Genomic DNA, 232629 nt, shown 5'->3' on the forward strand with positions numbered 1-232629 from the left:
CTCCACCATCAGAGTGACAGCTCCTCCCTAAATTTCGGGGGGTGGTTCTGTGGCCCCCACCCCTCTCGGTCCAGCCCATCCCTGGCCCAGACTGGGATGACCCTTCCCCTCCTCGGCCGGGAGCCAAAACGGCTCCAGCTCCAAAGGAAAACTGAGGCACAGATGGGGGATGAGGCTGGGGGGGCCCGGGGGGGGGAGGCACGGCAGGTTTGGGGGGGCTCCAAGTGGGACAAAGGACAAGCAGCAGAGCCAAGGTCACGGCCTTGTTCTTCAACACCAGCACCTTTCACCCACATCCCAAAAATCTGCCGAGGGGGCTCCTACAGCAGTGCCAAAACCGGGCAGGAAGGGCAGGAATATTCCCCTGCCTGCCCGAGTTTCTCACTCTGCACCACTCCGGGTTTTAGTCTCTCTGTGCTTCACTTTCCCCTCCTCGCACCACTTTTCTGCTCAGCTTTTTGCTTTTTCCCCCTGGAAAAATCAGGAGGGACCACCCCCCCACACCCAGGGCTGCTCCCAGGAAAAAAAAAAAAAAACAAAAAAATAGAAATTGGGGAAAATAAGGTTAATCTCCACTCCCAGGGGGTTTCTGCCATCCTCCCACTCCCAAGAGACACAAGAGACAGAGGACCATTTCATTCGTTTATTACAAACTTTGCCCCCCAGGGGCCACAAAAAGGTACAAAATTTGCATTTTCGTGCTTCTCCCCACCTCCCCCGAAATACTACGTACAAAACCCAAGAGTACAAAAGGCGCTGGTCGCGACACCGAGTTCGTGTCGCGACAGGATGGATTCACGATGTCACAGTGTCCCCCTCCCCCGGTGGGAGTGCAGGGCAGCCAGAGCAGCACCCAGAGTTACAGAATCAGGATGGAATTAGTTAAAACCGGAATTTTCCTGCCTGTCACCACATGTCATGACAGGGCAAGTGACAGCCACGACAGCCAAGGTTTTCCAGCTCTTTTCCAGCCGGATCTGCCTTGTCTCCCCACCCCACCAGTCCTTGAGGGTTCTCTGCTGGCTCAGAGTGCCAGGGTTTTCCACAAGATTTGGGTGGCTGGAATGGCCCTGGAGCAGCGGTTCCTCGAGAACGCAGCAGTTCCTCGGGAATGTGGCAGTTCCTCGGGAGCACTTCCCCCTCCAGGTGTGTGTGGGGCCAGACGTGCTGCAGGCGTGTGGCACATGGAGCCGAGTCCAGAAAGGCGGGAGTGACCCGCAGGGCAAGCTGAGCTGCTCACTGCACGTTGTTGTTGTTGTTGGTGACACAGGGATCCACCTGGGCGACGGAGCAGGAAGCGGGTGAGGGATCCAGGCAGGTGATCCCAGATCCACCTGGCCCATCCCGTGCTGGCGCCGGGCTCACCTCCGTGTAGGTGGGGGGCGGCATGAACTTGAACTCGGGCGCATACATGAAGATGGGGCTGTCAAATCCATCGGGATCGTCCAGGAGTGGCGTGGTGGGACTTTCCAGCCGGTGATCCTCGGGAACGATGTCCAAGTAGCACGGGGGTGCTGTGGGATGCGGGGAGGGATTCGTGAGCTCACCTGCGTGCAGCCCTCGAGCCTCTGAGGGGCTCCCCACACCCTGCGATTCCCACCCGTGTGGATCCCACTCCACTCACCCTCTGGAGCATCTGGGAGATTCAGGTCCACCCAGCTCATCTCAGAGCTCGTCTGACTGGCCATGCTGGAGCTGCGGCTCCCGATGCCAGAGCGACTTCCAATGACCAGCGGCAGCTCCAGGATGATTTTCTTAGAGCCTGGTACGCTGACGTAGATCTGCAGGAGAGCCGGGATGAAGAGGATGAGAGGATGAAGATCCCCCCAGCATCAGGAGGAAGATGAGGGGGAGGAGGATGAGGGGACGCCCCACTCACCTGCAGGAAATACTCCACACGCAGGATGTTGCAGCCCAGGATAGAGGGTTTGAGCTTCCTCACACGGATGGTTTTGCCCCGCCAGGATTCGGAGGTCCCAGAGATGATGTGATTGCCACGAACGCAGGAGAGTTTCTGGGAGAAGACCTTGGTCTGGCCATTGGCCAGGTACGTGTGCTTGGCCACGATGGCCGCCTTGGGCACCACGATGCGTGAGCAGGTGTTCTCAAAGTCTGCATTGATACAGATCTCATCGCCTGCCAAGGGAAAAGACCCAGGTGTTAGGGATGTTCAGACACTTCCTTGCTGGTTGCTCCCCGTTTCCAGTTTCCTGTTCCCAGCAATCCTCACCTTCACAGAAACCCTTCCTGTCGATCTGGGCGCTGACAGACACGCGTCCGTCGGGGATGAACATGCACGACACTTTCTTCTCCTTCTTGGCTGCAACTGGAGACTGCAGAGAGAGTGAACGGTCACATGCTGGCTCCATCCTGTCCTTCCCACCCTCCACCCACCCTTCCTTCCTTCCTTCCTTTTATTCCTTCCCTTTTTGCAACCAACTCTTAAACTCCCCTAGAGCACAGAACACGCCCTACGCAGTGTCAGTTTCTGGAATTATCCAGAACTCCTTAATCCCACCCTTAATCCCACTCAGCCCAAATCTGATTAAAGATGCCACTGGGTTGGGCTGACCCTCTCCAAGGGCTTTTCCCTCTAGCCTTTGGAGCACTGGGGACTCACCAGCAATTCCGGGGTGTTCACATCCACAGGATCCATCACCTCAAAGCGTTTTTTGACCTGCTGTGTGGGGCAGGCAGGACGCTCCAGAGACGCCTTCACCCAGTAATCCACGGAGCCATACTTCCCTTTGAACGTGGTGCCCAGCGGCCTACAGACATGCAGAGGGTCACTCCAGAGCAGAAACACGGATTTTCCAATTTAATTCCATTCCCAGTGGCAGGTGCTGCCTGATACTCACCCCTGGGGCAGCTCAAAGCCGAATTTGTACTCATACTTGTTCCCAGGTCTCAGGATGACAGAGCCATCCTCATCTGGAGGAGAGAAAGGGAAGGAAACATCAGACGGAGCTCCAGGGTGATCCTCAGTTCCAAGGGTGTTAGGTAACACACTCCGGGAACCTCGTGTTCTCTCCATGCTGCTCCCTTCACCTCACCAACACCCCAAGGCCCCGGGGCAGAGCACAGCATTTTACTGGCTCCACCCCAGCTCCAGCTGCCCCTTATCTCCCGGCTCCAGCCCCAAGGGTGTGATCCCGTTCCCCTCCCTGACTGTGCCACCAATGTTACCAACCCCTGTGGAGTCAAAACACACCACAGGAGTTGCCCAGGCTCTGATTTTGTCCTTTAACTCCCAGACTTCGACTTGACTTGGCCGAACCTTCCAATGTTCCTAAGTTTACCTAGATTTGCTCATTTTTTTTAAGATTCCAGACACAGCACCAACTCTGTCCTGGTGATCAAGGGGGTCCACTGGGACCAATCCCATGTGGCCAATCCCAGGGGTGGCCCCGTCTCTTTGTTCCCTCCCAAAGCCTCTGCTCCCACCCAGCCCCAGCACAGCCCCCACAAGGCCAAGCCCTGGGCCAGAGTTGGGTTGGGGGTTATGGTGTTTAAAGCAACCCTTGCCCCTCTCCTCCAGCCCCGTTCCCTCACCCGTGGGCTGCTCCTCAAGCGCCAGCACGTCCTCGAAGCGCAGGTACTCCATCTCCTGCCGGCACTGGGCCGGGCCCTTGGCCCAGGTCACCCTGGCCACACCGCATGCCAACACCTTGACACAGCTGACACGGGTCACCTCGGCCACCTCCACCAGCACACGCCCAGCCACCTTGTCCCCGCTGCAGTAGACCTTGTCAGGCTCGCTGAAGGCCACCAAGAAGCTCTTCACCTTCTTGAACATCACCATGGCTGGGGCAGCAAGGACTGGCACAGAGCAACGGTTGCGGGGTTTTATTCCCGTGGAGCGACAAAAGCCGCCCGAGCCTGGCAAGTCCAGGTCAAAAAAAGAGCGATGGAACGCTTTGTTTCGAGGCGCTGGGCAGTCGCCACACGCAACTGACCCCGAGCTCCTCAGCGCTCTGGGCAAACCGCGGCCGCCGCTGCCTTTTATAGCTTCGGGAACCCCGCCCACCCCCGCCCGCGCCTGTTGCTGCCGGGGCCGCCACGCCGAGGGCGCGTGGCCAGGCGTGCTGCTCGCGTGATCAGCGCGCCCATTGGCCGCCGCTGCCTTGTTTACAGCAGCCCCGACCAATCAGAGCGGCGGCTGCGGAGCGTGGACAGCGTGTGAAGGAAAGCCGCGCGTGTTCAATGGGGCGGGACGGGACGGGGGCGGAGTGACAGCGCGGAGAGCCAATGGGGAGCGAGGACGGGCGGCGGCTGCGGCCAATGGCGAGCGCGGAACACGATGTCATGTTCTCAGGCTCGGGGGCCGTGGGGGTGTCGCTCCGTGTTTGGTACAGGCTGTGTTGTACTGGGAGAACTGGGAGCGGCCCTGGGGGGGTGGGGGGGCTTCACCCCCTTCCTCAAACTCCTCCCCACCCAGAGCAGCCTCCGCTGTCCCCCCCCGGGGTACCCTCAACACCCCCCCCAAGTGAACTTTCCCCTATTAAGTGGCGTAAACAAGGGTGGATTTGGGGTACGGGATGTAGCGTTGCTGTTCGAACTCCTTTTGGTGAGGATTTTCCCCTCTCTGCTGATTCCACAGCCCCGGAATCCCTTCACCTGGTTGTGGGGGGTTCCCTCAGCCCCCTTGGTGGTATTCTCACCCCCCACACATTGCCCCCTTTACTCGGGGTAAATAAGGGTGACTTTGGGGATTCAGCGTCCAAGCCTGATTTTGGGGGGTCCCTCCCTCCTTGTGGTGTGTTTGTGGGAGTGTTTCCACCACCTCTCTTGCTTCCCACTCTGTTTTGGAGATACTTCCCACTCCTTCCCCAAAATGTCCCTCCGAAACATCGATCCGAGGTGCAGCAAACACCCACATCCATTCCATAAACTGTGGCCCTGTTTTCCAGCTGGGATCTGGGGAATAGGAGGACAGCATTTTGCTTCCTGCCCACCCCAGGAGACTTTGGCTTCCAGGAAACCCTTTGATTTCACTCCCTGGATCAGCATTACTCCAGGACAGGAACTAGCTCTTTCTCCTTTTTTTTTTTTTTTTTTTTTTCCCAGCCCTTAGTGCTTTCCCAGCTCAGGAAAATGCTGGGAGCAGAGGAAACAGGAGAACAATGTTCATGGAGCAACCCAGCACTGGAGCAATGGAAATGGGGGGGGCTCCCCACCCTAACGAGGAACAGGGAGCTGTTTTTGTTGGCAGTTGTCCTTCAGGGGTTGTTTGTCCGAGTGTTCCTGGCACTTTTCCTGCCCTTGCATTGCCTCCTTCCCCCAGAGTTAATTCACACCTGATCGTATAAACCGATAAAGCACCGGATAAACCGTGGGGTATAAACTGTTCTCCTGCCAAACCGCAGGACAGTATTCCTCCTTGAGAGGGAATTATTCCGTGGTTTGGTGCAGAATGGAGGAATTGCACCTTTTTTTCCTCTGGTCCCCGCTAGGAAAGAGGGGATGGGTTAATGGAGAATTAAGGATTTGCTCTAATTTGACAAAGGTGGGGAGCTTTTTCCAGCCTTCCCTGCCGTGGGATATTTGACCCCTTTAGATCTGTGCTGGTGTTCCTGTCAGAGCCATGATTTTGCTCTCCCTCTCCAGTTCCCATCGGTGCACACCTTTCCAAGGAAACCGTCCCCAGCCCAGGGCTGCTTAGACACATTCCAGCAAAGTCAAAGGGCCTTGGAACTTGTCAAGGATATGATCCAAGGCATGTTCCACATACCAAATCCTCCCTAAATTCCTCCAGCCTTGCCAATCAGTGCTGCCCTTTCCCCCCCTGCCCTCCATCCAGTGGCAATCCCTCCTCCCCACTCTCTGCTGCTGGAATTCCCTCCAGGAATTGCTGCAGGAAGTGTTCTCACACCAGCAGCACCCCTGGATGGATCTGGGGCGTCGGGAACACCGTGGGACTTTCACTTGTAAAAAAATAAACTTTCCCGATGTCAAATCTCCTTCAAAACCAAGAAAAACCAGGAACTCTGGGCAGGGACAACCTACTGCTGCCACTAAACTGTTATTCAAGGCATTCATCCCCCTCCAAGCTGCTTTCCCATGGGATCGTGGGGCTCAGAGGATCCCCCGTGCTCCAATTCCACTGGATGGGGAGAGTGGCAGGATCCATTGCTTTTCCCGGAGCTCCTAGCCAGGGGAAAAAGAGATGGCCAGGACGGTGTGACTAACCCTTAGCCTCCGAATAACCCACTTCCAAAGCCACAGAGTGAGAAAATGGGCCCTGAGGTGAGTCACTGAGCTCCGGGTGGGTCCCGGGGAAGGAACTGGGCATGGCACCGACTTGTTTTCACCAGCCCAGCTCCCTGGTGCTGATAAGATCCGTGTTTTTTCTGCTTCGGGTTATCGGAATTGGTTGCCAGGAGAAGCCACGGTGCTGCTGTGACAGCCTGGCCTTTGTCCTTGCTATCAAACAAACAATTTCCAGATCGCTGGGACGCCGGAGGGTGCCGGCAGCCCCGCAGTTTCTCCGGGCTCTTTGCTCCATGTTTTCTCACCTTATATGGTCTCTCCCAGCATCTCACAGGCTGGGAGGGGGGGGGACAGAGAACCAGGGAGGGACCCACAATGGCTGGAGAATAGGGACAGATTGTCCCGGGTGTGCAGTGGAGAAGCTGGGGTGGAAAAGGCATTTCCTCTGGTTGTTTATGTAACAGGGAATATTGGGAATGGAGCCCAGCTGGAAAACAACGGACTGGGGTGGCTTCTGAAAAGCAGCTGCTTGTCCCACGCTGGGGATTTTCAGGAGTGGAGGCTCCAGAGTAAGTTCCTAAATCCTAGCAGTGGTTTGGGGGTAGAAGGGAAGGTCTCTGTCTCTCTCTCTCTCTCTCTCTCTCTCTCAGTGCCTGGCTGGAGGCAGAGAATGCTCACCTATTCAGGATTGCCAGGTACAGAGTTTTGTCACTCCTCAGAGATCTTCTAGGAACAGCTTGGAAAGCTCCAGGACGGATTCCAACAGGGAATCCCAAAATTTCCCCTTTTTTTGCTGTTTTGTCCCCAGTAGAGGCTTTTGACCCCAATGTTTGAGATTCTCCAGGGAGAGGGATCGAGATCCCTTTTTTCCCTTCCCTGAAAGGAGACAAGTCTTCTCAGGGCTTGCACAGGAGGATTTTTCCCCCTGAATTTCCACTTTTCCAGCTCCCACTGGAGACTGGGATGTGGAAGCTCCCCCTGCCTTCAGCCAGGAAATCCCAGGTGGGATTTCTTCCCCTGTTTTCTGCCTGGAGGGTGTTTTTGGAGCAGGGAGGGGGAGATAGGGCTCCGGAAGAGTTCAGCCATCCATAAACAAGAAGGAATTCAGATCTTGGGTCTGTAAAGTCCCGAGTTTGTCATCTGCTCTGGCAGGAAGAGTCAGTGACATCAGCTCCACTCCAGCTGGGAGAGGGACTTCCCCCAGCTGCTGGCAGAGACCCTGGAGCCCCTCAGACAGCACAAGAATACAAATTTTTTCCTCCTTTTCGGCAGCCAAAACTGCTCCAAGGCAGCGAGCAAGACCTGGGAGTGTCAAACTTGGGGAAGAAAAGTGTGACTTGGAGCCATCTGGTCTCTGGAGGGTGTCCCTGCCATGAGGAAGATGATCTTTAAGGTCTTTTTCAGCCGAAACCAACCTGGAATTCTCTAATTCCTGGTTGATTGCGGTAAGGGATGGACATCCTGGCACTCTGGAACTCTGACTGTGCCAGAGCCCTTCCTGTGTGCTGGCTTCTGTGGACATCTAGAGGCTTTCCCAGGAACGGCAGAGGATTCTCCATCCATCCATCCATCCATCCATCCATCCATCCATCCATCCATCCATCCATCCACCCACCCACCCCTCCATCCATGTCTCCTCTTCCCCAGGCCTCTCACTTGCAGCTTTGGAGCACTCTTGGCTGCTGAGAAGGAGGAAATTTTCCTTATTCCTTTGCTGTTGTGAGCTTTCCTGGCTGTGCACACCTCCAGGGACAGTGTCTCAGGTGTGTTCTGAGCATCTCCACCTCAGAAGGGCCCTGTCACTCGGGGCCTCGTGTCCTGGAGGAGGGACTTTGGCCAAGGTGACCTGGCCCACCTGGAGCTGCAGCTCCAGCTCTGCTCAGGGCAGGTATGGGAGTGTCACAGCAGGTCACAGCACCACCATCACCCTCTGTCACAGGGCCACCACCTCCTCTTGGACACCCTGCAGAGGCTCAAACTTGAGCCCAGAGCCAGGGGTTCAGCACTGGGAAAACGTGCCAAGCGTGGGATGGTCCTGGCCCACTCCCAAATTATTCCACACTGGAATAATTCCCACACGAGGTCTCCCAGAGCTGCACTGAGGGGGAGAACAACCACGATGAATAAAGGAGCACAACACGGGCGCCAACCCAAGTTGTTGATGTCAACAAGCGTGCTCCCATTGACGTCAGTGGACTTTGGATCGACCCTTTCCCTCCCTGGCTGATGTCACCTGCTAAAAATCACCTCAGCCACTGCATCCAGCTCTGACAGGAGCCCACTTCGGGTGGTTCAGCATCCAGGTGCCCAGCCTGGGTGGTTGGAGCTGAGGAAGTTCAGGGTAGTCTCCAGAGGGGCAGGAGAAGAGGAGGAGGGCTCAAGGAAGGGTTTAGGTTGGAAATTTGGGAAATTGTGTTCATGGGAAGGGAGGTCAGGTATTGGAACAGAGCAACACCATCCTGGGTGTGTTCAAAAACAAGTGGATGTGGTACCTGGGGTCATGGGACAGTGCTGTGGGAGAGTTAATGATTAATGATCTGAGGTTTCTCCAGTCTTAATGATTCCATAATTCATCAGCAACAGCTTCTCCATGTTGTAATGTCCATGTTGGACCACCCCTGGGTCGGGTGGAGCTGCCAAGCCTCAAACCTGAAACCAGAGCTCTGCAAATCAGGTGCATGAATTCAGAATTCCTGGACATTTTCAGCCTGGGAGCTGCACTCTGAATTTCAGAGGTGGCTCCTAAGAAAGGCTTGGCAAGGAAAGCACCAGGCCCAGTCCAGGTGGTGCAGGCTGTTCAGGAGGAGAAAAAAAGTCTAATTCCATTGGGAACCCTCCTTTCCCCGTGGAATTCTTGTGGAATGGCTCTACTGCCCAACAACTAACGGGTAATTAGGTTCTGCATCATCAAATCCATCCCATTTCTACCAGGAGCTCCAGCACTACCAACGCTGCTCCTGAGGATTTCATTCCTACAGAGGATTTTATCACTATGGAGAACATTTTCCCCATGGAGGATTTTCTCTCCATAGAGGATTTAATCCCCCTACAGAGGATTTTATTCCTCCCCACATGATTTTCTTCTCAAAGGGACCTGTGGAGCACATTGGGAAGCAGCCTGCTTACCTTTCCTCATTTCTGCTTCATTTCATCCACCCAAAGCTCTGGAGTCAAAGGAGCAAGGAGAAAATATTATTATTATTATTATTATTATTATTATTATTATTATTATTATTATTATTATTATTATTATTATTATCATCGTCTGCCACTGCCACCCAAAGACATGAAGAGACAGATGACAGGAAATGGGGAGTCAAAAATAGACCCCTTGAATGTCAAACCCATCAGGGATCACTAGGAGCAGGGTAAAAGACATGGAGCAGGTCTGTGCTGAGCACCCATCCGAGGGGGAATTTGCCACGAGATCCATGAAATTATTTCCTTTGCCACAAAAGAATAAAGAGAGAGAAAAGGCCACGGATGTATTAAAACATGAATTATAGAACCTCCGTGCCTGGAGGGGCTGCAATTCCCTTTTCCCTCATCTCCACAAGCCTTTCCTTCAATTCTGTGGGAACAAGGATGGCCAAGTTTTTAATACTTTCTTAAATAAATAAAAAGTCTTCCCTATGGAAAAGATTTCTCCTGTAGAACTCCATCTGCTTTATTGAAATCCTCTGAAACGTGTGAAATTTGCCCTCCCCTCTGCAGTTCTGCACCTTCCACGGGGCAATACCCTGCCCATCTCTGTGCCCAGCTGGCTCTTTGCCATCAGGAATTCTGTTTCCCAAGTGAAAGCTCCACTTTGGGTTGGGTTTGTGCAGTGACAGAGAACCTGACCCCAAGGGAGAGAATTCCCAAGGGCTGTTTTGTCCTCCCTGAAAGCTGACACCGGTCCCAAGTCGAGAGCCGGCTAAATTGAGTCCACAGCAGGTGCCAAGAAAACAAGGAAAAACAGCAACAGTGGCCTGGGATATAGGAGGTCTCAAGCTCCACAGCTCCCACTGCTGGAGATCCATTTGTTATTTATCCTGGAAGAGGAGCACATGGACAAAACCGGCTGATTTCTTCTCAAAAGTCTCCCTCTCGGTCACAACGCTCCCCAAAACAATTTATGACCTTGCTCTGCTTTGGGAGCAGCTGAGTGAAGGGTCCCAAATCCATTTAGAAAATCATTTTTTTACTGCTAAAAATTGGGCTTTGGGCTTTGAGTCCATTATTTCTGGATCTGTAGGGTTCCCGAGTGGAATTCTGCTGGATCAACACCGGGAGAAAGGTGGGAAATGAGTTCTGGAAAGGCTCTGAGGGACAGAGGGGGTTTCTAACCCATGGGGTTTATTTTTCTTTGATGCACTGCACTTGTCACATCCTTAGGGGAAAAGGAACGTGTCAGAATGGAATAGAAGAAAATGGATCTGCCTTCAGGAGAGGAGCTTGGAGCAGCTGCACCATCCGTGTGAGACCAGTGAGTGCAAACCAGGGGCTCATCTCTTCCCTCTCCTGGGTCTCTGATTCCTTGTGGCTGTGGAGACACCTACTTCAAGGTGACTAACCTGTCCTGGCTGCAGCTTGGAGCCACCAGCTCTCACGGGTTCCCCCTACGGAGCAGGCAAGGGTTAAAAGTGCAACAAAACAACCCAAAGTCCACAGGAGAGGAGGAAGAGGAGGAGGAGAGAGGATGGAGAGCTGAGTGGGCAACCCCCTCCAGCTTGGAAGATGTGAAGCTTCTCAGCATCGGGCAGGAAGAGCCGGGCATCCTCCAGCGCCCCGTGAGCTGCCATGGTGAAGTTGATGTCCCCCGAGGTCACCACGTCGAAGACACACGACTGGAAGTAAACATCCTCCACGGGCAGCATCTCCCGGCACAGCGCTCGGGCCGTGTCCGCAGGGACGCGGCCACGCCCGCGGGGGCTGCGGGACATTCGCTGGCTGTGGGGGCAACCTCCCACGCACAACTGCAGGTCCTGCTCTTCCGAAAAAGCCCGGGCCACCTCCTCGGCAGCGCGGATGGAGAAGGAGAGCTGGCGGCCGGCTTGGCGCACGGCGATGGTGGTGCCGATGTAGCTGGCACGGATCTCTACGTGGCGGCCCGGGCTGAGCTCCCGGATCACCAGGCTGCTCCCACCTGGACGAACGCCCCCGTTCACGGAACCGTCCTGGAAGGCTGCTGGGACGTTGTCCAGCTCGGCCTGGTAAACTTTCTGGTCAATGCATTCTTTCATGTTCTTGAATATGATGGTTAGCTGTGGGGAGCAGGGCAGGAGGGGGATGAGCAGAGTGGCCGTGGCCCCATCCCAGGATGCAGGTCTCACCTCACCTATCCATCCTCAAACCACAGTCCTTTTGGGATAACAACAATCTTCCCTTTTTTTTTTTTTTTTAACACCATTTAATCAATGGAAAACTCAGGTGGAGCCAAACCCAGCAAGATTCTTTCAGGTACACCCCATGGACCACACGGTCACCCAACAGCAACAGGAATGTTCGGGGGTCCCCTCAAAAACCTTCACCATTGTTGCCCCTCCTTCCTCACCCCCCCCTGGGTTAGAAGCAGGATTTTCCAAGGATTTTGGGAAGTATAGGAGCTGCCCTGACTCTGGATTTGCCACCCAGCCTGTGTGCTAACGTTACCTTGCTGGTGACTGTTGCGTTGGACCCCTTGGCCACCGGTGAGCTGGTGGCTTGCACAAACAGGTAGTCGTTGTCCAGGAGCGGCCAGGAGCCCTCCACCCGGCACGTGTGGAAATCATCGTGGAAGGTGCGGATGTGGGGGTCCCCAAAAGCAGCACAGTGCTGGAAACCGGGAGGGCGGCCGTGCTTGTAGAGGAAACTCCGCTCGTAATCGCAGATGTCGAGCGACTCGAAGCCGTGGGGGTTCGGGGCGGGGGGCCGCGGCCGTGGCGGTGCCGTGGGCCCTTCCTTGGAGCAGTTGTTCTGGATCATGAGGTCCTCAATGCCGTGCACAGCGGAGTGGAAGGCCAGGTCGCCGCGGCAGGTGCGGGCGGTGCGCCGGGTGCACAGGGAATAGGAGCGCAGCGCCGTGCAGAACGCGCTGCCACGGTCCGGGCCGCGCAGGTGAAGCGTCGCTGCCACATACTCCGAGTTACAGCGCAGGATCTTGCACTGGGAAGATACTGGGAGAGACGGGACGGCTCCCATGGGCAGCCTCTCCTTCCTCCCCCTCCCCGCCACCTCCCACCATCCAGCCCGCTCTGGATTCTCATGGACATTCCTCCTGGTGGTTTTTACGGGGAACAACTCTGCCCGTGCAGATCCTTACCATGCCGGCAGAGGAAAAGGAGCAGGAAAGCTCGGAGGAAGAGGCCGGAGTTTTCCAGCTGCCCTGGGCTCCTCCTGCGGGCAGGTCTCCCCATTCCCATCCATGCAGGGTCTCTCACCCGCCAGCAGCTCCCAGCTTCATTCGGCGGCTGCCCTGGAACCAGAGGTGGGATTGGAGAGAAAGCAGCAGACGGGACTAAGAGGGGCCCTGCAGCTGGCAGCAAGTCCAACCCCGCACTTCCAAAGCCCCCACTTGTCCCCAGGTGGCACATCCACACGGCTTTGAACGCTTCCAGGGATGTGAGTCCACCACTGCCCTGGGCAGCCTGTGCCAGGGCTTGACCACCCTTGTCATGAGGAAATTTTCGCTGATATCCAACCTAAACCTCCCCTGGTGCTGCTCGAGCTGTTTCCTCACAGTGGTGGTGTTGGGCATTTCATTCCTCCCTCACTTTGGGGACAGCACGTGTGGGATGAGAGCCTGAAGCATCCCTGGGTGCCAGCGATATCCTTGGACCCTCATTCCTGCTTTCCCACCGCCCCACTCACCTGTGTCAGCCTCCTCAGGAAACGGTCTGGCTCCTAGAGCTGGGAGCTCCTTCCCTGCGGGACACATGGGTGTCCTTGTCACAAGCTCTGGCCCAAGTGACAGCCACAGAGACCCGTGGGATCACCCAGGAGAATTCCAACCTCCCTGGGCCCCTCCATGGCCTCGCAGCCAGATAAAAATCTGAGGTTCCAGAAGCCCGTGCAGGGCTCAGGGAGTGGAAGCCCCTGTGGCTCCTCGTTCCTGGCCACCTTTGCTCCGTCCTTTCCCCTGCGAAGCAGAGGCGGGGGTTGAAATCGATCCTCCTAAATTTAGCCGGGCTCTGATCCAGCCGGAAACAGCAGCCGGAGTGTGGAGAAGGTGGGGCACAGGAGCTGCAGGAGGAGGTGGGAGCCCCCCAAACCCTGAGGACTGTGGGGTCATGCACGCATGGGAGTTTCCCTGGAGCATTACGGGTTTTCCTCCTTGGAAATGGGCTGCCTGCACGCCCTGAGAGTGAGAGCCTGTGGAAAAGCACCATGATTTTCCCTATGGGATGTGTCCAATAGGGAATGGGATGTTTCCCGTTTCCTGGGAATACTTTCCAGCATTTTCTCTCACAGCCTCCCCTCCCGGGGCACAGCCAAGTCCTGAACACAAACATGGCACGGGTCAAAGTTGGCCAATGTTCCCAGGGATCGATGACCAGTGTCCCCAGGGATTGGTGGCCAATGTCCCCAGGGATCAATGACTGCCAGACCACGCTGGCTGCACTCCTGAAATCCCACCTTCACCAACCCCTGCTCCCTGCAAGGAGGAGGAATGGTCAGGAATGTACACACCAGGATTTTTCAGGTCCATTCCAGAGGCCATGGAGGAGGGCAGGGATGGGAAGTTGGTCCCTCAGCGTTCCAGCACCCACAAATTCCTTTGGGAACACACTTAGGAAAGCTTTCTGCCTCCTAAACCAAGTTCCTGCTGTTTTCCACACCCGGCTCTGCCCTGCAGGGAGCAAATTCTAGAGCCCATCTGAGCCCAGGAGAGCTACAGCACCAAGACTGGGGTGGGAAAAGAAGTATTTGGGGAAAGCAGCATTTGCCAGAGAGCTGGAAGAGTGGATCCCTCTTCTTTCCACGACGGGCCATGTGCACAATCAATCCCAAAGGATGCATTCTTCCTTCCAAGCCATGCTTGGCATAAATCCCATCCCTCCATCCATCCCCACACGTCTGCCAAGGCTCCCAGCACTCCACTTACCCCGGCAAACGCCACGGACGGGATGGGCACCAAATCCCCCTGGACCCTCCAGAGGAAAATCCTGGTCCCCGGCCCGGGTCTGGCTCCGGGTGTGAATGAGGAGGGAATCCCGGCTGTTGCCACTCGGGCTTGGAGCAGAGGGAGCAAAAAACAGCTGAAGATTCTGACAGCCGGATCTGTCACTGGGAGCAGGAGCTGAGTGGGCTCCGACAGCACTTTAAAAATAGCCGGTAGGATTTTTGATTCCAAAAGGCGAATTCCAGTGGGGAGGGGAAGGGAGAAGGCAGGGAGAGCCAAGACTTCCCAACCGAACACACAAGCAGTAGGTGAGGTGGACGTGGAGTCCCTCCGAGCTGCCCATCCTGAGGTTTCTCCAGGCTCTGGGAGAAACAAGCAGGTTGGGAATGCAGAGTGCTGCTGGAAATCCAAAGAGGCTCCCATTCCATCTGCACCTGGCAGTGTGCATCCCTGCAGGTGAGCACTCCCCTCCTGGCTCTTCGAGCAGAGAGATGGGAAAACCCATGGACACGAGAGACACTTCTCCTCTGGGATTCTCCACTCCAGAGCTTTACCTCGCCCTCCCTTGGAGAGCTTGAGAAATCCTTGAGAGGGACAAATATTGAGAGAACTGCGTATCTTATTCCTATGCCTGAAAGACATGGAGAGGGGTGGGGAAGGAACCACCTGGCTGAAAGGTACAACCAAAACCCCACACGATCCCACCGCTGCGAGCCGCTCCCACGATACTGGCATGTGGATAAATCCCATCCCCAAGCACCTGCTCTAGGGCCGGGCAGCTGGGGGCTAAAAAAATCCAGGAGCAGGTGGAGCCGGGCACTCCTGAGCTCTGTGGGGAGACCCCGAGAGGTCTGCAATGATAGCACGCCGGGTGGTGGATGCCATGGCACACTCGGCCACCGGCAGCGCCCGTGCCGCTGTGGGGACAGCACGGCCGGAGCCCCGCCGCCATATTGGGATAAACGGGGCGGTGAAGGGGGCGTGGCCTGCGCCGGCTGCGGTTCCGCGCGGTGATTGGGCGGCGTGGGTCACGTGAGGCGTGTCCTCGGGTGTCACGTGACGGCGGCGGGGCGATCCCGGGCGGCGGGAGCGGAGCGGGCGGTGAGGGAGGCCCCGGCGGCACCGGGGACTGCGGGAGGAGCGCGGGGTACCCGACCTTGGTTCCGCGGGGGATCGGGGAGGCTCTGGGTGCACCCCCGGCTTGGGGAGGGCTGAGATGGGTCAGGCCTTTCTCTGCTGCTCTGAGATTCCTCCGCAGCTTCGAGCCCGAAAGAGCCCCGGGGCACCCCCTGCTCCCCTCTCCGCCACTCCCGGGGCAGGAGCTGGTCCCGCAGTGCTCCCCTAGACTGACCGTCCCCAGTAACAGCGCAGAGCCCCCCCTAACTCAGCCCTCCTGCCGTCCCCACTTTCCACGTACGATCCTCCGGACGCTCCATTTCAATCCCTGTGTCCCCCCCCAGCCCTCTCCTCTTCTCCCTTTCAGCCCCCCCAAACATCGCCAAACTCTTCCGAAACCTGGGGGGGGGGGGGACGAGAAGGCCTCTATCCTTGCATCCCCCCCCTAAATATCCCCCCCTGTCTCTCTTGCAGCCTTTCTCCGATGCGGGGTCCCCTTTTGGCGGCCGCCGGGGGGTCCATGGGGGGGCCCCTGGCCCGCACCATCCGTGCCAAGCTGACGGCGGCCCTGCAGCCCACGCACCTGGAGGTGCGGGACGACTCCCCCCGCCACGGGGGTCCCCCCGGCGCCGAGACGCATTTCGGGGTGCTGGTGGTGAGCGGGCGCTTCTCGGGGCTGCCTCCGCTCCAGCGGCACCGCCTGGTGCATGAGGCGCTGCGGGCAGAGCTGGCCGGGCCCCTGCACGCCCTGCAAGTCATCGCCCGCACCCCCGAGCAGTGGGAGAGCGACCCCCACGTTCCCCCCGCTCCCCCTTGCCTGGGGGGCTCCAAGCGGGAGCAACGCCGCGGGGACGGGGGAGAAGAGACCGGGCAGCAGTGAGAGCCCGGAGACCCCCCCCAGGAACAGCACGGGACCCCCAGCCCGGTGTGAGCGTAGCAGACGGAGCCTGGAGTTGGGAGGGGGCGAAAGTAATGGGGGTGACACCCCCACATCGCGCTCTGCCCCTACCCCCAGCCCACACCACCCCCAGACCCCCCCATCAACCCAGCCTGGACCCACACAACCACCCCCCGCTCCCACCCTGCGGGGCATTTTTGGGGTGCCCCTCCCATTTAATGTCTGAATCGATTTAAATAAACGTGTTCTGAGGGGCAGCTGAGTCTGGAGAAGCCTTTGGAGGGGGTGGGGGGGATTTGGGTAATTTTGTGCTTTTTTTTTGGGATGGTTTTTTCCATTTTAATTAATTTACAAACACCTGAAACTACAGCACGGCACGACAGAGCTACAGGGGGGCCGGGGGGGGCCCCAAGGACCAGCTACACCAAGGAGGGGACAAAGCACACGGGGGCTGCTTGGAATGGGAGGGGGCTGCCCTGGGGATGGAGGGGGGGATTGGGGCTCCCGTTTGGCTCTGGCCGAGCCTGCCCTGCCCTGTGGGGCTGATTGGGCAGGGGGGAGCAGAGCATGGGAGACCCCCCTCCCCAAACCCCAGGTTTGGAGGGGACACGGCACTGGGACCCCCCTGAACCCCGATTTCTTTAGAGGAGGGCACAGCACTAGGGACCCCTTGTACCCCAATTTGTTTGGGGGTAGGGGCTGTTTGTGCTTTACAAACCGCTGGTGGTTTTTGGGCTGGGGGGAGGTAAAAGGGGGTGCAGGGGAGTGTTGTGGTGGAGGGGTTAAAAGGGGATGTGGGGGGACACGGGGATGCAGGGAGGGGAAAGGGGCTGGGAGGAGGAAAAGAGGATGCAGGGAGCCCCCCGCACCCCTGCTCACCCACACCAGCCTCCCTCTAATAGGGAAAATCCTTTAAAAATCAGTTAAAAATCACTAACTGGCAGTTTTGGGGGTTCGCTGCTGCTGTACCCCAAATGAGACCAAAGGCTGGGGCTGTGGCTGGGGGGGGGGAGCTGTGCTTTGCACCCTGAAAGTTGGGCACCCAAAAGTGGGGGCATCCTGGGGGAAAGGGGGGGGGCATGTGCTTTAAGGGGGGGACACCCTAAAATTGTCAGGGAGCCCCAAGGGGATTCTGCACCCCAATATCCTGTGTCCCCCCCGAGGCATTGCTGAGGCACCCCAAGGCCACCCCCAGATGCCCCCTCCAAATCCGTGGGGGTTTAGGGGACCCTGCTGAATGCCCTCCACAGGGATGGGGAAACTGAGGCACAGGGGGACCCTCTCCCCCCTCCACATCCAGAGACTTCATCCTCCTCCTCCTCCCGGGTTCGGCAGGGATTTGGGGGGATGCAGAGGGTTATGGGGGTTCGGAGGGCCTGTGTCATCCTCCTCCGATGCCAGGGCCCCCCCTAAATCCTGTTCCACAGCCTCCCAGGAATGAGCAGCAACTCACATAGGGGGTGACACCAAGAAAAGAAACTGGGGGGCTGAGGGGGTATTGGAGGTTGAGGCGGGACAAGGAGTCGGGGGGGGGAGTTTTGAGGGCCAGGGGGGCAGTTTGAGGTGTCGAGGAGGTTTTGGGGGTACAGGGGGATCTGGGATGGGCTGGGGGGGGGGGTTCAGGTCCAAGTGCAAATGAAAAAGATCCCAAAATGCTCCAAGAAGACGTTTCACAGTGTCTAACGCGACTAATCCCAGGGGCATGAAGGGGGGAAATGCTGGATTTGGGGGGGCTACCCCGGGGAGGGGATCCCTCTCCCCCAGCCCCCCATCACTGCAGGACCTGCCCCCGTGTCTCGGGCAGTTTGAGGGCCAGGGAGCTGCCGAGGGCCAGCGCGGCTGAGGCAAACAGGATGGGCACAGCCTTGGTGATGCCCACAAAGGACGTGAAGATGCTGATGCCCAGCACGGCCGCCAGCTTGCACAGCGCGTTCAGGAACCCAAACGCCGTCGTCCTGGGGAGGATGAGGAGGGCTGGGGTTGGTGGGGGCACCTCCGGGGGTAGGGGTGAGTACCCGACCTCGGGGGGCACCTGCAGGGGTGCGGGCACGTGCCTGAAACGGTCACCCTGCACTCCAAAATGGGAACTCAGAACCCTTAAATGTGCATCCAGCACCCCGAAATGAGTAACTGGCAGCCAAGGGCTGGCAGGTAGCACCTAGAAACAGGTACTGAGCAGCTGGTAACCCACACCTGGCACCCAGCACCCCAAGACCTGTACCCAGCACTTGGTACCTCAGCATCCAAAACTTCCCAACTGATAATCCACATGCATCACCCAGAGCCCAAACTCTCCCATCTGGCACCCAAAATATTGCCCCCAGCACTCAAAGCCTCCCAACTTTACACCCAAAAACCTCCACACCTGGCACCCAGCCCCTAAATCCTCCCACCCAGCATCCAAAACCTCACTCCTTGCACCCAAAACCTCCCTTCCAGGCCCCCACCTCTTATCGGAGGGGTACAGCTCCACGGTGAGCACGTCGAGGGCGTTCCAGGAGGCAATGCTGACCCCCCCAAAGAGGCAGAGCAGAGCAATCATGGCAGACTCGCTGTTCCCAAAGGACAGGAAGAAGCAGCTGATGCAGGACATGACACTGGAGCCGGCTGGGGGACATGTGGACACGTCAGAGCACAGGGGAACTGAGACAGGAGGTGGGACTGAGGGGAGCTGAGAGTATTAAAGGGACAGGGAGATGGGGGTGACCCACCAGAAGGGACAGGGAGGTCCCCAAGAGATCAACAGAAATGGAGGTGACCAGCAGCTGGGAGGAGGATCAGGAAGGTTCCCAAAGGGGCGATGGAGGTGGGGTGACCCACCGGGGTAGTCCCCAAAAGGTGATGGTGATGAAGTGACCCAGCAGGTGGGTTAAGAAGATGGAAAGCCTGGTTTGGGCCAGAAGGAACCTCCAGGATCCCCCCCCAGCCCCACCCTGCTGAAGGCACACCAGGCCCAGTGCCCACCCAGCATGCGCAGGCGGCCGATCTTGTCCATGAGCAAGGCCGAGACAATATTTCCAGGGAGCACAGCCAGGGTGCCCAGGAAGCTGACAAAGTAGATCATGTAGGCGTTGTTGTCGTCGCTGAAGTCCAGCTGGCAGCCCTCCTTGTTGTGCAGGAACGTGCTGTTCACCACCCGGCTGTTGATGAACTTGTACTCGAAGAGATCTAGGGGAAGAGTGGGCCACGGGGGTCACCCCATCTCCTTGCACACCTGCCCGGTCCCTCCCACCCACTGGGACAATCACACCTCCACCACCACCCCCTTGGGGACCACACTGGTCCCCAACTCCATCAGGCCACCTTCAGGGACTTTCCTGACCTTCCTCCAACCTGGTGGCTCACCTCCACCTCCATCAAAACCCTGGGGGCCACCCTGGTGGGTCACCCCCTCCATGCACCCGGGGATTCCATCCCCTCACCTGTGTTGTAGAAGACGGTGGAGATGAAGGTGCAGTTCTTGAAGAAGGTGTTGCTGGAAGTGATGTCCTCGAAGTAACAATCCTCAAAGAGCGAGTCCTCGAACGTCACTGACTTCATCTTCAGCCCAATGAACCTGCACGGGGGGGGGACAGGAGGGAGGCCCCAGATGCCCCCCACCCCTGTGCTGAGCTCAGCAACCCCAGGCTCAGCCTCTGCTCACTCACTTGTCGTTGTAATACTCCCCAGCACGGTGCACTTGGTTCTCGAGGGTGAAGTTGAAGGTGAAGTGCCGAACCTTCTCACGCGTGAAGAGCTTCGTGCGTGATGCGTACTCGATGCTCTGTAGGTGCTTAATCATGTCCGGGAACCACACGGTGAGCCCATAGTAGCTGCGGAGACAGGGGTGAGCAGACACCACACACCTGGGGTTCCCAGTGCTGGCCCAGGGCTCCCAGGGCCAGCTCTGAGTTGCCAGTGCCAGCCTGTGCTATTGCAGTGATATTTGTTCTGTCTCATCCCATTCGGTGCTGTCCCATCCTATCCCATCCCATCCCATCCCATCCCATCCCACCCCATCCAGTGCTGTCCATTCCATTCCATTCCATTCCATTCCATTCCATTCCATTCCATTCCATTCCATTCCATTCCATCCCATTCCATCCCATCCCATCCCATCCCATCCAGTGCTGTCCATCCCATCCCATCCCATCCCATCCCATCCCATCCCATCCCACCCCATCCAGTGCTGTCCATTCCATTCCATTCCATTCCATTCCATTCCATTCCATTCCATTCCATTCCATCCCATTCCATCCCATCCCATCCCATCCAGTGCTGTCCATCCCATCCCATCCCATCCCATCCCATCCCATCCCATCCCATCCCATCCCATCCCACCCCACCCCACCCCACCCCATCCCACCCAGTCCCACCCCTCAGCACCTGAAGGACATGGTGAACCACACGGCCATCATCATTAGTGTCACCCGCCGGTACTCAGGCACGAAGCACTGCTGGAAGTTGCTCCAGACCTGCAGAGGGACATGGGAGGTGACAGGGGGCACACGGGGCACAGGGACCTCTGCGTGGCTCCGGCCTCACCTGCTGGGACAGGTTGAGGCATCGGACCAGCCAGCGCCGGTACCACGTCCCGGTGTCCGACTGGATCTCGATGAGCTCGTCCTCCCTCTTGATGGTCTTAATGTGGGTGACCTGTGGGTGGGACAGTTTGGGGACCTTGTGCCTCAGCATCCCCACCTGCTGCAGCAGCACTTCATCCCCCGAGTGGTGCTTTTCCCGGAGATGGGAATTGCACCTCTGCTCCTGGAGGACACCCCGCCCTCGCTCGGGATGCTGGGGGCCCCAAGGGCTCAGCCTTGGGGGTCCTTACCGAGAAGACCCTCTCAGGGTGGCCCTTGGCCCTCATGTTCGTGTCGTGGACCTGCTTCAGCACCATCCAGGCCTCGTCGTGCTTCCCATTCTATGAGGGCAGGGACAGGTCACCCTGGGACACCCCAGACTGGACCCTGACAACCCCATCAGCAGTCCCTGCCTGGGTCCTGCCACCCACCTGGGGATCCCTCCACCACCTTCATCACCTCCTCAGTGTCTCCCCATCCCTCTGGGGTCCCTGGCTGGTTCCCATCATCCACTTGGGGGTTCCTGCCCAGTTCCATGCCTCTCCAAAACCCACCTGGGGCTTCCTGTCCAGGCCTCACCACCCCATGGGGGTCTCTGTCTTGGGGGGGTCTCTGTCTGGGGCTGCCCCATCTCCACCCCTGGGGAATATCTTCCAGAGGAACCCTAACACCACCCTCCACTCCAGATCCCTGATTCACTTCAAATTCCCCCCCAGGACCCCCCTACCTCAAGGTAGAAACGTGGGCTCTCAGGCATCGTGGTGAGCGCCCCAATGGCAAAGACCGAGGGGAAGGCGCAGACAAGGACAAAGACCCTCCAGCTGTGGAATTGGTATGCAGAGCCCATCTGGAAGCTCCAGCCTGGACAGGGACAGGACACGGTGGTGGGGCCGAGCCCCCGGAGCACCCCCTGTGTGCCACCGGCCCAGGGCTCCTACCGTAGTGGGGGATGATGGCCCAGGCCATAGCGGAAGCGTAGATGCCCCCGATCATCCAGAACATGCAGAGCCAGCTCAGGTGCTCCCCGCGCTTCTCCTGTGCCAGGAACTCCGAGAAGTAGGAGAAGACGATGGGGATGGAGCCGCCAATGCTGGAGATGGAGGGGAGGGAGTGGCATCACCCCCCCGCCCCGCGCCCCACCGCACGGGGGGAGATCAGCCCCTGCTCTGGGGGTCCCTCCGCAGCTGCGCCCCCCCTTACCCCACGCCTGAGAGCAGGCGGCAGAAGAGGAAGGTGCCGTAGCCCTGGACGAAGGAGGAAAAGAAGGCGAAGACGCTGTTGACGGAGAGGGAGATGAGGAGGCACTGCCTTCGGCCCAGCCGGTCGGCCAGCCCGCCCCACACGAACGCGCCCACCATCATGCCCAGGTACACGATGAGTCCTGGGGAGGGGGACACACAGCGAGGTCAGGCCCAGGGAACCCAAGAACCTGCAGCCCGAGTCACCTGGAGGAGGGAGAGCATCCTCGGCACTGGGGAGGGGGGCGTAGGCAGGGACCCTCTGCTCAAGGCTCTGGGTCCCCTTGAAGGGAGGGGACAGAATCCCATGTGAAGGGGTGGTCGGGGTTGTCCCCCTGCTCTGCTCAGGGACTGTGGGACATGGGGGGAAGATGTGCCCCCAGGACCCCCACGCCCAGCCCCTCCCCCTGTCCCAAGATTGCCAGATCTCAGGAATGGGGGGCATTTGTACCCCCTGGGATTTGTGGGTGTCAGGTTCTGGCAGGCATCACAGAGAAGGGGGAAGCAATCAAACAAAGCCCCCCACGGCCCCCTAAACCCAGTCTCAGGATCCACTGATCAGCCCAAGATCCTGAGCTCACTCCCTGCAGCTGCCCCTGGCCATTGCTCATGTCGGGGACCAGTGTGGGATTGGGAGGAGGATGGTGGGAGCCCTATGCCCAGGGGGTCCTGCATCCCTTCTTGCCCCACATCCTTTCCTGGACCCCATACCTCATGGCCTCGTGGCCTCTCAATTCTTCTTTGTTCTCCCATAGCCCCTATGACCCCCCTACATCTCCCTGAGCCCCCATGACCTCTTCATCCCCAGCTCCCCGTGTCCCTGCCCTCCTGTGCTTCTCTGCTCCCTCAACATGTCCTTGTGTCCCCCTACATTCCACACGTCTGTCTGTATCCCCATATCCCCCCACGGGACTCCCCCACATCTCCCAGTGCCCCTCCATGTGGCCCTGACCCTCCTGTTCCCCCTATCCCGTGACTCTCCCCTGTCCACGACTCCCACATCCCCCTACCTGCTCCCCGTGCCCCTCTCCTCACCCAGCATGCCCTTGTTGGAGTCGGAGAGGCACATGTCCTTCTCGGCGCTGGGTAGGACAAAGCCCACCACAAAGATCTCGACGCCGTCAGCCATGAGGGCCAGGCCCAGGACAAAGTAGAGGGTCCACTGGAAGCGGCCGTGGCCACATTCCTGCAGGATGAGCTCGTACTGCTGCGCCAGCTCCTCCCGGTCCTTCCTCCGCTGCCCCTCGCTGTCGTCGAAAGCTCCGGCGGCCGCCGCGGTCCCCAGGCGCTCCCCCCCCTTTAGTGACTCCTGCCGGGGGATCCCTTGGTATTCGCCCTCGTAGATCTCATCCTCCTCGTCGTGGCCTTCAGTGGCGTCGCTGGACACCCCCTCCTCTTCGTTGGCCCCCTCGCCCCCCCTGTAGTAGCCGTCCTGGGGTGCGTAGTCTTCGTCGTCCTCCTCCTCCTCGAAGCGGGAGTAGGAGCGCCGGGTGTACTCATCCTGCACTCGGTCCATGCCCCGGCTCACCTTCTTAGCCGCGTGTTTCTTCACCTCCTTGGCGATGTCCTTGGCGCCGCGGATGAACGCGGTCCGGTCCCGGAACGACTCGTCCATGGTGCCGGCGGGATGGGACGGGGCGCTGGGGGTGCAGGGGGGGTCTCTCTGCTCGGGGGCTGCGCCCTCAGGCCCGAAGTGCGGGGAGAGGGGAGGTGGCGCTACCCATCCGTGGAACGGGGTGCGGGAGGACCCTGGATGCCCGCCTGGACCTGGAAGCCCAGACACAACCAGCGCTGAGGCTGGGTGGTAGTGGCCCCCCATTCCACTTTGCACTTTTTCTCCATCTCAGATAAAAACAGGAGGATTTGGGGAGCCCCCCGCGAAGTGGCAGCCGGGTCACCATGGGGCACAGTAGGTGCTGGAGTGGGGACAGGCTGAGAGACACTGGCTTCATGCCAGCCCCCTTCCCCTCACCTGGGGGACTCCAGCTCCCACAGTTCACGGGGACCCTCCAGCCCACCTGGATCCATCCCTTCTGCATTCATCCCAAAGGACAGGGGGAGCTGGGGGGACATCAGGGGCATCCCCACTCCATCCCCCAAAAAAACAAGGCCATCAGCAGGTCTGGACTGGAGCCCCCCATTTCTTTGGGCACCACAAGGAGGATAAGGGGATCAGCCCCTGAGGGCATGGAGGTCCCCAGACCCTCCCAGCAGCGCCATGCCCCGGGTGGGTGGCTCAGGGTCCAGGAGGGGTCCCTTGAGTGACAGTGACCCACGTGTGCTCGGCCACGCTCACTGCGGGAGCTCCCAGGCAGGATTTACTGCGGGAGATGCCAGCACCAGCAGATGCTGACCCGGCCAATGAGGGCTGGGGGTACCACAGATCCCCTGGGGGAGGAGAGGGACATCCAGATATCTGGGGGTGGCATCTCCTTGTCCCCTCACATCTCAGCATCCCACCCCCTCTTTCCCCAGCCCAGCATCCCCACACCCACTGCACAGAGCCCAGCTCGGCTCGTGACAGGGATGGACCCACAGCCCCCCAGCCTGATGCTGCTGCTCCACCCCGCAGGGGCCGTCGTGACCCCCCCAGTGCTATTTTTATCACTGGCGAGGTGGGAAGGAGCTGCGGGCAGAGGGACGCAGCCGGCGACGTGTCCCCCCCTGCCCAAGCGAGGGGACAGGGCACGCAGGGACGCTAAATTTAGTCCTTTGGAAATCCTGGAGGGAGGGGGGCTGCGGCACAGCATGGGCCCCCACTCCTGAGCAGAGCAAGGCAGGTGGTTTTACGGGATAAAATGGCAAATTTCCCCCATGTCCTCCCCTCCCTGGGGGTCCCATGGGCCTGTGAGGCTCCTGGAAGGGGCCAACCCGTGACCAAGGTCATTTTGCTCTAGCCAGGCTTGTGGCTCCCTTTGGAACCTCCCGATGTGGGGCCGGCATTCCATACACCGGGAGGTGTCGGGGGTCGGGAGAAGGAATGGGGGAGCAGGAGAGGCTGGGTGCAGGGTGAGGAAGAGGATGGGCTGGGGAGCAAGGTCACCGCTGGCTCCGTGACAGAGCATCCATACAAACCAGGGAGCCTTGAGCGGCCGAGACGACGCCAGGAGCCAGTGCTGGATAGATCAGGGGTTTGATGCCACAAGAGAGCCAGAAATCCCACAGACCACAGTCCCCTGAAATGCAGGAGTCAGGGAGGTCCCCAAAAAATGCCCGTCTAGGGGCTGAACATGCCGCTGGCCCTGCAGCCCCGTCGTGGCGTTGGACAGCTCAGGACAAGGTTATGGCATCTGGATCCATCTCCCCCTGCCACGCATCCAAGCGGAGCCAAGGATTGATGCAACCGTGCCCTCCAAAACCCCCGGGGTTCCCACGCTGGGGGTCTGCATTACCCCCCCCACACACACCCCCCCCCCGCAGCCCCCAGCTTCCCTGCGGAACGCCAGGAACATGGCGACAAGGGGGAAGAGTTGGAAATCGCTCGTGTCCAAGGTCACTCCTCAACACCCACCCTGCTACCCCTTCCCCAAAACCCCCCTCAGTCCCCCCTCCCATCCCTGCGGCGAATTCCCGATCCCCTCCGGCTGCTCTGCGGTCACAGGACGTCGCGGGAGATGACAGGAGCCCCCAGAAACGCACAGCCAAAGGCAGAGCCGGGCTCCAGAGCAGGATTTCCCGGACAAAATGGCCACAGCAAGTGGGAAAGGGAAGCCGAACCCCGAATCCATCAACGGTTTCGAGGACGCCGATTAAAGCTGCGGGGAGGGGGGGGGGGGGATGTAGGGTATAAACCCGTTTTGTTCCCCCTTACCTGGCTCAGCCTTCGCCCCGCTCCAGCTCCGGCGATGCTCCGGCGATGAAGGATGCTTGGGAAAGGATACGGGAGGGGAAAAGAGGGTGCTCTGGCAGCGACACGGCGCGACAGCAGCTCCCGAGGAGCAGCGCTACCGCCGCAGCCTCCGCCGCACACACAGAGCGCTGGCAGAGTCCATCGGCGCAGCCCCGGCAAGGGAGGGATCAACCGCGGCACGCTCCGAACCGGGGGGGGCTCGGCGGGGAAGGGGGGGGCTCGCCCCACCGAGGGGAGGTGGGCGATGGATCTCCCGGGATGAGGGAGCGGAGCTGCCGCGGGATCAGGGTCCCCGTGATGGAGCTGCCGGGGATGGAGCCGCTCCGGGGACTGCGGATGGAGGGGAGCGGCTGGGATGGTGGGATGGGGGCATCAGCCCGTGGCCCACCCCCCACCTCTCCCCGGATCCTTCGGTGAAGCTCAGCCCGCCCCCCGCCCCCGTCACGGCTGAGTCACGGCCTCCGCGGGGCTGGATTGGGATTTTTTTGGGATCAAATTGTCCCCGCCTGGGCTGGCCAGACTCGGCCCCTAGGCTACAGCACGACACAAAAGCCCCCGATTAATTATTTTAGAGGGGGGTGGGGGTGTTAGGGCTGGAGATGCACATCGCAGAATGGGATGTCCAAACCGACCCCTATTTCCCATGGATCGTTTCCCGAGGGTGGGAAACTGGGACCCGCAATTTTCCAGCCCCATATCCCCAGGGCTGTGGAGTGCTGGGTGCTCCTGGCACCGGCTGAGTTCAGGGTGGGGGGCCCGCACAGTGAGCAGGGCTGGGGTGCTCCCAGAAGCAAAATCTTCCCTGAGCCCCCTTCACCGGCATTCCAATGTTCCAGAGCCCCTTCGTGCTGCATCCCAACATTCTCAGAGCCCCAACCTTCCCCGAACTCCCCTCCTCCTGCAACCCCTGCAACGAGCTGAGCCAGTCCCAGCTTCCAGGGTGTCAACCCCAAAGTCTCACAATATGTCAGGATCCATCAGGATTAGCACTTCACCCCTCGGACTGGAAAACAAGGGATGGGGACCACTCTGCACTGGTGGTGCCAGCACAGCGAAGGATTTAGAAAACCAGGAGCTGAGAAGTAATTATGACATTCATTGTTAGGAAAAAAAAAAAACCTCAAAGGGGGAATGGAAGTGCAGGACAAGGCTGGCAGTCGAGGAGCATCCCTGAGAAATGGGCAGCACCAGGATCCAGGCTGGCCCTCGGTGAGCCCCAACCCCGGGAGGAGCGAGGACTTCGAGTGCCACATCCTCGGGCACCCGGTGACTCATGTGCCACTGTCAGTGCCACTGACAGCGCTCCAGATCTCCTGCCTCCCTCGGCCCGCTTGGCCCCGGGGTGTTTTTGTGGATCATCAGAGGAAACAGGCTTGGCAGCAGGACAGAGGATGGCTCCTCCTGTCCCGAGGGCCTCATCTTGATATGCCAGGGCCTAAAACGCGGCGAGTGGAATAGGATAAAAATAGGGAGATGACGGGATGAAGTGGGGAGGAATGGGATAAAATGGGAGGAAAAAGGAGAAAGTCAGGGCTGACAACAGACTACAATCAGGGGGATGTAACTGTGAGTGACAGGATAACACCAGGGATGATGGGATAAAACTGGGGATGACAGTGGATAACTCCAGGAGAGAAGTGGATGATGGTTGTGTCCATGCAGGGAGATTGGCTGCCTCGGGTGAATCCTGGTGGCTTCCACGACTGAGGAGCAGAGAAATGCCACCCTGAGGCTCCCTGGATCCAGGCAGGAATCACCGGATTCTCTGAATACTGGAGATCTCCTCAGCCCCTTGCCTCTCAGCACCACAGGGAACCCCCATTCCCACACCATACATCCCAACCCTTACACCTAAATCCACTCACTCTACCAGCCCACGGGATTCTCCCCACATTTCTGGATGTGAAGGATCAGGAGTGGCTTCCAACCTTGTCCCTCCCTTCCTAGCCCATCCAGACCCTAGGACTTCCCACCTGGATGTAAGGCAAAGCACAAACTCTGCACGGAAGATGAGAGTCATGAAGGAAGCAAGCAGCACATTCCCACTTCCATGTCCCCTCACAAACTCCCAGCTCTTGGAGGCTCTGGCACTGCCCAGGGGCAGGAGAAGGTGTTTGTGGACCCCAAACCCTTTAAAGATTTCCCAGAAGAATGTTTGACTTCGGCTAAACCTTGGCACGAAAATATTCCACAGTCAGACCTCAGCTCCCTGGATTTGGGCAGCGATGGCTCAGGAATGGGAAATCCAGACATTCCTATGGAGCAGCTGAACAGAGCACACAGCTCTTCCAGGCTCACCAGCGATCAGACCATGGGTCAGCTCTGCCCCAAATCCCTCCAGCCTGGTTCTTCCCAATGGCCCAAGCAGGGAAAAGATCTCAGTGGGTGACAAACAGGCAGAGCCTCATACCCAATCCAGGAACCCTTTTGGTTCCCAAATTCTTTATTATCACTGCTTTCCATACAAAACCAACAAATCCAGTAAAAAGGAGCTTGGAAAAGCTTCCAGGGGAAGAGAAACGGGAGGAGGTAGGAAGAGCAACGAAAATGAACACTAAAAAGAAACAGGGGGAAGAAATGGGGAGGGAAGGGAGGAGGAGGAGGGGAGGAGGCCCCCAGCCCTTTGCAGGAATGGGAATGTCGATACGAGTGGAAGGCTGAGGACGGGGAGCAGAGAATCCCCCACCTCTCAGGGCAGGGGTCCCCGCAGGGGCCCTCGGGGGGGGACTCCAGGGGGTCTCTGCGCTGGCCGAGGGGGCAGTGGGACCCTCTGGTAGCCGTAAGGGGGGGGCCGGGGGGGCCCGTTGTAGCCGTGGGGTGGCATCAGCGGGGGGGGCCCGCGGAGCCCGTGGTGCGGCAGCGGCCCAGGGTGACCTGTGGGGGACAGGGGGTCAGTGACAGGGGGGAGGAAAGGACAGAGCCCCCCCTAAAACCCCCTGGAGGAACGCAGTCCCCACCGCCCCTCCCAGACCTCCCTGCAAGCGCCCACCACACCCAGGGGTGCCACACCCAGCAGGTGCCCCCAGCTTGGCCAACGCTCCCTCTGTGTGTGCGAGTGTCAGAAATTTATCCCAAGACCCCCGTGGGCACGGCGGCCTCCAGAACGATCCCAAAGCCGTGGGAATCGCGACGGGGCGAGTTGCAGGGTTTGCATGCCACAACGAGGAAACCTCGTGAAGACCCCGGAGCGGGCAGGGGGGTGCCAGGTCCCCCCGGTGTTGCTTCACACGCGGCTGTGCATCCCCTCCTCCTCCTCCTCCCCCTGGAGCAGAGACCCCCCAGAACAGACGCCACTCACCCATTGGAGATCCGAAGTGTGGCCCCCGAGGGGGGAGCCCCATGGGGGGAGGGCCGGGGTGCGGCATTCCCGGCGGGGGCCGGGGGGGCGGCTGCCCTCCGGAGCCTGGTGGTCCCGGGTGGTGCTGCCCCATCCCAGGTGGCCCATGGTGCACCTGCATCGGTGGCATTCCTAGGGGGGATGATGGGAGTTAGGGGTGCTGGGAAGCAGCTCCAGGCACTCCCAGGAACTGAAATCCCAGCTGGGTCTGGAAAGCATGGGTGCAGAGGGGCTTCTGCTGCCAAAAAGAGGCTTAAAGAGAAGGGAACACTGAGCTTTTGGGCAAGAGGAAAGGGCTTGGATGCCAGTGTGTGGGAAAAGAGATGGGACAGCAAGCGTGTGCACCCCTGGGACACTGAGTAATCCCCATCCATTGAGAATTTTGAACAAACTCCCAGAGTAATTCAAAGCTGGAGCTGCCCTGCTCCGACTGGAGCAGCCAGAGTCCCTCCAAACTTCCTTTTTCCCAATTATCCCGTTTTGTCCCATTAAAAAAAGCCAAAACAAATGATTCTCTCCCCTCGAGCCTGATTTTCCCTGGCCAGGTGTAATTGGCTCCGCTCAGGCCCTGCAGCATCTGTTCTTGGCATGGCCAGAGGAGGATCACACAAAGCTCCCTAATTAGGGTGGCTTTGGAGCCCCAGGATCAAACAAATCCCAGAGAATCATTAAACTGCACATTTCACAAAATCTGTGCTTTTGAACCCGGAGCTGAGATGCAGACGCAGCTCCTTCCCAGGACCAAAACGAGGGGAATCGGGGAAAAAACTGGTTTTGTTAAATTATTAACGCCAAAATTAGCTCCTGCCTTTTTTCTCTGCATCACCACCTCCCCATGTGTCTTCCTTCCCATGTCCCTGCATCCCAACTCAACACATTCCCAGCCTAACCTCTCCCTGCTCAGGTGCCTCGCAGGCAGCAGTGACTTCCTAAATCCCCCAAATCCTCCGGCAATCGCAACCCCCACTCAGTGACGAGGAGAAGAATCCCCCGCAGCAGAAGCTGAGCCCGGCTCCCAGCCCCCTACCTGGGTGGTGCATCCCTCCTGGCGGGAAGGGGTGTGGGTGCGGGGGGTGTCCCCCGGCCGGGGCGGCTCCCGAGGGTGGCCCGGGGGCTCCGGCACCCGGTGGCATCGGCGGCGGGGGCATGGCCGGGGGCATCCCGGGGGGCAACGCTCCAGGCGGTGGCACCGGCGGCGGGAACGAACCGGGGGGAGGCAGGCCTGGGAACACAGCAAGGGATGTGAAACGAGCCGACCGAAAAACTCGGGAAAGGAGGCGGGAATTGCGAGGGGCAACGCGGAAACAGGGCAGAGCCGCACGATGCTGGGCCAGCACCTTTGAGCCCTGCCCCACAGCGGGTCTGTCACCCACCTGGAGGGGTGACCCCAGGCCCCAGCGCGGTGACCACGGGCGTGGGCACGGATGGGGGCGGGGGGGCATCGGCGAAGAGCTGGTGGGGCCGATCGGCCTGGGAGAGGGGGTTCTGAGCCGCCAGCAGCCGCTCGGCCGCTGAGCCGTGCCGCTCGCCCTTGGAGTCCTTCTTGAAGGCGTAGGACACAGTGATGGGGCGGTTGCACAGGTACTGCCCGTTCATGGCCTCGATGGCGGCATCCGACGCATCGAAGCTGGCGAAGTTGATGAAGGCGTAGCCCTTGGAATTGCCCGTGTCGGGGTCCCGCATGATCTTGGGGGTCTGCAGGATGACCCCAAAGGCGCTGAAAGTGTCGTAGAGCAGCTTCTCATCGATCTCGGGGTCCAGGTTGCCAATGAAGATGTTGGCGCCCACGTCCAGGTTCTTGTTGTGGGCTGAGGCCTTGTTCACCCGGATGGGTTTTCCGTAGAGCTTGATCATGTTCATGATCTTGATGGCATAGTCTGCGTCCTCCTCGCTCAGGAACTCCACGAAGCCGTACCCTAGGGGACCCCAAAGGGGCTCAGGGGGACGCCAACTGGGGCTCAGGGCAGGTGCGAGAGACCTCAAAGGGATTTCACGGGGGACTAAAAATAGGACTTCAGGACAGAAAGAGACCACCCAGACCCACCCCCTTCTTTTAAAACTCCAGCTCATTAGAAACCCCATTTAATTATTGAATGAAAGCCCCTTGGTTTCATTTAAACGCCATCTAATACTTGATTCAGTTCCCACTTAATTTAAACTCTGCGTCTTCAACACCTCCTGAGCGATAGAGGATGATGCCCCTCTTCTGAATCACAATCCCACCCCCAGCTCTGCCCCTCGGTGGGATTTGGGGGTCCCTCACCCTGGTGCTGGCCCGTGACCCGGTCCTTGGGCATGTGCGTGTTGACCACGGGCCCGGCCTGCAGGAAGAGCTCCCAGAGCAGGGGCTCGCTGACCTTCTCGTCCAGGCCCCCCACGTACACCGTGGCATCTGCGAGGAATCGGCGTCAGTCAATCCAGTCAAAGCCTCCCGAACCCGAAGCCCCCCACCCCGTCAGCCTTTAATCTAGGAGGCGATCCCCCAGCCCCCCCTTTTTTCCTTCGGGAAACCAGAGGCCACCATGGCCCATGGAGCTCCCCCGGCGCTTCGCCCACCCCGTGTTCCCAGGGAGCTCAAAATCCCCTCCAGTGCCTTCTCGCGTCTCCAGGACGCACCAAGGATTCCCCATTCCCCCCAGAATCCTCCTCAGCACCCCGCGACGCCCCTAGAGTACCCAGGGTCTCCGCAGAACCCCCGCGGTGTCCCTCTCAGTGCCCTCAGCGTTCCCCCCATCTCCCTGGTGCCCCCGGACACCCCAGCCGCTCCCACCCTGGTTCCTCTCCGAAATCGGCCCCGCCGCCATCTTAGCCCGCTCCGCGCGCGCGGCGCCGCACGCACGCTGGCACGCACGACGCGCGTGACGTCAACGCGCAAGTCTCGTGTCCATGGGACGGGCCGGAAGTGGCGTTTAGAGGGGAAGGCGCGGCCGCCATCTTGGGTGTGGGCGGAAGGGGCCGTTGCCCTTCTGTGGCGACATGGCCCTCGCGGCCAGCAGTGCCCTCAGTGCCCCACGATCCCCGTGCCGCACGTCCGAGGTCTGGGCTCCCGCAGCATCCTCATTCCAGTCCCATCCCATCTCCTCCAATCCCCATCCCTCAGCTCCTCGAGCCTCGTGGAGGCAGCACAGATTTAATGGAAAGCCGTGACCCGGCAGTGTCCGTCCAACATCGGGGACACCTCGGGACTCGCCGCTCTGCCCTTCCCGCGACCCCCAAGCACCCAGAGGTTGCGGGGAGCGGCTGCAGGGAGCGGCTGCAGGCACCAGGCAGTGCCAGAGGCCCCAAGTCCCGAGTGATCCTGGTGGCGTCCCAGAGCTGGGCCGGGCTCAGGTGCCCTCCGGGGTCTCAGTGGGGTCTCCGCGTGTTCCAGGCATGGAGCCGGTCCTGGAGCAGCTCCAGCTCCTCAGCCAGCCCAGCCAGGGACGGGGCCAAGCGCCCACGCTGCCAAGAGACCACATCCAGCACGGCATGGGGACACGAGGATGGGGCAGAGACGCAGGACAAGGACAGGACAGGAACACAGGGATGAGAACATGGATAGGGTGGAGTGTTCATCATGGGACCAGGACACAAGGATGGTAACACAGGGCAGAATGTCCAGCACAGGACAGGGACACAGACAGGGTAGGATAGATGGACATGGGTCCATCCATCCATCCCTCCATCCCTCCATCTGTCCATCCATCCCTCCATCCCTCCATCCATCCCCCCTGCTGGACACAAAGACAGGGTTAGCTGGATGGACACGAGTTGGGTCCAGTCCAAACATCAAGACAGGCTGGGACCCCCCAAAGTGGGACCCCCCAAAGCGGGACCCCCCCAAAGCAGGACCCCCCAGGCCCCAGTTTCCCCAGTACCTGTTCCTGGGGCAGCCCCCTGAGGTAGCAGCGGTGCCAGAGCCGGATGCATGGCCCAGCAGTGCAGGGCAGGAGCAGCCCCGGGGGGGGCTGGCAGGTCCCCAAGAGCCCCCCTTGTGTCCCCTGGCTCTCTGATGGGGACACCCGGTGTGGGGGGCGCAGGGGGGGGCGGCTCCACCAGGGCAGGGCGTGGGGGCACAATGAGCCCTTGGCCAGTGCCAGCACCAGCCTGGACCCCCTCCACACGCAGGGGTCTCCAGGCTGGGAAAGGGGCAAAATAGGGATTAGGAAAAATGGAGGGAAATGCAGCTGGGCTGAGGGGTGAGTGGGAGTAGGGGGAAACAAGAAGGAGAGAAGTCTGTTGTGAAAACAGGGGAGGAAAAGTGTGGTGAAAAGAACAGGCATTAGGAATAAAAGAGGCTGAAAGAGGAAATGGGGGGATACTATAGGAATTAAGGGGGAAAAAGGGAGGGAGAAGGCAGCCAGAAGGACAAAAAGGAGGCAAAGGAAGGGTGCAGCCCCCCAGCTCAGCCACACTCACCGTGCCTGGGGCCAGGGACTCAGCAGGGGCCGGGGATCCCGCAGGGTTCCTGAACTGTTCCTGCTGCTGCCAGGTGTAACGCCGCCCCCAGGCCCACACCGGGGGGAAGGTGCAGGTGCGGGGGCGTCCCCTGTGCCCCCCAGGGTCCTGCCAGCCCCCCATGGGCCGGTAGGCCTGGCTGGGGAGCCGGGGCTGTGGGGGAAGAGTTGGGAAGTCGGTGCCCCATTTGGGATGGGGAAACTGAGGCACAGAGGGGAAAAGAAGGGGTAAAATGGGAAATCTGGGGGTGCTCATCCCCAGTTTGGAATGGGGGTGGAGAAGCTGAGACAGGATGAGGAGAAGGGGTGAAATGGGTGGGTTTGGGGATGCAGCAATGTGCCCCTGCCCCTCACCGTGCTGCTGTGGCCTCGCTGGCGCTGGCAGCTGAAGCGGAAAGTGCTGAAGTAGGGGCTGAAACTGCTGTCATGGAGCGCCAGGAGAAAAGCCTCAGTGAAGCCAAAATCTGCCGGGAATTGCCACAGGAGCTGCCACGTGCAGTCCAGGAACAGCAGGAACACAGGGGCCTAGGGAGGATATGGGATGGGGTGGTCTCACCTCCTCCCAGGCAGGGGTCCCAACTCCTGTCACCCTGGCGGGACAGGAATGGGGGGGGTCTCACCTCCTCTCGAGGGGTGTCCCGGCAGAGCAGCCCCAGCCGGCGTGGGAAGGGGTGTCCAGCTGCCACCCACTCCCTCTGCACCAGGCTCTGGAAGCCAGGCAGGGAGCGGGCGTGGGGGTCCCCCAGGAGCTGCACCAGAGAGGCCAGGAGGCAGTTCAGGTCCCGGTCTGAGGGCTCTGAAGGGGCAAGGCAGTGAGAGGGGGGCGGCCCCTTTCCAGTTCCCTTCATCCTTTTCCAGCCCCTATCCCGGTGCCCCCACCTTGCAGGACCACGGAGCAGCGTTTCCTTGCCAGCAGCGACACCACCTCCACAGCTTTTCTCAGGCAGGTGCTGGGGGGCAAAAGCAGGGGTTCAGGGCACCCCAAAATGCCACAGTCACCCATTCGGGTGGCTCATGCACCCACCGCAATGCCCCATCACCTTACAGTGCCCCCAGGTGGGTTGGGGGGGCCATTCTACCGTAGGATTTAGGGTGAATTTCCCCCCTACACCCCAAAATATCTCCCTACACCCCAAAGAGCCCCCTCGTTCCCTGCTCACCGGACGTGGTCCAGCCACCGTGTCCCCTCCAGGGCCGAGAGCCACTTCTCCTCTGCCACTGCACCTGGATCCCACGGGATGGGGTTTCAGCGGAGGGGAAGGCCCAGGCCCCTGGGGGGCTCGGGGGTCGCCGAGGTCTGCTCAGTGCCACTCACCAGGCAGGCAGAGCGCCCGCAGCCTCAGGTGGGCGAGCTGGATGTCGGCGAGCGTGGGCAGCTCGGCCACGTCAGCCAACACGCAGGGCCCGCGGTCCCCCAGCAGCAGCGCCTCCAGACACCTGGGGGGCACAGGAAGCCCCGGTGGGGCCAGGCCAGGGGCACCTCCTCAGCCCCCCTGGGCCCCCCTGGACCCACCTCACGTCCTCACTGCCTGGCTCTGAGGCCGGGTGAAAGCTGGAGGCTCTCAGCAGGTCCCCCCCACCCGGGTGGTGCCAGCACAGGCGCTGCAAGAGAAATGGGACGATGCCACCACATCGCCCTCCCAGTGCCCCCCACCCTGCCAGGACCTGCCCAGACACTCACAGGCACCCGGCGCTCCTGGAAGTGGGCAAAGGTTCGCTTGAGGTCATGGTCCAGAAGCCCGCTGGGCACCCACAGATACCGGGGGAGGCTGTGGGAAGGTGGGACACAGGGTGGGCTCCCCCAAATCACAGGTGCCATTGGCAGTGGCTCAGACAGTGTCGGGGACCGACGGGGCCGTACCTGGGGGCCATGTCGAAGCGCTCATTGACGGCGCTCACCCTCCAGCCCGCAGCACCGAGACGCTGCAGTTCCTTCTCCCAGTCCTGCAGGCTCTCGAAGAGCAGCGTGGTGGACGAGCCTTCCTCCTCCTCCTCCTCCTCTTCCTCCTCCGCTTCTGAGGGGGCTTCGCCAGGGCAGGACCAGCCATTGTGTCCCTCGGCAGCGTCCCGCAGCCACGCAGCCGCCTCCCGTGCCTGTGCGATGGCATTGGCCACCTGCGAGGGCAGCCGGGGGGGCGGTGTGAGGCCCCCAGGCTTCCCCGGAACCGAGGGGTACCCCAGAGTGAGGGCACAACACTTCTGCACCTCCCCGGCTTACCCGGAACGCCTGCGGAGCCAACCCGTTCTCGGGGAAGGAGAAGCGGAGCAGGCGGAAATCCCGACAGAAGACAGCGAGTTCCTCGGGGATGAACTTGAGGGTGGAGGCGGCCGTCAGCACCTTGGGCTTGGAGAAGCTGCTGGCTGGGGTCAGGGGGATGAGGCTGTCAGGGCCAGCTGAGACCTGCCCAGCTCGTTAGATGGGGATGAGACCCGAGACCTGCCCAGCTCATCGCTCATGTCCCCGGATGTCCCCATTACCTGCCACCAGCTTGTGGATGCAGGGCAGGGCCACCTCATCCTCAGAGCGGAGGAGGCCACGGGAGCCAGGAGCCTGTGGGAGAGTGAGGAGGGCTGGAAACTACCCCAGAGTGTCCCCCCCAGTCCCAGGAAGGTGGTGGGGATGGATCTGGACCTGGCTGTCCCATGTCCCTTGTGCCTTGTGACCCCCACTATGTCCTGCAGTGAAGAGTTCCCAGGGTGAACACAGTCAACGAGCCAGGAGGGACTAGGATGGGGCTGGGATGGGAGTCAGGGATGCGGTGGGGTGGGGCTGAGCCGAGGGTCGGGGTGCGGTGGGATGGGTTCGGAATGGGCTCGGGGTGCGGTGGGATGGGTTCGGAATGGGCTCGGGGTACGGTGGGATGGGTTCGGAATGGGCTCGGGGTGCGGTGGGATGGGTTCGGAATGGGCTCGGGGTGCGGTGGGATGGGTTCGGAATGGGATCGGGGTGCGGTGGGATGGGTTCGGAATGGGCTCGGGGTGCGGTGGGATGGGTTCGGAATGGGATCGGGGTACGGTGGGATGGGTTCGGAATGGGCTCGGGGTGCGGTGGGATGGGGTCGCGCCGGGTCAGGGGTTCCCCCCGCCCCTCCCCGCGGTCCCGTTCCGGGTGTTCCGTTCGCACCTGGCCGGGCAGGAAGGCGAGGCGGCGGTCGGTGCAGAGCAGCGTCCCCGGGACGGAGCCGCCGCCGTTCCCGCAGCGCTGCCGGGCGCCCGCCGCTTCCTCGAGCACCCGCTCCCCTGTAGGGACCGACACTGGGTCCGGGGCTCCGAGCGCCCCGAGCCTCCCCAGGACCCTCGGCCCCCGGCCCCAGCCCTACCTGGGAGCCCGGAGAAAGTCGGGCGGCGGCCGCTCGGGACCCCGCTCATGGCGCAGGGACTTTGGCCGGGCGGGCCCCGAGCGCCGGGGCCGGAGCGGCCCGGGAGAGAGCCCCGAGCGCCCGGCCCGGCTCCGGCATCCCGCCCTCCACTCCGGCATCCCGCCCTCCCCTGGCATCCCTGCCCCGGCATCCCGCCCCTCGGGGCCCGGGATTCCACTCATCCCGACCCCCGGGATCCCGGCGTTCCGGCCCCCGCCATCCCGCCGCCCGGTACCGGCGCTGGGAAAGAGGGGGGAGCCCGGGGAGGGAGCTCGGCGGGCGGAGGGGAAAAGAGGGGGGGCAGCCTCAAGCACCCCAGAAGTTCAGCGCTGGGGCGGGGGGCACAGACCCGGCAGGGACAGACGGTTCGGGGGTCCTGCCCGGTGCAGGGAACCCCCAAACCCCGTCACGGGAGGGGGACCCGGGGCCCCTCCCGGGCATGGGGCAGGAGAAGCTGCTCGGTGACTCAGCGCACAAACACGGAGCCTTCCCCTCCCAGCCCAAGAGCGGCTCCCGAGCCAGGCCGGGCTCGCTCCCGCCGGCCCCCGAGCCGCACCAGCAGGTGGATGGTGGCCCTGGGGCTCCCTGTGCCACCTCTCACCACGGCACCTGCAGGCACCCCAAAACACAAAACCCGAGGTGGCTGTGACTAGGGCTAGGGCTAGGGCTAGGGCTAGGGCTAGGGCTAGGGCTAGGGCTAGGGCTAGGGCTAGGGCTAGGGCTAGGGCTAGGGCTAGGGCTAGGGCTAGGGCTAGGGCTAGGGCTAGGGCTAGGGCTAGGGCTAGGGCTAGGGCTAGGGCTAGGGTTTGGCTTTGGCTTTGGCTTTGGCTTTGACTTTGGGTTCAGTGCTAGGGCTAGGGCTTGGGCTTGGGTTAGGGTTAGGGTTTAGGGCTAGGGTTAGGGTTAGGGTTAGGGCTTGGGCTTGGGCTAGGGCTTAGGGCTAGGATTTGGGTTTAGGGCTAGGGCTAGGGTTTGGGGCTAGGGTTAGGGTTAGGGCTAGGGCTAGGGTTAGGGTTAGGGTTAGGGTTAGGGCTTGGGCTAGGGCTAGGGCTTGGGGCTAGGATTTGGGAATTGGCTTTGGGTTTGGGTTTAGGGCTAGGGGTAGGGCTAGGGTTTGGGGCTAGGGCTAGGGTTAGGGTTAGGGTTAGGGCTAGGGTTAGGGTTAGGGTTAGGGTTAGGGTTAGGGCTTGGGCTAGGGCTAGGGCTTGGGGCTAGGATTTGGGAATTGGCTTTGGGTTTGGGTTTAGGGCTAGGGGTAGGGCTAGGGTTTGGGGCTAGGGCTAGGGTTATGGTTAGGGTTAGGGCTAGGGTTAGGGTTAGGGTTAGGGCTAGGGTTAGGGTTAGGGCTAGGGTTAGGGTTAGGGTTAGGGCTAGGGTTAGGGTTAGGGTTATGGTTAGGGTTAGGGTTAGGGTTAGGGCTAGGGTTAGGGTTAGGGCTAGGGCTAGGGTTTGGCCTTGGTCTAGTTCTAGGGCTAGGGCTAGGATTTGGGTTTGTGTTTAGGGCTAGGGCTAGGGCTAGTGCTAGGCTTAGGGTTTAGCGTTAGGGTTTGGCTTAGGTTTAGGGTTTAAGCTTAGGGTTAGGGTTAGGCAATGACACAGCCCAGGCAGATGGAAATCTCGATGGAACTCCAGTTCCAACTCTTGATTTTTGGTGTATTTCTCCCCAGAGTTTTGGGGCAGTCCTAGCTTTGGAGGCTGCAGCTCGTGGACCTCAATTTTCCTCCTGCAGGAGAATCTCCTGGCAGAGGTTCCCAGGGGCTGGGATTGTCTTTTGGCTCTGGCACCTGGCAGATGAGAGGAATTTCCTGGAGGCTTTGAGCCCAGAGCTGCTCCAAGCCAGGACGGGGTCAGTCTGGGCCATGGCAGGAGGAAAAAAATCCTGGAAGAAAATCACCCAGCACAGACACGGTGCTGGGCACTGAGTGTGCACTCACAGTGCTGGGAGGAAGGAAAAAAAAAAACAGGAGCTTGGAGAGGAAATCCCAATGACAGAAATCCTATGGGAAACTGCTCTCACCTTCCATGATCCATCTCCAAGCACTCCCAAACTTCTTTTTTCTCTTTCATTTAAAGCTTCAGCATCCATACGGCCCATGCTGGATTTTATCCCTAATTTTGTCCTGAGACCCTGATACCCTCTCGGGTGGCCTTGGGATGCAGCTGGGGAAAAGGCTCCAAGATCAGCAAGGATGAACAGAAGCAGGGAGGGAAAGGTGCTTAAGGGTGTTCTTTCTTTAAATGAAAGCCATGAATTAGTATCAAAATGGAATCACACAATAAATAACATAAATAATAACCCCAAAAATAAATAATAAATGATAAACAGTAACTCCAAGAACCCAATAAATGGATGGAGAAGGGGATGAGGAGCAGCAATTCCCCAGGAGGGAATTGGGGATGCCCAGAGCCCTCGGGGTGAGGGGATGAAGGAGCCTCAGGTGAATCAGCTGAAGTTTTTTATTGTCAATGAGTCTGTGGTGCCACAACGAGGCCACAGGTATAGCCCAAGTGCAACTCTCCAGCCCTGTTCACTGGGATTCCAAATATCACCAATTAAGCTAGAATTAATTAAGGAAAAAAAAAAAAAGAAGTTTTTTTTTGGTGAATAAAGCACTGAAGAATTAATTCAGGTCACTCGGTGTCGCGTTAGTGAGACCCAAAGCTGCCCCGGCTCCCCCCACCAAGGGGCTGGGGAATGGCAAAAGTGAATCTCATTTAATCAAATCAAATCTCATTAATGGGTTTTACACAGGCTGAAAAGACAAAGTTTTCCTCCACCAGGATCTGATGGCAGCGATTTGAATTCCAACCACACCAGTTAAGTGCACTTAGTTTGACCTTGGGGTCACACCACAGCCTCCCTGTCCCCATCCCCATCCTCCCTCCCCTTGAAAAATCCCTCCTGGGGGCAGGTTTGGTGCATCTCCTCCAGTTCTGGAGTTTTCCCTCCAGGACTGGTGCTTTTCCTACTTTTCCTACGGGTTTTCTGCCTTCTCTGTCTCCTCCCAACTCACCAAACCAGCGAGCAGGTCTGGGAGCTTCCCATCCCCACCCAAGTCCAGCATCCACTGGGATGGAGCTAAAAGGAGAGAAAATTCCCCCAAAACCCGAGGAATGAGTGACGAAGCATCACCTCCTGCCTTCCCTCCCGTGCCCTGGGGCATTCCTGCTCTCGATGGTGCACATTTCCAGCACAGCCAGAGGATATTCCCAATGCCAGAATAAAGCTGCTGCTCTGATTTGGGGAAAAATAAACATCAGAAACTGGAATTTAAACCAGTGAAGCGTTTGGGTTAGGTTTTAACCGTTTCAGCTTAAAATTTGGGGTGAACCAAATGGGGGCAGAGGCTGTGCCACTTAAGCAGCACTGCATGTCCCTGCCTCGGGGTTAAAGTCCATTGGAATTCCTGCAGTTTGAGGAAGAAGTGTGGAATTTGTTCTGAGGTAAGAGGAGCCAGTTGGAGCAGGTTTCACACCCTCCCCTTCCCACAGCTTCAGCCACGCTCAGGGATTTTATAAAAAACAGGGAAAGCAACTTACACTGGAGTCAAATCATCCCTGGGTGGGGTGTCCGAAATTTGGATTTGAAAACCTGCGGGCAAGAGGCATTGCTAGCTGAACTCCAAGTGCTGGGATCCCACTAGGAAAGGCCTTATTTGGGGGCATTTAGGTGTAGGAAAGGCCTTAATTCAGGGGGTTTTAGGTCGAAGTTAACATTTTTAGGGCCAAGTGTAAGGCCCCGAGCTCAGTACAGTTCCAGCTCCTCTGCCCAGGTCCTCATCCTTTCCCCTGAAAACGGCCGTGGGCAGGAAGGGGTTGCATAGTTTCATGCCTTCTGGAAAAATCAACCCAAAAATAAAAACAAGGGAATGTTTGAAAGCTCTGGCTGAAGCATATAACTCCTGTTTTATTTCCGTGTGATAGGAAATGCTGCACCTCACTCCGTGCAGGATCAGGCCCGGTTTGGGAGCTGCAGTTACCAAGAACCCCAAGGAATTCTGTGCAAACATCGCAGTGCTAAAGTGAATCCCACTCTGGGAGCCAGGGGGCCGGGATGGGGTCAGAAAACAGCGTGGGACATTAGTCACAGGAGGATTTTTTTTTTACCTTATTGTTCTGCTTTTTAGCCCTGTTATCAAAAATATGGATTAATTCCGCAGCCTAAAGGTCAGTTGGTGGCTCAGCACAATGGAGCCGAGTTAATCAGGATCAGAGGTAGTACAGAGTAGCTGTGCTCAAGTAGGAGTTACATGGGGCTGTGACCCCCCTGGCTCCACCCCGGGACTGGGGGTGCTCTGGGACCCCTTTCCAGTGGGTATTCCTGGGGGATTTGCCCCACGCCACTGGGAATTCCTGGCAGGAAACGCTGAGCCAGGATCTCGCCTTGGCTCTCCTGTGGCCTGGGGGTTCTGCACCAGGAAGAGAAACCTCCAAACCCTTGAGCCTGGGAGTCCCCCTGGCTCCCCCCACCTCAGAAAGAGTTTAAAAACAACATTTTAAAACCAGAGTTGAGCTCGCCGGTAGGAGAGGGGGCGACAGAGGCCTGAGCCTGTCCTGGTGCTTGGAGTCATCCAGGACTGGGTGGGGGGCACCCAACCCACCTCACCAATGTCCAACTCCAACACGGTGTCGCTCAGTACTAGCAAGAAGAACTACAGAATAAAACCAGTGTTAAAAAACTCCATTAAAAGGTTTTGTGACGCTCAAAATGGGGCATTTCTGCTCCGTCCCAGGTGGTCAGGAAGCGGGAAGGACCTGGTGGGAGCTGCTCCCCCTGCCCGCTCCCAAAGCTTTGGTCTGGTTTATTGAGTTTTTGAGGAATTCTCCCCCCTCACCCTGTGCTCCGACCCAAGCAGCCCCCATTGTTCCCAGGCAGTCCTGGGAATCCTCCTCCTCCTCCTCCTCCTCCCTCACAGGGGCTCTGGGAAAGCAGGGGCTGGTTTCCCCATCTCCCTCCTTGCACCCTGCCAATCCCACCAGCCCCACGTCACTCCCAGTCCGTCCAGCCAAAACGCCTGCTCCCACACCCTGCAGAGTGGGAGAGGAGCGTGGGTGGGTGCAAAAGCAAAGTGGATCTCTGTTATTGCGTTCCCCACGTTCCAAGGGTCCGGATCCTCACAGGGGGAAGCATCAGAACCTGTGCACCAGTGCCTCCCGCTCCCTGCGCTGCATCTCATCCCTGTAACAGCAGGAACAGAAATTCCCAGTCTCTGGGTGTCCATAATAGGTGCAGTTGGGCTGTTTGCACTTGGTCTGCTGGATATTGTAGAGGGCTTGGCTTCTCATTTTATCCACTGTTCCCGCCTTGTCCTGCTCGAGGAATTCCCGGCAGCTGTTGCTGTGCAGGGGGAGGCAGCCGGAGCCCTTGCACTCCGAAGGGAAGGGAGGCTGGATGTCCATGTCTGTGGGGGAGAAGCAGCCCAGCTGGGCAGGGCCGGGGCCGAGCCGGCCCTGGTGGTGCCGGGGCAGGGTGGCGTAGGAGGGGAGGCTCCCACAGGGTCCCCCCGCCAGCTGCCGCCGGCCCTCGGCGCACCCGGGTGGGTGCAGCCCCTCAGCACTGCCCATGGAGGGCCTGGGGAAGGTGAAAACGCCCGAATAGCCGGCAGGAAAAGCGGCTATTTTAGCACCCACGGCTGGCTCCAGGGGCTGGGGGGGGTAGGCGGGAGGTGGCTGGGAGAACACGGGGCTTGGCGTTGCCTCCTCGCTCCGCTGGGCACCCACCTCCCCTTCCGGCCTCTTGGCCAGGGCAGCGCTGCCCAGCGCCTTCTTCTCCGCCTCCTTCTGCCTCTGCTCTGCATGGAAACGCTCCTCGGCATCCAGGAGGTACCTCTGGATCATCTCCTCCTGGAACTGGTGCCGGGTGCTGGTCTTGAGGTGGCTGGCGAAGATGAACTTGCGCTCGCCCTGCATGGCGGCGCGCAGGATGCTCAGGCTCAGCCGCACGTCGCTGCTGTACTTGTAGGGATCCGACGGCTTCTCCAGGGCTGCTTTGCCTGGGCACGTTCTCTCCGCAGGAGCTAAGTCTCCTCCCGGGGAACATTCCTCTTTGCTGTCTTTCCGTGTTGCTTTCAGGGATCCTTTCTTCTTCTTCTCCAGGGTGTCTCCCTGCCCGTTGCTCATGCCGCCCTTCACGGCTTTGCTGTGCATCAGGCCCCCCATGTTCTTTTTTAGTTTGCTGCCCAGAGTCTTCCCAAAGCTTCCCAGCTTGTTGGCTACCGAGTCTGCCCGTTTTTTATCCTTTTCCTTCTCCTTTTCCCGCTCTTTCTTTGGTTTCTCCCTGTCCTTGCCGGCCCTGGTGCCCCCGTTGCTGGCAGAGCTGCTGCACACCGACTCCTTGTCCGACTCGCCCGACTCGGCTGCCGAGCGAGCATCATCACCTGCGGAGGCCGTGGGGGATTCTGGCTGAGCCAGAGGCGCCTGAGGAGGAAGGAAAAGACAAATATCGAAGTCTAGAAGCTCCTCAGGTAAAGATTTTCAGGTGGAAGGTGAAGCAAAGGAGGCGGTGTTGTTTGGAACAGGGAAAGGATGGCATCTGGACACACTCAGGAAGGCGTGTCCCCAGTGCATCCTGCACATCCCTAAATATCTCCTAAATAACCCGAGATACTCCAGGATCCTATGATTCCATTCTGTGAGTCTATCATACCTCCACCTGCTCGAGGTTTCAGGTGCAAAGCCAGGGAAGAGGGGGTGAGACTTGTCCTAGCCTTGAGGTGGCCATAAACCAACAGCTCCAATTTGTTTGGAGCATGGGGCATCCCTGAGGGGCAGGGGGCTTCTGGGTCGAGTGAAGACTGAAACAGGCATGGAAAGCTCTAGGGAAAAGGTGCCCACAAGCAAAACTGAGTCACTTCCCTGCTCTCAGAGCAGGTCAGCCACAATTCCTGCGGGCACAGAGCCCCACATGAGACAAAGCCCCCAGGTAAGGCAAGGCCTTACACCACCTTCCCTGTAGAGAGGAGGGCTGAATAATTCATAGGTAAAGAAGATCCCCCTGGTCCCTTTACCTGCATGTCACAAGGCAATGTGATCCAGCGGACATTCATGTAGCTGTGCAGCAGGTGCAGTTTGGCTTCCAGCGACAGCGTCACGCTGCCATTGCAGGGGGGTAAAACCACAAGTTAGAGCCATTTTCCACCTGGAAATATCTCCCCCCGTATTTACATTATTCCCTGTGTTATGTATTTAAATGGCTGCTTTCCTACCGGGGGAACAAAAGGGATAATTATGCAGCTTTCCTTTCCATGAAAACCCAAAGGGAGAAATCAGATTCCTCAGTGTCAGAACCAAAATGCTTCTGCCTCAGCCACAGGAACTGCTGGGACCAAACCAGGGTGAGACCTGCCCCAAGTCTCACCCAAACCAGGCATGATCTGGTGGCCACCACCCCTCCCTGCTCCAGGGACCCGTGATGCAGGGATTTGGTGGCCAATGGAAAAAGGCACCTTTTTTGTGCTACTCCTCCTCCTGCTGCTGGTGCCTTGAGCTATGCCCAGCCCAGAGCTCCAGGATCTGGAGCATCATCTACCTACTGTGTGTGAATGATGTCACAGCCCCACCCAAATTGTATCAAAAATGAAGGAAAATGAAGGAAAAGCTGCTCCATCCCTATGAACAGCATCATTCCCTGGGCACAACTTTCATCCAGCACAAGAAATCCCAGGTGGGGTCTCTGCAGATCACCCAGACCCTTTGTGGAGCCAAACCCTGGATCACCTGCAGATCACCAACCTGGCCAGCTTGACATTGTCATTGTCGTCCTTCCCCCACTGCCACTCCTTCCCAGGATCCACGGCGAAGTGCACGGGGAGCAGCTTGTGCTCAGAGTCTGTCAGGGGGATCACAGCTGCCCCGGGACAGAAATGTCACATTTACAGCCCAAAAGGACAAATACTCCACACCTGGAGCCAACTCTGAGCACCCACCAGCAGCATCGTCCCCTCTGATGGGAATGGCCTGACAGCAAAATCCCAGTGAGTGCCAGTACTCGGGATGATGGAATTGTCACAGAATGCCTCATGGCCCTCACAGGAAAGGGTTTCTTCACAATATCCCACCTAACTCTACCCTGTGTCAGTGTCTTGCCACGCCAGGCCCTCGTCCCAAGTCGCTCTCCAGCTCTTGGAGCCCCTTTAGGCACTGGAAGGGCTCCAAGGTCAGGACAATGTTGGTTTTTTGGGCTGACAGTACATGTTGATGGGTCCTGGCCAGCTTTTCCCCCACCCAGCACTCCCAAGTCCTCCTCCTCAGTGCTTTCTTCACTGGAATCTCATCACCCACCTTGATCCTTTGTGTTTTCTTTCTGCTCCATGGAGACCAGGGCAGAAAAATGGGCTTGGTCATAAGCCAGAACCAATGGAGACCGGTGGCATTTGTTGGCTGGGACTTCCAGGGGCAGATAGATCCCTCCAAAGGGAATTGGGGCAAATGCTGGGATGAAACAAGAGTGGTTAGTTCTGATCACAGGTTCAAGAGTTCAGAGTTGTTTGTGCTGTAACTGCTCCAGAATGAGATCTTTGCCTCAGTCGAGGGCTTACCTGCAATTATCTGTCTTTTCAGGGGACATTAAACAAAACCACAACCCAAAATAGATGTTTATTTTACATCAGGAGGATTTAAAATGTAGAATGAACTGATATTTTCTATAAAAAACCCTCCACTCCCCCGCAAGACAAACTTTGCCCACAGAACGATGGAAACTGATTAACCTTCTCAAACAGGAAACTGAAGCTGATGGTGGAAAATCCACCACCCAGGGAACAGATTTTCCCATCTCTAGATGTGTGTATAGGGGCAAAAGAGGCAGAAAAAAAAATAAAACCTCGTGTGGATGCCCTTAAAGCAGCAGAAACTGGGTTGGGAGCCAAACCTGGCCCTGGGCTCCCTGTGGGTTTTACTTGTAGCAGATCGATTTTCCCCCCACTGCACCATTCCCAATTCCAGGTCCAGCCTCGAAGGCAAAGGAAAAGACGTGGCAGAAAGGAAAGGTGAACAGATCAGAGAGGTTTTGGGGAAGAGAGGCAGGTCTCACCTTCGCCTCCCGAGTCCCGCAGCATCGTGTCTGCCACCACCACGATGGGTCTCTTCAGCACATGGGCCAGGACAAAGACGTGGAACTCCTCCAGGCTCTCGTACACCGGCTCCTCTGAGCTCTCCACCCTTGGGGAAAAGGAGAAGTTGAGTGTCACGCCCTGGAGGGTCAAGCATTTGCTTGGTAACATCGGGAGGAGGTTTCACAGTCAGCCATGTGGAGGTGGATGGACGGGGATAAGGGTGATCTCAGCACTGATCTGAGGCTTTAGGGGTGGATCCCCAAAATGTCCTGCTCCAAGACAAGGGTTTGTGCCCAAGGAACACCCAAGCTGCTGCCTGGCATTGCAGGGAGTCCCTTATCTAAGGAGCTGGACATCTGTGGAAGGGAAGTGTCCTTGAAACAGAAGTGAGATGGCAAAAACTCCCAGCTCTGTGTTACTCTCTCCTTTCAGATCAAGCAACACAAGGAAACACAAGGAAAAGATTCATTCCCTGCTCAACCCACGTGCTACCCCACAGAACAACCTGTGCAGCACCAAAATCCTTTCCCAGGATGCTCCACGTGCCTTGTGGATCCTTCATCCTTCCCCTGAAACCCCAAGGAGACAGCCAGACAGGCCAAGACAGAGCCACTGCCCTGTCCTGGAGCACCGTGAGAGCTGTGCCCCGAGGGAAGGCACTCCCTGCTGTGCCTGGGGGTGTTCCCTGCTGTACCCTGGGCTGTTCCCTGGGCTGTTCCCTGCTGTTCCCTGCTGTACCCTGGGCTGTTCCCTGCTGTTCCCTGCTGTGTCCCCTGCTGTGCCCTGGGGTGTTCCCTGCTGTACCCTGGGGTGTTCCCTGCTGTGTTCCCTGCTGTACCCTGGGGTGTTCCCTGCTGTACCCTGGGGTGTTCCCTGCTGTGTCCCCTGCTGTGCCCTGGGGTGTTCCCTGCTGTTCCCTGGGCTGTTCCCTGCTGTGTTCCCTGCTGTACCCTGGGGTGTTCCCTGCTGTACCCTGGGGTGTTCCCTGCTGTGTTCCCTGCTGTGCCCTGGGCTGTTCCCTGCTGTTCCCTGGGGTGTTCCCTGCTGTACCCTGGGCTGTTCCCTGCTGTGTTCCCTGCTGTACCCTGGGCTGTTCCCTGCTGTACCCTGCTGTACCCTGGGACTGTTCCCTGCTGTACCCTGGGACTGTTCCCTGCTCCCGTACCCGCCGCAGCCGCCGCCGTTGGTGCCGTAGTGCACGCGGGGCTCGCTGGACGCCAACTTGATCAGCTCGTTCCACTCCTTCTGCCACTCCTCCTCCGTGTAAACCAGGCCGGACTGAAAAAAACAGCAAAGGGAACCCAAAATCCTCCAGGTAAAGCTCTTTGTTGCTCCAGCACGGGTTTATACCCACAGCAGAATTTTTCTCTACGGGTTTATGCAAGAACGATCAACACGCTCTGCACCATGTCCTCAAAAGTGCTTCCCAATATTCATCCAAACTTCCCCTCTCGATTTAAACCCATTCTCCTTGTCCTGTCACTTGTCCCAGCACCCTTTCATTTTGCTGCAGCTCTAACTGCAGGACACCCCTCACCACAGCCCAGTCCAATTGGCACGGCAGTGAGCTGCCCAAAACTCCAAACCCGACAGGAAGCACCTCCCAAACCCACAGGATGTTTTCCCAGGACTCTCCCCTTGGCAAAGAGGGCCCAAACCAAGATTCAGTGTGGCTCCCACCTCCTTGTTCTGCTGCGTCTGCTGCCAGCGCCATCTCCTCCTCAGCGCTTCCCGCTCCACTCCCTTGTCCATCAGGGTGTAGAGGGATTTTCGGAGCATGAGATCCCGGTCATGGAAGCCCCACATACCTGCAGGGAAAAGGAACAGCCTGGAGGGTCAGGAGAGGCTAGTGTCACTCCCTGACTCACTCAAGTCCCTGCACAGATGCACCAGAAAAGGGAAGGGGCTGCTCCATCATCCCACGTTTCTTTCAGGAATCCAGGGGAATTTGCCAGACAGAGGGGGAGAAGGATTTGAGAAGCACAGAAGCTGCTGGCAGCCCCTTCCCTGTGGACACACACATTTAGAGAGCTTGGAAATTGCAGCTTGGCAATTCCTTTCAGGCCTGGATTTCTCCTGTCTCTCAGCTCCATTCCCAGGCTGACAAGCTGACTGCAGCTTCAGTGGAGGGAGGCAGTCTCCCAGAGTGATAACTTGGTGAAAAACAGAAGGAAATTCATAATAAAGATTAACACCTGGTGTCTTTCCCATGGGACATCCAGACATGCTGTCCCAAGGATGTTTTTCCCAATTGTCCAATGAGCTCCTGTCCTGTCCTAGCTGCACTAACACACTTTAAATCCGGGCTGTCTGTACAATAAATTGGCTTTTTTTTCCCCAAAAGATCTCGGTGTGTGTTGCTGTCCTTTCTCTCTCTTTGCAGCACGGTGACCACACTTCCCTTCGAGCCATCCCACTCCCACAGAGCCCGAGCACTGCACACCAATGAGGAGCAGCAGCACCCTGGTTTCCCACCACACTGGGTGGGTCCTGCTCCCAAAGAGGGGACCCCTGAGCTCTTGCTCTTGTTTCCCCTAGGGGTTAAGCCAAGCCTTACCCAGGGAGGCAGCGTGGAGCAAACAATTCCCATCGCCAGTGGTGGCCAGGGGCAGCAGACGCTGGCAGCTCGGATCCACTGTCACCCACCAGTTGAGACGCCCTGGGGAGATTTGGGAGACTGTGAAGAGCTTGGGGGGCACTGCAGGGCTCAGCCCTTCTGAAACCACGGCCAAAAATGAGCTGGACGAGTGAGGGAGTGCCTGGAGAGCTGGGAAGGTACAGACCCGTTCCAGGACTAGGGACGGGAAAGAGTCAGGACAGTGACAAAGCAACAAAAAGAGGAGACTGGAGCTGCAGAACTCCCCGGGGATGCCACAAAAAGACCAGGCTAGATTTGGGGTGCACACAAATAGGAGCCAGGACTTCCACCTAGACCAGTTCTCCTCTATGTTTTCCCCCCACATCCCTTATTTCCCTCCCCACAGCTCATCGGGCTGAAAATGCTCCCAGGAACACCCAGCACAAACAATTTCTCCAGGGAAAAGGAGCCTTTTGCTTCTTGGAACCAAATCCCTCTGGTTTCAACCCTCTCATGGCTGGGTTTTTCCCTGCTCACTGTTTTTTAAGCAGAATACTCCAGGATTTCTGCTGATCCCAGCAGCTTTCCTGCTGCAAATGCAAACCAACAGCACTTTAGACCAGGAGTTTTGGGTCATTGTGATGATTCAAGTCAAGAGCAGCTAAAAATAAAAAGGTAGGAAAAAATGCCCAGTGACCCCAGTGTGGCTGGAGAGACAGCCCTTCCCAAGGGAGTGAAGCTGGGCTGGATCAGGACTCTGAACCCCCCATCCATGTCTCACCCTGCCCTCAACATCCCTCCTGAGCTGCCACATTTTCCAGGAGTTTTTGGATCCAGTGCAACAGGCAGGTTTTTGGCTGGATGAGGCTGTTTAGGCTTCCAAGTTGTATTTAAATTGCTCCTGCAGGAAACCAGCCCTTTCCCATCGTTTCCAAAGAGCCACTCCTTCCTCTGGAGCATGATCCCTGCCAGGGATCCCAGTACACAGACATGGGATTGCTGGAAATGCTTTGTACACCCTCAGGGAGAGCAGCTGGAGAGGAACTAAACGCAGAAATCAGGGCTTAAAACATCCCAAAACACCAGAAAACAAAAAAGCACGGAGTTCAGTGTGACACAGGCAGGTCGTTCCTGTCCCCAGCGGCAGGAAAGGGACCTGCCAGAGCTGGAAAAATTCTGCCCTGAGCCTGGGGACAATGGCTCTGCCCGGAGAGGCCGGCTGTTCCCTCAATATAGCTCCTGGCACGGCAGAGTTGGGAGCCTGGCCAAGTGGCCCAGGGCCAGGGGAGCAAACACGGAGCTGTCCCACACGTAATTCTGTTGGGGGCAGCACCGACAGCTCCTTCTTGTCCATTTTCCCTCATTCCTGCAGGATCTTTTCCATGGAGTTTGCGTGTCCGGTTGGTGCTTCGGAGGTTGTGCAACCTCTGCCCGAGTCAGATGTGAGGGGACACACCTTGGAGAGGTATTTCTGTGCCCAAGTGTTTGCACTGACTCTGGTTATGCAAGAAAAGTCGTCTCCAAAGGAACCACACGCCCAACCCTCCTGCCAGTGTTTTGCTCCCGTCGAGGTGGCAGAAAGGCCAAGAGGCTGCCCAGAAGTACTGAAAACAACACATTGCTCTGTGTGTGGCTGTTAAAAGCCAGTCCTAAGAGCTCTGCAGGGAAATCAACCGGATTTAGGAGCCTGAGGGATCTTCCCAGGACGGCCGTGGTGGCAAGAGATTTTCTGCACACAGGAAAAGTCCAGAGGTTCACTGTGCATCCAGCACCGTGACCCTACAGACACCTGTCTGTCCCCACAGCGTGTTTGGGGAAATCCTATTGTACCTCCCAGCAGGAGCCACCTGAACAGGTCATGGCAATGGCTCCGCCCAGCCTGAAGGGAGGATTGCCTCATCCAAACCACAAATGGCTTCCCTAAGGCTACTGGGAATGGGAATCTGCTCCTGCTGCGTGACACAGGGAGTGTCCCAATGACTGCTCCTGAGGCCAACACAAGGGATCCAACAGGGACACACACACAGCGTTGGCCACCCTGTGTGACAGCCAGACCTCTGAAAACATGGGGAAGAGGATCTGAACATTTATTGGGCTATAAAATATTTCCTTAATCCCCTAAGGCTGGTGCGTGCTAAATTAATAACGGGAGTCTCTGTAGATCCCAGTACCACGCTCAAAACCCTACTTGGAATCCAGCTTGGAATATTTCATAGCTGCACTACAGCCCTTTGTTACAGACAAAACACTCATTTATAACAACCCACAGACACTCGAGTCTCTGAAAGGCATTTTTCTAAAACTCGGAATTTCTAAATTCCTTCCTGTTAACGGCATCTCAGCACACCTGGAAGTGCCCCCCAGCCTCGCACCCCATTTGTGCTGGGACACAGGAACCCAACACCTGGCTCCACCGGGATGAGATCTGGGGTTTATCTGCACCAGAGCCAGCAGCTCTGCTGTCACCACACGGCATGGTCGTGTAATGGGATCACTGGGATCAAGTGCTCATTCCCAAAACATGAGAATATTTCTTACAGCAACTCCTGAGCAGGAGAGGCAGGAGTTGGGCCCTCAGAGTGTCTGTTATAACGTGTTTCCTGGTATGTGCAGCACCACAGAAACAGCGGGGAGTGTAAACCCTCCTGAGATCCACCACGTGTCCTGTCCTTGCCCACAGGAACCTTCCTGTTGCCAGGGATGAGGTTTTTCCCTGCCACCATGGATGTCCCCCTCATTTACAGATGCCCTAGCAGCTCTTCAGGAGCCTGATGGAAAGCAAAGCACGGGGTTCCTCCCCAGCAGGCACTGGAGCAGCAGCATCGACCTCCAGAGTCTGTAATCAATGCAGAATTTGCCAGCAGGACGTGTTACACAGGAATTCCCTCTTCCCTGTGTCTCCACCGGGGCAGGATGGAGCACTGGGATGCTCCAGAGGTGACACAATGCCAGTTTTGGGGTGTTTTCCCTCTCAGCTGTGCACAGTGATAACAGCCCTGAGTTATTTACACTCAGTTTCCACGGCTGAAGGGAAGCAGCTCCCACTCAGCCCTTGCACCAGGTCCTAAAAACGATGGAAATGATTCCCTGTTGGATATGATCTAGCATCCATGGATATCCCAGGGTGTTAGCAGCACTGATGCAGCACTCACCAGCCTGCTCCAGTGCTACCAGCATGGACTGCTCGATGAGATCCCTCTCGATGAAGCTGCGGAAATCCTCGGGGTACACGGTGAGGTCGGGCAGCTGGAAGGTGCAGATGGGCATCTCCAGCAGGTGCTCGCTGCTGCTGCCATTGCTGGAGACATGAGAACGGGCCAGGGACACGATGGTGGAGCTGGCATGGGAGATACCTCGGGACAGGCGCTTCTCTGGGGTGGGGCGGGGGGGGGAAAAGAAAGAAGAACAAACAACAAAATGGGACGGGAGCAGCAAATCCCAGAGCAGCCAGCACCGAACTGCTGTGACACCGGCACGGGACGATGTCCCTGGCTCGGGGACACCGACCTTGCACGACGTCGTCCTGGCGCTGCAGCGGGGGCCGCCCCGGCCGTGCCACCTCCCGTTCCGGGGGCCGGGCCCCGCGGCCCTCGTTGAAGGAGGGCGGGAGGTTCCCTGCGTGCACCTGCCGGAGCTGCTCGAAGTCGCTCAGAGCCGCGCTCAGGTCCCAGTTCTTACCTGGATGGGAAGGGAGCAGCGCTGTCACCCTCAGCACGGAAAACCGAGGCATTTCCCCCCCCCCCCCAAAAAAAAATCTGCGTGGGAAACTATTCCAGCTCCCTCGCCCTTTTTTTTTTCCACCCAGCTCCCCAAAGGGCACCTCCCTGATTATTCCCAGTTTTCCATACCTTCAAGGAGGTCTCTGGCCAGCCCCGGCTCGGCTCCCGTTGAGCGAACAAAATCGGACAGGACGATGTCCATAGCCAAGGCCAGGCGGGGTCAGCGGCGCCGCATCGGCTCCTGGGCATCAATCTGGGAACGAGAGCGAGGGCTTGGATTGCACATCCCCATCGGGAAGGAGCTCAGGGGGACGGGAACCTCCCCCTGAAACGAACCGGGCTCCGGGATCGCCGCTTCATTCCCCGGGAAATGGGAGAACAACACCCACTTTGCTGTAACGGGCAACGGGCATTTCCTCGGAAAATTAGCGAGCTGAACCCAATTCTCATCTCCGAGGTGGTGGAGCTTTTCTTTCCAAATTAGGAATAAATTACATAATAAAGGAATATTTGGGAGCAATGAGAAAGCAGAAAGTTTCTCCTGTACATTTACAGGGAGCAAATTCCTTCCCCCATCCCTCTCCAAGCACCCCAGCTGTGAGGCAGGGAAAAGGAAGTAAGGACAAAATGCTAGAATTAGGAGATGTGTCCTAAGGAAAATACATTTTTAAAAGCCCCTTTCAGACAAAAAAACCCAAAACCAAACAATTCCAACTGCTCTGGAAAACAAAATCAATGTCCAGACAGAGCTCCTTTCTACTCCTGAGTCCCTTGCCAGGCTCCTTCAGCTCCAGAGCTCCTTCCCAGAGGGGAACAAAACCACAGATCTATTCCATAAATCTGGATTTTGTCAGGTTCTGAGCCTGCGGAAGGCGTGTGCTCCTGCCATGCCTTCAAATCCTGATTTTCCGCATTCCTCGGGGCAGAGAGGGAAAGGAAGAGCAGCCTCATCCGTGGGAGTCCAGATCGGCAGAGTGCTCCATGGAATGTGGTGCTTTGCAGTTAAAGGCTGGGATTAAAAATTCTGCCATCAAGGAACAGAAAAGAACGGGGGAAAGAATTTATGTCACGCTGAAAATCTTGGAAGTGGAAAATCTGGGAGAGGGAGGTGCTGGTATATCAGGTATAAGAGCAGATTTCAGGACTGGCTGTTTTCCTGGCGCCTGGGAAATAAAGCTTCTTTTTCAGGATTATCCTCAAAGATGGGAAAAATCCCCCCAGCACCTTGAAATGTTTTTTTTTTTCCCAAGATTATCCTTAAAAGGTGGGTGAAATTCCCTAACAGCACAACTCCCCACAAGCAACCGTTACATCCAGACATGGAATTTCTTGGCTTTGCTGGAGAAACACCATTCCCACTGTCACAATTGTGTCGTTATTCAGTTCCTCCTCCCAGAAAAAAAAACAACTCTGGATTCCTTCACTGCCGGAGCAAGCCGGGAGCTGTGTCGGAAGAAGTGATGCCAAAGCCCAGCGAATTCTGGGAGCAGGATTTGGCAGCGATTCCTGCTCTTACTCCACCAATTTAGGGAACATCCCCGATTAGGAGCCGCAAGTTTGGATCCTCTAATCCCCCTGGCAAGAGCTGTAAGAACAAGGAGCAGCCCCAGGATGAAACTGGCTGTGACAATGAGTAAAACTTCCTTCAGGTGGGCGTGGAATTCCAGCAAAAATGAAAACTCAGCACACGCAGCAGCGGAGGTCTGGGGAGGGAACAAGCAGCACATCCCATCCCACCCCCTCGTCCACGGCATTCCAAACTCCCTCGTGCACAAAAATGCCAGGGAAAACACAGATGGAAACTCTGGGTCCAACGAGGCTGTGACGGATTGTTGGAGATTTACTGAGGGATCAGATGGAGAAATGTCCCCACCCCAGAGTTATCGATTGTTTCCTTTCCCCACGGAAGGGAAATGCTCTCTCCTCATCCCTCCTTGCAGAACAGGTCAGAAATATGAGCTCAGGTAGGAAATCCAAGCCTCAGGAGATCCACAACTGCAAATCCATCCCCAGCAACGGAGCAGGTGCTGAGTAACTCCTAAAACCCCCAGGAGAACAAGGGGATGCGGCACGGCTGGATGTGACCCAGAGTGAGTGTTCCTGCCACATTCCAAGCAGAAATATGTGGAAAACACGTCTTTAGGACTAAGCCCAGTTGTTCCTGTGATCCTGGCGATCCCAAGAGCTCTTTGCAGGACATACCAGCAGGTTTTCAGCAAATATTTAACAAATATCCCCCCACGCTTCCACAGGGGCTGAGCACAGCAACGCTCCTGACACAAGTTCAGCTGTGCTGGTCACACCTCGCTCGGAGCAGAATGAGCTGGAGCTTCATGCAAACACCATTCCATGGTCACAAGCCCCTGGGAACAGAGTGAAAGCCCCATCCCAACGTGCCAAAGGATCTGCCCAACACTGACACCAACCTTCAGCCTTCCAGGCAGCAGGGATCTGCCCAGCTGCGCCTTTGGGAATGGGGCAAAGATGGGTTTAGTCAATCCTGGCAGCCTGAAAATCCTTCTTTTAATATCAAATGTCCATCCAAAATAAGGGGAAGGTCATAAAACTCCCCGGAGTCTCCTCTGTCTTGCTGCCTATGGCCTCTCCCTGGGCAACTCCAATGGTCACATGCTGGGTTTAGGAAGGGACTGACCAGGAACAAGTGGAGCATCCTGGCCCTGCCCTGACATCATCACAGAAGTCAGGAAACCGAGGCAAGAATTCAAGAGGACACAAGGTCCAAGAGCTCAGTGTCTCTCAGCTTCACCCTGGGGGAAAATAAACCCTTGGGAACGCTGAACTGAAGCAGTTGACCTGAACCGACTGTAAAGCAGCAAAACTGGATCCATTCAAAGCTCCAGATTAGAATTGATGAGGCTTTAATTCCCGCATTTTCTTAGATTTCAACCATGCTAAACACGCTTCAGAAATAGGAAATAATTCTCTTTTTTAGGGCCAAATCCTGACCCGAGGTCGGCCACGACCGGTGGCTCCCGTGTGTTTATAAAGCTACTTCCAGAAATATTTTAGGAGCAGCAAACTCTGACGTCTTTCCCCTGGATCAGCCACGTGATGTTTTGCTGAGGGCAGGAAGCGAGCTGGGAGCCAGGACACCACTCACAGGGCTCAGCCCTTCTGCCACATCCTATCCCCACAGGGACATGGGGAACCCCAGGCCAGACCCTCAGGGAGCTGCAGGAGGAGGCAGGAGGTGCCCAAACCCATGGGAAATTCAATCCTGCCAGACCCACACGGATGTTTTTGCTCCCACCATTGGGAGCAGAGTGGCAAAGCAGCACATACCAAACTCCCAAACCCCAAATTCTCTAAAACCCTGGAATTTGGCAGCACTCAGGGCTAAGCAGGGGTGTCCCAAGGGAGAAGGCCACGCTGGGATATGGGAGCAGCTCCAACCTGAGCCCTACCAGAGTAACAATGAGAAAAATGAGTTTCTTCATGAGTTTTGAACGAGCACGTCCTGACACTCCCGAAGGAGGTTTCTGGCTCCCTCCTGCTCCCCACAACAGTGGGGGCTGCCTCTGTGCCATCCCACATCCCTGTCGTGGCCCAGCAGGTTACCTAACGCCGGGATTAACGTCCTGACCTGACACCTGACACGTGCTGGGGTCACCGGGCTCCTGGCATGGGACTCGGACCACGCAGCTCCTGCCTCTTCCAGCCCGGCTCATCATCACCATCATCGAAAAAAAAACCAGTTATTCCTGATGAAACTGATGGTGCAGGGCATCCCTGGAGCTCATCAGCCTCTCAGCCCCAAGGAGGGGTGCTGTGAGTGCAGAAGGAAGCCAGTCCGAGAGGGGAGAACAGGGATGTTTGGGGACAGATGGCACAGGCAGCTGTGGCAGTGCTGGATGTGGCTCTGTGGCTGCACCTCGTGCTCGGTAGGAGCAGCTCTGCAAGATTTACCATTGTGGGAACCACAGGCTCTGGAACCTCTGGCAGAGTTTTAGCACAATCCAAAAGGACAGCACATAATCCCTGCAAATGAGCTTTTCCAGCAGGGAAAAGGGGCTCCTAAAACCACGCTGGTGCTCAGGAGCTGGAGTGGGAGTGAAACGACAGTTATAGAAATGATCCCATTTTTATAAAGCTTCAGTGCTTCAATGAACAGCTTTATCCCGTTTTTTTTTTTTTTTTCCAGAGCTCCAGCTGCTTCCCAGTGCTCTAGACACAGCTGGGCTCCTCCCAAAAACAGGTCATCCTGAACCTTGGGCTGAAGAACCCACCAGATTGACACCTCCAAGACAGATAAAAGCCCAACAAGTCTCCAACAGCAGCTCCATCAAATCCAGGCTCTGTCCCACTATCATTATCCCTCTCGGTTATCAATTCCTCTTGCTCCCAAAATTATAGGATTCTCTAATGAAGCATTCACAACAAACTTAGCTCTCTCAGCGTCTGCACCAAAGAAATTCCCTTTGAGCCAAGTTCTCCTTAAACCAGGCCGTGCCTATTTCCAGCCTGACCCTGGTTCTCTGCAAGAGCTGGGCCTGGCACATGCTGTCCTTGCCTGTATCCCAGGGGGATGCTCCAAGTGTCCCCTCTGCAATCGAGGCCACGGCAGCTCCATCACCAATTCCGCACGTTTTCTCCCCAGAATGTTTCAACTCAGTGCTCTGCCCGCAAGGAAAATCCATTTTCAGCCGTTTGCAGGGATGAGTTTAGGGTATAACTCAGGAGTATGAGAGCTGAGGGCCAGAGCATCTCCCAGTGCTCCTCCACAGACAGCAGAGCCACATCCTGGCACTGAGGGGCACAGATTCACCACAAACACCAGCAGAAAATTAAATCAATTCCAACAGAAAACCGAACCAACCAATACTAAGGCACCAGGAAGAGCCTGAATTTTAAAGAGGGGCTGACAAGGGCCTCACACCTGAAGCATGCACAGGGATGCTTGGATCCAGCTGAGTGTCCTGACAGCTGCCCCTTCAGACACATCCAACACTCCATCCACAAGCGGCCACACCATCTCCACTCCAGCAGTTTCTTTAGCACAAAACCATCTTTAAGCATCTTAAACATGCCATTTCCCCAAAAAACGACTCAGCATGGACACGTGCCATGTCAGGGAAAAAAAGCCCAGTGATACAGAGTGAAGAATCCCGGCTGGAAGTTTGGACTTTCCAGCTCCAACGAGGCCTTTAGGAACCGGGAGATCTCTGCTGCCCCGGAGCCCCCACCGTGTACCCATTTCACAGACAGGAAAGCCGAGGGGCCCCGCAGCACTCCCGGTGCGCTGGGATCCAACTCAACTCCCGGGAGGCTCCGTCCCGCTACCGGGAGTGACTGCCAAGGCCTCGGAGCAGAGTTTCCCCCGGAGCTGGGGATCGTCCGGGGCTGGGGCCGGGAGCTGCTCTTCGCCCGCATCGACAACACGGAGAGCGGCGAGGCAGCCGGGAATCAGCCAGATGAGGAATTCCCTTTCCTCATGGATCGGGACTCGCAAACTCCAGGGCTGTTTCTGAGCTCGTGTTTCGCTGCCGACGAACTCGAGCCCGGCCCCCGCGGCTGCTTCACGGCTCTCCCCCGCTCGGGAAGGGACCCCGGGAGCGACCCCAGCCTGGAGCGGGCAGCCGTGCGGATAGCCCGGCGCTCCCAGGGGAAAACAAGCACCAAGAGGACAATTATTCGGTCCCGAGTCGCCGGGAGCAGGAAAATGTCATTCTCCTGCCCCAGGGGCAGCCGGGGTCGCCCCTTCCCCGGGAGCTCCGAACCGTCCGGCGGTGGCTCCGGAGGCCTCAGCCCGGGGGCTCGCACCGGGAACGGGCGGGGGGCGGCTCCAGACCGGCCGAGGCGCGGGGGAGCCCTCCCGGCCCCGGCCCGCAGGCCCCCGGGCTGAGAAGAGACCCGCAGCAGGGACCCGCACCCCGGGACCCACCCTCGTACCCCGGGACGACCTCCGGCACCGACCCCAGGACCCGCACCCCGAGACCGACACCGGGACCCGCCCCCGCCGCCCCTTGAAGCCGCGCCATGACCCAAGGCCCGGCCCCGCCAAAACTTTCCCGAGGCCGAGCAGGGACCCGCCGTTACCTACGAGAGACTCCATGGGCGGCCCGGCGCGGCCCGGCCCGGAGCGGCCCCCGGGCCCTCCTGCCGTCCTCGCCGCCGCTGAGGCCGTTCCCGGGGCGGGCGGGGGGGGGGGGGGGGTGGAACGGAACGCGCCACCCGGAACGCGCCGCCACCCCCGTTCCCGCCCGGAACGCTTTGTCGGGCGCACGCGGCCGTGCCGGGAGGGGCCAATGGCGGCGCAGGGCCAGGCCTGGCCCCGCCCCCTTGGGCGTGGGGAAGCAGAGCGCCCCCTGGCGGCATGACGGGGTGTGCGTGCCCGAGACCGCGCGAGGCTCGGGACCCCCGTGAGGGCCCCGGGACCCCCGTGAGGGACCTGGGACCCCCGTGAGGGCCCCGGGACCCCCGTGAGGGACCTGGGACTCCGGGATGGCTCCTGGGACCCCCGTGAGGGACCTGGGACCCCGGGATGGCTCTTGGGACCCCCGTGAGGGGCCCGGGACCCGCGTGAGGGACCTGGGACTCCGGGATGGCACCCGGGACCCGCGTGAGGGACCTGGGACCCCCGTGAGGGCCCCGGGACCCCCGTGAGGGACCTGGGACTCCGGGATGGCACCCGGGACCCGCGTGAGGGACCTGGGACCCCCGTGAGGGCCCCGGGACCCCCGTGAGGGACCTGGGACTCCGGGATGGCACTCGGGACCCCGGGATGGCTCCTGGGCCCCCCGTGAGGCTGAACCCCAGCACTGGGCTGGCCTGTGTGTGGTCAGTACCCCCTGCGCGGGCCTGAAACGCCGAGCCCCGAAGGTGAGGGGTCAGCACCCACTCCCTGAGCCTGATGCCCGCTGGGAATCGCTTTCCCTACCGTGGAAAGCTTCCTGTTCCTCGCCCATGGCACGGGAGCAATGCTGAGCGGGGCAGCAGCTGCAGGGCTGGGGGGATGGCCGGTGCCTTGGCTGAGTGCCCCACATTCCCCGTGCTGTGGGTGCCCATGGAAGCACACAGCGTGCCCCAGCGCTGTGCCAGAGCCGCGGGGCTGGTGGCCAGAGCAGGGGGCTGGTGGCCAGAGCAGGGGGCTGGTGATGCCACCAGCTGTGTCAGGATGTGTCGAGAAGTGCTGGCACAGCTCCCATGGAGCCATTGCTGGTGTGTTTGCCCCCTGGTCCATCTCCCCCTCAGCCTTCTTCTTCCCTTCCTGGAGAAAACCTCCAGGTTTTCTCTTAGGAAAAACACAGGTGGGCCAGGCCTTGGGCTGGAGCAGTGGCCAGTGGGGGCCGGTGGCAAACAGGCCATGTCATGCGCACAGCTCAGCTGATCCCGACGTTGAATCCATTCTTTGTGTCCTGCCAGGAACCTGCCCTTGTTTGTGTCCTGCACAAAGGGATTGTTTGTGTGTCCGGGCAGGGAAATGTCCAGCACAGAAAGGACGGGCCCAGGGTTTGTCCCTGCTGGCTGCACTGTTTGTTCACACAGTGGATCCTGCCCGATGTCTCTGGAGTGTCCCTGTGCTCCAGAATGATCCCTGCCCATTCCATCTCACCCTGTTCCCATCCTGCTCCTGCTGGAGCCACGGCTGGGGGTCAGCACGGTATTAAATAGACATAAAATCCTGTCTCGTTCCTGACAGCTCCAAGTGACTTTCCCCCAAAGCCCTCTGGAGCAGCCAATGAACATATCTGGCACAGGGATGCCACTTCCAAAGGGATGCAGTTGGACCTTGCAATGTTTATTTGGGATTTTTTTTCTCCCCCTCTCACTGTTAGCAGGGGAAGCACAATTGCCTTGTAAAACAATAACAAGGTGAGGCAAAGCCCCTTGTGATTCCTTATCTCCAAAGCTGGGAAGTCATCCAGGACTTATTTTACTGCCAAGAGCATTTTCCTGAGGAGATGCCTGGGACACAAGTGCTGTGTCAGAGTGGAAGAACAGGGAAGGTCAGGATGTTCCCAAGTCACCCAGGAGGTGCTGGGTGGTGTCTCAGGAAGCACAGGCTGCCGTGGCCATTTCTCCTTGGAAGCAGGAGCGGAGAATCCATTGCTTTTGAAATAATTGACACCAAATTCAATTCCTTAAAATAGCAGTGCCATAATCCCGGACAATCCTATTGCCTCAACTTAGGGACCAACATCCGTCCTCGTGCCAGGCCAGGGCAGTTATTGGTGAGGTTAAATCAGGGTTATTTACAGAAATTATACCTGAATAAATTCTTAAGGAAGGTTTAAATTAAAAATTACAGCAAATGCAGAAGTCTTTTCCAGCCTAAACAATTCCATGATTCCAACCACTCCCAGGACATGGAACTGCTCTCCTACCCCACCAGTCTGTGAGGAAGGAAAAGTGTAGAATTTCTGCAGAATAAAAGTTGTTTAAAAGTTGTTTTACCTGCAAACCAGGGATCAACACCCCACTAAGAAGCCTCAGAGATTTGGTTTGTGATTAATTTCATTAAATGACACAAGGGGTTTGTTTTCCCTAGGGACAAGGACAAAGACGTATTTAAAGAGGAGATGACGGCCCGGGTTTGGTTAGTTCACAAATAAAATTCAAAAGCATTTCCAAGGAAACTGGACAATAACTAAACCAGCGCTTTACAGACATTGTATCATTTAACAATAAGGCCAGGAAGCAATCAGATGCAATTAAACCCCGATTTTTTTATTCCATTTGCCATTATTCTGTGTATCCTTTGGCCAGGAGCACCCACACACTCCTGAAGGCATCAGTTTGGATATGAGAAACAAAATCAGGCAAGAAATTAAAAATGTAAGAAAGAAAATACTGGGGTTGTATTTTTCTAGGTAAATCTCTATTTAAACCATTCAGATCTTTGGGGTTTGTGTGAAGATCCGTACATGTGCAAAGCTCCCCAGCCTCCAGGAAACAAGACCCAAAGTGTTTGGAATTGAAAAGTAAAATCTCGGCAGGAAATTGAAGGATTAAAGACACAAAGGTGTCCGTCACTCTGAGAGGAAGTGGGGAGCCGCTTAATTGGAAGTGAAAGGCAGGACATCACCATTAATTAATTGTTATCCTCAGCTATAAATAGGGCTTTGGCAGCGGAGGAGTGCCTGGCCCCGGGTCAGCTCTGTCCCGCCGGGAATAGCTCCTAATCCCGGCGTCCTGCTCCCGGGATTAGCGGGGCCGGGCTGGTCCCGGAGCTCACCCCGAGTTTCCAGGAGCAGCTGTGCCCCGTGCTCAGTGAAACCGAGACACATCCTCTGTCCTTGGGGACCCCCGGCTGTGCCGAGCATTCCTGGGGGCTTGGGGTGCCCCAATCTGGGATGTTTGGGGTGGTTTGGAGTGGGTTTGGGTAGATTTGAGGGGCTTCGTGTGTGTTTGGGGTGGGCTTGGGTGGGTTCGGGTGGATTTGGTTTATTTTAGGGTGGATTTAGCGTGGGTTGGGGCGGGTTTGTGTTGTTTTAAGGTAGGTTTGGGGTGGGTTTAAGTGTGTCTGGGGTGATTCTGTTTGGGTTCAGTCTCAAGCTGCTCAGCCCGCCCCGAGCCATTTCCACCGCTCCGGTCCCCGGGAGGGGAAAGACGGGCCGGGGCTGCGGCCGCTCCCGCTGCCGGACTACAGCTCCCAGCAGGCATCGGGGTGGCGGAGGCCGCTCCCGCTTCCGGACTACAGTTCCCAGCAGGCACCGGGCTGGCGGAGGCCGCTCCCGCTGCCGGACTACAGCTCCCAGCAGGCACCGGGACCGGGCGGAGCGGGGCCGAGGCGGGTCAGAGCCGGCCCGGTAGAGGAGCATCCCCGTCAAGATGAACGCGGTGCTGGCGGTCCGGCAGTACGTGTCCAAGATGATCGAGGACAGCGGCCCCGGCATGAAGGTGCTGCTGATGGACCGGGAGACGGTGAGCGGCGGGGCCGGGAGCGCGGAGGGCGGCGGGGCCGGGAGCCGGGCCCAGGGGCCGCCGTGACGGGCGCTGCTGCCTTGCCGCCCTCAGACCGGCGCCGTGAGCGTGGTGTACACCCAGTCCGAGATCCTGCAGCGCGAGGTTTATCTCTTCGAGCGCCTCGACTCGCCCAACAGGGAGCCCATGAAGCACCTCAAGGCCATCTGCTTCCTGCGGCCCACCAAGGTACGGACCAGAGTGGAAGGAAACGGCCTCAAATCGTACTGGGGAGGTTTAGGTTGGATATTCAGGAAAACTCCTTCATGGAAAGGGTTGTTCAGCCCTGTTACAGGGCAGTGGTGGAGCCACCGTCCCCGGAATTGTTCAAATCCGTGTGGATGTGGCAGTGGGGGTCCGTGGTGGCCTTGGCAGTGCTGGGGGAATGGCCGGACACCAAGATCTCAGAGGCTTTTCCAACCCTAACGATTCCATGACTCCGTATTGCTTAACTCTGCTCTCCCTGGTGCTGTTTCCATCCAGGAGAATGTGGAGCTCCTGGTGCAGGAGCTGCGAAGGCCCAAGTACAGCGTCTACTTCATCTGTGAGTATGAAGAGTCCAGTGGTCCTGGAGGTCCATAAATCTGGAACAGGCTTTGCATCCCAGTGTGGATGGCACAGGCTTCACACACAGCACCTTCCTGTGCCGGGTGTGTCAGTCAGTCCCATGTGTCCTGCTCGTGCCACGGGATGTTCCATGAGTTTGGGAATGAGGCGGAATGACTCCAGCTGGTTTGGGGTTGAAGTCCAGTCCTCTAGCCCAGGAATTAGTCAGTAGGATCCCAGGAACTGGGTGAAGTGGCCTCTAGATGTCATTGTGGCTCTGCAGGATGCAGTGGGACCAGGCGCTGGGAGATGGGCAGGGAATGAGTTGGGAGCATCCCCGGGAGGTGGCTCAGGATTCCAACACCTGCAGGTGCGGGGTTAGAGGGTCTCTGTGGGATCTGCTCCAGAGGGGATCAGACTAGTTGTCTCACAGGATCTGCATGGAGCCCCACTGTCCCTTCCGTGTTTCCTCCCAGATTTCAGCAATGTCATCAGCAAGAGCGATGTGAAGGCCTTGGCTGAGGCCGATGAGCAGGAGGTCGTGGCTGAAGTCCAGGTGAAGTTTGGATGTTTTAAGTAGATCCAAACCCAAAGGCAAAGGGAAGGTCCAGGCTGTCAGACACGGGGAGCAGGAGGGCTGTTGTTCCCAACAGGTTCATGACAGGCCTGTGTGGGAGGAGGGATGGACAAAAATGTGGCATTGAGAAAGATAGAAAAGGTCCCATTCTTCTGTGCTCTCACAGCTGCTGCTGTTGGTGCTGCCAGGTTCGAATCCATGTGGATGTGGCACTTGGGGACATGGGTTAGTGGTGGCCTTGGCAGTGCTGGAGGGATGGTTGGACTCGATGGCCCTTAAAGGGCTTTTCCAAAGTCAGTAATTCCATGGTTCCATGTTTGTGGTGCTGATGAAGATCTGGGCACTGGAGCAATGCACAGTACCAACGGGAGGGGAGTTGCCAGAGGGGTTTGGGGTGGAGGAAGGAAGGATGCTCCAATCCAGTGTGTCTAGCTGGTGGTGGGGCTGGGTGGCCAGTGCTGGCACATGGCTCTCCTGGGATCAGGGTTAGAGACACAGCACTGTCCTGCTCCCCTCCCCAGGAGTTCTACGGTGACTACATTGCAGTGAACCCACACGTCTTCTCCCTCAACCTGCTGGGCTGCTGTCGGGTAGGAACACAGCGACCACGGGGGGCTGCTGGAGGGGCAGGGGAACGGGCCTTGGCAAGGACAGGAACACCAGGGAGTTGGGGTTGAGCCCTTGGGTTCCTGCTGCTCCAGTGCAGCTGTGCTTTCCTGTGAGACTTCAGGACTTAGAAACAGAGATGTGGGAAAGTTTGGGACCGGTGCATCCGTGTGAGATGCAGCCTTTCCTTCCAGGGCCGCAGCTGGGACCCGGCTCAGCTCACCAGGACGACCCAGGGGCTCACTGCTCTGCTCCTGTCCCTGAAGAAGTGCCCCATGATCCGGTACCAGCTCTCCTCAGAGCCAGCAAAACGCTTGGCCGAGTGTGTGAAGGTGAGAGGAACCCACAGCACATCCCTTTGGGATGAATTCAGCCTTGGTTAATTTTTTTACACGTGGATCCACTGGAGGAAAACACCTGTGTTCAGTAAATTCCTGTGAATTCCATCATTGGAATTGAGAGGCCCAGCACTGGGCAGGTCATGTCAGCTGGAGTACAGCGTTCCTGGGAGCAGTGTCCCTTCAGCTCCTCCCTGGCAGTGCAGACAAAGCAGCACAGTTGGGGTTTCACCCTCCCTTCCCTCTGTGCCTAAGTCCACACCGAGAGGGAGCCTTTTCCAGGTGTCCAAGTGGGATTTCTGCCGTTTCTCCACAGCAAGTGATCACGAAGGAATACGAGCTGTTTGATTTCCGGCGCACTGAGGTCCCGCCCCTGCTCCTCATCCTGGACCGGTCGGACGATGCCATCACCCCACTCCTGAACCAGGTGAGTCACAGGCTGTGAGTCACGTCCCAGGTGTGCCAGGCTGGGGCAGCAGCTGGAGTTCCACCCCTGGCAGGTCATGGGTTGGATGTAGGAGAGAAAAGTGTCGCTCCCCAGCCCCAATCCCTGCAAAATCCCTCTTTTATCCCCTGGCTAGGTTTTCCAGACCTGAGTGGGGGGTTGTTTGTGCTGGCTTCAGTGGCAGATGGACCCAGCACCCTGGAAAACAGGGCCACCAGCATTTCTGTGTGGCTTCTGGAGCCCCAGTGCTTTGCAGGGCCTTTCCCAAGGGCTGTTTGTGGGGCTGTGGGCAGCACACAGCTGTCGAGTGACCTTGCCCTGCCGAGTCTCCCTCTGTTATCGATGGCTGCTGGATTTGCTGGGAGCCGTTGGATTTATTTGTTCCATGCTGTGCTGCAGATCCTGGCAGGGTCTGTTGGTCTCTCTTCGTTTCTGTGGGATTCCCTTGGAACCTGGGGATCAGCAGCCCCAGAGTGGCTGTAACACCAGTTCTGCAGGAGCTGCAGGTGACATCTGTGTCACAGAGGAGTGTGGCTGTTTAGGACTGTGCTCAGCATCAGGCGTTTTCTGCTGTTTCAGGATTTCCTATCCCAAAGAGATTCCCAGGGATGTACATGCAGTGTTGGGCATGGCAGGGCTCTGATCAGCTGCCACTGTTCTCTCTGGGTTATTATTAGACTTCTCAGGATAAAAATAGAAACTCCTGATGTGCAGAAATACTCCTGCCAGTGGAGCATGTAGGGAATTCTGCGTGGAACTGGGGGATCTCTCCCTGCCTGGGCAGAAAGTTGGGGGGTTTGGTGGCCAACAGAGGTGTTGGAACAGGAACGTTAATCCCCATCCCTCTTTGGTCTCTTTTGAAGGTACCTGCAGGAATTCCTGATCTGGTGGGAGGTAAACATAAACAGGATAGTTTAATGTCCCTTCCAACCCAAACCATGCCACTGTAATTCTGGAAAGGCCCTGGAGGGGGCCGGTTTCCCTCTGCACTGTCTCCCCATCTGATTATTTATCAGTGATGTGTATTTTTATCGGAACGTCCTGGCTGGTTGAGGGACACACTCCCAGACTCTGCTGTGTGTCCTGGGGTAGCAGGAGCAGCTCTGGCTGGGTTCAGCTGAAGTCCATTGATTTCCCAGTGCTGTGTCTCACCAAGGTCATCCCTTTGCCTTCCTCTGTCCCCTGGCAGTGGACGTACCAGGCCATGGTCCACGAGCTGCTGGGGATCAACAACAACCGCATCGACCTGTCCCGAGTGCCAGGGATCAGCAAGGACCTGCGGGAGGTCGTCCTGTCAGCTGAGAACGATGAGTTCTACGCCAATGTAGGTGTCCTGGGGGGCTTCAGCAGCACCCAAATCTGAGGGTTTGCCCCGGGGAAGGAACTTCCCGATGACTTTGAGCCTCAGGGTGGGTGGGGATGTGCCATTCGTGACCGTCAGCGTACAGCAGCAGTGGCGTCTGATATGAGACAACCTGTCCTGTTTGTAATTTGATTTCAAGCCCTGCTGCAGGTTTTTGGGGAATGGAGCCACTTTCTCCCAGCTGCTCAAGGCTCTTCCTTGGTCAAGACTCATGTGAGTTTCCTTCTGCTTCCTGTCTTGTTCCACACAGAACATGTACCTGAACTTTGCTGAGATTGGCACCAACATCAAGAACCTGATGGAGGATTTCCAGAGGAGGAAGCCAAAGGAGCAGCAGAAGCTGGAGTCCATTGCGGATATGAAGGTAGGGACAAAGTCCATCCCAGCTGTGTCCCATCCTTTAATGTTAGGAATAAATAAAAAGTACATCCCTCCCAGAAATCTCCTGGTAATGAGAGAGATCCTGTGGGCTCATGGGATCAAGGTGTCTGAACCTCTGCACGCCTGCACAGGGCTTGGATTGCTGGGAATTTGTACAATTTATGGCTGGCTGCACCCACCTTCTATCTCCTGCTTTTCCCTGGAAGCACCCCCTGCCTCAGTTTCCCATCACAGGCCTTTGTGGAGAACTACCCTCAGTTCAAGAAGATGTCAGGCACTGTGTCCAAGCATGTGACAGTGGTGGGGGAGCTGTCCCGGCTCGTGGCAGAGCGGAACCTGCTGGAGGTGTCAGAGGTGGAGCAGGAGCTGGCTTGCCAGAATGACCATTCCAGCGCCCTCCAGGTACTCATCCTGCCTCTGCATCGGGGAGGGGGCTCATCCTGTCGCTCCCCTGGGAGTGGGGATTGGGTGCTGGGAGGCAGTGGGAGCTCTGTGTGCAGATACCCTGTGGGGAGGGACACTGGATGTGGAATTGTTCCTCAGTGCTCAGCTCAGATGGGAATGAGTCATCGTTAATAACTGGCTTGAGAAGCATCTTTGCAAATCCTGTCCTTACATCCCACAATCCAACATTCTTTCATTATATTCAGCCACTTGGCTTCTGGCAGGCACCAGGATAAAACAACCTCAGATGCCATGCAGGAGCTGATGTGTTTGTTGGGCAGGAGAAGAGCTGGAATCCATGGAATTGTCTTTACCTGTTTTTTAAAGCAAAACCACTGGAAAGTCTCTTAGATCCAAGATTCCTTTGGCAGAGAGGCCTGGAAAAGCTGGAGAGAGGCTCTGTGACAGCTGAACGTGGCCCCTTGTGCTGTGACCGGAGCAGGGTCTGGCAGAGTCAGTGGTGATGGATTCAGGCTGGTGTTCAACAGCAGCTTTGGGATGGGGCTGGCTCTGAGCAGGGTTGGAGCAGCCACTCGCTTCTGAGAAATGATTCCTTGATTTTCGGTAGCAGAGGGGGATTCCCAGCATGTAACAGACCCTTGCATGGCACTGGGGAAGCAGAGGGACTTGGAAATGAGGAAAAGCATCTCCAGCAGGTTTGAGATAAAGTTTCCCCACTTCTGTGATTCTGAACGCCAGGTGGTGGCCAAGGGGGTAACACTGGACTGTCCCCAGATGTGGAATGTGCTCCCATCCCCTGGGCTGCTGCTTCTCTATGGACAGCGAGTGTAGGGATGGGATTCCATAGCTGGTGTCTGGCAGGATTTACATGGCTGAGTATGGAACTGGGAATGCAGCCAGGAATGTGTTTGCTGGAAGCAGTCTCTGAGGTCCTCGTGCTGTATCACTGTCTCCAGCTCAGGTTGTTGCGCTTTAAAAGTCAAATATTCCCAGTCTGCTCCTTCCCTGTGCCATGAGCCATGATTTTTGATGGAATATACATAGCACAGAGCTGTGCCGTGGTGTTCCTGGGGTCACCTTGGTGTTCCTGGGGTCACCTTGGTCCTGCTCTACACCAGCAGTGTTTCTGCAGTTTTAGAGCAGAAATGCTGCCTCAGTTTCATTGCAGCCCTGTGCCTGAAGAGCTCTGTTGTATTTCCAGCAACTGAGGCCACTGGGAGATATATGCAGCAGCTTAAAAGTAAATGGAAAATCCTGTAAGTGGGATCTTTGTCCCTGCAGCCACCCCGCCTTAGGCTGTCCCTGCTGTGGCTCCCAGTGGCAGCGAGAGGGGCAAGGCCACAGGACAAGAAGCAGCAGCCAGAGCCCGGAATAAGGGTGGAATTGTTCTCCCTTGATGTCACTTCAGGGATTGTTGGATCTCTGGTGACCTTGGGCCCCGCAGTCTGGGACATTTGGGTTCTTCCTCCCCTGGGCTCTCATTAACCCTGACACAGTACATGAGCCCTGGGAGCTGAATGGAGGGTTGGAATCCCAGCTCCTGCCATGGACAATGGCTGTTCTGTTCTGTGCTTCCTGCTGGTCCTGGCACTGCCAGCACAGGAACCTCCCTGGGGCTCCAGCCCTCCCCTCACAGGTGGATTCCTGACCTTGAATGGTGGAATTCCTCTTGATCCTCCTCACAGCCAGGATTTTATGCTGTGTTTTTGTCACTAGTCAGCATCAGTCAAATAGATGCCAACAAGCACCAGGGCCAGGGTGGTGAATCCAACAGCAGAATCTGGAGTGATAACAGATCCCTGTTCTTCCCTGTAGCTCGGATCTCTCTTCCCATTCTTTAATTCCTTCCCTTCTTTGCTTCCGAAAGTGCAGTTTGTTCCTCCATGTTTCACATCCAATTGTTTGCTGAGACTTTGATGCCTCTGCCTCGCACCTTCCAAAAAGGAAATGGAGTTGGAGGGATTGCCTGAGGGGATTTTTGGAGTGGTGGAACCTGTAGGGTGGCTCTGCTCAAGCTGGAAAGACCCCGGCAGAGCTTGGAGGTGTCTGAAAGTGCCAGTGAAGGCAGCGTGACTCCAAGTCGCTCAGGCTGCGGGCACCGGAGCAGCCCGGGGTGGCCCCGCGTCCCTGAGGTGCCGTGTGTGTCCTGCAGAGCGTGCGGCGGCTGCTGCAGAGCCCGCGGGTGTCGGAGCTGGACGCAGCACGGTTGGTGATGCTCTACGCGCTGCGCTACGAGCGCCACGGCAGCAGCGGCCTCCCGGCACTGCTGGAGGAGCTGCGGGGCCGCGGCGGCACCGACAGGTACCGCAAGGTAACCGCGGGGTGGGGGGGGGACAGGACCGGGGCAGGTACCGGGAGGTGACCCCGGGGTGGGGCAGAACCGGGGCAGGCACCGGGAGGTGACCCCGGGGTGGGGCAGGTACCGTGAGGTGACCCCGGGGTGGGGCAGGACCGGGGCAGGTAGCGGGAGGTGACCCCGGGGTGGGGCAGGAGCAGGGGCAGCCCCACAGGATGGGGGGAATCGCTGCTCTTTGGGGTGAAATCTGCCTGCTCCGGGTCAGCCCAGGGTTGTGTTGTTGTACAGAGCTCTGAGCTCTGCTGGGACCTGTGGGTGTGACTTTAAAAGGTGTTTTAAATCAGTGACTCGGTTTTCATTTCTTAAATGAGTGATGTTGGGGGTTGGACTCCAGAAGTCCCTTCCACTGCCTGGTCTGTGATATTATGAAGGATTTAATAAAGAAGGCATGGCAGGAGCCTGCTGGGAGGGCAGTGTGGCACGTACATGGGCCTGGGATGTGCTTCCTCTCGTCTTTTCCTCCCCCACTTTCCCCAGCTTCTGCAGCACAGGCAGTGGCTGCAGCGAGGGGCTGGGGATGGAGAGGAGCTGGCAGGGAGGGAACAGGTGGCAGTGCCAGGAGCAGCTGGGGAGGAGGTGGAGGAGCGGGATGATGTCACCTCGTGTGGAGGAGCTGATGTCGCTGCTGCAGGCGATGGAGATGAAGCCTCTCCTCAAGCAGGAGGGTCGGGGCGGACTGGGGGGTGTGGGGATGCTGCTGCTCTGCCCCCTCACCTCCATGTGCAGTTGCATTGGGATCACCTCCGTGGCTCCTTGTCCCCATTCCAGACCTCCATGAGGTGTCTGCAGTGACTCCTCCCCAGAGCCTGGAAGGAGTTCCCAGGCTGACAGGGCTCCTGCCCTCTCCCTGCACAGCTGGTGTCCGCCGTGGTGGAGTATGGAGGGAAGAGGGCCCGAGGCAGTGACCTGTTCAGCCCCAAGGATGCCGTGGCCATCACCAAGCAGTTCCTCAAAGGCCTGAAGGTACCGAGCTGCCGTGGGGAAAAGGGGACAGACTCGACCAAAACTGCAGAGGAGGAGCAGGAATGCTGTGGGCTGCTGGCTCACTGAGGTTTCACAGAGAGGGCAGTGGCTTCAGGGCCTGATTCCACTGAGAACAATGGCAGTGAGCTGCTGGAGAGCTTCTCCAGTCCCCAATTCACGGGTACTGAATCCTGCTGTGCCTCTGCTGATCCTTCTTCCCTGCTGGGCCACTCCCTAAAGAGTTTCTCTCCGGCTGCAGGGCATTGAGAACGTGTACACCCAGCACCAGCCCCTGCTCCAGGAAACCCTGGACCAGCTCATCAAGGGAAAGCTCAAGGACAGCCAGTATCCCTACCTGGGCCCCAACACACTCCGGGACAGGTATGTGGGGCCTTTGGGGCAGAGCCTGCACTGGGACACATCCCTGGTGTCCCCAGCGCTGTCCCCACAGTGGGGTTGGACTGATGATGAACAGAACTGGGGCTTGGCACAGAAATCTCTTGGATGTGGAGATCTGATACTGATATTCCCAAGAATGTTCCCTGGAGCAGGCTCCCAGGACTGGGATATGTCTCATCCTGGTTTGCTGGCTTGGATGTGCCATTCCCATTGGGAGGCTCAGGTAAAGGATGAAGCCCTTGCTCATCAGAGCTGGCTCTGTGATGTCTGTGTCATCTGGTGTTTGGGGACTGCCAAAAATAGCCCAACTGCAGCTCTCCTGCCCGGGCCAGTACTGTTCCCAATGGGATCCTGCTGGAGAGGGTCATGCAGACCTAACCCAGACTCTGGGGAGACACAGGCTTTGGGTGGTTAGTGGTGATACAGATCACGTTGGGAAAGGACTGCACTCACCTTTACCATGAATTTTCCCTGCTTTCCCACATCCCCTTGAGCAGGCAGGAAGTGGTGTGGGGATCCACGGAAATCTAGTGGCCAGCATGCTCCGGGTCATGCTGTCCATGCACTGATCCAAGAAAGAAATCCCTGGTGTTGGTCCTTCCAAGGGATTGGGAGGGTGGTTACAGGAAAGGGAAGGAGCAGCTCACTTGAAAGCAGGATGGACACAGCACACCTGAGTTTGTGTTGGGATGGGGGAAGGCACTTCCTTCCTTTCCCCCTTTCCTCTTACTTGGCCTTTCTCTACCATGCCACATTTCCCTGCTGGCTGGGAAATGTCCCCTCAGGTGAACTGAGGCACAAATCCTGATCAGTCACAAGCACGAGCTGCCCCGAGCCTGGGAGCTCCAAGGCAGCGCCGTGTCCTTGCCTGACTCTGGAATTGATCCTGATTTCCCAGCCCCAGCAGATCATGCATTAAACATGGGCGTGTGGATCCACAGGGATTGGGGTGGTGCTGCTGGAGGCTGCTTGGGGCTGTGGGTGAAAGTTCAGGAGAGGAGAGGTTTTGGGGAATTCAATGGGTTGTTTTCAGCTCCAAGCCCAGCACATTACAGGGATGAGGGAGGGTCTGGAGGAGGCACCCGTGGGATCATCAATCCCTGCCTCCAAGGTGCAGGATTTATCCTTGACTTTGTCTGATCCCAACTCAGTATTTGTGGCTGCACCATCCCAGAAAATGTCCAAGGCCAGGTCGGACAGGGCTTGGACCCACCTTGTGTGGTGGAAGGTGTCCCTGCCACGAACGAGATGAGCTTTTAGGTCCCTTCAACCCAAACCATTGCATGATTTTGTGCCTTTATGCCAGGCCTCAGGACATCATCGTGTTCCTCATCGGGGGGGCCACCTACGAGGAGGCTCTGGCTGTGTTCAACCTGAACCGCTCCAACCCCGGCGTCCGCATCGTGCTGGGTGGGACCACCATCCACAACACCAGGAGGTAAAATCCACCCCTCTGCAGATCCTGCCTGTCAAACGGCTGGCACAGCAGCAATTTGGGATGCCTGTGGGATGCCCACATGGAAATGGGTGTCGGTGCTCTGGACCCAGCTCTGCTCATGGTTCAGGGACAGATCCCTGAGCTGGAGGTTTAACTTGCATTTCTCTGAGTTCAAGGGCAGGCAAGTAAAGTTTTCCATAGAGTTCTTCTAGTTCATAACACTGGGAAGCCAGAGCAGCACATGGGAATTCAGCACTGAATGAACCTGCAGCTTCTTTGTTGAAGGTGGGCAAAGAACCCTGTCAGTATGGAATTCCCAGTGGGAAATGTCTGGTTTATAAATACAAGTCACTTTTCCTGAACCCAAATTACTCACTTTGGGCACAGGTAAGAATTGAGGCCACAGTGGGAATTTCTTCCCATCGGCACAGCTTGCTGCTGGCCAGGCAGGAGAGCAGGAATTCTCTCCAGATTCCCAATGTTCAGTGTGGGATGGCGTGGAAAATCCTGAGCTGCTGCTGAAGCTCAGGATCTGCAGCTCCATCAGTGGCTCCACTTGGATTGGTGCTGCTAGGAGCCACCTGGGCTGGTTTGGGCTCTGCTGCTGTGCAGTCCCTGAATTATTTACAGAAAAACTGGGTTTCTGTATCCAAATTTGCATTTCAAAGAATGAAGGGGGTGGTGGGGGGGGGAGGAAAATAAAAGTCTGGTGCTTTGGAAGGGCTGGATGTGGCTGGGTCCTGCCTGAGGAGGACAGCAAAGAAACAGCCCTGTCCCAAAGGATCCATTTTCCCTTGGATAAGGTTTCCCTGAGGATGGAAGGACAACAAAGCTGTCTCCTGTCCACTATTATCCACGATTCCAGCACAGTGCCCTAGGATCAGGGATATCTCAGCACATCCGTGAGGTGTCTGATATGAGGAAAGCCAGGTTTTAATGTGTCCCAACCCCTCCCGTAATCCATGGCCTTGCTGATTCCCGTGGGATTAGGGCAGATATGTCACCAGAAACAAGGGGATTTGGGTGTTAATGCACCGAGCAGCCTTGTAAGCACCTAATCCTGGTTCCATTGTTCTTACTCCCTGCTGGAACTGGGACCAACATCTGTGGGCCCAGAGGGGTGGCCCAAAGGATGGAGAATTCGCTCTGCTCTTAGGGATTCCAGAGCAATTCCGCAGGGTTTGGAGGAGAAAGGGTTACAAAGGATCAATAATCGGATAAAAAGGGTTGCCAGGAACATCTGGTGCTGGGGCTGACTCATCCTGGGCAGGTTGAGCACGAACCTGCTGGGACTAATCCCAGGATGTGGGGCCTGACCCAGTTACCCAGTTACAGCTGCAGTGGCGACACTGGATCCTCCTGGGGACCCTCCTCACTGTGCAGGGTTCATTCCTCCTGGGAGTGCCATCTCCAGGCCTTGCCTGGGTGGGGCAAGGGGTGGAGGTACCTGCAGACACCTGTGCTGCGTCCTCACCTGCTCCTGCAGGATCTGCAGGGTCCTGGGAACAGCAGCCTCAGAAAGGGGGGTGGTTTGTGCTGTGGTGCAGCTCATCCCTGGAGGGCAGGTGGGAGTTTGGCTCTTGCCCCCAGTCACTCCAGACTGGGAATGTGCTCAGAGAGGATGTGCCAAGGGACCCTGAGGTGTCACTGGTCACAGGCATAACCTGCTCCGGACAGCACAGAACCAGGAAACGCTAAAAACACCAGTCATTCCCTGCCAGAGCTCAGTTCTGCCTGGTTCTAGTGCCTAAAAATAACCTGGAGGAGGGAGAGCTCAGGCTGGAACACAAAGCCAGGTGTTAGAGCATGTGCCAGTGGGCAGTGCCCTGGCTGTGCCCCCTCCTAGCTGTGTCCAGTGGGACTCAGAACTGGGTGTTGCTGCAGGGTTTTGTGGCAGATTTTAGGGTTCTACTATTTTTCAGACCTCTCGAGATTCAGAACCTGGGCAGGAAGACCTGCTCCAGCCCCAGTTTAGGGGAATCCCATTTCTTAGTATTTGTGGCATGTCTTGGTTTTTTGTATTTCTTTATCTTTTGGGTGGTTTTTTTTAAGCATTGCCTAAAGAATTGAGATCACCTGATCAGCAGATTGAGGGATGAGTCAGCCTGGGAATGGCCATGGTGTCTCATTGCCAGAGGATCCATCCTCAGCAGCATCCTTCCGGGCTGGGAGCATTCCTGCCTTTGGGAGCTGCTGCCAGCCGTGCGTTTGTGATGCCAGCAGGCCTGAGGCTTGTGCTGGGGACAGTCACAGCCCCTCTGGTCTTGGACACCTCTCGAAGAAGTGTCAGGGTGCCATGAGCAGGTCTCTGGCCCTTGTTCCACTGACCCGAACCTTTCCCGGCAGTTTCCTGGAGGAGGTCACAGCCGCAGGATTCCGCGGTCGAAGCGCTGACAGCTCCCAAGTGCCACCAAGGTCCAGCAGCCGACGGTGAATCCTGAAGGAATGAGCACTTCTTTGCACGTTCAGAGCTTTCCCAGAGCAGAGCAGGATCTTCCTGCCCCTGCAGCTGGAGCTTCCCCTCCACACCCAGAGTGGCAGCGAATGCTGGAGCTGGCACTAGCCCGAGGGCAAGGATATGTCCCCACTGCAGCTCCTCATTGTGCCCTCACAAACAGCTCCAGGACTGGGATTGTCACCTGAGGAGAGCCTGGGAAAGCCCTTGAATCCCTGCAGCTCCTGGCTCTTTACCAGGACACACGATGAGTCCCGTGAGGAACCCAGTGATGCTGCCCCATGCGGGGGGAGCAGCTGTGGGGTGCGTGGCTGTGGCACAGGAGCCCTTTGCTCTCTTGTCTGTATATGTTGAATCCTATTAAATCCCCCACTTTGGCCGAATCTGTCTGCTAGATGATTCCCACTTTCCCTTTCCCAATGCCACAAGGTGCAGTTACAGCCCGAGCCTCCATGAGAGCCTTTGCTCCCCTCCAGGGCCACACCAAGGAACCTGCAAGTGCATTTCCAGCTCTGCTCCCTGGCCTCTAATCAGCACTTGATTGGGAATTAACAAGCCAGATCAAATGAAATGAGCTCCTAAATCCCTGGGAATTATCTTGGCATCACAACTAAGTCCTGTTGATGTGGGATAGAGCAGAGCCCTGCGGGGAGGAGGGGACGTGGCCCAAGGGGTCCTGGGCAGCTCTTTGGGGAAGGGAGGGGAGATCACAACCTGTGCTGGGGGTGGTTCTCTGCCCACAGCCAGGGGCGGAACTGGGTGGGCACCTGTACAGTGAATTTTGGGTTCTTGGGACATGCAGAGCTGCAAGTGAATTCTCCCTTAGTCGTGAGTCAGGTCTCTGACAGCCTGAGACCCCAGCATAGGGGAGCTGAGTCCCAGCCATCAGAGGATATTGGGCAGCCCTCTGCCCCATCCACTCTTGCAGCAGCCAGAAGAGCATGTGTCCTCATTAAACTCCGTTTGCCTTCCAGGCAGCAGCTTCACACTTGATATCCAGAGGCAGAATGCTGTGTGTGAGGTGTTAAATACCTAAATAAACCAGGAGTTTTCTTCTCTGCAAGAAGAGGAGATTTTGGCAATAGCTGTTTATTATGGAACAGCACACCCAGACACACTCAGGGCCAGTGAACATCAGGGCCAAGTGTAGCAAAGGGGCCATGTGAACAGAGGGAGAGACACAAACGCCCCTTGGAGAGGCTTTTCGTTCTGCCCACAGGGATGGGGATGAGAAGCTGCACAGACCATGCCACCTGTCCCACTGCTGAGCAGCCTCCAGGGTCGGCCTCACTGCTGGAGGTGCAGCCGCCTGTTTCTGGTACAGAAATGGGAGACGAGTTCCCTCCTGTCTCCTTCCTTCCATGTAAATTGTTGATGTTTCCAGCTCTGAATCATTGGTCACATCCTTCACAGTGTGACTCACTGTCGCACTGTCAGAACAGCCTGAGGATTCCAACTGCAGCTGAATTCCTGCTGCCAGGGATGGGGAGGTGTGTGCAGGTGCGTTACCTGCTGTGGTTTCAGGGCACCTTCCCTGGCACCAGAGGACATTTGGGAAGAGCCTAGGCCCTGGATTCAAAGGGCACGACAGAGCTGTCCTACTGCCACCAACCCTGTGCCATCTGGTGCTGGCCATCAGCCGGTGCTCTGCAGGCCCTGGCCACCAAAAACAGGATGTGAGGAAGGACAAGTCCGGTTGGGAGGCAAAATGTCATTAAATAAACTGGCAGGTTCTGTGGGGTCCCAGGGATACACTGGGGGCTCTGGGCAACCATAGTGGCTCATCTGTCCTGACCAAGCTTTGGCCATGTGGGGTAAAAGGGGAAACTGAGGCACGGAGATGGCAAATCCTGGTCCTGGGCCCCTTGGAGTTCAATGTTGCACTGACACAACACAAAAAGGCAACCCCTGGATTTGGTGTAAAGAGTGACTTGTGTCTCTGCCCCAGGTATTCTCAGGTTTCCAGTGCATCCACAGCTCATGGCAAAAATGCCAATGCTCAGAAATGGGATAAAAACACTCGCAGAAGCTCTGGAAATACTCCATAATCCAAGTACATCCCTAAGGCTCCGTGTGCATTAATTCCAGAGTGCTGGGGTTAAACTACAACTTGAAATCACAGGAAAGGGTTGTTGTCCAGTGATGGGATGGACTGTAAAGCTGGGATGGGATGGATGCTGTCATTGGAAAGCTGATCCACTGATGGATGATGGATCAATGTATTTCTGGAAAGAACCATATTCTCCTTTCTCTGCTTTTCCCTCTACCTCACCCATTTCTGATCCGTAAGTCCCATCTGTCACCTCAGTCCCACACTCAGACTGTTCTGGACTTGTGGGACATGAAGGAGACAGATAAAATAAGCTAAAAAGGGACATTTTTTAGGAAGCCGAGTGTCTCCTCACTTTTGGAAGCCACACTCTGAATCCTCTCTGCTGGAGGCGACCCCTTCCCCAGGAAATCTCCCAGCTCCTCTCTCTAGAGGGATTTGTTCACGCTTCCGAACACCTTTAGGGGAGGCACCCCCTCCCAGTGCCACCCGGCTGTTTTTTCCCCCTCTCCTAGGAAGTTTCCCGGTGACCCGTGACACCGCCGGGAACGCGGCTGGGCCGCGGTGGGGGGACACGGGGCGAGGCATCGCCCGCCCCAGCGCCCGCTGCCCCACGGCCCCGCGTGTCCGGTGAGTCAGAGACAAAGGAGAAAAACCCTTCGTGGGCTGCGATTCGCCCCGTGCCGCGAACCCCGACGTCACGGGCGTGCGGCTATAGATGGAGCTCGGGAGCCCGGCGCAGCCCCCCGAGCTGCGGGATGGTGGCGGCGGGGGGGGACGCGGCGGCGGCGGCGGCGGCGCTGGCGATGGCTCAGAGCGCCGGGCTGGGCGCCGTGTAACGGGAGAGGCCCCTGAGCCACGCGGGGCGAAGGCAGCGCGGATCGCGGGCGCAGTCCCGGGTGTTCCCCCGCGGGAGCCCCTCTGCGACCCCTCCCCGCCCCCGCCCCACATCGCCTCCGAGAGCACCGAGGAACGATGAAAAAAAATAATTCTGCGAAAAGGGTGAGTAGAAAATGGGTTCTTCGCCCGGGGCAAGGCAGGGTGAGGGTGGCTCCTGCGTGTTTTGGGGAGGGGGGTTTGTGTCTCTCCGGGGCCGGTTGTTCGCTTCGGTTCTGCTCCCCCCGCAGAAAGCGCACGGACCCCCCAGGCGGGTCCAAGGAGACCCAAACCCAGCTCCCGGCCCTGCTCCTGCCCCTGCCCGCGCCCCTCCTGCCTCCCGCACCCGCCACAGACACTGGGGGATGTGGGCAGGCAGTTTTCATATTGAAACACAAGGAAACGATAAAATCCGGAGGCACCATCAATCCGTCGCTCTTTGCCGTGTTGTGTGCTGCACCCAGCGATCCGATCATCGCTGCCTACGGAGACACCTCCGATATAAACCAACCACAGATTTCACCTCTTGGATTAATTGCTCATAAAAAGCTCCAAAATGCAATTTTCATCGCAGTAGAAAAAAAACCCAGCTGGTTTAAATTCCGCCCATCCCCCTCCTGTTCCCCTTTCCATGGGTAAATGCCCTCTGGATGAGGCGATAGAGACACCGGCCTGTCTTATATAACCGCGGAGGGAACCCTGCCCGCTCCTCGCAGCGTCCTCCCGGTGCTGCCGCTGTCGCTTCGTGTCTGCAGCACAAAAATCCCCGAGGAGTGACCCCGGGGAAGGGAAGGACTCGGTCCCGGCGTCGGCGGAGAGAGGGGCCGGAGGGAGTGGGAGGCAAAAGTTGGGCAAAGAGAGAAGGGGGGGAGAAAAGGAGTGTAAAACCGAGAATAATCCCGTTTCCCCCCATTTTCTTCCCTCTCGCTTTGTGTTAGGGGCACCAGGATGGAAACCAGCAACCTGTGCAGCCGGAGAAGGTCGGCTGGGTGCGGAAATTTTGCGGGAAAGGCATTTTTAGGGAAATCTGGAAAAACCGTTATGTGGTTCTGAAGGGAGATCAGCTTTACATCTCGGAGAAGGAGGTAGGATCGGTTTCAGTTTCCTTTCCCATCCCCCCCTTCCTCCCTTTGCATATGAAAGGCGCAGCCCCGGCCCTTCCCAGCGCCCCTCCAGCGCCAGCCGGGCCCAGGAGGTTCCTCGGGGGCTTCTCCTCGCCCCGGGCTGGCGCCACCGGGACCCGGCCGGGTCGGGCTCAGGCTCGGGCTCGGTGTCGGCTCTGACAGCGATTCTCTCAGACAGCTCTGCTGGGAGACATTTTCCCAGCGTGGAGACACGAAAGGATTCACTTAGCGAGAGTTAAGCCCTCAAACCTCTTTCCGCTGCGGCGACAGCAATGCCGGCTCCCTTCTGTGCCTGTCCTCCGTCCTTGAGCCCAGCACTGCCTTGTTCCCACCTGCTCACTCTCTGTTTGGAAATAGCTCCACTCTCCCAACTGGAATCGAGCCATTTACAGGTCGATCTCTTGCATTTTTCCCCCCATGCCGAGAGGAAAACGGGGAAATTTCACCCCGGATCGACATCATATTATAACACGTGTCCCCTCCACTGTCCCTCATCTCCTTGCTGGGCTTTGGGGTTTAACGTGGTGTTGACATTGGAGGTAATCGGCTGTGACTGTCAGGCTGAGCCAGCACCTGGCTGTCCTTGCACGCCCCCCCCTGTGCTTTTTGTCTCCATAAATGCATCAGGGAGAACTCCCCAGGCCAGAGCCCTCCTCCTTCCTATCCCCGTGACATCCCAGAGCTGCACTGGGGTTGCTCCAACTCAGGGAATTTGAGATAAAATCCTGGTCTCTCTGGGTTTCCTCCCTCAGTGGTTGGATGCCTGGCTGCCTGGCCTGGTTCTGTCAGCACCTGGAGTGAGGAAGGGACAATTTGATTTAAGGTTGGTTGAGCTGTGGACATGGCACAGGCAGAGGTTCAGGGCTTGTTACAACAGAGAAATGGCCTAAAAAGTGGACTGAGTGCCCAGGTTGTGCTGAGCTGCTTGCTGGCATTCCAGAGCTTGCTCCCATCAACCTCCTGGCTGCTCCAGAGCCAGAGAGAAACACAGGAACAGGCAATAGATGTTCAGGTAGCTACAGATCAAATCCAGGTGTGCTGGGAGCCCAAGAGAGGGATGAGGCTGGAGGGGCCATACGGAGCTTGTTCTGAACAAGAAGCTCTTGTGTTTGTGTTTCATAGGGGGAAAAAAACTCACAGCTGGGCCTGAGGCGGCCCCTGGGCTCCACGTGTGTGTGAGGGACCATAAATAACACGCAGCAGCCGCTGCTGAGGCTTTATATGGAAGAATCTGTGGCTGGCAGAGCTGTGGTCACAGAGATGACATCTGGTGCTGGTGTGCACTGAGGTGACTCTGCCTGTGTCAGGGGGTCCTGGGGAGCTCATTGTAGGGAATCCCCGAGGGGTTCCTGGGGGGTATCCCAAGAATTCCTGCTCACAGGGTCTCAGAATGCGTGGAGCAGGGTTTGATGCCAGGGTTTGATCAGCACGTAGCAAAGCCAGGACCCCTCCTGGGCCCCAGGAAAGGCCCACGTGTGGCTCCGAGCTCTGCTCCCAGGGCTGTGCCTGTTGTGCTCTGCTGTGTCCTGCCAGCTCGTCTCATGCTCAACAGCTGTTCCAGAGGTGGTTCTGCAGGTGAAGCCACATTCCTGGCCCTTCACACCATCTTGGATCAGAAAGGGTTAAATCCCAAGGCTCCTGGAAGCTCCTCGGCTCTGCCATGTGCTCATTAAATGAATTCAAACCAGACATTGATTTACTTTTGCCTGAATTTCTCCATCTGGGGAGCAGAGCCATGAATCCCATCTCCCCAGAGCTCATGGGGAAGGGGAATTGTCTGTTCCACACCGGGATCCCAAGGGAAGTGCATTGGCATGGGACAGGTGTTGATGCTGCATGAAGAGATCACAGAGCAGAACAGCTCGGAGCTGAGCATGGGCTGAGGTCTGGAATGGGGAGATTTCCAAAATTCAGACTAACAAAATCCCATCAATACCCATGCTGATTCCTCCTGGGAATCTGTGTGCTTTTCCAGTTGTCTGTCTAGGACCTGGGCTTGCAGGTCACAGACCAGCCCTGATTATTCAGTTTTGTCAGGAGAATTTAGGAATGCCTGATAGGAGCCTGGGCTTCTCCCTGGCAGAGCCAAGTCTGTAAGAAGATGAAATGTAGTTTTTCAGCCCAGCTGATGGAAAATGTTAACAGGGTGTTTGAGTGCTGCCCTTTGAAAGCTGTGGGACTTGTCTGACACCTCCCAGAATGGGAGCTGGAGGCTCTGGCCGTGCTCGCTCCGCTTCTCCAGGGCTGCTGAACTCCGTGAACTCACACCAAAATCCTCGGTTATTCAGCGTTTGGTGATCGGCCAAAACCAGCTCAGTAGAGATGAGCTGCAGCGGGCTGAGCTCTGCTGAGCGCACCACCACCTTCTTAGTTCACTCTTGCATTCTTTCCCCTCGTTCTCCTCGCGACAGTCCCTCCCCCCGGCACATTTCTGGGAATTGTTCCCTGTTCCTGACCCAGCTTTGTCCCTGCCTGGCCGGGGAGCAGCGGCCGAGCTGACACAGCCGGGCTCGGCACTTCCTTGCAGGAAGCCGGGGGCTGCCAGACAGCCCGAGCTGTGCCGGGGGGATGAGGAAACGCTTCTCTTGAGCATTCCCTTGTTTGCTACCAAAGGCATCGGCTCAATTAGCACAAGAGCACTCGAGGAGTCCTCGGTTCCAGCTCGGCACAGCCGGCGAGGGGCTGGGGGTGTGTTTGCATGCTCGGCTCTCTGATACTCCGTGGGGCGTTTGCCCTCAGTGGGTGCCGCTGTGCAGTGGGATTTGGGGAAGAAATTCCTCCCTGTGAGGGTGGGGAGGCCAGAGAAGCTGTGGCTGCCCCATCCCTGGAAGTGTCCAAGGCCAGGTTGGAGGGGGCTTGGAGCAATTTGGGTTCGTGAAAGGTGTCCTTGCCATGAATTAGATGAGCTTTAAGGTCCAAAACCATGTCATAATTCAGTGATTCTGGGGGACCTGTGTCTCTGGAAGCCTTGGTGATGACTCTTTGGAGAAGGGACTGAAGCAGCCACATCCTGCCACCATCCCCTCATCAGCTAAGGGCAGCGACCTGGCCGTGACAGGGACTGGACAATCCTGCTCACACACATGTGCATCCCTGTCCCAGTGACAGCCTGGCTTCAGCCAGCTCTGCAGGAGGCTCCAGCCCTTGCTGAAGTAGAGCTGCTCAGCTGGAGGAAGTAAAACTATGATCGCAGCCTACAAGGGGAACTGTCTGTCTGCAAGCTGCCCATGTTTGGGTATTTGGCTGCACTGAGAGGCTGGAGGTTTCTGGTTACACCCTGAGCCCCACTGTGACCTCCCGAGTGTCCCGTGGGTGCCTTACACTGGATGTCTTGTGATTTTCTGTACCTTCCGCATTTTTCTATATCTCATCGCAGCAGGGAACTGCTCAAGCAAATCATCACCTAAAATCTCAGACTGGTGTGACTGAGCACCTGCCCTGCCCCTCTGTGCATGGTTTGGCCCCAAAACACAGCCCTGACCTGGACTCTCCTGGGTCCAGGAGGTTTGGAGTCACTACACGTCACAACTTGATGAGGAAATTCAAACTCTTATCAGTGAGACACCCAAGAGCAGTTAATTAACCCAGGTCAGAGTTAGTCCTGCTGCCAGTGCACTGCAAGGCGCCTTCCTATGGGAGCACACCTTTGGAAGCACTAACAGCTGTGACCCTCTGGAAAAGGGATTTAGGTGCCACGGCTGGTGTTCTGACCCATTACGTGCCCACAGCCCCCCATATTTCAGGGCACAGGGAGTGCTGGGCGCCCCAACCCGGGCGGGCAGCAGCTGCGGGGGAAGGAGTGCAAGGAGTGCAAGGAATGCAGCTCCTCTCCTCGGAGCCGAGCAGCGTCAGCAGTGTCAGCCTTGGCACAGGCAGTGACACCCCGGCCAGGGGCAGCTGCCAGGGGTGTGGGGCTGTGTTATCTCAAGGCTGCAGAGAAATGTTCCCTGCTTTAGGGATGTTTCTGATTCTTTTTCCATGCCTCCATTTCCCCTCCCTCACCTGCACACAGGTGGAACCACAGGGTAAGGTTGTTTTGCCTGCTTCGAATGGGTACAACTCAACAGCAAGGGCAGCACTTACTGGGATTGATTCACCTTAATCCTCTCAATCCCGAGCTCCCCACACAGGGCACAGAGGGCAGGACCCACCTGCCTGCTAAGCTCTGAGATCCCTCAGTTCTTAAGCCCTTGGCAGCTATGGGGAAGGAAAGACCTGCTGGAAACCTCCCAGCTGGGAATGGTTTTGCCAAAATGAACCATCAACCTCTTGCTCCATCCCTTCCTAGTGAGAACTGGTACCAGCTGGCCACACCCACAGTTTTCCCATGCCCCCTGGAATTTCTGTGCCACCACAGCCACCTACCCCAGGCTGCTGCTGACCCTCTTTCCCCAGGAATCCCACTGTGGATGCTGCCTATTCCCAGTTTTAAGCGTTTTATAACGGGTCACGCCCAGGAGCAGGATCCCCTCAGCGTGTCTGAGCGCAGGGTCAGAGCCCGTTTAAAGGACGAGCTGCACCTGCAGGGTGTTTGTCTGAACCAAAGACACCTGCTCTGTCCTGCAGCCTCCTGGGGACACTCCGGGAGGCAGGAGGCTGAGTCCCAGCTGTGTGAGCTCTGTGGAGGAAGGGGAGCACTGGGGAAGCTCCACTGACCCACATGAGCAAACATCTGGAGCAAAGGCTCTGGTCTGAGCTGCAGAGCCCAGCTGGGGGCTCGGAGGGAGATCGGCTTTTCCTGCTGTAAATGAGTTGGGCAGAATTCAGCTGAGATTCTTGGAAAGAGGTGGATTGCAGGATGGGAGTGGGAAGAGATCAAAGCCGATTAGCAGCGTGTAGGGAGGATGTGCAGCCAGACAGGCTCTGTTATCACACCCAGACACCGGGGATGTGTCACAAGCAGGAACCAGCTCCAGGCCATCAGGGGTGGCAGTGCCAGTGATTGTCCTGTGGATCTTGGGGACATCTCAGGAGCACAAGGATGAAGGATAGAGGGGCCTTGTCATCAGGCAGGGCCAGATGGTCAGTTTATCCATGCCCCTGGTTAGGAAGCTGGTTTAGTCACCCTCTTTGATTAAATTCTATGGAAGTATCATGGGGAGTTCCTTCAGTGCTTCCCAAAAGTGTGGAGGAAATGTATGAAATGGGGTGGAGTCCTTTCTGGAAATCCAAGAGCTCAGACCTCAGCACCATCTGCCTTCCCAGCACCCGAGTTACACACCCTCCACACCGAGGCAGCCCGGGATGACTGGCTGGAGTCGGATTAAGCAGATGGATGTGGATTTGAGCCTGTCTGTAATGGACATGCAGACCTGAGCTCTCTCCCAGCCCAGTTTCCTAATTCCTCGTGTTTACCACGGGAGAGCAGAACTTCCCTGCTGTCCGAGTAGGATTGAGGATGCTGTATTAGGAGAGTGATAATGAGGAAGGGTATGGACAGCTTTGCCATTTTCCCTTTGCTCCAAGTGTCCCTGAGGGATGGCACAGTCAGGGGTCAGCATCCAGGCCCCTGTGTGCCCCTAGATCCCTGCCTGGCCCCAGTGCAGCTGCAGCCTCAGTGACCCTGTGCAAGCTCCATCTTTAATCTCAGCCTCTGTGACACTGATCCATCCCCATGTACCTGTCACACTGTGGGGAACAGACCTGGAAAATGGGAGATCTTGTAAAGTGGTGACTCAAGGGCTCTTTAAAGGACACCGAGAGCTTTGTGACAGCCCAGCAGCCCCTGCCCCGGGTGATGGGTGCTGCCCACAGCTTCCTGTCAGGGCTGGGGCTCAGTGTTGTGTCCACACTCTGGGCCCAGCCATGCTTCCCCCAGAGCCAGCTGCCAGCCCAGGGTAAAAAATAGGAAGTGCTAATCCCTATTGCTCCACCTCTTGTCCCACTGTCTACAGAGAGTAACTGTCCCTTTGAACCAGAGACGAGAGTCCACCTTCTCCTGCACCTCCCACCTCCACCCTGGCCCCCTCCCAGCACACAGGGCCCTCTCCTTGTGGCTGCAGTAAATCCTGCACATTTTGAGAGTCCACAAGCAGGAATGCTGTGTCTGATCACACCTGCGTGACCGTTCAGCCTGGCACCAGTAACTCTGGGGGTAGAAGTGGCAGGAATTAACCTGGCAAAGTGTGATTTTCTTGCTGTCCTCCTAAATATGCCCTCTCATTCCAGAAGAGCCAAGTCGAAACCCTCATGTTGAAATCCTGCTGGCTGGAGAAGCAGAGTCTCTGTCTGACATCTGCAAAGCTCTAGTTTTCTTGCTGTTTTACAGGTAAAAGATGAAAAAACCATACAGGAGATGTTTGACCTGAGTGACTATGAGAAATGTGAAGAGCTCAGGAAGTCCAAAAGTAGAAGCAAAAAGAACCACAGCAAATTTACCCTCGCCCACTCCAGGCAGCCTGGAAACACGGTATGTGGGGCTTGCCCAGATGTATCTAGCCCAAGAGCCACTGGCTCCAGGGGTGGGCAGGGATGTGGATGGTCCTGGGGGATGCAGGGAAGGGAGGGATGTAGATGGTCCTGGGGTTTGCTTTGTTTGTGGGGCAAACAGGCCTGGAGGCTCAGCTCTGCTTTGCCTTTTCTGTAGAGGCCTCATCATCTTCACAGTGGCCAGGACCCGTCTCTGTGTGAGTTCTGGCACTGACCTGAATTCCCTTTTTTGTAGGCACCAAATCTGATCTTCCTGGCTGTGAGTCCAGAAGAGAAAGAGTCGTGGATTAATGCCCTCAACTCTGCTATCACGCGAGCTAAAAACCGGATCTTGGATGAGGTGAGCAGGATTGAGGCTGAGCCCTGGCTCTCCTGTCTCAGCCCAGGTGAAGTTTGAGGCTGCTGGGAACAGCCCTGTCTTGGGGACACATCCATACAAAACGTCTCCAGCAGAGTTCCTCCTGCTTCTCAAGGGGAGTGTGTAAGTCCCAGTTACACAAAGCAGCTTCTGCCAGGAAAAATAACACTTCAACCTCCTCCTGGGGACACAGGGTGTACTCATAACACCAGTTCAGAGGCTGGCAGAGGCAGGTCAGGGTGAGCATCCCCACACAGTTTCCTTCAGTGTGAAGGAGAACCTACCTGGAGCGAGCTGTGCCCTTGCTCCAGGGCTGGCTCTCACATTAATGTTTCATGGCAGCCCTTCCTCAGCTCAGACCTGTCTCAGATCTCCCATTCACACTCAGCTTCCCACAGTGCCATGGCACTGCCAGGAGGTGCTTCCCTCTCCTGGATGGCAGCACAGAGCCTGTAGTGAAGGAAAACCAAGGTCAGACTATGGGAGAAGCTTTAGAGGAGGAAGCAGCACAGCAAACACCAGGAGAGATGGTTTCCAGGAGAGTCCATCAGGGGAGTCTTTGCAAACAGGTCCAATTGTCAGGAATTACTTGAGCAGATGTAATCCCATCATGGCACAGAGGGGAGAGACCAGGCAAGCACTGGGTCGCTTCCAAGGCTGGACTCCACACCCCATTCCCTGCCAGTCTCCTCCTGCTTACAGCTCCAGGAGCTGGGGATGGCTCGTGTTCGGTGCTCACAGCCTGTGTCACCCTGCAGGTCACTGTGGAAGAGGACAGTTTCCTTGCCCACCCAACACGTGATAGAGCCAAGATCCAGCACTCCCGGCGCCCTCCTACACGGGGTCACCTCATGGCTGTGGTAGGTACAACCAATCCCAGACACCTGCTTGGGTGAAATTCCCCTGGAAATGTTCCATTCGTAAGTAGGTGCAAGGAGAGCCAGTGTTGGAGCTCCATCCTGAACTAAGAGTTACCATAAGGACAGCTCTGGGTCATCAGCTCCCATCCTCTCTGTTCTCGTGGACCACTGCACTGTGCAAACCTTCTGGCAAAGTCCAGCCCCGGGCTCTGTCACTGAGTGAGGAAGCATTCCTGCTCCTTCTCTGTCGTGTGTGTCCGCAGTGCAGAGACCCTTGGAAGCAGGGGCAGCCATTCTGGTGCCAACTCAGCTCTGCTTTCTGCTCCTGCAGGCATCTACCTCAACCTCCGACGGAATGCTGACCCTCGACCTGATCCAGGAGGAGGACGCCTCTCCGGAGGATCAGGGCACCTGCGAGGAGAGTTTCCGGGTGGATCTGGACAAGTCCGTGGCACACCTCACTGCCGGGCGGCGCCACTCGGACTCGGAGAACACCAAGGCACCGGAGAAAGGGCGGACAGGGAGCCTCCCGCGACAGGAGGTGACCTCGTGGGACAGAGCTGGGCAGCGCAATGACGCCTTTGACAAAGGGACCATGTACACACCGCAGGTCCCCAAAAAGCTCTCGCACTCAGAAAAGAATAAATGTGCCTCCATGGAAGAAATCCTGTCCCGACGGGACTCTTCCACGCACCGGGCAGTGCTGAGGAAGGGGCTGGAGGCTCAGTTTGCCTCGGCAGAGCCAGAGCAGCTGTCCCGGATACAGGAACTGGTTGCACTGAAACTGGAAAAAACTCAGGAACTGCTGACAGAGGTGAAGGGCTATGGGGAAGGCAAGAGAAAGACCAAGGACTCCAACACCAGCACCACCGTCACCACCACCTCTTCTTCCTCCTCATCATCTTCCAAGTCGGACTCTGAAAGGATCCTGCAGGAATCTGAAAGGCTGCTGGGGGAGGCTTCCTCCACCTGGAGCCAAGCCAAGAGGGTGCTGCAGGAGATCAAAGAGCTGAGGGACCTGTACAAACAGTTTGAGCTGCAGCAGTCAGACTCGAAGCCCAAACAGAGCTCACAGTCGCAGTTTAGGAAGAGCATGATGTGAAGGCAAGCCTTGGGATGGGAGGGAGGGAGGGACTGGGGAGGGCGGCCATCTGGTCTTTTTTTAATTATTATTATTATTATTTACAGTGTTCAAAAGAGTGAAAAGGTGCCTGTTCTCACCCAAATTTGCTTCTCAAAGCTTGGACCCCTCCTTTCCTCCATCACATCTCCTGATGAATCAACCCAGTGTTCCAATAAATCAGTTGCAGTTTATACCTCCTTCGTAAGAGCTCCCTTTGCACTGCAGGCCCCAGCTCCTGTCCTGCTCCAAGGACAGGAGCGAGCACTGGTTCCCAGGAACTGCCCACGTCTGCCTGGAGCATCCCATGGGGTGGAGCTGGATGAGCTCTGGCATTGCTGCTCTCATGTCTGGGCTGTGCCCCAAACTACATCTCTTTCACCTGCTTCCTTTCAGAAATAAATGACATTAAAAGGTTGGAAAAAGTGTCCATCCCCACCACTGCCTTGAAGTCCCCATTATCCAGGAACTCTGCTGAAGACGTGGGAAGTCCAGGCTGGTCTCCTAGCATTACACAGGCCATTGAGGCATTTGCTGGGTGCAGCTTGCAGAGCTCTGTCCTGGCACAGTCCCCTTGTGGCTGGCAGCCGTTATTTTGGGGTGCACACAGAGCCCTCTGGAAGGGCAGCAGTGACACATTCCATATCTACCCCAGTCCTGTCAGGCCATGAATGCTTGGCAGACCCCCTTGGCCCCGAGCAGTGGGAGGCAGCAACGATGTGTCTTCCCTTCTGTGCAACCAGAGGATCAAAGCCTTGGATTCGACAGCCCACACAGGCAGTTGGGGGAGTTTGGGCTTTTCCATTCTCATTTCTCTCTTTTTTTTTTTTTTTTTACCTTTTCTTTGAGCTGAAAAATCAGGGGGTGTGTGCGGGAGGCAGACACCACAAGCGAACAGCAGTTTTGGTAGGTTTGCCTTGCTCTCTCAGGTGTCATAGACAGACAGCAGCAGGCTCTGCTTGGGCTGCCCAAGATCTGAATCAGCCCCGCTGGAATGAAAGCTGAGCCCGGAGCAGAGCTCAGATCGTCAGCTCACGGGCTGGCTCAGCTTTCACACACATAAGCAGGACGTGGCTGTGTCTCACAAATTCACTTGTGGTAACATCCAACTGTTCCTTTTTTTTTTAAAGGAAACTGAATTCCCTTACCTACATGGTAAATAGTCCACGAAAATATTAAACCTACAGAGTTACTTCGTGGTTGGTGTTTTCTCTTTCCTTTCCTGGCTGCAATGACAAGATTTTTTTTAATTAAAGAAAAAATAAAACCAACTCCCAAACCTTTCTCAACGAGTTTGGCTTAACCAGAGTCCAGTGATACCTCCAGGGATAACTTTCAGTACCTTTCCACATTGATGAACTGCATTGCTTCACAAAAATTTTTTTGCAAGGAGCCACTGAACTTCCCTTGTGACCTGCAACCCAGGTAGTGCCAGCGAGGTGCTGCATTTGTGACTCCCACACCAGCAGCTCTCCTTGGATTTTGGAATGGTCATTCCCATGCTGGAAGAGCCAGCACACACTCCGGGAAGGGCTCAAAGGTCACCACAAGCAGCTGCTGGTGCAGCCACCCCTGGCACACCTGAGCATCCCTGCCCTGCTCTCTTCAGGGAGGCCCTGAAGCTCCTAAGGGCAGTTTTGGGGATCTTGCCTCTCTGCTCACCCCTCACAGTTTTTTTTTTTTCCCCGTTTCCCTGCTGCCTGCCTGGCCCCCTGCCCTCGGTGGCATTCCCGAAGCCGCTGGCAGGGTGCAGGGAGCCCTGCGGAGCTGCAAATCCAAGGGCAGCACAGAGGTGGCTTTGTGCCTCGCCCCCCGCTCGGTGGGGCCATCCATGCGGGAATAACGCTGCACAAAGGAGCCGTGCTCGCCCAGCAGTGCAGCAGCCCTCTGCCATCCCCAGAAAGGGCCGCTATTGTCCGGTGGGGCAATTATGTTGGGTCTGGAGACAAAACACTGGATCATTACAGGAATACAGAGTGCCCTGGCCGGGCAGTGCACGGCAGAGAAAGTTTGAAGCCCTGATAATGGCCAGGAACTTTGGGTTCTGCCCAACTGTGCCTTGAAAACACATACAGAACAGGGAAAAGGGGGCTGGGAAGGGGATTTCCCATTACACTACAGGGAGACGGGATTGGGACAGGATTCTTAAGATGTAGGCAAAGCGTCTCCTATAAAAATAGCTTCAATTTGCTCAACACATGCTGAGGAGTGGGCAAGCGTGTGCTGTGCTCGTCAGCTGGCACTCAGCTCCAGTGCCTGCACTCCCTGCCTGCTTCCCAGCACAGCCAATCCCCGGAATGCTCCAGCTCCCAGCCAAATAAGGACCGTGGGGCGAGGAACCCCGGCTGCATGCGGCACGCAGGAGCCCACCCACCCTCCCAGCCAAAGCGCCTTTTTTTGGTTATTTTTCTCCCTCTGCCTCAAAAGCTTTTAAGCAAACCCCCTCCTCCTTCCCTCCATCCTCTGCCTTTCTAAGGGAATAACAGAGAGACACCTTAGGATGGAATTCTTGGGAAGAAATTCCTCCCTGTGAGAGTGGTGAGGCCCCGGCACAGAGTACCCAGAGAAGCTGTGGCTGCCCCATCCCTGGAAATTTCCAAGGCCAGGTTGGATGGGGCTTGGAGCAGTCTGGGATAGTGGAAAGTGTCTCTCCCAATGGCAGGGGTGGAACTGGATGAGATGTAAGGTCCCTCCCAGGGCCCAAACCACGATTCCATAACCCTGTGAAACACTGGCACCCAACAGCCTGGGAAGAGAGGCTGAAAACCCAACAAACCCCCACAAGCCACGGGGGCTGTGCTCACATGGAGCTGACCCCAGCCCGGAGATTTCCTGCCCAGGGAGCACATTTTGGGGTGCAGCCCCGTGTGACACACAGCCACCCTAAGTTTCACCCCCTGCAGGTCTGGGGACACAGGGAGCAGCTGCAGAGTCTCTGCAGTGCTGAGAGGCCGCTGGAAAGCAGGAAGTACCGACTAAGAGGCTTTGGGTGGCTTTAAATAGAAATTACACTTGGAGGCAACTTTCACACTGCTGACGGGCAGCAAAACTCGGGTGTAAAGCAGAAACAGGTTCATGTTGTTCCAGTAGCACTGGGCAATTCTGCAGGCTGGAATTACACCTAGCAAAGCAGTTCACAGGAATAAAATTGTGGTGGATAAAGTCCAGTTTTTCCAGCAGCTTCCACCCTTGTAAAAAGCCCCTAACCTCCCGAGTGGAGCAGGAACATCAGTAACTTTTTTTTTTTTTATGGCAGAGGGTTTTCAAGCTGAGGAGGGGGGTGGATAAATACAATTTTTCAACACAGCCAATGGCTCCTGATGTGCAGAAGGATTTCTTGGAGTTACTGATGGAGAAAACTGCAGAAATCATTGTGCTTTTTTTTTTTTTTTCTCCAATAAAGAAACTACCTTAAAAAGAGAAAGTAGGATTTGTGTCCAGAGGTGGAAGGTGGGAAGCTACAGACCCTCCAATATCCCAACTGAACAATATGTTCAGCATACCCTTAAAATAAAATCCATGGGATCCCAAAGCACTCCAATATGTTCCCAGAGGTGGGGGCATTCTTTCTTGGATACCTGTGTCAGCAGCTGTAGGTGAACTCCAGCAATGCTGCTTGCTCACACAACCCTGTCCCTCATCAGCTTTTACCCCCATGGGACAATCAGTTTGGACTTCTGAAATAAAATGGCAATTGTGATGCTTCCTACCTTGGAGTGCTGGAAGATTAAATCTTCTTCCGAGTCCCTAGAGAGGAAGAGACATAAAATAGTTTGACCCACATTCACAAGAATAATTATTGACTTAACAAGTTCCAACTGGGTTTTCAAATTAAAGCTCAGCAAGAACAGACCCACTTCCCTAAAAAAAAGAGAGAAAAGGGAAAAATTCAGTGGTTTTGTATGCCAAATATACCTGTGTGCAAATGTATCCCTGGAATATGCACTTGTGGAAATTTGTGTGTGTTCCCTCTTTTTAGGAAGGAATTCTTTGGTGAGATACACTGTATGGTGCCTTGCATTTCTTTCCCCTAAATCAAATCTGAGCTGTCAGAGAGTTCCTCATCAGGCTGAGAGATCCCTGAGTGGCCAGAGGGGCTGGTTCAACACTGGGGATGTTTGACATGACACCTGGTAAAGTGACACCACGGAAAAGGTGATAGGTGCAGCTGTACTTGTACCTACTGGAAGTGTTTCTTGAGCCTGGCCCAGGAATATCAAATCTCTGATTTCAGACACTGCTGATTTGTTTGACTCTAAATTTCCTGAAGGACTGAAAACTACAGTGACTCTTCCACTTCCTTAATTTGCAATGTATTTAAAAATTTGTAGCTCTCTTTTGACACAAATCAAAGGGCAAGAGAGGATTTTAAAATCTTTTTAAAATTTGGGAATGTTTGGGAGAGGCCAGACCAGCCAGAGATCAAAGGGCAGAGCTCAGCCCACTCCTGATACCAGAGCTTGGGAGTTCAGCACTGAAATGGTGATTTCTAATTCCAAACCCCTGCCATGGGACCAACGGAACGGGGCCTGTGGTCACATAAAGAGCCCACACATGTAGGACAGGAGGACAGAGGGAACCATTCAGAGCTGGAGGAATCTGTGGCTCACAGGCTGATACTGGGCAGTAGGCAAAGGTCTGCCATCAACTGGAATGAGCCAGTGGAGATGTGGACATCATTATTTAAAGGACTCTCAACAAATGGGCTGAGTCATGAATGGCTTTATACTGAAAGAGAGGAGGTTTAGATGGGATTTTGGGAAGGAATTCTTCCCTGCAAGGGTGGGGAGGCCCAGAGAAGCTGTGGCTGCCCCATCCCTGAAGTGTCTGAGGCCAGTTTGGATGGGGCTTGGAGCAGCCTGGGCTAGTGGAAGGTGTCCCTGCCCATGGCAGAGGGTGGAACAGGATGAAGAAGAACTGAGAGCAAGGGATCAATCTGCGTGCACCCAGCCTGCCCCTGGCACTGCCCAGGGCTCTCCTTCATTCCATTAGTGCCAGCTGCTGGCAGGCCAGCACTGGCCCGGCTCCACTAGCCAGGTGCCACTGTGCTTTGTGCTGCACCATGAAACACTCCCTGGATTTCTCCAGAGCAGCCTCCCTCTCCGTGCAGCTCAGTGTTTCTCCTCCCAGCCCACTTGCTGCTATATATAATTTGAGAGCTGTCTACCTTTCTGCAGACCGAGCTGGGAGTCGTGCTTCCCAGAAATCGTGAGGTGGCATTCAGATCACTGACTGTTCCTGGAAAAGCCTTCTTGGAATGCCTGCTCCAGGCTGCTGGCTCGTTTGTCCTTTATAGGTCACAGGGTCACTGGGGTTAGGCCTGCTGGCAGGACACAAACAGGTAAAGTTCACTAAATGAGAGGTCTGACTCATATTGGCTCATAAAAATAACATTTGGCCTCTGTATGTCAAATAGATCCTTTGGAATATCGGTTTCTCTCTCCTTGCTGAAGTCAGGTATTTGCCTGCTGCCATCTGCTCCTTCCTGCCTTTCAGTGAAGAGTTCACCCACCCAGCTCATCAACGAGAGCAAAACCACACACAAATCTGGCTGAATTCTTGTTTCTTCATGGGCACAGCTCACCCTTCCTGTGATCTGAGTTTGTGCTGCTACAGCGTTCCTCAGGCAGCTCGTGACCTCAGTTTATTCCTCAGTTCTCAAAACGTCACTGCCTGTATTTTCAGATGTTTTCAAACCAACTTCCGTTTTTACAGTGCCATTGAAACGGTTTTCTGTCATTTTCTTACTGCTCAGCAGTTTGGGAATGTTTCATTACACAGAAAAGTTATCTCAGGGGCTCAGGCCCCAGGATTTGGGCCCTGAGTTATGGAATAACAGGATCAGAGTATGACAATGAACCCAGAGCCTGTGAGGCAGGAAGAATGGGGCCGGTTGTTCAAACGCTGCCTCTGCCAGTTCCTTGGGGCATGATTTGGGATGAATCACCCTGTTCTGTGTGTCCTTATCCCATGCCAAGGGTAAGTATGAGATCGCTATGCTCAAAATAGGAAGAAGCTGCTCCTCCCTCGTGATTCCCAGCAGGTGAGCTGCACCTTCTTATGTCAGGGACAGGATTCCTGCAGGAAGGAAAGTGATGCCACAGGGCACGAGGCACGTTTTCAATTAACTGATGGTGCAAGTGACAGTGAAGGAAGTATTCAGTATTCCCTGGCACAAAACATTCCCTAAGATTTCCCCCACTTCGTTTAAAGGGAAAATACAAACCAGCAGTGCCAATTTAGCTCCAGAGGAGAGAAGGGAGACTCCAAATGGGAACAGACCAAGTGCTCAGTACTGGGTAGAGAAGTGAGGGTGCCAGGGAGGAGGGAGCAGGGTAAGGAGGATTGTGAACATATTTACAGCCATCTGGCACCCTGAATTATCCAAACAATGAGGCTGCTGGAGCGCTCACTGAAACACAGAGAGAAAGGGAAGGAAGGAGTTCATTTGGGCAGAGGATCCTGAGGGCTTCATGCTTTCAATGTATGATTTCTTGAAATGTTTTATATCACTTATAAAATTATTTATGTTACTGGAGATGAAGGGAAATGAAACCAGAAGGAAATGGAAGGGTTACTCCTGGAGTTTTTCCTTCCAGGTTTCTAGAAATCAAGTAATAGGAAAGAAAAGATATCTTGGGAAATCTTGATTTCCTGGGAGGCAGCAAGAGGGATCAGAAATGAATCAGGAAAGTTTGTCATCACCAAACTTCCACGGTACCCAGTGCAAAGAACAGCATAAACCCACCAAGTTCAGTCAATTCCAACCACAGATTTCCTGCACTTTCTGTCTTTGAGTCCTTCCTGTGCTTAACAAAATTCTTTTCACTCTTCTACCTACCAGCTCTTGATAATCTCAGTGTACCACAACTTCTGCAGAGCCTCACTTCCCAGCATGCTCCATCATTATCGTTTGGTGCTCCATTTCTCGTTTTAAACACATTTGCTTTGTCTGACTAAGTTTTGGGGTGTTGCAACAGAGGGATGTTGGGTTTTCCTCCTGTTTCTTTCACAGCTCCTGCCAATAAGTTCACCTTCCCTTTTTTTGGTCATTTATGGAATGTGGGCAGAAATGCTGAGCTGATGTGTTTCCACTTCCTCCATTGTAACCTGTTTGATTCATTCTTTAAAAATAGAAGTAATTTTCATTTTTCATTCATTTGATTTAAATCTTTGTTTGTTCAACCTTTCTATCGAAACAGAGAAGGGCCACCCTCCCTCCACTGGTATCAGAGGGAGCCTTGCATTAAAGGTGCTGCACCTGAGGGGATGATCTGGCTCATCTTCACCCAGGCTGGATCACGTTAGAGATGAATAATTATGGAAAATGTGTGTGTTTGTGTGTATTACTGTGTGAAACTAGGTATGTTTCAACTCACCACCAGTTTTTCAAGCATTGGTGCTGCCTGCATTTGGGTGCTCTGTGCAGGGCCAGGATTTAGTCACAGCATCATGGAATGGTTTGAGTTAGAAGGAATCTTAAAGACCATGCAGTCCCATCGCCTGACATGGGCAGGGAAACCTTCCACTAGGCCAGGTTGCTCCAGGCCCCATCCAACCTGAAACACCTCAGGGATGTCGAGTCCACCACCTCTCTGGTCCCTTCCGACCCGGGATATTCTCCGATTCTCTGCCGCATTTTCGTCCTTGAATTACTGAAGCTAACGAGTCCGGAACTTTCCAAAAGGAGGTGCCATTTTAAGGAAGTCGCTTGGACTCTCACGGCTGGAAGGCAGCTCAGGGACAGCCGGGCTCTGCTCGCCCTCGCCAAAGCCCGCGCCCGTCGCTGGTCGCGCTGTGCCCTCTAGTGCTCGTTCTCCCGGTCCCGGGTTTCTGCAACCGGAGCTCACCGAAGGATTGGGAACGCTTTCCTACGGAATAGCATCGGGAGCTTTCCATGGAATTGCAATTATTGAATTATTTCCCTTCCCGGCTCCGCACGGGGCACAGGAGGAATCACACGGGAGTTCCCCGTGCAGAGCACTCACGGACCGACAGGAAAATTCATCCAAGAACAGCAAACCCGAATCCTGCCCACTCCCACCCTGGCCAGGCAGCCCAGCTTTGGTCCAGACCTGCTTGATTCCCAGTGGAAGCACATTTTTCACACCATTAGAAATCCAGGTGTGTTGGAGAGAGGAGAAAGTGTGATTTGGGAAGTTTACTAAAGCTTGCATTGAGATGCACATGAGAATTCCCAAATTTAACCAGTTTGTGGGCATTTGATTCTTCCTGTCTTCTCTGGGATTCCTCACTTTGTTCTAGGGAATACTTTTCGGTTTTCAGTGTTGATCTGGGACTTTTCTTTGTAGTGAGAATGCTTAACATTTGTGTAGAAATTCTGCAGCAATTGCAGCCTCCAGTGTCCAGAAGCTCAGAGCAGAGAGAGGTTAATATTCTTCCTCCTCCTGTTCCTCTTGTTGCTTGCAGAGGAATGATGTGGTCTGTGCAGGGATGTGAATGAGGAGGAACTCTGGATGACTGTGGGAAATAAAGGGCTCTCTCAGGAAAAACCCCATTAATTTGTGTAGTGTGTTAACATAAAATATTTCATCACCAAGCAGCCTTCCCCCCCGCTCCAGTGCTACATGGCTGAAATGGAAATACCCCTCAGTAGATCATCAGAGAAAACATTCTCATCTCCACAAGTCTGTGCTTCAAAGCACACCCCAAACACAGGATTTAACAGCAGAAGCTTATGGAGCCGCATGACTGCAGCAGGAGTTTGGGGTGGGTGTGCACGGGAGGTGTGAGCACAGCCAGTATTTGGCATTAAAAAGTCAGCGCTCAATTACATTCCTGAATACACGTATGACAAAACAGGGCAAGACTTCAATTCCCAAGGCTGATCCTACACCACAGTGTGGATCCTCCAGCGGTGACGTTGATGAAAGAACAGACTGAAGATGCTCTTGGTTTCCAGGAACACAAATTACCCAATTCATTCCAACTGGGTTTTGCTGTGACACGGGAGCTCACTCAAAACACATGGAGCGTAGAAGAAACACCACAGCACACTTTTAAGCAGAATAATTCTGACTCACCATGGTGATGAAGCTGAGACACAGATGTGATTCTGAAATGAGTTCACAAAGTCATTTGCTGTGGCTTTAGTTTCAATATGCCATTAGCCAGGAGCTCCCTCCCATTTCAGCCTCACATTCCTAATTAAACAGGATTCCTGCGTGTCCTCAACATTCCCAGGGACAAGGATGTGACCAAGCCCCTCACAAATGGCCAGAAGATTCCAGTGCTTCACCCAAGCAATGCTGAGGAGCTCTGGCTGGCTGCTCCTCAGTCATGGCTAGATTATTGCATTTGAATTAACTCTAGTCTAGAAGGAAATGCCCCTCAAACTCCCTGTGTGAACACGTTCCATTCACACAGGAGAGACCAGCTCCTTTTCCAACATGAACCCACATTCTGGGGTCATTTTTTTCCTAGAACAGAATCCTTTTCTCCATGACAGGAGTTCCCAGTTTTAATGTGTCCTGTGGTTTTCAGCTGGTTTTCTGTTGTGGCCAAACATTTATTTTTGGATTCTCCCTCCTTTGTGCCAATTAAATTAGAAGCAATAGGAAAGACTTTCCTTGGATATTTTTGGGGTTCATTTTTTATTTTTTTATTTTTTTAATGAGACACACTCCAAGCAGAAACCCAGTATACTACGAACTGTAATTTTAAAGTTTAAAACCAGAAGACTGTTCCCTGGGAGACCAAACTCTTAACTCCAGTGAGAAACCTCGCAACAGCAGTAGCAACAGGAATTTCCCTGCCCCAGGCTCTGCAGAGGGACATTTTCCATGTCCTGCTTCAAGCAGCTGCTGTCCCTGACTCCTTCTGTCCTATCCCATGCATTTTGGTACCCCGGGGGAGCTGCATTCCTGACTCTCCATTTGTGCCGGTCGATCGATGAACAAATGGAGAACACGAGTGTGCACATCTAATGTGACAGCCCTGGCACAACCAAGAGACTCAGAAACGGATAAAAATAATTCGAGCATCATTTTTATCTCGTAAGTTCAGGTCTCGTTCTTTGGTTCAGACCTTTGCAATGGTTATGACCAGTGAAACCGGTGTATTTTTAGCATACAGCAGCTCTGCTGCCAAAAATCAACATCTCTGCTGGAAAATGGGGCAGTTTTCATTCTGAGATTTCTCATTACGCCATCACGCAGCTCAAAGGATTTTACAGTTTTCTCCAAGGCCAAATTCTTGAATTCATGGGATTCCACGAGAACGTCAGCTTCCCCATTCTCACATAAAAATATATATGAGGAAAGTTGAAAGTGAGCTGCCTGCAGGATAGGCATTGAGAAACCCTTGGGGTTTACATCCTTGGCAGTACGAGGCTTTTAAAATTAAAATTGAGGGAGAATTACGGGGTGAAAAGGCTAAATGGTCATTATGGAATGTGCAGGAATGGCAACAGATAGTTCTAGTAGTTCTTGGTCACATTTCATACCAAAAAAACCTCTCCCTTTATTGAAAGTCTGACCTGTGGGACCCCCAGACCTTCACTCCCCTGACCCAGGCACCTGGGTCACAACAATAACCCCAAATCCCTTTCAGTACTGTGGCTGGGATGAAATAACCTGGAAACTGGCAATGGGATGTGGGGATGTAGTTCAGAAAGGGGGAGATTTTCTTTGGAACTGCACATGCCAGACTGCCCCGAGAAAAGCAGGAGCAATTTGGGGAACATTAGAACTACACGGCAGCAGGAGCCACCTGAAAATACACACTTTGGAGTTCTCTTGCTACTGGGCTTAACTAGGCAACCTGAAGAATTTTATGAGGAACTTCTTCCTATTTTCACCCGGTGCATTTGTACCAAAGCTTGGCTGAATTTACCCTTCCTCACACGACGTTGATAGCCACCTTCGGAATCACAGTTTGCATTTTCGGTTTTCTCCGCTTGGACTCTGAACCACGTTGTTTTCCATCACCGGAATGAAGTCCACACAACCTGAGGGGGAAAGGGGTTCGCTCGGGGTGGAAACGGGGCATTTCGGGGGGCGTGAGCAGAAGCTGTTTTAGGGCGCACACGGGACGCTTGGGAGCAGCCTCCTCCTCACGGCCGCCATGAGGGGCCTGAGGGGCCGTGGGCGGGGCGCCGCGCGCGCGGGCGGCGGGAAGGCGGAACTGCGGCAAATCTCAGCCAATCAGCGGCGGGGTCGGGGCTCGGCCCCTGCTGCCCGCAGCCGGGGAACCCCGTGGGTCGCGGTTCGCCGAGCTGGGGGGCGCGCGCGCCCCCTCAGGCGGGAGCCGGGGCTGAGGAAAAGGCGCCGAGACCCCTGAGGAAGGAAGAAGGAGGGGAAACAGCACCGCTGGCAGGGGGAGATAAGGGCCGGAGAGGGAGCAAGAAGGGGCACTACAAGATAAAAGCCCCGGCAGAAGAAGGAGGAGGAGGAGGAAGGAGCAGGACGGAAGAAGCCGCCCGCCGGCACGGCTTCCCCTCACTGCAACAAAATGGAGGGCGGCGGGGCTGTCCAGTGGGGCAGACCCCAGGCTGGAGCGCAGCCCTTGCTCCCTGCCCAGTTCCATCTCGAGAGCCCGGCAGCGACAGGTGCCTGGCGCTGTGGCAGCAGGTGAGCTGTGTAAGCCAGAGGCTGGGGCAGGGAGAGCCGGTTCCCCACACGTCATGACAAGCTGAGGAACCCATCAGCCACACAGCAGGTTTTTCCTGCCTTTGAAGATGGGCCCACAAACCACTTGAGCTTTCTCCTTTGCCATCAAATTACTGTGCTTTACCTCACCCACTTGCACTCCCAAAAGATGTATTTAAAGTCATCCTGAAACTCAGGTTCCAGTGGGAAAAGGGTGCAGAGGGTAGAGGCGCCAGTGTGGGGCTTCAGCTGGAACAGCAATTCTTCCCCACCCTTTAAAACTAAATAAATAAAATATCCCAGAAAGTCACCACCCATTTCTTGCCTAATTGCTCATCCAGCGACAGAAAAGCCTGTTTGCCAAGGGCTTTCTCAAGTGCATCCAAGGGATTTTTGCCAGGAATGCTGGACTAATTCCAAGATAAAACAATGCTCTCTCTAGCTCGGGAGGAGCAGCAGGGTTTTTTTAAACATTGTTCTTGTGTGAGGAATATTTCAGCACCAGACTTGGCTCAGGCTGCCGGGCACAAAGCAGGATCTTGTGAAAAGCAAATCTCAAGAGTCACCCAGACTCAGATGTCTGAGACATCTGCCTTAAACTCACCTGGAAACACTCAGGGAACCATTCAGGTTTTCCAGAACATCCTTCCTCGACTGTTCCATTTTTACCAAGGACTGAAGTACCACAAGTCCAAGTTCCATCCCCATTCTGCAGATTTCCACCCCATTTGAACACAACTGCAAAGAAAATTCCCTTACTCCGTGTTCCTTCCACAGGTGGACATACGCCGAGAAGTAATCCAATACAATAGTCTCAATTTATTTGAAATAATTTGGTTTGAAAACTTTTTAATTTAAAATTTACAGCACACATGGGGAGGAAACATGTTTTGTTACAACTAAAAGTTACCAGAAGAGTGCTGCAGGGCTGTTGTCTTTAATTTAACACTGTCATGGCTTTATTCAAAACACAGTTGCACAAAATCAGTTACTCCAAAGTTTCAGGAAAGAGTCGGAGAAGGAACCAAACCACACTATATACAGACTGCCATACAAAGAGCATTAAAATAGGACAAAACCTCTACAAAATATAAAACCCACCCTGACGTATTTGCATGAAAAGACCACCCACCAAGCAAAAAAGTTTCAAAAGTTATCTGGAGGCTCTGAATTCCTCATTAAAAAACGCTGTTGCTGCATGCCGAGCGGAGGACAGGGGGCCGGGGATGGTGACACTGGGACAGACAGATTTTTTTTTTTTTTTTTTGGGTTGGTGAGGGGCTCAGGTTCCACGTGGTGGCTGACGCACGGCACTGCGGGTGTTTGGGAAGTGGCAAGTCTGGCCTAAGGGAAGGGCTGTCACCCCTCAGAGCTCAGTCTGGCTGGTCTCAGGAGCTGGACTCGCTCATCCAAACAAGCCCACTGCCCACATTATTTTAATCCATCAAAATAGACTCTTTTTTTTTTTTTTTCCATTTAAAACTAATTTTATCTGCATCAGTAACAGTTAATTAAAACCCTGACATGTAGGTGCTCTTACGTACACACTTATAAATAACAAGTTTCAATCTAAAGACAATAAGCAACTTTTTTTTCTCCAAGCTGAGCACGGAGTGAGTGCCTTGCCCAGAGCCTTCAGGACATGACAACCGTGCACTGACCCACCCAGGACTCATCACAAACACAGGACTCGGTTGTGGCTGCAGAGGAAGTTTCACCACGGCTTTTCTAGTGTCTTTATAGAGATTTTCCTTAAAAACCACAAAGCCCAGGGAGTCAGTTGTTCCCGAGTGTACCACTGCCCGCCAGACTCCACTTCGAGGCTGGGAAGGTTCGGCCCTGCTACACAGCTACAGGAGAAACCCAGAGTTAAGGCTCTAGCTGGGGGGGAAAAAACCACACACACACGGAGTGGGGCTTTGCAGAACTTCAACCCTGCACGATCTCGACTCCACCAAAAAGCTGGAGGTCACACTGAATTAGTGTGTGAAATTCCTAAGGAACATCCACAGGGGATCAGGTGATGAGGGATTGACTCGCTCAGGCCCAGGAATCTCCCTCCTCCTCCCACTCACAGGCTCTCCCCAGTTTCTGGCAGCTATTGACACCCAGGACAGATACAAAAATAAGTCTCTGGAATAAAGCTGTGTGTGATATTTGGTTCAGGACCTATGTGAGACAATGTCAGTCAGTGTGATACCACGACTACACTGTGTGAAACCCAGATCATGCCTGAAGGAGGAATGCTGGAAGTCAAAATTTGTTTCCAACAGGAAAGATGATACATTGGGGCAGATTAGGAATTATAAAGGCTGCTAGAAAAAAAAAACTTCTCTGCATGTCGCCCGTGCTTGCTCCTGATGCGTCTCTGCAGCCACTCAATGTAAACCCCCAAATATTCCCAACTGTTATACACAAACTGAGCGTTTTGCCTACAGTCAGATTTAAACAATTTTAGAGGTGACGTGCAGAGAAGGGCCAAGTTGGGTTCATCCTTCCCTTCAACAGTTCTAGAAAAGCTGGGGGGTGGACAACAACACGCTTGGAGGAGTTACCCGTTCACTTCTGTATCAGAAATGCATATTTCATCTATTTTATACATTTTATAGCCATGAGTGGTGCAGAATTCCCAGAATGACAATGCAAGAGCAAAGTGAGTGAAGGTTTAACAAAGATTTCTAGCAAAAAGGTTTAAAACTACACATTAATTGCTTCGTTAATACCTGCAGTGACAATGGACTTGGGAGAAAATTTATGGACTGCAACCCTTTAAGGTTCACAGCTCTTTCAGTTTGCCAAAATACACCCTTGAAGGAATCTGGTGAATACTCCAAACACTGAACATTGGAGCAAGCAGGAAAACAAAAACATCTTCTGAAACCCACTGAGGCTTTACCCTGGAACACCCAAAATAGAGAGGAGCCTTCAACAATATCACAGGAGTCACCTTTTAAAAAACTGATACATGGGTGTCATCTAGTTAGGGGTTTCCAGTTGAATCCATGGAAAACTTGGCCTAGAGTTAACTGATTTAAAAGAGTGGGGAATTCACTGCAGAGCATTTTTCAGTTCAGCTTTTTAAGCGTAGAAACTTTAAAATCCTGAATGAAAGCTCCCAATATTAAACCCACGGGGCATGGGGTTGGATTCAGGGCTAACAATGACCAACACAGCAAGATTGTACGAAATTAAAGAGCTCCAAAGAAAAAAGTCTGGTGGGGGGAATTTGCCAATGGCTTCAGTGATTATAGGGCTGAAAATTGTTCTCTACAGAAGGTTCCCTATGGGGTATCAGAGCTTATCTGGAATGATAAAAGGGGCAGGAATAGTAAAACCACACTTCTGCTATAAAAAGTTAACATAGGATTTCTGTCAGGACATCTATGGTACATGGACATACAGAGCTGCATAATCACTATTGCGTCTTCCGTAACTGGAGAGTCTGGTCCTGCAATTAATCCTCCTCTTCCTCGCCTTCATCCTCGGGCTCTCGTTTCCTCTTCTCCCCTCGGACGCCCTCTGCTAAGGAGAGAGGGACACACGCAGCCCATTATGCCCTGCCCACACAGCACTGGTGCAGACTCGTTCCGAGGGAACACCCCTGCCTGAGCAGCACCAGGATCCTGCACTAACTCCCCGCGTTTTCCTGTAGCCAAGGGCCGGGCTGGGGTGGCGAGCTGTGCGCTCTGCTGGTGGGAGCCCGCAGTGCAATGCTGCCCCATCCAGTCCATGAACTCCCTCCCTGGCCAGTGGCCCATCCTGACTCCAGGGCTGCGTTTGTACAAAGTGAAGAATTCACACCGCTCCTTCTGAAATACTGTTTTTGCAAGCCGGGAAATCCAGCTCCCAACCCTGCTTCACTGAGCCCAGCATGTCGAAGAGATGGGAGCTCAGCTGGGAAGAAATTCTGGGATTTGTCTTTACAGAGAGGTGGAATTTTTAATGAAAAAACTTATTTAAAAAATACTCCAGTAAGCCACTTCTTGCAAACAGAACCTTGTCTCTGTAGCAGAATTGCTTATGGAGAAGCTACTTTCTGCTGGATAAAGGGAAAGCTCCAGCTGCTCCTGGCTGCCAGGCTTTGTCAGCAGAGATTGGTGCACTTGAGGGATATTTCCAATGTATGTAAATAACAAGATACACAGCAGAGCTCCTCTCCACATCACAGAACAATTTCCAGCTGAGCAGGAGATAGTGTCTTTCCTTTTAGAAAACTGTTGTTTCTTCCTCACTTTTACTTTACTTTTATTTTGGTTTTGGGTTAATGCTCATGTCCCAAACCCACAAAGAATTATAGAGAATTGATTATTTCAGTCACAACTTGAATACTTGAACACTTACCTTCTTCCTCCTCATCACCTCCTTCAACATAGTCATCATCATCCTCTTCATCCTGTACAAAAATTGGGAGACACTTTTACAATTGCTGTTTATTGAAATCTTGCTTCCACAATGATCTCAAGCAGAAATCCAGGAATTCCCCCAACTTTCCCCACCAGAGGCTCATTTCTTTGCTTTTCCCCACTGTTCACTACTTTAAGTCAGCTCAAGGTTATTAAAAAATGAACTGTGAGAGAGATGCCAGCAGCTCTAGATTGCCTTTGAACCCACAGTCAGTAAGGGCCTGGAGGAAAAGGTGCACAAGTTTCCTCTTCCCAAATTACTGGGAAAACGAGTAAGTTGTGGTGTTGGTTTTTTCTATCTTGTTCTAAAGCTGATAGATGAGAAATGTAAATGAATTAACAATCAGCTCCAGAAAATTCGACAAACTCACGTCTTGTTTTCATATCCCTCTGCTTGGTGGAATTTTGTACTCAGGGGAGTGTGACAAGTCAAAATGGGGAAACAGCCCTCTGGTAGTGGCCCTTGGAATACTGGAAATAAACCCACTCCACATTAACACAAGGGCCTTCAATCCCAACTGGGGGTGCTGCTGTGCAGCCTCAAACACAAACCCCACACCAGGCACCTTCTCCTGTCGAGATCCTGCAGAGCCAGAGGGGAGGACCTGACCAGGACCCAGCTGTCCTGTCATCTGTGTGACCAGTTCATAGCTACAAGAACTCTACTCATCACCTTCTGAAAGGTGCTTGTTTTCTGTACTCTGGGAACTGTACCAGAACTGTTTTCCATAACCACAGAACCCCACAGGAGCTTCTCTTTATTTCCTGCATTTGGCAGAATTTACGAACTTTACCTGAATTTCTTCTTTCATCAGGTATGAAAGACCAACTTCCTCCTCCTCTTCACCTTCCCCCAAATCTGAAGCTCCATCATCTTCATCATCTTCTTCTTCATATTCTCCTGGAGGCCCAGCTTCATTCTCATCATCATCATCATCTTCATCCCCTTCTGCAGTGAAGAACACGCATATAGATCAGAAATTCAGTTCCATTCACTCCTCTCTGACTATAGCAGGATGGGCTGGCTCTAAAAGTTTTTTTTCCTGAAGGATTTGGGGATTTTTCTTTTTTCCTAAATCATCCAGGCAACACATGGGAGATGACCATAATTTTAACCAAGTTACATTTTGTCATTTTTTTCCTCTAAGAAAGACTCCCAATGTTTTTTCCTCACAAGCTTCAGGCAAAACTCTTGATGTCTGAAGCAGCTATAAATGCAAACCCCTGCCAGCAGAAGGGGCTGAGAGCCATAACAGCCCCCTTAAGGACTGCAACCAAGTCGGGACCAAAAGGAACTAGGTGTGCTTTTGGAACTAGAATTTGTATCACACTGAAGCAGGGGGCTGAAGCCATTACCAAACCCTGTAAAATTGTAATTTTTAATTCAAAACAGTGTGCGTGTCCCCTTGCTCTGTATCAGTCAGTGGCACAAAGGGCTTTACTGCTGGCAACATCTTCAAGAATATTTGTGTCTTTGCAAAAGTATCTTTAGCCCAATTCCCTTAAGCCCAGGCAGCTTCTGCAGGACTGGACCCCTCTGACAGGAGTTTTTGATCTGCAACAGTGCATTAATTCCAACCATGCTCTGGACTCTGGTCTTCAGGAGCAAGACCAGAATTGCACTCGTGTGCTCAGGAAGACCCCACACTGCACGGAGATCTTTATTCCAGCATCCCATTCCTACCCCTGATTTGTTTCAGCAAGTTACCATCATCATCATCTTCTGAGTCTGGTGCCTCGTTGTCCTCCTGATCAAACCCATCCAGGTATGTGATCTGCTGGAGCAGCTCAAAGATGCTGTCCCTGTAGTCCTCAAGGTTTGTAATCTCACAGTTGAACAGGTCAAGGCTCTTCAAATTTTTTAGATTTTGCTGAAAATAAATGAAAAGGTTTTTTTTTCCCATGGTGCTTCCAGGTACAGCAGGGTCACAGCCCAAGTATAACAGAATTTACTTTGCCCTCATCCCTCATGTCCAGTCAGAATTATTTTTTCTCCCTCAAAGTTGTCCCCAGGTTGCTGGCAGTGGCCAAACCCCCAAGGAAGGCACTCATATGGAATAACTCCCACTCAGTTCCCAAACTCCCAGACTCTCTCACACCTTGGAGGCCGAGTTATGTCCACGGAGCCCAGTTTTGGACAGAAACCCCAATCATCCAGAAAAATAGGTGAATGGATCACCACTGGCAGCTCCCTCCTCTGCTTCACTGTCCCACTTCTGGCTGTATCACACCTGTGCCTGAGTCACTTCACAATTTAATGAAAACTCATCACACAAACACACCTTAACGAACAAGCACAGGGAAATCAGCACAACACACCTTGGCCACTTTTTCTTCAAAGACAAACCAAACCAAACCATCTCTGATTTGGGACATCCCACTCCTGACACATTTTCCAGAAGTGGGGTTACACATGCTGTCCTATAACCACGGCACCAAGTCTATCAAACCAGACCAACCACGAGACCAATGAACATTTGTACCAATCCACTGCAAAAATATTAAGAGTTCTGGATAAAAAATAGTACTTATTACATCTCCCCAGAGCCCCTCCCACTTCAAACTCACAAGAGCTTCCACAGTGCCAAGATCTTTGATTTTGTTGCCACTTAGATTTAGATATGTGAGATTAGGACATCTCTCTGCAAGGACTTCCAGGCCTCCAGAAATGACATTGTCGCTCAACTCCAGCTATTGTACAGGAAAAAAAAGGAATTAACAATTAGATTTTCAGCCTTAGATTCAGCTGCATCATTGTGAATTGTTCTCCCTTTAAGAATGTAATCACTCCTGAAGACTCACCCAAGGTAACAAGCTCTGGCTGTCAAAAAGTTCCTTTAAGTTGAGAATTATAAACTGCTCATTAAAGTCTCATGGGTTGGGGCACCTCAGTTTTAAATTACCAGGATTGGAGCTCACTGCCAGCAATGAGCAACCCAAGGGCCTCCTACAAAGGCACAGCTGGACCTTCCCAGTGCCCACAGCCAAGCAGCTCCTGCCCCAAGCCCAACTCGTCACAATTAACTGAGGACACCCAAAACGATTTCAGCTCTCAAAAGTACATTTCAGAGGCCCAAGAAGCACCTTCAGCATCACACGAGTGCTGAAAGGCAGCCAGGGGATACCCACCTTGCGGAGCTTACTCAATGTGGGCAGCTTGGCCAGCGACGTCAGCTCAACGTTGGCCATGCTGAGAAACTGGAGCTCCTTAAATGAGTCATTGAGCCCTTCGATTTCCCCGTTGCTGGACCGGCAGTTATCAAGCACCAACTCTGTCACCTGCAAACAGCCCAGCGAGGTGTGTGGGTGTCAGAGCGCTCACACCAACTCCCACTCTCACCTGAACCCCACCCCAGGGACCAGGCAGTGGCCACTGCTTTGGGGCTTTAAAATCAGACCAGGCTTCTGCCCTGGAGTCACCAACACCCACCTAATTTAAAAAATTATGCAGCAGTTTCCCGTCTCCTAAGCACACATTAAACTCTGCAAAAATTTCTATTTGACCCCAAAACTCCATCGACAGAGTACACTGATACAGCTGGTTGGGTTTCCCACAGAATCACTGTAGCCAAGACCCATCAGCTGCCCTACACTGCTCATTTCTCCTCAGGTCTCATCATTTTACTGTGCCTAAACAAACTCATAAAACTAGTTTCTCTCTGAACCTAAAACCTCCTGAATCCAGATTATTTTCCAAGAGAGTCCTGGAGGTTGATTGTGCCCAAATAAATAATTTCCTTGTGCCCAAGCTACTCAATAATCAATACAGGTCATACACTTGGAAAACAGCAACAAGAAGCAGGCAATTAATTTTAAATTATTTTACGTCGAGTGGAACATCCACTTGGTAAAGGAGATGCAGAAGGCGACTCTTCCCTTTCCCCACACACTAACAAAATTCTGGTAGTGTTGCAGACCCCAAGCAGCACGAAGCCAGCTTCCCACTATTACTTTATTTCTTCATTAAGAGACCACCATTATTCCATACAAACACCGAATTCTAAAGGTAGGTGCTGGGGAGAGAGGGAGGTTCCCATCTTCGTCCCCGGCAAGCTGCACGCTGGCAGCGCGAGGCCTCTCCGGCTACCTGCCGCCAGCAAACACCACCGGGTGGGGTTAAATCAACACTTTCGGGCAGTTTTTCCCCCCACAAAACCCACGTGCGCAGGGTCAGGGAAAGCGAACGTCTCAGGACTTTACTCTCGGGGCGGGTTTGCTCAGCGGGGAGCGATGGAAGCGATGCTCGGGAGCCCCGCGCGGGGCCGGGAAGGCGGCGGGGGCCCCGCCGCGCACGTGCGCTCCCGCCTTTCCCGGGGATCGGAGATGCTTTTTTTTTTTTTTTTTTTTTTTTTTTCCTTCCGCCTCTTTCCAAAGAAATGGAAAGTTGGAAGCGTGAGGAGACGCGGGAGGGGTATGGAGACCCCACGGCACGCCCGGCGGGGCGGCGGGCGCGCGAAACAACGTTAATTGTACTAATTAAAGGCGCCGGGATGAGCGACGGGCCGCGGCCGGGGCCGCCGCCGTGACCTGTTTACTGCGGCCGGGGGAAGCGGCGGATTAACGTCGGGGGAAGCCGAGGCTGTCGCGCCCCCCGGGAACTTCGGGGCACCCCGAGAAAGGAGGCGGAGGGGGAATGCGGGGGGGGCCGCGGGTCCCGGGGCCGCGCCGGAAGCGCCGCCCGCGCCCCGCCGGGCCCTGCGCCACGGCTGACCCAGATTCGGCAGCGGTGCCGCCGGGCCTGCGCGGCCCGAAGCGGCAGCGACGGCCCCACGGGGCGGGGGGAGCGCGCCCCACCGGTCCTGCCGCCCCTCACCTTCTCGGGGGCCCGGTTCCGCAACTCCAGGTTGATGCGCTTCTTCATCTCCATCGCCCCCCCCTCCCGCGGATCCGCACTGACGAGGGAGGGTGGCCGAGGGCGGCCGCGAGGGTCGCTGCGGCTGCGGCGGGCGCCGAGAGCGCGCCGGGAGTGGGTCGGGGGTCGCCGGGGCCGCCCCGGCCGCGCCGCTCCGCCGCAGCTCCGGCACCGTCAATGGCCGCCCTCACACTGCGCCTCCATGACACGGCGCATGGCGCCCCCCCCGCCACGCCACGCCCCGGGGCGGGGCTTCCCCGCGCCTCGCCCTCATTGGCGCGCGGGGCTCCGCGCCATTGGCCGAACGTGTTGCCCGTCCGGGCGCGCGGGGGGTCGAGGTTTGTGCTCGCGCGTGGGGACCGGCGGGTGCGCGCGCCCTGAGCAGGGGCGGGGCCGGGGGCGGGGCTGAGGGGGCGGAACCGGGGCGGGGTCCGCGATTCTGAGGGGGGACCGGGCCGGGGGACCCACGGCTCTGAGGGGGGACCGGGCCGGGGGAGCCGCGGTTCTGAGGGGGGACCGGGCCGGGGGAGCGGCGGTTCTGAGGGGAGGACCGGGATGGGGGCCGCGGTTCTGAGGGGGGACCGGGATGGGAGCCGCGGTTCTGAGGGGGGACCGGGCCGGGGGAGCGGCGGTTCTGAGGGGGGGACCGGGATGGGAGCCGCGGTTCTGAGGGGGGGACCGGGCCGGGGGAGCCGCGGTTCTGAGGGAGGACCGGGCCGGGGGACCCGCGGCTCTGAGGGGGGACCGGGCCGGGGGAGCCGCGGTTCTGAGGGGGGACCGGGCCGGGGGAGCCGCGGTTCTGAGGGGACCGGGTGCACAAGGGTCTCTCTCGCCATAGGGTACAGCAATTTTTGCGAATTTGTGTTATTTTTGGTTAATTTGCGCGACGGCAGCATTGCCAATGCATTGGGGAGGAGAGATGGGTTCGCACAGCTGGGGAATAGCCCGGCTCCTAAAATCTGATCTACTCGTTCGGGATATATGAAGCTCATATCCCCCTCAGGTTGCATATATGGGATTTATATCTCCCTTGGGGTGGATGGATGGGATTTATAGTCCCCTCTAATTAGATATATGTAATTTACATCTCCCCGGGTGGATAGACAGAATATATATCCCTATGGAAATTATTTTCCTATTTAAAATTAATAATTAATGAATGTTTCTCTATTGAAACTTTTCTCCTGGAAAATGATCCTTGAAAAGAGCCTGTGAGCTGCCAACATCCCTCATGCCCAGGCAGGACAATTCTGGGACAAGCAGTTCCAAATATTTACATGTTGACTCTTTTAACTTTGCAGACACAAATAACTGGAGACTTTTTGGCAACTTGGTGACAGAATTAAAAAAAAAACAAAAACCAGCAACCCAACATGGGAATCTCGGGTTTGTTCCGGCTTTGTGTAAACTCCATGGAGAAAATATTTCCTGTTTCACGATCAAATGGGGAGAGGTCAGCCAAGGAGTTTGTCTTGTCTTTTAGGAAAGGGTTAAAATGGGTTTGGAAAGGCTGGATATTGTGGGTTCAGGAATGGAAGAAAAATGGGAGAGATAAGGAAAAACAGGTGAAGGATTATTTACTTTTGTTCTGGATCCGTGGGATGTGGATGGAAGCAGTACATGTTCGCCACACTGGAGCTTGCAGGGCTGACCTAAGGTTCGTGCTGATGGACAATAGCCCATCAGCAGTGAGCACAAGGAGCTGGGAATTCACAAGAACTTGGGAATATAAAAAGCAGGAGAGCAGCCCCAGCCCCCATCCATAATTGCCGAAATCTGCACAAAGTCACCTTCACAGGTCACTAAACAGGGTGTTTTCAACCCTGGAGCCTGTTCCCTCACTGCTGGCTCTGGGTGGCTCTGCCCTGACTGTGTTTCTGTGTCCCTCGTTGGTGCTTTTGGGGCTGAAACCCAAAAACAGCCCCCGCGGGCTGTGGGAGTCGTGCTGGGAGCAGGTGCAGCAGCATTTGGCTCCAGGATGGTTTGATAAGGAGCTGCAGGAAAATGCCAGAGACCTGGAGAGCCTTCTGCTTGCTTCCTGCCTGCCGGGAGGTAACTGGGAAAGGTTCTCACAACTGCAGGGAAAATCCTCTTTGTGTTAAAGCTGCTTATCCCAGGGGTTTGCTCGGAGAGCTGTGTGCCTGCTCACAAGAGACAGTGGCCGTGGAGCCACCACCACCCTCCCAGTGGGGTGAAAAGGATAAATCTGAGAAAGGAACTTGTGGAAGAGCTGGGAGGATGGTGTCATTTTGGGACTAAAGAGGTTTGGGTGAATATTCCCAGCTTTGGGACGGGGAAGGCATGTCCAGTTGTCCCTTCGTGGTGTGTTTGTGTGAGGACGTTGCTGTCCCAAAATACTGCTGGAAGGTGAGGATTTGGTCAGGAAGGTTTGTAACTGGAGGATTTGCTCTGGAAGAGAGCAATTTGATTTATAGTTAGGCCAGGTTACAACAAACTGGTTTATTTTCTGTGCCTGCATCAGAGGGATGGTTTTTAGAAATAAACTCATAACCTTCATCCACATCTTTTATTTTCCTTTAATTGCTTTTTACTCCACTCCAGGGTTGGAAATCTCACCGCTGCGTGATCTTGAATAATTTTCTGGGGCGTTCTTGGCTTTTTTCAATCCAGCTTTATGACAGCGTAGAGCCAGGAGGTGGCACTGCCAGGCAGCACATCCGGTCTCGCTCCTCCGGCCGCTTCTGAACCCGTTTCAAGCCTTTTAGCTTCGGTAGGAAACAAAAGTCTTCTTTCCAAGGCTGGTGGTCTGGATAACCTGGGAATGGTGGGACAGGCTCCATGGGTGCAGAGGAGGTGGGTGGCAGGGGTCGTACCTGCTCCTGGCGCCTGGGAGGTGTCTGGAGGGAGCCAAGGGCTCTGGGAATTGTGACCACCATGAATCTCCTGTTGGCCTGACTCAACATCCCTTGGCTTGACTCATCCTCTTTTGTCCTGTTGGGTCACCTGGGTACACCAGTTTTCCATGCCTCCTTCCTGATAACTCTCCCAAGGAAAAGCAACATAGGCACCGAGTGTGGGATTGCACTTTTTCCCCCAAAAAATGGAATTTAACTCTGATTTCTTGACCAAAACCACTCATTTCTGCAACAGTTTTGCTGTCCGTGGAGGGGTTGGGGTGGTGGGAGGTTTTCTGGTCCAGCTTCTCATCACATCCAGATACTGTGGGTGTTTCTGTAAAATAAATGGTGTGAAGAGCAGTTCTGGAAGAAACAAAGTTGGAAGCTCCAGGCTGGGTTTAGAGGCTCGAGAAAATCTTTCTGATGGGACAAGCACTACACGAGTTGTTTACATTAGTTACTCCATTTCTGGTGGTGGTTACAGATTATTTACCATGAGAGACTGCGTGCTGGGGATTTTTATTGGCAGAGGTTTTTATTTACAGCGGAATCTGAGGAAACAGGAAAGGACTGAAGCGCTGCCAAGCTCTCCAGGGCAGCACCGTCCCTCCATCAAAACCTTCAGACACAAAGTCTCAGCGGTTCAGGAGCAGAGACAACGCCTCTGGAGAGCATGTCACTGTCAACATGACAATGTCCTGGTCACCATCTCAGCCACTGTGGCTGCAACGAGGGAAAAAGGTGAGCAGGTTCCAGAGTGTGGCAGAACGGGGTCGGTGTATTCCTGGGATGTTGGAGAGCTCCAGCTGGGGGAAAAGGTTGGCCAGGTGGGATGGAATTTTGGAGGAACCAGGGCAGGAGGGTGGAACCAGCTGGTCCGTGAGGTTCATCCCAACCCAAACCATTCCAGGGTTTTATGGAACAGGGTATTTGGGTGGATGAGCAGTGGGAGGTGCCTGGTTGCTCACACCCGTGAAGGTCCCACCAAATGCGAGCAGGAAAATGCCCTGGAAAGCCTTTCCCGGCCATCAGTGTCAATCAGAGCTGCTGGTGAGTTCCCTGGCATCGCAGCTGGATGCCTGGAAGGGTTTGTTATCTTTCCATTGTTTTGGAAATTTGCTGCTTCAGAAAGAATTGGGTTTCCCTGGGTTAAAGGACACATTTTGAGAGAGTGTTGAAATCTCAGAGTACCTTTGGAGGAGGAGTCTGACGGTCATAGCAGGAGACCCAGGAAGCTGAGGAGGATGATGAGGGTGAGGTGGCCTTGCAGGGGCGATCCAAATGATTCCTGGGAAGCCTGGTTAGTCAAAGAAAATAAATCAGAAAGTCACATTTTATTTTGCTAAAAGCCTGCAGCAGAGCTCCTGAGCTGACAAGCACCCACCTTACTGTCCTCAGCATCCCTGGAATCCCCTGCAGCATTTGTATCTGGTAATCTAGAAACCTCGGTGGTGGAATGCTCTGCTGAAAAAAACTTCTCCCAATCAATGTCTCCGAAAGTGCTTGTCTGGATGTGGAGAAAAAGAAATAACCTGGTATGTCACAGCAGAGGATTAACTCCTATGCAGAGAGATCTCTCCTTGGGATGGCTTTGATAGTATTTAATTGGGAAAACAAGGAATTTCCCACTGTTTCTGAGCAAGCTGGAAAAAGAAATCCCGACTCATACCATTGAATGATTGGCTGTTCATGGACACTCTACTCAAACTCACTTGTCTTATTCTGTGGTCTAAAAATCAGCAGTTTTAATTATTTTTTAACTTGTGGCAGAGATTTGGGTGAGGAAAACCTGTTTTTTAAGGGAATAGCAGGAGAAAAACAACTCACCTCATTTGAATCCAACTCGTACATGTACGTGGCAGGGGTTGCAGTGATGTTATCGTAGTAATAATCTTCTGTGGAATAATAGTAATTGCCTGGAATGGAAACAGCTCCAGGTGAGGTGGCACTATGGGGGTTGGGGACACCTGTCCAGGACATGTCCCCCATGCTTTTTCACACTGAGCAACCAGTGTAACTCAAATTAATTTGGACAACTCGGATAAATCCCTTCCCAGCCCCGGTTATCCCGACTCGCTCCTGTGGCTTGTGGAAAATGGTAAAAATGTTTTAAAAAAAAGGCGTTTCTCACTTAAATGAGCCATGTAGTCGTACAAATCCTGTGCGATCTCCTCCAAGTCATCTTCGAGCTCCGCCTTCCCTGCAAGCAAAGGAACAACGTGTGGATCCTCACGCAGAGCCGTGGGTGTGGGGTCATGTGAAGTTCCATCGATTTATTGGTGCTTTGGGCTAAACCCGTTTCCTGTGGGACTGATGGATTTTTAACTGACCCGTAATTAGATCCCAACTAAAGGTGTGGAAGGTCAGACCAGAGCTGGGGTTTTGCTTCGTTTTTGGGTGTGGATGTGGCAGAAGTGAGAGGTGCAGTGGTGGGGATGGAGCCTCTCCTCCCAGAGCCAGGCTGGATCTCCCCTGGGATGAGCATCCAGGATCCAGCTGCTCCAGAGCTGTGGAGCTGCCAAGGACTCAGAAGGGACCTTCATGTTTCCTTAGGGCTGAGCCACTATAAATAAATTCTGACCCATGTGACATTGTCACAGTTGGAGATAGTGGCTCATTCCCTATTCCAAACATAATGTTCTTGTATTTTGGGATGGATTTTTAAAAGCAAATTAATTGGAAACGTTAATGTTTTAGTACTCACAGGTTCATACACTAAGAATGGAAGATCTGGAATAAGATATTTTTAATAGTTTGATACTCATTTATAGTCATAAATAAGATAACTATAATATTGTAATTTTAAGTTACACCATTAATAGCTGGAATGATGCTGTCAGTCATGCCCAGGGCCAGCTGGAACTCCGGGTCCCTCTCCAAACCCTCCTACTTCTTCCTCTCACAACCCTGACTTTCTCAGCAGCCTGGGGGAGAGACCCAGGTCCTGGAATTCTCTGAAAACAGTGACTGAGGCTGAAGATTGCCGGGTGGGACTGGGGCTCTGCAGGAGGGACACAGCGCAGCCTCACGGTGTCAAAGTCCTCGACCTGTCCCGCATCCATCCTGAACTTTCGAGGAAATTTGAATTGAAATTGGGTCCTGCCCCGCACCCCCGCTCCTTCCCACGCTCATCCTTGGACAACGCTTCAGCAGCGCTGAGCTCTGGCTCTGGAGCACATTATCCTGTGCACGGAGCTTTCCCAGAAAGTCTCACTGAGAATAACAGGGCGACCGTATATCGAAAATAGGTTCCAGCTGGGAATCCCCTGGCCTGATATTTCATGTTTGGATCCATTCGTTCGGTGAAGATAAGGAGAAGGAAGAGAAAGAGGAAGAGGGAGGCTCTTGGCACGGCAGAGCTGCAGTTTCCAGTCCCCCTCAGCCGGTGTGCTGCGTATCCCACCTTCCCAGAGATGGGACAATGTCACGCTCATCTTAAGCAGCTGGTTGGGGTTGTCCTCCCTCAGTACCCTGATTTCACTCTTCCCCATCTCAAACTGCCCACTTAACTCTCAGGAAATCCTGCTGATTTTTTTTTTTTTTTTTCTCTGTGTCTCCTAATAGCTCCCAGCTGGTATTCGCAAATTATTTGAACACAATGCGGGAAACATTCACTATCCCACTGTTCTCCAAGCACAGGCTTTATGGAACTTTCAGTAATTTACATCGTGTACTCCCGGTAGTTTTTTTTCCCCTGCAGCCCCTTTTCTCCAAGGAAATCCCCCCAAGATCTTTCAGTCTCCAGACCACCCCAACTTCCCCGCGGCATCCCAGGAGTGTGGGAATAACCAAAGCAGCGAGCTAAAAATCAAATCTCCCTTAGAAAACCGTGGAAATCCCGGAGGATGTATTTACCCGGCAAGGAGTGAAGGACCAGGAGCACCGCGAAGCAGAAGTTCATCGTTCCCCGTTGGGTGTCGGCTCCGCTCCTGCTCCGCGGGACCTTCCCGAGCCGTCCCCGCGGAGGCAGGAAATGACTCGGGGGGCGTTGAGCCGAGCAGGCTCCTCTGCAGCGCGGGAGGGAACCCGGGTTTGTGGCCGGGACTGCAGAGGTGTCGGGCGGAGCGCGCACTGAGCGCTGCCCGCGCCGCCGCCCCGGCGGTGCAAGAGTTTCCCGTTGCAGGGGCGTTTCGGATGGCTGAATTGCAAATTTTGGGAAGTTTTCCCCCGGGAGAGTTAATGCCGATGGATGAGTTCTCATATGGAGGGGGGATGGTTTTGATTACGGAGCAAAGCAGAGCTATAAATAGCAAATTCTTCTGGGAGAGAAGGCAGAGATGCTGACTGGGAGCCAGGGTCAGTCCCGACTTCCCGTAAAATCTTGGGGGATTTTTTTTAATCTTGGCTTCATTTCCCCTTCCCGTGCCTCAGTTTATTTATCAGGAGGAAGAAACATGAACGGTCATGCATTTATTTTATTTTATTTTATTTTATAGTGGGTAAAACCATCCTGGGGAGAAGGCAATAGCAGAGCTGCTGCAATGAGCTGGCGGCATCCAGATGGGAAGGAAAAGGGGAAGCAAAGGAGACAGAAGTGAATCTGGTAGTGTAAAATTAGTGTTTCGGTGACTCTTGAACACGGAGGTTAGAAAACCAGGAAATAGCGAGAGGAGTCTTGCATAGTACAGGAGGAGCTCTGTTTTGGGGTGCAGGGCCATGGAATCATGGAAGGGGTTTGGAGTGGCCTCAAAGCTCATCTCATCTCCTGTTGATGTTAAACCGAAGATTTCTGTAGATTTTAAGGATTCTAATCAATTTTAAACCAAAATCTCCACAAAGCAGACTTTTTCCCTACCAAGAATGGACCCAAATGAAGAATTTTTCCAGTGGATCCCAAAGCCGATTCCCAGCCTCCCTGGGATTCTCTGTGCTTTACCGAAGGAGCTTCCCCCATCTGTAGGGAGATGTTAGGCAAAGGGTTAAGTGCCCAGGAATGCCGAGCAGGAAGTGAATATCTTCAAATCCTCCTCTCCACATGGTCCTCCTCTCCCTCCTCCACAAAAATAACATCGAAACTCAAAAATCCCAACCCAAGCAGAAATCTGAACTTGTGAAGAATCCCAGCAGGGCTGGAGCCACCGGCTCAGCCAGGAGGCTCTGAGAGAGCACAGAAGGGTTAAAATATTCTGGGATTAAAGGAATGGGGAGGGAAGGGGCGAGGAAGGTCCCTGAGGATGGTTATGGCTTATCAGATGAGTGGATGGGGTTGAATGGACAAACCCTTGGCGAGGGAACTGAGAGCCAGAATTCAGTGGGATTTGCTGGCTCGGGGCTGGGAATGACCCTTCAGAACTGGATGTGATGGAGTAAGACTTGCAAAAATTGGGTAGACTTGGAGAATCCACTGAGAGACCTAGGTAAAATATGCCATTAGGTGGTAAAAGAAGAAAATAGCTGCTCTTCCCTGGCTGGGACCAGCTGGAACATCCCAGCAGCATCCTGCATCCCAGGTGCAGATCTCAAATTGTATTTCTGAATGGAAAAGGAAACTGCTCTATTTTTATTCTGGTTTTTTTTGTTTTGGTTGGTTGGTTGGCTTTTGTTTTTTTTTCTTTTTACCTTTTTTCTTACTGATTCTTCACATCTGGCAACACGGAGCAAACCCATTGCAGCCACAGAAAGGAGGCAGACCAAGGACTTTTCCCAAAACCTTGTTTCCTATTCCCCAAATTCCTATTTTATTCTTCCTACTTTTATGTCTTTATTTTCTAATTATTAAAGGGTTTTTTTTTTTTGCCAAAATGCAACAGTAAAATTTGCCACAACAACAGAGCAGGAAATGAGGGACACCTTTCCTAAGGGAAAACTCAACACGTGAACCAAAGCAGAGGGAAAAAGGAAGGAAAATGAGAAAAAAGGAAGGAAGGAAGGAAGAAAGAAGCTCCTGGTTCTTGCCATGCTGAGGGGGCTGCATCCCAGGGATGCTTTGGGCATCCAGAATGTGTCGGGGGGTTCAGTCCAAGGAGGAAGGTGCTGAAGTCAGCGGTGTGCGTTGTGTCATTTCCCAGCTTTAATAGGCGGAAGCAAAACGAGGGGAAATTTATACAACGCAGTCGGTAACTCCGGTTCTTCCCTGAACAATGCCTCGTGCCCAGGAGATGGCATTCGCAGGATTCCTGCGGAAGAGGCTGGAGGGGACATTGTTTGGAGTTTTCCTTGCAGGAGACATGAAGTTGGATGAAAAATCCAAGCCCTCGTGGCACCAGTGCCCAGCACTCCTTGCGGGAGGTGGAACGAGCTGCCCATCCCATGGGAATCTAGAGGGAGGGGATTTGGAGCCGTCCAAGCTGTTCTTGCTGGCTGATGGAATTTCTTAGACTAAATAAAGTTTTCCTGCTTTTCCCAGCTCCTCTGTAAACAGCAGCAGCAGAGGGGTAGGGGACAGAATCAGCATGGGAAGCTGTGAGTGGTTTGGAATAGAGAATAAAATGCCGGTTTAAAGAGGAATTCCTTGAAAATAGAAAAGGAAAGAGAGAAGAGAAGAGAAGAGAAGAGAAGAGAAGAGAAGAGAAGAGAAGAGAAGAGAAGAGAAGAGAAGAGAAGAGAAGAGAAGAGAAGAGAAGAGAAGAGAAGAGAAGAGAAGAGAAGAGAAGAGAAGAGAAGAGAAGAGATCCTGGGGACAGGTGACCCTCCAGACAGGTGACCCTGCAGATGGGTGGTTCTGGGCACAAGCTGTGTCAGGTGTCCCCACGGTGTCCCCCAGTGCAGCCACTGTCCCGAGTGTCCCCTGTCCCCAGTTCCGGACTGGTCCTACCCCCCCCATGACGGGGTCCTCCGGGCCGGCAGGGGGCGCTGTGCCGCTGCGCGTTGTGGTGCTGGCCGAGGGCCCAGTGGCGAGTCTGGGAGGCCAGCAGGCCACTGAGGGGCCAGTGGCTGAAGTCCAGGCCTGGGGAACTCAGGACAGGACCCCCCCATTCCCTCGAGTTTGTCACTTTGGGGGGGTCCCTACCCCCGGTGCAGCCACTGGTGCTGGGGGTGATGCTCTGGGGATGGGGGGCACCGGGACTGGGATGCTCTGCCCTTCTCACCCCTGTTCACCCCAGAGGGGTTGGAGGTGCAGCTGGGGGTAAATTATTTATTTTATTAAGAGTAAAGCCCTTTTACAAGAGCACAAGACGCTGTGGCTACTGGGGTGAAGGGGAGGGGGTAGAGGGGTCACTCCCCCCATTGTTCTCTGCTCCGGTCCTGGGGGACACCCGGGGAGTCCTGGTTTTTTGGGAGTGAGGGGATTCAGCCCCAAAGCCCCTCAAAGGCCTCCGTTCCCTCCCCACAAAGAGCCACCAGGAGGGGGAAAGGCCTTTATTTGCAGTGGGGCTGTGGGCAGGGGGGCTGGGGGCGGTGTGGACCCCTGCCAGCCCAGCCTGGGGTCAGCGGGAGTGCCCGGTGTCCATGGGGGAGCGGCGGGAGGAGGCCTTGAACACGACGTCCTGTGCCTGCGCCCGCCTCGCACTGCTGGGGCAGAAACCAGGGTGGGGAGGGGGTCTCTCCATGGAGCTCGGGGCCCCCTGCAGTGGGGGTCCCTCGGAGGGGGTGGGGGGGTCTCACCGCATCCGTTTGGCCCCAAAGTAGGCGGCGAGGAAGAGGCCGACACAGCCGGCGACTGCGCCGAAGATGATGGCGATGATCTCACCTGTGTGACGGCGGCGGGGGTGGGGTCAGGGGGGTCCAGGAGCGACCCCCCCAGCCCAGCCTCCCAGCCTGGCCCTACCTGTGGAATATCCTTCTGGCTCTGCAAGGGAAAGGCCGGGGTCAGGGCCAGCACACAGTGCCCAGCTGGGGCTCCAGGAGCCATTGAGGGAGGGGTGCAGGGGGCCCTTCCCACCCCTCGCTCACCCCTGGGGAAGGACGAGAGCACCAGGCGCTGGTTCAGCTCCTGCGGGGCTCGGAAATTGTCCACCAGGAGCTGGGGCTCCTCCGGCTCGGCCTCCTCCGTGGAGTAAAGGCTTCCCTGGAGCTGCTCCAGCTGGAAGGGGAAGGAGGGAGCACTGGGGTTGTGTTCACCAAACGCGGGCCCTCCTCCCCGAGCGGGTCCTACCTGGGCCCGGCTGATACGGACGGGCTGCGGGAAGAGGGTCCAGAGGACGCTCTGGAAGCAGGGTGGGGTGGTCAGGGACCCGTTGTACCGGTAGTAGCGTTCGAGGTGCACGGGCAGCAGGTCCCGGATGCTGAAGCTGGGGATGGCCACTGTCTGCCCTGTGGGGGGGAGCAGTTGGGGGTGCTGGGAGGGGGATTTGCGGTTTCCCCCTCCCTCTCCTCACCTGCGTAGCGGATGCTGCCGAGATGCCTCAGGATGTTGTCATAGGCGGGGTGGGGGTCATCTCCCACCTGGGGGAGTGAGTGGGGGTCAGTGAGGGGCTGGGAAGCGTGGGTGGGTGTGTGGGGGGCGTGGGTGTGGGGTCCGTACCTCCAGGAGGACGCCGAGCACGGCCAGCCCGCCGGGGTGCTGCTGCGCCGCGCTGGCGTCGGTGAAACGCTCGGCGTCAAAGTGCACCACATGCATCTGCGGCACAGCAGGGACCCCCTGAGCCCCCGGCCCTGCCACCCCCAACCCCTGCCCCGGCTCCCAGCCCAGCATCTCCTGCAGTGCCCGGATCTGCCGCCGCTCCCGTTTCCCACCCTTTTCTTCTTCTGCACCCCATCCCCTCCCTGCACTTAATTAATATCTCTGGACCCATTTCCCTCACCAGGACCCCTTTTCCATTCCCTGCAGCAAATTCCTGCAATGCAAACCCATTTTCCACACTGTTCCCATGCTGTTTCCCACGCTGACACCCCTTCCCACAATCATTTCCCACACAATTCCCATGCCATTTCCTGACCCCAGACCTGTTCCCCACCTCATTCCTCATCCATTTCCCGCCCCCACACCCATTTTTGGAGCTGTTCCCAGGGCAGCCCCCAGTGTCCCCCGGTACCTCGGCGGGGGCGCGGTGCCCGTCCAGCAGGTGCTCAGCGCCGGCGGCGTGGCCGGGCCGGCCCCAGTGGAAGTGGAGCTGTACGGCAGTGAAGGTGTGAGGCAGCCCCCGGAGCCGCAGCGACGGTGGCAGGGCCAGCACGGCTGTGGGACAGGAGGTCAGCAGAGCTGGGACACCGGGACTCCCCGGTTGTCCCCCCGGCGCTCACCGGTGTGGCCGTTGTTGGCGAGGGTCAGCCGGGCGCTCTCGGGGTGCTCGTAGCCCTCGGGCTGCAGCGGCGGCAGGGACAGGTCCGGCTGTGCCCACGCCGTGCCAATGTCGATGGGTGACTGTGCCCGGCCCCCGCACTCCGGGTGTCCCTCGTGCCAGTGCTGCTGCCCGTGGGGACCTGGGGGGGGACCAGAGTCCAGGTGGGACCCCCCCACCTCACCCCAGTTGCTGCTTCACTCAGCAGGGCCCCGTGACCCAAAACGCCCGCGGTGCCCCCCAAAGCAGGACACGGGTGACATTCCCAAGGGCCTCGTTAATCTGCTGGGGACATTTTTTCCGGCCGGGGGAGCGGGGACAAAGCCGAGCCTGCAGGGCCGGGGGGGCACCCATGGGTCCCCTGGGCCCGGCAGGATGGGGCTTAACGGGATTTGGCCAAGGCTGGATCCTAATTAGATTTGGCAGCAGGAGCCTTATGTAAAGGAGCACAAAGGGACCATTGGAGCGAGGGGGGCAAAGGGGGGCAGGAGGGGGAAAATGGGGGCTGCACCCATTCACCCCCGCCTGTCTCCGGGGACCCAGGTGGGTGCCCATTTGGGGAGACCCAGGTGTCTACGGGGGAGCGGGGGGTCTGTCACCCACCCATCTTCTTCCCATTTGGGGGACCCAGATGTCCAGGATCAAGGGGGAGCTGTCACCCATCCTCCTCTCTACCTTCTGGGGAGACCCATGTGAGCCTCTCGGCTCAGGGGGTGTAGGGGGTGGTTTCGGGGGTGGGGATAAATGGGGGCTCCCTGGCAGGGGCCCCACTCACCCTCGTATGTCCAGTGGGGACCTGCTGGGAAGAGTGGAGGCATTGGGGTTGGGGGTCAGCTGAGCCCCCCTGGCCCGACATGGGGGCACCTGAGGGGGGCTGGGGCTGCACCCCAAAGCGAGATCTGCCGGGGCACATCGGGGGGACTCACCAGCGGGCAGGGCGGGGGCCAGGCCCCCCAGGAGCAGCAGCACGCTCAGCATGGCGGGGGGCAAGGGGGGCCGGGTGCCACCGGCCCGGTCCTAAATACCCACCCAGGGGGACGGGCCCCCCCGGGGGGACGGGGAGGGCTGGAGGGGCCATGCCCGGGGTGTCGAGGTGTGGGGAGGGTGAAGATGAGGCTGTGGGCTTGCAGGAGCTCTGGGGCTGCGAGCTCTGGGCTTGTTGAGCTAGGGATTTATAGGGCTGAGGTTTGTGGGGCTCTGGAGGGCTCTGAGGGTTTGGGGGGGCCTGAGGATTTGGGGGGCCTGAGGATGGGTCCTGGGCCTTGTGGAGGGTCGTGGGGTGGGGTCTTGGGGGGCTCTGGGGGTCACACTGGGCCTCGTGGGGGGAGAGCTCGAATGGGGCTCTGGCTCTGGAAAGAATTTTGGGGGGACGATGAGGGGGTGGAGGAGGAGGGGTTGGGGGCGCTCGGGGGGGAGCCCCAGGCAGACCCTGCACGCGTTGCCCGACCCCGCCCCTCTGGGGGAAGCCCCGCCCCGAGGGCGTTCCCCAGGCGCGAACGTGACGTCACACAGCCCCCGCCCCCACGTGGGGGCCCACGCGCCGCCTCGCCCCGGTTATGTAACGGCGGGGGGCGGGGCCGCCCCGCCCACTGGCCCAGACGCGCCGCCGGTACCGCTGCCCATTGGCTCGGGGCACGGGGGCGGTGCCAGCGCGCCGGGGGTGGGGCCCGGGGCCCCGCAGAACGCGCCCCCGGGCCCCCCCCGCTCCCCGGCAATGGGCGCTGCCGGCGCCGCGTGCCCCGAATCGCCGCGCGAGGGGGCGTGGCCAGAGCCCCGCCCCTCGCCCAATCAGCGCGGGGAGGCAGCACGAGCCAATGGGAGAGAGGGGGCGGGGCCCCCCGGGGCTCAGCGGCCAATGGGAGCGGGGCGGGGCGGGGCCCGGGCTGAGGCACGTGCGGCCGCACACGTGTCCGCGTGGGGCCGCCGCGGGCGGGGCGGGACCGGCACCGGCACCGGAGACACCGGAACAGCGGGGCCGGCCCGGGGCCAGCGACCGCGGCACGGGGACACTGGCACGGCGACAGTGCGACTTGCTCAGGGACATTGACAGCGGCACGGGAAACGGGGACAGCGATACAACAGCATCGGGACAGGAACGGGGACGGTGATACTGGAGCAGTGATACCGGCACTGGGTCAGGGACGAGAACAGCGACACCGGCAACGGGGCACCGGCGCTGGGACGGGGACATCGGCACCACCAGGTGCAGCCGGGAGGAGGTGGGATCCGGGGTGACCGAGGCCGGGAGTGGTCCCGGTGACGGGGTGGGGGGTCCTGGTCGTGATCCTGGCGGTCCTAGTGCGGGGAGGAAGGTCCCCATCACGGGTGGGGCTCCTGCAGGGGGATCGCAGTGTTGGGGAGGGGCCGGCAGGTGATGGAGTGAAGGGAGCTGGTGGGGGGGCCGGGGTGTCCCAGGGCTGGGGGAGGTTGCTTTGCCGGGTGGGGGGAGAGGGAAGTGTTCTATGGCCGGGGTTGGAAGCGTCCTGGCACCGGGGATGGTCCGGGGTGCAGGATTCCGGTGCCAGGTGGGTCCCTGCAGCCCCCACCTTTTCTAAGGAGATGCCAAATCTGCTCTCCCGGGACATGTGAGGTGGCACTGGGGGTGTGGGGGTGACACCCGCATGGGAGAACAAGGTAATTGCTTGTCTTCCATTTTTGTCCGATATCCCCTTTTTTTTTTTCCTCCTCCCCCAGACAGCCTCGGCTCGGTGACCCTGCTGGAGCTCCCCTGGGGGAGCCAACCCCGCCATGGAGCCCCCCGCCCGCGCCTGCTCCTGCGGCTCCCCTGCCTCTGACAGCGAGGTCGAGGTTGGCAGCTCCCCCCGGAGTCCCCCCAAACCTGAGCGCAGCCGCAAGCGCCCGGGGGGGCTGGACCGAGCACCCCCTGAATCGCCGCCGTCACCCCGCGGGGGGAAGCGCCCGCGGAAAGGGGAGGGGGGGGATGTCCCTCCCAGCGATGGCGATCGCCTCTTTGCCCAAAAGGTGAGTTTTTGCCAGAAAACGAAGAGGCACCCCCAAAGATGGGAGGGCTTGGTTCTCTCTTGGGTCTGCCTCAGTTTCCCCGCCTGAAACTGGTGGGTGGGGATGAGCAGGATTTGGGGGCTGAGAGGGCTGTGAGCGGGGTTTGAGGGGGATAAGGGGGTCGAGGGGGTGCACGAGACCCCCTCCCCAGTCTGGGTGCAGCCCAGTCACATCTTCTCCCCTTCCTCGCAGTGCCGGGAGCTCCGGGGTTTCATCCGGCCGCTGGCAGAGCTGCTGGAGGGGCTGCGGCGGGGCCGCTACGACAGAGGTGGGTGCCCCCCACACTCTCTATCCCATCCCACCACAGGCGCCTCTTTCCTATGGAGAATTAACACAATTTCCAAACTCCCCAGGGCTGAGCAGCTTCCAACAGAGCGTGGCCATGGACCGGCTCCAGCGGATCATTGGGGTCCTGCAGAAACCAGAAATGGGGTGAGTGTCCCCAGACGTCCCTGGAGGGCGGGCACAGGGACATCCCCGCCGGTGTCCCCCTCCGCAGAGAGTGACAGGAGCTCTCTCTCCCCGCAGTGCCCGGTACCTGGGGACACTTCTGCAGGTGGAGGCAATGCTGCGGCTCTGGTTCCCCCACGTCGCCCCCAAACCCACGCTGGACCCAGACCCCACCACGACTCCCCCGCGCCGCCGCCCCCCTGCCGGTCCCCCCGGGGCTCCCCGGTGCCGCCGCCTGCCCGGGGACCTCACCGGGGACCTGCCCCTTGCCAGCCCCGCGGGAACGGTCCAGCAGCGTGGGTCACCCCAGTGCCAGGCCGGGACCCCTGAGTCTCCCCCGGCGCCGGATGTGTGACACCCCCCCCGGCTCGGGGGGGGGAGATCTCGTCTGTATTTCTTGCTTTTGCCTTTTTTGATTGTTTTTTTTTTTACCGGTGGTCAGTGAGACCCGCAGGCGGGCGGGACTGACCAGGGGGGTCCCGAAGCCCCCCAGAAGCCCCAACCCCGGGGCGGCCGCGTGCCTTGGCCAGAGCGGAGCCCCCTCCCCGCGGGGCCCGGGGGGAGCTGGGCCTTCCCGGGCTTGTGCCTTCCCCGTGGCGTGGGGTGCTTGCGGGTGAGTGTGGCCCCCCCCAGAGCGGTGGTAGGTGGCTGAAGAGTGTGGACCCCCCGAGTGGGGATGTCCCACAGTCGGCCCTGCTGGAAGCAATAAACGCCGCGGGAGCGGCCGGGGCCACCCGGTGTCGTGTCGTGTCCTTTGTCACTTAGGAGGGCGGGGGGTGGGTTCCTGTCCCTGTGGGAGTCCGGTCCCCAGGGGGCTTAGACCCGCTCCGGGCCTTGGTGCCCCTTCGTCCTCGCCGCTGTGGGACCCCGAGTGCCCACGGTGCCTTCAATCCCGGCTGCGGGCAGGGCCGGCGGGAGAGGAAAGCCCGGGACCTCACAGACCCCACGCGTGTCCCCGCTGTCTCGAGCCCCGGCTCTGCCCCGCCGGAAGTCCCTGGCGCACCGGAAGTCCCTCCCAACGGAAGTTCTGCCATAGCTACTTCCGGTCGGGCGCGCGGAGCGGCTGCGGCATCACCGGGTCAGTTGGGGAGAGGACCGGGACCGGTGTGACCGGGACCAGCCGGGGGCGGGGGGGAGGCCCGGAGTAGGGGCAGCGCCCCGCCAAGATAGTTCGTGAGGCGGGAGGGTCTCTGCCGTGTTCCCCTGGGGCTCTGCGGGAAAGACCGACCCCTTTCTGTACCCGGGATTCCTTGCCGTGTCCCGGGGCGGGGGACAGGAGGGACTGGTTCCTCCGAGCCCCGGGGCCGCCCGGTCCTAGCTGCCCCGTCCCGCAGCAGCGTTGCTATGGCGAACCACCTGCGCTTTGTGGGCCGCACTGTGATGGTGCAGAACGGAAACGTGGAGGGGGCGTACGGCGTTCTGAACAGGTGAGGATCGGGGGGAACCGCGGGGCCAGGGCTCCACAGCCCGGCTGGCAGTCGGGGCCGGGCGGAGTTTGGGCCCGGAGGGGCCCCAATTCTTTCCCATACTGGGTTCAGAACCAGAATTTCTTGAGCAGAAGGTGACGGGAGGGACGTGCCGGGCTTTTCTCATTAGCTCCATGTTCCGCCGCCCCCTCGGTTGCGGATGTAAGTAGAGCGAAATTAAGGAACAGCTGAGCACAGAACCAGGCGAGGGCAGCGCTGTTCCTTGGAAAGCGGAGGAGGGGACGGTGCCATCGCTGAACTGCGTGTTCAGCACACACCTTCGCTGCTCCCACCTTAAACGAAGCTCGGGGGGAATTCCTTCCCCTCCTCACTCTCCTCACGGATGGACAGCGAGGAGAACGAGCTGAGGGTCCCCGTGGGGACCGAGCTGTGCCCAGAGTTTGCAGCGGGGGGTGGTTGTTCCTCCCTCCTTGCACATCTTAGAACCTTTCCTGCCGCTGTCACCGCTCTCTCCCTTCCCACAGGATCCTGGTGCAGGACGGCGTGGCCGAGGCCGTGCGGCGCTCCCGGTACTACGAGAAGCCGTGCCGGGCGCGGCGGCGGCGCGCGTTCGAGGCGTGCCGGCGGGTGTACAGCGCCGAGATGGCGCGCAGGATCGCCTTCCTGGCCCGGAGCAGCCGGCAGGACCCGTGGCTAGGCTGCTGAAGGGGGCCGGCCCCAATAAAGACACTCTCACTCTAATGCCCGTTAATTGAGTTTGGTTAATGAGGGCGCGAGGGAAGGGGCGGGGCCTGTGGGCGGGACCGGGGGCGGGGCCTAGCGCGCGCCCGGGGCCCTCCTTCCCGGCGCTCCCCGCGCACGCGCCGCGCGCCCGTTTCCGCTTCCGCCCCGACGCGCCGTCACCGTCAGGGGCTGCCGGGCCGGGACCGGGAGCGGCGTGAGGGAACGGAGCCGGTGAGGAAAACGGGGCCGCCTGGGAGGGCGTGGAGGGGACGGGGAAAGCGGGCGGGCTGCCGAGAGGGAGGGAGGCGCTGGCGGAGGCGGGCCCGGGCCCGGCCCGCGCGGAGCCGCTCGCCCGGCGCGCCGCGCTCAGGGGGCCGGGCCGGGCCCCGGGCGCAGCTCCGCGGCAGCGGGGGATGCCGGGCCCTGCGGGGCCGCTGGGGTGCGCGGGACCGGGATAGGCGGGAGCCCCGTGTCTCCCGCGGGACCGAACTCCGTCCGTCCTTGTCTGAAGAAGGCGGCGGAACCCCGGCGCGGTTGGGCGGTGCTCGTGTGCACTTCCATTGATCCTGATGCGGGTTACGGGGTTGTGTCCCCCGGGCGCTCGGAGCGCTGCGGCTGCTGGAACTGCTCCCCACGATGGCTTTGCTCTCCCGGTGTTATAGGCGAACACCCGTAAAGCTGTTGCTTTCCCTGCAGTTCTTACTGGAGCTCGGGTCGGGTGGAGGCTGAACCGGCTCTAATTACACTAGTTCTGTGGTTTATTACGGATGTGCTCAGAGCTGTTGGTGCGTCTGGGCCGTAATTCATTAGTTCTGTTTGTCTTAGCTTCTGCAGGGTCAGAACTCGTGGGGGAAATGCCGGAGTCCGGGTTTGGGCTCTATTTAAACCTGTCTGTAAGGAAGCTGCCAGGAAAAGTATAACCTGCGGGGGTTTCCAGGCTCTGGAGGGAGCCCGGGCTTTGCAGGCAGCATCAGTCACCTCCTGGAACTGCCCACGGACCTGAAATCAGGGGCTCTGTGTTAGGACTGAGCCTCGGGGCCCCATTCCCGGGTCCAGGAAGGATAACTGGACCGCAGGATCCCAGTTCCAGGAAGGACAGCCATGCCGGGTGTCCATCCCCACAGCCCCGCATTGGTGCCGTGGCCCCACAGGGCTCCTGTGAGGGGGAGTGCCGCGGTCGGGCTTGTCCCTAAGGAGATTTTCCCCGCGGTTCCCAGATCCGATTAGGGCCCGGAGCCAGTTAAAAGCAGTTGCAGCCGCAGCCCAGGCTGTGAGTGCTGCAGGATGTGAGGGGATGTGATTGCCAGGAAACAGCCCAGATTTGGGGCTGCACGTCGGGGAAGGGGCTCGGATTTGTTTGTGCCCCTAACATGGAGTCAGTGGGAGCGGCAGGTTCTCGTGTCCCACATGTTCCACCTGCAGTGCATCTCTCTTCCCAAACTGTGGAGTAGCCCCATGGAGGGATCTGGGGGACTCGGAGGACTTTGTCACTGGGGAGCTCAGGGAGGGTTTATCCTGAGAACAGCCGTTCCAGTCTAGCTTGGGAAGCAGGAGTCCTGGGGTGCATCTGTCTGGGATCCCTGTGGTCAGTACCTTCCTCCTCATGGAGCTGGGCTCATCTTAGCCCAAGGTTTAAAAACGAGGGAGCACAAATTCTCTCCCAAGAGCATTTCCCAGCTGATCCCAAGGGAGAAAGGCGTGGAGGTGCCCATACCCTGGGATCCTGTTCTATGTCCTGTGTGTCCTTGCAGCTCTGAGCCGGGTGGCTCCGCTCAGCCCCGGGCAGAGATGTCGCTGTCCAAGCGGGAGCTGGACGAGCTGAAGCCATGGATCGAGAAAACGGTGAAACGTGTGCTGGGCTTCTCGGAGCCCACCGTGGTCACCGCCGCGCTCAACTGCGTCGGGAAGGGCATGGACAAGAAGAAAGCGGCCGGTAAGTCCAGGGCTGGGTCGGTGAAACAGCCCAAAATTCCCCAGGGTGCACGGGCAGGGGCACAGGGCAAATTCTCTCAGCCTCCATGAGGTGAGTACGGGTAAATCCATCAGACCAGATGCAGCGGGAAGCCTTGGAATGCACGACAAAATCTGCTAAGTAAAAACTAATTCTTTATTCAGGGAACTGGAAAGGGTTAATTTAACTGAGGTACTTTTTTTGCCCATTGCAGCCCTACTTGGCTTCTGCATGAGACCTGGACTCCTTTAATCCTTAGTTTAAAGCTCCTGACAAAACGATTCACAGATCCCAGGGGCTTCCAGAGCCTCAAAGGCCTCCCTGTGTTTGTAGAGTTGAATCGCACTCAAATTTTAAGTGGCTTACATCTTCCAAGGAATCTGTGGATTCTCCATCCTCCCGCTCACCTCAAACTCAGAATTCTGCACTGATAGGGTTTTCTTCTTTTCTAGACCACCTTAAACCTTTCCTGGACGATTCCACCCTGCGATTTGTGGACAAGCTCTTTGAGGCAGTGGAGGAAGGACGAAGCTCCCGGCACTCCAAATCCAACAGCGACCGTAACCGGAAGCGGGAGCTAAAGGTGATTATTGATTATTGATTGCTTTTTTTTCCTGTGGTTGGGTGGCCTGGAGGCAGCACTGGTGCTCTGGCACACTCTCCTCTTCCAGAGAGGTACAGCTCGGAACGTTCAAGAGAAACGACTCCTCTCCATGATGAAGTGTGGGAGCCTTTACCTTGCGGTTCTCTTTCCCAAAGCCAAGGTGGAAGCCTGGCTTTGGCTTTCTGTTAGGCTGGTGGAGCAAATCCATGGGGATCCATTTCCCTTCTCCTTAGTGCTCCTTGTGCTTGTATTTTCAAGAGTTGCTCCCAGTGACTCCCCATCGCTCCCTGTGTCCCAGCACAGAATGTGGGGCTCTGTGCTGGATGATCTGGTGGGTTCTCATTCTTTTTCTCCACACAGAATCAACAGTAGGTGGTTTTTGGCAAGTCCTGTCATAGCACAGGATTGATTCCACCTGGGATTCAATTACTCTGGTGTTTCTCCCTTGCCTGGCATGGTGGAAGGCTTGTGCATCCAAAGCTCTTTTCACTTTCTTTCTTCTCTTGAGGACTTTTCTCACCATCCTGTAGAACTGCATTTTCCCATCACTCTGCCAAGTCTGACAGGGCCTCTCCATGCTGTTCCTACTCACAGGGATGTTCCTTTCACTCTTCCTGAGGTTCCTATTTTATGGCAGTCTGGGTTTCCCCAACACTTGCAGTCAGCACTGAACCTCATTGAGCCAGAACAGTCCCATTCAGGATCTGCATCTCTTTGGGAGTGTTGGGACAAGCTGCCTCCACTCCCCTTTTTCCACTAGCAACTTGTTTTTCTTTTCTTCTCTCCATGGCAGTGGGTGCCAGGCTGGTCCCTGGGGCTGGGGGAACGTGAGGGTTGAGATGGGCTGGAGGTCCAACTGCTGCCCTGGGCCTGGTCAGGGGCAAGGCAGAGGTGGGGACACTGGCAGTGCCATCACTTGGTGATGGCAGGAGTGTGGTGACAGCCCGCTGGGGTGGCTGGAGAGCAGGCACTGGCAGAGGGATCTGGTGATGGCAGCCCGAGCAGGGCTGGGGGTGCAGTAGGGGATCCTTTCCCTGTGAAGCCACAGGAGTGTCTGGCCTGAGCACTGTTCCTGGCTGCTGGCTGAGCCAGAAGTTGGGCTAGGCAGCAACAGCAGAAAGTGATCCTTCTTCTCTTGGCTCCTGGCACGGAGAGGGGCGTTCCTCCTGCCAAATCCTCACTCTTCTCTCTGGAATCACATTTCTTGGAACTTCTCCATCGCGCTCTGGGTCTGTCTGGACCCTGCAGGAACACAAACCGGTCTCTGAGGTGGTCAGGTCATGGCAGCACTTGCAGACTGACTGACCCTGCCCCAGTGTGGGCTGTGCAGAGGAATTTGTCCTGGCACTGCAGATGTCGGGCAGTGATGGTTCCCAGGGCCGCTTGCCGTGTCACTTCCCGCTCCTCGGTTCACTCTGGGGTAGGTCATGGCTTGGGAAGGTCAGGAACTGAACGTAAAGTTTCCACACTTTATACTATGGGCAAGTCCTTTCTCTTGAACTTGTAGGTTTTCCAAGAAGTACCTGTGTGGCTGAGGAAGTGTCCTTGTAGGATATGAACCGTTGTAGTGAAGAAGGGATTGCAACTAACGCTCCCAACCGGTGTGTATATTTTCTTTTCAAATAACACCTTGACACACACACTACAGTAACCACACGGACCAGATCCAGGTTTCCATACACAAACCAGGCACTGACGATGGAATCCAAGGGCCACAGCTGCTGGGCTGGGCCTGACCAGAGCTCTGTGAAAAATGCACCGTGCTTTTTGTGTGGTGACCTGATGCTGCTGCAAGCCCATCAGCGGGGTCATTGCTCCATGTGCTCTCTGAGCTGTGCTTCTCTGGAGTGGCTCCAGCCTTGGATCTGAGTTGGAGTGGTCTGGGCTGGAGTGTGAGGGAGTGCTGCAGGTGTCCCAACCCTCCCCGGGTCCAGGGCCACATCCTGCTTTTGGGAGGACTGCATGGTAGGACAGTGCAGATTCGTTCACCAAACCCTCTCAAGTTGGAGGAAGACGTGGAAATGGTTTATCCCAATCAGATCAGCTCTGAGCAGGCTTTTTCTGTCTTTCCATATCGCTGAGACCTTAAATCTCCTCAGTGCCAGTCCTGCCCTCTGAGCACCTGAGGGAGCGGTGGTGCTGCTAGGCAGGCTCATCCCTGCCATGTCTCGTGTCCTTCACACTCTTGCATGGATGTCATCGGTGTTTCTCTGGTGGGGGACCAGGGCCCAGGCTCGGTGTGGGCTCAGCCTGCACGTGCTGCCCTGGAATTCTGCGTTATGGAGAGCCGGAGCTGAGACGTGCTGGTGGTTTTTCATCTCAAATCGTGATCTGGGAGGAGAATGCTCCGTTCTGACCACAGCTTTCTGCTCTTTCTTTACATTAGGATGTGTTTGGTGATGACTCTGAGGTGTCCAAGGAATCCTCTGGCGTCAAGAAACGGCGCATCCCACGGTTCGAGGAGGTTGAGGATGAGCCTGAAGTGATTCCAGGCCCGCCATCAGAGAGCCCAGGGATGCTGACTAAGCTCCAGGTCAGTCTAGCTGGGCTGTGTCTCAGCACAGCATAGAGTTTATCCTAACTTGTGCCCCAAAGGGAGGAATCATATCCCAGTGGCAAAGGAAAACTCGCTGTCTGTTTGGCCACAGATCAAGCAGATGATGGAGGCAGCCACCCGGCAGATTGAAGAGAGGAAAAAGCAGCTCAGTTTCATCAGTCCTCCCACACCACAGGTATCTGCTGCAGGCAAATCCCACCCATCCCTGGCCCCTGTTTCAGCTGTGATGTGTTGGTCTGGAACAAAACTCCTTTTTCTGTCAACAGCCCAAAATTTCTTCTTCATCCCAATCGGAACGGCTCCCCATTGGCAACACGATCCAGCCCTCACAGGCAGCCACGTTCATGAACGATGCCATCGAGAAGGCCAGGAAAGCTGCAGAGCTGCAGGCCCGGATCCAGGCTCAGCTGGCCCTGAAGCCAGGGCTCATTGGCAATGCCAACATGGTGGGGCTGGCCAACCTGCACGCCATGGGCATCGCGCCGCCGTGAGTACCAGACCCTGCAGTGCTGGGCAGGGGTTGGCCAGAGGTTTCTCCAGTGCTGCTGGTTCCCCAGCAATGGCTTTAACTGCTGCTGAAGGAACACATTTTGTATTAAAAGAGGTGAAATGGAGGTTCCTCCTCTCTTGGCCAAGATTCTCTAATTGTGCACACGAGGCTGGAGTCTATTCTGGCAGTATAGATGAGCTGTAAAAATATAGAAACCGTGGGAATAAGCTGAAATTTCCTTTGAATTAATGCTGTATTCACATTTGAATGTAGCACATGTTGTCCTGCCCCTAGGAAAGTGGAGCTGAAGGATCAGACCAAGCCCACGCCTCTGATCCTGGACGAGCAGGGCCGGACAGTGGATGCCAGTGGGAAGGAGATCGAGCTGACCCACCGCATGCCCACCCTCAAGGCCAACATCCGAGCAGTGAAGAGAGAGCAGTTCAAACAGCAGCTGAAGGAAAAGCCCTCAGAAGACATGGAGTCGAACACGTACTTTGACCCCCGGGTCTCCATAACCCCTGCCCAGAGGCAGAAACGCACCTTTAAGTTCCATGAAAAAGGCAAATTTGAGAAAATTGCCCAGAGGTTGCGAACAAAGGTATCGGAGGTCTTGTCGTGCTAATGAGAGCATGGGTAGGAGGGGATTCTCCTCTCCTGGGCTGGGAAGGGACATGGGGTGGCTTTGATTCAGAAGTTTTCCAGTCAAATCACCTGAAGCTTTTCCTTAAAAACCCCATTTTTGTTGGGATGGCGTGCGCCCGAGTTAGCGCTTGTGTTTGTAAAGGGTTTTGTCAGGCTGTCTTCACCTGTTGAGAGGCAAAATCTCCATTTTTAACAAAACATTGAAAGGTCCCAAGTGAATAGATTTGTCTCTGGCTGAATGATCAACTTGGAAGTGGAGATTTAAAGGAATTATGTTAAAATGCTCCAAGTTCTTGGGGAGGAGGGGAGAGAAAAAAGTCCAGGGATACAGTCCCTAGAGGAAGATGTTCCTTTGAGAAGGTTTCATGGTCCTGAAAGGCTCAGGAATAAGAGCAGAGTTTTGGCAGGTTGGGGAGCTTCCCTTTGCCATCACGTGCTGTGTGGTTTCTCTTGCAGTCTGCTTTAGATTGTTTAAAAACCCAGGTAAATCAGCAGGTGATTTGTGTTCAGCTTTTCACGGAGGTTCTGCTGTTTTGGAATGACCCTTCTGTTCCATTTTCCTTCTCATTCTCAGGCTCAACTAGAAAAGCTGCAGGCAGAGATCTCTCAGGCTGCCAGGAAAACTGGGATTCACACTTCCACTAAGTTGGCTCTGATCACCCCTAAGAAGGAGCTGAAGGAGGGGGAAATCCCAGAGATTGAGTGGTGGGACTCCTACATCATCCCCAACGGCCTGGATTTGTGAGTATTTCCAGGTGTTGATGGTTCTGCCACAGCAGGAATTCAGGAGCTGCCCGGTGGGTCTGGGAAGCACATGGGGAAATCAGGCTAGATTTTCATGCTTGAGCACCAAGTTCCACCTCTCATCTCCAAGATCCAGGCACTGGGTTTGCTCCCAAATTTCTCTGGGGGCTGTAGTAGGCAGCTGCTGTGGAGTTGGGGGGATATTTTAGCCCAAAGTTGGGGAGGTTTGGTTTTGTTTCCAAGCATGAGCATTCTGCACAAGTTGTGTTCATGACGGATGCGGGGCCCTGCCTCCAAACCCTGAAATTGAGGGAGACACCTGAACATTAACACCACGTCACTGTGGGTCTCCCTCAGCCCATCGAGCTCTGGGTTGGGATTTGTGCAGGAATTCCTGCAGGGAATCGTGCCATGATGCCCAACTTTCTCCTTTCTAGAAAAGGCGGCACGACCTCAAAGAAAGACGAGTACTTCGGGATCACGAACCTGGTGGAGCACCCGGCCCAGCTCAACCCCCCGGGTATGGCCCTGCTTTGGGGGGGTTTGGCTGTTCAAGCAGCACTGCCGGTGTCCCCCTGGCCCCCGTGTCCCCCTGGATCCTCCAGGGCACATTCCTGATGGTCTCATTTCCCTGCCAGTGGACAGTGACACGCCGGTGACCCTGGGTGTGTATTTAACAAAGAAAGAACAGAAGAAGTTACGGCGCCAGACACGGCGAGAAGCCCAGAAGGAGCTGCAGGAGAAGGTCAGGCTGGGCCTGATGCCACCACCAGAGCCCAAAGGTGAGTGACAGCCAGGCCCTGGCCAGGCGTGGCCGTGTTGGGAACGCTGATGGCAGCACGGCCTTGGTGGGATTGCACGGATCTGAGATCCACACAGATAGTTGGGTGCAGGTGTGTGCAAATGTTCTGGTGGGAAAGGGCGTGCAGTGGGAGCCTCTCCCATTGCCACGTCCAACGGGAGCCCTCCCAGCACCTCTTCCATTCCCTTGCAGTGAGGATTTCCAACTTAATGCGGGTGCTGGGCACAGAAGCTGTCCAGGACCCAACAAAGGTGGAAGCTCACGTCCGAGCACAGATGGCCAAGAGACAGAAGTAGGTGACAACTTGTACTGTGACATTTCGGGACACTTTTGGATAGATTTAGTGCTGGTGTTTTTGTTTAGGACTGGTTTTTTTCAGTGGTACCTGTTTGTTTCCAGGGCTCATGAGGAAGCAAACGCAGCAAGGAAGCTCACGGCAGAGCAGCGAAAAGCCAAGAAGGTGAAAAAGCTCAAGGAAGATGTTTCACAGGGAGTTCACATAGCTGTGTACAGGTGAGTGAGCTCAGGGAGTTCAGAGAGAACTCACCTGTGAGCTCTGCTGCACCCGGTTGGGGCAGAGGGACCTCTCAGGGCTGGGATAAAGTTCTGGTTTCCCACAAATATTTCATCTTTTTTTTTCATCCTATCCATAGGGTCCGAAACTTGAGCAATCCAGCAAAAAAATTCAAAATCGAGGCGAATGCTGGGCAGCTGTATCTCACGGGCGTGGTGGTCCTGCACAAAGATGTCAACGTGGTGGTGGTAGAAGGAGGTGAGGCCTTCGAGGCAGGCTCGGGTCACCACTGAGCATTCTGGAGCTTGCCTCCAGCAGGAATTGCTGTGGAAATTGGTGGCAGGGTTAGAGAAGGACAAGGAAGTGAGGAGGCAATTAAAAACTCCCTTAATTACATTGTTAAAGGGGTTAGCAATGACTGCAGAGTGCAGTAATCCAGTCAGAAAACCCAGATCGTTCCATGAGGAAAGGAACCTCTGCCGGCTGCAGGTTAGGAGATTTTTCTGAGAATGTTGAGGCTTGATTCTTCCACAGGCCCGAAAGCACAGAAGAAATTCAAACGTCTCATGCTGCATCGAATAAAGTGGGATGAGCAGACGTCAAACACGAAGGGAGAAGGTGAGCAGGGAGAGGGTGAGCCGTGCTGTGCTGCTGTGAGAGGGGGGAGTTCTCCTCCACCTCGGGTGCTAAATGGGATTTTATTGGCCGGGTTTTTCCAGATGATGATGAGTCTGACGAGGAGTCCGTTAAGAAAACAAACAAATGCTCTCTGGTTTGGGAGGTGAGTCACGGTGGTGGTTCCATACCAGGATGGGGCTGAGGTGGGATCCAACTCTCATCACTTTCCTTGTATTCCCGTATTCTCCACGTGCCCTGGAGCCGCGTTTCCCGCGCGGAGGGCGGGAATTCGGGCGGGAATTCGGGCGGGAATTCGGGTGGGAATTCGGGTGGGACGTCACCCCTTGTTGTCCCGCAGGGCACGGCAAAGGATCGCAGCTTCGGCGAGATGAAATTCAAGCAGTGTCCCACAGAGAACATGGCGCGGGAGCATTTCAAGAAGCACAGCGCCGAGCACTACTGGGACCTGGCGCTCAGCGAGTCCGTGCTCGAGTCCACGGACTGAGCCCGGCCACGGCCCCGCGGCCGCTCCTGCCCCGCAGCCCCTGAGCCACACAGCTCCCATCACTCTCCTCAGCACCCCCATTAAAGACATATTTTTTAAAACAAATCGCCGTCGCGTGTTTTTGGGTAATGGGGGGCAAAGGGCAACAGTGCCCCTGCGTTTGGGGGACAGGGACCTGTGAGGGGACTGGGGGGCAGAAGCCGCTTCCCCTCTTTTCTAAGGATGCAGCCCCAGGCGTTCGACCATGTTCACGTTGGACGTTGGGGAATTTCTTCGCATCCCCATCCCTGCCTGTGTCTAAGGCACGACTGGAGTGGCACTCAGGGTGCGAATCGGTCACAGGTTGAACTCAGAACTCTTTTCCAGCGTCACTGACTCCGGAATTTACGGCATAAACGCCGTTTTTGTGCTCCCGCGCTCCCCGCGCCTCTCACGGCCACGAAGCGAGGGGGGGGGCCAAGAGGTTGGGGGGGGGGGGGGGCGCCGCCATCTTGCCGGGCGGGGCGCGCAGGCGCGGCGGGGGCGGGGCGGGCGCGTGCGCGTCCCGCCCGTGTGCGGGAGTCACAAAATGGCGGCGGGGGGGCGGGCGGCGCGCGCGGGGGGGGCCGGGCCGTGACCGCCTCCGGTACCGGCACCGCCTCGGGCCGGCACCGCCTCCGGCACCTCCCGGGGCCCCGCGATCCCTCCGGGCCGGCACCGCCTCTGGCACCGCCCGGGCCGAGCGATTCTCCCCGGCCGGGACCGCCTCCCGCCGCCTCTGGCACCGCCCGAGCACCCCCGAGCCCCTCTCGATCCCCCGGGCCGTGACCGCCGCCCGGCCCCCCCCCCCCTCCCGGGCCCCGCCGCCCCGTGAGGCGCCGCCCCGCCGCCCCCCGCGCGGCCTGGCCGCGAGCAGCGCGGGAAGATGGCGGCGGGCGGCGGAGGCGGCGGCCGGGCCTCCTCGTCCTCCTCCTCTTCCTCGGCCGCCGCCGCCTCGTCCGCGGCCGGCGCGCTCGAGGCCTCGCTCGACAGGAAGCTGCAGGCGGTGACCAACACGATGGAGTCGATCCAGGGCCTCTCCTCGTGGTGCCTGGAGAACAAGCGGCACCACAGCACCATCGTGTACCACTGGATGAAGTGGCTGCGCCGCTGTGAGTGCGGGGCCGGGGGGCGGCTGGGGGCAGAGCGGGGCGCAGCGAGCGCGGCCGGGCCGGGGGCGAGGCCCCGCCATCGGGGGCGAGCCCGCACCGGGCACTCGGGGACCGGCCGGTGTCGGCGGCCGTGGCGCAGGGTCGGGCTCCTCGTCGTAGAAAGGCTTGGGTTGGAAAGGACCTTAAATCCCGTCCAGTCCCACCCCCTGCCATAGGCTGGGACACCTTTCGCTAGGCCAGGTTGCTCCAAGCCCCATCCAACCTGCCCTGGACATTTCCAGGGATGGGGCAGCCACAGTTTCTCTGGGCTATCTGTGCCAAGGCCTCACCACCCTCACAGGGAAGAATTCCTTCCTGACACTTAATCTAAATCTAAACCTTTTTACTTTGAAAACGTTCCCTCTTGTGCCGTGTGCATCACCTTGTCATCCTTGGAGGAACACAGCATGTTTGCCTGCACCTCAGTGGTGGCACCTTTGTCCTCCTGAACCCATGATCTTGTAAAGCAGCGCTTTGGGGGCTCAAGAACCAGGGTCCGTTTCTGTGCCCTGCCTGGCTGGAGCACCTGGGGTGGGCACAGGTAGTCCAGGTGCCAGCGCTGGGGTTTGCAGCACCCGTCAGGATGTGTCCCTGATGTGGAGGGAGAAGGCTGGTGTTGGCAGCAGGCTCAGCACACAACAGTGTTATCTCCACTGCCGTGGGAAGGTTTGACTCTACTTGTGGGAGTTCAAGGAAGCTTTGCTTGGCAGGAACAGGGAGATAACATTCCCACCATAAAGTGTTGATCTGTTGTGTGCTGAACCTTTTGGAAAATTTGGGAGAGTTGGGTTTCTCTATCCAGGCACTGCTGCAGAACGCAGAAGATCCTCTTTCCCCAGAGTTTGATCTGTTTTGTCTGTACTCCATGGAATTAAGGAGAGGAAGGTCAGGACCTTGGAGGAAGTGCCCTGGGTCCTCCCTGGGTCTCCTGGAAATCCTCCTCCCTTAGACACCCCTTGGCACTGTGGCATCATCCTTGGCAAGCGCACACCCCCTGAAGAAAATCCGGCCCAAAATCTGCCAGCTCTTCTGGACGTGGCCTTCTCACATTGTCCAGGCTCCTCCCGAGGCCCTCAGTGCTCTTCCATCACTCCTTCCCCCTTCCAAGCTCATCAAAACCCATTGGGCTGTTCCCACCTGCAGGTCCTCGATGCCCTGTTTCTGCCCTGGCTCCCATCTGCTGCTGGGCTGTTGGCTCCTGAGCCCTCAGCACCAGCCCAGAATTCTTGTTGGATTTTGTGGGATTCTTTCAAGGTTTCCGTTCACAGCACTCGTGAGGATCTCACCTGCACACCCCTCCTTTTATCCAGGTCCCTCCTTAACCATCTTATCCCACTCAGCCAGTCCTTGACAGCAGCTGCAATGCTGCCATGTCCTGACCCCTGATTGTTTGGTTGCTCCCTGCTTCCGTTGGCTTTTCCCCCTGCTTTTCCCTTCATGGTTCACTTCATTCTCTGCCTCAAGGACCTCACAGTTCTCTCGCTGTGGGAAGTCCCTGTCCCAGCCCCAGGAGCTCAGTGGTGGTGCCACAGCGAGTGGCTCTGGGTTCCTTTCCTTTTTAAATGTTTTAACTCCAAAGCTCCTACTCATCAAACCTGCTCTTCCCAGGGAGCTCCTGGCGAGGGGAATGTGGTGGGGTTGGGGCTCCTGGGACACAGAATTGTGTCCTTTCAGGAAATACAGGGATGCTGGTATTTGACATGTTGCTGTTGGTTTGGCATCTTGCTTCCGAGCTATGGTGGTCACAGCCAGAGCTTCCCAACAGGAATGTTCCTGCAAGGACATTCCTCTGTATCTTCACCTCTGGGAAGTTCCTGATGGGAATCTGAGTGTCCCTGCAGGAGGGTTTGGTCAGTGTTTGAGTGTGAGTTAGACATGACCTGTCCGTGGGCTCTGAAATGCCATTTTTGTTGGTGCCATTGTGCCTGGCTTGGAGCAGGTGATGGGGCTGGGGTGGGCTCAGCTCTGCAGTTTCCTGCTTGCCCGTGCTGGTTTAAGCTGAGAGGAGCCATTCACCCATTGGATACAGCCTGTTGCATCTTGGTTTTCTTCGTGGTTCATGTCCATAGCCTTCCTATGGACCCAGCCTGGATCTTTCCTCCTGTATGCTGTGGGTGTATCTTGGTTTATAACTTGTGGCTCTAACTTTGCTCTGGGCGAGTGGTGCCTATGGTCATTGTGAGGCTGGAGCCCCACTCCAGATTTCTTTCTGCTGTGTAGATGCTGGGTCGTTTCAATCAAAGGCTCATAGTTCTTTGAAATCTATTTTATGTTACTGAGATCTGGAATCATTGCTCTCTGCTGGTGAAACGTCTCTGGGATGGAGGGAACATCCAGCGAGCAGCAGGAGAATTGGCACCCAAGCACGGGGTTTAACTGAATCACAGAAGCCCCGTTCCAGTGGGCTGATGATCTGAGAGATTATCGAGGCTGGCGTTTTGGGGAAAGCTGGCTGCAAATTGTTTTGGAACACCATGCGAGTACAGCAGCCCTGCTCCAGTTGAATTCGCAGCTTTCCAGGCAGAGCAGAGCACTCTGCTCCAGAAAACCCAAAAACCCACCTCAACCTGTCCTGTCAGCATGTTCAGGGCACAGGTTGTGAGCAACAGGTTCTAGTCATAAGTCCTTGGCTTTCTGAGCCTGTGCTGGCAAAGCTCGTCCTGGGATGTGGGAGCTGGGGCTCCATGCAGGGTTGGGGGTGAGAAGCTGCCAGCAGTGACCCATGGCTCGTCTCTCAGGCCTTTGCTCTGTGTCCTGGGGCAGGGACACTGGAGGGACAGGGCTCCAGGAGCAAGGACTCCCCGAGGACTCTGTCCCTGTGCCCTTCCTCACCCGAGTCTGGAGTGATGCTCGAGGGCGCAGTGCCAGGAGAGCTTAGGGACATCAACCCCTGGGGATTTGAGGACCCATCCGAGCTAAGCCTTTTCCTGTGTCCTCAGCCCTGCTTCCCCTCAGAGGAGAATCTTCCTTTTGAACTTTTGTTCACTTGTGAGCTCACCCTGATGCTAGGAGGGCAGCATGGGTGGATTGTTCCCGCTGGGAGCTTGTTCGTGTTGTGAGTGAAGGGTGAGCTCCCACCAGGGCTCTGGACCAGGAAGGATTCTGAGCTTCCTGAGGGGAATCCTGGAGACCAGGAGAACTGTAAGGTGCAGCCATGCTGTGGGAAGTGGCTCTACCAGCGTAGGGACAACTGGAAAATGAAGCAGGATAGAGAATTGAGGGGTCTGTAGATAAAAACTTGATTCTGGTTGCAGCCGGGGGTGACACGGGCAGGTGAGAGGTGACAACACACGGGCATGTGAAGTAACACCATCTCTTGGCACTGTTCCTCTAGTTTAATCCTTGGGAATGTCCTTTAGTGGAGTGAAGGAGCTCATTACCATCATTAGCACGAGGATGAGCTTGCCAAGTTTACCCAGTCTTGACAAAGGGGTTTGATGGAGTAACTCAGTTTGGAGCTTTTGAACTTGAGGAGGGTCAGAGAAGCAAGCACAGCTGGGGGAATCTGAAAATCATTTGTAAATTGAAGATGTCCTCTCTTAGTCCCCAGAGTTTGCCTGCTGGACTTTGGAAACTCTGAAACTTTCCCAAAAGCAGCACTGAAATATTGGGATCAAGGTGTGGCTGTTGTGATACTTCTGTCTCATGCTGACTCTAAATTTTCTTTTGTCCTCAGCTGCTTTTCCTCATCGGCTGAACCTTTTTTACTTGGCCAATGATGTCATACAGAACTGCAAGAGGAAAAATGCCATTGTCTTTCGGGACACCTTTGCAGAGGTGCTTCCTGAGGCTGCTTCATTGGTGAAGTGAGTAATGAACTAACAGGCTATTGGAACACTGAGTGTCTCAAAAAGGGAGAATTTTTCTTCTGACATCTCAAACTCTTCAGAAACATCAGCAGAACTTAAAGGATTCTGTTGGAACAGCCGTGTGTTTGCAGAGCAGGCCAGAGTTGGCATGACCTGGGTTTTAATTTGCACAGAGGGGTGGTTTGGGTCAAATTATCCTGTGGAGAGAGGGAAGCCTTGCACCAGTGTCCTGCAGTCAGGGGGTAAAGAACTCTTCTCTTCCAGGGATCCATCTGTTTCCAAATCCATCGAAAGAATCTTCAAAATCTGGGAGGACAGAAACGTGTACCCTGAGGAAACCATTTTGGCACTGAAAGAAGCACTGAGTAAGTCACTTACCCTTTGCATTTCTCACCTTACAAACTGCCACGTGAGCTCACTGAAGTTGTAGAAATAGTCTGGGGTCACTGAGGGGAATCAGGGGCATTTGCACCTGGCACAGGCTGTAACGTAGCCGGGTGTGGGACGTGAGCAGTGCTGGATTCTCCTGCTTTACCTCTTCTGTACCTTTCTCAAGGCAGCTGTGAATTCTTTAGCATGAGCTGGAACTTCTCCAGCTGAGAGCAAACAGAACGTGAGGCTGAAATGGTCCTACACGTCCTGACCAGGGTGCTCTGGCTCTATCTCCAGGTCCTGTTCAATCATAGGCTGCTTTAACTAATCATATTTGTGGGGTAGCAAGAGGCAGAAGCAAAGCTGGAGGGTGAAGAGTCCTCAAATCCTTAGGGAAGAAACACGTGGAGTCGGTTAAATCCAGGAGTTAGCACTTGGAGGAAATGAGTGCAGGTTTTGGCTCTACTCACATCATAAAGAGCTGGAGGTGCTCAGGAAGCCCTCTGGTGTGCTCTGAAGGTCGGTGACCATCACGGCAGCAGCAATGTGGTGTCCTGGGTTGGGCTGTGGCACGAGGACAGGCTCGAGCTGGGTCGTTGCATGCTGAGAAGTGACGTTTGTGCTTTTGCTCTGAAATGGCTCATTTCTGTAACTTGACAACAGGTGTGTGAGGTTTCAGGTAAATCAGGTATTGTGGCTGCTTTCCCCATGGGGCAGCACTTGTCTGTTCCAGCTGATCCCATTACAGCCTCCCTAAAGAATTTCATTTTTAGATTCCTTGTGTTTTCCCTTCTGCCTGTGATTTTTGAACTGCCTTAATGTAAGGGCAAACAGAAACTTGATTTAAAAATGGTAGACCACCCCCAGGTTGCTGCATTCCTGAGTAAACTGAGGTTCTCTTGGGCATCCAGCAGCTCATCTAAGGAAGTTGGTCGAGGTATTTTAAAACAAATTTCTGTTCACTCTTTCATCGTGCAACTGTATGGCACCAAAAAACCAGATTTTGACAAGAATCCCATAATGCCAGATTGCCAAAAATGAAATGTTTTCCAGGTACCACTTTCAAAACTCAGAAGCAACTGAAAGAGTCTCTGAACAAACCGAATAAGCCGTGGAAGAAATCACAAAGTAAGGAACCACTGTGAACTCTGTGCACTAATGCAGAAATTGGCTGCTCAAGGAGCAGAAAGGCTGAGCCCAGTGTGGGCTGAGCCAGCTGAGCCTGCAGGCTCAGAAGGGCCCCAAGATGTGCACCAAGGAGGTGTTGGTAGAAAACAACTTTGTAAAGAAGAGAAGCGAGGCAAAAATAAGATGTGAGAGCAGAGGTTGTGGACAGGAGAGGAAAGAGCTGGTGGAACCTCTTGGAAACTGCTCTTAGGCTGGTCAGAGATGTAGAGAAGACAGAGAGAATCAGATGGACATTCCCTTCGTGCCCAGGAACGGTCCAGAACCCAGACCAGCAAGAGAGAATTTATTATAACAGAGTGACCTTAATGATCTCATTTTTGCACCAACACCCTGAGTGGTCCCGACAGAGGTGGTGAGATGTCAGGTGTGCTGTGTGGCATGTGGGACATCAGGTGTGACAGGGTGACATCAGAAGGCTGAAAAGAGTTGGGCAGTGTTTATTGCCAGGCTTAACCAGAGCTGCTTTCCCGGACAGAACTGGGCTGGATCCAGCGTGGATGGAGGGTTTAGTGCTTTGCTTCTCATCAGCTCGTTTCTTCTTTCCTGTTTCTCCTGTTTTGTCCAGAATGTGATGGATTCAGTCTGTTTGCCAGCAGGACTCGTCCCCCCACCCTGTAAGCAGGTGTGACAGTTGTTAAGGCTCTGAGCATGGTCAGACCTAGGAAGTGCCCAGAGGAAACTCTGCCCACAGGGAACCTGGGCTCCATGTCAGCTCCAGGTCTGGCTCTTTGGGAATAACATTCCCTTCCTTGCAGAGAGGTGTAACTCCTTGTGGCTAAGGCTGTCAGATGGACCATTGCAGGGACTTGTCTTCCTGAGGAAAAGGTGTGCCCAGGAAATGTTGAGAGCATGATAAAAGCAGCAGTGTCACTTGTTGAGCTCGGTCCCAATCCAGCTGTGCGTGTCCATGTCCCCATGAGCTGCCAGGAGCCCGGAGCACTGAGAGACACGTGCATGGAGGGGAGGATGTGATGGGTAACACCTGAAGTTATCTTAAAGAATCTTTTATTAGGCTGCCTCTTGTGACTGACTTTCCATCGGGATGCAGTTCCTTAATTTCTTCACAATTTTCATTTGTCCCCACAGCCTCCACCAACCCCAAAGCTGCTCTGAAGTCCAAGATTGTTGCTGAATTCCGAGTAAGTCTGTGAGTGGAAGTGACCCGTGGCACTGAGCCCCACCTTGGGGGTTTGCATGTGGGGTGATCCCAGGCCCAAGAGCCACCTGTGACACCCATGGGGCTGGCACGGGGAGGGTCTGGGCAGGCTCAGGACATCCTTTTGAAGAGGAGTTTGGCAAGAAATGGGTCTAAATTTGGTCCCCTGACAGAATGGGAAATGTTCATGCACAGGCACCTGTAGAGTGAAATGGGGAGTAAATAAAAAAGACCTGTCCCTGCTCTCAACCAGATGCATGGCATTGCAGTTCCTGCCTGAGCCCAGCTTTGCTTATTGGGAATTTTGAGGTTAAAAATCCCGGGATCCACATGGTTCCTGGGTTAGCTCTCGTTGGAAGCAGTCTAGAACCAGAGCAGAGGCAGGGCTTCCCTTGCCTGGAATGTGATGAGGAGGCTTTTCCTGTTTGCTCTTTTCCAGCCCCAGTCCCTCATTGATGAGCTGCTGCTGTACAAGCGCTCAGAAGATCAGATAGAGCTGAAGGAGAAGCAGCTTTCCACCATGAGGGTGGATGTCTGCAGCACTGAGACACTCAAGTGCTTGAAAGGTAAAGCCCTGAGGGCAACGAAGGGGTTGTGGGAGCTCCTCAGTTCTGTGGAGATGGAAAATGCTGCAATTTCAGAGTGGGGTTAAGAACCAGCAATCGGGAGCCAAAAATCTTGGTTAGTTTGAATTTCAGTGGAAAGTCTCAGGTGCAGAGCTCAGACCAAGCAAATGACTGTCTGAAAACCAGCACTCTGCCAGCAACTAGGTCTCCTCCTTGCCAGATCCCAGTGGATGACCAGGGGGGTCTGGGAGCCTGCAGCTCTGCTGTCCCAACGTCCCACCTGCTGCCATCGAGGCCACACTCCTGTGGCTTGGCATGTGGCAGCTCATTTCCATGGTGTTCACCTCCCTGCAGATAAAACAGGAGGGAAGAAGTTCTCCAAGGAGTTCGAAGAAGCAAGTTCAAAGCTGGAGGAGTTTGTCAATGGCTTGGACAAGCAAGTGAAGAACGGCCCCTCGCTCACCGAGGCGCTGGAGAACGCCGGGATCTTCTACGAGGCACAGTACAAAGAAGTCAAGGTGGTGGCAAATGTAAGTGTGCCTTTCCTGGGTCCTCCACAGGTGAAACAGCACCTGCCTGTGTTCACTGGGCACCTGGGAGGCTGGAAAACACCTCGTCTCTCTATTCCCAAATTAAAACGTTTGTGGGATTGATGTAAGGATGGTTTCCAAAGATGGGAGAACGGAGGCTGTGGGCAAGACGAGGATATGCTCTCCAAATACAGCAGTTGGAAGCTCAGTTTGTATGTGTTGCTGGAATGTTGGATCCCCTCTAGATTCTTAAACAGGGCAAAATTGCAGTTATTGTGACAAATCCTGAAATTCTGGAAAGTTGGGATTTATGTGAGAATTAGATTAGCAAAGAAAGGACAGTAGTAAAGTGTTATAAAAACAGCCAACACCCTCCTGACCCTACCAAAGTGGGCAGAATGCATCTGTTAAAATACTGGGGGGTTATGAAAATTGTTTTAAGTGGAAAAAGGTTTTATCCTCCTCAGTTTTTGTGGTTGTTGCCCTGTGAGTCCCATGGAGATGCTGAGCTCTTACCACTGCAGGGTCCAGGGATTTGGGATTGGTTTTCTCAGGCTGTGTGTTGCTTCCTTAAGGAAATGACCGAGGCATGAAAGATCCCCAGTGCAGTGTCCTTCCTTCCTTAGGCCTATAAAACATTTGCCAACCGAGTGAGCAATCTGAAGAAAAAGCTGGACCAGCTGAAAGCAACCCTTCCTGATCCCGAGGAGTCTCCGGTCCCTTCTCCCAGCATGGACGCCCCATCTCCCACGGGCTCCGAGTCCCCTTTCCAGGGCATGGGGGAGGAGAACAGCTCCCGGTCTCCAGCAGCTGGGGGCCGCAAGATGGTCTCTCCAGAGCCAGCAACAGATAATCGGGATGTGGAGGACATGGAGCTCTCCGATGTGGAGGATGATACGTCTAAAATCATTGGTATGTGATTGTCCTGTGGGAATTACAGGACACGCCAGCCTTTGCCAGCTTTCATTCGGGATGTGGAGGAGGCACAAAGCCCGTGCTGGGCTGTGGGCTGGGGCTCTTGGGTTTGACTCCTGGCAGGGAAGTCCCAGTGTGGTAATCTCCCATTTCCCGAAACACTTATCAAAGGTGTTTTTACATCGGTGGGAAGCAGAACTGATGTTCCCCGAGTCTTTTTGGGGGGTCTGAGTGACCTTTCTGCTCTTGTTCCCCTCTCTGCACTGCAGTGGAGGAGAGGAAGGACAAACAGGCTGCTCCGGCCCCGGCCCCCGCCAAGACCGAGAGCGTCCCCAAAGCGGTGCCTGCGGCTGCTGCGGCTGCCACGGCCTCGGGGACAGTGGCCACGCCAGCCCCGGCCCCTCCGACCCCCCCGGCTCCCAAGGTGGTGAGCACAGCTCCCATCCCTCCGGCACCAGCGCTCGCCTTACCCAACCTGGCCAACGTGGACCTGGCCAAGATCAGCTCCATCCTCAGCAGTTTGACATCGGTGATGAAGAGCACAGGTGAGTGCTGAGCACTGACGGAGCTGGGTGATCGTTTAAAGCTTTAATTGTCTCAAAATAAACGTGAGTTACTGGTTTCAGAGGTCTGGCTCGGTCTCTGGCACACGGTGTCTCTTTATGAGCCTCCCCTTGCTCATGCTCCGTTGTGCCTGTGAGAAGGCCGAGTCAAAAGCACGTGCGTTGCCAGAGCAGCGCAGGTGAGTGGTGTGTGCTCCTGCCCCAGGTGTGAGTCCTGCCTCGAGGCCTTCACCAGGGACCCCGACCAGCCCCACAGCTCTCACCAGTGGCCTGAAGACTCCTGTCCTGGGAACCCCCTCTGCTCCTTCGAATCCATTGGCAAATATTCTCTCCAAAGTCGAGATAACTCCGGAAAGCATTTTGTCGGCTCTCTCCAAAACCCAGACTCAGACAGCGCCAGCACTGCAAGGTACTGGGGTGGGCGTTGGAGGAGGGCTGGCAGGTGTCCGAGGTCAGTGGCCAGGCTGAAACGTGCTGCTCTGCTTTTCCTGAAGTGAGAAAACAGGGAGAAAAGCTTCATTGGAATGTTTTACATCTTTGGCAGATGTGGATGGTCTTTCTCAGGTAGCACAGGTGTCACGGAACAGTGAGATCTGTCCCTTCCCTGTACTTCCCGCTTGTGCTGTGGCTGCAGTGCACGTATCTGGAACATTCCCAGAACAGGAGACCAAGAGGTCTCTCTGTTTTCTAAGTGCAGAAAGCTGCCCAGAGGTTCTACTTCCTCTCTGGCACCTTACCAGGGTCACCTGGCCAGCAGGGCAGGGTTTCCCACTCCTGGCAGCAGACCAGGACGAGTTCTTACCCGCCTGACTCGATAGTGTAATTTATATTTGCAGCTCAATCCAAGCCTCTGGCAGAAGGTTGGACCTCACTAGGTGCTAATATCAGTGCAGCAAAATCTTTGTGGCTGGAGTGTAAAGGAACAGCAGTGCAAACACAGGAGCCCTTCCCATGGCAGGGGCTGGGGGTGATTTGCTCTCTCCTCAGTAGCTGATGCAGCAGTTGTGTTTTCCAGGGCTGTCATCCTTGCTGCAGAGCGTGGCTGGAAACACCGTTCAGTCAGGAGAAGCTGCCTCACAGAGCACCTCGGCATCGCCAGCCAACACAACCGTGCCGTGCATGAAGGGCAGGAATGTTCCTTCCAATCCGCAGTCCTTTATAGCCAAAAGTTTTGGTTATTCTCCAAACTCGACCACCGCGGAGGTTTCCTCCACTTCAGTCAATAAGGCTCCCGTCGGACATACCCCAGCACTGTCAAGCTCTGGTTTTAAGCCACCAACTAATTCCCTGGGATTTTCCAGTTCCCACCCCACCAGTCCTTCCTCCCTTTTGCCAACAGAAACCTCACTGGGTCAATCCTCCGAAATTTCAAAAGCCAAGCTGGAATCGGAACCCCCTTCTCCCAGCTTGGAGATGAAGATACACAATTTCCTGAAGGGAAATCCTGGCTTCAGTGGCCTGAACTTGAATATTCCCATACTCAGCAGCTTGGGGTCCAGCATGGCAACGGAGAGTCACGCCTCTGACTTCCAGCGTGGTCCCACCAGCACTTCCATGGACAATGTGGACGGGACACCAGTGCGTGACGAGCGCAGCGGGACGCCCACGCAGGACGAGATGATGGACAAGCCAACGTCGAGCAACGTCGACACGATCTCCCTGCTGTCGAAAATCATGAGCCCCGGTTCTTCGACTCCCAGCAGTACAAGGTCACCTCTGCAGGGCCGGGATGATGGATATTCCCAAGAACTTCCCAGTTCTGTGCACGGCTACCGGCCCTTTGGCCTTGGCAGAGACTCCCCAGCCAGCCTGTACAAGCCACCTGCGGACAGCAGGGAGATGCCCTCCTCCCTGATGGACTCCTCCCAGGAGAAGTTTTACCCAGATACTTCTTTCCAAGAAGACGAGGATTACCGCGACTTTGACTACTCCGGGCCGCCGCCTTCGGCCATGCTGAACCTGGAGAAGAAGCCGGTCAAGTCTATCCTGAAATCGAGTAAACTCCCTGATTCTGCAGAGTACCAGCCCGTGCTGTCCAGCTACGGTCAGCGGTCGCAGGAGTTCGGCGTGAAGCCGTCCTTCCCCCCGGCCATGAGGTCTATCCTGGATCAGAGCGAGAGCTGCGACCCGCTGGCCTCGTCCCCAGGCATGTTCGGGAGCTACGGCCGCAGGGGGAAGGACTCGGCCTCGGACGGGTCCCCGTCGCCCAGCAAGAACGACGTGTTCTTCACGCCGGACTCCAACCACAGCGCCCTGCCCAAAGCCGGCCTCCCGCAGAAGCAATACTCGGACTCGCCCCACGCGCTTCCCCACCGCTCGCTCTTCTCTCCCCAGAACGCCCTCCCCAGCCCCGCCAGCCGAGCACCCGCGGCGGGCGGGGACAAACCCATGGGTTCCTCCATCTCTGCCACCTCCACCATTGAGTTCAAGAACATGCTCAAAAACGCCTCCCGGAAGCCCTCCGAGGAGAAGCATTTTGGGCAGATTCCCAAAAGCAGCTCCGGTGAGGTGGGGAGCTTGTCCGGGGTGGTGAAGGGCGAGCCGCAGCCGCCGGAGGAGCACTACCGCATCGAGACCCGCGTCTCCTCCTCCTGCCTGGACCTGCCCGACAGCACCGAGGAGAAGGGGGCCCCCATCGAGACGCTGGGCTACCACAACGCCTCGAGCCGGGGCATGTCGGGGGAGCCGATCCAGACCGTGGAGTCCATCCGCGTGCTGGGCAAGGGCAGCCGGGGCCACGGGCGTGAGGGGAGCCGGGCGGGCTGGTTCGAGCTGAGCAGCGGCGGGAGCGCCTTCGACAACGGCCCCGCGGGCTCCTCGGAGCTGCCCGGCATGGGCGGCTTCCCCGCGCCCTACAAGGAGCACGTGCCGCCCTTCCCGGAGAGCGTCAACAACTTCCGAACGAACAACTTCAGCTCCGCCTTCGAGCACCACCTGCCGCCGCCGCCCCTCGCGCCGCCTCCCCTGGAGCACGGGAACCCCTTCCCGCGGGACCCGGTGGGGCCGCCCGCCGTGCCCCCGCCCGCTCCCACCAAGGACCACGGCAGCCTCTTCCCGAGGGATCACTCGGTCCCTCCCCGCATGCCGTCGGTGGATCACGCCAACCCCTTCTCCAAGGAAACGCCCGCGCCGCTCCCGCTGCCCCACGGCGTGCCGCCGCCCCCCTCGGTGGAGCACGCGGGGGTCCCGTTCCCCACGCCCCCGCCTCCCCCGGTGCCCGGGGAGCACGCCGGGGTCCCGTTCCCCGCGCAGCCGCCGCCGGCGGGGGAGCACGGCGGGGTCCCGTTCCCCGCGCCGCCCCCGCTGGAGCACGGCGCCGGCGCCTTCCCCAAGGAGCACGGTACGATGCAAGGGACGCTGAAGGAGCACTTCGGGGGGGCGCAGCCGCGGGACCCCCTGCCCCGCTCGCGGGACCCCGCGGGGCCCGGCGCTCTGCCCCGGGAGCAGCTGGGGGCCGGGCGCGGGCTGGGCCCCCCCGCCCACCGGGACCCCGGCGGCCGCGGCGGCTCCGTCCTGCTCCGCACGCCCCGCGCTGAGTTCCGCCCGCGGGAGCCCTTCGGCGGCAGAGACCCCTTCCAGAGCCTGAAGCGACCGCGGCCGCCCTTCGGAAGGGGGGGAGCCCCCTTCTTCACCCCTAAGCGCCCCTTCTTCCCTCCCCGGTACTGAAGCAGCCGCCGAGCTCCCAGGGCTGCCCTTTCATTTGTTTTCTTTCTTTTTTTTTTTTTTTCTTTTCTTTTTTTTTTTCATTTTTTTCTTTTCTCCTCCCCTCCAGACTCCTGTAACCTTCTCCTAAATTAAATGTTCTGTACTTTTCGGTTGGTTCTACCCCCCCAGCCCCCCAGCATTGGGTGAGACAAGAAAACAGACACAAACCAATGTTTTAACAAGAAGAAGCCACGTTGCTGTTAAATAAAACCTTCGGTAGTAGTTGAAAAAGTTAAAAAAAAAAAATTAAAAGGAAAAACTCTGAAAGCTTCGAGAGGAGCACTTGAGTGGTGTTGGGGTGTTGGTTTCCAGCCGATCCCCAAATTGCTGCTGCAGGGAGGGGAGACCCCCCCCGATTCTCCTGTCTGCCGAAAGCACCAAAACAAGGCAAAAAAAAAAAAAAAAAAGGGGTCGAGGAACCCACCCAAACCCACCTTGGAGCTTCGTGGGACGTGGGACTCTGGCAGCAAGAAGGCCCAAGCCTGTCCCCCCTGCTTGGGAAGACTGTCGGTTGGGTTTGGGTTAATTTGGGGATCTTTTGATTTTTTTGTTTTGTTCTGTTTTTCCCCCGGGATCACTGTTGACTTTCTACGTGTGTGTATATAGCAATCACTTTTTAATTCCCTCTGGGATCGTTCACCACACGCAGCCGGAGCCCGGCGGGGGCTCGCAGAGGTTCCCCCCCACACCCAGGGCCGCCCCCGCGGCTTTTATATGAAGTTGGGATTTTACTTGATTTATTTTAATTAATTTTTTTGTTGGTTTTTAGTTGCCTCCATCGTACCTGTTTGATACCGGTGTGGGCTCCAGGATCTGCATAAAAAGTACCAAACCAGCCGTTGGCGGCTCCGTTCTTTCTCGCGTTCTCTCCGGACACCCCCGGCCTGGGGGTACCCCAGCCACGACCCCCCCCCCACTCCCGGCGGGTCCTTTCCCCCCCCGCCCCCTCCATGGTTCCATCCTATCTGCCGCGCTCCCGCACTGGCGGGCGAGTCCAACGCGGTTTGCGCGGGGGGACGGCGGCGCTGAGGAGCGCGGGCCCGCCCTTGTCCTCGGTTCCGGCGGAAGGGGCGGAGCCTCGGCCATGTCCGCGCGCGCCGGTTCGCGGCTGCTGCTGGCGGGAGCTCCGCGGCGACACCGGGTGCGCTCGGGACCCCCGGGACCCTCCACGCACCCCCCCCAGGGGGACCTCCGCACCACCCCTGCCCCCTCTCCGCGGTCCCTAAGCCCCGCTGGCCACGCGGCACCGAGGGCGACCGGGTGACCTCCCGGTGATTTCCGTCCCCAGGTGTCCGGGCCGGATCCCGAGCGCCTCCGGCTCTTCCAGCGGCTGCGGGCGGCGGCGGCGGAGCGGTGGGAAGGGCTCGGCGATGGCGCCGGGGCCGGGGCCGGGAGCGGCCGCCTCCCGCCGGGGACCCCGATCCGCATCGCGCTGCCCGGCGGGCGCCGCCTGCCCGGCCGGGCCCTGCAAACCACCCCGTTCCAGGTGGCCACGGAGCTCGGGTACGGCCCGCGGGGGTCCCGGGGTGTGCCCAGGGTGCCCGCAGTGTCCTGTCAAGGTTCCCAGACCCCTCAAAGCGTCCCTTCAAGGTCCGCAGTGTCCCCGTGGTGTCCCCACAGGGTCCCCACAATGTCCCCATGGTCCCCACAAGGTTCGTGGGGCTCCTGCTGTTGTCACCATAGTCCCGATGATCCCCACAGAGCCCCCACAGGGTTCCCGCAGGGCTTTTGGGGTCTCCCCACAATGTCCCCACGTGTCCCCGGTGTCCCTGCAGGGCTGGCCTGGCGGAAGCGGTGCTGGTGGCCCGGGTGAACGGGACCCTCCAGGACCTGGACCGGCCACTGGAATGTGACACCGACTTGGAGCTGCTCGACTTCTCCACGCCCGAGGGGCGGGAGGTGAGCCCGGGAGCCTGGGGTGCCGGAGCCGCACCTCGCCCCCCTCACAGCCCGTGTCCCCCCGTGTCCCCCCATGTCCCCCGTGTCCCCCCAGGCTTTCTGGCGCTCCAGCGCCTGCGTTTTGGGGGCGGTGGCAGAGCAGTTTTTCGGGGCGATGCTTTGCAGCACCCAGGCCACTGAGGACGGCTTCTTCTGCGACGTGCACATGGGCAGCAGGTATGGCGGGGCCCAGGCGGTGCCGCGGGGTGTCCCCGGGGTGTCCCCGGCGTGTCCCCAGCATGTCCCCGTGCCCCCAGGGCAGTGCAGAGCTCGGAGCTGCCGGCGCTGGAGGAGGCCTGTGCCACGTTCGCCCGTGCCCGGCACCGCTTCGAGCGCCTCGAGGCCACCCGGCAGCAGCTGGCCGAGCTGCTCAAGGTGAGACCCCTCCCCAGAGCGTCGCCATCCCATCTCAGGAGGGCCATGGGAGGCCAGCCCGGGGACACTGGGACCCTCCTGGCTGGGATCATCAACCGGAGTGGTGCTCATGGGGACCAGTATCCCCATGGGGGTTACCCCTTGGTGTTACCTGTGCTACTGTCACCACCTTGGTCCTTCACCCAGCACAGTGTCACTTCCCCCTCGGTGTCACCCCTCTAATGTCACCGAGCCACCATCACCCACCTCATTGTTGTCCCTCCTCAGCACAACACCTTCCAGCTGCAGCGGCTCGAGGAGGTGACGTCCCCTACAGCCACGGTCTATAGGTGAGCAGGGGGGACATGGTGGGGGCCGTGGGTCACCTCACCTGTCCCCACATCCATCCCCACATCCATCCCTTCATCCCTCAGGTGCGGCCCCCTGCTCCAGCTCTGCCACGGGCCCCTGCTCCGGCACACGGGGCTGATCGGAGCCCTGCGTGTGCTCACGGTGGGTGTGGGGAGGGGTCCCTGGTGCTGGGCCCTGCTGATATTGGGGTCAGGTGGGGTCGCAGTGCCCGGCCCCGCTGATGTCCCCGTGTGCCCGCAGAGCTCGGCCGCGCTGTGGGGCGGGGCTGGGGGCCAGTCTCTCCAGCGAGTGGCCGCCGTGGCCTTTCCCAGCGCCCAGGACCTGGAGCAGTGGGAGCGGGCACAGGAGGAGGCGGCTCAGCGGGACCACCGCCGGATCGGGAAGGTGAGCCCTGCCAGGGGCCGGGGGGGGTCCCTCACAGCCACGGGGATCCCCCAGTAACGCCCTCCGTGCTGCAGGATCAGGAGCTCTTCTTCTTCCACAAGTTCAGCCCTGGCAGCTGCTTCTTCCTGCCCCGTGGTGCCCACGTCTACAACACCCTCGTGGAGTTTATCCGGGTGCGGCTTCCCCTGACCCCCATCATCTCCCTGTCACCACATCCCCCAGACCCCACTGTGCCCCCCACACACCCCCCTGCATCCCATCCCCTCGCACCCAGACCCCTCTGCCCGCCCTGCACCCCATCCCTCGCACACAGTTGCTCCCCAGCTCCTGCTGTGCCCCGGTGGCCACAGCTCTCACCCCTGCCAGTCCCTGAACCCCCCATGACCGATGCTGTGGGGCTGAGCTGACTCGTCCCCATCCCTGTCCCTGCAGAGCGAGTACCGGGCGAGGGGCTTCAGCGAGGTGGTGACCCCCAACCTGTTCAGCCCCCGGCTCTGGGAGCTCTCAGGGCACTGGCAGCACTACAGCCCCCACATCTTCTCTGTCCCTGCCACCCCTGAGACCCTCTCCCTCAAACCCATGAACTGCCCGGCCCACTGGTGAGTCAGGTGGCCCTGGGGTGCCTGGGGGGAGCTCCTGGGGGTGCTGCCTGTCTGTCTGTCCGTCCCCAGCCTGATGTTCTCCCACCGGCCGCGCTCCTGGCGGGAGCTGCCCCTGCGCCTGGCGGATTTTGGGGTCCTGCACCGCAACGAGCCCCCCGGGACTCTGACTGGGCTGACTCGGGTCCGGCGCTTCCAGCAGGATGATGCCCACATTTTCTGCACGCTGGAGCAGGTGTCTGTCCCCCTGACCCGTCCCTGTCCCCACCCCAGAATGTATCACCTGCCCCCCTGACACCCCTTTCCCAGCTGGAGAGCGAGATTGATTCCTCCCTGGATTTCATCCGGGCTGTTTACGCCGTCCTGGGCTTTTCCTTCCGCCTGGCCCTGGCCACCCGTCCCGACGGATTCCTGGGGGACCCCGAAACTTGGGATCGTGCTGAGCAGGTGGGACGATGCTCCCTGTGTCGTGTCCCCCCTGCACTGTGCCCCTCTGACCTTCCCAACCCACCCTTGCAGCAGCTGGAGCGGAGCCTGCAGAATTTTGGGCAGCCCTGGGAGCTGAGTCCTGGCGACGGCGCCTTTTATGGGCCCAAGGTGAGGCATTTTGGGGAGGGGGGGATCCCTGAAGGGGGCAACCCAGGACCCTTCTGGAACCTCCCCTCCCCTTTATTGCCACCAGATTGATATCCGGATCCGGGATGCTCTGGGGAGGCACCATCAGTGCGGCACCATCCAGCTGGATTTCCAGATGCCCGAGAGATTCGAGCTGGAATATGCCAGGTACTGGGAGGGGGCAGGACTGGGGGTTTGTGGTGGCCAGGACTGGGTTGGAGTTCAGGATTGTTCTGGGGGGAATCAGGGTTGGGGCTGAGGGAGCAGGATTGGGATTGAGGAATGTCAGGATTGTGAGGGTAGAAGTGGGGGCTGCAGGGGGATCAGGATTGGGGTGGAGGGACAGAAATGGGGCTGGGGGGGAGCAGGATTTAAGGGGGAAGATATGGGGGACTGGGGAGCGTCCGGATTGGGATGGGGAAGGCGGAATTGGGGGTTTTGGGGGACGTCAGGATTGGGGTCCCCCTGCCCCCCTGACCCCCATTTCCCCCTCAGCCCGAGCGGGGGCCCGGCGCGGCCGGTGCTGATCCATCGGGCCGTGCTGGGCTCCGTGGAGCGCATGGTGGCCGTGCTGGCCGAGAGCTGCGGCGGGAGATGGTGAGAGGGTCCCCAAAAACACCCCAGTCCTTCAGACAACCCCCAGCCCCTGGGACACAATCCCCAGGGATGCCCCCAGTTCCCAGAAGCACTCTCAGTTGTCTGGGCCCCCTCGTCCTGTGTCACCTTTGTCCCAGGGCAGACACTCCCCGGTTTTGGGGACACTCAATCCCCAGGATACTCTGCATCCCCAAGATACCTCCATCTTTGGGGCACCTCCATCCTGGGGACACCCCTGCAACCTTTGGGGCACCCCCTCCTTGTGTGTCCTCCCCCGTGCTCCCCAGTGACCCCTGGTACCCCCCAGGCCTCTCTGGCTGTCCCCACTGCAGGCCATGGTCATCCCACAGACCCCTGAGGTCGAGGACTACGCCCGGGAGGTGAGTATGTGATCCCCCCCTGTGCTCCCCCAGGACCCCTATCATGTACTCCCTTCCCCTGTAACCCCCCCCGTGACCCCCCAACCCCCCCCATGCCATCCCTCCACGTCCCCCCCACCCCCGTACCCCCCCGTGCCCCCCACTGACACCAGGGGTACAGGTGCAGACAGTGCTGAGGAGGGGGGGCCTCCTGGCCGACCTGGACTGGGACCCCGGGACCACCCTGGCACGGAAAATCCGCCGGGCCCAACTTGCCCACTACAACTTCCAGCTGGGTAAGGGTGGGGTGTGGCTTGCAGACCCCTAGGACCCCCCCGCAACCCCCCTGGAGCCCCCCTGGACTGGCTGGACACCCCCTCCCCCATCCACATCCTGGGTGCTGCTGGAAAACTGAGACCCTCCCCTGGGAATCCCCTGGGACCCCCCAGCACCCCCATGAGGAATCTGCTGAAGCCCCTCCTGAGACCCCCCTGCGATTCCAGGAGCTCAATCCCCCCTTGGGAATTCACCTGCACCCCCCTTGGGACCCCTCTGAGATCCACTCGGGAACTCCCCAAGAACATTTTAGGGACACCCCGCCCAGGTCCCTCTGAGACCCCCCAGCCCCTTTGGGACCCTCCTTGGAGCCCCCCGGGACTGCTCTGGGACCCCTCTGGACCCGCCGGGCGGTGGGTGCTGCTCAGAGCTGGGGGTGCTGTGGTTGGGGGTGCCTGTGCAGGCCGGGGGTCGCAGGGACCCCCGAGCTCCCCCCCCGACAGCCGTGATGCCCCCGCAGTGGTGGGACGGCGGGAGCGGGACCGCGGCACCGTCAGCGTCCGGACCCGGGAGAACCGGCAGCTCGGCGAGCTGGAGCTGCCCCGGGTGCTGCAGCGGCTGCAGGAGCTCAGGGACAGCCGCGTCCCCGACGCCGAGCAGCGCTTCTGACCCCCCCCCTACCCCTTCCCGGGGGGCACCGGGACCCCCCTGGACCCCCCAACTCAATAAACTGCTGGGAACGCGCTGGATGTTGTGGGAGCGGAGTCTGGGGCTGCTCGGGGCACCTCACGGAGCTCTCGGTGCTGGGGTGCTCGGGGAGGGGGGCAGGACGCTGGGGACCCCCCCCCGAAACACCTGGATACCCGCCCCACAACACCTGGATTCCCGGATTCCGTGCCCCGGGCTCTCATTTCCAGGTTTCCGTTCCCACATTCCCGGTCCCGAGTCCCCCCCCGGCACTTCTGGGTTTTTCCTGCCGGGATTTCTCCCCACCTACGCGAGGGGGAAAGTGGGGGGATTGCGCAAACCCCGAGTCACGGAGCCACAGACGCCGTTGGGCAATCGGGGGGGACACGGGGCTGTCCCCCCCTAAACACCTGCCATGGGGTGTGGGCTCTGCCCCGGCAGGATTTGATTATCTCGGGATAGGACAGGACGCCCCCCGCCCCGAGATCCCCCTGTCACCGAGGCCGTGACCCTCGGGGACATGAGCTGAGCGATCCCCCCCTCTCGGGGGGTCCCTCCGTTGGTGGCCCTTCAGCCCCCCCAGCTCCGGGGGTGACTCAATGGGCGGGGGCCCCAAAACGGGGCAAAACCCACAAAAATGTGGTCTGACCGCTTCCCCCTGCTCTGACGCAGGGGTCTGGGGCGGGGGGAGGAAGGGGCGCTGGGGCTACCAGAGGGGGATCCGGGACCAGGGTGGCGACAGCGCCGTCCCAGCCTCTCTGGGGTCGGGGTGATGGCCCTGCCGCTGTTTGGGGGTGCAGGATCCAGCGCAGCCCCCCGGTCCCCCCGGGGTCCCCCCTCCCGGCTCCGCCGCGACGTCAGGCCGTGACTCAGCCTCGCGGGATGTGGCCCCACGCCCGACCCGGCCCTTCATAAGGCGGCGGAGCCGGCGGTGACCCTACAGCTCCCGACGCCATGGCGGCCTTCGGCCTCTTCCTCCTCCTCAGCGCCGCCGGTGAGTCCCCGCGGCCCTCCCCGGGCCACCCTGCACGGCTGGGCCCCCCCCCCCCAAACTCTGAGGCCCCTTCCCGAACTCCTGGGTCCCTCCCCCGGACACCTGGATCCCCTTCCTAAACACCTGAGATCCCACTCAGAGACTTGGGGCCCCTTCCCGAACTCCCGGGTCCCTTTTCCGGACACCGGGATCTGCTCCGCGAACTCCTGGGTCGCACCTGGGACATCTGGGCACCTGCCCAGGAATTTGGGACTCCTCCACGGGCACCTGGGTCCTCACCTGCCTGTCAGGGCTCCCCACCCCGGATGTCGGGGCCGCTGCCCACACACCTGGATCCCTCCCAAATGCCTGGAGTCCCTGTCCCAAACACCTGCATCCTCTGCTGGGTGCCTGTGTCCCCTTCCCGAGCACCTGGGGTCCTTCCTGAACGTCCGGGCCCCCTTCCAAAACACCTGAGCCCCCTCCTCGTTGTGGGGCTCCAAGTCCACAGGTCTGGGAGGGTCCCTGCTTGCTGTTGCATGGATGGGGGGATGGAGGGGGTGACCCTGCTGACCCCCTGTGTCCCCCATCGGTGACAGCGGTGGCCTCAGGGCAGCTGCAGCAGGTGATGCAGGAGAGCCTGGACCTGCGCCCCCCCCCCAACATCAAAGAAGGTGAGGGGAGAGGTGGGGACAGCCAGGGGTGGGTGGACAAAGGGGGACACCAGGACTGGGGACAGGAGATGCTCATGGGTGGGGACATGGATGGAGGGGACACGGGGGGGTCAGGGTTGGGGGTAGAGGGACATGGGGACATGGTGCTGCAGGAGAAGGGGGACACGGGCTGGTGGGGACACGAGGTGGGAGTGACACGGGGACAGTCGGGCACAGGAGTGGGACAGGGGCACGGGAACCAAACGGGGACACACAGGGACAAGCGCAGGGAGGACACTGTGTGCCCACCCCCCTCCCTTTTTCAGTGCTGCAGCAGGAGCAGGACCTCCAGGTGCCCCCCGACATCCTGGTCGGGGGGGCCATAGCCCCGCCGCGCAGCCCCCCGGTGTGGGGCAGCTCCCTGGAGGGTTTCCCCCCCGCCTGGCCCATGGACGACGCCGTCACCCGGCACTGCCGCGATCCCCCCACGCTGCCGCCGCCGCTGCTGCTGCCCCAGACCGCCTTCGGCCACCTGCGCCGGCAGGCGGCTGCGCTGGCCGCGCTGCGACCGCGGATGAACGATTGCTGCCGGCACCACAAACCGCTGCCCTGCGCCCGCCGCGCCGTGAGCAGGGGACACCGGGGGAGCGGGGGGACAACGGGGACACCGGGGAGAACGGGGGGAGCGGGGGGACAACGGGGACAACGGGGAGAGCGGGGACACCGGGGAGAGCGGGGAGACTGCGGGGAGGGGACACAGAGGGGAACGGGGACACCGCGGGCAGGGGGATGTGGGGACAGCAGGGAGACACTGTGAGGGACACGGGGACTCTGCTGGAAGGGAAGACACCAAAACACCGGGGCAGGTGTAACGTGGGGACAGCGCGGAGTGGGGAGACAATACCGGGAAAGGGGACACCGTGGGGGAAAGGACAGGCGGTGACACCGAGGGGGCTCTGCCCCCGCTGCCCCGCAGTGGACGGACGTGCTGGACGGGTTCTGCACGGATGAGTTCGGGGTGAAGACGCGGCAGTTCCACTGCTGCCACCTGCACGGGGCCGCTCGGCGCCACTGCTTCTCTAAGGGGGCCCCGGCCCCCACCTGGGACCCCACACCCGCCTGGGACCTGGTCACCGAGCCCCCCTTTCCCCCCGGCGAGCCCACGGCCGCCAACCTGGGCAACATCTGCGGGCTGCGGACGCTGCGCCCCGGACCCCCCGGTCCCGGCGGCCGCTCCGGGCCCCGCGTCCGGCTGCGCGTCCGGCTGGAGCGAGAATTCGGCCGCTGCTGCCGCAACGAGAGCCTGAGCTGCGCCCACAGAGCCGTGAGTGGGCACCCGGGGCGGGGGGACAAGGCTGGGACAAAGTCACAGTGCTGAAGGACTCGGGGGACCCCGAGTTTGGGAGGGTCTCAGGTGTCGAAGGACTGGGGAGGTCAGGTGTCCGTGAAAAGGACCCAGGTGTTTGGGAAAGGGCCCGAGGTGTTTGGGCTGGCGCTCCGGTATCCGGGGAGGAGATCCACGTGCTGGGAGCGCCCCGGGCATCCTGGGAGGGGCCCCAGGTGTCCCGGGAATGACCCGTGTGCCCGGAGCGTGACCCGCTCACTCAGAGGCCGGGAAGGCTCCCAGGTATCCGGGAAGGTGACAAACGTGTCAGGGAGGGACCCCGGCATCCGGGGAGGGGACGGAAGTGTCCCAGGGATGAGCCCGGTGCTCAGGTGTTTGGGGTACACAGTGCCAGGGCGCTCTCCCGACCCCAGATTTTCCTCCGCAGTGGATGAAGGGGCTGAATCGGTTCTGCCAGGAAGAGTCCTCGATAAAGACGGGGCAGCACCGGTGCTGCCAGCGGGGGGGTCCCCGGCTCCGGGCCCGCTGCTTCGCCTCCGCCGCCCCCCACCCCGAATACGATCGGGAGCTGCACAACGTGAGCCTGGCCCGGCCCGGCACCGCCCTGCTGCGCTCGCTCTGCGGCCCCACTCGGCTCTTCACACAGAGGTGGGTGGGGGACCCCCGAACACCTCCCGGGGGTCCCACGGTCCCTCCTGGTGGTGTCCCAGCTTTGCCGGACTCCTGATCCCCATCGCAGGCACGGGGGACTCGCCCTTGCTCAGGAGCCCCTTTCTGGGAGGGGCTGCGGCAATGCACTCCCCCTGCCTTTAACCCCCTTGGAGGTGCCCCCCACGCTCACCCGTGTCCGTGTCCGTGTCCACAGGCGGCCGGTGCCGGAGCTGCTGGGGGCCATGACGGCCGCGTGTTGCCCTCTGCCCGCCCCGGAACGCGGCACCTGTGCCCGGGAGCAGGTGAGTGACCCGGGGGGTCAGGGGCTGTGCTCAGGGGGATCCCCCCACCCCACAGCCGTCCTGACCCCCGTCCCCATTGCCCACAGCTGTCCCAGGGCATCGCCACGCTCTGTGCCACCCCCCAGGACGCCTGGCGGGACCCCCAGGGCTGCTGCTCGCTGGAGGAGCCCGAGCGGCGCCGCTGCTTCGACAGCACCTACCTGAGCCAGGTGACCCTGGGGGCCGCCGTGGCCCCCCCGCCCCCTGGCCACGAGGAGTGAATTCCCTCACAGCAGGAGGGAACAATAAAGATGCTGCGGTGTCACCTCTGAGTGTCCCCGTGTTTTGGTTTGGGGGACTTCCTCGTGCCTCACTGTCTCCATTGTTTCAGGGTCCCCCCCGGGCCTCAGTGTCCCCCACGGGGCCCCATTCCGGGGTGTGCCGGGGTGTGGGTGGATGTTGGGGTGTTTGCACTCTTGGGGTGTGTCAGGCCTGCTGTGATACCTGTGTTTGGTTTTGGGGTGTGCTGTGGCCACCACACTCACCCACACGGAGCCACACGGCCTCGTGCCCCCCAGGGGTCTCCGTGCACCTCTTCCCTGGAGTCTTGTGGCCCCACAGTGACACTGTCACTTGTGTCCCCCACGTGGCCACGATCCCAAATCGTGGATCCCCCATGGTGTCCCCCCAGCCATGGCTGACAGTTCCTGGGAAGAGATGCTGGTCCCTGGGGAGTGTTTGGGGGACTCTAATGGGGCTGGGGGTGTCCTGTGGATCCATCCATCCCTCTGTTCTTCCTTGAATCCCCCCCCCCGCCAAATACTCCACCCACCTGTCTGTCCCAAAATTCCCCAGCAGCTTCTCTTCCTGTTCTGCCTCACACAGGGCTCCTTGCCCCTTTGGGAAAAGGAAGAATTTTCCCCAGCACAAAGCACACCAGTCCAAGCCTTATTCCCAATTTTAGTTGAAAAATAAAGTCATATCACTCCCAGCAGCCTCCACTGGGATACAGGGTGGAGGGAGAGGGACCTGTGTTCTCCATTGGGAATATTCCACCTCCACCCCAGTATTCCTGAGGCAGAGGATGGAGTGGAACCTGTTTCCTGAAGCATGTCTGGGTGGATTGGCCTTCGTGGATCTGGCCGAGCACAGTCCATGGGAAGGCAGAAGCCAGCATGGCAAAGTGAGGAAAACAGAGTTGAGGGGGGCTCATCCCCCATTCCCTGCAGGTGGAAGAGGGGTGTCTCCCCTTCCCAGGGGAAATTTCTCATGGAGACAATTCCTCCTGGGAGCACCGTCATCTTTGAGACTGGTAGGGAGGAGGCCAAGCTGGAGGGCAGGGCAGTGGGTAGGGAAGGGCTGAGCAGGCTCGTCACATCTTGGGGAAGCTGGCCAGGTTGGCCACACCACAGGCGTTGTTCATATTCCGGGCTAGGAGGACGTAGCCCTTGTTGCCCCATTCCTCGCCCCAGCTGGAGGGTGGAAAAACAGAGCCTGAGCCTCTGGACGAGCCCCAGCCACCTGCAACTCCCAAGCCATGCCCATCCCACTGTTACCTGTTCTTGATGATCCAGTGCTTGGTGCCCTTCTGTGCCCCGTAGCCCACGGCCAGCACGGCGTGGTTGATGTTCTGGGCGTTGCAGCTCTCGTCGTAGTACACGCCTTGGGGACACAGCCGGTGTCACCGGGCGTGCCCCGGCTCCCCGAGCAGCCCCAGGACCCCCGGCCTTCCCCCCAGCCCCTCACCCCGGCTGTAGAACTGGAAGGAGGGCAGGCTGGCGTCGATTCCCACGGAGATGGGCCCGATCCGGGCCACCGCCCTCTTCAAAGCCTTCTCATTCCCTTCGGGAATCTCGCGGTAGCCGCGGCACTTGGCCGCCTTCCCAGTGGGGCTGTACATGCAGCTCTCGTCCTGTGGGGCCAGGAAGGAGGAGGTGAGACGGGGCTGGGAGGGATGGAGGGGGATTTGGGGCTGTCCCCCCTTGCACCTGGCCGATGTAGGGGTAGGAGTCCTCGGAGTCGATGCCGCGGTTCTGCCGGACATACTCGAAGGCGTTGGTCATGTACCCGCCCCCGCAGCCGTCGTTGTTGGACACGCAGTCCACCAGGTTTTGGGGGCTGAGGGACAGCAGTTTCCCCGTTTTCCTCTTCAGCTGCCCCTCCAGGGCACCCACCGAGCTGAAAGCCCAGCATGAGCCACACTGGCCCTGTGGGGACACAATGGGTGACACCGGGGTGACACCGGGGTGACACCCTGCTCCAGGCACACTCATCTTACCTGGTTTTTGACAGGGGTCACGTAGCCTTTCTTGCGCCAGTCCATGGCAGCCGGGGCTTTGTCAGTCCAGTCGGGGACAAAGAGCGTCTCGTTGTGGCGTTGGTGGCCACGGGGCACCTTCAGCCCGGTCATTGTCCTCACCACCTCCTCGCTGGTCTGGGGAAGGAACTCCGGTGGGTGGGAGCACCCACAGGTGCTCAGCCCCACTCTCTCCCCTCCCAGGGACACCCACCATGTCACCCAGGTGGTTCATGGCCAGCTCGAAGGTGTGGACACCCAGGGCGTGCTCCAGGTTGTGGGTGTTGATGTATTTGAGGTTTTTCTCCCAGATCAGCCTCCGCGTCACCTCGTCCGCCTGCACCGTGGGGAGAGACGCTGCTGGCACGGGGGTCCTGCTGTGCCCCCCGCCCTCGGGACACCCTTGTGCCCCAGCATCCCACCCTGGGGATGTCACTGAGGGTCTCAAGCACCCGACCCCCCCCATACCTGGCCATTGTACTGCTTGCGGTGCGTTTTTTTCCACAGCTCCCACTGCGCGTCCAATTCCCGCTCTGGGTGCAACTGGGCCAGTGCCGCGGGGAGCAGCAGGGCCAGCAGCGTGGGCCACCACATCCTGGGGACCAGCCGAACACTGGGGACGGGGCAGACACTGAGCCAGGGGCCCCGGGTGGGGGCACGACCCTGCGGGACTAGGACCCTCTGCACAGCGCGACCCTCTGCAAACCCCGGCTGGAGTCCGGGACCCCTTCCTCCACCGATGTGGGGCCAAGCCAACCCCGCGGGCAGCGCTGGTCAGGCGCCGGCATCACATGAGCCGGGACAGCTGTTTCCCGTTAGCGCTGCGGCGTCGTTCCGGCAGCCCGGAGCCGGGGGAGGGAGTTTTGGGATGCAGGGGGTGCAGGCGGGGGGATGTCCCGGCCATCCTGCCCTTCCCTGGCTTCCCCCAGCGGCCCCCAGCCCCACCGTGGCGGAGCAGGACCTGGGACGCTTCCCCGAGCCGGGGGTCCCGCTCGACGTGAAGTGCCTCAGTTTCCCTTTTCGTGCTTCCGAGGGTCTCATATGGGGCCCGATTCCCTCCCATTCCCGCCGGGATGCATTTCCCTGGGGACAAAGGCACCCACCGCCCCCCCTGCGTGTCCTTACCCAGCTCGGAGCCGTCGGTGGAAGCGCCGGGACGGGGCCTGCGGGAGCCGCGGCCGCTGCGCTTTTATGCTGCTGGATTGAGGAAGTTTGGAGGCAGCCGGAAAATTTTGGCAAGCGTCGGGTTTGGATGGGCTGGAGGGGAAGGAGGGGACAGGGAGGGGGACGAGGGGGCTGCCCCCGGCTCCACGTGATGCAGCGGGACGAGCTGAGTCAGCCGCGGCGCGGGGCTGGTGGCGGGTCCTGCCAGGGACACCCTCCTGTCCCCGGGATGTCCCCCCAGCCCAGCATCCTGCCCTGGGGACACCCTCCCGTCCCCGGGATGTCCCCCCAACCCAGCATCCTGCCCTGGGGACACCCTCCTGTCCCCGGGATGTCCCCCCAGCCCAGCATCCTGCCCTGGGGACACCCTCCTGTCCCAAGGATCTTGTCCTGGCATCCCACCTTGGGGACATCCTGCTGCCCTGGGGGACACCCACCTTGTCCCCAAGTCCTCCCCGCGGAATCGGATGGGGCCGAGCTTCCTTCAGGAGCTCGGGGACATCGTGTGACAGCAGGAATGCAGGGCAGCACCCCACAGCTCTGTCCCCAGCCCGGGGCTGTCCCCCCGTGCCCAGTTTGGGGGTCCCTGGCCGGGGGAAGCGGGGCCGGACGGGGCTTTCTGCAGTGACTGTCACCTCGTCACGCGGCTCCTGCCGGGACAGGGCAGAAGGTCCCAGACATGCCACGCTGGGGACATCAACATCATCATCATCATCACCGTCATCGTCACTCTCCAGCCATGGGAACGAGGCTGGACCATGCCAGGGACCAGCAGGGGACAGGGGCGAGGGGGGGACCAGCAGCAGCACCACGGTGGAGACGCGTCCCTGCCACCCCCTCCCCACGGGGGTCCCCGAGACGAGGGTCACCCCCCCATGTGACCTGAACCTCAGCGGGGACGGGGGGGCTGAGTCACCCCGGGGCTCCAGGGCACAATCACTGCCTGGAGCACGAGGCCCTGACGTGGCACCGAGTGACCGGGAACCGAGGGGACAAACGGGGGGGGAATGGGACAGGGGTTTGGGGGGCAAAACTGGCACTGAGTGACCGGGAACCGAGGGGACAAACGGGGGGGGAATGGGACAGGGGTTTGGGGGGCAAAACTGGCACCGAGTGACCGGGAACCGAGGGGATCAACAGAGGGAGGAATGGGAGAGGGAAATGGAGGAATGGGGGCCAAACTGGGGGGAAAGGGATCTGAGGGACAAAACAGGGAGGGAACAGGAGTTTGGGGGCCAGAACGGAGAGAGGGGATGGGGATTTGGGGACAGAAAGAGGCAGAAATGAGACAAAGGTTGGAAAAAGGGAACATCTCTTGTTGGAAAATCTCTGCTGCCCAGAATCCACTGGGCACAGGAAGCCTGAGAGGCTTCAGCTCCTGTTCCCCCAGGAGTGTAGGATAAAATTCCCCCCAGGACAAAAACTGGAGTTCCCAAAGAGGGTGGAAGGGCCCAGCCTGTCCCCTGTCCCTGTCCCCCATGCAGCAGCCCCTGGGAATCCTGCCAGCCTCCTCATCCTCCTTCCCAACAAATCTGGCTGCCCCAGCTGGTTCCCTTCTCCCAGGATCTGGAAAATCTGGGGTCTTACAGCCATGGGATCTGCAAGGGCTCAGGAAAACGGGAATTTTCCTCCTCATCCTCCTTTAAGAGCTGAAGGATGTGCTGGGATGCTGGAGAGGAGGTTATTGCTGGGAACACACTCCCTGGATAACAGGACAGGGTGGATGACAGGATGTCTCCAAATGGGATGTTCCCATTAATCCATAGAGGAATTTGGAATAAAATTAAAAAAAAAAAAAAAAAACCAACAAAAAACCCCAACAAAAACAAAACCTTCAAGTCTTAATTTTCCAGAGGGAAAAATAAAAGCTTCCTGCTCCACTTACAAGAGGAATCTCTCTGGGTTGGTGACACAAAGGTTTCAAAGCTTCCCACGTGGGTTTTACTCAGGAGTGACAGCTCTGCAATCATCAGCTCTCCCCATTCTTGCCCTCAACCAGCAGAGAGAACACTCACAACCAGCCTGGGGGTCCCAGAGCCCCCTCGGCATTCAGGGAAAAGGGGGGAACACCCACATTCCATTCAAAACAAAACCAGGTTCCAGGAAAACTTGGGATTCTTCCCCAGCTGCCGTTGTGCCAAGTTTCCTTCCAAGTCCAACTCTGCAATTGATTTTCCTGTTGGAATTGAAGCAAGAGGGAATCAAATGGTTCTTCCAGCCCCTGAGGAGAGCAGGGTTGGCCACAAGTTGTTTTTGTTTTTTTTTTTTTCCATGGAAAAAGCCAGAAGATTCCAAGTCAATGTTTAAAAATTAAAAATTTTATATATATAGATATGTATATATATATAAAAATTCATTCTGTTCCCTACTTTTCCAGCTCTCCTCTTACAGTTTGTGATTTGGCAACAGGATCATCCCATGGCAGGAATTCTTCTTTAAGGAGACGGTGAGTGAGCAAATGTAGTGAAAATACACAGTTCCTCAGCAACTCCCTGATCAAATCCAGGGATTCTCCTACATCCAGCTCCAAAACAAGGACAAGGATCTCATCTACACGTGATAAAATTCCATGGACAGCGTGGAGCAGGTTTTATCCCAAAAAAACCTGTTGAAACATCGATTTGTGGCAGCACAGAAACCATCAGCTGGAAAATGGATTCATCCAGAATAAAGCTACATGGGTAATATTTTTATGGCTTGTTAATTATCCCGGGGTAACAGGGGGTCATGGGTCACACTGATTTCATTGCACAGTTCACAGGAGAGAGAAGATTCCAAACAAACAAGGGAATCTCCACGTGGAGCACCCTGGACTGGAGATGCCATAACAACCCTCCAAAAACAGCCAAAATTCCTCCAAAAAGGAGGAAAACACTGGCTTAGGACATGGATTCTTACTCAAGCATCCTCCAGGATTGTGTTTACAGGGATAACACTTGGAAGAGTTTCTTCCAGTATTTAAAAATTCCAATAGTTTGTGTTTTATAGAAAAAGTCACGGCAGAGAATGAAATAAAAACGGGTCAAAGCCACCTTAAAAGTTTGGAAGGGCTGTCTGTGATCCAGACAGGAATTCCTCCCAAAGAAATCCACTTGGGAGCGGCTCTGGGAACACGGGGGCCTCGTGGCACTCAGTTCCTGAAGCTTCCAGAACAATCCCACATGGAGGAGGTGTCCAAACCACCTCGTCCTCCACGGCCATCCCTCCTTGGAGCTCTGCTTCCAGAAGGTGGGAAGTGTTTAGACAGTTCCTTGAGAAAGACTTGGCTGTTTTCCTTTACATGTGGATATTGTAGAGAGCTGTAAGTTGTTTTCCCTAAGGCTTGTTTTACTCGGAAAAAGAAGGGAATATATTCAACTCTGGGAATTCTTCGTTGTTGTAGTTGGGCCCTTGGTCGCCCAACATGGTCAGCATGTCCTGTGAGGATACAAGGAGAGAGTCAGGATCCACACTGGGATATCAGGTATCCAACAGCCTCAAGTTGGGGCAGGGAGGACTGGAATTTGGACTGGAAATTAGGGGGGAATGGTTGGACTCCATCTCAGAGGCTTTTCCAACCTCAACAATTCCATGGAGTTGTTGCCATGTTGGTAATTTAGTCATGCATTTGCTGGAATAGATACCATGGACCAAACTGGTCCCTTTCCCAAGGGAACACAGGGTCTGTGTCCAAGGAAAATTTAGGGAGAGCAGCAAATGTAAGCTCTAATCACCAACTGCTGGGAAAGCTGGGGCGACATGTTATGAATTCTCAGCAATTATCTCAATTTCATTGGACTGCAGCTTATTTTTTTATTAATTAGAATTAGAAGCGTTAGTCCAATTGGAATTTCACACTGATCCTGCAACACACCGAGACACAAAGCCAGTCCTGCCCTCTTCACTTCCAACTCCATCAGGTTATCTGGGAGTTTGGGACCTCCCCAGTCGATTTGAACCGGAGGGACAAGCTCTGGCTGCTTCAAGACCAGCGGATCCCACCAGACTGGGAGGTTAAAAAGCTCCATCTTACTGGGAAGACCTCGGGCTGGCTGGGCTGGGGCTGCTGCAGGTTCTGCTCCCCGGATCCTGGGCCGTGGTGCTGTCCTTGCCACTGTGGCCACATCCCCACGGCGTCGGCGGCGCGGGGCTGGAACGGGGCCGGGGTCTGAGCTGCCTCCGTGCCTGCTGGACACAGAACACAGGCAGTGAATCATCCCTGCTTTGGGAACGTGGCTTCTCCAATGCTCTAGTGGGATTGGGAAGGGCAGTGCTCTGTTTGGTGCTGCTGCTGGTGACGGCTCCAGAAATTCCTGCCACAGGAATTCAGGTGTTTGCCATGGGATAGGACAGAGAGACTCCCAGAAGGGTTTGTGTCCTCCCTGTCAGCCTCAAAATGGCTCAGAATTCATCTGCTGGGATGACCCCAGATTATCCCGAACTGGAAGGGATCCACAAGGATCACCAAGTCCAACTCTGTGCCTGGAGGATGACTGAAAGTGATCAGTGTCAGTCAAAGCACGGATTCAACTCTACTCCCCACATTTAGGCACTCCCAAGATCCCCAAGGAACGACAGAGAGCACATCCCACCACCAGTGGACACTCCCAGGGGTGTTTTTCCCCCCGGTCCCACTCACTGAAGCCTGTGCCACGGCTGGCCAGGCCCGGGTACGGAGCCGTGGTGGGAGACGCCGTCGATCCTGGTGGGGCCATGGGGCTGAAGGAGGACGGCGTGCCCTGGAATGTCCCCATGCCAAAGGAAGGCGCCCGGGTCTTCACTGTCTGGGATGCCACTTGCTGTAAGAGAGGAAAAAACACGGGAGAGGAAGAGGAGGCCTGGATCCACCCCGACCCTCAGCTCAGGGAGTGTTGCTGGGTTAGCCCCAAGGAGGAAGCACACGGACACAGCGCCGGAGAGTGGAAGCAGGATGGTTCCCCACGGAGAGCAGGGTCTGGAAGGCAGCGGGGACCCGGGGCCTGCAGCTGGGGGTTCGGGCTGTGCTACCTGGGGTGTGAACACCGGCCGTGTCCCTGGAGCCCAGGTGGTCCCGCTGACCTGAGCTGGGCTGGAGTGCCGGGAAATCTGGGATAGGATCCGGCCGGCGGGCGAGGGCTGCTGCTGGATGATGTTCACTGGAGGGACCATGCTGCTGCTCCTGCAGTGGAAGAGGTGTCTGAGGCCATGGAACAGCACTTACAGGAGGAAGAGGCACCAAACCCTTCTGCTCAAGTCATCGCTGGAGGGAAATGAGCCCAACAATTGGGGTAACTCTGCCCATCTGGGAAGGGTGCAGTGGTGATCCCTGGAGTGTCCCAAGAATGTGGGGATGTGGCACCAGGGGTTAGTGGTAAACACAGGTTAACAGTCAGACTTGATGATCTTAGAGGGCATTTCCAACCTCAATGATTCCATGGTTCTATACTGGGAAACAACTGAGAGGAGCTGCTGGGGTTGTGGGCACCCAGATCCTGGGCACGGCAGAGGAAACAGAGGGAATGGGGGCAGGAGCTGGGCAGGTGAAGCCTCACCTGAAGTTCTCAGCAGGCCGTGCAGCAGTGAAGGTGTTTCCCTGGGCGAAGAGGGGCGGGTTGGCTGGCATGGTGCTGGCAGGGATGGCTTTGCTCTCATCTGCAGAGAGAACACGAGTCATTTTTGGGCTGGGACATCTCAGGAACAGAGAACCAGCTGGAAGAGACGTGTCTGTGTGAAGGAAGACTCCTTTGTTCCTTCTGCAGACACAGACTGCAGAGTATTCTGTTCAAATCCTGTTTAATTTGATTTCCTCTCCATTTTCTGCTAAACTCAAAGCTCTCTGGGGTCAGAGCATGCACTGCAGGACTGTGAGCAGGGACAGGCAGGGGAGCAGAGCTGTGCTGCTGACCCACCTGTGCTGATGCCAGGGAAGATCTCCCCGAAGCGAGGGTCCCGCTCCTGGCTGAACAGGCTCTCAGCCTTGTCCAGGGGCTTGCTGTGCTCGGGGCCGGCAGCGCTCACGGGCTGGACGGGCACCTGGGGGGTGGGACACGGGAGCTGCTCACACCTGAGCAGGTGAGCACAGGGAGCAGCTGAGAATCCCGGGATTGTGATGTGTTTCTTTGGGATGGCAGGGCCATTCAGGATGTCCAGTCACATCCCTGGAAGTGGCCAAGGCCAGGCTGGACAGGGCTCAGAGCAACCTGGTCTGGTGGAAGGTGTCCCAGCCCATGGCTGGAGGTGGAAGTGGATGGGCCTTAAGGTTCCTTCCAACCCAAATTATTCTATGATTCCACATGATAAATCGAGCAACACCTAAGGCAGAAACACCTTCCCTTCAAACCTCACCTCAACCTGGTGCCACCACCTTTAAACTCCCAGCAAAAGGGTGACTTAAACATTTCAGGACAAGAAACAGGGAGTGCCCAAATCCCTCTCACCTGTGAGTGCTCGTACCCAGCCAAGCTCTCCCTTCCTGGGCCCACTTCCAGCTCTGCCTGGGGTGGCTGCTGCTGCCTAAAATAGAAAGTGTCTGTAACAGGCTGCTAAAGATAATTCCCAAGGGAACAGCTCTGGGTGGTTACACCACGGATTTGTCAGCCTGGAGCTCCCGGCTGCAGAGAGGGGAATTTGGGAATGAAGGGTGTGTGAGGTGAAGGCAGAAATGGGAAAAGGAGCCGAGCTCCTCCTGACCTTGAAGGCAGTGGGGCCGTGCCCATGTCCAGGGGAAGGCTGACGCTCTGCCCCAGCTGAGGCCTTGGCATGGAGTTTGCCAGGGCAGGCCGGGACTCCTGGCTCGAGTTCCTTCAAAGCAAACACAGAAAAAAAGAGATTTTAAAAAGTCCCAACTGGTAGCAGAGCTGGGTCCTGTGTGCAGCAGGGCATGGCTGTCTGGGACAAGATGCAAAACCCCATTTGAGTGAAGGGTTTTTGAGTTTCCACTTGGTTTCCTTGAACGGTGGTGTCACAGAACAGGATGCTCCAGATGTGGGGGCTGTGCTTCCCTCCTGCACACCTCAAACACAACCACACAGACACTGCTCTGCTCTGAACTTCCACAGGGATTTTAGGGTTCTGGATGTGGGAATGGCTGTGTGTGGAACAAAGAAGTTCAAAGAGAGAGAGCTCCGACACAGGGCAGGAAATCAGGCCTGCAGCAAATTTCAGCCCTGCAGGGAAGCACTCCTACTTTGCTTCATGGCAAAAAAATCCTGGATTTCCCTTTCCCAGGCAATCCAGCCTTCTGTTTGCCTGCTGGAGCTGTCCTTGACAAGCCTGCAGCTCCAGATTACACACAGGCACAATTTCTTTGTCCTTGCAAGGGGTGTGGAGCTCCATAATGGAAAGAGCAGCTCTGACCATTCCCAAAGATGGGACCCCCTGGCCTGTCCCAGGAATCCAAGAACATTCTAAGGCAGATTTCCCTAATTTCAGGCACTTCTGGAGCTGAATTCTGGCAGCTTGTTAAGCCACACAACAAGACAGCCAAAGGCATTACAATTCCTGCACTCTGTAGTCCTCCAGTGCCTGGCACAGCCCAGCAGAGAATGGGAGCTGGGGGGACTGGGGAGCTCCTCCAGGGCTGTGCAAATTGATGGGAAGCTCGAGATGAGGAGAGGCTGATTCCCCAGGTACTCACTTGACGTTGGTGTTGGTGCAGATGATGTACTCAATCTCATCTGAGTAGGGGTTCTGGAAGGTGAACGAGCTGGTTCTCATCCACAGCCACTCGCGGTTTTTGGATCGGAAGCGGAACATGACTGACAGAACCTGGCCTTTTAACTTCACCACCTAAAAATAAGAATGGAATTACGTCAGTAGCACCTGATCAAAGGTGGGGAAGAGCAACCTGAGCACGAGTTCCCCCCCCCCAGACCCCTGTGATGGCCCTTTGCCTCAAACCTGGACCACCACATCTCAGCCTTCCCAAACTAAATGGCACTATTCCCTTGGGATAGCTTGATTCCTAAAGGATACAGGAGGGGAATCTAAAATCCCCTTTTTGGCTTCACTTCTCTTATCTCTTTGCACTGGTGAGATGTATGAAAAAGCCTCCAAGAAATGACACACATGCTGTCGCTTCCCATTCCAACGGTTTGGAGCAATGGATATGAGGAGCTGGTTTTTGGAGTCATGAAACCACAGGGGCAGCCTTACCTGCCCTGCCACCAGTCCAAGGCCCTCAGAAATAACAGAAACGACAACAGGGCAAGAAAACCACCTCCACTGCGGGTTCTGCAGCACTGGGCTGGGCCCTAGAGATGAACCAGGGTTTCAGCCAAGTCAAGCAGGCACTTGGGAGCCACATCCCTGGCCCTAAAAGCCAACTGGACCAGAAGCCAGCGCTGGAGTTAAGGCTGGATTCAGGAGTTAAGACATCAGATGCTTCTGTTTTCATTTTGCATTTAATGATATGACTAAATCTGCAACTGCTCGCACAGGAGAATTAGCTAAGCTTTGTTTTTCTTCTTGGTTTTCCAGCCAATTTCGTTGCTTTGCAAGCACCAAGACATTCCAGTCTCGGAATGAACTCCAATCTGAATTCCACCCTGCATGCACAGGGCAGCTACAATGCTTTTACCTGTTGAAAACTGTCCCGTAAGAGCTGTTGGTCTTCTGGATGGCAGAAATCCACAATGTCTTTCCCCAAAAGTTCCTATTTTTCAAGGAATTGAGAGAGATTGAGTCAGTTCATCTGGCAGGCAGACTCCATAATTAATCTGTCTTTGGACAGGTAGTTCCTGCTCCTTCCCCCCCAAATCCCTCTTACACAACCCCAGCACGAGAGCTGGTGTGCTGTTTTTTAAAAGAAAAGCACAACAGCTGTTGATTAATGTTTGATCTTTAACTCAATTTGAGGCAAAAATGGCTTTAATTGACATTTGACATAATCCAGAGACGCCCAGTCTTCCCATGATCAAAGGACTTGGAAAAACACATGGAGAAGCAACCAGTGGAGAAGAAACACATGTCTGGGTTAGGGCGTGGGTTATCAGCTCTGCTGGACAAGCAGAGCCACGATACAGAAGGAAAAAGGAAGTTTAAAGAGCACTTTTTCCTTAAAAAGCTCCTGAAGGTGCTCACCTGGGGCTGGTAACCCACGGTGGCCACGCAGCGGTGGTCGATGAAGGTGAAAATCCCTTCGGTGTTGTGTCGGGAGATGAATTCTGTGGGCTGGCAGACATTGTTCATGTCCGTGCAGTTGGGGGAGCTGGTCACCTGCCAGGAGCACAGGGAAAGTCACCAACCCTCGCTGGCCCTGAGCTGCCAGCCCTGAACTGAGATTTGTGCTCATCAGGGAATGTTTTCAGATAGGACAGTTTAAATCTGGGGACTCCCGGGACAAGGGAATGTTGGAAAAGGGGAGAAGGGAACTCACCTGGAGCCTGCCAATGGCCACGAGGCAGAATTTGCTGCCCTGGCCAGCGTCGGGGTCATCGTCAGGCAGGGAAACACCTGGGAGGGGAGGGCCAAAAATTCCAGCAAGGTTAATGCAGGAAAAATGGCTCATTTCAGAGGAATGGACTGCAAGACATCTCTCTGGTTTGTAACCCTGTCCCATGAAGGGATTTTGTAAATTAAGGTGCCCCCCTCCCTTTTTTTCACCAGAAGGAATGAAAATCTCTGAACTTCAGCAAAAACTGCACATCAGACAGTTCAGTATTATTTTCATCCTCTACAGACAGAGACCTCTGCTGTTTCACCTTCAAAAATTAGGTCAATCTTAAAATAAAAGTCAGAGATACGTTTGCAAAACACCTCCTGGCACATTCAGCTCCTGGAACGGCAAATTTAGACCACGTGCTCTTAAAGCCAGCCCACCTGAGCACAAGGTGAATCATTACCTGCTGGGGGCCAGGCTTTGATGTAGCCCGTGCAGTGCACGACGACGTAGTGAGGTTCTCCATCCTTGGCTGCACCTAAACCATTCCTTGGGAGAGAGAAACGGGTTGTGCTGCAGTGGGGGGAGGTGAGGCAAGGTGCTCAGCTGCGTTTTTTCTGTGTTGTATGGATGTTTGCTATTTATGTATCGTTTACCTGCAGCGGTTCCTCATGAAGCTGAGACGATTGACAGCGACTGGATCCACAGAGCTGTTGCCACACCTGCACCAGGGTTAGAAAGGATTTGATCTTTCTTGATCAACGTGAAAATAATCTGGATATCTTGAGTAAGAGGAATTTCCATCAAACAAACCCCTCATTCTGTAGAACTCAAGAGAGGTGACACTTGGGCTGAAACTAATTGTTATTTTAAACTGGATCTTCAGGGTAAACAAACATCTCAAGAATCCGACTGTAGGGAAAGCTCAGCCATGTTCTATCATGACTGTATCAAAATGAGCCCAAAATGAGCTGAAATAAAAGCATGGAAGGGCCAGGGTTAGGGAGCAAGTCCAGCTTTAGGCTCAGAGATTTCCCCAGGGAATTCCTTCCCACCTCATTCGGCAGATGAAAGATCTCCGGGAGCCCATGCACATCCTCATGGACTGCTGCCCTTCCTTCTTCACAGTCCCTGTCTTCAAATCCAGGATACGACCTACAGAAAAAGAAAAGAAAAAGGAGATGCTGCTGCACTGGGAGTCCTTCCACCAAGACAGGTGTGGCACCAGGTAACATAGTGGGAACTGGCAGGACACGAGTGTCACTGGTGGTACCTTTAGATGCACTCTCGGGGGGGGCTGCAGCATCCTTGGTAGAAAGGCACCAGGGCTTGGTTCCCTCTACAAAGGGAAGGGTTTAATCCAAGTCCTCCGCAGGCTCTCCCACCTGCCAGCCCCTGGCGTCCCTGCCCGGGCTTTGTACCTGTGAGGGCGTTCTCGGAGGTGGAGAGCTGCTCCCGCAGCTTGCCCACGTCGTCGGGGTGCACCTGCTCGTACAAGGTGCTGCCGAACCACTCGGACTGCGGCTGGTTCAGCACCGGCGTCACCGAGTCCGACACGTACACCACGCGGCCCGTCTCGCAGGACACGATGAACAGGAAGCCATCGGCTGCCTCCAGGATCAGGTGTTTGAGTTCCTGCACACACACACACACACATCTCTCATCTCCACAGCCAGAACACACCATGGGTTTGGACTTTTTCCCCCCCGCGATTGCTCTAATTCCCACAAAGCAGCATCAGGGAGACCTCACTGTGGCCTTCCAGGACCTTACGGGGAATTTAATAAAAAGAGAGACATTTTACACAGGCAGAGACCTGGTCGGTGAGGAAGGAGGGTTTGTAGGTGCCGTCCGTGGAGGTGTTGCCGGTGCCACGCAGGGATTTCATGTGGGACACGGCCATGCGCAGGATGGTCAGCTTGTCCGGCTTGCGGGCCAGGGCGCTGCACGTGGGCACCATGTCCGACAGCTCCGTGATGTAGGCAGTCATCTTGTTCCTCCTCCTGCGCTCGATCTCGCTGTGGTTCTCCCTGCCAGAGGTCGGGGAGGAGAAAGGAGGAAGGTGAAGTTACCAGGGCTGGCGGGTCAGACGTGTCCCCACGCCAGCGCTCGCACGGGTGTGACACACACAGAGATGCATCGGGGCCGTCAGGATTAGGAGTCAAGCCTCACATGCTGGGCGTGCACAGGGAACACAGTGGAGAAGGGGACAAGGAGCAGAGGCTACACCTGGACCTTCCTCGAAGTCACAGCGGCTCCCTGGACCCCGGGACAGCGAGGAGCTGGGCTAACCTTCCCCATGCACCACACAGCGCTGCAGGAAGCCAAAGGAACTGCTCTCCTCTGCTCCAAAGCGGGGTCACCTCGCTGCAGGTGACCTCAACACTGTCCATCTGAGGCTGGCTGAGATCACCTGCACCATCAGACCCACCAGGCCTGCAGCTAAGACTCGGGCACCTGCTCTTCTGGGCAAGCTGGGATAGTGGGAGGTGTGTGACTAAAGCTCCTTCCAAGCCCAGCCACCCAGGACTCTGAGTGACCTGGATTAGCTGGGCCTCACCTTGCAGTGCTTTGGGAAGCCACTTCTCAGTGACATCAAGAGCCCTTTCACCATCACAGCAGGGAAAGCTTCCAAGCTGGTTCTACCTCATTTCTGCACAGATGATCAAGGCCAAGCAGCCTGGGCAGAGCAGGACCAGGAAACACCTGGGTAGTGGCACCGACCTCTAAAGAGGCACTGTGGCCATTGCTGCCACCCAAAGAGGCCCTTGGCACCCCTCTGGCTCACAGTTCCCATCGGTCCCACACACTGGAATTTGGTTCTTTTCTCCAGGGTACAAAATTTAACTGGGTTCCTAAGGCGGGTTTTCCAAAACAGAGCTTAAAAGCCAGGTTTCCTATAGAGAAGGATGGATCAGGTGCAAGGAAGCACGTGGTGGGAAGTGAAATGAGATGGAAGTGTTGGAAGCAGGAAGGATAGGCAGGTGAACAAAAGGATAAATACAAAAATGGAGCATTTATCACTACAAGGTGTGTGCAGACATTCGGTGACCTCACCTTTGAGTCAGGCAGCTTCTCTAAACTCACAAGCTCAGGTGTGACAAAACAAAGATCCTTCAACTACAAAAGCGACTGGGAATCACCAGACATTTACATTTCACTTGCCCCCTGTCCCTCTGCCATGAGGAAAGGATGGGAAAACTGGGATTGTCCATCCTGGGGGACAAGAAGGCTCCAGGGAGACCACGGAGCCTGTCCAGTCCCTGAAGAGGCTCCCAGAGAGCTGGAGAGGGACTTGGGACAAGGCCTGGAGGGACAGAACAAGGGGGAATGGCTTTCCACTGACACAGGGCAGGGCTGGATGGGATTTTGGGAAGGAATTGTTCCCTGTGAGGGTGGAGAGGCCCTGGCACAGGCTGCACAGAGAAGCCCCATCCCTGGAAGTGTCCAAGGCTGGACTGGATGGAGCTTGGAGCAGTCTGGGATAAAGGAAGGTGTCCCTGCCGTGAACAAGATGAACTCTAACATCCCTTCCAACCCAAACCACTCCATGCTTCTCTAAAATGTTCTTTGGTGCAGGCTCCTGGGAACAAACCCTTGGAATGGCTTTGCTGTTCCCTGCATTCCCACCTCACCTCTGCACCTTCCTGATCCCCTCAAACATTTCAGCACAGCTCAGTGCAGTCAGCAAAGGCACTCTGGGGGTCAGGCTTTGGTTTAAAGACAAAACTGCCCGAAACTGGCTAAAGTCTGCAAGGTGGAAAACGAAGGGCACAGGTTTAAGGCTGGTGCAGGTGTGCACAGGTGTCCTCAGGGCCCACACCTGGATTCCTGCTGCAGCATTCCAGGTGACTGTCCTGGTGGTTTCAGGCACAGTCTCTCATTAATTACTTAAAAAACACTCGGAGAAAAATTAAATCCTGTTGCCAGTGACACCACCTCTCCTGGAAGGAAAACACCTGAGCTCACACACCTTTTCCTGCCTGTTCTGAGAGTCCAACAGCATTCCCAGAACACAAAACATTCCCAGATGGACAATCTGGCACCTTGACCCAGGACAAGAGGAACTCTATTGAGCATAGGTTAGCAAAGCTACAGGTGAAACCAGGAGCCCAACCCTGTGGCCTTTGGTAAATAAATCCTTTCCTGAATTCCCTAAAAACGTTCTTCCAGGGATGAGGTGTGCCTTTCCTCAATGCCTTTCCCCTCCTAACCCCAATTCCACAGCCATTTCCAGGAGTCTGTTAAATCCTCTGTAGCAAACGAGGGAAGGAGGGACAAAAAGAGAAGGGATGCCTGGAGAAACATCAAGGAAAGGAAAAACTCTGCTTGTCCATGCTTGAAATCTCCATTCTCCTACCTGGCAAGTCTCTCCTTATCCGCTGAACTCTGCTCATCATCAGACCTAAAAATAAAATTAGCCAGCTAAGCTAAAAATGGAAAAAAAAGTTGAAAAAAATGGAAAAAAAATGGAAAGATGGACTAGGAAACCCAGGCTAGGGACAGGTCTGTTTTGCAGAGGAGCAATTCCATAAAATAAAACAGTCATCAGTTTGCAACATTCCACATTAAATTGGTGCCTGATGTGTTGGAGTTTTAAAACATTTTGTGAGGCTGTGACCTAGCTCTAATTTGCTTATTTCTAATATTAGAAATATTCTCGTATTTCTAACATATTTTTGATTTGCTTGATTTCAAAAGGACTCGAACCACTTAAAAAGCTGGAGAATCCCAGCTTGGAATTCCCTGTAGCCCTTTGGCAGGTAACAGCAGGACAGTGACCCCCAAATGCTGGGGGGGGCAGTTTTGGGCCCCTCCTGGCAAGAGGGACATTGATGGGCTGGAGGGTGTCAAGAGAAGGGAAAAGAGCTTCAAATAGAAATAGAAATACCATGGGGTCAATCCCAACACTCAGAAATAACTGTCAGACACCAAAAACCGATCCAAGTATTCCCTACAATCTCCAGAAAAACCCCCAATTTGTAGAGCTGCTGTGTAACTCCCCACGAAACACAAAAACCACAACGTGTGCCAGGAAACCCTGTTCAAGGAAAACTTGTACTAAGCAGGAAACTCGAATATCTGAAAGTTTCTTGAGCAGGAGAAAAGAATGAGAGTCCAAAGCCAGAGCTGAAAGGAACGGTGAAAAAAAAAAAAAAGGAACGTCATTGTCACACTCAATGTACTGGTCCAAAAAACAGCAAGGAATATGTGTGGGTCCCTCCAAAGAGATATGATTGTGAGAAGGGTGCTGCAGGATCCCTCTCACATTAAAGTTTCTTGGCACAAAAAGCTTTAAAATCATCCAATTCTTACCTGGCAAATCTCTCTTTATCGTTTGGCATCGGGTCATCATCACATCTAGGAGAAGGGGGAGAGGTTAAAGTGTTTACACTTCCTTCTTTCCCAAAAAAAAAAAAACCAAAAAAACAGTGAGAAAACAAGGTCTAACAGTTCCCACAAAAAATGCCTGGGGTTGAAAAGGCCAACCTGGCTGTGGGTGAGCAGTGCAGGACAATTCACTGAGCACTCCAAACACTGTGGGTGAGCTATTGGCATCACCTCCACAGGGTTTTTCCACACTGGAGTGTCCAATCAATCACACTCAGTTTAATCCCACACCAACAAATGGATTAAACTGCACGTGGAATACAAAGGCAGCCCAAATCAGGATCTCCATCCAAGGGTTTCTCTTGGTGAATCCTACATTCATCATCCTGAACCATTCCAGGGCCATCCCTAAAGCACGGGAACGCAGGGAATTCCAGATCACTGGAGTTATTCAACCCTAAACCATGTGCTGAGGCTACCAATAAATGACACAAGATATTCCAACTCTTCTGTGTTCCATATGGATCACGAGGAGATCCTCACAGCCCCACCAACTCCTCGGGAATAAGGATGTCTCTGGAACTGGAGCATCCTTACAACAGATGAGGATTAATTAACAATGTCTGAGGCAGTAACAAAAGCCACAGAGATGGAGGAATATTGCTGACTGGGAGAAAGGGAGGAGTTTGAGGAACTGGAGTGATTCCCACCACTTCCAGTGAGGAAAAGCCACAGGAGCAGAAAGATCTTGCTCCAGGGAAAACACACAGACACAGCTAGCCCATAGGACAGAAATTTCTGGATGCCATATTCTCCCTCACCTGAGGAATTTACTGTTCCCTTCTCCATCATCATCAAAATCGAGCCTGAAACACAGATAAAAAAATAACTGTTAACCAAATGGCTTCTCCTTTAAACCAGTTTTCTGTCTGTTCCTATGGATGCAGATGGTTCCTGAAAGGAAAAATTAATTAATCCAAATGCAATTTAGTGATCTTAACGTGAAACAACCAACAAAGTTTGGAAAGGGGCTTCTTTGAGGTGTCTGTCAAGAACAGAGCAAGGAAAAACAGTTCCAAAGGAAGAAAACCCACTTGGAGCATCCACTGCATCCAGAAGGGTAAAATCTTCCTGGAGTTAAAGTTCAATTTGTGCAGTGTCTGCTCACACAGGGCCAAAACCCCTTTTCTGGCCAGCTCATGTGAAAGGATAGAAGACTTTTCACCTTTCCTCCTTTCCTCTTGGGCTGGAACACCGTGGATGCAGCAGAGCATGGGAGGAGCTGCAGGGGAGTGGGAGCATCAGCAAATGGAGCTGAAGGAAAGAGTTGGAACGACTGGGAGGGGCACAGAGACAGATTTCAGTTTGCTTGAAAATTACGAGGCAATTTCTCTTGCCAGAAATCTGGGAACAGCCACTCAACTCCCTCTGAAATTGCAAAGGCATTTTCAGCAAACAAAAAGCCTCCCACAAGCACATTGTGGCTTCCCCCAACCCCTCCCAGGGACAGCAGAGCTGCAAAGATTGGAGGAAGGCCCCAAAACCCAGATTCTCTGCTCCCCCCAGGCCTTGCAGCAACTCCTGTCTTGATCTCAATCCTTGATGTGCATTTGCTCCTTCTGTGAGGTGCAAAGCTTCTAATCCCCTCTGAATGTCACTCAAACCCCTCTTCAAGGGCTGTAGCTGGCACAAAGACAGCACCACAAAGGAAAAGGACTGGACGGAGCCCACCTGAAGGAACCAGGAAACTTCTCAGAAGCAGCCACAGCCGCCCCTCCCGAGGCTGAGGGCTCTTTCTGGAGAACAAAACTTCCTCAAAAAGGCCCTTTTTCCCACAGAGCACAGCCCCAGCTCTCACTCTCTCACTCACCCAGGCCGTCTCTTGCTGGGCCTCTGAGCAGCGGCTCCTCCCGCCTGGGCTCCCGACCCGGAGCTCCCGGAGCCCACGGCTGCAGCCAGTGAGGAAACATCGGATGCCATCTCTAAACAGGAGTGGGAAAAATCAGGGAGTGTTACATCCAAACCCCCCCCCTGGATCAGCGGGACACTCCCCAGCTGCGTGTCAGCATCTGCAGGGGCTGGGGCAGTGTGAGTTTGTGTCCTTTCATGTGCTCCACACGCTGCTTCCTCAGCTGCACGGCTCAGGCTGCCAAATCAAAAGATGTGCTCTCGTTTTTGGAGAGAGGAGGAGCCTGCTGGGAGCAGGCGAGGGGCTGAGGCTGCACCAAGGAGGGAGGAGGAGCAGAGCTGCGAGTTTCCCTGATGACACCAACTTGCAGAGGGCTCTGTTTCCCAATCTGAGACAAAGAATGAACCAAAACGCTCACGAAGCGCCTCAAAAACCATCCCTGTGCACTTGATCACTTCAGTACACACCAGTGGCCACCAAGGGCATCACTGCTGGCCTGCCCGTGCTCTTCCAACAGTGCCTGGAGCACCCTGGGGAGTGCTTGGTGTCCCAGCCATGGCCCAGGTGATCTCCACGGCCCTTTCCACCCCAAACCGGTCTGTGATCCCAGCATTCCGTTTTCCTGAATTTTCCCCTAATCCTGGTAGCTCAGGAGCACGGCTAACAGGGTCTGCAGTTGTTCGGAGTTTGCTCAGTGTGGCTTATGCTGAATCTACATCCCAGCATTACCATCAATGCTCCTCTACATTCAAACATTCTGTTCCACATCAAAAAATGAGCTTTTAATCCATTATAAACCATTTCTTCCTGTTTTTCTGAAGTAAGTCAGCCCTGTGCTTATTTTAATGGTTGTGGGTTTGTAAATGTGTGGCAAAACTGCCCCAAAACAGTTTCCAGCCTGAAAATCTCCACCACAACCTTTGCAAACTGAGCCTGATGCAGTTCCCAAACCACTTCTGCTTTATCAAAGCAGAGGGACCCCAAAGCTACCCAGACACCCCCAAAAACCCCAGTGCTGGGCTTTCCAAACCACCCCAGCAGCACCGAGAGCAGCTTGGGCAGGAAACAGCCACAAATGGGGGGACAAAGTGAAGAACTGAGGTTTCCTTCACATTTAATGAACTAGGGGGGAAAAAATGGGCTTTAAGCTGAGGTTTCCAAATTCTTCTCCACTCCCCAAAGCCAGGTTTCAGTCCAACAATAGTTTAATTTCACTTCCAGAGTTGGATATTGGTTTATTTACAGCTAAAAGTGGAACTGTACAATCACCTCCATGGTGTGCCTGGACCTCACAGCAAACACGCTCCCAAATTTCTGGTATCTCTGCCAAAATTAAACATAATTTTACCACATTAATGCTCCCAGCCTCTCTGCCTGCCTGCTTTGTTTTCCTCCAAGCAGCTGGCTTTGCTGAGGAAGCCTTTTCCTCGATCCATAGGATTTCCCAGGGGTGACTACAGTATGGAATAAGCATCCAGCTCGAGGCTTGGCAGCTGAAGGAGCCAACAACAACAATCCCAACCAAGAGCAGGAGTGAGCACAGCCCATCCAACACCAGCTCCAGCAACAAAACACCAGGATCCTCTGGAACTCAAAAATACATCTAAGAACAAAAATCCCGAGGTGGAAACCCTTCCCCATCTCCTTTCTGCTTGGCTTTGGATCACTCAGAGGCCGCTGTGCCCCATCCCTTATTCCCAAGCGAAGTCCCAAGGTGACATCCAAGGATTTTGTCTAACAAAATGAAGTTTCGAGTGGGAATAAAGCAGGCCAGGAGGGTTTCTCCTTTTCCCCAACCATATCTGAACACGGTGGGAGCACAAGTGAAGTTTCTGGAGCACAGAGAATCCCGTTCTTGAGGGAAGGAATTTCCGCTCGGGGCAGGGGAAGGAAGTGACACGGCGCTGTTCTCCAGCCCCAGCTCCACACAGGCCCGAGTGGGACACAGGGAATTGCTTCCCAAGACTTGCAGACTTCCCAGGAGACCAAGGCAGGGAGAACTCTGGCTTTTCCACCCTTTGGGATCTCCAGGAAATGCGCAGGAACGCAAAGATTCCTTCCCAACTTCTGCCTTCTCCTCAGTCCAAGCACCAGCACCACGACACTGAGGTGAATTCCTGGAGCACAGGGTGGAGTCTGCACCCCACACAAATCCCTGGAAAGAGGCTGGAGCCAGCTGGGGATGAAAGGAAACAGCCCCAAGTTGTACCAGGGGAGGTTTAAGATGGGTGTTAGGGAAAAATTCCTTCCTGGAAGGATCATTGGAAGGGGCTGCCCAGGGCAGTGCTGGAGTCACCGTCCCTGGAAGTGTCCAGTCAGGAGCTCCAAGAAGTCCCAGGTGAGTTTCCAACATCCTGGCTGGCTCTGTGTCCCAACCCTTCCCAGAACCAAGCCCTGCTTCCCCACACCATGTGCTGGATCTAATTAAGGCCAGAAGAGAGGAGCAGGAGTTTGCAAGGGAATGTAAACCCCAACCTCCCCCCCCTGCTCCAGCTCCAGGCTCCCAGCCCAGCTCTCCTGGGAATGGCTCTGCTGCAACCACTGGCATCCCAACGGGGGGAAAAAAAAAGGCTCCGAAATAAAATTACAGCAAATATTCCCAGCTGTGATTTACGAGAGGGGCTGCTGCAGCTCTAAGATGTGTTTTTATTGTACAAAACTGGTGCTTTTTGCTGCAGAAGCTTTAGCAGGGCATTATTTGCCAGGCTCACATTTGGAGACCGAACATCACAAGATTTGCTTTAAATTTACCCATTTTTGAGCTCCCCAAAAAGTTTGGAGCAGGTTTGGGAGCAGATAAACCAGCCTTAAAACTACTCTGCATTTCACTCACAACAATAATGCTTTGATATTTCCCTTTTTATGGTTTTTTATTTACAAAACATCTCAATTTCTGTGTGTGGGGTACATTAAATTGATTTTTTTTTTGAAGTAAGCAGGAGGCTTTTAGCCTGTTTGAGTTTCCCATGCAATGCCAGCTCAGCACTTTCATCCCCATGGGAACCTTCTCCAAGAAGAAATATAGAAATTAAGAAAACAATGTTTCTTCCATTGCTAAGGGGTTGCAATGGAGACATTCTGGGTATTTTGGGGCATTACCCAGCATTCACTGGAGCCCTGAAGTCTGTTTTTTAACATCAAGGAAAAAGAAGACCCACATTTATTTCTGAGAATCCTTCAGAATTTATTCTCCTTATAATCCCCGTGTTTACTGTTTGTGTATTTTCCTCCCTCTGTGTAAAAGGGTTGAGTGAATATTGGTCACTCTGGCCACGATTATAAATATTAAACACAGATGTTGAAAATTCTTTCTTTTACTTCAGAATTTAAAACTTTCTTATTATGCAAAAAACCACAGAAGACTCCACTTCCACAAATGCTTGAAAGCACAGTTTAAACCCACCAGTGTTTTCCTTCCTCCTAAACTGGATGGTCTGAGTCCCCAGCGCATTCTCTCACCATTAAAAACAACAAAAACTTCCTAAAACGTTAAAATGAAAACCCAGAATCCTTCAGCAGTGTCATCGAACGCTCCTGGATAAACCTGAGCAAGTGGCACGACCCTCAAGCCACAAGAGGAGCCACAAGAGGAGCCACAAAGCACAAGCTAAGATTGAGAAAAGCCCCAAAACCACAAACAAGCTCAAATTCTGATCTCAGCCACCGCGTTGTAAATCCATTACGACTTCACAGATGCTAGGTTAATCTGAATACAAGCTCATTTCAGAGCAGTTCAGCCAGAAAATTGATAAAATCGCATATCTGGGGCTTTTTTTTTGGCAAGAATCGGGGATCACCAGCTCCCAGCTTCCTGCGCTCAGGGAGCTGTGGACTCTGGGGACCAACCTGAGGGAACATTGTTCTCCCCGCCTTCAGAGACAGATCGGTGCAAAACCTTCAAAAACTCAGTGAAACACAGCTGAAAAAGGGGCTAAAACCCACAGAAGCCGTCAAGGAAAACAGATCCAAACGAGTGATGATGGAAACCCAGCCCGGGGACCCCAAATGCAGGGATCTCCGCCTCGAGGGTGTCCTGGAAGCAGCGGCTCTCCAGGGACACCCGGCCCCCGCACCCCAAACCCAGGTACCGCAGCCCTGAGCCCTCAGGGAACACGAGTCCCACTGTCCCCCCCCATTTCCACCCGATACAAGCCCCCACATGGCTGCCCCTCAGATCCTCGGGGGCCCCTCACGCCCCTTTCAGCCCCTTCAGGGCCCCCTGAGGGTCCCTTTGGGAGCCCCACATGGCGCTCCCCGTCCCTAAAGGTCGCCCTCAGCCTTCCAGGGCTCCCTGAGAGCCCTTGGGTCCTCTCAGGCCTCTCTCAGCCCGCACTCATCCCGCAGAGCCCGCCTCAGGCCCCCTCTGCTCCCCTCACAGCCCCATGCACCTCTTCAGCCCCCCCGGAGCTCCCCCTGACCCCTCAGGCCGCTCCCCAGCCCCGCCTGTGCCGCCCGCGTCCGGGCTCACCCGCGCTGGCGGCGGTGGCGGCCATGGCGGGGGTCCCGGGCCGCCCCCTCAGCGCTCCGCTCCGCCGATCCAAGATGGCGGCGCAGGAAAACCTCCGCCGGCCTCACAGCCCCGCCGGCGCGGGGGCGGGGCCTGAGCCACGCTGGCCTCCTATTGGTTCAACCGGGGGGCGGAGGGAGGGACAGGGGGAGAAGCGGCGCTGCTATTGGTCCAAACGGAGCGCTGGGGGCGGGGACAAGCGGAGGGCACGGCCAGGGGCCGGGGCGAGCGCGGCAGGGTTCCGCCCCCACCGGCGAGGGGGCGGGGCTAGGGTGGGTGGTGTTGATGACGTCACGAAAAAGGGGATTGGGGTTGGGGCTCTAAAAGCCAGGGAATGAAAATTGGGATCCAGGCTGGACATGTGTTTTGGGTCGGAACTGGGATTGGAACTGGGATTTGGGGTCACCAACAGGACCCCAAAACTCATCCGTTGCTGAAAAATCTCGGGAAAACCCCTACAGCCCAACTCATGGGGTGTCAAAGTCTCACTGTCTAACCAAAATGATCATTTTTTCTCTCAGAAGGGGAAAATAAAGAAACTTGAAGGAGATTTTTGTTATATTTTGCGTGTTCTGGGGTCTTCGTGAGGCTGGCTTGCAAGACCCAAATGGGCAGCTCAGTTCAAAGCATTTTCCAAGAGATTTTTCCCGTGTATTCCAATACAAGCAAAAAACTACCCTGAAATCGTCTCACAGGCAAGGCTTTCGGATTTGGGGATAAATCCTCCTCGACACTTCCCAAATCACCCCAAGTCACCAGGAAGACCTGTGAAGGGACCCAGAGCCTTCTCCCAGTGGGAGAAGGGGGTGCGGGGTGGGAATTTAATCCTCTGGGCTGTGTCTGAAAGGTGATGCCGGCGCATTCCTGCAGAATTCATGAAGGCCTGGAGCCAGTGGGGCCAGGACAGAGACCCAGCGCTGGCCACAGGGAGGTAAGGAAGGAGCAGAGGGGACTCAAGGCCATATTTCCCCTTTTTTTTTGGGGTGTTTTTGACCCCTCAGCCCCATGAATCCCCCACCCCGTTCTGGCCCCTCAGGGATGTCATTGGGAGTGTGCTGGGGAACACGTGCTGGAGCCAGGAAGAGACACCTGAGCGGTCCCTGGAGCCGAGGGACACCCACCTGAGGGGCCTCTGGAGCTGCCACAGAGACACCTGAGGGTACCTGTATGGAGACCCCCACAGCGCTGCCCGCCCTGGACGTGGACAAAGCCGTGGCCACGGCCTTCGTGGTGCTGCTGGGGCTCTTCCTGCTCGCCATGACCGTGCGCTGCGCCCGCCTCGTGGTGGATCCCTACAGCGCCATTCCCACCTCCACCTGGGAGGAGGAAGCCATCAACTGACCCCAAACCCCACAGGGGCACAGGGAGCTCCAGCCTCACCAGAGCCCCACCAGAACAACCCCATTACCGGCGTCCCCAGGACCCCCAATTGCTCCCCATTCCCCCCCATCGCCCCCCACAAAGGTAGCGGTTAAAGGATCGTTCTGGGCCCGGGCGTGAGGGCTCGCTAACGGCTCCAACGGCCCCGAACAGCTGAGGGGAACAAACCGCGCCTTTCCCGGTGCCTGCATCCCTGGTTTGTCACTCCGCGCGCGGCAGGGGCGGCCTCCCGCCTGCTCCCGAGGACAGCGCTCAGTTCTCCGAGGAATTAATTTATTAATTTAGTAATTAATTCCGGAATTTCGGGGATTTCTCCGCCCGCCGCCAGGAGGCAGCAGCGCGGGCGGCGCGCGCAGGAAGTGACGTCACGCGGCGTCGGGGAGGGCGCGCCAGGTTCTGCTCCGGTTCTGCTCCGGTTCTCCGGGACCGGCGGTGGTGAGTGAGGGGCGGCGGCCGGGGCTGAGGGGAACGGGGGCCCCTGAGGGCCTTATGAGCGGGTGGGCGGGACGGACCGGGCTGGGAGAGGATGAGGGGGACCCGGTGTGGGGTGCTGAGGGGGCCTGGCGGGCTCTGAGGGGACCTGGCGGGCTCTGAGGGGACATTGGAGCAGAGGACCGTGAGGGGAAGGTGGGAAAAGGTGAGGGAGCTCTCCATTCCCTCACCAGGCTCCCCTGCCTCCCCTCACCTGTTGTACCCTCAGGTGCGGCAGAGATGGATTCCGAGGACATCAAAGAGCTGCAGCAGGAGGTGATGGAGGAGCTGGGAATCTCCATGGAGGAGCTCCAGGAAATCATCGAGAAAGAAGTGGAGAATTCCGAGTGGGTGAGGCAGCGGAAGCAGCAGCTGGAGGAGCTGGAGCAGTGCATGAAGCACAAGGAGGAGGAGGTGGCCCACGTTGACCAGCTCATTGACGATGCCATGAGGTGCGTGGTGAGAGCCAGAATTGCGAGCAGGGCGATGTGGGGGCCAGTTCCCGTTCCCTTCAGGGCAGACCCACGGGACATTGGCAACCTTCCCCCCCGGGGCTTTAGACCCTCCCTGCGGGCGCTTCCCTCAGCTGGGCTAGCTCTGGCTGTCCGTGTGGAATTCGGGAGGCACAGCCGCTTTCCCTCCTCCAGGGCCATCGACAAGTGCGAGACGCTGGCCAAGGAGCTGTACTCCATGATGGGGCTGCAGTACCGGGAGAGCAGCTCTGAGGACGAGGCGCCGGCGGCCACAGAAGTGATCGAGATCCCGGACGAGGAGGACGACGATGTCATGAGCGTGGACTCGGGCTGGAGACGCAGTTCAGTGTCCCAGGAGTGCACGGGAGGGGTTGGGATAAGGGAGTGCACTTATTCTGTGTGTGTTTCAGAATTCCTGCGGTCCCAGACCGGGATTTCACCCTTTTCCCACTTTGCCTCGCTGTTTTCCCCGTTAAACGATTCCTACATTAGGAAAGGTGGCTGAGGAAAAGCCTTGTTAGGGTGGATTTCCTGGCAGGGATTTGGGATGGACGCTTTCCCCTGTTCCCTCTTTTTTTCTGATTAAACGAGGACAGATTTCTTTACTCAAAAAGTTTTAAATCACTGTTTTCTCTTCACTCACAGCCAGCAGCAGTCCCAGGATCTCCAGGGATCAGAGTCTGGTGAGTGGGGAGGCCCTGGCTAGAGATGTTTCCTCACGTGGGATTTTCCTGAGACACAGCGTTGTCTTAGGTGCAAAAATCCAAAAGTTTCTTTGTGTTTCCTTTCTGTTTCCTCCAGCTGCGGGAAGCAATGGTTGCCATGAGGAAATCTGCCCGGGATGTTGCAAAATTCATGGATGCTGTAAACAAGAAAACGACCTTGCAGGAAGCACAGAAAGGTGTGGGAGCTTCCAGGGGCTGTGTGCCCTGGGCCTTTGCTTCCCAAAATGGGAAAACAATGATCTGCTTTCCTTGCTGGAAATCTCCACTCGTATTTATTGATCCCAAATTGCCATTTTAATTTAGGGTATGCTGATTCTGAATTCCTGCTTTTTTTTTTTTTCAAGCTGTTTTCGTTCAATAAAAGGGAGGCAGTTGGGCTGCCAGAGGGGAAGGAAAGCAGGAATTCTTCTTCCAGAATTGTGCTTCCAGCTGCATGCCAAGAAGGGAGCTTTGGGTGGTTTAGAACTGACTTTCTGCTGTTATTCCTTGGTAGATGCACAACCCCCTCAGGAATCTCCTGGCACTGCCCAGCCCCTCACTGTCCCTGCAGCCCCTGGCAATGATCTCAACACTGATGGGGACCTCAAAGTGGGCATGAGGATTTTGGGGAAAAAAAGAACCAAGACGTGGCACAAGGGGACGTTGATTGCCATCCAGACGGTCGGTACGTGCCGTGCACGCGATTTTGGGTGGGAAACCTGGAGTAAAAGGTGTCAGAGCACCTGATGTCACCTGGAAGGAACTGTGGGAGCAACACACCTCCGCTGCTTCACCCTCCAGATCAAATCCTGAAAGGCTTTTAAGTGAATCCTGAGTTAATTCTGAATAAACGATCTCAGCGTGACCCAGAGCGTTGGAATTCTGGTGTGAAACCACGCAGTTTTTTTTTTGTTTGTTTGTTTTGTTTTATTTTCCCCTTCATTTATCTTCTGTTCGCCTCAAAATGTCTTCCCAGGTGCTGGCAAGAAATACAAAGTGAAATTTGATAATAAAGGGAAGAGTTTGCTCTCGGGCAACCACATTGCCTACGATTACCACCCGTCAGCTGAGAGGCACCACGTGGGCAGGAGGGTGGTGGCCAGGTACAAGGATGGCAATCAGATGTGGCTCTATGCTGGGATCGTGGCTGAGACCCCCAACGTCAAGAATAAAGACAGGTATTTCTAATTTCCCATGGTCACATGCCTCCATCTCTGATTTTCTTTGTTTTAGGCAAAAAAAAAAAAAAAAAAAAAAAAAAAAAAAGGGTTTATTTGAATACCCTTGAGGTGCTGAATTGTGCCCTCCCCAGGAATGTGATTCTGACTTTCTTCATCTTTCTTATGTCTGAAACTCAGGGTGGAGCTTCCACTCTTGTTCATGGCCCTGAGTTAGGTATTAGATCTGCTAATTTATTCAAATTATCACCCAGATGTTGAGTCTGGGCTCCTTGAGGCATAAAACAGTGGGAGGAAATAGGAGCTCTGAGTGGCAGTGGTGTTGCCAAAGCTGTTCAGGGTCAGGAGGAGAAAAAGCAGGTTTGGAGCAGCTTTTTTGGGAATAAAGAAGGGGCAGGGCTGCTCTGATCTGTTGAAATAAAGGCTTGTGGTATTCCTAGCAAATTGATAAAGGATTTAATCTCCCTGTGTCTGATGTAAATTGTGCTGGATTTTATCTGATCCATGTTTAATCACTGAAAATGAGCTGGATTTGATACTCGAATTGCAACTTTTCTCCTGGTTGTGATGCTGATCCTTCATCCTGCAGCTTTTTTACAGCTCTAGGGCCTGGAGTTGTTACTCAGAGGCACTAAGTGGGTGCCTTATCCATCTTCCTTGCAGAAACCAGGAGCAATTAAACATTTTCTGTTCCTTTATCTTCCTTTCTTGGGTCACAGAGGGCATTTGGAGCAGAGGGAAAGGGCCTGGCTGGGAATTGTGAGGATTGAGCAGCGATGGGAGCACAGGGAGGTTTGGAGCTCTTACTCTGTCCTCATCCAGGATTGATTGGGATGTCTCCAGGAGGAGCAGGAGAGGTTCTTCACCTCCATTCCGTGGTGTGGGGCTGTGTTCTGTCCAGCTCCCTTTCCTAATTCCCGTTTGTTTTCCAGGTTCCTGATTTTCTTTGACGACGGCTACGCGTCCTACGTGAAGGAGTGGGAGCTGTACCCGGTGTGCCGGCCACGTGAGTGCTCCCTGTCCCTCTGGGCTCTTTGGAAGAGCCTGGCCCCAAAAACAGGCGTGTCCCTTTTGGTGCTGAGCCTGGAGACACCTGAAATAAATCCTGGAGACACCTGAAATAAATCCTGGATTATTGCCAGGGTGGGATCAGGGTGCCCCACCACCAGCATTCCGCCCCTTGGGATCACCCCTTGATTGAGCTTAGTGAAAATGCACCTGGGATATCCTAAAAAAAAAAAAAAAATAAAAAGGAATTAAGTGTTCTCTCTGTTTTGTCCCATTCCCTTTGTCCCACGTGTCCCTTTCCAAACAGTGAAGAAAGCCTGGGAAGACATTGAGGATGTTTCCTGTCGGGATTTCATTGAGGAATACATCACTGCCTACCCCAACCGGCCCATGGTGCTCCTGAAGAATGGGCAGCTGATCAAAACTGAGTGGGAGGGCACCTGGTGGAAATCCAGAGTGGAAGAAGTGGATGGAAGTCTGGTGAAAATCCTTTTCCTGGTAGGAATTTCCCTTCTCCTGTTAGAATTAAATTTGAGGCCAGGGATCTGATCAGCTCTGTTTTCCTTGCTAATCATGGAAATACCGAGGTTGGAAGAACCTCTGAGATCTTGGAGTTTGAGGCCAAGTGCCTCAAGTGCCACATCCACAGGGATTTTGGACAAACCCAGTGACAGTGACTCCACCACTGCCCTGGCCAGCCTGCCAGGGCACGAACACCCTTTCCAGGAAGAAATTTTCCCTAGCACCCCATTAGAAATTCCAGCATAAATAACGGTGTGGTTCTGCTATTTGTAAATACTCATTGTTAACTCCTTGTGCTCTCTTTGTGTCTCACCTCAGGAAGCTCTTCCCATGGGAACTGTGAGTTCTTCCTTCTCGTTCCCCCACGAGGACAAGCGTTGTGAGTGGATTTACAGAGGCTCCACACGCCTCGAGCCCATGTTCAGCATGAAAACTTCCACAGCTTCCACCCAGGAAAAGAAGCAGAGTGGGCAAACCAGGACTCGTCCCAACGTTGGTTGGTGGCATCTTTTGGTTTCTTTTAGATGCTGGGATTTAACTGGAGGGTTGTTTGGGTTTGGTGGGTTTTTTAGCAGAGGTCTTGGAGATTTCAGATTTCCAGGTTTTGGTTTTATTTCTTGCTTCTGAGAGGAGATTTCAGATTTCCAGTGAGTCTTTTCCCCTGGCACAGGAGATTTAGATTTCCAGAGTTTTTCTCCTTTAGCATAGGAGATTTAGATTTCCAGTGGGATTTTTCTCCTGGAATAATGCCACAAGACCAAACTGCCCTTGGGTGAAGTGACCAGAATTTCTGGGGGAGTTGCTGTCTGAGCTTGGCAGTGACCCACCATTAATCCCAAATCCCTGTTTCAGTTCCATCCAGGCACAAGTCGGTGTCTGGGGCCTGCACAGCCAACTTGGGATAACATTAGGGATTTTTTTCCCACTGACTCTTTGGTTTTTCACTTCCCCCTCCAGGTGCTGTGAGGAGCAGGGGCCCTGTGGTGCAGTACACCCAGGATTTAGCAGGAGCTGGTCCCCAGTACAGGGCTCCAGAGCAGCCAGCAGCTGCACGTCCTGCATCTCCTCAGCCTGCAGAGATGGAGTAAGTACCCGAGCCACTCCAGCACCTTCCACCTCGCTGCTTCTCTCCAGCACTCAGCTCTCTCAGGCACCACCTTTTCTGTGCAGAGGAATCCTCAGGTGCAGGTTTCCTCCGTGGCTTTAGTCGTGATTTTGGGGGAAAACTCTTACCTAAAGCTGCTGGATGAATAATTGGGGGCGGGAGCTGAGAGCCAACACTCCCCCAAGCCAAATATTCCTCCTCAAGGCTAAAGCTTCGCACTTGCCTTTCCAAATTAGACCTCTGGTCCTTCTCTTGCCCGAATCTGAATTGCTCCCTCGTGTCACGATCCAGGCACTGGCCCCCGGCTGCCTTGTGTCCCTCCACTTGGACTGGGAATTCGGGATCAGCGGTCGGTCCCGGTGGGCACGGAGCAATCCACGGCCAAGCCGCTGCCAGGGGCCCAAGGGGGACATTCCCGGAGCCACAGGCTGCAGGAGGCCTGGAGGAAGGAGGAACCCGGCTCGGTGATGGAGGGAGCGTGTTGGAGGACACCTGGAGGGAACCTGGGGATGTGCTCGGCGACTTTTTAGGGGAGGGAGAGGCTGCCCCAGTTCGTTTTTGCCAGCACTGTGGATTTCCCATCCGGGTTTACGGCCGCCTGGCCCCGTGCCAGCACGTTTTCTGCTGTGACTGTGCCCTGCTGCTGGGGCACGAGGGAGGCAGGGCATGTCCCAGGTGTGAGCAGCCTGTGCAGGAGGTCAATCTTTACTACCCGCAGGCTCTCCAGGTGTAGCAGCAGCTCAAACCCCACCTGCCCCAGCCAGAGGTCTTGGGGGGCTCCTGTCCAATCAGCAGTGCAATATAACTCAGTTTGCCCCTGGAAACGCTCCCTCTGTGCTGGTCTGAGCAGAATTCGGGAGTGGAAGCCACAAGAACTTTTCCATAACACCAGAGAGATCCTGGATGCTGAAGAACCTGGAATTCACGGCTCTGCAAGTCCCCCATGTGCAGGGAAGAGCTGGGACTGAGACACCCCAGGACTTTGGGCAGTGTCACAACGCAAAGAGAGCCAAGCTGGACCTGCAGCCCCATCTCTCATCACCGAATCCTTTCCCATTCAAGCCTTGCAGTGCTTACAAGGAAAGAATTTTTTCCCTCTCCCCACAGAGGGCTTGGCTTTAGGACGTGGATTTTGTGCAGCTGCTTCCCTGCCCTTAAATCTGAAGTGTCCCTGAACAGGGGCAGGAGGCAGTGCAGGCCTGGCCGTGTCCTTGCTGGTCTCAGGAATCCTGCGGGGTTCAAACACTTGCAGTTCAGATTATTAAAACTAAGAACTCTCCTCACTTTGGTGTTTTGTTTCCTCTGAGGGAAGCCTGCGTCTCTTCCCCCTCTTCCAACTTCTCGGTGTTGGCAGCACTTCTGACTGGTTTAAGCCCGGTTTTCCTCTTGCTCTTTTTGAGGTGTGTTTGAACACTTTGCTTTCAGGCAGCTGTTGGCAGAAACCTTCATCCCTTCCTGCTCTCTTTGTCTCCTCCTTCTCCCCGATAACGTCACTGTTTTTCCTCTTCAGCAGCTGGTTTGGGGTGGTTTTCTGTGTTATTGATGTAAATGGGTTGAAAACCTCCTGGAACGGTTTGGAAACCTGCAGTTGATTGAAAACCCCTGAAATGGATTGAGAACCTGTTCTTTTGGAACCTGTACTAGCTCTTTCATCAGGGATGTTACTAGATTCCCTTGCACAATCTTACTTTGTTCCTCAGTCCTTGCAAGAGAATCCTCGGGATTTGTTCCTCCCAGTCAGGCCTGGTTGAGCCTCTGGAAACTCTGGTTTCTGCTAATCCAAGGGTTTCTTCATGGCCTGGTTTGTCCAGCTTCCAGGGATTAAGGCCTTGACCATCCTTGTTACCCTTGCCTCATTTCAAAGTCAGGAGTCACTTGGAGCTGTAGCTGAGTTCTGAAATTCAGAGTGGCTGTGGGATTGCTGTAGCAGAAATAGCCCGAAATGGGCTGATTTTCACACTCCTTAGGAAAAAAAGCCACTGCTGGGATTGTCCTCGGTTTCTGAATTCCATGGAGCAGCGTTATTTTGATTGCCACCAGTTGCTTTTCCACGTTCCAAATCAGCTTCTTCTTCCCTCCTGCAGATGCTCCGACACCCAGCTGGCCCAGGGCAGAAAGCAGGTGGCCAAGAAAAGCACTTCCTTCCGTCCTGGCTCCGTGGGCTCCGGGCACTCGTCCCCGTCCTCCCCTGTCCTCGGGGACACCCCGGCGGCCGGGAGGGCCCCGCCGGCCCCGCAGCACCGGTGAGCAGAGCTCTGGGTGGGACACATCCCTGAGTCCTCCCACCTGGGATGTTGGGATGCACGTGGGGCCTGTGTGTGCTGGGGGAGTTTCTGGTGGGGATTCAGCAGCTCAAATCGTGGAGTGCTGGAATCACTGAGGCTGGAAAAGCCTCTGAGTTGATGGGAGTCCCCCCCCCCAGCAGTGCCAAGGCCACCACTGAGCCATGTCCCCAAGTGCCACATCCGCTTGTGTTTTGGGCGCTTAGAGGAGTGGTGGCTTCACCACCTTCCAGTGCCTGGCCACTCTGTGCCCGGTCTCAGCCAGGTGCTATCACCCACCTGGGCTGGCGTCCACCCTCCACCACCAGCCCAGCTCTTCCTGAACCCCCCCATCCCTTCTCTCTCCCCAGCATCCCCAGCAGCGCCCCCTCTCAGCCCTTCCACGGCATGCTGGACCGCGTTCCTAACGAGCCATCCTACCGGGCCCCTTTGGAGAAGCTCTTCTACCTGCCCCACGTGTGCAGCTACACGTGCCTGTCGCGGGTGCGGCCGCTGCGCACGGACCAGTACCGCAGCCGCAACCCGCTGCTCATCCCGCTGCTCTACGACTTCCGCCGCATGACGGCGCGGCGCCGCGTCAACCGCAAGATGGGGTTCCACGTGCTCTACAAAACGCCCTGCGGGCTCTGCCTGCGCTCCATGCACGAGATCGAGCGCTACCTCTTCGAGACCGACTGCGACTTCCTGTTCCTGGAGATGTTCTGCCTGGATCCCTACGTGCTGGTGGACCGCAAGTTCCAGCCCTACAAGCCTTACTATTACATCGCCGACATCACCAAGGGCAAGGAGGACGTGCCCCTGTCGTGCGTCAACGAGATCGACAACACGCCGCCGCCGCAGGTGGCCTACAGCAAGGAGAGGATCCCCGGGAAAGGGGTGTACATCAACACCAGCTGGGAGTTCCTCGTGGGCTGTGACTGCAAGGACGGCTGCAGAGACAAGTAGGTGACTGCTCCTGGCTGAGGGGACACAGCGCTGGGGATGTGGGAGGTGCCCAGGGAGCACCCCAAGGTGGATCTGCTCTAGGGTTTAAGCCCATGCAGGTTGCAGGTTTCATGGTTTGGTTTGGAAGGGACATTAAAAGTCACCCGGTTCCAACTCCTGACATGGGCAGGGACACCTTCTGCTCTCCCAGGTTGCTCCAAGCTCCAACCCTGGCCTTGGACACTTCCAAGGAGAGAAATCACAACTTCTCTTGGTTTGATTCCAAGTCAAACCCTTTGTGCCCATCTCTGCCTAAAGATGTGATTTCTTTTCCTGTCTCCAGACTGGTGTGAGAAGTGTAACTCGTGGGTTTTCCTGTGTCTCTGCAGATCTAAGTGTGCCTGTCACCAGCTGACCATCCAGGCCAGCGGCTGCACCCCCGGAGGGCAAATCAACCCCAACTCAGGCTACCAGCACAAGCGGCTGGAGGAATGTCTGCCAACAGGGTGAGCAGAGCCCTCAGGAGCACCAGCCTGAGATCCACTGAGAGGGAATTGATCCTGGGTTATCCCAGTGCAGGTGTGACCACCTGCCTCGGGTCTCGGTTCTTCTGCCAGCTGTGGGATGGTTTGGGCTGGAAGGGGCCTTGGGGATCATCCACAACATGGGCAGAGGCACCGTCCATGAGCCAGGGTTGCTCCAGGCCTGGTCCTCCGGGGTCTCTGTGCATAACCCCAGCACTGCCAACAGCCACAGACTTTGGGATGTTCCTTCACCCTGGGAGTTGTCACCCTTCTCCTTTCTTGCAGCGTTTACGAGTGCAACAAGAGGTGCAAGTGCAACGTGAACATGTGCACCAACCGCCTGGTGCAGCACGGCCTCCAGGTGCGGCTGCAGCTCTTCAAGACCCAAAACAAGGGCTGGGGCATTCGCTGCCTCGACGACATCGCCAAGGGCTCCTTTGTCTGCATCTACGCAGGTAGGAGCTCACCTTGCTCACCTGGAAACCTCTGCTCTGGAAGGGGGAGCCAGAGGTAGGGAAGGGATTGGAGCAGAGAGAAAAAGGTCTGGAGAACTCCTGAGGAAGCTGGTGGGGCTCATCCTGGAGAAAAGGAGGCTCGGGGGGGGACCTTTTGGCTCTCTCCGAGACCCTGGGGGAGGTTCAAGTTAGACATTCAGGAAAATTCCTTCCTGGGAAGAGTAGTCAGGCACTGGCACAGGCTGCCCAGGGAGGTGGTAGAGTCACACTGTCCCTGAAAGTGCTCAGAAGCACGTGGATTTGGCACCTGGAGACATTGGCTTAGTGGTGGCCTTGGCAGTGCTGGGGGGAGCAGTTGGGCTCAGAAGCTCTTCCAACCTCAACGATTCCATGATTCCAAAGCACAGCAGAAGGGGTGAGAAGCTCTTGCCACGCCCGTTTTGGGGACTGCAGGGTGAAAGTTGAGCCGATGAACGCCCCCAATGCTGGCACGAGAGGCTGCAGAACCCTCGTGGTAGCAGTGCCAGTGTCACAAGACAAGCCCTGGGCTGTTCTTGAGGTGACCCAACCCCTGCCCTGCTTCCTGTGCTCAGCAAGCCGGCCGAGCCCACGAGATGCAGAAGTTGCACTGGGGTTGCGTTGGCTCTGGAACGTGGCCGCCCACAGGCACAGCCAGAGCTGCTGCCTCTGTGCTCTCCCAGCCCTTCCAAGGCTCTGCTTGAGCTGCTCTGGGCTGAGAATCTTGATTTTGTTACCTCAGAAAACGGGGTAATGTTTTCCCAGCCCATCTTTTAATAAAGTGGTGCCACCCCTGTTTCCTCCTCAGTGAGCTTTGCAGAGGATAAATTTGAATGTCACTCCAAAAAACTCACCCTTCATTTTCTGTCCCCCCCACCCAGGGAAAATCCTGACTGATGACTTTGCTGACAAAGAGGGGCTGGAGATGGGTGACGAGTACTTTGCCAACCTGGACCACATCGAGAGCGTGGAGAACTTCAAGGACGGCTACGAGAGCGACGCCAAGTGCTCCTCGGACAACAGCGGCGTGGACCTCAAGGACGACGACGACGACGACGAGAACACGGGCACGGAGGAGCTGGAGGAGTCCAACGAGGACAGCTCCGACGACAACTTCTGCAAGGACGAGAGCTTCAGCACGAGCTCGGTGCTGCGCAGCTACGCCACGCGCCGGCAGACGCGCGGCCAGCGCGACCACGGCGCCTCGGAGACGGCCTCCAAGGACTCGGGGCTCACACGGCCCCTCGGCCACGACGAGCCCCCCGCGGCCCCTCCCTGCAAGCTGCCCGTGTCCGAGGAGACCTCCAAGAACAAAGTGGCCTCGTGGCTGAGCTCCAGCAGCATGGCCGAGGGCTTCCAGGACGGCGAGGGCGCCTCGTCCTTGAGGGTGGGCGAAGCGGCGGAAGCCAAGGCTGTGAAAATGGAGATTGCTGCAGACAGGGAGAAGGGGTGTGCTGCCAATCCGGGAGATCTGAACGGAGAGGCAAAGGCAGCCAAGAAGGAGGTGAGGGAAGAGATGAGGGAATGGGAGAGTTAAAGGCAGGGATGTGCTCCTGCTCCAGTGGCTTTTCTCCCCATACAGCACGTCCAGGGGGACTGGGGGGGCTGTTGGATGTCCCCTGTGCTCAGCTCCCCTGGCTACTCTGGTGGGACAGGGAGGTGCTTTTCCCCTCCCAGGGAGGGAGTTTGTGGCACAAGACGCTACAGAAGTTGCTTGATGCAAGCAGAGCTGAACATCCTCCCGCCTGGGGACCTGAGGGACAGGGCTGGGGACAGCAGGGACATGGAGGTGGTCTCTGTCCACCTCCTGCTCCAGGGAGGGCTCTTGGAGTCCCCCAGGGAGGGGCATCTCCGTGCTGGTGTCGCTGGGTGTCACACTGAGCGTGGGGACAGGCAGCCTCTCACTCCTGGCATTTTGGGGAACAATTCCATAGAAAGGCTAGAGAGTGCTCAACAAGGGAGAGATTCCAATCTTCTGCGTTTCTCCCCTCTGCAGGAACCTGAAGACTCAACCAAAATTCCTGGGTAAGATTCCTTCAATTACGTTTTCCTGTCCCGTGGTGCCTGGCCTGTGGACAATTCCCTGGAAATCCTGGAAATGACCCGCTCTTTTCCCGACCCCAACAGGCTGAGCAGCCTGGGAAGGAGGTATGGCTACAACCCCTGTCCCCCCAAGCTGGAGGGCATCCGCAGGCCCATGAGTGGGACCCTGCTGCTGCAGAGCCGCCGGCAATCCCTGGCCCCACCGGCCCCCTTGGAGGTGAGCAGGACCCCTGGGCTGGAGGGGGGGACCCCCTGAACAGCTTCCACAGCCACCCTCAATCTCGTTTTGGGTTATTTTCTGCCTTTGGTTCCCAGTTGAGCGCAGGGTTTGTGGTTGTAGCAGTTGATTTCCTTTGGATTTTGGGGGTCTTCAATGGACATGAACAAGCGAAAAAAGAGGAGACTGTGGAATTGGGGTCGGATTTGGAACCTTAGTTTGCACACCTGGGACCCATTGCTTGGCAGAACCATCTGGGGGAAGCCATCCTGGAGAACAATCTTTGGTTTTTTTGGAGACTTCTGCCTTCCTTCTGAGCACCTAATGCTCCAGGATTTCAAGCAGGACTTAGCAGCCCCCCAGAATCCCACAGGTGTCCAAAACATTGACCTGTAGGATGTGGTGTCCAGGGATGGGGGGGGGATCCTCTTCCAAGGGGTTCCTGGAGCTGGGGGTGAGCTGGAGGGGGGAGCACCATATTCCCGGGGAAAGGGGAGGCTTGGCTGCACTCCAGGAGCTGTTCCTGTCCCCAGGATGTGCTGACGCTGTCGAGCAGCACCGACAGCGATGGGGAGCACAGGGCAGGGCAGGCCCTGGGCACCAACGACAGCGACGACATCCAGACCATCTCCTCAGGATCCGAGGAGGAGGAAGGGGAGGACAAGAAAAATTCATCATCTGGGTCAGGTGAGGGGGGAGACGAGGGCTGAGGGTGAGAAGTTTTGGTTGGAAAGGGGAAGGGCTCGTGAGGCCATAGCAGTTGATTCCCAAGGTTGGAACCTTCCCCATGTGTTCGGCAAGACAAAACTGCAAAAGCTGCTCCTCAAAACCAGATATTTTGGGGTATTGTAGGAAAAAGCAACAGTGAGGCTTGCGGCGGGTGTGCAGGCTGGGCTGGGTTGGTTCCAGGAGCCATCCTGGAGCGCTGGTTCGGCTCTGAGGGGTTTGTCACCCCCGAGCGGAGCAGCAGGGTCGGGGTTGCTGGAAGCTCCCCTCTTCACGGCAGGCCCCGTGAAGAGACAGGTGGCTGTGAAATCCACCCGAGGCTTCGCCCTCAAGTCCACCCACGGCATCGCCATCAAATCCACGCCGCTGGCCGCGGGCGACAAGGGCGAGAGCGCGGGGCCCGTGCGCCGCAGCACGCGGCAATTCTACGACGGCGAGGAGAACTGCTACATCATCGACGCCAAGCTCGAGGGCAACCTGGGCCGCTACCTCAACGTGAGTGGGGCTCGGCCACACCTCGGGGGCTGCTCCTGCCCAGCACTGGGTAAAAACGGGAAAAGGGCAGGCTGGGGAGGGTGATGAACCTTCCTGAGTGGAAGAGCAGCTGGTGGGAGCAGGAACGGCGTCAGTTCTTCCAGAGCCCGTTACCTTTTGAGTGTGGATCTTGTGACTCACGCTGGGCATGCAGCCTGTTCCAGCAGGATTCCACTGGATGTGGCGGGCAGACCAGGAATGCTGCTTGTTTATAAAGGCTGTGCTCAGTGCTGGCAGCTCGGCCTCGCTGCCCGGGCAGCAGCTCAGCCTCTTCCCTGTTGCCATTACAGCACAGCTGCACCCCAAACCTCTTCGTGCAGAACGTCTTCGTGGACACCCACGACCTTCGCTTCCCCTGGGTCGCCTTCTTCGCCAGCAAGTGAGTCCAGGAGTGCTGGGAGGGGCTGAGGATTCCTGGGCTTTGGTGGGACCTGGCTCCATGGTCAGGGCTGGGTGTTCCCTACTCCTGTTAACCCCATTCCCAGTTTCCCATCATTCCTGTGCAGAGAAAACTTTGGTGTCAGGTGAAATCCTCTCTCTTGTGCTGGAGATCCTGCTGTGATTTTTCCACCAGTTTGAGACCTTCCCCAAGGGCAGAGTGAGGCGTGGAGCAGCCGATTTCCCTTCTTGTTTTAGTCCCAAATCTTTGAGTGTGGTGAATTCCCTGCCACGTGCCTCTCTGCTCCTCCATGAATCCTCATGGGAATGATTCATCAGGGAACTTTGTCCCTTCCTCCTTGGCCGCCTCAGCCTGGTCCTGGAGCACTCACATGGAAGTGTGGCTTCCTTCTATCCTCCAGTTTCTCCCCTTCTCTGGAAGTCTCCTGGCCCATCTCATTTGGGTTTTTTTTGTTTTTTTTTTTTCCTTCCCAGGCGGATCCGAGCTGGCACGGAGCTGACCTGGGATTACAACTACGAGGTTGGCAGCGTGGAGGGCAAGGAGCTGCTGTGCTGCTGTGGGGCCATCGACTGCCGGGGCCGCCTGCTCTGAGCTGCTCCCACCTCTCCAGAGGCCTGGTGCTCACTTTCCCTCAATGAGGGCAAAGTTTCTTCTCAAGAGGTTTTCTCTGTTTTCTCCCATTCACCTGGAAAAATCACAGATGGACACGGAGCAGGAATGGGCTCCAGCCCCTGGGCTTCTCCCACCTGCCTGAAGTTGCAGTTATCCCACAAGACAACAGGCTCCCTCGAGGAAGCTACTCCTGCTCTCTTCCAGCTTTCCACCAAATTTAAGGCACAAAACCTCCCTTTTTCCAGCAGCAAGCACTTCCCCAGTATTCCCAGGAAGTGCTTCCAGTTGGGACGGAGGCCTTTAATGTGGGAGGGAGGATGGTGGAATCCCTGGAAGACTGGACCAATCAGGATTTATAGCATTCAAGTGAAAAAAAAGACAAAAAGTAAGTATCTGTCTTCACCTGTGAGCTGTTGTAAACAATCTTTCAGTTGCTAAAAAGCAATAAAAGTGTGTTTTTCTATTAAAAACAACCCACCCTGATCTCGAGACACAGCAGAGAGCCCAGAAAAAGCAGGATTGAACCAATGCCATCATCCTTGTTTCTGTCGGGTTTGCAGGAAAAATGCCAGAGGTGGATGGGCCCAGGCAAAGGGATGAGGAGCTCCCACATTTTCACCTTTCCTTCACCTTTCCTCAAAACAAACACTCCTTAAACCCTCCACTTGGGAAAATTACAGAGAAAGGGGTTGGGATTTTCTTGAGGAAGCAGATCCAGTGCCTCTCCCCATCTCCAACCTTCCCAGAATGTCACTGAGAGCCCCGAGCTTGGCCTGGACTGCAGCAGTGAGGTGGCAGCTGGGACAGCCCCAAACTGGCTTTGAGCACCTGGGAGGGGAGGGAGGAACGGGTGCCAGCCCCGCTGGGCACCGGGCACGGAAAATCAGCAGGGCCTGGCAGCCACACACGGCCCCAGGTGTGGGGCTTGGGTTTCTTTTTGGTCCAGGGAGGGGGGGAAGGAAGAAAGGCAGATCTAAAAAAAAAAAAAAACACCCTGAGAACTGGATGAGAGAGTTTGACAAACTGGAATCAAATCTCGCATTATTGACGTGGAAAACCCCAGCCTGGGACGTGGTGGAGCCAATTCCATCCATCCCACTCCCCCATAACCAACCCTAGCCCAGCTCAGCACAGCCCTGCACAAGGGAGGCTTGTTGAGTTTTTCCTGCTAAATAACCTTTTTTTTTTTTTTTTTCCTTTGTAAAATAAAACCTTTCTGGGGCCTCCTGGAGCTCCAGTTCCATCCCGAGCGTCCACCTGAATGGAGGCTTTGTCATCCCAGCGGGGCTGCAGCTCCTCAGGGAACCCAAACCCATGCTCCAGCCTGGGGTTGAAGACTTGGAGAACTTTTGGGAGAAAAAAAAATATATAAAAACCATCAAAATCTTCAACTCTGCCCATTTTTAGCACTGCTTAAAGTGTCTATGCCAAAATAACCTCGCCACCAAGGGCCATTGTGCCACTCACAGAATATGCCCAAACCCTGCATTTTTTTTACCCAAGTTTATTAGTTTTTTTAACTTTTAATATATTTAACCTTTTATTTATTTCTTTTTTTTTTTAAAAAAAAAACAAGAACAACAAAACACGTTTTGGTCTGACGTTGGTTAATGGTCCTTTCCCCCCCCACCCCTCTGTGCTGGGAGGTCTCGCAGCATCCCGGGGGATGCGGGAGACAGAGCCAAGCCCGGCTCCTTCTGTCTTCCAAATAAATAGAAAGAAAAAAGAAAAAAAAAAAAAAATCGTTGGAAATTTGTCCTGTTACAGCTGGGAGAGGCCGCAGAGAGGGAGAGACTCAAAATCCATTTACCGAAGAGAAATAAGAGGATTAAACTCTGTGAGACACAAGGAGTGACTCAGCCCTGCAGCTTCCTTTCCCCCAAGTACTTCCATAGTGTCATCCCATCATTTAGGCACTGGAACACCCAGGAATCCCCTGCTCCTCCCTCCCAGTTCGGTGGAGCAGGGCTTGAGCCGGCTTTTCCAGCCGGACACAGGTCAGGGAAAAAGGGGCTTCTCCCCTCCCCGCGGTGAAGGAATGGTTGGGAAAGCAGGAATAACACAGAGCCCAGCGCGGGGCCGGGGCCGAGCTCTTTGGCCAGAGCCAATCCGAGGGGCTGCGGGGCGGGCAGGAGCCGCCCCGGGGCATGGGAACCATCCCGGCGGGGTCCCCGCCTGTCCCGGGGAACCGCAGTGGATTAAGGCAGCAGGTGAGAGGTGGAAGGGCACCAGCGGTGAGTGTGAGGCAGAGCTGCGGCCCCGCTCCGGAGGGGCTGGGCCCGGCAGGCGCTCCGGGGGTCCCGGTGTGGAGCGGCCGGAGGGGCCGGGCCGGTGGCAGCTCTCGGGTCCGGGGCACTCAGTCGGTTTTGCGGTGGTTGTTGTTGAGGACAGGGTGGCCATTGGAGAGGGGCCCGTTCTTGGCCACCTCCTCCTCGTCCTCCGAGTTGTCCGTCTCCTCACGGTCACTCCGCTCATCCTCCACTACCTGTGGGCAGAGGGAAAAGGGGCTTCAGTCACTCTCCCACACTCCCCCCCACTCTCCTGCCGTGCCTCAGTTTCCCCGTTACAACCACGGTCGTTTCTCCCCACTGAGGGGATCCGGAGAGCCAAGGGCAGTTGGGGTTCAGGATGTGACCCCATCCCGAGTGGGTCCTCGCCCCCATGGGCCCAGGTCCCCTCTCACCTTTCCAGTTATGAACTTCTGGGCCATGCGGATGATGAGGTAGGCCCAGAAGATGTGCAGCGACTGCAGCACCACCATCATGAAGTTGAAGAAGTAATATCCAAAGAAGGCGGGGTAGAGATCCAGCGGATAAAACACCGTGCAGTGCATGATCCTGCCAGGAAAAAAAGCCACTCCTGTCACGGGCAGAACCAGCCTCCCACCCCCCGGGAGTGTCCCCCAGTGCCTCAGTTTCCCCCCGTTCCCCCCAGAGCTCACCAGAAGGGCAGGATGACCAGGCGGGTGATGATGAAGACGGCAGCGAAGACGATGAAGATGTTGTTGCAGGTGTTTCTCCAGCCGGCGTAGTTGAACATCTTGGCAGACTGGGGAGGGGGCAGAGGGGGTGAGCTGGGGAGGGGGGCACAGGATGGGGGACGTGGTGACAACAGGGGGACAGGCTGGTGACACCGACCTCCAGCAGGTAATCCGAGGAGTCGTGCAGGGCCATGATGAGCGTCCCGGCACGGATGTAGTTGGCGAACCAGGAGAAGCTGATGAGGATGATGGTGGCCACGTGGTGGATGATTTGTTCTTTGAAGTCCTGTGCCCAAAGCAAAGGGGAGCCTGGCAATGGGGGGGGGTTACAGCAGCCCCACAGCAAACCCCCCATCCCACAGCCCCTCTGTGTCCCCACATCCTCCCAGCTGGTCCCTCCGCCCCACCAGGGTGAAGAAAACCCAGCCAAGGTGTCCCAGGGTCTCCCACGCCCCCCAGAGCCCCCACCTTGCGCTTGACGTCGGAGGCGATGCTGAAGAGCAGGGACCAGTAGAAGGAGAGCTCGATCATGTAGTACCAGTACTGGGAGGGCAGCATGCTCTGGGGGCAAGGGACAGGTTAGGGGGGTCCTCTGTGTCCCCCCAGAAGGGTTTGATCCCCTTCTGTGGGCACCACCCGGGTGTCCTAGGGACCCCCAGACCCCACTGCTGATCCTGGTGCTCAGGAAAAGCCGCGGGATGGCAGCCAGGACAGGATCCATGCTCACCTGGATGGGGTATCCCTTCCACACCTCCCGGAGGTCGTAGAACCAGGGTTTCTGTGGGATGGGAAGGGGGAAACAAAGGAGTCAGAGGGGCCAGGGAGGCCAGGGGAGCACGGGGCTGGGGAAATACTCACATCCACTATGACAGCCATGCCAGCAATGAAAGCAATAAGGTAAAAGGTGAATCTCCAACTGGAAAAAGGAAGCAGACGGTCCTCAGACGGGCACCAGGGGAGCAGGAGGGAGGAGGACGGACCCACTGGCCCCAGATCCCGCAGCTCCCACCCTCCCAGGCAGCTCCCGGCCAGGCTGGGGCTCCCAGAGCCCCCCCAGGGTGGAGGGACGGTGACATCAGGCACAGCGGGGGTCTCACCTGGCCTCCCGGAATTTCTTGAGCAGGCTGGGCCGGTCCTGGTTGCGGCGGCGGCGGAACCAGCGCTCGACCTGGCGCACGGTGCAGCCGCTCTTCTTGGAGAGCATCTCCACGTCGGCCTGGGGACACCAGGACAGCCCCACCGTGTCACACAGCGCTGGCCCTGCCACCCTCACCCCCCCCAGGCACCTGTGGGGATCCCCCAGCCCTCACCTGCTTGGGGTGTTTGGAGGTGGCAGCATAAAACTTCTCCAGCACCGCATTGGGGGTGGCTTTTAACCGAACCTTCTCCTTGACATTCAGGAGCCCGGCCAAGGGGGTGGCCACGTACCTGGGGAAGGAGTTGGGGACATAAACGTCCCCATTTCTGTCACCTGGATGATTTGGTGCCATCAAAGCCACCCAGAAACCCACAGCCACTCAGTGCCCCACTCCCCATCCTGCTGTGCCTGCTTGCAGGGTGGCTTTTGCCACAGGGCAGCCCCCGGTCCCTCTGTCACGGGCTGTCCCCTCTGTGCTGAAGGGTGGCCCCCCCCTCCTCTCACCCTCCCAACAAAGCCGGGTCTGTTCCCATTGTTTGTCCAACAAATCGCTCCCTGAACGCCGTGTTTGTGTGGGGAAGGGGGAGCACGTGGGCTTGTGGGAGGGGGTCGGGACCCCCAGGGTGCCATGGGCACCCCCACCTAGGCTGAGCACAAGGTGCCACATCCCAGGGATCGGCCACAGCCCCCAGGGCACGGGGAGAGCCGGACCAGGGGCTCAGAATCCATCCCCACCCCCAAGCAAGGGACTCACGTCTCAAAGAGGTGCCGGACAACGAGGAAGAGGAAGGCCAAGGGGAGGGTGATGTACAGGTCAGAGGCTTTGGCATAGACTCGCCCATCCCGGTCCTCTAGGTCAGCCCAGGTGAGGTTTGCCGGGAGCCAGAGCCGTTCCCACCAAAAATAGCTGTACAAGGTCTGAAACATGCTGGGGGAGGGAAACGGGGAGAGGTGAGGGGGGGCATCTCGGAGATGATCCCACCCCGTCCTGTCTCCCACACCCCGGCTGCACCAGGCACCCCAATTTCCACCTCGGCTCCCAGCGAAATCCCCGGCGCTCGGCTCAGCACCGAGGGACTTTGCTCCCTGCAGCCCCGAGGTCAGAGGGTGATCATTAACAGGGGCCCCAGTCCTGCCTCCGACCGCCAGCTCGGGTCCTGGAACCGGCCCGAGGGAAGAGCTCCCGCCTCCGGACTCCACACGGGGATGGCAACCCCGGCACTGCCGCGGGAGGAGCAGGAGCAGGAGGAGGGAGAAGCCCCCGACGTTGGTTTCCCTCCCGAGAGCTGTGTGCGCATCCCGCGGCTGATCCAAACCCAATTCCCGGTGGGGAACGGAGGCACGGATCCCACCGCCACCCCTCCAGGCACGGCCCCAGCGCAGGATTAGGGATTTGCTGGCGGCACAATGAGCACCTTTGTGCCTTAAAAAGGCTCCGTTCGGGTCCCGGCAGGGGAAGCGGGGGAGCCGCCCCTGGCCGCGGGGCTCAGCGCATCCCGGCTCCCGGTCCCTCTTCCCCGGCCGTTTTTTGGGAACCCCGCGGGGTCGGGATGGGGCCGGTCGGGATCCCAGCCCCGGGGAGCGATTCCCCAGCCCGGCGCAGGGATTGTGGCGAGGGCACGGGGCGGCTCCGCTCCGCCGGGGGAGGAAGAGGAACCACCGTGGCCGGTTTCGCAAGGCCAGGCGGGAGGGAGGTGCCGCAATTCCCGACTCCCGGGGCCGTGCCGCGGGCAGGTAACGGGAGGGGAGCGTGGGAGAACGGGGTGAGGCCCCGGTCAGGGCCGGCAGCTCCTCGTCCCCCGGGGCGGCGGCAGCACAGCGCCAAGTCCCGGCACCGGGAACACCGAGCCGGGGCCGGCGGGGGTCACCGCCGGGCCGGACGCCTCCCCCAGGGGTGATTTTAGGAGCGGTGCTGCTGGAAACAGACAAAATCCTGACGTTTTAAAAACTCGTGGACGGAAAAACGGGACCAGGAGCGCTCCGGGCTCGGGAATTGCGCGCCCTGCCCGGGCCGGGGGGCAGCGACCCCGGCGGGGCCCGAGGCCGCTCCGGGCCCTCCTGCGGCCCCCGGGGGGGCCCCGCCTCCGCCCGGCCCCGCCCGAGCAGCCCCGGGGGGCCCTGCCCGACCCTGCCCGAGCGCGGATCGAGGCCCGGGATGGCTCCGGTGCGCGCCCAACGCCCGCAGAAAGGCCCGGCCGCGGCCCTGGCTCGGTGGGGGGGGGGGGGGGGGGGGGGCGAGCGGGAACCATCCCGGGGCTCCCCCGGGCGGCCCCTCCCGCAGCGGGGCGGCCCCGCTGCCCCCCGGCCGCACTCACCCGCAGCCGCCGCCGGAGCCCTCACGGAGCCGCCGCTCGGAGCCCTCACGGAGCCGCCGCCCGCCCCCTCCGTCCCGCGCGCGCCCCGCGCCAGGCAGCGGCGGCAGTGACGTCACCGCAACCCGGGAGTGACGTCACCGCAACGCCGCGGGGAGCGGCGCCCGCCGAGGGGCGGGGCGGGGCGGGGCGGGCCCAGGCGTGAGCAATCGATCGCCGAGCCGGGATCGGCGCACCCCTACGGACCCCATATACAGCCCCTGCAGACAGGCCTGGATGTGCCCTGTGCACCCCCTATGGACCCCATATAAACCCCCTATAAACAGCCCTGTATGTGCCCTGTGCACCCCCTATAAACCCCCTATAAACAGCCCTATATGTGCCCTGTACACCCCATATACACAGTCCCATATGTGCCCTGTGCACCCCATGTACACAGCCCTATATGTGCCGTGTACACCCCGTATACACTCCCTATAGGAAACCCTGGATGTGCCCTGTGCATCCCCTATAAACCCCCCATTAACAGCCCTATATGTGCCCTGTGCACTCCATGTACACAGCCCTATATGTGCCGTGTACACCCCGTGTACACTCCCTATAGGAAACCCTGGATGTGCCCTGTGCACCCCCTATACCCACCTCTATGTGTGCCCTGTGCTCACCCCCACACACCCCCTGTGTACCCCTTACATGTCCCTCTCTACACACCCTTCTGCAGGCCCTGTGCCCCCCAAGTGTCCCCGTACAGCCCCGTGTGTGCCCCTGGCTCCCCCCAAGCCCCCCAAGCCCCCCATTCGTGCCCCTATGGAGCCCCGCAGACCCCACTCGCCACTGTCTCCCCCTGGCGGCCGCGCCGCGCCACTGCACCCCACGGAGGGGACCCCAAATCCCCCAAATCCCCCCGATTCCCCAAACCCCCGTGACCCCAAATCCCCCCGATTCCCCAAACCCCCGTGTCCGTGCGGTGCAGAGGAACCGTGACCCCAAATCCCCCCGATTCCCCCAAACCCCCGTGTCCGTGGAGCGGGTGCCAGATCCGTGTGCAGGGGGACAAGTCCTTTACTTGCCAAGGGCTAAGGCCACATTTTGAAAAGGGGGGTGCACGTGTCCCCCCCCCAGCCACGCGTCCACCCGTGTGTCAGAGCATGGACTGAGGTGTGGAACCCCCCTGTATTAAGGCCACTGGGAAGTTTGGGGTGGTCCTGGGGTGGCCTCAGACGGTCACCCCTCATCCGTGTGTCCACTCCAGATCCCACAGGATGTCCCTGGAGGATGCAGAGTGGGGACCCCACGGCACGCGGTGCTACAGGAGGGTACAGTCCAAATCCGGCCGCTGCCGCTGCCGCCGCTCTCCGGCCGGACGCCCGCCCGCCTGTGGGGACAGGGACAGGGACAGGGTGTGACAGGGACCTGCAGAGACCCCCACACCCCCCGAGGGGAGGCACCTGGTTACCTGTGCTGGGAGCAGCTGAGGAGGAGCAGGATGAGGATGAGGATGGTGCTGCTGATACTCCTCTTGCTGCAGCTGCCGCGCCAGCTCCAGGTCGCTGAGCACGGAGGGGGGATCCTGCCCCTGCCCCTGCTGCAGGGACAGGGCCACCATGTAATCCTGGCAGGTGGGAGAAGCACAAACAGGGGCGGGGGTCATCACGGCGAGCCCAAACCCTGCAGGATCCCCCGTGGAGCTGGGGTGGGACTCAGGTGTCCCCCACTGTCACCGTTTGTCCCTTACCTGGTCCACTTGCTGCAGCCGGGGGTCCGGGGTGGCCGCGGTGGCCCCGTCCTTGCCCGGGGCGTGGCTCAGGTGGAACTCGGTGTCACAGAAGCAGCTGTCCCCATCCACGCTGTGCAGGCTCTCCCACACCACCCCCTCCTCATGCAGGAACCCCTGGTCCGTCACCAGCAGGTAAAGGTGGCCCTGGCGAGAAGGGACAGGGGACAGTCAGCGCTGCTGGGCGTTCTGGGGGGGGAATCAGCGGGGTCCGGGGCCGCACCTTGTGCTTGATCATGGTGCTGAAGTGGTTGTTGCGGAAGAAGACGCCGAGCTCGCCCTCGCGGGCGCGGGCCGTGAGCTCGCACAGCCCGTGGAACGTCAGCTGCGACGCCGTGGCCTCCAGGAACTGCTCGGCCACCAGCCCTGCGGGGACAGGGACGGGGACAAGGACAGGGACGGGACCCCCGTGGCTCTGGGGGTGCCCAGCTGTGCCCCGGGGACGGCGGGGAGGGAGCAGGGCGTTACCTTCGCTCACCAGGCTGGAGTCGCTGGCCTGTTTGCAGGTGATGATCTTCTCCACCAGCTGGTTGTAGCTGAGCTTGCCCACGGCCTGGACCTGCTCTGGGATCTGCGGGACAGCAGGGGAAGGGGGTGAGCTCCTGGTGGGGATGGACCCAGCGTTCAGAGACCACCCAGAGCAACCTCCAGCCGTGGCCAGAGGAGTCATCTGCTGGCTCAGGCTCAAAGCCCCATCCCAAACATCACAGAGGGCTTCGGGTTGGGACTTTCTGGCATCTCCAGACCCCCCAAACCACAGGCAGGGGCTCCTTCTGCTAGACCAGCTTCTCCAAGCCCCGTCCGACCTGGCCCTGAGCAGTCCCAGGGATGGGACATCCACCCTCAGCTTGGTCAGCTTGGCCACGATGAGCCCCAGCTCCTCACAGCACGGTTCTCCAGCCCTGGGATCACTTCCGTGGCCCCATGGAAGCCACCAGGCAGGTGTGGAGCTCACCCGGGGGTCCACCAGGCAGGTGTGGAGCTCACCTGGGGGTCCACCAGCCAGCCGTGGTAGAGAGGGATGTTGAGGAGGTCGAAGACGATGCACTCGGGGGTGTACTCGAAATCTGAGACCCCCGTGAACCTCACGTTGACGTCCAGCCCCGTGGAGAGCTTTGGCAGGACCGTCATGGTGTCACTGATGTTCTGGGAGGGAGGGGAAACACGGGGGGGGGGTCACACCTGAAGGTGCCACCCCAAATCCTGCAGCCGGCCGAGCTCCCCGGACAGTGGGGTTGGCTGTCCTGGGGTCGCTCCTCACCTGTTGGAAATTGAGCTGCAGCCCCTCCGAGGTGTCCCGGGGTTGGGTGGCCAGGATGCAATTCCCTGTGAGGCAGCAGGGTCACCCCAGCCCCAGCACTGGGGGTCCCAGTGGAGCCCCCGGCACCCCCCACCCCATTCCTGGTGCCAGAGCAGGGATGTGGGGTCCCCACTCACCCAGATGTGCCATCAGCTCCTCGGCAGTGATCACCTCCTTCTGCGGGGGCAGCTTCACCTGGGGGCAGCCAGAGGAGGGATGTGGGGATCATTCCCGGGATCCTTCCCCTGGGGGTTTGGGGAGAGCCCCCCAGACCCTCCCCAGAGACCCCCCCAGACCCCACTTGCCTTCCACTGCAGGAGGAGGATGTTGATGATGGCCAGCAGCGGGCAGGGCCCGTTCTCGCTCTGGGTGACCACGGGCGTGCGCTCCCCTTTCCAGGTGATCCATTTGACACAGTAAAAATCCTCATCCCGGGATTGGGGCTGGGCCCGGGGGGCTCCCGGGGGGGGGCCCAGGGGGGGCTGCTGCTCGGGGGAGCCTCCCGGGGGTCCCTCAGGGCTGGACAGCCTCTCCTGCTGCCCGGATCCTTCCCCAGATGGAGCGGGGCTGTCCCGGGACACACCAGGGATTGTGTCCCCAACGCTGGGGATTGTGTCCCCAACGCCAGGGACTGTGTCCCTAATGCTGGGAATTGTGTCCCCAACGCTGGGAATTGTGTCCCCAACGCTGGGGATTGTGTCCCCAGTGCTGGAGACTGTGTCCCCAACACCAGGGACTGTGTCCCTAATGCTGGGAATTGTGTCCCCAGTGCCGGGAATTGTGTCCCCACCACCAGAGATTGTGTCCCCAGTGCTGGAGATTGTTTCCTCAACGCTGGGAATTGTGTCCCCAACGCTGGGAATTGTGTCCCCAGCACCAGGGATTGTGTCCCCAGCACCAGGAATTTCATCCCCAACACCGGGAGTTCCGTCCCCAACGCCAGGGATTGTGTCCCCACCACCGGGAATTGTGTCCTCAGCGTCGGGAATTCCCTCCCCCGGGGGCTGGGGGGTCTCCTCCTGCTCCATGGGACCCTCCCCCGCGGCCGCCCTGCTCCGGTTCTGATCAGGCTCCAGGGAACGCTCCGGGTCCATCCAGGAGCAGCCACATCCCAAGTCTGAGCCTTAGGAGGGAAAATTGAGAATTTGAGGAAAATACAGATAGATACATATGATATATATATATATTTTATATTTTTTTAAATATATATAGTATATATATATGTATGTATGTATGTATGTATATTTTAGTCCTATTTGGCTCGTCTAGGTGAGAGGTAAAATAAAATAAAATAAAAAAATAAATAAAATAAAATAAAATAAAAAATAAATAAAATAAAATAAAGAAAAATAAAGAATAAAATAAAATAAAATAAAATAAAATAAAATAAAATAAAATAAAATAAAAAAATAAAATAAAATAAAAATAAAAATAAAATAAAATAAAATAAAATAAAATAAAATAAAATAAAACAAAATATGCAGTGCAATTTAACAGGCGTAAGGGAACGCGATGCATTTGAATTCCCACTCGCGGCCCCGCCCCGAGCCCGCGGCGGGGCCGGCCGGACCGGCCGGACCGGGGGTCCCGGGGGGTCCCGGGGCGTGTCCCGGGCTGTGGCCGCCCCTCGGTGTCCCCGGACCCGCTCGGATCCCACCCTTTTTTTGCCTTTCCTTCGTTTTGCTCCCGTAATTCTTGTTTTTCCTCCTTTTCCCTTCTCTAGTCCCTGTTTATGCTCCTTTTTCCTTGCTTTTCCTTCTTTTTGTACCTTCTTTTCCCTTTCTGTATTACCTTTACCCTTTCTTTATTACTTTACCCTTCTTTTTTCCTCCTTTTCCCTTTTTTTTTACTTTATCCCTCCTTTTTAACCCTTTAAACTTTTTACCTTTTTCCTGCTTTTTTCCTTCTTCTTTCCTTCTTTATTCCCTTTTTCTTCTTTCTGTTTCTTCTCTTTTCCTTTCCTTCTTCCTTCTTTTTTTTTTTCCTGCTTTTCCCTCCGTTCCCCTTCTGTTTTCCTCTTTAATCCTTTTTTTATTCCTTCGCGCTCCTCTTTCGCTTCGCTCGTCTTCCTTCTCCCCTCCTTTTTTTTTTTTTTTTTTTTTTTTTTTCCCGATCTTCCCCTTCTTTTATCCTCTTCCTCTTCTGTTTTGTCCCTTTTTTTCTCCTTTTTTTCCCCCTGCTTTTCCCTGTTTTTCCCAGCCCCGCACGGGCCTGTTCTCCACGCTCCGGCTTTCCGTGGGAAGGCGGATTTAGGGCGGGGGGAGGAGGAGGAGGAAGAGGAGGAGGAGGAAGAGGATTAAAGGTGTAATTTTGGGGGTGCAGTGAAATTTGGGGGGGGTGTCGCCCCTGCGGTGGGGGGGGGGGGGGAGGTTTTGGGGGGGGGAGGGGTTTTGGGGGTGTCGGGTTTTGGGGTCGCAGCAGAGTCTGGGGATGTCGGGGGGGGGTCTGGGGTTACAGGGAGGGGTCGAGGGGTCACGGGAGGGTTTTGGGGTGTAAAGAGGGGATTTGGGGTCCCCCCCCAGCCCCCCCCCAAACCCGCGGGGGATGCCGGGAACGGCCCCTCCCCCTCCCCAGCGGTCCCTGCGGCGCGGGGGGCGGGGCGGGCTGGGTTGTACTGGGCTGTACTGGGCTGTACTGGGACGTTCTGGGCTGTGCTGGGGTATTCTGGGGTGATATTGGGCTACAGTGGGGTTATTCCGGGGTGATATTAGGGTGATACTGGGCTGTACTGGGATATTCCGGGGTGATACTGGGCTGTACTGGGATATTCCGGGGTGATACTGGGCTGTACTGGGATATTCCAGGGTGATACTGGGCTGTACTGGGGTTATTCCGGAGTGATACTGGACTGTGCTGGGGTTATTCTGGGGTGATACTGGACTGTGCTGGGGTTATTCTGGGGTGTCCCGCGGTTGTACTGGGGTGCAATGGGTTATACTGGGCTGTACTGAGCCCTGCCCGGCCGTACTGGGTTGTACTGGGTCATACTGGGGTCATTCCGGCGGCTCGGGGCGTGGATCGGCGCCGTCATGGAGCGGTTCGTGGCGGGGAACCGGGCGGCTCTGCAGGTACGGGGGGCAGCGGGGGGCAATGGGATGGTCTGGGGTGTTGGGGGCAGGTGGGGATTGGGGTGCGCGAGCTCCCTGAATTGCAGGAATTGGGGTGCGGGGGGTGCAGGTGGGCTCGGGGACAGGTGAGAATTGGGGTGTACAGGAGCACCCCCATCTGAACTGCGAGAATTGGGGTGCGGGGGGCAGTGGGGTGGTCTGGGGTATTTGGGGCAGGTGGGGTTTGGGGTGTTCGGGAGCACCCCCATCTAAACTGCGAGAATTGGGGTGCGGGGGGTGCCCAGGAAGCAACGAGCAGGGAAATCGGGGTGCAGGGGGAGATGAGCCCCCCCATGGGCTGGGGTTCAGCAGGAGCAGGGGGGTCTGGGTGGGCCAGTAGCCCCAAGTGTGGTGCCCTGTCTGAGGTCACAGCCACACACCAGGGACACCCCAAAATGTTTCCCAGCCCCATCCGGTCCGGGATGCCTCTGGACCTGCCCTGGAGTTTGGGCTGCAGCTGCTGCTGGGTTTTTTATTTTTCCTCAGCTTCTACCAGAAATCAGCGAATCTGGGTTATGGCAGCAGAGAATTGTCCCAAAAATCAGGGCCTGGGGATGGGGCGGCTCCTGCGGGTGTGACAGGGAGAGTGACATGTTTTTCCTGCCTCTGCAGGCAAGCAAAAGAGGGTCAAACATCAAGTTTTGGGGTGACAACCATCTCCAAATGGGGGAATAAATTTCTAGAACAAATGGGTTAAAGCACTCAGTGCTCCCTGGCAGAGTCCCTGTCCTCATGGTGGCCGGGGGCTGATGTGATTTTTTCCTGGAGCCCTGACACACCTCACTTCACACACGTTCCCCAAACCAGGTTTTAGTTTCGGGTTTGGTTTTAGTTCGAGGTTTTAGGGCCAGATGTGGATCCCAGGGATGCCAGGAGCTGTCGGGAGGGTGGAATCCGTGGGTGACATCTGTGATGAGTGGGACAGTGACGGAGGGCAGGGCAGGGGAGCAGTTTGGGGGTTCTGGGAGGACGAGGCCGTGTCGCTGCTGTCTCTGATGCCTCCCGTCCCTACAGGATCACATCCGGCAGCACCAGGAGATCCACGTGGTGATGGGCAACGAGGCTTGTGACCTGGACTCCACCGTCTCAGCACTGGCCCTGGCTTATTTCCTGGCCCAGGTGAGGCTCGGCCACTTGCCCCGGGGGCCGGAGGTGGCCCGAGGGGGTCGCCTCACGGGTGTCACCCCCGCTCCCCCGGGCTGCAGAGCTCGCCGGCTCCCAGAGCCGCCTTCGTGCCGGTGCTGAACATCCCCCGCGCCGACTTCGCGCTGCGGACCGAGACGTCGTTCCTGCTGCGGGATCGGGGAATCCCGGCCGCCTCCCTCATCTTTCGGGATGAGATCGACCTGCGGGGGCTGCACCACGCTGGGCTGCTCTCCCTGACGCTGGTCGATCACCACGTGCTGCCCTGGTGAGCCAGAGGGGGTGGCACGTTGGGGACAGCCAGGGCCACCCAGCCAGAGCCTCGGTTGATTTTTGCCGCCCAGGGTGGGTGAAATGGATCCATGTGCGGGGTGTTTTTAGGGGAGAGAAGGAATGCAGGGGTTTCCCAGGCTCTGCCAGGAGTGACCCTTCCCGTTGCCCACCAGTGCCGACGCTGCCCTGGAAGAGGCCGTGGTGGAGGTCCTGGACCACCGGCCACTGGAGCGGGCCCGTGGTCCCCCGTGCCAGGTGACCGTGGAGCCGGTGGGCTCCTGTGCCACCCTGGTGACCGAGCGGATCCTGCAGGGCCCCCCGGGCGTGCTGGACAGAACCACGGCAGCGCTGCTGCACGGTGAGCACGGGGTGGGGGGTCCTGGCTGCCCCGGGGGACGGTGACAACAGTGACAACAGTGACAACAACACGGCCCCATGGTCCCCGCAGGCACCATCCTGCTGGACTGCATCAACCTGAGCCCGGCCGCGGGCAAGGTGACCCCCAGGGACGTGGCCTGCGTGTCCCTGCTCGAGGAGAGGTTCCCGGAGCTGCCGGCCCGTGACGCCGTGTTCGGAGCCCTGCAGGCGGCCAAGTTTGATGTCACAGGTGTGTGCGCCGGGGCAGCGGCACCCAGGTGTGTCCCCCCTCTCCTTGGGGACAGGAAGGTGCCCTGAGCCTCATCCCCCGGCCACCTCGCAGGGCTGACGACAGAGCAGATGCTGCGGAAGGACCTCAAAGTCATCTCCAATGACGAGGTGGTCGTTGCCATCAGTGGCGTCTTCGAGGACCTGGAAGTGAGACTTGGGGGTGAGGGGGAAACTGAGGCAGGGAGTGGCACGCTGGGGACATCACGGTGATGCCGAGAGCTCTCCCCTCTGCCCAGACGTTCCTGCTCCGGCCTGGCTTGCTGCAGGACCTGGAGGCTTTCTGCCAGGGCCGTGGCTACGCGGGGCTGGTGGCCATGACCGTGTACTTTAACGAGCGCCACGAGCCCACGAGGAAACTCGCGGTTTACAGCCAGCAGGAGCCACTCCGTGGCACGGTGAGTCAGGGTCGGGCACCTCCGGGCACTTTCCCAGTGTGATTTTCCCCAAAACCTCCTGTTTTTGGGTGTGCTGGGGAGGTCCCAACCCTGCTGTTCTCCCGCAGCTGTGCCGGGCACTGGAGGAGGCGACGACGCCGTCGCTGCTCCTGCAGCTGCTGCCGAGCCCCTGGGCCAGCGTGGCCGCCTATGCCCAGGGCAACGCCGTGGCCACTCGCAAGAAGGTGCTGCCCATCCTGCGGGCAGCGCTGGGGGGCCTGGGGGCTGCGGGGGGCCCCGAGGAAGAGGTGGTGCCCCCGCCCACCCCCATGAACAGCCTGGTGGAGGAGTGTCCCCTGGCACAGGCTGTGCCCCCGCTGTGTCCCCAGGATGTCCTGGAGCGGGTCAGCCGCATCGCCGTGGGGCAGCCCCCCGGCTCCCCGAAATAGCAGCGAGTGCCCCCGTGGCTTTTTGAGGTCTGGATGAGAAGTTGGGGTCCCTGAGCAGGCCCCGGTGGGGTGCCTGGGTCTGGGGGGCGTTGCAGCCACCTTTGTTAGAGCTCAAGCTCCTGGTTCTCCTCGTGGTTTGTCCCCCCCCAATGGCTCCCTCTTGCCCCAGAGGCCCCCAGGTGGGTTTTTGGGGATGCCATGGGCAGTAGTTGCACTCCGTTAATGAAGGCGTTGGGGTGGGGGAGTTAACGAGTTCTTGATGATTTTCCTTCCTTGGGGGCGGTGGGGGGCCCCAGAGGGTGGGTCTGGACATGCAACCGTCCAGGATTGTCGCTGTTTTTCCAAGGATTAAATTTCCCTTTTCTTCCAGTTTTGGCTCTTGGCTTTTATTCTGGGATGGGTCTGGTGCTGCCCTACTCGAGGTGGGGGTGCAATCCCCTCTACAGTGGGTGAGAGGAACATTTTGGGGTGTCCAAGGAGGGGGGTGTCAGTGCAGCCACGCTCCCGAGTCCAGCCCAGCCGGGAGGAGACTGCTTGTGCCATAAAAAGTTGTGGCCTGCTGTGAGTTATCAGTGGGCTCAGCTTTTCCCAGTGGATTTGGCTGCTCCAGGAGCAGAGGAGGGAGCGAGGAGCTTGAGGCAGGTTGTGCACCCACCCCTTGGGCCAGCACAAGGCATTTATTTCAAGGGTGGAATGTTTTTCCCAAAAACCCTGACCCGAGCACGACACGGGGCTGGAAAAGCCCAGCTCCCACCGGAGCATCCCTGGAGCACAGGGGAGAGGCTCTGTCACCCAGCACGTGCTATTTAATATTTAATCCTGGCGCTAATTAAACTATGTACACCCGCGCCTGAATTCCGGAGCCCTTCTGGGGTCAGGCCCTGTCTGGGGCCGGGGACGATCCCGGGTGGAGGGGACCCCACCACGGTCCTGCCCGAGGCTGCTCAGGTGGGTTTTGGAGCTTAAAAATAGGAAGATATCCTAAAAAAGAGGAGGGAGGTGGGAGTTTGGCGGCGGTGGGAATGCCAGCTGGAGGCACTGTGGGCTCGGTGGCGCCGAGACACCCGAGCACTGGGGTTTGATCCTGGTTTGGCACCGAAGCATCGGGGTTCAATCCCCGTTTTGCTCCAAAGAATTAGGGTTTAATCCCACTTTGACATCGAATCCTGGTTTGACACCAGAACATCTTGGGTTTAATTCTGGTTTGGCACCAGAATTATCAGGGTTTAATCCTGGTTTTGTTCCTCTGTGATGTTCTGGGAGGCACCAAATCTGCCTCTGCACCATGACTGATTCCCTGGGGAAACTGAGGCACCACCATGCAGCCCATGGGAGACACGGGAGTGGAAAAAGGGAGATCTGGGAGGATTTGGCACACGTGGGCTGCTCCTGGCAGCTCCTGGCACGTTTCAGGGGGATGGCTGCGTCCTTTGCAGGCAGGGCAGGGGATGGGGGCTGCTGTCCCCGCTCCCTCCCCATGTCACCGGCCAGTGCCTCCGGGAAGGAGGGATTTTCCAGAGGGACAATGACCCAAAGTCACCGGGAGCTGGGTGAGGATGGTGCTGCATAAATACCGCGGGGTTCAAGCTCGAGGTCAGCTTCTCCTCCAGCGGGGGGGGGGGGGGATCAGGCAGTTCAAGTTTGGGCTGAAAAAGCCAGGAATCTGCAAAATCCAAGAGCAGGGGTTATGGTAGTGCCCAAGTGGTGGCTCAGAGGGAGTTCCCCAGAGGTGGTGGCTCTGAGGGGGTGCTGGGGGGGCCATGGGTTGCTACTCACACGCTACAACACACGGGAGTTGCTCCACTGTCGCTCCCGGCCGCCCTTGGACCTCATCTCCTGGACAGCACCAGTCTGCAGAGAGCACCTGTCACCCACCTGTGCCACCCCCTCGGCCAGCCAGGAGACCCCCTGGCTCCCCAAAAACAACACCCAGCACCCCAAAACAACACCCAGCACCCCAAAACAACACACACCACCCAACCCTGAGACCCAGCATCCCTAAACCCAATACCCATCGCCCAACTGTGAGACTCTACCACCCCAAAAACCAACACCTACCACCCCAAAAACACCACCTGCCACCCAACCCTGAGACCCAACACCCCAACCCCGAGCCCCCCAGCCCCCCCAGAGCGTGGGGGTACCATGGGCAGCCCCTCTCCTGCAGCCATGTCTCCGGAGCCGATGTGTGTCAGGTGGACGAAGTTCATGGGCTCCCCGATCATGGAGCGGTCGATCCGTCTCCTCCTCTTCTTCTGCAAGGGGATGAAGGCCATGAGCCCCCCCGCTGACCCCACGGCCCTCCCCGAAATGGCTGCACTGGAGGTACTCACGGGCTGGGGCTTCTCCACGACGCAGCAGCCCAGCTTGTGCCAGAAGTCGCTCATGCTGGCGGTGGTGGCAGCAGCCACTGTCCCCCCGTGCTGGCACAGCTGCCGGGACCCTGTGCAGGGTCACTCCATGGGGACACCTGGGCGGGGTGGCACAGTGTGGACAGGAGCAGCTGGCTGTGAGGGGGAAAGGAGGGTGATGCTTCCAGGCCTGAGCTCCCCAAATCAATGCTAAAACAACTTCACATCAACCAGCAAAAGCCAGACATGCCCAGCAGACCCCTGAGGTCACACACAGAGCACCCAAGGGGACACCTGTCACTGCAAGGAGATCCCCAGGGATCAGACAGAGAAGCACCAGGGACTCTGGACATCACAGAGACCCCAGAGTTGTCCCCATGGCCAGGACTGGATCGGGCCCCCCCACCCCAGGGCAGGACACAGCTGAAGGATGCTGCGGCAGGATGGGGGGGATGGAGGCAGCTATGGCAAATCCCAACTCCCTGAGCCAGGCAGCTAAAAATATCCTGGCCCTTCCGAAAAGGGGCCGGAGGTTGAGCTCTTCCGCTCCAGCTTTTGAAGAGCAGACGGGGGAGAAATAAACAGGGACTGGTGGGATTTTGTCCCAAACTCCCACGGTACTGCCTGGGGTAGGCAAGGGGGTGTAGAAAGGGGGGTTCACCCCCAAAATGGGGCTTCCCCTCATGGTAAGGAGCGATAACGCCTTTGCCGCAAAAGCTCCGGGTGTCACGGAGGGAACTCACCCGCCCACGAGGGGCCGTGGGCTGAGCACAGCCCTGTGTCAGCCACGGGAGAGCCCCCACGCCGGTGGCATGGCCCAGCCGAGCCCCGGCACGGCCGCTGGGTGCCGGACCCACCGTTCCCGGCAAGCAGGAAAAGTTCCTTCCTCTGCCCCTGCTGCGGTGACGCCGGATGGGCCAAAGTCCGGCCCGCGCTTCCTGCTCCCGGCCGGGAGGAGAGGGGCAGCCCCCCAGAACGGGGGATCCGAGCCCAGCCTCGGCACGGCCCCATCCACAGCCCAGCCAGGGTCTCCGGCCAGGGTCCGCCCCCAAGGACCCCATGGAATGACCCCACACCCGGGCATTGCCGTGGCACCGGGAATGGTGGGTGCCCACAGTGCCAGCCTGGCACAACCAGGGGAGCCCCCGCGCCCCCCGTCCCCCAGGAATTCATCCATCCCTTCCTGCAGCTGAGAACGGGCAGGTGCTGACACGTCCCGGTTGGCGCACACCTGGCCCGTGCCCCGGCACCCCCTGCCGAACCCGGCCTCTCCCCCCCCGGGCTGCGGGACACACGAGGAGGGGGGCTGCCTTTCCTTCCCAGCCGGAATTCCTTAGGAAACACGGCTGGTTTCCTTAGGAAACGCGGTTAGGAAACGCGGGGATCCCAGCCCAGCGGCAGGGCCTTGCTGGGGAGGAACCCCCCCAAACTCGGCACTGAAACACTCCCGGGGCGCTGCAGGAGCCTCCGTGGGAGCCCCGGGAGCCACCAGGGACTCCCTGCGGGAACCTCCGGGGGTTCGCCCGGCCGCGACCCCTCCGGCCCCCAAATCCCCTCCGGCACCCGCCAGGGCCTCACGTCCTCGCAGAGGGCGACGGCGGGGCCGGCTCCGGCTGCTGCCCCGGTTCCGGGCGGTTCTTGTCGGGTCCCGCGGTCTGGGGAGGGTCTCACGGCCCCCGCAGCCCTCCCAGCCCACCCCTGCCATGAGCTGTGTCCGGGCTCAGCCCACCTGGTGGCCCCGGGCAGGGCGGCTTCGGGCCCGGCCCGTGCCGGCACAGGCAAAATGACTTCCCGGTTGGGAAAGCACCGCTGGGCTCTGCGTCACCGGCGGGCTCCGGGCAGGGGGGGTCCGCTCCGAGCCCCCCGGCACTGCGGGTCACCCACTGCCAGGACACCCGCTGGGCTGTCCCGAAGCTCGGAGAGTGTGGGGACACGGGTGCACGGGGTGGGGTTGCTGGGGTGGCCCGGCTGCGGGCCCGGGACCCCGGGATGAAGGGGTGAACTTCCTTTGGTGGGACGGTCCCCGCTGCGACCCCCGGGGCAGCGGCTGCCGACACGGCGGGGACTCGCGGGGCTCCGTGGAGTTGGGGGTGCCAGCAGGGTTCGGGACCCCGGGGGTCCTGGCAGGCCCAGGGAGGTCCCGGTATGTTCGATGGGACCCGGCAGGCCTTGGGATCCCGGTGGTCCCGGTGGGGCTGGGGAGATCCCGGGAGGACTCCCCGGTTGCAGCAGCGAGCTGCAAGGGGGCTCGTCCCGCCGCCCCGCTGCCGTTCCGGGGCCGATCTCGGTGCCCTCTCCGCCTTCCTACGGCGGTTCCGGGGGCCCTTCCGCGGAGTCGCACCCCGCGGAGGGCGCCGGTTCCCGTCCCGGTGGCGGCCCCATTACCTGTCCCTGCGCGGGAGCGGGTCCCGGTACCGGTGTCCGGTTCGCAGCCTCAGGCGTGGTTCGGAAGTCCAGGTCCCGGTCCCGGTCCCGGTGTCTGGCTCGCAGCGGCCCCAAGCGTGGCCCTAAGTGCAGGTCCCGACCCCTGTGCGAGTCCCGGTCCGGGTCCCGGTGCTGGTCCCGCCGCCCCGCTCGCAGCTCAAGGCGTGCCTGGGGGGTTCTGGTCCCGGTGCGGGTTCCGGTGGCGGTACCCCGCTCTCAGCGCGGGCGTGGCCGGGAGGCGCCGGCGGCGGTGCGGGTGGCGGTGCCGGTGCCGGTGCCCCGCTCGCAGCCCCAGGCGTGGCCCGGTGCGGACGCGGCGCAGCTCCCGCCGCCCGGCGCGGCTCGGCCCGGCCCGGCCCGGCACAGCGCCCTCCGCGGGCCCCGCCGGCACTGCAGGCTCCGGGGCCCGGGAGGAATGGGGGGGCTCGGTAGGAATGGGGGTGGTCCCGTTAGGAATGAGGGGCTCGCGTCCCGGGAGGAATGGGGGGACCCAGGGTCCCAGAAGGTTCTTGAGGTCCTGTAAAGGCTGGGGGTCCCCAGCTGGGAGTGGAGGGGTTGAGGTTTCCAGGAGCGCTGGGGGAATCCCAGGGGACCAGGGAGGGCTGGGGGTCCCCAGCAAGTCCCGGTCATGGTCGCATTTGCCCCCGAGCCTTGTGCCCGCTTTTTCCATGGATTCACCAGAGCCCGAGGGGCACCCAAAGGCGTGGGAACCCCCGGACCGCCCTGCAGCCGGTGCTGAGTGGTTTCACCATTTCCAGCTCCGTGCCCTTCCGCTTGCACAACATCTGGTGGGCTGGTGCCACCACCACGGTCCTGTCATTGCCACTGCCACCATCCTGCCACCACCACCACGGTCCTGTCATTGCCACTGCCACCATCCTGCCGCCACCGCCACCACCACGGTCCTGCCACAGCTGCTGGCACCATCCCGCAGCTCCAGCCACTGGCCAAACTGGACTGTGACTTTCTGGGGTGTCCCCTCCTGTAGGACACCCTGTATGAGCCCCAGAGTGTCCCTTCCTGCATCAGCCCCCAAATCCCAACCATCCCCACTGCTCCCACTCCAGAAATCCTGAACAAGGCAGCACTGTCCCCACTCAGTCGGGTCTGTATCCCACGCCTGTCCCCAGCCATCGGGTGGCCCTGGCTGATAATACCCAAGTGTTTGCGACCTCAGCTGAAGAGCGTTGGGGTTTTTTTTGTTTTGTTTTTTTGGGTTTTTTTTGGTGTTTGTGCTGCCAGAGGACGTTGTCCCCCTTGCAGCCCTCCCGAAACTGTAGAGCCCAGAGCAGTGCCCTCATTGCCACATCTCCTTGGGGGTTCACAGAGAGGGACATCACAGTCTTTGCACTGTCACGCACGAGCAAGTGACCCCCAAGAGCAAGGTGACAGGTGACATCCAGCCTCTTAGGGAGCCAAACTGCACCCCACGGCCTGGGGGACCCCCAGAAACACAGCAGCTCAGCCCCTAGGAGGGATCAGCATCCTCCAAAGGGCTCCCAGCTGGAATTTTCCCTGAGGGGCTGAGCTGAGACCAAGGGTCTATTTTGGAGCAGGAACATGGGATCTTCTTTGCCCATGACAGCAGCGGGAGGAGGAGGAGGAGGAGGAGGAGGAGGAGAAGGAGGAGGAGGAAGAGGATGAGAAGGCAGAAATAATCTGGATGAAAGCCGAGCACTGGCAGAACTGCTTGGCACCATCAGAAATGAGCTGCACGCAGGGAACAGGGAGGAAAAGGGAGGAAAAAAAAACAACCCTAAAGCACCAAAAGAATGTTGATCTCAGGCAAAGTCCAGGGAGAGGAGGGCAAGGGCTGCCCTCAGCCTCTCAGGTGTGTGAATTTGGCCCATGCCACCCAAAAATGCTGTTTGGGGTCTCAGTGGTGCTGGGGCAGGGAGATCCCCTGGTCTGAGGGGTTTTCTTTGCTGCCCCCCAACACCCAGCTGGGGGTGAAGGTGGGGTGTGAGCTGCCCTCACCCTGGCTGAAGCCCCCTCAGCCCTGGCAGTGATGCCAGTTTTGGGTGTCTCCTATTTCTAAAAGCTGGGATATTTTTGCCGTGTGACCTTAGGACCAAAGACCCTTAGCTTCAGATTAAAAAAAAAAAAAACCAACAACACATTTTTTTGGTTTTTTAAAGCCAAATTTCCCTGTGTTTGACCTGCACAGTGCTCTCCCAAGGTTTAGGGGTACCACAGCACCCCATATCATCACATGCAGATAAAATAAGTATTTCCCAGCTCCTTGCAGACTGAAAATACCCCGTTATTCGCCTCAACACGGAGCTGAAGGCTTCGGGAGTGACCGGGGAAATTGCTGGAGGTTTAATTTATCCTCATCTTGAGGGTCCAGCGCGCAGGATCCCCCCACCCCCCTCCCCGCGCCTCCGCCCCTGCCCTCCTCCCCCTCCCTGGCGCGGGTGGGAGCCGCTGACTCATCTGCCACCACCACCACCACCACCATCATCATCATCATCATCATCCTCCCCCCACGAGGAAGGGCAGCTCGAGGGGCTGCATTGCAGACCCAGCCGAGGCAGCAGACAAAAGCGACGCTGCAGCTCCGGCGGCTCCCGGCACAAAGCGCCGAGCTCCTCACTCCCCTCCGCAGGTAAGGGATGCGAGCCGCCAGGATGCTCTGCCGGAGGATGCTCGTTATTCGGGAGAGGATTTGGGTGGAAGGAGGGTGTTGGGAGTTTCTTTTTCAAGGGGGGGATTATGTGGATAAAGGTGGTTTTGCTTCCATGGGATGAGCAGACCACGCTGATCCCGTGGGAAATGCTTTTTTTTTTTAGGAGTGACACGCGACACAAGAGGGGTTTTCCCCCACGTTCATTCCCTTTTACTGGATATTTGATTATTTTACTTGTCACTAAACTCTCTTTCCCCCTCTCTTGTCACTAAACTCCCATTTTTCACCCTTTGAAGCTTAAAAATCCCTGTCCGCAGCACCCATCACCATTAATAATTCTCTGCTGTGGTGCTGCAAAAAACTCACAGATAAATCCTTAGAGATGGACCCCCAGGGATAAATTCCCGGGAAAGACACTATTTTAAAGTCCTGTGGCTCGGTTTACTGGGAGGAGGTGACACAGGAGCCTTTCATAGCCTCTGAGTGACATCCAGAACCTTAAATTTAGCAGCTGATCAACCCTCACGGCACAGACATAGGGCACGATCTCCAAAGAATACCTGAATCATCCTGGGGAATTCTGATTTCCGAGGTTTTAAGACGGGGAATCAGCAGGAAAATGAGGATGTTTTGGGTTAGTGTGCTTTTTCCCCACCTCCGATGCCAGTCGAGGAGGTGAATGACATAACCCTGCCGGGCAGTGACTCAGCTCCTGCCGCGGGAGAAGCTGATCCACGTCTTGTCCTGCTCTCTGCCCGTTTTTGGTGGCCCGGGGTGGGGCTGCAGAGGGAATTCTGCAGCAGGGATGGGTGGGGTGTGGTGGGAATGCCGGGCGAGGCTCCTTCCAGCCCTTTCTAGAGGGAGGGAGGGAGGGGTGGGGTGGGATAAGGGGGAAGGGGCTGCACAAGGACCCCCCTCCCCTCCATGCCCACTCCGTAGGGATTCGGCACAGGGAAGGGTGTGGGAAAAGAGTTCATTTGGGTGCTGCTTTTTTTTTTTTTTTTGGATGGTGCTGGCAGGATGGATTTGGGGAGGAGCAGTTGGGAAGGGGAACAATCCTCACCCTGCCCTCCCCTGCCACGCTGCTTGCATGGGGAAACCGAGGGTGACAAAATCCCTTGGATTTGTAATCCCTCCAAATCCCCGTGCAGAGAAGGGCTGTGCCCAAGGCTGTGGATAAAACTCTGGCAGAGCTCGAGCCTGCAGTTAGACCCAGCCTAGATTCAAACCTCCACGACCCCACGCTCCCCTACACCATCAACTCCTTTTTGGGGATTATCCTATGGGATGGGGGCCAACACGGCAACACCTGAGATTTCTGCCAACTTTGGGGCAACTCCCGAGCCTCTGGTAGAACTTTTCTCTTCCTCTTCTTTCCCCTCACGCCCTCCACAGCCTGAAAATGCTGGACACCATCAGCAGCCAGTACGACTCCTTCATCTACTGGAGGATGCCGATCCCACGGCTGGACATGGCCGAGCTGGAGGGGCTGGGGCTCGCAGACATGGCCCTCTACAAGCCCAAGGCAGGGCTGGGCAAGCTCGGGGACCGGGACAGCCAGGACCTCTCCCAGGATGAGGACAGCCTGCTGCAGTTCAACAGCTTTAACTTCTGGCGAGCTCCCATTGCCAGCATCAGCTCCTTCGATTTCGATTTAATTTGAAGCCCTTCCTGCCCCTCCTCACCTCCCCCTGCTCTCTCTCTTCCCGCCAGGCATGCCAGGATTTGGTTTTGTTGTCAGTTTTGGAGGCTGTTGGGTTGGGTTTTTTTTTTTTTTATTTTTATTTTTGGTTTCTGGTCAGTTTTGCCATCGCTAATTCGCTCAGCAGTTCACCATGACCTTGACGGTGACGGGCTCCCCAAAAATCTCCAAACCCTTCCCCACCCTCTCCCCTTTTTCCTCCTGGAATCACAACGGTGCAAGTGAGGGGGCAACAGCACCAGGGGCAAACAGGAGGGGAGGGGGCAGAAATAACCCCCCCCCATTGCCCCTCTCCCTTTCCAGAGGGTTTGGGAGGTGCCACCCCTCCGTGCCAGCGTGACCATGGCTGTCCCCACCCTGGGTGACAATTCCTCAGCTCATTTCTCGTGTGCTTTTTTTTTAAGAAACTCATTTGTGCAAACAGGGCGCTGGAGGAGCAATGGGAATCGCTCTCGTTTTGGAGAAAGCATCGATCCTCTGCCCTCCCCTGGCCCAGTTTCTCAAAAATCCTCTTTGTCCCTTCACCTTCCCCTCGGGAATGCAAGGTGGAAGAGGCAGGGATGTGCCCAAGAGATCAGCACAAATTTTCCTTGAGAAAAATAATCACTTTGAGCCTTGTGGTATGAGCCCAAGCAGAAAAAAAACGATATCCAGGAGGGTAAATAGACATGGAAATGTTCTCACCTTGCTTGGTGGGGTCAAGGTTGGGTGTTTACTGCCCCAAATTTGATTTTTTCATCCTTCTTTTATGCCCCACGAGGTTTATTCTCGGTCTGGAACAGACGCTGGGTACATCGTGGGGGTCTGGAAGGGTGATGGGGCAGAGCTGAAAGATGGAGAATTTAGTTTGATCTAACCCCCAAATGAAAATACTTCAGGTTTTCCACCCACTTAATCGATCCCTTTAAAAACAACAACAAACAATGCTGCATTCATTCAAGTGGAAGCCTTGAGTTTTCTCCGGGGAGATTTTCACCTGCTGAGGTTTATTTCTGAGCATCATTTCAAAATGGAGGGGGGGAAAAAACCCAACCTGGAATAATTTTTGGCTTTTAAACAGGTTTTTGCGCTCCCTAAGATTGTTTTCTGGGATTGGTTTGCCTTCTTGAATGTGCTTTTTTTTGGGTTTGATTGGGATTAAGTGATGTGGAGCATCCCAAAATCATCCTGAGAGTTGGGGGTATGTGGCTGGGGGCAGGCTGAGGCAGCACTTAAAAGGTGCCAGAAATAGGCAAAAATCAGAAAAATCTGCATTCTGCTGTGAAAATCGGATGCAGCTCTCCTGTAAGCTCCAGAAATAATCAAGTGTGCTGATTTTGAACCATCTGTGTAAAACAAGAGGTGAAAAATGTAAACTCTCCTCTGCAGAGCTGTTTGTGTCCTTGGCTATGAAAACCTGCAGAAGTATTTATTATGAAACTTTAAATAAAATCAGTTAAAAACATACACATTCCTGTGGACATGTAGGCTGACATCGAGTTCTTTGGCATTAAAAATGTCTCAAATCTCTTTTTGGTGAGCTAAGAACTCACCCCTATGTCTTTGCACATACTGTGGAAGACTTAAGCATGGAAAAACTAAGCCTAAAGGATTATTATAAGCACATTAAAGATATTATTTACACTTCAGCTTTTCCAAGCCCCACAGGGAATAAAGAGGTCCCAGAGCTCCAATTTTACCTCAAAAAAGAGCATTTTGGGCAAGCGAGAGGCACCCAAGGGGATAACACACCTTGGAGAGGGGGGTTCGGCAGCCTGAGGGGAGCTAAATCATGGACTGGAAGGCACTCAGAGAGGATATGTATGTTCAAACTACTGAGATACACACATATAAACAGAGATATACTTCCTAACCCTACATTACAAAGTTCCAAGAGACATCAAAAGCACACCACCTCACTGAGGCGACGCCGCCATTTTGTACTTGGCGCAAAAACGCCTCTGCCGGATCTACTTCCAGGGAGCCGTCACGGCGATTCGGTTCTACCGATTAATATCCTTCCGCCGGGGGAAAGCACTCCCTGCCAGGCTCGAAACGGCCCCAGGGCGGGGAGAACGGCGGAGAAAAGAAGGAGAAATTCCCAAATTCCCTACAGTTCCCGCTGCGGCAGAGCGGGAGCGGGACCAGCCCCATCTTGCCCCGCCGCCTCGGCGGACTCTTTTGTTGCAGTCCAATATCCTTCCGCCGCCTGGCGGGCTCGCTGCCGGGGCCGCCATTTTGTGAGGCAGCGGCGGGAGGGGCCGAGTGCCGTGAGGGGCCGGGCCCATGAGGGGCTTGGGGGAGCACCGTGAGGGGAAGGGCTGTAGATCTTGGGGGTCTGAGGAAGGAGAGCCCCTGTGAGGCGCTCAGGAGACTCCCAGTGAGGGAGTGGGCTAGGCGACCCTCTGAAAGGGGCAATCATGGGGGTCTGAGGATGAGGAGCAGCCGTGAGGGGTTCAGAGGACTCCCAATGAGGGAGGGGGCTGGAGGAGCCTCTGAGAGGGGCGATCTTGGGGGTCTGAGGAGGGGGGACCCTCGTGTGGTGTACGCTCACCTAGAGAACAAATCCCGTTACACACATTCCACCTCGCCCTTCATTCTTACACTGGGGCAAGGTCTCAATCTCTTCAGCAAACGCCAAAACCACCTCAGGTAAGGTCCGAAGGGACCTCGAGTGTGAAAACTTTGGGATAACAAACCCTAGGATTGCTCTCCAGTAGAGGGCAGATGGGTATTTAGGAAAGGAAAAGTGCTGAAATGTGGCCAAACACGCCCAAGTGCTGCTTCCTGCCCCGGAATGTTTTCAGCAGGCGAGGTGAGGGGAGGAGGATCCCAGCACTGGTGTAAATAAATAAAGGTGCTTCCAGTGTCAGTGGCTGCTGGCCGTGGGCCTGCTCCAGGCCTGGAGAAAATGGATTTGGCTGATTGCAATAGAGGAATAATGAGAATTCCTACCTGTGCCAAATCCTGAGAATGGAACCGTTTGCTTTGCTCTTTTACTGCCAGTGCTGTTTTGCTTCGTGTCAACATTGAGTAAGCAAATTCCTGGGTGAACAGGTCTAAGGGATGTGTAGATTACTCCTTATTTATTCTATCCCATGTTAGATAGAAATAAATAGATTTCCCGTTGTTTCTTGAGCCTTATTCTGTCAGGGAAAACTCAACTTGATTTGGTTCTAGGAGCAATTTCTTTTTGAGTAATCCCAATTTTTCTAATAACTCATCAAGTGAGTTTTGTGTATTTGGGAAAACCCAAACTGTTGTTTCTCTGCAGTCTTGAGGCTACTGAGAAGTTTTGGGAAGCTTTTTGGCCTCACCCTGCAAGAACTTGTGCATGTGAGTAGTTCTTTGGTGAAGTGGGGCTGTTCACGTTGTGTGAATGTTTGCTTAGCAATCAGAGAGAACTTTTGGAATCCCAGATCCTGACATTCCCACCCAGACCTCTCTGCCTGTGCCACAGCAGCACCCCCAGCCCTGCTCTCAAAGCTTTCACAGCCTAGAAGCTCTGAAAATCCCTAATTTAAAGGAGGGAAAAAAAAAAAAAAAAAAAGGTCCAAAGTGTTCCTGGCACAGACCTTCAGTTGAGGATATTCCCACGAGATGGCATCAGCAACCACTTTAATTTTGACCAAAAAATCATCTAATTTAACACTTCCAGAGAAAGATTTTTCTCGTCTCTCTTCTGTTTTTAAGTGGGAATGAGAATCTTTAGCTAGGCTGGGGGAATCTGGTTGCAGGGTGCTGAAAACTCCAGGCTTGGGCTGTTTTCACCTGCCAACCCAAGTATTCCATGAAACAAACCTGATAAACTTGCTGAATCCAGTAAAAGAAAGAGAGAAAGAAAACAGGTTGGAAGGGTTAAATGAGAAGAACTTTAGGTGAACTTCCCTCTGTGTGCCTATAATCTGTTGATCTACGCCAGTGCTGAGGAACAGGATCTCTTTTTTTCCCTTTTAAAGAGGAATTGTGGGGTCTCTGCACTGAGCTTGCGCCCATTTAGGTAATTTCCTGTCCCATTCTTACAGAGTCTGCATTGAATAGCAGCTCCTACGGTCAATTGCAGGAAGAAACATTGTTTTTTTGGGGGCTGAGAAGCCTTGTTTATCTCATTTCAGTCAATATCCCACTGCAGTGAGCATGCTTTTTGGGTGATTTATCGATTTAATCCCAGTTCAAACTTAATTAAACAAACAGTGATGAATACCAATAGAAATAACTTAATTCTTATTAAATTTTAAATGAACCACCGTGTCTGATGTTGCCATATGCAGCCCTTGATGTGCTTTAACAGTTATTTAAAAAATAAATAATAAAAATGGAAACCCACTGCTGCAGAAATGGATTGCCTGTAACGTTCAAACCTGGATAAATAGTTCAGAGTGAAATTGTCTCAAATGTTTCCTGTCCCCATGTTGAGGCTCTGATAACTCCTTCTTACAGAAAGGTTTGCGTTGTTTTTTTTTTTAAATCATCCTTTGTGCTGTTTGACCTTTAATTAACTTTGGATTTAGGAATTTGATAAAGTGGAAGTTTATCTAATCCCCTCACTTCTCAATTCCGTTCTCTTCCCCAAAGCTAAGCATTTTTTTTTTTTTTTCCCTAGAGTCTAGAGACAAGTAATTTAAATTCTTGAAGCTGCTGGTGCCACAGCACTGATTCCTTGACCCGTGGTGCTCGAGTGTTTTCCTCTCTGGCACCCAGCACAGGTCAGGTCCCAGTTTCCTGCACTGGGAGCAGGATGCAGCCAAGGGAAGGGGCAGGGAAGGAAGCTTTGCAGAGCCAGGGCTGCTGAACTGCTGCCTCCACTTCCAGGGCTTTCCATTTGCGTGCTGGTCCTTAGTAATGTGCACAAAATAAAATTATTAAGGCTGGAAAAGACCTCCAAGATCATCAATCCGGCCTTCAAGTGGACTTGGTGAACTTGGAGGTTTGTTTGAACCTTCCAGCTACGCTGGGTTTACCCTGAAAACTTTGTTTTGCTGAGCTGTAGTGGTGTTATTTTCCATCTCCTGCTAAAACCTACTGTATTCCCACATTGTTTTCCCTAATCCCAGGAGTCTCAAGCCACACACTCGAGCCTTTCCCCTCCAGTTTCTATTCAAGGAAGAGAGAAGGAAACCCTGGCTCTTTTCTCTGGTGTTTGCTTTCATTCCCGAGGTAAGAGGGAGGAAGTGGTGGAAGCAGAGGCTGTGGATTGTGCCACCCCCAGTGCCATTGTCCCCAGGGCCATTGTCCCCCACCTCCAGGGTGGGCAGGGAGGTGAGGAGCAAGCAGCAGGGTTCAATCCCAAAAGGAAAAGGTTCCAGCTTTTCCTGTGGAGCTCCCACACTCTGAGTGTCCGTGGGGCTCCCGCCGGTGCCACTTCAACCACGCTGGAATATTTTGGGTTTTTCCTGGAAACCCAAGGCCCTCAGGACAAGAAATGCCAAGTTGGCCGTTGTGTCTTTGGCAGACACTGTTCCTTTATCCTGTGGGGAACGTCCCAGTCTGGGAGTAAATAATCCAGCTGGTGATTTACAAACTCCAACCTATTCTTCCATCATTTATCTCAAACTCGTTGCCGTGCTGTTAATATCATCCTCAGCCCACCTTGTCCTGCCATTAAACCACCCGGGGCACTGTAATCTCGTTATTTTATGAGACAGATACAAATGGTGCTCAGTAAAGCAGGGCACAGCTCCAGAGCTCTGTTTTGTTTCCTCAAGGGATGTCATTCCCCAGCCTTGCCTACTACCGCCAATTCTTGCAGCGTGTCCCAGGGATACTCGATTATTTGGATTAACTTCGGGGCAGGAAAAGAGGATTAGGAAGCAGAGCCGCTCTTTAATGCGTGCACAGAGACGGGTTACATCAGTTCTGTCTGTTTACAGACTTGCCCTGCTGAAAAACAATTTTCTAAAGCTGTTAATTATTCTGAATTATTTGCCAAATTACTACAAATCATTCCTGGCTTGGGACCCACCAGGAAGACAAAGGGGGAACTGTTTAGGTGGCGCTACCTTCAGTCACTCACATGAGCTTTCTCCTCTCTGCTTGGCCAAATTCTGCCTTCCCAAAGCAAAAACTCATGTTTACAGATTTAAAATATTTATTCTCTGGAAATTTGCAGCTCTTGAATGTGTTTGGGATCTTGGAGACAGGAATTATCCAGGAGAGCTTTCTATTCCTCTCCTTCACCCTGTCTGGGCTGGAAGTCCCATTCCTGAGTTATCAAAATTACACTTTATTTTTTTTTTCAAGGTGAAAATTTTTGACTTTGGATTCTCTCAGCCCCATTGGGGTGAAACACTCGGGTATTTCAGACTTGGAATTGTCTCCTCCTAAGAGGAGAACAAAGAGTGGATGACTCCAAGGAGCACAGGGTGGATTCTCCTGGCCTGAACCTGACCATGCTCCGGGCTCTGCCAAAGCCCCTCAGAGCAGAGCTGAGCCCGGGGGTCTCTCTGGGACACACCTGGAGCTCAGGGGTTTCACTGGGATGATTTGGGATTCCCAGTCCAGGTCTCAGCAACAAAGCAGGAATGGCTCCTCATCCCTCTTTCAGGAGGAAAAATGTTCTTCTCATTTCTCTCCCAACTTTTCATCACTGGCAACTCTTTTATTTTCTTTGCACCTGGTTCCACCTCCTTCCAACCTTTGAAATCCATGCAGGTGGGATCTCACCTACCTTCCCACATTTCCCTACGTGCTGTGGGATCACCTCCTAATCCTGGAATTTGCAAAGGAAAATTGCTCCTTTTTCCTCTCTTTTTGGTGAAATCCAGGGCTGAGAGCTGCCCCCTCCAGCCTCCACTTCCTGCCGTGCCAAAAAATGCTTTGAAGCCTTGACCTGCAGAGATCCAAAGCTTCTCCACAAAATTCCCCCTCAGACATCCCAGGCTTATTCTGGGATGTCAATACCTGCATTGTTGGGAATGGGAAGAAATCCCACTGTGCCAAAGCAGCTGGATTAGTGCTGAGCTGCCTGGGAATTCCAGCCTGAACACAGGCCTTGTGCAAGCACCTGCAAATCCCAGCGACCAGACCTGGAATGGCAACAAAAATATTCTCTTGGCGTGTTGCTTTAAACATTTGCAGAGGTGTGGAAGGGATTTTTTTCCCTTTTATCCATGATTTTCTTCTTCCAAAGTTGTTTGATTTTTGGATTGAGGCAACGTTGAATGTTTGTCACGTGGAGCATTTCAAGCTCTCAGGGAAAACCATCCTTCACCTGTTTGTTTCAGGAAGAATTTGAGGGGGTTTTTCATCAGAACACCCAAAATAAAGAATTTCTTGGTTTTACAATATTTATGCAAATATTCTACTTCCCACACTGGCCAGTGATGTAAACTGGTGGCACATGGAAATCCAGACATGACAGCCTGGGAGTCTGGTTGTCTTTGGAGATACAAATGTCACTTTTTAAAACTAAAATTTCTATTTTTAAAGAACTAAAACCTTTTTTAACACGCAGCTGATCTGTATTGTGCCTTCCCCGCTGCCACCCTCAGTTATTGCCATCCTTCTCCCCAAAACAGGTGATTTTGAAAAAAAATCCCTTCAGCTGGGATAAAAACTTCCCCCTTGGAAGAGGAAATGAAAAATAAAAAGTCCATGGGGTTCATGGGAACTGGTTTGGGTTTTTTTTCTGGAGGAAATAAAGCTGAGGATGTTGTCACCTTTGGGAGGGGAATCCCCTGATTTAATTTCTGGAAGTGTCCGTGCATCAAAGCCGACCAAAACCGAGAAGGATTCGCTCTTTGCCTGGAATTCAAACCCAGCTCTTCCACAGAATAACACCGGGAGCTTTTTAGGCCAAAAGCAGCATTTTTCTGGTCAGTAAATTCCCTCCCACGGGAGCCCCGGCCGGGCTGTGCCGTGTCAGGGATTCCGTGCCCGCGCCTCCTCCTTCCCGGGCCTGCGTGGGCCAGAGAGCCCTGCCTGTCCCATGGGCACATTTTGGGGTTTGTTCACACACTTTGGGGTTTGTTCACACACTTTGGGGTTCATTAGCACGCTTTGGGGTTCATTAAAACAGTTTGGGGTTCATTAGCACAGTTTGGGGTTAGCACAGTTTGGGGTTTATTCGCACACTTTGGGGTTTGTTCGCACACTTTGGGGTTCATTAAAACAGTTTGGGGTTCATTAGCACACTTTGGGGTTTGTTTAGCACACTTTGGGGTTCGTTAGCACAGTTTGGGGTTCGTTAGCACAGTTTGGGGTTGGCACAGTTTGGGGTTCATTAGCACGCTTTGGGGTGTCCATTAGCACAGTTTGGGGTTTGTTCACACAGTTTGGGGTTCATTAAAACAGTTTAGGGTTCATTAGCACCCTTTGGGGTTCATTATCACACTTTGGGGTTCATTAGCACAGTTTGGGGTTAGCACACTTTGGGGTTCGTTAGCAGATTTTGGGGTTCATTAGCATGCTTTGGGGTGTTCATTAGCACAGTCTGGGGTTCATTAGCACCCTTTGGGGTTAATTAGACACGTGTTTTCCTCCTG

The 232629-nt window shown here is 56.6% G+C and overlaps 27 protein-coding genes and 1 long non-coding RNA gene across 50 annotated transcripts; 14 read left to right on the forward strand and 14 right to left on the reverse strand.

The window, feature by feature from the left end:
• Nucleotides 1–629: 629 nt before the first annotated feature.
• On the reverse strand, nucleotides 630–4034 carry TXNIP (thioredoxin interacting protein). Of its 2 annotated transcripts, XM_014891334.2 has the most exons (8): nucleotides 3553–4001; nucleotides 2859–2931; nucleotides 2621–2768; nucleotides 2231–2333; nucleotides 1880–2136; nucleotides 1625–1781; nucleotides 1366–1514; nucleotides 630–1278 (listed from the first exon to the last, which is right to left on the reverse strand). In XM_014891334.2, exons 1-8 carry the CDS (start codon nucleotides 3800–3802, stop codon nucleotides 1237–1239), a joined length of 1179 nt encoding a protein of 392 aa, XP_014746820.1. In that variant the 5' UTR covers nucleotides 3803–4001; the 3' UTR covers nucleotides 630–1236. The 2 variants fall into 2 exon arrangements, with proteins under 2 accessions (XP_014746820.1, XP_014746819.1); XM_014891333.2 differs by having other exon boundaries at nucleotides 630–1514; nucleotides 3553–4034.
• A 5818-nt stretch (nucleotides 4035–9852) lies between these two features.
• Nucleotides 9853–15252, reverse strand: HJV (hemojuvelin BMP co-receptor). Of its 4 annotated transcripts, XM_088154671.1 has the most exons (5): nucleotides 14276–15252; nucleotides 13042–13095; nucleotides 12494–12646; nucleotides 11845–12347; nucleotides 9853–11456 (listed from the first exon to the last, which is right to left on the reverse strand). In XM_088154671.1, the coding sequence occupies exons 3-5, from the start codon at nucleotides 12591–12593 to the stop codon at nucleotides 10830–10832; spliced, it is 1230 nt and encodes a 409-aa protein (XP_088010797.1). In that variant the 5' UTR covers nucleotides 12594–12646; nucleotides 13042–13095; nucleotides 14276–15252; the 3' UTR covers nucleotides 9853–10829. The 4 variants fall into 4 exon arrangements, with proteins under 4 accessions (XP_088010797.1, XP_014746829.2, XP_088010796.1 ...); XM_014891343.2 differs by lacking the exon at nucleotides 13042–13095 and having other exon boundaries at nucleotides 12494–12641; XM_088154670.1 differs by lacking the exon at nucleotides 13042–13095.
• A 131-nt stretch (nucleotides 15253–15383) lies between these two features.
• On the forward strand, nucleotides 15384–16564 carry BOLA1 (bolA family member 1). The gene has a single exon (XM_088154677.1). The coding sequence runs from the start codon at nucleotides 15894–15896 to the stop codon at nucleotides 16287–16289; it is 396 nt and encodes a 131-aa protein (XP_088010803.1). The 5' UTR covers nucleotides 15384–15893; the 3' UTR covers nucleotides 16290–16564.
• Nucleotides 16565–16632: 68 nt separating this feature from the next.
• Nucleotides 16633–26076, reverse strand: SV2A (synaptic vesicle glycoprotein 2A). Its single transcript, XM_088154666.1, has 14 exons — nucleotides 25919–26076; nucleotides 25183–25283; nucleotides 23143–23874; nucleotides 22070–22250; nucleotides 21808–21959; nucleotides 21597–21730; nucleotides 21121–21210; nucleotides 20832–20942; nucleotides 20673–20761; nucleotides 19955–20119; nucleotides 19730–19863; nucleotides 19272–19475; nucleotides 18755–18914; nucleotides 16633–18262 (listed from the first exon to the last, which is right to left on the reverse strand). Exons 3-14 carry the CDS (start codon nucleotides 23720–23722, stop codon nucleotides 18079–18081), a joined length of 2184 nt encoding a protein of 727 aa, XP_088010792.1. The 5' UTR covers nucleotides 23723–23874; nucleotides 25183–25283; nucleotides 25919–26076; the 3' UTR covers nucleotides 16633–18078.
• Nucleotides 26077–28366: 2290 nt separating this feature from the next.
• Nucleotides 28367–32151, reverse strand: SF3B4 (splicing factor 3b subunit 4). The gene is made up of 6 exons (XM_014891324.2): nucleotides 32065–32151; nucleotides 31558–31686; nucleotides 30668–31210; nucleotides 30322–30516; nucleotides 29256–29426; nucleotides 28367–28831 (listed from the first exon to the last, which is right to left on the reverse strand). The coding sequence occupies exons 1-6, from the start codon at nucleotides 32096–32098 to the stop codon at nucleotides 28647–28649; spliced, it is 1257 nt and encodes a 418-aa protein (XP_014746810.1). The 5' UTR covers nucleotides 32099–32151; the 3' UTR covers nucleotides 28367–28646.
• A 257-nt stretch (nucleotides 32152–32408) lies between these two features.
• Nucleotides 32409–37208, reverse strand: MTMR11 (myotubularin related protein 11). The gene is made up of 15 exons (XM_088181013.1): nucleotides 37091–37208; nucleotides 36855–36970; nucleotides 36209–36281; nucleotides 35949–36091; nucleotides 35592–35845; nucleotides 35412–35499; nucleotides 35244–35332; nucleotides 35046–35167; nucleotides 34891–34954; nucleotides 34610–34680; nucleotides 34351–34526; nucleotides 34085–34255; nucleotides 33693–33884; nucleotides 33152–33412; nucleotides 32409–32735 (listed from the first exon to the last, which is right to left on the reverse strand). The coding sequence occupies exons 1-15, from the start codon at nucleotides 37206–37208 to the stop codon at nucleotides 32640–32642; spliced, it is 2034 nt and encodes a 677-aa protein (XP_088037139.1). The 3' UTR covers nucleotides 32409–32639.
• A 2320-nt stretch (nucleotides 37209–39528) lies between these two features.
• On the reverse strand, nucleotides 39529–58607 carry OTUD7B (OTU deubiquitinase 7B). 3 transcript variants are annotated; one of them, XM_014891322.2, is made up of 12 exons: nucleotides 58497–58607; nucleotides 52569–52692; nucleotides 52228–52398; nucleotides 51873–52091; nucleotides 48700–48801; nucleotides 47823–47950; nucleotides 47308–47420; nucleotides 46121–46248; nucleotides 45370–45519; nucleotides 44821–44935; nucleotides 44097–44181; nucleotides 39529–43506 (listed from the first exon to the last, which is right to left on the reverse strand). In XM_014891322.2, the coding sequence occupies exons 2-12, from the start codon at nucleotides 52639–52641 to the stop codon at nucleotides 42220–42222; spliced, it is 2571 nt and encodes an 856-aa protein (XP_014746808.2). In that variant the 5' UTR covers nucleotides 52642–52692; nucleotides 58497–58607; the 3' UTR covers nucleotides 39529–42219. The 3 variants fall into 3 exon arrangements, with proteins under 3 accessions (XP_014746808.2, XP_014746809.2, XP_088010805.1); XM_014891323.2 differs by having other exon boundaries at nucleotides 58501–58530; XM_088154679.1 differs by lacking the exon at nucleotides 58497–58607 and having other exon boundaries at nucleotides 52569–56031.
• Nucleotides 58608–62156: 3549 nt separating this feature from the next.
• VPS45 (vacuolar protein sorting 45 homolog) lies at nucleotides 62157–75018 on the forward strand. Its single transcript, XM_014891325.2, has 15 exons — nucleotides 62157–62324; nucleotides 62418–62552; nucleotides 62847–62907; nucleotides 63386–63465; nucleotides 64008–64076; nucleotides 64287–64424; nucleotides 64747–64857; nucleotides 66065–66199; nucleotides 66489–66602; nucleotides 66854–67021; nucleotides 69177–69335; nucleotides 70236–70343; nucleotides 70603–70724; nucleotides 72049–72180; nucleotides 74527–75018. Exons 1-15 carry the CDS (start codon nucleotides 62232–62234, stop codon nucleotides 74612–74614), a joined length of 1713 nt encoding a protein of 570 aa, XP_014746811.1. The 5' UTR covers nucleotides 62157–62231; the 3' UTR covers nucleotides 74615–75018.
• Nucleotides 75019–77433: 2415 nt separating this feature from the next.
• Nucleotides 77434–87648, forward strand: PLEKHO1 (pleckstrin homology domain containing O1). Its single transcript, XM_088154681.1, has 7 exons — nucleotides 77434–77687; nucleotides 78500–78646; nucleotides 84954–85094; nucleotides 85350–85454; nucleotides 86231–86332; nucleotides 86664–87436; nucleotides 87521–87648. The coding sequence occupies exons 1-6, from the start codon at nucleotides 77661–77663 to the stop codon at nucleotides 87432–87434; spliced, it is 1293 nt and encodes a 430-aa protein (XP_088010807.1). The 5' UTR covers nucleotides 77434–77660; the 3' UTR covers nucleotides 87435–87436; nucleotides 87521–87648.
• Nucleotides 87649–99860: 12212 nt separating this feature from the next.
• ANP32E (acidic nuclear phosphoprotein 32 family member E) lies at nucleotides 99861–108559 on the reverse strand. Of its 2 annotated transcripts, none has more exons than XM_014891317.2 (7): nucleotides 108278–108559; nucleotides 106594–106743; nucleotides 106033–106155; nucleotides 105173–105335; nucleotides 104259–104413; nucleotides 103403–103454; nucleotides 99861–102580 (listed from the first exon to the last, which is right to left on the reverse strand). In XM_014891317.2, the coding sequence occupies exons 1-7, from the start codon at nucleotides 108329–108331 to the stop codon at nucleotides 102516–102518; spliced, it is 762 nt and encodes a 253-aa protein (XP_014746803.1). In that variant the 5' UTR covers nucleotides 108332–108559; the 3' UTR covers nucleotides 99861–102515. The 2 variants fall into 2 exon arrangements, with proteins under 2 accessions (XP_014746803.1, XP_014746802.1); XM_014891316.2 differs by having other exon boundaries at nucleotides 99861–102583.
• A 2270-nt stretch (nucleotides 108560–110829) lies between these two features.
• LOC148220769 (uncharacterized) lies at nucleotides 110830–115388 on the reverse strand. Its single transcript, XM_088154682.1, has 6 exons — nucleotides 115030–115388; nucleotides 113306–113374; nucleotides 113002–113090; nucleotides 112559–112681; nucleotides 112366–112471; nucleotides 110830–111508 (listed from the first exon to the last, which is right to left on the reverse strand). The coding sequence occupies exons 1-5, from the start codon at nucleotides 115373–115375 to the stop codon at nucleotides 112388–112390; spliced, it is 711 nt and encodes a 236-aa protein (XP_088010808.1). The 5' UTR covers nucleotides 115376–115388; the 3' UTR covers nucleotides 110830–111508; nucleotides 112366–112387.
• LOC148220770 (uncharacterized) lies at nucleotides 110905–118758 on the forward strand. Of its 3 annotated transcripts, none has more exons than XR_015798629.1 (4): nucleotides 110905–111047; nucleotides 111720–111915; nucleotides 112573–117797; nucleotides 118744–118758. It is a non-coding gene; the product is annotated as an uncharacterized LOC148220770 (long non-coding RNA). The 3 variants fall into 3 exon arrangements; XR_015798630.1 differs by having other exon boundaries at nucleotides 118741–118755; XR_015798631.1 differs by lacking the exon at nucleotides 118744–118758 and having other exon boundaries at nucleotides 112573–112709; nucleotides 114015–117519.
• On the reverse strand, nucleotides 118690–121313 carry CA14 (carbonic anhydrase 14). Its single transcript, XM_088154683.1, has 10 exons — nucleotides 121262–121313; nucleotides 121111–121131; nucleotides 120298–120477; nucleotides 120090–120232; nucleotides 119579–119674; nucleotides 119433–119499; nucleotides 119210–119367; nucleotides 119008–119137; nucleotides 118883–118903; nucleotides 118690–118804 (listed from the first exon to the last, which is right to left on the reverse strand). The coding sequence occupies exons 1-10, from the start codon at nucleotides 121311–121313 to the stop codon at nucleotides 118716–118718; spliced, it is 957 nt and encodes a 318-aa protein (XP_088010809.1). The 3' UTR covers nucleotides 118690–118715.
• Nucleotides 121314–122206: 893 nt separating this feature from the next.
• Nucleotides 122207–124676, forward strand: CIART (circadian associated repressor of transcription). 2 transcript variants are annotated; one of them, XM_088180970.1, is made up of 5 exons: nucleotides 122207–122538; nucleotides 123030–123317; nucleotides 123549–123624; nucleotides 123710–123788; nucleotides 123885–124676. In XM_088180970.1, the coding sequence occupies exons 2-5, from the start codon at nucleotides 123084–123086 to the stop codon at nucleotides 124159–124161; spliced, it is 666 nt and encodes a 221-aa protein (XP_088037096.1). In that variant the 5' UTR covers nucleotides 122207–122538; nucleotides 123030–123083; the 3' UTR covers nucleotides 124162–124676. The 2 variants fall into 2 exon arrangements, with proteins under 2 accessions (XP_088037096.1, XP_088037095.1); XM_088180969.1 differs by having other exon boundaries at nucleotides 122209–122554; nucleotides 123885–124639.
• Nucleotides 124677–124830: 154 nt separating this feature from the next.
• On the forward strand, nucleotides 124831–125974 carry MRPS21 (mitochondrial ribosomal protein S21). Of its 2 annotated transcripts, none has more exons than XM_014891319.2 (3): nucleotides 124831–124884; nucleotides 125141–125233; nucleotides 125758–125974. In XM_014891319.2, exons 2-3 carry the CDS (start codon nucleotides 125151–125153, stop codon nucleotides 125936–125938), a joined length of 264 nt encoding a protein of 87 aa, XP_014746805.1. In that variant the 5' UTR covers nucleotides 124831–124884; nucleotides 125141–125150; the 3' UTR covers nucleotides 125939–125974. The 2 variants fall into 2 exon arrangements, with proteins under 2 accessions (XP_014746805.1, XP_014746804.1); XM_014891318.2 differs by having other exon boundaries at nucleotides 124833–124884; nucleotides 125144–125233.
• A 103-nt stretch (nucleotides 125975–126077) lies between these two features.
• On the forward strand, nucleotides 126078–135491 carry PRPF3 (pre-mRNA processing factor 3). The gene is made up of 16 exons (XM_014891315.2): nucleotides 126078–126187; nucleotides 127708–127889; nucleotides 128360–128490; nucleotides 130898–131044; nucleotides 131160–131243; nucleotides 131335–131555; nucleotides 131853–132159; nucleotides 132778–132944; nucleotides 133385–133467; nucleotides 133586–133729; nucleotides 133942–134041; nucleotides 134149–134262; nucleotides 134403–134521; nucleotides 134798–134881; nucleotides 134983–135044; nucleotides 135240–135491. Exons 2-16 carry the CDS (start codon nucleotides 127745–127747, stop codon nucleotides 135384–135386), a joined length of 2055 nt encoding a protein of 684 aa, XP_014746801.1. The 5' UTR covers nucleotides 126078–126187; nucleotides 127708–127744; the 3' UTR covers nucleotides 135387–135491.
• Nucleotides 135492–136232: 741 nt separating this feature from the next.
• Nucleotides 136233–149630, forward strand: RPRD2 (regulation of nuclear pre-mRNA domain containing 2). Of its 2 annotated transcripts, XM_088181036.1 has the most exons (11): nucleotides 136236–136516; nucleotides 140232–140361; nucleotides 140629–140729; nucleotides 141790–141864; nucleotides 143011–143063; nucleotides 143520–143646; nucleotides 144001–144176; nucleotides 144803–145088; nucleotides 145361–145636; nucleotides 145860–146063; nucleotides 146670–149630. In XM_088181036.1, exons 1-11 carry the CDS (start codon nucleotides 136291–136293, stop codon nucleotides 149318–149320), a joined length of 4305 nt encoding a protein of 1434 aa, XP_088037162.1. In that variant the 5' UTR covers nucleotides 136236–136290; the 3' UTR covers nucleotides 149321–149630. The 2 variants fall into 2 exon arrangements, with proteins under 2 accessions (XP_088037163.1, XP_088037162.1); XM_088181037.1 differs by lacking the exon at nucleotides 141790–141864 and having other exon boundaries at nucleotides 136233–136516.
• Nucleotides 149631–150440: 810 nt separating this feature from the next.
• TARS2 (threonyl-tRNA synthetase 2, mitochondrial) lies at nucleotides 150441–155597 on the forward strand. Its single transcript, XM_014891291.2, has 18 exons — nucleotides 150441–150500; nucleotides 150648–150862; nucleotides 151135–151258; nucleotides 151353–151474; nucleotides 151555–151672; nucleotides 151940–152001; nucleotides 152086–152164; nucleotides 152264–152407; nucleotides 152482–152580; nucleotides 152840–153006; nucleotides 153079–153241; nucleotides 153316–153453; nucleotides 153526–153603; nucleotides 153689–153789; nucleotides 154117–154218; nucleotides 154526–154598; nucleotides 154759–154873; nucleotides 155374–155597. Exons 1-18 carry the CDS (start codon nucleotides 150444–150446, stop codon nucleotides 155520–155522), a joined length of 2106 nt encoding a protein of 701 aa, XP_014746777.2. The 5' UTR covers nucleotides 150441–150443; the 3' UTR covers nucleotides 155523–155597.
• A 742-nt stretch (nucleotides 155598–156339) lies between these two features.
• Nucleotides 156340–159768, forward strand: ECM1 (extracellular matrix protein 1). The gene is made up of 7 exons (XM_014891273.2): nucleotides 156340–156534; nucleotides 157113–157187; nucleotides 157493–157791; nucleotides 158143–158490; nucleotides 158939–159159; nucleotides 159377–159464; nucleotides 159551–159768. The coding sequence occupies exons 1-7, from the start codon at nucleotides 156495–156497 to the stop codon at nucleotides 159722–159724; spliced, it is 1245 nt and encodes a 414-aa protein (XP_014746759.2). The 5' UTR covers nucleotides 156340–156494; the 3' UTR covers nucleotides 159725–159768.
• Nucleotides 159769–160389: 621 nt separating this feature from the next.
• Nucleotides 160390–163076, reverse strand: CTSK (cathepsin K). The gene is made up of 8 exons (XM_014891349.2): nucleotides 162865–163076; nucleotides 162208–162352; nucleotides 161954–162076; nucleotides 161722–161877; nucleotides 161432–161650; nucleotides 161190–161355; nucleotides 161000–161105; nucleotides 160390–160915 (listed from the first exon to the last, which is right to left on the reverse strand). The coding sequence occupies exons 2-8, from the start codon at nucleotides 162331–162333 to the stop codon at nucleotides 160816–160818; spliced, it is 996 nt and encodes a 331-aa protein (XP_014746835.1). The 5' UTR covers nucleotides 162334–162352; nucleotides 162865–163076; the 3' UTR covers nucleotides 160390–160815.
• Nucleotides 163077–164198: 1122 nt separating this feature from the next.
• On the reverse strand, nucleotides 164199–184065 carry ARNT (aryl hydrocarbon receptor nuclear translocator). Of its 9 annotated transcripts, none has more exons than XM_014891303.2 (23): nucleotides 183949–184065; nucleotides 179442–179553; nucleotides 178393–178437; nucleotides 177557–177601; nucleotides 176601–176645; nucleotides 174057–174270; nucleotides 173662–173875; nucleotides 173514–173579; nucleotides 173296–173395; nucleotides 172897–172962; nucleotides 172704–172789; nucleotides 172238–172314; nucleotides 171943–172077; nucleotides 171440–171514; nucleotides 170498–170649; nucleotides 169552–169662; nucleotides 169299–169374; nucleotides 168771–168894; nucleotides 168414–168513; nucleotides 167941–168040; nucleotides 167522–167681; nucleotides 166916–167070; nucleotides 164199–166320 (listed from the first exon to the last, which is right to left on the reverse strand). In XM_014891303.2, exons 1-23 carry the CDS (start codon nucleotides 183971–183973, stop codon nucleotides 166231–166233), a joined length of 2373 nt encoding a protein of 790 aa, XP_014746789.2. In that variant the 5' UTR covers nucleotides 183974–184065; the 3' UTR covers nucleotides 164199–166230. The 9 variants fall into 9 exon arrangements, with proteins under 9 accessions (XP_014746789.2, XP_014746790.2, XP_088010810.1 ...); XM_014891304.2 differs by having other exon boundaries at nucleotides 166916–167067; nucleotides 167890–168040; XM_088154684.1 differs by having other exon boundaries at nucleotides 167890–168040.
• A 997-nt stretch (nucleotides 184066–185062) lies between these two features.
• CTXND2 (cortexin domain containing 2) lies at nucleotides 185063–185328 on the forward strand. Its single transcript, XM_088154712.1, has one exon. It carries the CDS (start codon nucleotides 185155–185157, stop codon nucleotides 185326–185328), a length of 174 nt encoding a protein of 57 aa, XP_088010838.1. The 5' UTR covers nucleotides 185063–185154.
• A 383-nt stretch (nucleotides 185329–185711) lies between these two features.
• Nucleotides 185712–201305, forward strand: SETDB1 (SET domain bifurcated histone lysine methyltransferase 1). The gene is made up of 22 exons (XM_014891314.2): nucleotides 185712–185802; nucleotides 186068–186290; nucleotides 186486–186652; nucleotides 186957–186994; nucleotides 187113–187212; nucleotides 187530–187700; nucleotides 187992–188193; nucleotides 189126–189199; nucleotides 189509–189699; nucleotides 190042–190219; nucleotides 190681–190807; nucleotides 192913–193071; nucleotides 193461–194051; nucleotides 194424–194540; nucleotides 194844–195013; nucleotides 195913–196535; nucleotides 197028–197056; nucleotides 197159–197291; nucleotides 197825–197978; nucleotides 198298–198512; nucleotides 198842–198930; nucleotides 199425–201305. The coding sequence occupies exons 2-22, from the start codon at nucleotides 186079–186081 to the stop codon at nucleotides 199540–199542; spliced, it is 3858 nt and encodes a 1285-aa protein (XP_014746800.1). The 5' UTR covers nucleotides 185712–185802; nucleotides 186068–186078; the 3' UTR covers nucleotides 199543–201305.
• On the reverse strand, nucleotides 201057–206120 carry CERS2 (ceramide synthase 2). The gene is made up of 11 exons (XM_088154743.1): nucleotides 205997–206120; nucleotides 204436–204609; nucleotides 203854–203971; nucleotides 203641–203759; nucleotides 203402–203459; nucleotides 203271–203321; nucleotides 203012–203104; nucleotides 202701–202829; nucleotides 202505–202611; nucleotides 202247–202400; nucleotides 201057–202048 (listed from the first exon to the last, which is right to left on the reverse strand). Exons 2-11 carry the CDS (start codon nucleotides 204606–204608, stop codon nucleotides 201920–201922), a joined length of 1131 nt encoding a protein of 376 aa, XP_088010869.1. The 5' UTR covers nucleotide 204609; nucleotides 205997–206120; the 3' UTR covers nucleotides 201057–201919.
• A 917-nt stretch (nucleotides 206121–207037) lies between these two features.
• On the reverse strand, nucleotides 207038–211436 carry MINDY1 (MINDY lysine 48 deubiquitinase 1). Its single transcript, XM_088154742.1, has 10 exons — nucleotides 210953–211436; nucleotides 209373–210190; nucleotides 209205–209262; nucleotides 209029–209093; nucleotides 208755–208913; nucleotides 208236–208338; nucleotides 207991–208133; nucleotides 207729–207914; nucleotides 207450–207605; nucleotides 207038–207368 (listed from the first exon to the last, which is right to left on the reverse strand). Exons 2-10 carry the CDS (start codon nucleotides 210159–210161, stop codon nucleotides 207300–207302), a joined length of 1728 nt encoding a protein of 575 aa, XP_088010868.1. The 5' UTR covers nucleotides 210162–210190; nucleotides 210953–211436; the 3' UTR covers nucleotides 207038–207299.
• A 192-nt stretch (nucleotides 211437–211628) lies between these two features.
• On the forward strand, nucleotides 211629–215430 carry PRUNE1 (prune exopolyphosphatase 1). Its single transcript, XM_014891308.2, has 8 exons — nucleotides 211629–212135; nucleotides 213189–213293; nucleotides 213380–213585; nucleotides 213764–213948; nucleotides 214039–214197; nucleotides 214291–214385; nucleotides 214475–214633; nucleotides 214741–215430. The coding sequence occupies exons 1-8, from the start codon at nucleotides 212097–212099 to the stop codon at nucleotides 215059–215061; spliced, it is 1269 nt and encodes a 422-aa protein (XP_014746794.1). The 5' UTR covers nucleotides 211629–212096; the 3' UTR covers nucleotides 215062–215430.
• Nucleotides 215431–215861: 431 nt separating this feature from the next.
• Nucleotides 215862–220198, reverse strand: CDC42SE1 (CDC42 small effector 1). Of its 3 annotated transcripts, none has more exons than XM_014891312.2 (5): nucleotides 219798–220198; nucleotides 217395–217568; nucleotides 217206–217316; nucleotides 216838–216912; nucleotides 215862–216724 (listed from the first exon to the last, which is right to left on the reverse strand). In XM_014891312.2, the coding sequence occupies exons 2-4, from the start codon at nucleotides 217446–217448 to the stop codon at nucleotides 216841–216843; spliced, it is 237 nt and encodes a 78-aa protein (XP_014746798.1). In that variant the 5' UTR covers nucleotides 217449–217568; nucleotides 219798–220198; the 3' UTR covers nucleotides 215862–216724; nucleotides 216838–216840. The 3 variants fall into 3 exon arrangements, with proteins under 3 accessions (XP_014746798.1, XP_088010871.1, XP_088010870.1); XM_088154745.1 differs by lacking the exon at nucleotides 219798–220198 and adding an exon at nucleotides 219142–219198; XM_088154744.1 differs by lacking the exon at nucleotides 219798–220198 and adding an exon at nucleotides 218156–218289.
• Nucleotides 220199–223865: 3667 nt separating this feature from the next.
• MLLT11 (MLLT11 transcription factor 7 cofactor) lies at nucleotides 223866–225613 on the forward strand. Its single transcript, XM_088154693.1, has one exon. The coding sequence runs from the start codon at nucleotides 223868–223870 to the stop codon at nucleotides 224126–224128; it is 261 nt and encodes an 86-aa protein (XP_088010819.1). The 5' UTR covers nucleotides 223866–223867; the 3' UTR covers nucleotides 224129–225613.
• The last annotated feature ends 7016 nt before the right edge of the window (nucleotides 225614–232629 follow it).

This window comes from Sturnus vulgaris, chromosome 31 (assembly GCF_052056855.1).
Source record: "Sturnus vulgaris isolate bStuVul1 chromosome 31, bStuVul1.hap1, whole genome shotgun sequence".
Taxonomy (NCBI): Eukaryota; Metazoa; Chordata; class Aves; order Passeriformes; family Sturnidae; genus Sturnus; species Sturnus vulgaris.

Bases quoted from the DNA above. Each gene is read 5' to 3' on its own strand.
- RPRD2 (XM_088181036.1), top strand. From the start codon at position 136,291: ATGGCGGCGGGCGGCGGAGGCGGCGGCCGGGCCTCCTCGTCCTCCTCC. The intron at 136,517-140,231 runs GTGAGTGCGGGG...TTTTGTCCTCAG, and splicing joins GATGAAGTGGCTGCGCCGCT to CTGCTTTTCCTCATCGGCTG. The intron at 143,064-143,519 runs GTAAGTCTGTGA...GCTCTTTTCCAG, and splicing joins AGATTGTTGCTGAATTCCGA to CCCCAGTCCCTCATTGATGA.
- PLEKHO1 (XM_088154681.1), top strand. From the start codon at position 77,661: ATGAAAAAAAATAATTCTGCGAAAAGG. The intron at 78,647-84,953 runs GTAGGATCGGTT...GCTGTTTTACAG, and splicing joins TTTACATCTCGGAGAAGGAG to GTAAAAGATGAAAAAACCAT. The intron at 86,333-86,663 runs GTAGGTACAACC...CTGCTCCTGCAG, and splicing joins GGGGTCACCTCATGGCTGTG to GCATCTACCTCAACCTCCGA.
- ANP32E (XM_014891316.2), bottom strand. From the start codon at position 108,331: ATGGAGATGAAGAAGCGCATCAACCTGGAGTTGCGGAACCGGGCCCCC. The intron at 105,336-106,032 runs GTGAGTTTGAAG...ATTTATTTTCAG, and splicing joins TTGGCACTGTGGAAGCTCTT to CAAAATCTAAAAAATTTGAA. The intron at 102,584-103,402 runs GTAAGTGTTCAA...CTCTCTCCTTAG, and splicing joins AGGTGATGAGGAGGAAGAAG to CAGAGGGCGTCCGAGGGGAG.
- CA14 (XM_088154683.1), bottom strand. From the start codon at position 121,313: ATGCTGAGCGTGCTGCTGCTCCTGGGGGGCCTGGCCCCCGCCCTGCCC. The intron at 119,500-119,578 runs GTACGGACCCCA...TCACTCCCCCAG, and splicing joins TGCTCGGCGTCCTCCTGGAG to GTGGGAGATGACCCCCACCC. The intron at 118,904-119,007 runs GTGAGCGAGGGG...TTTCCCTTGCAG, and splicing joins GCTCTCGTCCTTCCCCAGGG to AGCCAGAAGGATATTCCACA.
- TXNIP (XM_014891333.2), bottom strand. From the start codon at position 3,802: ATGGTGATGTTCAAGAAGGTGAAGAGCTTCTTGGTGGCCTTCAGCGAG. The intron at 2,334-2,620 runs GTGAGTCCCCAG...CTCTCTCTGCAG, and splicing joins TGAACACCCCGGAATTGCTG to TCTCCAGTTGCAGCCAAGAA. The intron at 2,137-2,230 runs GTGAGGATTGCT...TTCCCTTGGCAG, and splicing joins CAGGAAGGGTTTCTGTGAAG to GCGATGAGATCTGTATCAAT.
- CDC42SE1 (XM_014891312.2), bottom strand. From the start codon at position 217,448: ATGAGCGACTTCTGGCACAAGCTGGGCTGCTGCGTCGTGGAGAAGCCC. The intron at 217,317-217,394 runs GTGAGTACCTCC...ATCCCCTTGCAG, and splicing joins TCGTGGAGAAGCCCCAGCCC to AAGAAGAGGAGGAGACGGAT. The intron at 216,913-217,205 runs GTACCCCCACGC...TGCTCTCTGCAG, and splicing joins CAGGAGAGGGGCTGCCCATG to ACTGGTGCTGTCCAGGAGAT.
- BOLA1 (XM_088154677.1), top strand. From the start codon at position 15,894: ATGCGGGGTCCCCTTTTGGCGGCCGCCGGGGGGTCCATGGGGGGGCCC.
- PRPF3 (XM_014891315.2), top strand. From the start codon at position 127,745: ATGTCGCTGTCCAAGCGGGAGCTGGACGAGCTGAAGCCATGGATCGAG. The intron at 134,882-134,982 runs GTGAGCAGGGAG...GGGTTTTTCCAG, and splicing joins GTCAAACACGAAGGGAGAAG to ATGATGATGAGTCTGACGAG. The intron at 135,045-135,239 runs GTGAGTCACGGT...GTTGTCCCGCAG, and splicing joins AATGCTCTCTGGTTTGGGAG to GGCACGGCAAAGGATCGCAG.
- VPS45 (XM_014891325.2), top strand. From the start codon at position 62,232: ATGAACGCGGTGCTGGCGGTCCGGCAGTACGTGTCCAAGATGATCGAG. The intron at 62,325-62,417 runs GTGAGCGGCGGG...TGCCGCCCTCAG, and splicing joins TGCTGATGGACCGGGAGACG to ACCGGCGCCGTGAGCGTGGT. The intron at 66,603-66,853 runs GTAGGGACAAAG...TTCCCATCACAG, and splicing joins AGTCCATTGCGGATATGAAG to GCCTTTGTGGAGAACTACCC.
- ECM1 (XM_014891273.2), top strand. From the start codon at position 156,495: ATGGCGGCCTTCGGCCTCTTCCTCCTCCTCAGCGCCGCCG. The intron at 159,160-159,376 runs GTGGGTGGGGGA...CCGTGTCCACAG, and splicing joins ACTCGGCTCTTCACACAGAG to GCGGCCGGTGCCGGAGCTGC. The intron at 159,465-159,550 runs GTGAGTGACCCG...CATTGCCCACAG, and splicing joins GCACCTGTGCCCGGGAGCAG to CTGTCCCAGGGCATCGCCAC.
- SF3B4 (XM_014891324.2), bottom strand. From the start codon at position 32,098: ATGGCGGCGGGGCCGATTTCGGAGAGGAACCAGG. The intron at 30,517-30,667 runs GTGGGTGACAGA...CTGTGTTCCCAG, and splicing joins GCCTGGGGTCACCCCTCCAG to GCCTGCCTCCCCCCGGTTCG. The intron at 28,832-29,255 runs GTGAGTGGCGTC...TGTCCCCCACAG, and splicing joins ACACTTCGGATCTCCAATGG to GTCACCCTGGGCCGCTGCCG.
- CTXND2 (XM_088154712.1), top strand. From the start codon at position 185,155: ATGGAGACCCCCACAGCGCTGCCCGCCCTGGACGTGGACAAAGCCGTG.
- MLLT11 (XM_088154693.1), top strand. From the start codon at position 223,868: ATGCTGGACACCATCAGCAGCCAGTACGACTCCTTCATCTACTGGAGG.
- HJV (XM_014891343.2), bottom strand. From the start codon at position 15,043: ATGGGATTTATCCACATGCCAGTATCGTGGGAGCGGCTCGCAGCGGTG. The intron at 12,642-14,275 runs GTAAGTGGAGTG...GTTCCAGGGCAG, and splicing joins CGTCCGTGGCGTTTGCCGGG to CCGCCGAATGAAGCTGGGAG. The intron at 11,457-11,844 runs GTAACGTTAGCA...TGCTCCCCACAG, and splicing joins ACGCAACAGTCACCAGCAAG to CTAACCATCATATTCAAGAA.
- SETDB1 (XM_014891314.2), top strand. From the start codon at position 186,079: ATGGATTCCGAGGACATCAAAGAGCTGCAGCAGGAGGTGATGGAGGAG. The intron at 197,292-197,824 runs GTGAGCAGGACC...TCCTGTCCCCAG, and splicing joins CCCCACCGGCCCCCTTGGAG to GATGTGCTGACGCTGTCGAG. The intron at 197,979-198,297 runs GTGAGGGGGGAG...TCTTCACGGCAG, and splicing joins AAATTCATCATCTGGGTCAG to GCCCCGTGAAGAGACAGGTG.
- LOC148220769 (XM_088154682.1), bottom strand. From the start codon at position 115,375: ATGAGAACTCATCCATCGGCATTAACTCTCCCGGGGGAAAACTTCCCA. The intron at 113,091-113,305 runs GTGAGAAACGCC...TTTCCATTCCAG, and splicing joins CGACTACATGGCTCATTTAA to GCAATTACTATTATTCCACA. The intron at 112,682-113,001 runs GTGAGTTGTTTT...CTCCACATCCAG, and splicing joins ACGAGTTGGATTCAAATGAG to ACAAGCACTTTCGGAGACAT.
- OTUD7B (XM_014891322.2), bottom strand. From the start codon at position 52,641: ATGGACATCGTCCTGTCCGATTTTGTTCGCTCAACGGGAGCCGAGCCG. The intron at 52,092-52,227 runs GTCGGTGTCCCC...GCCCCACCCCAG, and splicing joins CCAGGACGACGTCGTGCAAG to AGAAGCGCCTGTCCCGAGGT. The intron at 44,936-45,369 runs GTGGGTGATGAG...GTCCCGGGGCAG, and splicing joins AGAAAACACAAAGGATCAAG to CTGTGATCCCCCTGACAGAC.
- CIART (XM_088180970.1), top strand. From the start codon at position 123,084: ATGGAGCCCCCCGCCCGCGCCTGCTCCTGCGGCTCCCCTGCCTCTGAC. The intron at 123,318-123,548 runs GTGAGTTTTTGC...CCTTCCTCGCAG, and splicing joins ATCGCCTCTTTGCCCAAAAG to TGCCGGGAGCTCCGGGGTTT. The intron at 123,625-123,709 runs GTGGGTGCCCCC...CAAACTCCCCAG, and splicing joins GCGGGGCCGCTACGACAGAG to GGCTGAGCAGCTTCCAACAG.
- MRPS21 (XM_014891319.2), top strand. From the start codon at position 125,151: ATGGCGAACCACCTGCGCTTTGTGGGCCGCACTGTGATGGTGCAGAAC. The intron at 125,234-125,757 runs GTGAGGATCGGG...CCCTTCCCACAG, and splicing joins GCGTACGGCGTTCTGAACAG to GATCCTGGTGCAGGACGGCG.
- MTMR11 (XM_088181013.1), bottom strand. From the start codon at position 37,208: ATGCCGGAGTGGAGGGCGGGATGCCGGAGCCGGGCCGGGCGCTCGGGG. The intron at 36,971-37,090 runs GTCCCGAGCGGC...CGGTCCCTACAG, and splicing joins GTCCCTGCGCCATGAGCGGG to GGGAGCGGGTGCTCGAGGAA. The intron at 34,955-35,045 runs GTGAGTGGCACT...CGTGGGATCCAG, and splicing joins GCGGGCGCTCTGCCTGCCTG to GTGCAGTGGCAGAGGAGAAG.
- CERS2 (XM_088154743.1), bottom strand. From the start codon at position 204,608: ATGTTTCAGACCTTGTACAGCTATTTTTGGTGGGAACGGCTCTGGCTC. The intron at 202,612-202,700 runs GTCGGTGTCACC...CCCCCTCCCCAG, and splicing joins CCTCGGATTACCTGCTGGAG to TCTGCCAAGATGTTCAACTA. The intron at 202,401-202,504 runs GTGAGCTCTGGG...TTTTCCTGGCAG, and splicing joins CTGGTCATCCTGCCCTTCTG to GATCATGCACTGCACGGTGT.
- CTSK (XM_014891349.2), bottom strand. From the start codon at position 162,333: ATGTGGTGGCCCACGCTGCTGGCCCTGCTGCTCCCCGCGGCACTGGCC. The intron at 162,077-162,207 runs GTATGGGGGGGG...CCCACGGTGCAG, and splicing joins GCAAGCAGTACAATGGCCAG to GCGGACGAGGTGACGCGGAG. The intron at 161,356-161,431 runs GTGCAAGGGGGG...CTGGCCCCACAG, and splicing joins CCTACCCCTACATCGGCCAG to GACGAGAGCTGCATGTACAG.
- MINDY1 (XM_088154742.1), bottom strand. From the start codon at position 210,161: ATGGACCCGGAGCGTTCCCTGGAGCCTGATCAGAACCGGAGCAGGGCG. The intron at 208,339-208,754 runs GTGAGCTCCACA...GCTGTCCCGCAG, and splicing joins GCTGGCTGGTGGACCCCCAG to ATCCCAGAGCAGGTCCAGGC. The intron at 208,134-208,235 runs GTAACGCCCTGC...CTGTCCCCGCAG, and splicing joins CTCCAGCCTGGTGAGCGAAG to GGCTGGTGGCCGAGCAGTTC.
- TARS2 (XM_014891291.2), top strand. From the start codon at position 150,444: ATGTCCGCGCGCGCCGGTTCGCGGCTGCTGCTGGCGGGAGCTCCGCGG. The intron at 153,007-153,078 runs GTGAGTCAGGTG...GTCCGTCCCCAG, and splicing joins ATGAACTGCCCGGCCCACTG to CCTGATGTTCTCCCACCGGC. The intron at 153,454-153,525 runs GTGGGACGATGC...CCACCCTTGCAG, and splicing joins CTTGGGATCGTGCTGAGCAG to CAGCTGGAGCGGAGCCTGCA.
- SV2A (XM_088154666.1), bottom strand. From the start codon at position 23,722: ATGGACGAGTCGTTCCGGGACCGGACCGCGTTCATCCGCGGCGCCAAG. The intron at 22,251-23,142 runs GTGAGGAGAGGG...CCCCCTCCCCAG, and splicing joins CTCCAACAAGGGCATGCTGG to GACTCATCGTGTACCTGGGC. The intron at 20,762-20,831 runs GTGAGGCCGGAG...GTCCCTCTGCAG, and splicing joins GCCTCAACCTGTCCCAGCAG to GTCTGGAGCAACTTCCAGCA.
- PRUNE1 (XM_014891308.2), top strand. From the start codon at position 212,097: ATGGAGCGGTTCGTGGCGGGGAACCGGGCGGCTCTGCAG. The intron at 213,949-214,038 runs GTGAGCACGGGG...TGGTCCCCGCAG, and splicing joins CACGGCAGCGCTGCTGCACG to GCACCATCCTGCTGGACTGC. The intron at 214,198-214,290 runs GTGTGTGCGCCG...GCCACCTCGCAG, and splicing joins GGCCAAGTTTGATGTCACAG to GGCTGACGACAGAGCAGATG.
- ARNT (XM_088154684.1), bottom strand. From the start codon at position 183,973: ATGGCCGCCACCGCCGCCAGCGCGG. The intron at 176,646-177,556 runs GTAAGAATTGGA...TTTTATTTTTAG, and splicing joins GATAAAGAGAGATTTGCCAG to GTCTGATGATGAGCAGAGTT. The intron at 167,071-167,521 runs GTGAGTGGGACC...TTCTGTGTCCAG, and splicing joins CAGCCGTGGCACAGGCTTCA to CAGGCACGGAGGCAGCTCAG.